This window comes from Agelaius tricolor, unplaced genomic scaffold, assembly GCF_023055355.1.
Source record: "Agelaius tricolor isolate 1412-34295 unplaced genomic scaffold, bAgeTri1.0.p SCAF_3, whole genome shotgun sequence".
In the NCBI taxonomy this organism is placed as follows: Eukaryota; Metazoa; Chordata; class Aves; order Passeriformes; family Icteridae; genus Agelaius; species Agelaius tricolor.
The window spans coordinates 14959454-15227498 of NW_027269263.1; the positions used below are offsets into that span (position 1 = coordinate 14959454).

The window sequence follows — 268045 nt, forward strand, 5'->3', positions numbered from 1 at the left end:
GAATAATTATTCTAACATGTATATAAAGCAAAGTAGCCCTCACTGCTCTGCTGGAGGTGCCTGAAGTCACACTAGGGCTAAACAGAAAAGGGGCAGCATGATGAAGAATATATTGCAGGGCAGAGATAAAAAGTGGAAAAGAAGTAAACAAGTTAAGTGTGCGTGAGAAGAAAATATTTCCAACCTTGATGGTTCTTAGAGGCAGATATCTGCTGGGTACACTGCAGATAGCATTCACAGACATCCAGCATTCTTCAGTATGAAAATGAGGGTGCGAGAGTGTTGTGCAACTCACCCTGGAGCTGGGATACGATTGGGAAAGTAGTTATTATTTCTAGGTTGAGTAATGCAGCCAGTGGGGCTGTGTTAGCAAGTCTGTGGTGTTCAAGTTCTCACCGATTCAATTCAGATCAGCTGTACACCGAAAGGAAGGCAGGGCTGATGAACCTCTGTGCTCACATTACTTTTAGAAAATGTACAGGCTGTTCTGTAAACATTGCACAGCTCTTGTACTGCACAGGTAAACGAAGACTGCAGCACTGGCCAGTACACAGACTCTCCAGTGCACCTTGCCTCTTACTCATTCTCTTGCTAAAGACCTACATCAGGTAACCAGACACAGACAGATGTGGCTTTTTCCATGCTGTTTTCTGAGTTACCTGTGCTTTTTTATGGAAAGTTGATACCAGTATTTAATTTCTTGGGAATGAAAACACAGGAACTCCCACTGCTGATGGACAGCTGTGGTCTTGCTGCCAGCACACCTTGCTGCATGGTTTCATTCCTCCTTCTCCTTGCAAGATAGAGTATTTTGCCATGCTTGGGAAATCCTGAGAGATAAAACTGGAAAATACAGCACATAATTAATTAATAGCAATAGTCATTAAAAGACTGGGACACCAAAATTCAATTCCAGCCAGTATATTCAATCTCTTAATTTCTATTTCCACCCCTTTGATGTGCATGAGTGGCCTCACTTCTCTCTTTTCTTTGCTTTGCACCTTCCCTGATTCTATTTGCCTGTCTGGTTTTCTTTCTCTTAAGAATTATTTCAGTGTTCTTTCTCCAACATGCATGGGTACATCATTTATTCACTAATAACTGCCACAGAGCAGTATTGTTTAAATTTTATAGTATTTAGCACTTTCAGACTTGGTTCCCTGGGAGGAAGTTGACAGAACCCCTGACAAAATCTGTTGCTGATTGCTGTGAGGAGACCATCCTTATATTATTAACATCCAAATAAAACATGAAGCCCTTTGGGTTCTTGCTTATCACTTTTGAAAAAATAGTATTTGGCAGCCACTCTGGAGTTGAACATATCACAGCATGTGTAGAGAGCTAAGCCTGGACTCCCTGTAGGCAAAGCAAAAGGGTTAAAAATTAGTGAGATCTTATTAACTTGCAATTTTTAACTTAACCTTTGGGAATTACTCATCTGAAGGCAGCCAAAGAAGAACCATTGGGCTCAGAGCTCTTGTTCCCATCACACCTTGTTGCTCCTGCACATGGCACTTGTTTCACATCCCAGGAAAAGCAGAGCCTTTCATGCTGTCAGTGGGGATGACAGGTAGTGCACACAGCAGCTGGCAGCCTGCTTCCTTGGGAAAAAACAGCACAGATCTTAGTGCAAGAGAACAGGAGAACTCCTCTGCTCCTCTTAAGATGCTTAAGTGGAATCCACTAGGCAGAAGTATGGCAGCAGTGAGCCCTGCAGATTTTTCCTCCCTCCCTTGTCCATCCTCCACCCAAGACCCAATTGGTCCTATCACAGCAGAGTACCACATTGTACTCCTCTTCCTCCTTCTCCCCAGCCTCAGCTCTGAATTCTTCCCTGCTTGGCTCCTTTCACCCGTTCAGTCTTTTTTTGCTTTTTGACCTTGACTTGTATCTCTTATGGCTTTGTCTGCTGCCTTTTTGTCTATATTTCTATTCATTGCCCATTTCCCCCAAGCCCACAGCCCAGGCCTACCTGCCCCCCTCTCAACCTTCTCATCCTGTGTACCTTACCAGTCCCTCCATGCTCAGTTTGCCTTCAAAACTCTGCTCTGCTTCTATCACCAGGATTTCTCTCGATCCCATGCAAACTGCATTGTGGTCCCAGCCACTGAAATCTCACATTAAATCTGTGTGGGCAGAGCCCTGAGTGCAGGGACAAAAACCATAATGCAAGAACTTTCTTGCTGCCCAAGCTTACCCTGATCTCCGAACAGAAATTCACCAGAGCTGTGACAATGCAACCTCATCTGTGCCATTTCCTATTGGTTTAAGCACATCTGTCACAAGTAGGATTTCCTCTTCCCCACTCCCTGCCTCCTCATCCCAGCAGTCGTGACTAAAGCAAAAGAAGCTTTGAAATCCAGGGAAACACAACAGCCAAGATAGTATCAATATGGCACTTTTCTCTGACAAGCATCTAAAATGCTCATTGACCTAAAACTTTATTTTCTCTCCTGGGCCTTCTGCAGTTGCTCTTTCCCCACTGCTGCAGTCTCTCATAATCTCTCTCCTGCATAACAGATGAAGAGGAATTGGGTGTATTTGCCTACTGTATATTTGAAAAAACATCTTTCAGTTCTGCCCTTTTTTTAATTGTAGCTCTAATGTTTACATTTCAGTAAACTAAGCACAGCTCTTCTGTAACATTTGGCCTCTGGCCAGAAAATCTGCAATGAAACTTTGTCCTCCTTCCTTGCTTGCTGGTTTTCCTTCTGCCTGTACCCTAACTAAAGCAGCATGGGCCAGCAGAGCAAAGCATTACTTAGCCCTACTTCTGTAGGCAAATTTAATGGGCTTGGCAGCAACAATTGCTGCAACTGATTGAATGCTTCATGAAGGAGCCAACGGTGTACTCCCCATGTATCCAGATCACCTTCCTTGTTTAGCAAAACATCAGTTAAGTACTTACCTTCTTATTGTCCTCCCTGGTGTTTGTGTTCCAAGGCAGCTTCTCAAATGTCTGCTACTGTCACATCCCTCTGGCTCCCACTGAGCATCCTGCAGACAACACCTCACATTATTTTGCTTGAGCACAGGAAAGCACATGCTCTTTTCTTCCTTGGCTCTACCACTTCATTGAGGGAATGGGCTTTTTGGTGAATACAGAAATACACACTTCTTACTGCATTTATTTATTTTCCAAGTGCGGTTCATATAGCATTCAAACTGCTTTATTCCTGTGCCATACTTATTAGTGAGGATATTCTGTAGGTAAAATTCAGTAATCTTCATGCACTCAGCTGAGAGAGAAGTAAAGGCCCCACTTCCCTCTGGATCCCACCTCCCCAGGGACAGATTCCTTTACAGGTACAGGTAAGATTATGGTACAAGGTCCATTCATTTCAGCTGCAGTCTCTCTCAGTGACAACACTGGGCTGTGGATCAGATCTGACATGGCTATTTTTAAAATCTGTTAGAAATGGAAACTTTTGCAGTTGCATTTTAAAAGTTCTCTGCCAATCAGTGTTGGATTTTTTTTCAGGTTCACTGTCTCAATGGAAGTGGTACCAGCCTGGGCCCCAGCAGTAGGTTTCACACTCCTGCCACATGCGGGAGGATTTTTAGGAGGCAATATAACCAAAAGGGAAATCCCAACATGGTATCAAACTCTACAGAAGCCATCCTGGTGTCCACCTAACTGGATGTTTGCTCCTGTTTGGGGAACTCTCTATACATCTATGGGGTATGTTTTTCACATTGTATTAAGGCACTGGCCTGATCTCAAAGTTGCATTTGGTATAATGCTGGACCAGAGGAGATGACTGTACTCCTGTGGCTTTATGTTAGTAAGAAACTGTGTCAACCTGCTTCTTTAACAGGTAAAAACTTGTTCTGGGAGTCACGTGTGGGTTTGATAGGACATTTTGTATGCAGAAGCACCCGCATCAAAAGCAGCAGCTTGAAAAGCTGCCATTAATTTGTTTTCCTCATTCATTCTGAGGGGAAGACATGCCAAGCTGGAAACAGCAGAGCAAGGCAGCACTGGGATTTCTTCTAAGTATATCTTTCAGTAGTTTTAAGAAAATTTAAAAAAAAGGGGTGGGGGAAATTAGGATAGAACTGTTCTAACAGAGCTCAATAATGCAATGGATGAAACTGAATGCTAGACTGGCACTCCCATGTTCTCTCATTTTGGTTCAATTTTCTTTCCAGAAAAGCTTTGTAATGTTTATAGCCTCATGTCCTGTCCCTCCCCACCAGACTTCTCTTTTCCTTTTCCTCACAGACTGTACTTTTTAACTTATTTAAGTGGAATATTTGTGTATTTGAAGAGTTAACATTTGAATGAGATCATTACGGACCTGTGAATAAAAACATGCCTTTTATCAAGGAGAAAAGAGCTGGGTGCCTTTCCCAACTCCCTTCAAGTTGATTGCACAATCTGTAACCCTGTGTCTGGATTCCTCACCACAAATCTGTGTAGCAGGTTAAATACCTTAAAGTCCAGATTGTGACAGTTTATAACTTATTTTGGTAATAGCAGAATCACTGTATCCTAAGGTGGATGGTCTTGCTCATGTATTATACATCCAGCCCAGTGGAAAGATCATACTTACTACCAGCCTTCTCTAATCCATCATGCACAAACACTCCTTGAATGACCAAGACATTTCATTCCTCCAGAATCTCTTAAATAAATGGAAAGCAACAAATAACTAGCAACAAGATTTAATTAGCTCACCTGTCTTTCTTGACACTTCGCTTCTTAGATTTGTACATCACAGTATTGGTCTGAAGTTGAAGTCAGGTGTATGAACAAGTTGAAATCCACACTGTGCTTTGGAAATAACTTAGGAAATGGAAGTTTCTAATGCTTACCCTGCCCCAACTTTATTCTGTTCTCATTATTCTCTGCAATCAAACTGCCAAAATAGCAAAGCTGCATTGTTTAGTCCCTGTGAACGTAATGAAAGTAACCAAAGGGTTCTTCTTGCTCCCCATACTGAAGTGTGCTTTGGGATCCCATTTAATGCCATTCATTTCATCTATTTAAAAACTGAGGTTGGATTTATTTCTAAAAAATCTTTAAAGCACCACATCCCAATACCAAAACAAAGTTTCTTCACCGTTTGCATCTTAGACTTGTTTCCATTTTGACATGGTATTCTTTTTAAAGACAAATGCATTAAGTTATCTGCTTCTATGCACTTAAAAGTAAGAATTCTGGCATGACTGGAATTTTTCTCTCTCCATGTTATCCAGAGCAGCTGATCTAGCCTGTGCTGTCAGTTACTTTGCCAAGTAAGGCTTAGACCTCTCAGTCTTCCAAGTTAATCTAGACCCTGGCACTGAACTTATTTCATGGATCAAGAATATGTGGTAGCTTTAAACAGTGTAATGAATGACACTTCCCCTTTGCTTTCTGCAGATATGGCTCCTACCTTGTGTGGAAGGAACTGGGGGGCTTCAATGAAAAGTCAGTCATTCCTCTGGGTCTGTATGCAGGGAACCTGGCATTAAACTGGGCATGGACTCCAATATTTTTTGGAGCTCACAAAATGGGATGGGTAAGTGGAACACTAAGGTATTGGCATGAAAGGTTTGTGTCATCATCTTTTCTTCCTGAAAATGGGCCTGAGTGCAAAATATGGCTTGCAGAACTTTTCTAAAATTCTCTTTAATGCATGCCAGCACCCACCTGAGAGAATTTGCAGATTCTGCCAGCCTTTGGTAAGAGCTTTGTGTGACTATAAAACAAACATTTATACTTACTGCAATTCCTAGGTTTCTCTGGCAAGCAGCAGTGATAAGCAGCTTATTACAACATTATTTAGGTGATCAACACCCCTTTTAGAAGAGACTAGCTTTCTGCAGCTCTCTGAAGAGAAACTGCTCAATTCTCAAAAATAAGAATTGGTAATGCAAAAAATAAAATAGCAGTACATGCAATGCTGTAACAGAGAAAGACTGCAATCCATCACAGATTCGTTCACACCTCATCTCTTCAGGGGGCATGAACAAACTGGACAGGTTTGCTTGCTCCAGCTTACTCTTGGAAGTATCTCACTGCCCACTAAAGAGGGTATGGGTGAAAGAGACTTCATTCTTCCTCCCTGCTCCCAGCTGTAGTGCCCTTTCTTGTATGGTTTTATGACTCAAAGTGGTTTGTAACTCAGCAGAAATCTATCTTTTTCTGCTGGCTGGTTTTCTGAGAAGGACTTAACACACAGAGGGATAGAATAGGTGCCAGAGCTAGGTGGAAAGTGACACACAGGAAATGCAACAAGTAACACAACTTTAATCACCTTCTGTGTTTCAGGGGTTGGTGACTCTCCTGCTGACAACTGGTACAGCAACAGCTACTACTGCTTCCTGGTACAACATCAACAAAGCAGCAGCTTATTTGATGATTCCTTATTTAGCCTGGCTAAGCTTGGCTTCTGCACTCAATTATCGGATCTGGAAGGACAATCGCAACAAGAAAAGATCTGAATAAGCAGTTTTCAGCCAAAACTATCTTTTTTTTACGATAATTTTTTATATAAAGTCATGGCCTTAGTTTATTATTAGCTGAACGGGTTCAGCCCTAACTTTGGTATTTACAAGTTGACTAAACAAATACAACTTTACTAGGCAAGCCATAAAGCAGGTGTATGAGTGACTGGGTTTTACAGCAAACTAAAACAAAGTCTTGATTGAAAAGTGGTAAGTGCCATATTCTAGTATTATCTATTACGTGACAACAGTGTTGTAACCATTACCAGAAGAAAGCAGGGACTCAAACTTCCTTATGTTCAGAAGAAGAAATCCAGCCACACACTTAACAGTTTCCAGAAGGTGTTCCTAACAGTGACAGGGATGATTGTGGCCTGAATCTTTCATATTTACCACTAGGCACAGTGCTTTTGTGCTATGATATGTCCCACTACAGCCATCAGATATTCGTCTTCTGGCCATTGTACTCTGAAAACGTTTAAGACAATTTACAAACGTTTAACAATTTGTGCCTTCCCACTTGGGAGAACTGTACGTGCATTCAGCTAAATGTATTAAACTACATGTAAACTTAATAACCTTGTTCCTTGCTGGTATTATTTCAAATTGTTTTGAGCAGAAAAACACTGAAGGCAGCAGGATGCTACAGCCTCAAAGACAGCCCCTTCATCTCATCTCCTCCTTTGCAATGGCCAAGACAAAGCAGGAAATTCAAGCAACTGTAAAGAAACTGTGAGAACCCAGTCACAACATTTCTTTGATCAAATTTAAGTAAGGAGCCCAAACCATTTGGGGTTCTCCTGAGCAGCAGGCCAGCATGGTGTGAGAATCACTTCTGGCTGTGCAACCCTGCTCTCCCTTCTGCCTCACCTTCACAGCAACTGGATTTTCCCAAGTTTATTTCTCCAGCCTATACTGCAGTCAGTGGAACAAAGCAGGTTCCTGCAGACCAGCCTGAAATAGCCTCAAATATTCCTTCATGTTCCTGATCATGATGGACAATGTGCTGCATGTTTGCAAGCTGGAAGCAAGGTTTAGAACACTTACACAATTTTATAGTTGTACTTTCTTCTTGAGCACATCCTAATTGCTGCAAACTAGCTTAAGTAATTACTACTCATACAATACATACGTCATGGCAGGCAGCAGAATTTTTTGCAGCTTGCATATATAATAGCTAAATTTCAGCCAAGTGACCCTGATTTGAGGAAAGAGTAGGAATGATTCATTTCAAATGGGCAATCCACTGCCAAATACCTGTCTCTTATGCCCTAAACTTCAAAGTCCAAAGACTGTTTGGGCTTCTAGCAGAGTTTTCAAAATTCCTTTCATTCCTTTAGGTTTCTGCATTCCTGTGCTGCTCCAGACATTGCCTCCTGCTCACATCCTCAAAAATCTGGTTTCTTTAAGGGCCAGGCTAAGGATGATAGCCATCAGAACAAGCTTCCTAAATGCTGTGGGGTTGTTTTCTCTCTTTTTAAATAAGGAAAATGGGATGATCCATAAAATCTTTAGTCCCATTAACCCCATAGTTCATTGCACTGAAATACCCTATTTATTATTATCATGATTTCCCACCCACCAGAATGTTTTCGATCTTTGTATAGGAGGGGTAGATAAGAAAGAGACATACAAACTCCAACATGATTCAGAAAATTATAGTTTTAATGTTGACACAAGGAACTTGTGCAATGTTTCCCAGCAAGCAAGCAATCAGGCTACCTGAAAAACAAATCCTACTCTGAGGCCTCCAATATTCAATAAACAAGACACTTTGTCAACACACAGCTATGTTTTACAGAAAGAACAAAAGCAAGACAAGGACAATGCAGACAAAGGGATTATCAATACAGTATATGGTATATTCTTCTGAGACAATTTTTTTTACCCTGGTGATCAGTACAGAAAAACAGTTGCATCAGCAGCTGATAGAACTGAAATATAAATCCTGCTGATAAGCATATCTGACAAGGAAATTGATGGAGTCAAATCTCCTGTGGTTAGACAATGTGTGTTACATGGCAGTTGTCTGTTTCATCCAGAAATAAGGTGCTGAAGACATCATTAAAAAAGGTAGGGTGGTATTTGCAGGCTCTGTCACAGTCAGGATTAAAGTTCACCTCCAAGATCTGAGGCTGCATCATTCTTTTCCCTGTCAAGGCAAACACAAACATTGCTGCTTAATACAAACTCTACAGAAATCCCAAATCACTATTTTTCTTTAATCCAGAAATTATAGAAAATTATTGGAAAAAGCATCTTTTGTGACCCAAACTGCCAAGCCAGTAGGGTGTTTTTGTTTCAGTAGGTTGGTTTTTATTGGAGTGACTGAAGTATGTTCTACCTTCATTATCCAGAGGACAATTATCCAACAGATTCTGGAACTACTGTGCTAATTCAGTGCCTTCTCTGGAATGAGAATTTGCAGCCATTCAATATGATCTCCCTGAATCAGCTGTTTTGCTTGTCAGTCTCAAACATCTTCAAGAAAACTCTGCTTCTCCTTTCACATTTCAGTACAAACCTTGCTTTCTTAAACCTCCTAGGTATTTAGCAGTCCTGTTCCTTTAACTGCAGCCACCCCCATCTGCCACTTCATACCACTCCTAAAGGAAGTCAGGAAATTTAACTTTCTCTTAAAACTTCATCAGTTCTGAATCAAATGCATTCTGTGCAGAGAAAACCAAAGGATTTTGTTTAACGTCTGGTGTTGAGATTGTTAAGTGAGGAACAACCTTCTGATGGATAAGTGAATCCTACTGTGCTTTGCACAGGAGCAACAAATCTCTTTGTCCACAGGCTGCCCACAGCTTTACAGCATTGCCACTGGCACCACCCCTCACTTTCAAAAGGCCAGGGACCTGTGCAGCTCATGTTCAGCCAGGCATGTAATGTGAGGTTGGTTCTTTTACTACAGTAGCTGTCCTCAATCCAGTAATGTTTGTGAGCTGCTTTGCTTATCCCATTCAGGACACCTCTGGGACAGGTGAAAGAGGATCCAGTGTGAACATAGCAAAGCACATTTAACCCTTGCTCCACCTCATCTCAGCAGCAAAGGCTCCATTTTATATCTCCTGTTTCTCAATCATTTCCCTCCATGAAAGCAACTCAATTTTCACAGAATCAGTTCCTGCAGCAGTGGCCATGGGGCACTCACCCAACACACAACATCTAATTGCTCTGCAGGCAAACGGGCCCAGGCAATCAACTTCTGTGTCCCAGAGAACCCAGTACCACACAAAGAGAGTATGCTCAGCTCCCTTCAGTATCCCTGGCAGTTCTCTTCGTGTTGGCACCTCTGCTACTTTTTTACCTCTACAAGGAACACATGTCTGAGTCAGGGACATTTACAGAACACTTCTGAGCCTCCTAGTGAGACAACAAACTATTCTGTCTGGCAGACTTTGCTACCAGTCCTCCATACTCCACAGCTGCCTGGAAGAAAGGCTTCAGGTAGGCAGCCATGCTGTGGCACTAACATGAAGCAGCCTCACTCACATGTTCTTGCAGAGACTTGGTAACAGCTGAATGTCAGCCCTGAGGACATCAACAGCACTGAAATGGTGAATGTGGTCCCTTCCCTGCCACAGTAAGTCACTGTGCACCGAACACTGCTCTAAGCCTGGAAGCCACAGGCAATTAGATGTCTCCAAGATTTTCATAGAGAGTTGTGTATTTCAGACATTTGTTTGGGGTTTTTTGTGTGTGTGGTGGTTTGATTGGATTCTTTTGGCCCCCCCGCCACCCCCCTGTTGTTTTGCTCTGTTTTTCTCCAAACAGAGAACAACAGCAGCAGGGAAACAAGGATGCAGCCCAGCAGCTGGCAGCTGCATCACTCCTGTTGAGCAGCATGGCAGATGCTATCCCCACAAATTTGCAACTTCGGGTGTCAGTGGGAGGCATGGAGAACAGACTTCTGAAAAGGTCCACAAACATAAACAATTCAACACTCAAATAAAGAGCTTCTCACCATCTCTGCTGGTGTCCCACTTAAGCATCAAGTCAATGGCATATATCGCTCTTGAAGATGGATAATCACAGATGCCAAGAGGGGCAGGTTTAGATGTAGCAGCTTGGAACAATTCAGCAAATGCCTTAAAAATACTCGCCTAATAACAGAAAAAGCAGTGAATTCTGAATGAGCAGTGAGCTTCCATAAAAGCAACACACGTTTCTAAGCACTTCATTCATGCAGTGTTTGAAAGGGTTTGTATAAATTGCACTACACAACAGATGAAAATCTGCACAGTACTGGCTTCCAAATGTGCATTTAGACCTAATGCCAACACAAAGAAAGAACTCAGCACCAGGCAATATCCATGGACTTTTCTGGGAAGCCAATGAATACTATGGAAATCCTAAAAATAGTGCATTTAACATTATAATTAACCCCCTTCTCAGGCATTATGCCAAGTATTGCACTTATGTGTAGAGGAGGGGAAAAAGAAAACCTAGGAGAGTTCTGTGAAAACCAGCAGTACAATTGTGAAATTCTTGCTTTTTTCCTGCCTATTCAGTTGTAGTCTTGCTTTGTTTTGTTCTGCAATGAAAAATCTTCTACCTATTTATACCCCTAAGAATGGTGGGGGGGGACATAGAAATTTGAAGAATGTATTACATAGGTATTTTGAAAAACAGTCAAATATCCAATCTGGAAATGAAATAAACCAGGAAGAACACAGAGATGTGAGTTTTAGCATTGAATTTATGCTGCAGTGAATCATTCCCTCTATTTTTTGTACACTGTACCACATTGGATAACCTACAGGATGTATTTTTACATCTCTCTTTTCACCCCTTGTAGTCTCTTTCAGACTATTTTAAAACCTGTCACAGTCTGAGTATACAAGGATCTAGTTAAAACAAATGTGAATTAATCTAGGAAATCAAGTCACAGTTGGATAATTTATGCACTTTTGAATGAATATGCACATATAAAGGCTCAGCTATCATTCACTCTGTTTTTTCCAGCTCCTAATAAATATGGAAGAATGAAAGAATTCAGTTTTGTGCATGTTTCTGAAGCAGCTCTTCACATTCAGCTTCTTCTTTCAAGCACGAATCACAGGAAAAATGAAAATCAATGAGAAGGCCCTCATGTGCCTTCCTCATGTTTTATGGAACTGTAGTATTTGGAGCTTCCTTTTTACAATAAAAAGATGCCCTGGTATGAGAGAACCATCTGTGTTCTTGTGAAAAGTCATCTGTGCAAGGAGCAGGGACAGGGCTCTGGCAAGGCTTCTAACACAGAGAAGCTGGAGCAGCAGCAGAAAACTCTACACTTGGGAGTAGTCAGGACTGGCTGTATTGCTATGTCCAACATAAAGAATTATCACAGTGTGATCATGAAGTAAAATTCTCAAATTATAAAATACAATCCTCTAACAATCAAGTATTTGAGGGCAAATTACACAGTTTGAAGTAAAGGTTAACATATGATCTCCTTTGTGATACACATGAAATATGTCTTCTAAAAAAAAATCCTAACAATCCAAGACTTTTGGAAAAGCTGATTTGCTGAGTATAAAAAACCCAAAACACATAACGAACATTTACATGAAAAAGATGAGTTGCTGACTTACTTGCACTGTTGTCCAAGGATATTCAGGATATTGTTTTTCAAACAGAGGAATAAAGTCTTCACAGTGCACCTAAAACAGTTCAGTAACATCAAAGGCTGTCTTGGTCAGGAATGACAAGAGAATGGAGCATCAAATATATTTGCCATTCATACAAATGCAAGTAGAGAACTAGGGAATTAAGACAGCTCCTGAATACCTTCCTTGTTGCAGGATTTCTTGTTGTAAAAGATCACACTAAGGCTTTGACAATGACAGGCTGTTGTTTTTTATAGTTCTTTTATTGTCTCTCTCAATGTGGATTCCATTCAGAACATAGGTTTGTATTACTTTACACAGATAGATAACCACAGGTGACTGGGGCAAAGAGGGGAAAGAGTCTAGGAAAGTATTTGCTTAGGACTTCAGGTGTTTTGAACACCCTGTTGAAGTGGATGTGAAACAGACTATTTGCTAACAGCAAACACCAGAAGATTTTCTACCAACAGAAAGGTGAGGGAGTGTTTTGGGCAGTTTGCTTACCTGTTTCAATGTCGCGCCAGGAGCGTAATTCATGACGGTGAAATGCTTCTCGTAGTCATCCAAGTCATCAAGCGAGAACACCCTAAGGAACAGAACAACTCCTCAGTTTGAGGGCTCCGTGTCAGCAGGTGCAGCCTGCGAGGGGAGGGCAGCACCTGTTGGAGAAGCGCAGCCAGAACACGTCGTAGCTGTAGAGCCGCAGGGGCTGCACCGAGCGCAGCAGCACCACATAGCGCACGTCGAACTTCACCAACCCCACGTCCTCACGCTCAAACAGCACCGGCTCCTCGATGTACTTGCACACCACCTACAGCACAGCACAGCACAGCACAGGGACAGCTCAGGTGAAATGCAAGTGTCACTGCACCTCGGTGACTTAGGGCAGCCCTGCCTGCATTTCAGCTTTTCCCCAGAAAGGTGCACAAATAGACAACGTTGCTTTTGTTCACACTCTGACTACAGGGTGTGGAAACATGGAGGCCAGGATGTTCTCATTTTTAAAAATCACAGATTTCTAACTCTGGTGACCTTGCTGTTTTGCAACAATTGTGAAGCAATTCCGTGTGCATTTCTGTACCTCAGAAAACACATGCAGTCCACACATCACCAACAAATGGTGCTGAAGCGAGCTCCAGTGCTCACACACAGTGAGGTACAGGTGGATGTTGCAGGCTCCCTGTAAAAAGCTCCGTAACTCATCTCCTGTTGGCAAGGGTGGTCCTTTGTGCCACTGAGCAATAACAACCAACCAGGGGACAGAAGCAATAATGTTCCCAAATTGATGAGCAATGCTAACTACAGCCAGTGTGTCTGTCTGCCAGCCTGAGGACTGGCTTTACAGCAGCACCACGCTGGAGTACCCCTTATTGCCAGGGCAAGTTTTATTCTTTACATAACGCAACATCAGGCTCTGAGTTCATCTTTGCAACAATTGGAGTTTACCAATTTGCAACTGAATCTACTCTGAACTGTATGCTTATGGCCAGCATATGTATTTTGAAGAATAAATTTCCTTTGTATTTTCAGACCTCGTTCTATGAAGCAGTTTTTTCAGCTTTGCTTTTTAAATCCCATTCAAAACTATGCCCTCTCACCTTTGGGCTGCTTTCCCTGTGCCTGATGATACTGTTCAGGTTGTTGGTGATGTGGGTATCCAGGCTTCTGGCCAGGTTCCACGGTTTGCATATCCAGTGATTATCTTCTCCTCTGGGAGAGAAAGTGAGAGAGCAATACCTGTAAGTATCCACCTCATTCATCCAGCTAAATATCCATTTGGCTGGATACATGTCTTCTCCTGAAAAAGTACTTTATAAAGCTGTGGGCTACACTGCAAGAATTAAGACTTCTGCTGACAGCTGGGAGGAGTAGGTCTTAGGAATAAGGGAGAGAAAAGGCAGTGGTACCTTTCACAAATTTTTTTTTTTTTTCAGTTAGGGCCTAACTCCATCTCATGCTTATCTCCTTCTACTGCATCTGACTCCACCAAAAGGGGAAAACAACCCATCAACAGCAACACCATGAACATGCAAAAGCAAGTCACAGTGTGGAATTGTTCTGCTAGGAGCCTGAGAACACTCTGGCAGGATAATGTGCAATTTTCCAAGTTGGTCCCTACTGACACCTCAAAATCATTCACATTAAATGACACCAGAACTCATCTCTTTGGGAAAAAAACCACACAGTTTATCAGCAGCTCACATGACAGGAAAATAAAACCACACCACCATTGTCTCACTTTCTAGCCCCCAGACACCTCCTGGGGCAAAATTCTTTGAGATATCCTTGAGAAAATCCAGCAATATGCTGGTCTTTCCACCTATCTTTTCAAGTCAGGACAGGGTGATGCTTGATGTCCTTTCCTCAAACTATTAAAGTATCATAAAGTGAGCTAAAGATAGCATTTAACTTCTGTTTTGTTTGTTTGAAAATTCCTACCACCTCCTTCCCATTAAGCTTAATACACACTGCATGCACTGTCAGTCCTTGATGCTGAAAAGGAATTAAACTACCACACACGAGGGACACGTGGCAGGTGTGCTCTCTCCTGGTCAATGCCAGTCCATGAGACATTATGAATAGCAAATAATGGCCAAATGAAACACCTGGCAGGTGTCACCATAATACACAAGCATCACCAAAGCAGCAACCTTTCAACCATAGTACTCCATGCCAGACAGAGCAGTAGCAAATGCTCTCTTTCTCTCTCACAAGAAGAGAAATCATAATTTCCACCCAAGGGAGCTGCACCAGCAGAAGTGTGGATTTAAAACCCTAAAGCTCCACAACTGCTTCAGTCTAACACCAATTTTACTTTCATAACCTTACAGAACCCAAGTACTTGAAACATTTTCCATTCCGGCTTAAGTACAAGAACAACTGCTACTGTTCCCTTGAAATAAAATCCCACACTTGTTGCAAACATATTTTGAGGCTCTGTATATCTGTTAAACACAAGAGGCAAGATCCTGACTAGGAAAAGAGCAAAGGACTTCAACTATGTATTCAAATCACAGCAAAGTTTCTGGGTTTCAAACTGCATTGCTTAATTACTTTTACCTAAAATAAAAACCTAAAAAGCCTCCACTTTTCAGGTAAAATTCACTTGACTATAAATGCAGCAAGAACTAAATCATGGTAGTGCAACAGCTGCCAAGACCAAAATGTGGGCTCCTGGTCTTTGAGGGAAGTGAGATCAAGACAGGACAGAACCTAAGGCAAAGGAAACACAAGTCACCTTCTGTCTCTTTGCTGGAAGCAGCTGATAAACTGAGGCAATTCTGTCTTGAGGTTAAAAGTCCGAGGCAACCACCTGGGCCCATCTGGTCCTCCAGCTCGTCTAGCAATGGATGCCAGGCAGTCTTTGACAGTCAGGAGGTTCTCACATGGGAACTGGTTCACCATTACCTCAGGCCTCTCCTCACTTAGCTTCCTACAATGCAAACAAGTGCTTGGTGAAGGGGGAAGGCTGGGGAGGCCTTTGGGAACACAGTTTTTATAGCAAAGAAATTTAAAAATAAGTATTATCAGGGGAATAATGAATCCCATAATTAATTAACCTATAATCTTTGAAGTGTGAGAAGTTGTAGAGGATGTCTGCCTCTCCCTCGTTGTCTGTGAATACAAAACGGGGATGTGTCAGGCTGTTGAGAACTTGAGGAATGTCTGTGAAAACCCTAGAAGAAAGAAGCACACGAAAGAAGAAAAATGTCAGTTTAGTTCCTGAAACTGATCAACTAATGCTTGAATAGAAAAAAAACTTTTATGTTTTTCCTGTATACACTCTCTGTGACAATCTCTTCTTGATTCACAAAAACAACTTAAATTGAAGTGGGATAGATAAAAAACTTGTGAGAGATTACCTAAAAATTATCTATTTTGAGATAGAAATATCAAAAGTAGTTTAGCTCTGACAGCTTTATAAAAACAACAGTTCAGAAGATGATGACTAAACCCCTGACACAGAAGCAGTAACATGAATTCACTGTTCTATATGAAATATCCAGAAATAAGAGTGGCCTTGTGAATGCCTTCACTCCTGAAAGAGCTGTAGAAATCAGCTTGCTGTCATCCACATGAAAGAAAGTCATAGGAAATCTTGTCAGCTTAATTCTGTAGCTTCAGAAGATTATTTTTGTTTGTTCAGAACTGTAAATAACACAAACATATGAAAGTAGGTACATTAGGTATATGCTGGGAATACAGAAAAGTTTGAGGCTTGATACAAACTCCCTCTCAACCTCATTTAAAATCACACAAAACACCAACCCAAACCTCACATACATTTCAGAATGTAACCAAGAATGAGGTAAATTGTTGTATATCTTAGGAAAGTTCCCTCTCAAATAAAACCAGTGACTTGGATGCTAAAATAAGCAGATAGAAATAATGGTTATTTTGATGACTTTATAGCTTTAAGTGAGGCCACTTAATTCAGAATTCATCATGTTAACTCAAAAAGCAAGACAGTTTTTTATTTCATTCTCATGGTAAGGAAACATTTGAACAGAATAAAAAACCACTAATTTTTTCCATGAGAAACTATTCTATTCTCCCTTCTCTCCAGATCTATTCTAAACAGTTGTAGAACTTTCCTCTCCTCTTCCACTACTAACCAATTGGAAAATATATTCCCCTGAGAGACACATCTCTAACTTCTCTAAAAAGATGGGCTGCAGAAATAGCCCAGTCACAGGGGGAAATAAATTCTTTAAAAAGCAAAGTATGTAAGGTGCTTTGCATAGCTCCATGTGTGAGATATTGTAATATTTATACTATTTATGCTGAAGCCTGTAACTGACAGAGCTGACTTCACTCTGGATGAAGGGAATCAGCCTGTTGAAAGAAGCCACCAGTCCTTCCTCACTGTTGCAAGAGAACAAAATTAGTATTTCCACAGAGTCCAAGTAGCATTTCTTCCTGCAATTTGTGGCTTCTTGGCTTCTCCTTGTAAGTTTGCACACAAGGGGAAAGTGTAATACCAAATATACTGGATCCACTACAAGTACTGCCAAACCCACAAGCTCCCCTAACATCCACTGGTTTGGAGCAACTGTTAGTCCTTGCTGGAGCAAGAGGAAATCAAAGTGGTGACCTAAAGACAAAAGGCCAATTATATAATGCTGTAACAAAGTTCTGAAGCATCCAAAATCTCCACACAAATAGGCAAGAAAGAACACATGCAGCACAAGAAGTACTAAAATTGAAGTTGTTCAGAAAATCCCAAACTGGTTCTTTACAAACACACCCTACAAGTCACTATCCTGCAAAGATCCAGTCCCAGAGCACTCAGGATTACATATTTGAAGACTTGCTTAAAATGCAGCACAAAAGTAATAGGGGAGCTCAATTTAGCTTTAAGTGCAAGAACATCATTGCAATAAGATGAGGGAGGTTAAGATTAGAGAGGAAATAAGGCCATTTCATTTGTTCTAAGGTAATACACTCATAATGCCACAAAAAGATACACAGAGGTAAGGAATGCACCAAGTCCCATTCTGGCTTTGGCAGAGGGCAGAACACCTCCACTGCAATCCTGTATTATCAGCCAAGCTATTTTGGACCTTTCAGTCCAGTATCAGTGACACACTGAACTAATGAAGCCAGCTAACCATGCCTCCCAAATGATGGATTTTTTCCCCTGGTCTCACTGAAGTCCTGGTAGGGATGCTATGAACTCTGGGATTAAAGATGACATTCAGTGAAATGATACAAGTAAGATAAATATGTTTAGATGTTACTTAACTTTAAACTCAAAATATTTAAAGCTAGGAAGCAGTTATGAGAATCAACTCCCACAGCACAGAGCTGACAAGACCAACCAAAACAAAGAGTTGCCTCATAACAGCTCTTTGGACATTCTAAAACAGTAACTGATGTAGCTGAAAAGAAACATGAAAGAGAAGATCAAAAGAAACAGAGATGATCAAGCCCAACACCAACTGGAAAGACTTTCCCTAATAAATCTGTCTTTGAAGCATTTAGTTCTTTGATTCTTTTTTTCCATTCAGCAATCAGCACAGCTGGATAGAACAATCTCCCCAGGGCAGCAGTTACTATGCTACAAGCCCTAATTAAATCTATAAATTTGCTGTATCAAACTAATTGTACTCACTCCCCTGCTTTTCAGGGCTCAGGTTAAACATTTATTTGATCTTCCACTCTCTGTCTTAACTCTGTTTGGATACTAGATGACTAAGAGTTTGTTCCAGGTTCTTAAGTTTGCAGCGTGAATTTCTTCTGAATCCCCTAAAACAGCAGCAATCCACAAAGGAGAGCACAAACATTACTAACAGGCTACACCCATCTACCCAGCTCCACATGTTCCCATCTGTCTGCCCAGGATGACAGCCCTAAAACCTTTAGAGAAAGCCAAGAGCACTGGAAGGCTGCAGCTCCCACTCAGTCATCTGGACTCTGAGATGCTGCTCTACCTGTGGAGGAACGTTAGTACACAAAATTCAGAGCATGAGAGAGACCTCACAGCCTTCTGTCCAGATATGAACAAGATAAAGGAAAAGGGAGGGAAGGCCTTAAGAGTACATTGACTGGGTGTGGATTAAATTTCTTAGAAGAAAAGTGGGAAGAATTTAATGTGCTTCCCCCTCCTTTTCTGCCTAATGTGAGTGCCATTCATTTGAAATGTAAGATACAAACTAAAGAGGTAAGTAGGGAAAAATATGTCAGTGTTTCTCAACACCCTAAGTATTGCTTTCTGCCTCTATCAGAATGCATCTGACTTTGACTCCTGTATCTGAGTACATCAGATGAAAAGTATCAGCTTTTGCTTATCCTCACAGTCACGTAACCAGAGATTTCAACCACAAATGAAACCTTGACTACCACTGGGCAAGTTAACAAATGTCTCTCCACAAGAAGTGACTTCTGATCCTCAGCACTTCTTCAGTGTGAGTACACCTACCAAATACATTTTAGTGCAACTTTACCATTTAAGCAAAAGGTTTCAAGCAAGAACTCTGATCCCAGTGTCAGAGCACAAACACCCCGGAGTACAACTCACAGCACATGCTAAGCAATGGTTTGTTCTGGAATAAAACCAGTAACAAGGCAGCCTGGCCATGCAGCACCACCGTTTTTGCTCAAAAAAATCCCTTATCTTTGCAATGTTCTTCCAGCTTTCTTCTGAAATGGTTTCACAGCATACAGCTCATTTTTGTAGTAAACACATGTCCAATTTAAAACATCCCAGGGTTTTATAGGATTCCTGTTTGGTAATGCCACCTGAACAAGGGGAATAGTCTGTTATATTCACACAGCACAGAGCAACCCCTGTGGACATACATGCTATAATGCAGAAAAGTCTTTAGTGTCTCTTCTACACCTTAAATCATTCTTAGTGAAAACAACACTGTGTAACTTAGTGTTAAAACATGATGCAACTTTTCTTTCACCCAGAAGGTGGCACTTACTAAAAAAAGGAAACAGAAAACCAAACTAAATTTACTTTTTAGAAATTATGTAAGTGACAATTCGTTCACTTTGAAGAATAAATCCAAGAGCGGTAACTAGTAAGTCAGAATTTTAGGCAAGTGGCTCCATACAAACCCACCTTTAACTTGCCTCTGTTGTTCAAAGATGGAAAAGGCTGTTCAGCCTGAACACACTGCAATTACTGCACATAATTGTGGTAAGAAAACATTTTGTTTGTGGATACATACTTGAAAACTTTGTCTTTGGCATAAACTGGTGGATTTATCGCTACAGGAAGTTTTTCCTTGTTTTCTGCTAAAATTGCCTAGAAAACAGAAAACCACAAAAAGTTAATTCCAGTCAGAATGAAAGAGTCCATTGCATGTCTTACTCCATTCTCTTTGGTGCAAGTGAATTTCAGCAAAGTTACAATTCCATTATGTTGTGTACTATGTTGTTCAGAAAAAAAAAATCAGTACAAGAACAGAGGCAGAAGGAAATCCTAACAGTAAAAAGGAGTAAGAAATAAGGCTTCAAGATCAGGGCACATCAACACTGCTGAATGACCCTGAGAAATTCTTGTCTCCTAAACATGAAAAAAAAAATTCCTCAAATCACAGCCAACCATATGCAATAGAAGACAAAGTTGTTGTATTTCCAACAAAATGGAAGACTGACCATTTAGTTGTGATAGTTTGTTACAGATGGCTAAAAAAATTATAGGATGTTGGAAGCCAATTCTGCTCCTGTGAAAATGAGCAAAACGTTTTTTGCAGTCTTCAGCAGCAACCATGCCTGCAATGTCTCTCTCTATCCTGTACAGCCCCCCTCTGACTGCTAAAAGGAAATACACTTCTGTATCCCTGCGGATGCCCTGCAAAAGGAAAGCAGCTCTCAGAAACTCTGGGACAGGAGAAGTACATCTTGAGAAAGAAAAGCAGCTGCTGCTGTGCAACAGGCTCTTTGAATTCCAGCTGATCCAGACTGTCATAAATTGCAGTGAGGTGTCTGTCCAGCCACATGTGCACCTCTTTACCCTTAAGGTTGGTAAAGCAATAAAATCCTGCTTAAGTGGAAAGACAAACAAAACCACAATGGTAATCAAAGATCTTAGACATCACCTTCTGAAACAGACTGGGCAGGAACAAATACAAAATAATGGTTGCAGCCACTCCAGAAAAAGAAAGTAGCTTGTACTTTTAAGGTGAGAAGATTACAATTCTCAGAACAGTACCAGAGGATGCATTACTGTGTTTTTTGCTGCTCAAACCCAGGGAGCTGTTGAAATCTCCCTAGTCCCATGAGATACTTCCTCCATCCCAGACATTTCATTAGAAGCTGCCTCCCCTGACACTTGTTCCTGCAATCAGTGCCCCATCATCACCCACAGTATCATTTAAGTTACAGCCTTTGTGGTCTGTGTTGGAAACCAGAATTGGATAACAGAATAAAAAACAGGTATCAAAAAGTTAAGTCAAAATGTTGCTGAGTTGCCACAGCAACTGGGATTATTTTACATATAATGAGAACTGTCAGCAACATGGTATCTCTTTCTAGCTGTATCACCTTTCTAGCTGTATCTAGATGTATCTCTTTCTAGCTGTGTCACCTTTGGTGTCTAGGGATGTGGCATGTCCTGAGCCACTCCTCACTGGTTTGTCACTAGCTGAGACTTTCTTTTACTCTAGAATGTCTAGCAGTAAATGAAAGCTCTGTTGGCTGGTTCTAGCATCAGTAGAGCTCTCATCTCCCCTCAACAGCTGAGTGGCAGAGACAGTTTAAAAAAAAAAGCTACCTTGAAAAGATGTTTTTAAGGTAGAGTGGTAAAGGAGGATTCTGGACTCATTTGCCACACAGTTCTTTAACTTGACCCGATCATACCAAAACAGAATTAAAACATGCAAAAGTTGCCTTCTCTGAGACCAAGGCACTTTTGCCAAGAGAATACATATAAGACAAACTCTGGGTGCATTGCTGTTCCTCTGTTAATGCAAAGTACAGGTCTTCCAAAAATGCAAAATCACAACCAACCAATCTGCCTTAGGTTACAAGGCAGCCCAGTTATTATGAGTGTACAACTTTACCTAGCAGAAGGTTAACTTCACTTCTGACTAGATATTGTTAATAACAAGCTGGATGGAGCATTTTCTGCCTCTCATCCACCATAAAGAAACACAGGGTTGGGGTTTAGAAGCTGTATTTTGAATGCTATTAGTAGCCAGTAGCATCCTCATAGGTATCAGTTTCCTAATTTTTCTAATATGTGAATCTCATGTAGACATTGTTCATGACAAGGAGATTCCAAACATTCATTTCACATCCTTAAAATATCCCAAACGTTTATTAGAAAGGAAACAAACTGAATCAGTACTTTAGAAGAGTGCCATCAACTTAAAAATGTTTCTGCTCCAATATTTATTAGTTCTAAACCACAACATAGCCCAGCATCCAGTCTGAAAAATTAACTTTTCTTAAAATAATAAAACAAATCTTTCTGTAATTCAAGACTGAACAGCAATGCTACAATAACAAATTCAATCAATAAGCCTATTAGGCAATGTATCAAACATCTACCTGGAAGATGGATGCCTCATACGAAGTACCTTGTAGTGTGCTTATAAAAATAGCCATGCAATACAGCAATAAAATATTAGAACTTGTTTATGTTGCTCCAGTATTTAAACACTTAGATATTACGTATAAGACATTTCTTGTCTCACTGTGCTTTGAATTGTTTTTTTATTTTAATGGCTGTCCTTTGAATCAGTCTTTAAAAAGAAGCAAAATCAGAATTCTTGCAATGCTTTTCTAGACTCTGCCTCTTCTTAAAAGAGATAAGATATGGAATTAACCTGTTAAAATCATACCTGGTAATGCTCATCTGGTGGCTCTGGAGTAGAAGAGCTGACATCCAACACTTCAGGCACCCAGGGTAACAAAACACACTTCCTGATCAGGCGATCCGTCTCCCCGTGAGCATAATCACGAGTGACTTCATCTGCACCAAAACCAGGAGAACCTTTAGGAGCTGCCTTTCATTTCCCACTGAAAATCTTCAAATGACAGCTGCACAGTCAATACCAGCACAACTTTTGTTATTTAAATAAAAATTAGAGATAATTAATGAAATGTGATAAAAGAAGTATTATTGAGGATGTTTATCTTCTCCACGTGATGGAGGTAGAGGGTGGCCTCTGATTAAGATTACAGGAATAAATCATTGGCCTGGTGTTTCCCAACTTTCAGAGCCTGACTTTCTGACTCAAAGCTACAAACACAGATTTTAAGGGATTTTTCTTTTAATCCTTCAGATGACTGAATTTGCAGTTTCACTAAGGTAGTGATGCAAGATTTAAATTCTCTGTCAATAAAACAATAGCAACATTTTTGGACTGCTAAAGGTCTGTATCCTAAAATGCAGAAACATTAGCCAGAGAGAACTTTTATATTTGACAGTGTTACAAGAATGCAGCCATTTTGGTCTTGAAACATTTGTTCTACTGTGAAATGTTCAATGATTTTTTAAGAACTGGCCCATTTTCTATTGCAAGCTTTAAAGAAAACCCCAGCTCCTCAGACACACACTCACCACCAGTTTCAAGGTCTCTCAAAGGCCAGAGAATCGTGTAAGCAATTTGTTGAGGCATATAAAACAGAGGTGCTGCTGCAAAACTTGGCTGGTCTGAATGCTGAATGCGTGATCCAAATTCATCCATGATGTACCAGACAGGAACCTTCTCCTCTGCAGTCTGCATGAATAAACAGAGGGGGACATCTCGCACACATGGACTGCAGGAAAAGCTCCATGAGACAGAGGCACTGGCAGCACCCTTACACCACTTCTCAGATTTCTGCTTCAGCCTCCTCTTTCTTGTGCTACTGCTATTGCCTACCAGACCCACTTTCCCTGAACCAAACCAGCTGCTTAAGACAGCTAAACCAGCAGAAGGCTGCTTGGTAGGATTAGTTTTCCTTCAGTTTCTCTCAGAATCAATCAGCTAAAAAGTGTCTGAAGTTTAAGTGTGAAGGAGAGCAACACTGCCACCTGCAACAACAGCTGGCTGCAAGTGTGGAGGCTGCATTGTCAAAGCGCCCCTTCCTGCAACACTCATCACGAAAAAATCCTGAATGAGAAAATAAACTTTAAATTGCTTGGTAGCACTAATGTGGCCTTTTTATGGAGGCAGAAATGGAGCAGAGAGAGTAGACTTGAGATATTTCCTAGAAAAGTGAACAGAAGACAAGTTCAGCTACAGGATGAATTAACTGTCTTCTGGAAAATCACTTTCCAAGTAGTAATACAGATAATTCCATTTCACTCACAAGCTATTCATGACAAATTGAGAAACAAAGAGATAGGATAGAAAGACTCAGAGATACTGTTCAGATTTCCCTTTCATTTAAGGAAAAAGTCACACTGAATCCCCTTCTCAGGGATTTTTCAGACCTGATTCTACTGTGAGTTAAATTTGAGCTTAAATGATAAAGATGACCAGTCCAGAGAACAATCTCAAGACCCTGAGCTAATAGGGGCAGTCTGATCATGCTCTCACTTCTCAGGGCTAGCCCTGCCCATTCTGCATAGGGCTGAGGCCAAAGAATTCATCTTTCTCATCTTTAATTCAAAAGACTCAAAAAAACATTGGAGCTCCAATGCAAACAGTACAATAGGGTTTTCACCTGCACCCCAAGGGTTGTATTCCCTCAAAAATGGCATGTGTGCACTTGAAGCGTTTGAAGGCTCAAGACATGTTTGCACAGTGCTGAAGGGCTAGAGAGGGCAGGGTGACCAAATCTGGTGTGGTCTTACCCACACACCCTAAAAGCAGCATCTGCTCTCCTTCCAATGAGAAAGAATGCCTGTAAGGATCTTTGCTAATATTCATGTATTGGAACATATCCACCCCAAAATTTTTAGCATCCCGTACAGTCTTACCCCTTGAGAGAGCTGGTAGGTCTGGCTGTACTTCCACATTTCCTGCAGCACTTGCTCGATGCTGCCCTCGTCAGGGATCTCTCCGTGGAAGGGGATGCCCATGAGGTTGGCCATCCTGTGCAGCAGGCCGGGCACGTGGCGCAGCTGGTGCCGCGCATGCTCCACGCGGAAGGTCCAGGCATGGTCGACGAGGAACACGCTGCAGGAGAGTTGGGGTGGCATCACACCCCAGGGTGCTGTTACCCCCAGGGCTCTCACACACTCACACACACACACACACACACACACACACACACGTGCTCTGAACAAATGCTGCCTTTCCCTGGAGATGGTGTGATAGCTAATCTGCTCTGAGTCACAAAGTCACTCCCTGAGCACACACTGGGGCATTGCAGGAGCAACTTTCCAGCAGTAATTTACACTCTGGTTTTGCTCTAGAAAGCTTATGGTGCATTAGTGAGCATTTCCATAAAAATGAGGAGCAGATAAAGAACAGGCACTCAGTTTATTAGTTTATTCCCTTTAAAAGCCAAGAACACAAATGCCTTCCCTTTTTACCACTATGAACTCTACTGCAACAACCTGATAGTCTTGCCTTAACCAGGAAAACAATACACTCTTTTGAAAAATTACTTGAGGACCTTGTTAGCCACAGGGTTTGTGATATCTACTGTCATCTGTAAAGCCAGGTGGAGAAGTCTGATCATCAGAAGCCTGTATGTGCTATTAAAAGAAAATGAGCAATAAGTTTCAATTGTTTCCATTTGTTTTGGTTTTTTTCCTTTGGGTAGGGGTGGGGTGTGTCACCAAATCATTTTTAGAAAAAATTGCATTGCTTAAAAAATTTACAATCTAACCTAAAATAAAACCATACATATCTGGCACAGCTTCCCTTGACAAGTTTAATCCTTGCTTAGGCTGCATGACTTTTAGAAAAAACCACAGTTTTTCAAACAGAAGGGTTCTTCACATTTTGGTCATATCATCTGACTGAACAATTACAGAGAAAAATCTGAATTCTACTTGCTAGCAAAATCCCCACACCACACAAAATACCCTCCACAACACCTATATTTCAGAAAGCTAAAAACATGTTAGCTGTCACATAAGGCAAATATGGTTGAACAATTATTGTATCCCAGATTCCACACACACATGAAACCTAACTTAATTTTAAAATTAAAGACTCCTATGAATACTAAGGTCAAGCTCTTTCAAAGAATGCTAAGGTCAAGCTCTTTCAAAATGTTAGCAAACAGGTGTATTGGTGTTCTGCTCCCACATTCAAACTACCTGAATGCTGCAAAGAAGCCCAAGATTATCAAAGGAGCTGGTTTTGAACTTGATAATTCAAGTGCATTCTCAGGTTTAGAAAGGTGATTACTTAGGATAAGGCAGGGCACATACTTATGAATCTTTGTTGGTTTTACTCATCAAGCTTAATTTAAATTTTTAGGTTTTGCATGTTTACCAAAGATCTAAAAAGTATGAATGGTCTCAAAGAAGTTTTACAGAACTGAACAGAACTGAACTTAGATCTCCAGCAGAGATGACTTCATCTCACTGCTTTTTATTAATGTATGACAAATACCCTGTTCTATATCTGAAACCAGTAAGAACACAAAAAGCAGTACTATAACATAAAGTTGTTTCTTACACAACTTTATACTAGTCTTATACATGCCTCCTAGTCTTACATTCATGACAGATAAGCTGATTGTTAGCGAGAGAACAGTAATTTAATATATTGAATTCCACACACATGCACACGACCACTCTTGAATTATATTTCAGCCAACTGAAGGAAATGGAAGCCCACAGAATATTACTGTGAGTACCTTGGCATGAGGTTTGTGGAGATCACAAGTATTTCTTTAGTTTTTTTTCCACAGGCACACAGTCTTGCAGATACAAAGGTTTGCTTTATTTCTGCAGAAATCATTTCAAGGTTGCCTTTTCCTTATTTTCTCCCCGAGTTTACTAAAAACCAATTTCTAAGTATCTTCCTGCATGACTTAAAAAGGAACCACATTAGGATATTTGTGCTCCCAGTACCCTTTGCAAGGGGTGCTTCATAGCATGCATCTTTCCTCAAACATACAGCTATGTCTTAGAGGTGGAAAAGAGGATTTCTGAATAGGTTCCAACAAGTCTCAAAGCAAGTCACTATTATTTTAGGGTTTCACACTACTCAAAGACTGAACAATATTTTCAAAATCACAACTCACCTATTGGGATTAGAGGCTTGAAGTCCATTCTCATTTGTTACAATAACTTTGAAACAAGGTCCATTTCCAGGATTTGGTTTCTTTTTAAATTGTTCTTCCATTTCTTCATCAACTTCTTCCTCCTCATCCACCTCTTCTACTTGCATTATTCCAAAGTAGTCACCAGCATCAAATATCTGAGATGGAAAGTGCAGAAAATATCATGCAACGGGATAAGATAGAACTCTGGTATGCACAATGAGACACCTGCAGACATTTCTTTCCTGTAATCTGATAAAAAATGGCATTTTTAACTTAAGAGATGAATGAACAACAGTATTTATTCTTTCACATTTTAATAGAGCTGTTTGTTTGGGAAGTTTCTTTAGTCAATATTGGCAGGAAGTTTTGTTGGTTTCTTTGGCAGCAGCAGGTCTACTAACGATTGCCTATCAGTTTAACGTCTCATTAAGAATTTTAGAGGCTGAAAACAGAATACCCTTGCTCAACCTTTGCTAAAATCAGTAATTTAAGACCTGCAAAACTGAGTGTTACCCAGGCTCCACAACCATACTAAAGTACATTAAGATCCCTGAAGAAAAAGAGCTTTTCCCAATTGAGTTCTGAACCAGTTAAGAAATCTCAGCCTGCTTCTCTCTCTCTTCTTTCCCTATTAAAGGAACTATCAGTGCTCACTCACCCCCAGGTAAATTGGGAGAGTCCTTATATTGCTATATATAAAATTAAGTTTCATACACTTATGTCTACTAAGGTGCTGAAAGGGGTTTGTTTACATTCTTGCCTACTCTGGATGCAACAATTCCATCTAGAACATACAGAAATGAGGGCAGTCACCACACAGGGCTCCCTTCCCAAACAGTGGGCTTGCATATCTGGCAGAATTAAGACTCTGCTGACAACTCTCATCATTTCAAAATGAAGACATGCTTTTAGGAAGACAAAAATAGGTAAAGCCTCCAAAGACTGTTGAAATTTTTCAGAAAGAATTATTTTGCTAGAATCACTCACACAGGCATGGGCAGACAGATCATTTGCCTCAATCTAATATGACTAAAAAGTAGCAGGGAAGGAGAAAGGTCTAAAGTGTGAGCTCTCAAGTTACTGGTTCAACACTCCAAACCTGCAATAGTCCAACACACAGCCTGCAATGCCACATTATTAAAATTCATTACTTCTATATATTGACAACTTCTTAGCTGTAAAATGCCAGTGGCAGCAACAAGCTTCTATTTGTTCAGGTGAGTGTTTCTACAGGACAATTATTTTTGCTAAGCCTCAACAGGAAGATGAGGAAATCAACTCCATAATTGTGAAGAAAGGGCACCTAGAAAAAGCAGACAGTTGCTCAAAGAGGGAGTGTCCACCATTACAGGGAGAAAGTCAGCAGGACAGCAACAGCTACTTCTCATCTTAAGCCACAGTTCACAGATCAGATCCAAGTGAAGAAGTATCTGAAATTCCCTTCTGAGGAACAGGGGATGGTATTTTCCTCTGGGATGGTGGAAGCAAAGGGGAGGGGACCATGTTGGATAAAAAATCATAGAATGTCTTGGGTTAGAAGGGACCTTAAAAGATCGTCTTGGTTCCATCCCTGCTGCCATGGGCAGGGATGCCTTCCAGATGCTAACAATAGCTAACAGCTATTAGCTGTTATTAGCTAACAGCTTCTTAGCACACAGCTTCTTAGCTAAATGCTAAGGAGATGCTAACAGTATGTTGGCTAATACATGCATATGCATCTTTTTAGGGTAAAGAAAATTATTCTCCAAACAAACTTACTAGAGATTAAAACCACACCTATTAAAAAAAAAATCAGAAATTTAGTTTCTTTCACTTCAGCAGGTATCAAAATAGCAGTTCCAATTTATTTCTAGTTTTCCAGTTGCTAGAAGAGGATAACATTACTCAGTAATAAGCAGTATCAAAACCTCTTGCTGTTCTAATAGTAGCTTTCAATTCTTTTTCAAGTCTCTGCACAGTTACCTTGAAAATTTGTAGTTATTGAACTTCATGTAGCTGCAGGCAGGTCCCAGAAAAAGGAAGAGCCCTTCCCTGTGCTCACAACTAATTTTTGTCAGATTGGCTCCCAGCTGGGTGAGCTCCCTGGTCAGGTTAAGGGCACAAATGCTAATCCCAGCCCATGGCAGCCAGCAAAAGCAGTGCCAGGAAACACCTTCCACTCTTCCCTGAAGTGACACTTCAGTGCTCCTGCCTGGATCAAGGGCCATCCTCAACAACCTCATTAGCCAGCAAAGAAGCAACAGGCAAGTGAGTGGGAATCATCAGAAAATGAAAAGTGTAAGTGTGACTCAGGGGAACCACTTGGTATGTGCTGCATCGTGGCACTGTGTGTGTTCTCCACACTTGGTTTTTGTCTTAAGGAGTTTGTGAGAGGGACAGGAGGCCAGCCAGCGGCTGACTCAGCTTCAGCCTTCCCTCAGGACAGGCTCCACCTGTTTACCAAACACCCACAATGAATATCGAGTTCCTCCATAACACTAAGGGGAAGCTGTTGCATTTATATTTTATTTTATTTTATTGTATTTAATATCATCTCAAGACTGAAAAATGAAGGGATTCCAAATGCCCTAAGCCAAAATTTGTCAGAGGGAAAGACCAAACTATCAGATACACCAGGCTGTAGCAGTTGCATTTAGCAAAAATCTCCACTTTTAATACCTTTACAGAATTATGCTTAATGAAAAATTTCTTCTAGAGAATTTATAACCACTTAAAAGTGAACTATGTGTATTCCTCACCCAAAGCAAATCACACTTCTCACAGCAGCAGCAGCTCAAGACCACCTTAATCAGTGGCTTTTTGTGAGGGTTTTGCTGTTTTTTAAACTCATAATTGATAATACAAGCAGTTCAGCAGTTCACGGATGGGTTTGGCAGAAGCACCTTGTTGTCAGTGTGGATACACAGACAGTTCTGTGTGTCCTCTCTTCCTCCCTCCCTTTGAGCCAGGCTGTCACACTGAACCTATTAACACAGCAGCTCCATTAAGGGAATCTTAAGTAAGCTCCTTAAGCAAAAACCAGCTGGATAAGATCACACCACCAATCTGAAAAGTAATCTCTGGCTTGAAGCAGAACAGGGAGAGCTCACATTAAGTATTCCACCAGTGCAACCAATAACTTCTAGACAGCAAAAAGGTACCAACACATTCCAGTGGCACAACTGCTTGCAAGCAAAACATGTTTGGGCAAAAATCCCTCCCTCTGCATGTTCAGGTACAGTTCCAACCTAACCAACCCCAGCAAACCAGAGAACTTGATACCAAAGCAGGTACATGTCACGACAATTACCACACAGGCATCTCTAGCAAATTCTTTTAAGGCACACTGCAAACTGCTTTGAAGGCCACAGGTAACCTCTAAGCAACAGGCTGCCTTCCACTGCTCTGGAAAATAAAATCTAGCAGTATTATCATGCTGCATTCCTTCTAGTAATTAATTAAGAGCCTCCATTTCTAACTGGGATGAAACTCTAAGCGGTCTTTTGCCAGCAGCATCTGAGGGCTACAAAAATCTTCCTGCATTACAGAGAAATATAACTGCAAAATAACTTAGTGTATGGCTGGAATAGAAAAAGAAAAGATTATGAATAAATTAGATGCAGGCACTGTATTTTCCAGGCTTATAAACATACTATACAGTTTATTCAAGAGCATAAGAAACATTCACTACACTAGAAACAGAATTTCAGCACTTATAATGAATGATTACATATGCATATATTTTATTTTTCAAGTTTCTGCCAGAAACACAAAAAGAATTTCCTCCCAACAGATGCTGAATGTTAAATGCAAATGAATAACTAAAGGCAGGTTTACCGATCTAGCAGTTACACCATGTTTTGAATGAGCAATCCAATTACATAATGCTCTCAGAAGGAAACCTGCTCCAGCAGATCCCAAGGTAAATTAAAAAAAAACTAAAAACAACCAAACCCTCCACTTCTCACAGGCTTTGGTGTACACAGTGGAGGGAGGGTTGAAATATGTGTGACAGTGTTGAATAACAGTTGCTTGGGCTGGGTTCTAGAGGTATTGATGCAAGAGATATTTTTATCTGTATTATAGATGCAAATTTTTCAAGTTCTATGCTAGAAAGTTTTAATCTTTGCAGCAGGTTAGGACAAAGGAAAAATTCCTCCTATTTAACACATGTCACAAGAAACATCCTATGTTCTACACTGCCCTGGGGTTTTGCCCCCTGAGTTATATTTTATTACCTAGATTCCCAAAACCATTTCACCCCTTCCCCTCACCTCCTTTTCTTTCTTTACTGCTGCTCCTCCAGCCATTCTGCATAGTCCAGTTCTAAGTAAGGTCCTGTGACTCTGTCTCTACCTCCTCAAGAGGTTATCCCAGTCCACAGCACTCCTCACAGTAACTTTTCCTGGACACCCCAATTTTCTCCATATCCTTTTGCCCTTCTTCTGGGCAAAAACCAGGAGCTGCAGCAGTAGAGACAAGCACTCAGCAGCTTGCTTTATCTTCCAAAGCTCACTGAAATAATTAAGTCTCTTTTTCCACACACACTGCTACATTTAGTACAGAAGAGCCTGCTCAGCCACTACTGCAAGTAAAATGAAGCAGCAGGAGCAGTCTGCTGCCTTAGGGCATGTGCTTTCTTCCTTCTGCCTTTCATCATTCCAGCCTCCGTAAAAACATCAGCACCAGGGATCTCTCCTCGCTCTATTGTCCTACCTTCTCAGTGTTACACCCTCCCAGCAAAGCTGCTAACAAGCAAGGATTTCAGCCACAGGTCACAAATCTCAAGCCTGCATTAGGTCACAGCACAGGTTCAGTTTGCTACCTCCAGCTTCACACCGGCATGTGGAAACATAACAGCTCTCAACTTTGGGTTTTCTATACTGTCTTCTGTTCCATCCTCTTCCAGGACATCCCTTCTCATACCCTCCTACCTAAGCAGAGCAGCAGATATTCTGTGGTGGTGTTCCCAGGGGTCCCAGGATAAGGGAAGAGATGAGAATGTTGACTCCATGTTTCAGGAGGCTGATTTATTATTTTATGATATATACTACACTAAAACTATACTAAAATAATAGAAGAAAGGATTTCATCAGAAGGCTAGCTAAGAATAGAAAAGGAATGATAACAAAGGCTTGTGACTGACCGAGACAGTCCAGACAGCTGGACTGTGACTGGCCATTAATTAGAAACAACCACAGGAGACCAATCAAAGATGCACCTGTTGCATTCCACAGCAGCAGATAACCAATGTTTACATTTTGTTTCTGAGGCCTCTCGGCTTCCAGGAGAAAAAATCCTAAGGAAAGGATTTTTCATAAAACAAGTCTGTGACAATATTCCTGCTCCAAGTTCCTTGCATGAATACTTACTGAGGGGGATGTAATTCCACAAGGAGTTTGTGACTGGGCATATGCTTGAGATAGTATAGATTTTCAGTAATCTTCTCTGTAATAAACACATATTCCTGTTATTAACACCACCACACAACAGACTGAAAGCTGCAGGAACATAATCAGACCTTTCCTGACTATAAACACTCATATCATGACTTGCAATGCTTTTCTCCTGTTCCTACTTTGGAGCTGAGATGGGGAAAAGAAGCACTCAGGTAATTAAAAATTACTTTACCTGTACATGGGTGTTAAACTGCAGTTCCCTCATCTTCTCTACCATTCTATACTACCAGCTCAAACTTCTCACCCCATCTCACCCATTTCTTCACTGCTTATCCTGCCTTCCAGCAAACCAACACTAGTTGCTTTCTCCAGTTATCAGATCTCTTTCTCTCCCCAGGACTAGAAATTCACCTCATTCATATCCTCTTCTCCAGGTCAACTCCTCCAGTCTCCCTCAAGCACTCTCAATTCTCCAGACGAAAGGTTTTTGCCTCAGTTCCTTGTTCCTTTACTCCCACAAATCAAAGACAGCTTTCCTCATCACTGAGGCTGGGCTGCAGATGTGCAAACAGAAAAAAACTGTCTAAATACAACCCGTGTCTTTACAATCTGTTTAAAATCACTCTTTTGCTTGTCTTTGTTTCTCTTCCCTTTCTCATCACAAAGCTCCAGGAAGCAAGCAGATGGTTGCTATAAAGGTGAAAAGGGATACTCCACCCTGCAGTGTGCCTGTGCCTCCACATTCCCTTTAGCTCAGGGCCAGGGGCAGCTTCACCTGAAGAATACTGCCTAAGCCAGATAACTCATGCACACATGAGATGAGCTGGCTGAGCTCTGCACAGTTATAAGTGACTGACTGCAGGGCAGATCTGCGTGGAAGTGAACTGGAAAAAAAATTAAAAATCAGGCAAAAGCCAATCCAAACCATAATGGATTATGATATGACAACATCCTGAGTCTAACACTACTACGGTTGCTGTTTTTTCTTAACTCTCTTTAGCATAAAAAGCTGAAGGGTTGAGGACATTGTCCTGCATTTGCCTGGGACAGAGATAATTTTTTTCTTTGAAGCTGGTAGAATGCTGTGGTTTTTTCGATTCATCACCTCTCTCCAGTACTGTATCGCTAGTTACGAGGCTTTCCAAACGCTTCCAAACTTCACGCCGACAACAAAAAGACGAAATCAGATATGTACAATACACCTGACGTCTTTTAGAGCCCCGAGCTGCAGTCTCGGTAACACAACCCGCACCGTGCCTTTCCCGCTGTCCCCTGCTGAGCAACACCGGGACTCTCTTCTTCGCCCAGGGCTGCAGGGGCTGCCCTCAGCACGGCTCTCCACGGCTATTCCCACGCCGCCGCTCGCCCATCTCGGGGCTGCTCCCTCAGCGCGGCTCTCCCCCGGCCCGGGGCTGCCCTCCGGGGCTGCTCCCTCAGCGCCGCTCTCCCGTGCGGAGCCGCCCCAGCGCCGCTCACCCACCTCTCCGCGCAGTTTGCGGCTCAGGCTCTCCCAGTACTGCGTGGGGACCCGCGATGCGCGGAGCGCGGCCCCATGCAGGGCCACGAAGGCCGCCAGAGCCTCCTCACCCTCTCCCGCCATGGCCGGGCCGGAACGCGCCGGGCGGGGCCGAGGGCGGGCGGGGAGGCGGGAGCGGCGCTCGGGGCGTTCCCGGAGCGTTCCTGGAGACGCTGGGGGTTCGGCTCCGGAGCGTGGTGAGAGCCGTGGGCCCCGGTAGCGCCGGGACGTTTTCAGACACCCTGGAGGAGAAGGGCCCGGAGGAGGCTTCAGTCTGCCGAGCAGATGCGGGTTCTGCTTCTCTTTTGTTCTTCTTCTGCCCTTGAGCGTTTATAAAATTCCCAGTGTTTGTGGTGCAGTGCTGGCCACAACATGTTTTTTATTTCCCCGGTGTTTTAGGGGCTCTTCTGAAAGGCCCCAGCCACAGCCCCTGAAGTGGGTTCCGGGTGGGATGTGAGGCATGGCAGGCACTGATTGCTGGCCACAGCCGTGGGAATTGCTTTGTGTAAGTTGTGATGCTCAGGAAAAACATAGTGTCAGTCATTTATTGAATTAAACCTTTTTTATTTTGAACGTTGACAAGGAAATTTTAACATGTAAGCCTGACTTAAACATCTGTCAGTACAAGAGGGAGTGTGTTTTTTGCAAGAACCCGTAGTGGAGTCCTGGCTTCTCAGTTCTTTCATTGGATGGTTTAGAAGAGATTTCTGAGAAAATCTCTTCCTTCCAAGATTTTGTGGGGAATAGCCTAAACCAGTTTAACCTGAGGCTTTTTAAACATTACTACTAGCTTTGGTCTTGCCTCAGGTATGGTTGTAAAGCTCCAAGAGCGAAGCCAGTTGTCTGACACTGCTCAGAGCACAGGTCAGGGCTTTGCTGTGCCCGCTGCTGCTGCTGGGAGCACCCACACCGCTCCCTCTGCGCATTATCTGCTCCACAGACTGTGGAAATTCCTTTTCCTGCCAGCCCATCCTCAAATCAACTTCAGTGCTGCTTGCACTGGCAGTGCAGCACTGTGCTGGGAGGAGAGTCCTACAGCCCTGGAAATAGTCAAGTTCAAGAAATCAGATCTAGTGGCTGGTCAAGAAAGCTTCGCTTTCACTGACTCCACAGTCAGTGGAGAATGTGCCATGTTGAAGAAATATCTCTTTGCCCTCTGCCCTGTCTAGTGTTGCTGGACCGGTGTCCTCTGTAACTACCCAAGGGTAGCAACAATCCCTTTCTCCACACAATCACAGAATTATTCAGGAGGAAGGTCTATAAATTAAAGGGCTACAATAGGTTGGCCAGGCAGAGAGAGAGTAGAAAATGATTATAAATGGTGCATATGTGCTGTAACTATACATCAGCACTCAGCAGCTGAGGATCTAACTCAAATCTCCAGGTTGGATATCTGAATAGTAAATGCAGGCAAATTTTCCTCTTTGCCTGAGACTGTGTCTGCCTCACCATGTGCTGTGTTCCCACATTTCCTCAGCATAAAGGCTCCACTAGGATGTCTCTAAGGAGACCTCCCTGATTAAACAGCAGAAGATCAAAAAATAGTTGGATTTCCAGTGTTCCCTGACTGTGTTCCCATCCTGCTACCCTGAGTTTCAGCATATTTTTTGCTAATATTTTGGTTTGGGAAAAGAGGATGGCTGGGGTGTTGATCTTGCCCTAGTATTGTAAAATGTGGAGGTTTGATCACTTACTAGTAGTCCTCCTGGGGACTTTGCTTACTGAAAAGGCCACCCTTCCCTCACTTCTGTCTTTGTCATGTTATGTAGTTAAATCTTTTACTTACCTTAAAAAAACAAAACAAAACAGTCCAAGGAGGAAAAGCTTAGGGCGTCTTCATGTTTTTGTTCAGTAGTGCCACAGTGATCATGCCCTGTCCAGAGGCGAGGGGAATGTGATCCTGTTCGAACATGAAATTTACATAATTCTTTTTCTCACCAAGTGTAGGCAGCTGCTTTCTCACTGCTTGTTTGCACTTCCACATCCCTTTGGATGGGAGTTGTGGCTGCTGGCTGGCTGTTTGGGTGAGTTTGCAGGTCTGGGGGCTGCTGCTGATAAACTCCAAGTAATATATAAGACACAGTGAGAATCACTGATGGTAAGAGTAGAGTGTAAGTAGGCTCTTCCCTGACTTTGTCCAGCACTTACCTAAATGTGGTCTTGCTCAGCTGCTGTGTTTGGCAGCTTGTTTTACTTTTTTGCTGGTTTTTCACAGCAGCAGCAATTCCTGGAGCAGGGAGCGGGGACCAGCACTCACCATTGTCCTACCACTGCTTCAAGCACCGTGAGGCTTTCAGGAGCAGTCCTTCCTGCTCTGATGGATGCCAGAGCCACAGCCCAGTACCACTGCCAGCCTCTCATGAAAGCAGGTGTTTGTGGACAATCTTTGTAAAGAAGAGTCACCACAGTATTTTATTCTGATTGTTTCCTTAGGAACAGTGGCTGATTCACAGTGCCTGAACAGTGCAGCCCTTACTCAGGCAATGTGCCTGTTGAATTTAATGGGTTACTTTACATAGGAATTCACAGAGAATGCAAAAAGATCCCAGCAAAGCTGAGCTTACTAGCACTACCCCAGTCTAAAATAAGAGGATTTAGCCTTCTGGCACTATCCATAGGAAGCCAACCCATGGAGCCCTCGAGCCTCTCTGTCATAGCAGGCTCCATGACTTATCCACCACCACCACATTTAGTTCCTACCCTGCAGCAGTCTGCAGCAGAAATTTATCATGAGTTACCATATGTGAAGTAGCATTTGTCCCCAACAAACACAGCTAAAGTTTTTCAAAGTTTTGTGAGTCTGGCAGTTTGTGGCTTTATTCCAAATGTTTATGGCTGTCTCATCCAGATAGATCTGATGTGCATTCCCCACTTCATATTCCTGTTGTTTAATGTTAGAACCTTCCTCTTTGCCAACATGGCATGGAAACCTCAAGAGAGGTAAGGATATAAGGGGCAGAAGAGACCTTAACAACACAGTGAAAAGGAGATGAAAGGACATATTTTTGGTGCACTTTAAAATAAATAAACCATTTGTTTTCTAGTCAACAACTTTGTCAATGGTAAAACTAGAACTTCAGAGCATGGAAGGCTCTGTTAGGGGCTCAGATGATAAGAACATAATTTGCTGTAAATATTTTATCATAGCAGTATATGTGAGTTTAAAACTTCAGAGAGGTTTGTAAGAAGGCTATTTTAGGAAGGGAAAATGAATTCTACTGCATCAAAAGCAATCAAGCAATCACTGTGTATAGCTTTTGCCTGCTTGCTTTGTGGACAGGTACAACTTTTGGGAAGGTTTTGCAATATCCACATGCCAGCTGGAGTCTGTATGACATATATCCCATACTTTGGCTACCCTGGGACAGTGGGGCTGTGCTGTCCTGTTGTGTGGCTGGATGGTCACCTGAGTGAGGAGGGAAACCCATGTTTTCACCTTGGAATGGGTGCCCAATGTGAGCATGGAGCTTGGAAAGAGCTTCGGGGAACACTCGGCAGGTGGATGAGTGATCTTAGCAGGTTGGACTCAGCCTTCTCTCTAAGTCTGGCAAGAGATCAGTGTGTGAAGGATAATAAACCAAACAAATTGTCTGGCACAAACAATACTTCCCCTGAGTGTTTTCCCTGAAGAGACAAATTTACTGCACCCACATTATGTGCTGACATAACATACACTGCCAAGTGCAGGTGTTTTACTCTCAAAGATACTCTCCCACTGCTCATGCAGTTCTGGGGTAGAGGCAGGCTGCCCCCATTCTGGGGGTACAACAATGAAAAAACACCTTGCCAGGCAGCTCCAAGGATCTTCTGTCCATGTAGGCAATCCAACATTGCCCTCAGTCCTGAGGCATCCTGCTGTACCTCCAGTTTTTCACCAGCTGCTTGGGTGCGTTCAAAGACAGATCTCTGTTCTTCCCTTTCCCATGTCTTTAGGCATACATACCATGCTGTGTAATATATTATTTTTATAAAAGTTGGACCAGTACTTAGGAATACCGTTCTACACGCACAAGTGAGGTACAGGTGCTGTTATTCTACATGGTAAGAAATGCTTTTGGAGTGTAGCATACCTCATCCTGTGCTGACTGCCCATTTAGATATTGTATTTAAGAGGCAAAAAAAGCAAATTATGGTTGTTGTACAGGATAGGCCCTTTCTGCGACACCAGGAGTCGGCTGATGTTGATTCCTCGATAAAAAGAAGAATAAATAATCTATGCCCAGCCTGCCTTCACTTACCTGCTGAGTTGTGCCAGAGTGCTGTTCCTCAGGCTGTTACATTTTGTATACTTGTTGGGAAGTCATAGCAAGATTGGTACTGAGAATGGACCCTTCTGCAATTTACATCAGGCAATGCCTGTTCCAGTAAATGAGAATCTTGTATTTAAATGAAGTCTGTCATGACTGCTGAAACTTAAGTGGCTGTTATAAAATTGCCTGTTCTACTCTTGTTTAGAAAGCAATCAGTTTGACAAGCAGGACTTTCATGAAGCTGTGCTGGCTGTGACCGATGCCTGGGTTGTACCCCAGGTGTTTTTCAATAACTCCTAGAATAACCTTTTCCATGATTTTCCCAGGCACTTGAAGTGACACTGACAGGCCTGGAGTCTCCGGAGTCCTTGTTCCTTGCCCTTCTTGAAAATAGAGACAATGTTTGCCAACTTCCAGTCAGCTGGGACCTTCCCGGATTCCCATTCCAGATTTTGTCCTTGTGCACAGATACTTCATTACCAGTAATCAACTTGATTTCCAATGACTTTTAGGAACTTTGAGGTTCAGCTTTTCTGTCTTTGATAGGAGCTGGCTTTTCTTGTCACTCATTTAAAGCTCTGAAGGCACAAGGACAGCTGAGTGCCATTTCATATGGCACGTCTGTAGTCCCATAAAAGTGATGTTGTGTCTTCTTGGAATGCAGTGAGGATAGCTGCCATTTTACCTGAGTGAATTCCTACCAGCTGAAAAAGGCAGTAATGGATATTTTACAGCAAGTTTCTTGATGCCTTTCAACCTGCCAGACACCAAGAGTCATCAGTCATACCAACAGTATTTATATAATGAACAATATATATAAACTCAGCAAAGCTGATACTGTCACATCATAAATGCTTTCTCTTAACAAGCTGAACTGCTTACTTAAGGATAGCAGCAGAATGGCACATGCCATGCTGGAACATGAGAGGTTTCTCTCTCTTTCTTTGAGGCTGCTTCTCAATAGAGGGCTGTGACAAGGGCAGCTGCATGAGCTATACACAGTAACACCAGATTTAGTTTAACAAGTAGGTAAAAGTCCTGGAGGAATATTAGTCATCTAGTCCTTCGCTGGAGCCAGGATTTCTTCCTTAAAAAACACTCCTTGAAGCCTGTTTGGAAGGAACTTTTATCAGTGTCCCACAAACTCCAGCACCTGGATGAAAAAGCTCTGTTACTTAAGGATGAAAATTAGACCAAAATATGTAAAAGCAATCAAAAAAGAAAAGTTCTCTTCTGATTCTTGTCCACACTTGTGCAAGAAGCCTTGTCCTATACGCAAATAAATGGCAGGCAGGGGTATCCATTCCATTTTAAGTTTATTATGAAAGTGATTTTAACAAAAAAATTTATTACATGCTTCATTTTTTAACTTTGACATAGAAATCAAAGCTATTAATATACAGAGGCAAAAGGAAATGTATTTTCTTATAAGGTACATTTACAACAACATTTTCTACTATAAATCTGACAGAATTGTTAAAATATTGGTAAAGCTTAGCACTGTATTTTATTTTCTAAGTATCAAATTTTGTACAGTTATTCACTACCCTTGCTCTAAACTATTATTGTACATTTCATATGGAAATAGCTGTTTGTACACAATTTACATTGGTAATAAAGCTTAGAAGTCCCAGCAGCATCTACAACAGTTCAGTTTAAAATCTCACTCCTGCACAGTGGTTTACGTGGAGCAAATTGATGCAGAAACCAGTATTACACCCTGTGTGCTTCCCCCTGAAATCCAGCCTGCCAGAAATTCCTGCCTAAACTGGTGCTGGATATGGTCATAATGAACTTTTTTGCAGGTGAAAGTACCACTGGCCTCAGTGGTTTTGGCTAAAAAAGGCTCTGTGATCTGATCCAATGTGAGGAATTATCACTTCCACTGCGCCCTACAAGCATAGAGATCCCACAGCTTTTCTTGTCTTTCTACTATCCATGTGTGTAATCTATTAAATTCCCTTGTATTTCTGAGTTCTGTGTTGTTTCTTATCCTAACAATGGAAGAAGAACCAGCACTAACTTTAAGATACATATTCTTTTTATGTTATGAAAATGGAAAGCACTTTAGAATGACACTTGATAGTCAATTCTGTTTAAATTAGAATGTTCAAGTGCCCCAGAAAACTCTTCCTGTCATGTCAGTGAGACTGAAGAAATAACAGGATCTGTAATCTGGAATGATAAATCTGGCAACTGCCTCACATCCACCCCAGTCTCCTAGAGTATCTTTATAATCAACATGTTGAGACCCTGCTGCTCTCAATGCAAATTAATGGCCTTTCTAAGTTATAAAACATAGAAAACAATATTTACAAAATAATTTTAATTAAAAAAGTAACAAAAACAAACTCTAAAAAAGATATTTTCACAATAATTAAAATAAAGTTTAATTAATCAAAGACACTTTTTTCTAGATATTGAGAAAATTGAATTCCAATTGTTTGTATATCTTTAAACTTGTTATCTCTGCTCTCTGAATACAGATGGTTTAAATTATTAGATCTAAAGGTACTTCTGTACATTTAACTCTTGTATATTACATATTAATTTTATAGATTAAAGGCTTTATGATGAAAGAATAAATAAATGAAATAACAAACTGGAATTGTATATATTCAGATCCTTAGATAACAGGTTTTTGACATTGTTTATTTTCCACTCTGCTTCTATTCAGATGAGAGATAAAACAAGACTTGTCTCTGGATCCAAGTCTCTTGCTGAGGAGTAAGTTCATAGTACCTTACAGAAATTTCCCTTCTTCCATAAATTCTTCTGGAAGACAAAATATTCCTTTTCCCAAGTGCTTACAACAGTTTGTCATTCTAGAAAACTACTTCATTAAAGTCCCAAAGTACTGAGATTCTATAAGAACTCCTCCAGTTACTCCCAATCCTATCAATCAGTGGTTTTAAACTATGAAAAAATGCAACTCCTTGAACTTGTGATACAGATATAAGGAACTGTGTGTGTCACTCATTCCCATCATTAAGAAATCACCCAGACCCCTGAGGTGGCTGAGGAGTTTGCCACTGGGTCCAGCTGTTGAAGATTTTACTCCAGCTAAGTTTGTAAGAGCAATCAAAGATATTTAGAGTCCAGACATGGGAGCTGTCATAGAGCAGGTGAGTTTTGCTGTCAAACACCTGTCAGCAGATCCTGTATAAGAATCACAGCACTACTTTTGCTCCTGAAGTTACAAACCTGCTATCTGCAAGATTAAAACTGGGTTTTTTATAGGTAAAACTGATCTGAGAAATTTGAATGTGTTGGGCAGGCTTATAAAAAGGTAGAGGGTGGGGTTTGACTGTCCTTTTGGAATGCTGAACACATGTAAAGGATGTTTCTCACTCATGTGGCAGCATCCTTGTATTCTGCTCACAGACAGGTGAGCTGTGCTCTTTAAAACCCGCTGACAACTCAGAACGTGGACCCCCTGAAAATTCTCTGACCAATCCTGTATTTATTTAATCTAGTCTAAAACTAAACTAAACTAAACCTGGCTTACAAGGTAAGCTAGTTTTAGTAAGCTTACTCTAGAATAAAACTGCTGTGTAAAAAGGATTAGTCTAAATTTAAAGTAGTCATAACTTTATTCTATGGGGATGGCACAATGAGGAAATAAATTTCTTTTGAAAAGTTGGTCGTTAGGTAAAAATCTAATGTATGGTGGAAGAAGGAAGACAGGGCAAGAAAATGGGGTGAAAGAAAGACTTCAGTTATTATTCAGTTATTTTAAATCCAGTTTCAGCGAGCTAAATCTCCAGGCAGGATAAGTCTTGTTATTGTAGGCAAGATGCAGTGTGGCAGAAGAGGTGGCAATGCACTGAACACAGAATCCTGCTCCTCCCTGCGTTCAAATGGCACACAGAGGCACCTTGTGTCCTCAGCACTTTAAAGGCACAACTCAGGGCTTGATGAGCAACTTGTGATTGCTGCAGTGTCCTGGACTGCAGCAGGTGTGCAGGCACTGATTTGGTGGCCTGTGAGAATGGTTAGGGATGATTCACCACCACCTCACTAAAAATAAGTGCACTATTTAAAGCAGAAAGAGAGGCTTAAAATGGCAAGTGCTGCAGGCGCAGCTTTTAAGCATATAGACATTTGCAAATTGAAAATAAAAAGCTCTGTTTGTGCCACAGAATTGGGCAATCACAAATGGGCACTTCTTCAGTCTACCTGTATTAACAGATAAATTTGTTGTTGCACCTGTCCTGCAGACAATGTGTAATTCCGTAAGAACAGCTACAGGGCTTTATTTATTGGTATGTTCAAATGAAGTATTTCACATTTAGGGTAAAAGGTAAAATGTTATATTCTGCCACGTTCCCGAAGCTGGTTTGCTTAAAGGCAGCTTTATTTCTCCTTGTACAGTTTTTGATTCCCAAATGTGTGTAGGTCTCATCTGTTGAAGAAGACATTCTTTGTTGCTGTGCTGTTATTGTGTACTAGCAACAGGTTTTCTGACTTTGACAATGAAGGCATCCTACACTAACAGATGAAGAGCTGAACCCACCTCCTATTTGGTGACTTCCAGTTTCTGTAACTGTAAACCTAGTATGAAAGTCAAAGTATTTTTAACTTCTAGAGCTGATATAAAAATTCTATGCTGTTTTTCCAATCAACTGAAACCAGTTCAGACTGCCCTATATACCACTTGTCATTACTTATTTCATTAGAAATTTGTACATCCAAGAGCATTTCTATGCAGAGTGGCAAGCATTCAAGCCTGACTCATTTTCTAAATATATCAGATATGAACCCCCTCAATGTTCAAAAGCATTTAAGTGTCAACTTCTGAGAGTCAAGTTATTCTCTTTCTTTCAGCATCTTCCTTCAGCAACACAAAGCCTGTGTTTGCCTCAGAAGTCCACGAGTGCCTTGTCCTGACTGCAGAGTCCCTGCCCTGATGTGGCTCTGGGAAATATCAGCCTCATTCTCAGGTTGTCTGTCAGGATGAACTGGACACAACCCCACTTTTTTGTAGTGTGGTTTTAAGTCAGGGCAAGTGGTGTCAGAGCCAAATGCAATTTCTCTTGCCTGTATTCACTTCTCACAGCTCTACTGAGGTCCCACTACCAGTGGCCAGAATTGGGACATGTCCCTCTTATGGTTTCTCTCTGGCACTGGATTTCCCATGGAGCTTGGAACCTGGAAAATGTTACGGTGCTGCCAGTGGTTTCTGGATTCTGGCATCACTGTCATACAATGGTATTATATCCAAACATGTTGGTTGTTAAACAAAAATTTTAGCAAGGATTTTATTAAACTACAATACCAGATTCTGAAGTTTGCTTTCTCAAGTGTGAAATACTAAAGATCACTGTAAATCATTTGCCAAGTGAGGAAGCTATTTTTCACCATATTTTCCATATATTTTCCTTCATATCTTTCAGTAGAATGGCTGCAATCCTGACTCATTTTAATGGATCTGAATAAAACTCTGAATAACCTATCAGACTTCGAACTACTGTTTGGCTAAAGTAGTTTTTTAGCTGTATACTCCTGCATAATTGAGTAACTGAAAAGAATTTTGCTTTTTAAAAACTTTTTTTTTGTACAAATGAGTACTGTCAAAGGAAAAATTAATGAAAATTTGTTCTTTTTAGTGACCCTTGGTGAATCATAAATAAAAGTAGTTTTAACACCCTTAAGAAAAAGTTACGTTTAACAGCCTTTAACAAAGGACCTTTATGGAGAAGTGACATTTTTTAACAAGGGTTAATGTATATACTAAAAAGAAAGCTCACCAAAGATCTAAGGTCCATGAGTGGAAAAAAAAATGGTTAGACTATAAAGTCAGGCTGTTCAGGCATAGAAAGAAAAAACTTATATTCTTCATCAGAAAAGGAAAGAAGGCAAGCAAAATTACAAGATGATTAAGTAGAAAAACTAAACAGAATACTTAAGGTGTGTTCTCATAGAAATGGAATATTCAACAGCTTGTAGTCAACAGAAACCAACTGTGTAAGTTTAAGCAGTACTTGATCAAGGACAAAAAGAAAGTGTCAGAAGATAACCACAACCACCCCTAATACATGTCTTTGAGAACATCCAAATGTGTTAAACTACAGGGTAGACAGGCAAAAAAAAAAAGCAGCAAAGCAAAACTGTGTGTTAGTCTTTTTCTGAAAGGATGCTGCCAGGAGAGTTCATTTCTCCATTAATAAACTTGTAGAATCAAAAGGGAAAATGATACAGAAGAGGAAGGGACTGAAAAGGAAAGAGGCTGAAATACTAATAGAAAATAAAGGCTCCTCTCCCATTTGATTTAGCTTCAGTGCCAGGAAACAGCAGGAAACCCAGAATTTATCATCATGGCAAACCCTCTGTCGCTCTGTGAGCAGGGCCTGAGCACAAGGCTAAAGCTCTCCTGCAGTCCCTGTGCTTGGTGGGCACTGTGGCTACAAATCTGGGATAAAAGGGAGAGCCAGGTCTCTGCAAACACAGAGCCTGCCCTCCAACTCTTCTGCAAACCCGTGTCCTGTTCACTCCTGAGCTCTTGACAATCTGGGCCTTGGACACAGTTGTGTTCCCAGTGTTTTAGAGACAGCAGGTCCAGCAGCAGCTCCCCCCACGTGTGCTGTCCTGAGGATGATTCTGTTGGCCTGCCTGTGGGGGGTCCCCAAGGGAGAGGCAACAGCTCACCCTATACTGGGCAGCAGTTGCATCTCCATTGATGCTATTTTTTCTGGAATAATACATATTGAAAGAGATTGTCCCAGAGTAAACCATTATCCAGTATTTTAAAACCTCAAAAGGCTTCAGTTGGGTGTTAACAGAAGTGACAAGCACTTGGAGAAGTTATTTAATTGTCTACACAAAGTTACATATAGATATGAGTAAATAGGGTGTGTGGGAGTAAAGATTTAAGCATGAATAATATTTACAGTAACTAGAGATAACATTACTAATGTACCCACAAATAGAAGTATATATTTATATATTTATATATTGTACTTAATTAGATGCTCTCTTAATGGAAAGAAAACCAAGACTACTCATGTTGTTCATTTCTCACATATCCTATTGTAAATGTCTTTAAAGGGACCGACTGATGCATGGAAATCCAGAGCTAATCTGTTTCAATTAAGTAATTGACAGTGGCAAACCTCTGAAGAAGTTTAGAAGAGGACAGATAAAAACATTAGGACATTAGGGCATGGGACTCAATCTCATGTAATTCATAGAACAAAATTATACATTTTTTTCTTCTTTTTTTTTTTTCCTTTTTGATTTCTATTTAGCAGAGGTTCCACCAAGCCACAAATGAGAAATAACAGAATTTAGATTGTTTTGTTTTCTTCTAAAGATTCAAATATAAACTTCAAGTGCAATTCAAAATCCAAGTATTATTTATACTACATACTTCTTTCTATAACAGAACTTATCTGCAGGTAGTTTAATCATATTTGAATAGATTCCTCCTTTTTTTGACAAAAGTTATTGTTGATGAAAAATAAAAAGCTAGAAAGAATATTTTTACATAGTGAGATTTCAGATGAAAAATGAGGATACACTAGTGCAGACACAAATTTGCATCTCCAACTAGATGTACTCAGGGATGCATTTTTTTTTTTTTAGTAAGAATCCCATTCAGAACATTGACTTTTAACAATTATAAAACATTATAGGTGTTCTTCATTAACAATTGTGAACAAAGTCTGCAAAAAAGAGCTTTCAAATTAGCAAATGTTTCTACTATGGAGGAAAGATAATATTTGACAGGAATGCAAAGTAACCAAAAATTGAATACCACTAGACTATTTGTATGGTCGTAGAAACCTGGAAACTTTTGATCGCAGTAGCTTTATAAATGATCTTGGAAACATTTCTTTTGACTCTTGTGCTGTGTACTTGAAATAGTTCTGAGGGTGTGCCAGTACATCAAAGAGAGCTTTAATCAGTTTCTTGTCCTATAGAAGACAACACAGATATGTTAGATAAAAGCAAGGTTTGGATTTTGTGTCTGCATAGGTTTCAAAACTGAAGAACAATCAGGTCTGTTTTACAAAACTTGAGTCTGGGTAGAAGAGAGTAAGGAAACTGCTCCATGTTGCAGCGGGGTTTCAGAGGGATGAGTCTGCCTGCTGTGCTAGATGCTTTTTGCAGGGCTGCTGGCAGGACCACTAACCACAAACTGCAGATGCCTGCATTAGAACTGCAAGCTGCCTCTGACTGTCCTTCCCACCTGTTCCATGCTTCTGTCCAGCCATCCCTCCATGGATGGGAGACAAGGCTGGTCCTCAGGGATGCTGAGCTTTCTAAGGACCTTCTGTACCTTGGGAAAGCCTTGATTCAGAGCCTCAGCTGAGCCTGTGCCTGGCACTGTGCACTGCAGCTGGGACCTGAGCAACCCAAAAGCTGGAGGGAGAGAACAGTGCTGGGCATGGATGGCCAAGGGACCTGGCCTTCCCTCAGCTCCTCTCCTTCCAAGCCCTACATTTACATGGCTCAATTTTGCCCTCTGACCAGCCGTTTTTCAGTTTTAATTAATTAGTTATTACAGGTGTTGCTTGTATCTTTGGAAAACCATTTCTTATTGAGGCAAGATAGTGATTTAGGTAAATATATTTTTTAATGCACGCAAACTTAATAAGTAATTTAAACATTTAAATGCCAGACTGAGGCTGAAGAAGGTTCTTCAAACAATAGGTCCTTCATTCTTGGCAGACAAATTTTTTGAACATACAATCTTATTAATCATATTAACATATATTTCATTTAGTTCCTGCTTCTACAAAGGACATAAGCATGTTCTGAGCCCAGCTCAGTTACTTGATTTTGGGCTGCTTCAAATACCAGCATAAACCTCAGAACACAGAGAATTGAATTTGGGGTCACACTTGAGCTTTAAATATGACTGTATCAAGGTATTGAGAACTATTTTAGGAAAATGCTTAGGAAAAGGAATTCTTGGTTGGCCTCAAAAAAAGCAGAAATTTCTTACCTTTAGGATTTCTTGATGGTTTTCTGATGCATATAATCGGCCATCTCGAACAATGTCTTCTATTAGTTGTTGGTAATCCTCTGAAAAATAAAGATCAAGTGAGTGATTGTGACATCCTTTGGGAGGGCAATAGTCAGACATGAGCTAGATCTCCTCTTGAAGACAGAGCTCAGAAATTTTGCATCCAGTTAATTATTCAGTGTCTCTCAGGTTGCTGTATTCTAATTTAATCACCTTAAAATTCTCTATTTCTTTATAACAATGGTTTTGAATTATTGCTATAAATACTTACATCCTCAAAAAACTACTCCCTCCAAATAATAATGCTGTATTATCTCTACTCTAGAGATGAAGAAACAGGGATACAATATAACTTTTCAAACATTATATATGTTATATGCATGTTATTTCAAAGTCTTTGCAACTAAAATTAAACGAGGTATATAAAGTTTTTCCTCATTCTTCTATCTCTGCAAGCACTGTGAGAGAGATTCTAAAGGAAAATTTTCTGTAATTCAGCTATAACACAAAGATGAAAACCAATTCCATTCTCACCATCATAAGTCACATAGGGAACCTGAAATCCTTTGCCACTGTTTCCTTCATTTGACTTGAACTGAATCCAGAGTTTCCTTGATCTTGAGGTAAATGCAATAGGTCTCTCATAGGTCTGACATGTTTCATACGTAGTAATTGAAGTAGGAGAAGCTAGAAATAAAGTTAAATGATGCTCTTTATATAACAATTTTTGCACCCTTCCTCATCTAGGGGTCAGGCATGTCAAATTGACAAGACACTTCTCAGCTGAAGTGTCCTGAGAGCAGAAGCTTTTGTGACCGAATGGATGTTGTCCTTATTTGCCTATAAAGAGAAGTAGGTTTTTCCATAGAGGTATAATTTTTGATATTTAAAACTACTGTCAATATTAATTTTTTTTTACTACTCTAGCATTGTATCCCAGAGTGCCCATAAGCTTGTCCAGACAGGTAAGGACAAGTGAGCTGCATGCCAGGCAGACATGGTAGCCAGCCAGCCAGCCAGCCAGTCCCTCACATGGCCAGTTTGGGGAATTCATCTGATAGCAACAAACCACTTATAAATAGAAATACAATAAAAGCAGAAAGTAATGTTTGGCATGGTAATTTTGAAGAAAAGACTGTCACATCCAGCAGAGTCAGTGATCCACAGAAGAGTTAACCTGGATGTGAGGAGGTGGTTGGTGACAGCCAGCACAGCTTCACTAAGGGCAAATCACGTCTGAAGTGTAACTTTACCCTGATGTGACTGGCTCTGGTCACTGTTGAAATCACAGTTTGGGGTCAGAAGGACAAGTGATGCGTTTTGTTATAGTGTTTGCTTTTAAAAAAGCTCATCTGCACAGGTATAATTTCCTTCCATCTATAGTGACCAGATGTCTTCTTTCTGACATACAGAGATGTCAATACAGGCCCTCAGGGATAAAAAATTGTGAAAACTGTTCTAGCAAATAAAATACACCATTTTTGTGAGTAAATACACTGTTTTGAACAAAAACTCCATATGAACAATTGCCTTTCAGGTTTAGTGCTTCTTAGCAAAAAATATATAGCAAAAAATCACCAAAAGGATGCCCACATCCTCCAATGCAAAAGAGGAGTGCATTTCATCGGGATCTTAACTTTAGAAGTTGTTGATTAAATTCATAATCAAAGACACAATGCACCCCCTCCAATCCATAGAAAAGCAGGATAACTTTGGATTTCTTGAGGGTGTCAGTTGTACCAACACACTGCCCATATTTAGCAATAACTGCAGCATATATATATATATATATATATATTTATAAAAGATAAGTGAGAGCACAGTTGTACAGATTACAGAGATAGTTCTCCAAATATAATTTATCATTGTTAATTTCTAGAATGGCAGTGATTTATCTCATGTGGTAACTGGGCCAGACATAAGCCCATTAGCTGCTTTGTGATTCAGACAATAAACTTGAACAATAAATATCACACCAATAACTGTTATTGGTGTGATGTTAATTGCTAGAACACTAACAATTAAAGCAAGTTAGAACACTACCAATAAAAAAAATTAAAATTAAATTTAACCTTTTAGGAAGACTAGCTACACTGAAGACAGTCATCCCTTCAATATGAACTATTCACTCCATGAGTTTGCAGGAAATATAACCCATGTCTGGCAGCTTACCACTTTTTCTCATTACTAAAACATCGCCACATTCATCTTCAATTGGGAGAAATATCTCAGGTACTACGATGAGTATTCTTCTCTTTGGGGGTGGATTTATATTCCAAATGCATTCCACATTAGCTGGGTAGTCTCCAGGATAGTTGGGTGATTCAATGTAGCCAGTGTAGTCCCCCAGTTCTCCTCCACAGTGCTGGTCTAAGGAGAAATAAATTAGTATTTGTGTTAGTTGATAAATTCATCTAAGGTGTTTTTCTGGATCTGTCATGAGCAAGTCTAAACTCCTCCTTGTGGCTTTAGAAATGCATACATTCTCTAGCTTTAAAGGAATATTTGATCCACGAGGTTGCTCCAGCTGATTGCAAAACCTTAATCTCCGGTGCACAAACTGATTCAATGCTTCATCCAGGCTGCTTTAACTTTGCTTGAGAAATGCAGGTAGATAAACATGATCCAGTTGTGGTTACTATGGATACTGTGCTGATAAGCAGAAGATATTCTGCTTTAATTTACTTAGTTTTTAATTGGCTTTAGCTGAATGAGAGTGCTGGTCCCAACAGCTGGCCTTACTTAATTACAGATCTGCCTTGCTTCATCTTAGATTAAACCACTTAATAAAAGATCTCTATTGAGGGATCAGTTTTTCTTTCTGAGTTTTCAAAAATCATGTTGAATTTGGCATGAGTTACTTATGGTTGATCTCCCCAGGCCTACTCATGCACATAAAATTAGATATATGTTTAAATATTTTGTTTAATTCAACCCCCAAATAGGATGCAAAGTCAGAAACTGGCTTGAAAACTGAGATGACCCAAGACAGCAGAATAACAAGGGTGGTTTTATTTTACAGGAAAATCAGCAAACTTCTTCAAATTCCATACAAATATATAGTTTACTCAAATGACATTAGAAATTATGAAGGGCTTATAAAACACATGGCACATAATCAGACTAAAAACTTACAGGAGATCTGCACATGAATAGTTAGTTAGATAACATTGCTTAATTATTATAGGAACATTCTCTTAAATTAGCATGGTAGAGATGAAAAAAAATGCTTGCCTAAAATTATCAGTCATTCACAAAGGATCAAATAAAACTGTACTGAAATCCTTGGGGACATTTAAATTTTTTAAGATAGGAGGCTGAGTACTGCAAAAAAGCCTCCAAGAAGATCTCACTATCACAAGCAAAGCGATACCTGGCAATTGCAGCATGCATGACCACATCTTCTGACATTTTACAACTATTCTAAAATGGCAGTTACTCTGACAGAAGATATTCTGCTCTACAGAGACACAGAGAAATATGCATCACTGTTACACAACTTACAGGATATGGGAAACTAAAGGCTCTGTAGTTTTAACTTGTAGATGGAACTCTGTGAAATCATATTAAATCTAAAACACTCATATGCCTCAAGTGGTACTTTCCCAACTTTTTTTCCTCATTGTTTTCCCAAATATTACTATTCCCTCTGGCAGCAGATATTTGCTAACTAGGAAATACAAATCTGAAGTCCAGCCTGACAGATGCAACCTTTGAGCTGCAGTTCAGATCCAAAGACATGCTCTGTGTCACTGATATAAATGTGACTTACTTTTGCAGTGTGTGACATTGGTGGAGCCATCAAAATCTGTACTGGTGTTGCCAGGGCAGGTGATGCAGTAGTTCTGACCAAACTCAGGCTGGTATGTTCCCACAGGGCACCGGATACATCTGTGTGTTGTGGAGTTGTAGTAGTGTCCAGGAGAACAGTGAACTGCAAGGTAGGAGGTGTATTATTTTCAAAAAGTAGCAACCTCCAGTGCAGAGAGCTTTCCTCTGCCCTGCATGGACATACCTGGTCTGCAACATTCTTACTAGGCCATAAAAAGCAGAAAAGACACCAGCTCCCTGTATTTCCCAGTATAAAGACTCTTCCAACTAAAACCCAGAGCAAAACCCGTATGAACTACAAATGTGTGATATGTATCTCTCACTGTATTTAATATATTTGTAATAAATGGAAATGGATGTAAATCCACCTCAACAAGAAAAATTACTTTCAGAGTAGCAGGAGAGAGGTTTCCAATAGTGTCTGTTTGCCAGGGCCAGCATGTCATTTCAGTAACTAAACCAAAATGCATTTGGGCAGATTCCTTCTTCAGCATTGGCACTGGAAGTTGACATTATGGAATACAGAATGCGTTGCACCCTTACAGTTTCGGCCTAGCCCATGAGTAATCCTTAACTTGGTGTAACTTTTGTACTGTTTAGTTTTTGTGATACAGTAAATAAAAATATACAAGACATGAAAGCTAAAGCATCGTCTAGTCCAAGTTTGTGTTATTTATTGCCACACAGTGGGGCTGATTCCCTTACCAATAGCAGTGCTGACCCCCTGCCTGCCTGTGGTAAATTCCAAAGAAAACCATAAACCCTGTTCAGCCTGCACAACCCCAGGAGACCATTCCCAGTTTACAGATCTCTTGACCATTATATTTAATCACACGCCCGTGCAGCAACAATGTTTGTTTTGGAGCCTTCAGGAGCCCCTTGGCACTGATGATAATAAACCAAAGGCCCAGAAGTAGGAAGATGAATTGTGGAAGGATTTTGAATTCACCTTTGGTTTCACAGTCTTGAAAGGAAACAGCACCTTCGTATTTGGTCACAAGCCCACCGCCACAGGGAAAGCAGAGGGTCCTTCCTGGTTCAGGCTGATATGTACCAAGAGGACAGACTGTACAAGGTTTAAAACCATCTGAAGAGTAGTGCCCAGGAGAACACTGCCCTAGAAATTGAAAATGATCATCTCTATTAGTGTGTTGACATTTCTGGATGAAGTATAAAACCCACAAGTAGTTAGCAAGGCTTTCTTTCACTTAATCATGTGACATCAAGACAGCTGCAGATCAAATTCTAATCTTACCTGCATATTTTGTATTGTTCCTGTATCTTCTTCCTAAAACCCCCACCAGTAAATAGAACCAGTTTCATAATGTGCTTTTTGGCAACTATGATTCTGTTTGGATTTTTTTTTTTAAGAAAGGGGTCTACTAAGATTTCATTAGAATATTTTGTACTTTCACCAAATCTTTCATCTCAGTATTTCAAAAGCACTTTATAGGAAGAAATGGAACTGAATCATGCCTATGAAGCAAGTTTTTGTACCTCCAAGTTAGAGATGTAGACAGTGGATTGTGGGGTTTATTTACCAGATGGGATGGTAGCAGTCCAGCACCTTGTCTATGAGAATACCTAACACCAGCAGCTTTTCACATAGTTGTGAAAACTACTGCTTGTCAGGTGCTCCTCTGCCAGGAAACAGAGATTTGTGTAAAGCAAATTGCTTTGTGAATCAATCTACTGACAGAAGTTTCCAAATTCGCTCTCCAGGCAGTTTCTGATAGGAATTTGTTTGGCTTGGTTCTTGCTAGCTTCAGTACTTTCCTCTGTGAACCTGAGAACCAGGATGTCAGGTTTTTCAAGACTGTGGCATGAATGTGTGTCTCCACCCCACTCCAGACTGGGGCACCAGCACTGTGAGATGCTACATATTCCCTGAGGTTGCCGAACCCCAGTACTTTATAATTTAGCTTCCCTGAGAGCTGAACAGCAGACAGAAACAACTGGCTTGCAAATAAGAATGTTTTGAGAGCTCTAGGTATTGTTGCAGTCTCATAACAACCCTGATACTTGCTAGGAAATGTTTGGGGCATTCAGTATTTTGGGTGCTTGGCATGAGTCAGGAACTTTGGTACTTAGGATGAACTAGAGCTCCTGAGTGAAAGCCAAGTCCAAGTTCTGTCCCCACAAAAGCCAAACTCCTGTGGACACCTCTGGGGTCAGGATCTCCAGGATCTCCTTGTGCTCCCATACCAGCTGGCTGAAATATGACTGTACAAACTGGCTGTAGTAACACAGACCTCAGAGAAATATTATGATGTTACTAATTTGAGGACAATTTTGCTCTTGTTATTAGGAGCAAAACTGATCTAACTGGCCTGGTCCAACTGGTTACTGGAACCCAGACTGGAACGTGTTTCCTTGTGGGATTGGTGACCCTTGTGGGGGACACATGCTGGAGCAGGCTGTGCCTGAAGGACTGACCCTCTGGAAAAGTGACTTGGAGAACTCTTGCCCATGAGATGGAGTCACATTGGGAAGTTAATTAAGTCTCCTGTGGGAGGGGCCCCATGCTGGAGCAGCAGCAGGAACAACATCAGTGTGATGAATTGACCATAATCCCCATTCCCATCTCCCTGCACTGCTGGGTGGGAGGAGGTAGAGCTGGAAAGGAGGGAGGTGTGTGGAAGAGGTGTTTTTAGGAGATATTTTATTTCTCCTTGTCCTGCTCTTATTTTGATTAGTAATGAATTCACTGAATTTTCCCAATTCAAGTCTGTTTGATATTTGGTGAGGGGTCTCTTCCTGTCCTTAAGTCATGAACATTAAACCTGTCTCTCCCCTCTCCAGCTGAGGAAGGCAGTGAGGGATCAGCTTTGGTGGGTGCCTGGTGTCCAGGCAGGCGCAACTCATTGCAGCACGGAATTCACTTGCAGCTACAAGTGATTTCTGCACAACAGGCACTTAAAATCTCTGACACATGGACTGTACATTCCTCACATTTAGAAGTGAGGATTTCAGTGAAAGTTTATGGGTTACTGCACAGGCATTTCTGCTCTGGAAGATAGGATGCAAAAAGACTATTGATTACTGGCAGTGAGTACAGACAGTACAGAGTTTCTAACAAAGCCACATGTGCTGACACAAATTTTGATAAAATCTTTGACAGGGAAATTCATGAAGTCCAAAGTATATTCTCTTTTGCTGCTTCCAGAGGAAAAGGGGAGAGCTGAGCAGAAAAACAGACTGTTTTGATCTGACAATAACCATTGTGAGATAAATCCACTTTGCAAAAATAATCAGAAGGGTTTTTTTTTTGTTGTTGTACAGAACAATAATTCCAATGTAAGCTTTGAAACAAAAGTCTTTTTCTTCTAGTTGTTTTGCTGCTTTTGTCAGTATGCCATAGACAATCTTTATAAACTCAGACTGTATTTTGATATGCTTTTCTTGTGTTATGGATAAAAACAAATCAGCATAGCAAAAATGCACAGGTGTTTCAAATTTTTTGTCGGATAGTTCCTTCATACAGCAAATCAGCAAAATCTATCATGTGTTTGGACTGGTGACACTGCAGTTATTTTTTATTCAGTAGATGAGAAAAAGTATCAGTTTCTCAAGTGATATTTGCCATGTGTTCTCTTTAGATATCCTTGAAGAACTCAGTAATGTAAATTACATGGATGAAGTTTTCAAGCTAGAACTTGTGTAGCAGATAGGACAGATTTATTTCAAAGTCACATAATGTATCTGCTATAAACTAGATTCTGATAGTCTGTAATGAAATGAGGTAAAGAAAATAAACAGTTGTATCTTAAAAACTTAGACTGATCAAGTTACAGTAGAAGCATCAGGTATTATCATCATTATAATTTAGTTTATAAATCATGAAGTTGAATCAGAGATGCTACATCACAAAGTTACAGTGCATTCAAGCAGTGCTGAAAATTGCAATCATTAGTTCTGAGTCTGGGTTACAGATCCCTACAGGATAACTATCTCAAATTGATAATTGCTGCTAATTAGAGCAAGTAAGCTGCATCTCATGCAAAACACTAAATGAGAAGGTTCATTATTAGACTCACCAATACCAGTCCAAAGCAATCCATCCCTTTGGCTCACAATACATTGATGAGTCCTAACAAGTCAAGGCATTTCCATACCTGAGGTGAAGCAAAGTGCTTTGCTTGGCTTGCTCATTTCCATCCCATAACTCACACTGTTGCAGCAGATCCCATCATCTCATCAGCAATGGGAGCAGATGGCCTGAGCCAAACCATCCATTGCTTGTAAGTGGACAGAGATTTCTTCTATTACCTTTACAAGCCAGAACTGTGGCAGGCTCTCTCCTCTTTCAGCCTCCTTGCCTCACAGGGTGTACGCGTGGCAACACCTAAAGCTTTTATGATCAAGTTCAACTTGCCTCCACATTCCGAGACGTTGCGGGCGCCCGCTACTCCCTGGCCATCGTTGCTGGGGCAAGGCTCACAGGTGAGCTGGCCTTCTGTGTCCTGGTAGGTTCCTGGCGAGCACGGGACGCACTGCTTGTGTTCTCCGCTATAGAAGGTGCCCGTGCTGCAGGTAACTGAGGAAACAAGGGGGAGCATACGTAAGGATGTTCACTTTGATCACATTATTCACCCTAACATCGAACATTTAGAGAAGGTGGATGTCTTTGGCCCCAGGATTATGATGGCACATGTTTTGCATGTATTAGTCCAGGATGCTGATGTAAACAGACCTATCTCTACTGGGGTTTAGGTCAATTTTATCAGGGTGAGGTCCTGCTTCTAATGTTTAAAATATTAAATGGCTTTGTAGTGCACTCAGGTGTTTATCACACATGTGTGTTAATAAAGCTGGGTGCAGTCTTGAAAGAGTATCTTGCAGTTAATCAAAGCAGTGCTGCATAAAGTGTGGGAAGTGTGAGCTTTTAGTTTATAACATGTGCAGTTACAAGTTGGTTTTATGGCAGATGACAACAAAAAGTCTGTCCCCTGAGATCAGTTCTAGAGATTTCTCCACTGGCAATGTATTCCCTGTAATAACTTCTGTAATAATTTCTGTCTCTTGCCACTCAAATACCCCAGTTGTACAGCATCCTAAATACAGATATGAATACACGCGCTTTTCTGGCTTCAACAGGGCACGTAACTGCATTTCACATTTTTCTCTGCTGGGTAGGGGTGGTTAAAATGTCTAGATAATGTCCAGTTTCTAGATACTGATAGCAACAACCTTTCAAATACAGTTTCTATATCACTCTTCCCATATGATTACAACTACTTCTGAACCCACTCACTGGAAGCACCTATCAGATGGGACCTCTTTTGGCTTGTAAGTCACTTGGTATCTCAAAAGCTGGAAAAATAGGTATGCTGATTTTGAAAAGATGTCTGTAAGTGATTAGAAAGCTTGCAGTGCTGAGAACTGCCATTAATAAATTTGCATTAGCACATTGTCCCCAGCAAAGCACTAGAGCCTGATAACATGGGAAAAGGCTTAAAGGAATTAGGTATTTTGCATGAAATAGATTTCTGTACTTTATTTTTTAACTGGACCTCTTGAGCATGAAATATAACATATCCATGGATCATGGATTGTTTGATGGTGAGGAGACTGACACTGATGATATAAAAGTAAATACACAGCAACTAGGCAAACATCATATTATTTTTTTACCGAATTGTAAATATATACAAATATAAATAAATGTAAATAAATGTAAATATATTTTTGTAAGATGGGAGCAACTGGCAACTAACTGCCAACATTGTCTTGTGGCAGGTTTTGATATCTACCACCTGACAGCATGGGAATGTATCCATATTTACACTTCTGTTTTCCTACAACCATCTAATGAATTCCCTTCAGAGTCTTATGAACCATCAATAGTCCATGCATATATGCTGAGTAATACTGATCATTAAATTCTAAATCATTATCTCAGAGATTTCCTCCCGAGTTCACCATGGAAAAGGTAATTTCAGACTGCTTGATTTGGGGGATATGACTGAATATTCGAGCTCTTTGGACTTACCACATTTTCCATCCTGCAGTACTTGCCCTGTACTGCACGCTTCATGCCCTTCAGTAGCTTTAGCTGGCTTCTGAGCCACTTCATATTCTGTCCCAGAAAACTGAATGTAAAATTGCTGTTTATTAATAGATTTCCTCAATGTTTTGATTGCAGTTTGCAGCTTCTGCTCCATCCTTTTCCGAACACAGTCAATGTTACAGGTGTCTAGATGGGAAATGATAACAAAACTAGAAGCAATTGAGATTCATGTTTAAAAGAGGTGCTTAACAAAAAGTTTAGCCTGCATTGCACTATGACACCTCTGTTTGTTTCACTGTCTTGTCCATATAAATTGAAGCAGCAGCTCACTGTATTCAATATCAGGCCTTTCAAAGGGACAGGAGAGTATCCGGAGGTCCACGGAGCAGTTCCATGGCCTGCAAGTGCACATTGAGTGCTGCAGAAAGCATCAATCCCAATGTGCTCTCCTTCAGGTGTGTGTTCAGTCTGCCACCATTACTGCTCCTGAATTTTCTCTGCCCATGCTTTTCTCAGTTGATTAGGAACTCCTGCCACTTCCCTGACCAAAACACCTTTGTGTTAGTGATAAAAAGAAAGGTATTTTCAGGCACAACTGCTGTTTGAATCACTTGGCTAATGATGTGCCCCTCAAGGTTAAGAAATCTGCCTTTGAGGACTGACATCTTTATAGGATTCAGTCCACATTTTCTTTGGCTGGAATTTATAACATAATATCATCTCATTTATAACTTGAGGCAATTACTTTTATTCCAAAGTTTGGTAAGAAAACATGAATTTTTCAACTATGTGATAAAACTCTCTGCTTCACAGAGTAAATATTCAGCAACTTACATTTCAGAGGATATTTTTATCATCATTTTTGCAGAACTTCTACCTAATCTTTATGTTCCCTGTACATTGATTAGCACTTCTGCTGTTTAAAGAAATCACACTGGATTAAAGCACATGTCTTAACTCAAGGCCTTGAAGGAATTTTGATGCAGGTTCAGTTTTTGTTCCTTTGGCTTAATTTCATCCCTGGCTCTTTTCAATTAAAGCTCTGAAACTTTGATTTTGGAGAGGTTGTTGAACAAGGTGTTGTGCTAAAAGGTGTTCATGGCAGCTTGATGAAATAACATCAAAGAGATTTTAATAACACCCCGAGGAACTAAATTCTGATTTCTCTCCACAGACCAATCTTTCACAAACCTGAGACTTCTTCAGACTTCATCTCCACTTCAAACTCTGCAGTGATATGGGACACTTCTTTTGATGGCGACTTGCGGCCTCGGCGTTTTTTCTTGGAAGAATCGCACTTGAGGTTCACAAAGGTCACCTGGCAGTTGTCTGTACAGGGGAACTGACCTCCTTTGCATGAGAGAAGAAACACAGGGAAGAAATCAAGTAGCAAAGTAGCACATGACAGGCTAACAGGTGATATCTCACTGGGTTATCATGAAGGCAGTGACAGGCTTCATAACATTTCCTGTGTATTGTGAGACACCTCCTTCGCTGGGCAGTGTTGGGATTGCTCATTTTGCTATGAATGCAGAAGGCAAAAGCACAGCCTGGTGATGCTCAGCTGCACAGTGGTGCCTCCAATGCCTAAAACTGCCCAACCCTTTTTGCACAAGGATTAGAAAGCTCTTTACAGAAATTATTTTAAATCAGCAAATACTATAAACTATATTTGATGGCTGAACAAGGCAAGGGAGTCAATTTCATAAATCTGTGAGAATGTCAGGCCTGGGACTCTATCAGTGAGTATTCTATCTCTTTCAGAAGTGACAATCATCAGATAGCAAAGGCTTTAAAAGGCTTTGATTGTGAGGTTATGAAAGTGTATTGGAAGGTTTTATCTGAGCAAGAATTGTAGTTTGTCACAAGTGATGAACCTTCCAGGTCAGGGAAGACAGAGAAGTTTGTAGCACTCAAGACACCAGAAGGATTTCATTCCAAGGGTGTGGTTACACTATGTAATCTTATTGTTAGACTCAGAGGTTCAGATGACATAACAAACACAAAGCAAAGCAAGCAAAGGACAAGGAAATGTATCCAAGAAACACATTCCCATAGTGAGTGTATGGACCAAAAAATTCGGCTTCTATGACTTTAAAAATGAGTCTCATGATCACATCTTATTCACAGGGTAAGCATCTTGATGACTAAGACTTAAGTCAATACTTGTAAAATGAGAGATACAAAATGTAGACTGTGGGATAAAGATGAAATATGAGTCTAAATTTTAAAAATAAAATCTTTAAACTATTCACTTTTTAAAAAATAGGTATTTTTACTCTTCTCTGTTCAGGGCTCAAGTAAGATTTCTCACTCGCTAGTGAAAGTGGTGGTAAGACAAATTCATAACAGAATGCATCACCAGTAGATGTTTGGTGTAAGCTGCTAAGTTAAGTAGCAATTTAACTTTTTTAATACCACATTTTTGTTAATGACATCTAAATCTTATAAATATTTTTTCTAACATCATAACTACTCCCTCTTTCATAACAAAAGATCTAAGGCTGTGTAACATCAGATTTTCATAATAACCTTCCTTTTTAGGGGTTGTCTTTGGTGCTACAATAGGTTAGTAATCCAGCATAAACCAAACAAATAATAGCTTTTCTTTTCTTTTCTTTTAAAAACCTCATTTGGGAAAACCAAACCAAACCAAACTGACATGGTTTCATATAACTTTGCATTAGTCACAGCTTTTTGACTCAGGGTATTTGTGCCATTACAAGGCCAGAAAAAGGATCAGCTTCATTCCCAAATCATGTACTTTTGAACAAAGATTTTTCAAAGCAACTGGTGAGATTTTCAGCACCCAAGATCCAAACCCAAGGCACTGTTCAGCCACAGAGGGACCCTTGGCCTTAACTTAAATTCAGACCAAATATGTAAACCATTGATTTTTTTTCCCTATCTGCAGCATGAAAACAAAGCATGCAAATGAACAAGAAAAAAAACAAACAAAAAAATTAAGTCCTGTTTACATACTGGAAGAAACCACCTACCTGAAACAGCCTGCTTCCCAGAATCTTTGGTTTTTTCTTTGCTGCGAGGCCGTAAATGGCATTTTGCATCTTTGATTTTAAAACGAGCTTTCTGCTTGATTGGAGGGGCTGGAGAATCTGTTGATGTAAAGTAAAAAAGCTACCATTGCAACAGAAATGAAACGAGATCTGGATCTTATTTTTAAAAACAGTCTCAAAAGCTTTCTTGTGACTTAGAAAAGAGTCAGCCCAAGAATTACACAGCTTGTGCAAGGGGGTCCATTTCCACAAGTTCGATTTTTAAGAGAGTACCTACCCTTGGGCCCAACCAGGTCAATGAATGTGCTAGCACCATGCTTGCTCTGCACATCTCAGATTTTGGGTGAATTTATCTTTTACTATGAGAAAGATTAATTCCTACCTTTATTTTTTTTCTGGGCTCTCTGTCTGTGAATTCCCATGTTACTTGTAGCTCTGCTCCTGCTAGTGCCAGTAAGGTTAATTTAGTGGAGCTATGTTGCTGGCAACTGAAAACCATCCAAAGGAGCTGCCTCTATTGCAGTCTGTGGCTTGCAAGCTTTATCCCTCAGTTTTAAACCCAAGGCAGCTTTCACAGTCTTGTTTTAAAGGCTGTTATGCAGTCATGCAATGAGTAGAAAATGGAGCTGCTGGTTGATTTCCTCACAAAGTCCCTGGAGTAAAAGACTGGCCTGGATGTCACCTGCCAGCAGCTTTGGGATGCCTGCTGGCCCTGCAGAAGGTGGAGGGTGGTCCCAGGTGATGCCACAGTGTGGGTCCCTCTTTCCTTGGTAGGGCTTTGCTGAGGCAGGACTTTAGAGGTGGCCTGATCCTGTGCCACAAGCAGGCACATCTGCTGCCAGGCTGTGTCACTCCACAGCACTGTACCTCCCAGCACATCCCAGATATATAAGAAATACATGGAGAACTGGAAAATGGGAGAGAAGTACAGCAGGTATGTGTAAGGTGAGCTGACTCTTCCTACTGGTGGATGTTGTTTCAGCTGTTTCTAATTTTGCCAGGCTTCAAGTTTTTGGGGAACATTGGCTACCTTTGATGCCTCAAGACTTTTGCTTTTTATAAATTTTCAATATATTTGTAGCTTTGTAGACCATTCATACATGGTTATATAACTCCTGGTATTTTTCTTACCTTTTCTCTTAGATTTTAGAATAATAAGCTAACCCTACTAATACATATTTGGAATTCTGTTTAGCCTTATTCTTAAGAAGAGAATTCCTGACAAGGACATCTTATTTTCTACCAGAACTTAAGAGACAAGAGAAGAGAGCAAAGAAGCCCCAAGGGGACTGACCCATGGGTGGATTACTGGGGTAACTGATTTCCTATTGGATGTCCCAGCCAGATATCCTAATTAATTAACCTTACAGAATTACAGAAATCCTGTACCACATGTGCACGGAGCCATATTTTGTGCACCTGAAAGCTTTCATAGAAGAATTACTTTTTTACCTTCCCACTTTTTTGCAATAATTACTTTTTTATCTTACACCGCTTCAACCCTGTGGCAAGGCTTTTCCTTCTGTTATTAGGCAAGACCTTAACCCTTGCCTTACCTAGGAATGAGCCTGATGTCCTGCAATCCCCGAGGTCCATGCCCTCCCTCTGGGGCCCAGGAGAGGGGAGCAAGCAGGGCAGACCCACCTGAGCAGCTGGGCAGGGTGGAGTTGCGCCTGGGCTGTGCCTTGCCGTGCTGCACGGGGACGCCGCAGCTCAGCGTGTAGCTGTTCTCTGAGTCTGGGGGACAGAACACAGTCAGCACATGGGCAACAGCCTCACCAAACTCTGGGCTTCAGCTTCTCAGAGCTGCTAAACAATGAGATATTTTAAGTGCTGAGCTTGGATTTTAAGTGGCTGAAATACTTTGCTAAAAACCTTCGACACTTCACAGTGTTGATGGCAAGGTTTGTTTCTTCCAGCACTGGAATGATACATTTCATAAGTGATTTGGCACAAGGTTAGGTGTGCACAAGTAAAAAATATTTTGTGTTTGTCCATGGCAAAGTCCTTCTGCTTCCCTGTAATTTAGAAAATAAACCATGTATTTTCATAATAATTTTAGCTTCAGGCTCCAACAGAACTTATTGGCAAAAACAGAAATGGTGTGCTTAGAACTATAACAGTGTTTACATATTACAGAGATAAAACTCTGTCTTGGTGCTTACAATTAGAGAAATGCACAGTTCCACTAATATCTCCTAAACTGGTAATAAAATGTGAATAAAATGTTAGCTGGATTGCATATAATGCCAAGACTAAACATGAAAAGTAGACACCCAAAAATATTCCTGTGCCAGAAGATCTATGAAAAAGGAGTAGCAATCCCCTCCTTCTTCCCTGAAAAAATGTGAAGATGAAAACTACCACTAGCAAATGGTAAAAAATAAAAAGAGGGAGGGGAATGAAATGCCCTATTTTTTATAAATAATACTCAGCTGGACTGAGAGATGCACCCATGTTAACCAGGATGGTGCAGAAAGAAATTGTTATCTATTGAATTGCTGTGGCAAAAGGGAAGGCAAAAATGAACAGTTGATTTCAGTGAATTCTTGTTATTTTTTAATACAAGCTTTTTGTTAGAATTTTCCCACCCTCTCAACTGACGTCTCAAATTTAACAATGAAGGACCAAACTTCTCATGTGAAGTTGACAATCAGCTCTTCTTGATTTAATTTATAATGAGGTTTTGCTCATTTACTGTTGTCCATAACAAAAAATGAATGCAAGAATCATGAATGCATTAAGAGAGAAAAGTCAACAAGTCACATCCTAGATGAAGAGGACAAATAATTTGCACAAACCTGGAACAAAAAGAGTATTGGATGGGCATGACAGGAAGCAGCTCTCTATGCCTCCTGTCTTACTGCACACTAGCTGAGCCTTGGGAGTTGGTTTGGCATTTGGGAGACATTTCACCATCTCTGAGGAGAAAAAAAAAAAGAAATGTAAAACAATTGGATACTGCCCAACCCAGCACCTTGTGCTCACACTTGGATACAATGGTGAGAAAAGGCAGGAAGTGGCAAAAACCATAATGACAGATACAACTGTTTCTGAAATAAGCATATATCTCATAAGGGAGAGCATTTGGATTGGGATGTTGAGCTCGCGCTTGAAAATGAAACTCCCTTCACATTTTTAGACCTAAACTCTACATCAGCCTTTCTCTCCTATCCTCCATGTTGGGATCTTTGTGCTCTATGAGCACAATTCTGTGTGCTCATCTTGATCTCAGAAGCAATAGGTAACACTAATCACCTGAGAGGTTCTTTCTCTGATTTGGAGGCACAGCTCTCTGATTTAACAGACCAACTACACACTGTGCACAATGGTCTGTTTACTTAGATGACCACTAAAATTATATTTTTAAATTCTGTAACTCCCACTGACTTTTGAACTTTAGCTCCATGCTCTAGCTTCTGGAGCTAGAAAACTTCCCAGCCAGGCAGAGGTGAGGCAGCAGATGCTAGGATGGAGATGGATAGTCCTGCTGGCCCTTTCAGACACTGCTGAAATGCCCCAAACAGTGCTAGAAGGGACCCTGTGCCACACACAGAGATCACAGAGCCATTTCTCATCAGTGCCTACAGCATGAGGCACATTGCAGCTCATGTGAAAGAAAAATCCAGCTTCTCCTTTTGGCTTCACGGCAGGATAAAGACAGAGCACCCTGCAGGTCTCACAAGTGACTCTTCACACTTGGGTAAGGCAGTGCTTGTGTTTCAGCTGAAGACACATGAAGTTTTTGTTAATTGTTGGAGCAGTCTCTGTGTTTCACTCTGAGAAGATGGAATGACACTGATAACCATAACCTCTATTTTATTTTGCCACTCCTTTGGATTGAAGTGTTACTTAAATACATCTTTTCCCTCACAAATGACAAGGCTCATTCTTGGCTGCAGCTGGCACATGCCATCACTTCCAACAGGGAGGAAGAAGCCTCACTACTTCCCTCCTTTCCCCAGAGGGCTCCCCTCTGCACTGTCTGCTGACCAAGTGCAGCTGGGCATCTCTTCAAGCAGCTACTTAAATCTCAGCCAGGTGGCTATAGGGCAGTTCTTGCTTCAGCCCCATAGAAATGCTGTTTCAGGGACATGATTTTTCTCCAACTGTTTCTTGCTACTTCTTCCAAACCTGCTCACCTTACAAGAGAGGTTTGGCTGACATTTGTTCTTCTCACTGCTGACTGTAGTACTGTAAATGTCTTTCTTCCTACCTGTCAGCTTGCCAGCAGACCCCACTGAGGTAGGGGTTGCTTCTGACACCAGAGCTGTAGCAGCTAGACTGGTTTGGGTCTACCAGGGCTTGGCAAAAGCCCAGGAAAGCCAACATGAAACCAAGCAGTTCCAAGCAGTAGCTGGAATGAGTGTTGCCTGATTTGGCTTGAGTGCAGAGGAAGAGTCCCAGCAGCCTCCAGCTGGTTTGTATTCCTGGCCTCACTGGTCATTAAATATAAATATATACAAGTCCCATCAACATGCCTGATGTTCACATCTCAGATATGGGAATAATCATCCTTCACTTATCTCCCTCCTAAGTCTTGTATGCTACTCTGGTGATATCTTAAGGAAACTATTTCCTTGGACTTAGGAGGCAACAAAACACAAAGTGCCACTGCTGAGCAAAAGAGGGTTTTGTTACTGCAAATGTCTCCAAATCACATGGTATTCAGGATCACTAAATAAAAAATTCTTCCCCTTTTTATTGTGCTTTTGTAACAATTGAGAATATAGTTTCCTCTCAAAAACATTGGTAATAACGGCAGGTGATCAGCAGGGAGATGATGCTCATTTTAAGCCTCACTGAAGTCACCAACGACTAGAGTGTGTATCAATAGACAAGGGTGTTCTATTTCCATCTTCAGCTGAGCATTATAAATAAGGAGGAGAAATTTACAAGCAGGAGAATATTTTCAATAAAGCAACATTCTTAGTAGGCTGAGAGGGAATATAGCATAAATAGTCTAACTTCATAGCAGACCTCCAAAAATTTTAGTCCCAGCTTCTAGCTTACAAAATCCTTTCCAGAGGAATAACTGGTATATGGCAAGGGAGACCTAGTGGATAACTAAAAACCACAGTGAGTTATTTCTTGCTGTCACAATGCTTAGTTCTCTACATAGCAGGGAAGGTAATAGCCAGGTAAGCAGGAAAGTGAAACACTTAATTGTGCTTAGGAAGAACATAGAGGCAAAGGCTGGAATTCAGCTTGAGGCTCTCACCCCCCACCCCACCTTTGTTATAAAGTGCTTACTATACTGCTGTACCCATGTAAAAAAATGCCACAATTGCATGATCACATGAGGCCAGTGCAGTACTCTCTGCTCCAGATTAAGCAGTGCTTTCTCTCAGTATGTGCAGAGATTCCCTGAAGGGAGATCCCCCTTTTTCTTGTTCTGTCTTGCTCCCAATTAGGTATTAGGTATCATCCCCAGATGTGCCTATGAGAAGTTATTTGTGTCTAAAAAATGTGGCCATGAAAAACCCCAGGTATACTATTCTCATTAAAAATAAAAAAATCAGAATTAAAATCTCACAGAAAATACTTTAGCTGTAGCCATGATCAAGATTTGCTGTGCTTCACATAAGACTCCAGAAAAATAAGTTATCTCTTTAAAGGATACAGAAATTCAGGTCTGCCACAAAGTGGCACTAGCAGCAAGTACCAAATTTTTCTGGTCTCAGGAATTGTGTTCATTTTGATTAATACTTTTAACACAGCTAGTATAAAGTCAGTACTTTATATGAAGCAGGACTTCTTCAGAGATAACTTGAAAAATTGGGGTGTGGTTCTGTGAATGTCAGTATTATATCCTACCATGTCCTACTTGTAAACAGTTAAATATTTTGAATATACTAAATTAGTGTTAGAGGTAAATAGAGTTATAGCTGACATTACAGAGATGGGAAGAGGGCAAATTAAGGACAAAAGTATAAAATACCTAAGATGATGATGATGACGATAATAATAATAATAATAATAATAATAATAATAATAATAATAATAATAATAATCTTAGATTTCTGTGAATGGATTAATAAACTTTAAAAAAACATTCCACACAAATAAAATCTAACATATTGATCATTCACTAATTGACCTAGAATTGTATCCTAGCCCAGGGAGCTCCAAAGGATCAGGTGTTTCTGAGTTTATAAAATGAATGTGGGGATCTAGATTGTGAAAATGCGGCCTCTCTAAAACAAAACCATGGGCTTTTGCACCCTCCTGGAGAACACATTCACCACAGTCACCTCTGAGTCACACTTCCACACTTACCAACACAGTCCTTTTTATTCCAGTGCAGTTTCTTTCCAGGTGGGCAGACACACTCATAGCTCCCCATGGTATTAAGACACCCAAAGTCACAGCTACCATTGCTGATGCTGCATTCATCAATATCTGAAAACATATTTAAAGTTGTGAAGAGTCTTAACCATGTGTATACACATATACTGTACATTAGGACACGACTTGCATAAGGAAACTATTTCTACTGCATCTTTTACATTGGAGCCCATATAAACATGTATAAAGACAGACAGTGCTAAACAACTGTAGTGCATATTGCATGTATTTGTCCTTAAACTGTACAGCTCCTACTCTCCCAAGGATTTATGCATTTGACACAGTTTACTTGCCAGGACCAGTTACACTGAAATTCCTGGATACAAAACATGCTCAAAAGTGTCTGCAGCATCTGGACAATAATGGACAATACAGAAAAATGGCATAAACCTCTGTGAGATTACATCACTTCAGCAAAACAAGGAGGTAAATTCTCCACAGTGATTCCCAGAGTTTCTTTTAGAAGTTCAAGTGAAGGAGGAAATGATGCTTTTGAAAGAAACTAAGCAGTTAAAGGGTAGAGTTCCACTCCTTGAATAAAAATAAAAGGTAAAGCTTGAAAGAAGGTGAAGAAGTTATGTATGTTAACACTGATATTCCACAGAAAATATTTTGACTTTTGATGCATTAGAAAAGTATTTAGCCAGTATGAAGTGTATCTTTTTTAGTCCATCCATTCAGCATTCATATACTCGTGCCAACAAGGTCAATCTCTCGTCTCCTCTCTTTCCACCACCAGAAAGAACATTTATTTACTTAATGAGCTGAAATGACACCAAATCAACAGGAGACACACAGAATTCCTGATGCTCTGGCTCACTGGCAGACCTCAAAATTAAGCATCAAAACTAAGCAAGGAGTAAAACTAATGACAGGCCTAAGTAGTAAAACTTGGGGCCTGGACAAGTCTGGATTCAGAGTTGTGATTTTGCATCTGCTCATAATGGAAAAAAGCAGGAGGTTTGGATCCAGTTATGTTTTTGCTCAAAGTTCAGCACTGAGTATTTCCAGTGAGAGTTTTGGTCCTTCTTCAGTCTTACTGAAAAGACTGAAACTGAACTGAGACTGAAGGTTATTTAAAGACTGAGGCAGAACCCCAAACTTAGAGGCTTTCCCTAAATTAGTGCATTAAGTAATTAAGGAATTAACAGTGAAACTGAAGATCAGTCTCTCTACACCTCATATAACACAGGTCCCAAAAACTTTCAGACTCTGAATTTGCATTCACAACTGTTTTTAAGTGGGGTCTGTTCCCAAACTGCTTCCTTAGATGGACTCTTATTTCTCTTCCTGTCTGCCCCTACTCTTATCAGGAATTCATGTGATACTTCTCCACAAAAGAGAGACCAGCATACACCTCCTACATCCTTCTTCCAGAAAAGAAGCCATGCAGAGATACCATTAGCAGTGTTGACATTACAAAATCAGGTGAATGCAGCCCTCAGAAGTGAGGGGCCAGCCTTTGTTTCTGCTACATTAGCTGAACCTCTGATTTGGTCACTGTGGTAATGCTGCACTTCAAAAATATCCCTCTCCTACAAAATGAAACATTACAGGACCAATTCTTTCCAGTCATGCCAAAAAGGTTGAAAGCAGGTCCCCAGAAGATGGGAGGAAGATCCACCACAGCCTTCTGTTATGCATTTCAGAGGCAGTTTATGCCACAGACTGCTAAGGACAAATGCCATCAGAGCCAAAATATGCAAACTTTGCAAAACTGACTTCTTTCCCCTATTCTCTTTGTTGCTAATCATATGATGCCTCCCTGCAGTAGTGAGTAACCTCAGTCCTGTGGAAGTTCTGATCAAAAATGGTGGAACATTGGTTTTCATTGGTGTTTTTCTCTTGGGAATGCTTCAGCATATTTGAGATACTGAAATTTTAGTCGCACCCAGCTCATGATATTTTAAGTGTATTTTAACATTATGTCTTTATCATCTTGAGTTATAAAACCTTAATCTAAAAGAATGAGTGTCTCCGTAAACAGTTCCCAAAGCAAACAAACACACATGTAAGCAAAACTCAGTTTCCAAACCTCCACAGTGCGTCAGTCCATACAAGGTGTAGCCTTTGTGGCAGAGACACTCAAAGCTTCCAGGGTAGTTGATACAGGTGTGGTCACAGGTCCGTTCAAAGGAACACTCATCTATATCTGAATGAATAGAAAAAGCATTAAGAAATCAGATTTAATCAGGTTACACTGAATGACTGGATTTTCTCACTAGGTTGCAACGCCTTGTTACTGATAGAATATACTTTACCATCCCATGTAAAATCTGAATAAAATATCATTCTCATTCCCCTAGTGCCTTGTAAAGAAAATACTCACAGGTACATGGAGAAGAACAAGAAGAGATAATTTGGTAAAACCCAATGAAGGTTGTATTATGTACATTCCCCATTAGATGGCAACCTTTAACTTCTGATCATACTGACCCAACAGGGCTGGGCAAGTATGGAGCTTTTGGGGAAGTTAGTGGCAAAATGGAAAAAAGGTTTAGGTTGAATCAAGCAATTCCCTCTTTCACTGCCCAATATGCTGACATCCTGCCCAGCAGGACAGGGAGTTGCTCCCAGACTTCTGCTCTGCCTTACAAGACTGTACAGACTTGCAGAGGGTAAGCAAAATACTGCCGAAGAATAAACCCTCATAAGGAATGAACAGGCTGCACCTAGCACTGAAAATATTAGCCCAAAGCCCACATTCTATCCAACTCAAGAAAATATGACCTCTTCCCCTTAAAAAAAGCCAAGTAGCTCTAATTATCACTGCTCAGTAATGTGAAACCCTGGCTTACACAGCCTCTTCCATCCAGCAGGCTATGAAAAAAGCAACCGAGAGCACATTGCTTCCAGGACAGTACAAAGGCTTTGCTGAGCAGGTGCTGTGGAGGTTGATATGACAGCAGCCCTGACAGAATGGACTTGCTGGAAAAATTTAAGGTACCTTAAATAGCAATCTCTGCAAAATAACACTTTTGAGTTAATTTTATTGTTGTTGTTGTTTTTTTTTTTTTTTTAAATAAATCCTCTTCTGTAATTAATTTTTCTGCTTACAGGTCAGAAAATGGAATAGAATGACATTATTAGAGAGTGGTCATTTCAACAAATCTCATTCCTCCAATGTTCCTGAGTTATAAATGAATGGAATAGCATTCCTATGACAATTTCCACACTTTCTAGAGATAGTTTTTAAGAACAAAACCTGAACAACACCATTACAAATGTAACTTAGACTTTCATATTGTGCATGCTTGGAAAGCTGTTGGTGTTTGAAAACACTTGAAAACTCACCATACTTCAGGGGATTCTAACCCAATTCCTATATTCAAGTATTATTTACAAAGTTTTGACATTCCATGAAGCATTCTAAGTCTCATTCTGTTATTATAAATACAAATGCTTACCTTCCAGAACTATAAAATTAAGATTTCTTGTATGAGTACCCAAACCCAAATCTGTGTGAGAGTTTATGCACAAATTTAGAATTACACATACAGCTATATTTTATATGACCTCCAACTTTAAATGTTTCAAAACATTCCCACAAAAGATAATTCACAATGTAGGAAGCAACTGTTCAGGCAAATTCATAACATAAAATGAAATAAATATGATGAACAGAAATCTGTGCTGTCCAGTTTTATGTGTGCATCACAATCACTTTATCTGATAAAGTTACAAAAAGATGACAACTGAGCTTTTCTCTTTCTTACACCTATTTAATTTTAAATGCATTTTTAATCAATTTTTAAATATCATCATTTGAGTTCTGAAAGTAATTTCTTTTTAAGGTTTCTTTTATAGTCTTGGAAATGTGCAGCTTTTGAATTCACAAAAATGGCAAACTGTTTCAGCTTTCTCTAAATAAATACACAAAGTAAAATCATTTGGGAATGAACACTGCAGCTATAGTTTAAAGGATTTTTAATGTTTAAGATGCCAAATCATACATCATGGTTTCATTCATGTGTAACCTTGTTCACTACATGGAATTGCAGGAGGTTTACAAAAGCAGTTCATTTTCTGGCCTCTGACTTACCTCAGGAGTCTCTTTTTCAGAACCAATTTCGTATTTCTGAACAGCGATCTTAGCCTGCACTAGTTTAGTCCATAGTTTTATGCACTGCTTTCCCATGCAGAACTGTGTGTTGCTACATATAGGGCTTGTTTGTCTTCCATTAAGGAGGATGCATTTCCCTCTTTGCCCGTGGAAGGACAGTCTGCCTGATGACGTGACCACTGCTTGCCAAGTACCAGGCACTCAGGATGGCCAAATGCATTTCTGCTCCATAGCTTTTTCCCCCTTGAAACCCCTCAGCCCCCTCCTGCTGCTGCTCTCAGACACTCAGGCTGCTGAGTTCAGCATCCTGCTGGAACAAGGGAAGCCCCTGCCCAGGCTCCCCTGGCTGAGCCTCAGCCCCGGCAGCTCCCGGCTGAGGCAGGCAGAGAGGGAGCCAGCTTTCTGCACAATCACCAACCCCCTGAGGAATTCAGCACTTGTCATAGAAAAGGCAAAAATATGCACCACATACTCTTCATTACAAGAAACTGGTGGTGTGATACAGGATGCTGAAATCCTCCCCTATTTTTTTTTTTTTAAACTCTGAAATCTGTGCTCTGGATGATGTTATCCCCAGGGTCCCAGGAACTTTGAAGCTGGCCCTCACACATCTGTGGTGCTTCACAATACCTCTCCATGTTTAGCCTGAAAGGATATGCTTATTTCCCACCACCCTCATGACACAGGTGTATCTCACAAGACACCACAGAGCTGGGAATTTGACCTTCACAGCCCTGGGTTTCAAATCCTCCTTTACCACAAGAACAGAGAACAAACATGGGGATCTAAACCCTGTCTCCTTTGTACAAGCAACTCTACAAAATCTGGTAGCCTCATCTATTTAAGAGAAGTCAAAAAATACAAAAGCAGAGATGTGGCAGGTTACAGTCACGCTCCCACCACCATGTACACACTCAAACACACAGACATTTAGGTATTGTGTTGCTCTGAATTTTCCCCCTCCCACATCCCAAAATAAATACTTATAAATTAACTTCCTGGGTCTAAGGTACTCTTAAAATTATTTAAAGTTATTAAAATTTATTTTCTAGACTGTTTGGAGATAAAAAGTCAAAATCTTGTGGTTTTGAAGTACTGCAGTGGAAAACTTCAGCTTAAAGGTGAAGTTTGTATTCTATTTTTGGTTGCATTTGGCATAAATTCACATGCAGTCCAAGCTGTCTCCAAACATTTCAGATTTGCTAACGCACTTATCTGACATCAAACACATTTTTTAAATTTTACTTAGCCAAAATTTCATGGCACATTCACCACTGCAATCAGCATAGGTGACTGTGCCATTTCAGCAGATTAAGAGGTGTCTTCACAGCTGAGCTGTGTGAGGCTTACAGGGCCTAGGGGGCCAAATTCTCTGCTGGTAGCACACAATTAGTCTCCTGCCAATTATTTTAGGAATACTAATGATACATATAAAATCTAAGAAAGGAGCTCCCTACTTCACAGCAGACCCAGTGGAAGTGCTAAGTTCAGGGGTTGGAGCAGGAGACCTCCAAAGGTCTTTTCCAGACTCCACCAGGGATTCATGGGCACACTGCCAGTGCCAGAGTTCTCTTCATGCTGTCCTGCACTGCTGACAGCTCTCCTTCCAGTCCCTGTTTCAAGACATCAAGGCATCATCTCAGGCTGAATAAAGTCCAGTATCTCTTCTAGCAAGCCATGTTCTCACCTCCAAAGAGAATGTTTGAGGAAACACTCCTTAATTTTTCCCTAGAATGGATTCAACTAAAAGAGATTGTTCAATGGTTTAATAAAAGAGCAGGATTTCCCTGGGGTTTTGAGGGAAGCAATTTTTGGCAGTGGTGGCCATGCTCAATAATATTAGTTTGGCTAGGTTCCTATTATTTCAAGTCAGCATTTGGATTTTATTGTTGATTTTTCAATCATATGTAGCTTTTATTTTTTTTTTTTCAGTTCAGGCTTTCCCATGTTAAACGATCCCATAATGATCTTTATTTTTCTTGAATGTAAAGATTTTTAGTGGGTGTCAGATTGTCAGTACTGCAAAGTAAATTCTTCTATCTCCAAAAGGGAGCTACCAGAGATCGAATTTCTTCTAAGTTTCCTCAAACAGATGTGTCTCAAAGGTGACCTGAGGGAGCAGGGAATAAAGCAGCTCATTTTCCATGCTCATTCAAGTCCCTGCCCTTTCCACTAGCGCTGCCACTAGACTCCCAATTACAGTAGCACCAATTGTTCTGTGGTTTGTGTGATGTGGACACTGACTCATTTGTGGACATAGAGTGCAGGGCACCCAGAAGCCATCACACAGCAGCGATTTTTGCTAAGCCTGGACCTGAGCTGGATTCCAACCAGCAGCACTGAAGTGAAAGGCTCCTTTCTGTACTGTTTCCAACCCTCAGACACAGTACCCTGTACTCCTGATTGTCTTCGCTCTAAAATAAATTTCTGAGTAATAAAAAGGAACCAGCGATCAGGAAATCAAAGCATAAAGCAGGACATTTCCAAAAAACCATTAGCATTACAAACAAGCAGCCCAGCACCAGACACACCCAGGTGAGACTGGTAAATCCTGCTGGATTTAGAGGTGTTTTAGAACTGCAGACTGATGCGGGAACTGCTGTGACTCCCTGACAGAATGCACATATGCAAACTCACTTGCACAGAGGTGGGATTTGAGGGTTGTGGTTAGAGAACCGAAGAATTCAATGCCCAGCTTCCCAATTTCACATTAAAAATCTGCTTCAGAAATGAGGATTGTGCCATCTCTGTTTTCCTTAATGTAATTTTGTTAATATTAAGAACAAGTGAAGAAATTGTTTAGAGAAAATTAATGGTCATCTCAACAGCTTTTCTTGAGACATACACTAAGTAGCTAGGTCAAATTATGAAACTGGGAGCCCCCTTCCAAAACACAGGTCATATATCATAACTGCCAAAGAGTTTAGTCTTGAGCCTGGAGTATTTTTCACCTGATCTGAAAATAAAAGCAGTAAGGAGAGATCACTGTTATTTGGTGGTGCTATTTGTGCTACAGAGAACAAGACAGGAATGGCTCAAAGGCAGTCAACAAAAGCTATAACAGGCATGGGGAACAGAGTGCAGACTGTAAAGGTCCTGGACACTGTAAGCAAAAACCCATCTTACATTTGATTTGTCTGCATTTGGTGAGGCAAGACATGAAGTATGCACTAGATAACTGCCTATTTGCAAAATACATAAATTAAATTTAGATATACTATTTAAAATATAAGTAAAACAGAAAAGAAATATTTTTTACTAAGAAATTGAATGTACAATAAAAATAAAAGGATATATCTATCTCTACTCCTTCATCAGTAGAAGTGACTGATGACACCCTGAATGCTGGTAGATCAGTCAAAAATGGTCATTTTTGATATTACAACATTACTTTAAAGTGCTATTACAGCTGTGAGTCCATACAGTCCCAATCCTCCCAGTAAGCTTAGGTATAACTTGATTATGGCAGCAAAGATTTTTTTTCTATCTCATAACTGCTGCCTAGGCTGCTATGGAGAATATCCACCACAAGGAACCTGTGGCTTTCAGATTCAGGTGTTGGTGGGGGTTAAGCCCCAGGCTGGGAGCAGTGGCCCAGGTGTCCCAGTGCAGTGGGCACAGCAAAGCCACTCTCAGGGCACTGGGGTTATCTCCTAACAAGGCCACATTCTCCTCATGCAAAGGCCCACTAGATGTAGCTCTGTTTTGTCCATCTCACACAGCTCTGGTTTATTTTTAACCCCCAAGCCAGATGTGGACTCAGTGTGGAGCACCCCAGGCCATGCACACAAGCCAAACTCAAGTTTAGTCAGAATGTTTTGTATTCACCTTTCTCAGCTTCCAAGTTATCGGCTCCTGTGAGAAACAGAGCCTTTCCTTGTTCTCATTCATTAAGCACACATACATAGAAACTCTAAAGAAGTGTTACATGATGTTTTTAAAATAAACACTAATGCTTTTTTTGTATGTATTTTGGCTGAAAGTTATATTCTGTCTTCTCCTGCCCCCACCTCCACTTTCTGTGGGGAGCTGATACCACCCATGTAATGTTGTTCACCTCACGGCCGAGCCAGCCCGGTTTCCAACAATATTTGACAGACATTAGGGAAACCACATATCTTAATCTGAGTGGTTGCTGGACCACAGGGAGCCATGATTCAAGCTATGTTCCCCAACAAATGCTGGTTTAAATTCAATGCTGGGAAGGCATTGTTTTGCTGCAGCAGCCACGTGATGGGGTTTGCACCACATCTCAGGTATTTTGATCCACAGTGACTTAGCCCTGTTCACAGTTAGTAAAATGCATCCTCCATGTGAGCATGTAGCTCTTTAATACACGGCCAACCCTGACCAAGAGGAATGGCTTACAGCTAACTTCTCCTTAAGTTTCAAAGCCTACAAAAATAAAACCAATGAAAAGGAAGCAGGGAAAGATGTAGTGCTTCTGGAGCAGGCTAACACCAAGGGGGAAAAAAATAGCCATAACCCCAGGCCTTTAAAAGTAATTGAAAACCCACACCCATTTAGACTACCCACGGCATTACTGAGCTGCAATCATCCTGCTGCTGAGACTTAATTGTTAATAACATACCTAATGACCTGCAGAAAAAACAGATCTGGCATTAATTGCTGTACTTTTAATGGGAAGTGCTAAGTGCCCAGGTAGCACAGTCTCATCTTGTAGTTCAGAAATTGGAGTGGGAAACCGTCCATTATGACTAATGTTGACTTGGAGTAAAGCATTTATTTATTTAAGAACTTTATTGCTCACAGTTAAGTATGTGATTAGTGAAGACCAAATGTAACCCACTAATCAGGGGCTGAAAGACTTCTGAAGGAAATTGATTCTGTTCGCAAGGAAATGTGCTTTTTATTAGAGATGATTTGTTAAAATGCAAAGAATTAATAAAACAAATAAATGTATATAAACAGCAAAAGAACCCTTCAGTATATGTTTGAGACAGAGGCAATAAATAATTAGAAACCTGTGACTTATTATGTAAGCATCCCACTGAGGAGGTATTTAAAGGATTTAGCAGTACACAACGAAGTGACTGCTACTCAGCTTCAGGGATAGGCACACAGTGTATAGCTGTACTAAGGACAAATGTTATCATCTGCCTCATTCTACCTCACAGCATCATGATCCTGTCTGTATGTTTTTATTCAGTATATTGAGATCCTGGAAACAGCTTGTTTTCATCTACCTCCCAGCTTATCTGTACTTACAGTAAGCTCAATAACCCCTTATCTCTGCTCCTGGGGCTGTCACTCCTAGGACAGGCCATGTCTTTCTGTGTCTTCATACAGTACCAAATGCAGTATGAACACTCCATACAGCTCTGGTGCAAGTGCAGTTTAGGGAGCCACAGGTTCCTCTGTCGTTTATCATTTTGGTCTGATCATTTTAGATACTCTCGTTTTCCTTTAAGGAATATCTGGGCATCAGTAACTTCTCCTGTTACTGTGTGTTCTCACACTTCTGCTACATGTCTGAAATTGAATAATGTCTTCCAAGACATAATCCAGAAACTGGATGTTTATTTTGATAGAATGAGGACATTTAATGCCAACATTAAATACTCATACTCATTTAGTGCAACCTCCTGTACTTAAGTAGCCTCCAGCATTTTGCTTGGTAAACTCCAAAAGCATGCTTGTCCCAGAAGGGATTGTCTAGGTGTTTTCCTGAACAAATCCCTTAATCTTTTTCATCAATTTAACTTTCAGAGTTTAAATCGGTGTGATCCTTTTTAACTGATAAATTTTGTAAAGGCTGAATACACTTAGAGGCTGAATTTATCTTAGAAAGTGCAATGCATACCTGATCCTTTCAGGAATAAGCAGGTACCTCCTTTTAGATTTCTTGTATTATTTTCTTGGGCCTGAGGTTACACACAAGAAAGTAGGAATGAGTCCAACTAAGCAGCTCCCTTGGGCTGGCTGGCTGCCTCTACTAATTCCTGTGAATTCACCTCAGTTCAAAAGACAGCAATCTTTCATTGGCCCCTTCGGTGTTAGAGGAACTGCAGCAGGCAGGTCCTTCTTTGATGCTAAGCACCAAGGGAACCACTCTTCACCCAGCAAACTCATCATCCTCATTAACATCACAGCAACTGGTTTCCCACTATTTACCTAGACGTTAAAGCAAAGGGAACTGCTTTTAGGAAGAGCAAGACAGTGCATTTGGGAAGGTCTTTAAAGGCAAATGGCAGCTTGTTTCCTTTATCTCTGCTATCAGACCTTATCAAAAGAGACCAGTTGCACTTTCTGTGAACCACCGTGCTATCTCTGGAGTTTGAAAACAAAAGGAAAGCAGGTTAAAAAACAAGACTTGGCAATAAAATTGTAGGCCTAGATTCTTTGCTCCCTCTACTCAGTAAACACAATTTTTTCTCTAGGAATTCTTCCAAGAGAGCTTTATGTGATCTCATGTAGCAACAAATTAATTTTTCCCTTCTCTTTCCAGTTTCTTCCAAAAATTCCGTATTTAGTTTTTCTTCCACACAGAATCCACAAGCTCCTTCTCTTCCACAAGCTTCCCTCAGGACTTCCTCTGAGTCTGCAGAAATGGGGCTGTGGAACAACATCCCACTGCAGTAAATGCCTGTTCCCTCAAGACTCGTGTGTGCTCCCTTAACGTGTGTGCCAAGCCCAGTGACCACCACTCGTTCCTCTTCCTGTCAGCCCCGCAGAGCCAAGTTTGCTCCCAGGTGCTATGGCTTTGTCCTGCCTCATGCATCAGCCATGGATTTGCTTGCTTTTGCATCACCAAGAGCTGTGTCCAAGGGGTAGGAAGGTTTATGCTTTTGGATGGAAACTGCAGAATCTGGCAATTTCAGCCAGGCAAAAGTTGGCAGCCAACTCTGGGGTCTTTGGGGTTTCTTTGACTGTAGGTGATGGGATTTGGACCAAGGCTTTTTCTATAATTTAATACATCATCATTATCACCACCATTATTATTATATTATTATTTCTCTGCTGTTGAACAAAAAAAAAATTCTGACATGTTTCCCTGCAGCAGCATGGAAGACCTCACCATCTGATATTTTTGGGGGCAGCACGAAACTTAAAACCAGAATAACAGTAGAGGATTACCTGACAAATTCAATTTTGGCAGATAATTACTTTTTCTAGTATTTTAAACATGGTTGAGCAAAACTACTTGCTAAATCTTAGTTCTGCAAGCAGAGTTGGGGAATTGCAGTGTCAACTTTTCACCATGTAGCTGCTGAGGAGGGAAAGGTGCCTGGCCTCAAGTGCCAAGCTAAGTTTCCCTCTTCCTCCGATTCTTCATCTGAGCTCAATTCTGAATTCGGTCAGCTGTCCTAGCAGAGAGAAGAATGAGAAAACCAATGCTGGTCACCAGAGACAGCTCTGCAGATACTTTCAAACAGAGAAGTTAAAAAAAGAAAGGGATTTTTTTTTTTTCAGGCAAGAAAGTTTGCCTGGTCTCTTATGGAACATGGAAAAAACCTACTAATAACTAGACACAATGGTATAAAATTAGTAAATCTGCCCAAGGTCACAGGCACAAAGTGAGCCTAGGGAGGTGTTCTATAAAGGTATTTGGAAGGGAAGATTTCAAATTGGTATTGGTTTTCTCTGTTGAGCACATTACACTTAACCTCACCATAAGCTCATGGCAGTTCTCTCATCCTGCCTTTTCTCCGTACTGCTATCTTTGTGAATAACAATTTTGAGAGGATTTTCAAATGATTTTTAAAACATATAAAAATGCACTATAGGGATCTGAACCTGAGTAAAGCACCATTATCTTCTAACATCCAAAGCTAATAGTATAAAAAATGCCTAAGTACACTTAATGGTATAATTCATTTTTATAACCTATTACTTTAAAAATCAATAGGAAATGAGTTAAGCTAAGCATTTTGTCAGATCACAGGAGCTACAAAATCTTCCCTTGATTGCATCAGGAAGGAACGGAAGTGCTTGGTGGAAGGCCAAAGAAAGTCCAAATACATTTTCAACTTCAGCAATGGCAAATCAGAGAAAGGTCAAGAAAGCTGTGAAAAATGAGCCTGATTCAAAACTGTACCCCCTGAATGCTTAACCTGGAGAATGCCAAGCGCAGCAACAGCCAGTGGCATTTTTGATAAAGTCAAAGCTGTTATGTAAGTTAGCACCAATGAAGTTGTAGCAGTGTGGGCACCTTGGATGAAAACTCTTCTCAATGTATGAACATTTCAGGGACCAATCTGTGCAAGCACATCTACAGTGCTCTGTAAAAGGTGCACTTGTGCTAACAAATGCATTTCTTGGCAGAAGTGGGGACCACCATCCTCCACACATCTCTGGTGCTGAATTTATTTGTTTTATAGCTTCCTCACATTAGGTACAGATTGTCCTTGACATAAAATTTTGAAACAGAAGTATTTATGGTATGAAAATACAGATCTTCTCGAGCCAATCTGTATTTCTCTGAGGGACAGTTGGACACAACCACTTCCCAGCTACACAAGATGCTCCAGGCTTTGAGGGCTGAATCTGCTGTGACATGAAAGTGAAGTGAAAAAGAGATTGTGACAAGAAAGGCAAAAGCCTGATTTTCTGTGTGAAGGACATCTCGAAACTGGAAACTAAAACTGCCAATGCTTAGACTTCCCAGACATTACCCTTGCTCTTGGGCCTATATTTACCTGTCCCAGCTCCTCCCCACCCCTCTCCATTACTTGAGGACTTTGTTGTGCTCAGATTCCTCTGTTAATCTCAGGAACCCAGTAGGAGGCAATTGGCTTTGGTTCCTATTACATTTATCCTCTTACCATTGTTTTGGTAGGACAATCTAAAATGCAATTGAAGTCAATACTTTTACAGTGGTTTTTTTAAGAAAATAAGTACTTTTATCAAGACGTTGCCAGGATTTTATAAGCAATTGTATAATTTTCCAGTATTAATCATTTCCCAAGGCAAAGGCAAGCTGAGTTATCTACTGCTATTATAGGAATCAACTGTGGTACTACGTCAAGAGCTTGGGGTAGGAGAAGCCATATATCAAGAGAAGTGCATTAAAAGAAACTTCAGGCAGGTTTATTTGTTTTCCTACAAAAATAAATATGTTTACTAGTCTGCATTCTGCTCAAGCCACTATTTACACAGCGATTCTGTAAGAGCAGCTTAACAGCCTGATGAGAACATAATAAAGGTTTTACCCTTTCTGTATTAAGGAAGGAATATTCCCTCTATCCTGCAATACATTTGATTTTTAGCTATATTTTTGAAAAGAGAAAACTGTTCAGGTTGCTAAGGTGTTGTCTCTATCACCCTTTAGTAGAAGCTGCTAGTGAGACTTCTTGAAGGAACAGGGACTAGTCTGGGTGAAAACATGCCTGGTGTTATTTGATGGTGCTGAAAGAGCAAGTACAACAACACAGTTTCAATTTTCAGCTGAGATCTCAAATGCAGCACTTCACTTCCCGTGGACCTGTGCATTCCCAGCTTGCTTCAAGCTCTTGCTGAAGTCAAGGGACCACTGAATATACACAAGAATAAAACCCTGGCCAGAAAGGCTAGCCTCTGCAGAATCCCAGCAGGTATCCCTCTGAATACACCAACACCATGATTTGCAAACATGCTTCAAAATTCCTCTGCCCAGCAAAACCCCAGAAGACAACCCTCCCTTCCACTGACTCAATATTTGGGCTTAGATTTTTGGTTTTATTTCACCTGTCCTAACTAAGGCCTCATCTCCAAGCTACCAAAAGAAAGAGAAGTGGTTCATAACATGGCTAATGTAAGGAAAATCACACTCCTTTGTTTCAACAGGTTAGGCTTTTACTGTCATTAGAAGAAAATAATCCAAGCAGGGCACTTTTGAAAGGCCCAGGAGTGTGGATGCAAGCACAGAAAAATGAAACTCTTTAATATTTGGGATAGGGCTGTCATTTTACTGCAATTCTGTTTAGCACTCAGGGTAAAGGCTATCTGACCATAATCAGTGTGACTGAAGGCTTGAGCTCAGTAATATGGCATTAATGTGCCATAGTGGAGAATAGATATACACATATAGTCTTTCTCTGATTCTCTTTAAAAACAATTCCTATTGAATTACAGCTTTCAGCATGATTTATCAACAGATTATTGTTTGTGGAAGAATGCTACCTTCCTGCTCAAACTATTCCAAGGCTGACTCATATCCTGTTAATTCATTAATACATAACATGATTCCAGTCCAGAAAAGTAATTTCTGCACTATACAAGTAATAAATCCTACAACATCAACTGAAAAATATATCTCAAATTCTCTTTCTAAACACTAATGGAACGTTTTGCTTGGCTTCCCACACACATCATCAAGAGGAGGGGGCCAGACAGAGCTGTAAAAAGCAATTTGAGAGCAGTGTACTTTATAGAGTTTAACAGTATAAGAGCTACCATACTGAATGAGACCTTAGGTCAAACTAATCTACTTTCTAACTTACAACAGTAGCCTATGTCAGAAGCTTCATGGGAAAATAGAAGTGAAATAATCTGTCCCATCTGCTCTCTCCACATTAGGTCTCATTCTATTAGAAAGTGATTTAAAGCCTAGATTGTGAGATTTAATATGCCTTCCAAGAAGCAGCAACCAAAGAACATTCCCCTTTAACTTATGAAAACACTGCTGCAGAGGGGAGAACTGGAGGTGGTAGAGGGATGTGTTTGTTTTCATGTTTCAGCAGACTTAATTGCTACAACCAACACTGCAGATACTATCACTTGGCAAACAAACTTGTACTGGCTAGAGCTGTTTTTACTTCATACCTGGGGCATTTATTGTTCCTGGGTATGATCTTGGAACCCTTTTTTCTCACAGAGGCAGACTGTACCAATATTCACAGTCTCACTGACACCCAGTGTAACAGAAAGGATTTGAGAAGTATTCCTTTCATTGACAGTGTAACATGTTGCTTACCCAGTGGAGTATTTTTTAATCTTGATGCGAGAAGCAATATGGTGCTTGTCATAAGCGAGATATTTTTGTAAGGCTCAGTGGTGCAGAATGCCAGAGAGAAAATCTGCATAGGGAGTGAACATCATCAGTGACAGGGAAATCATCCTGAGTTTTCTTTCTCTGAGCTAGTCTGATTTCTACAAGCAGCTCCCAGTATCTCCTCCAGAGCATCAGTGCCTGGTTCTCGAGCTACACTGCCCTGGCAGCTGAACCAGCACTGTTGTCTGTGTATGAAGAATTCCCACAATTAAAACACACTTGGGCCACACTCAGCTGGACTGGATGAAAATCAGCCTGTAACAAGCCAAGGTATTTTATATGGTAGGGCACATCTGTCTGATGAGGATGAGTATATGAGTGCATTTGCTTTTCTGTGTATTTAACGGGGGAAGAAAAGGAAAGAGAGGGGGTAAACCAACAATGAGACTTTCCACCCCTTTTTACTGGAAAGTCGAACCATGTTGATAAACTGAATCTGAGAGGCCAGATACTCCAGCCCTGACTTCTATGCTCTGATGTGTTTTGTTGAATTAGATGAGTGATTGTGTCCTATATAAATCAATGCAAGGGCTGCATCCTAATCCTGGGACCTTCATCAGTCATGTGACTGGGACAAGGCCCGTTGCTTTGTTGAGTTATATGACCAAATGTGAGTGACAGGTCACTGTCATGTAACCCAAGGGTGCAAACCTCTTTGGCTATTTTTTATTTTCTAATTTGGCTACTCTGTGTCAAAAATGGCTGGGGATTCAGTGCTGCTGGTGTGGATGCCCTGATTTATGTGGGATTAAACTGGTCCTGTATATCCACATTTATCATCAATGGTTCCATACAGAAGAGTATAATGAAATCTTTGTAGCTAATCTTTAGGGGCTTCTCTAGGCCAAAAATAATTCCCACAAACACCTTCTATCTGTCCTTCCCTGTATGATGAATCTCTCATTTCAGACTCATTTTCAAAATGGAGATACCGTGCTGGGAGATCCAAATCTTACCCTGGGAAGGCAAATAGTGCATATTTTGTACAGCTAGAAGATGGGCATTATGAGAGTTGATTAGCTACCCAGTTAAAAGGGCAATGTTTCAAGACCAGGCCTGCAGGATCCTTGGATCACAGACAACTACTATTTTTCAAGGTGCTATTTTTCTATCTTTCATTCTGGGATGAAAGAAGGCTTCTCCTGACAGTAGGCATTGGAAGCCCTATGTAAAGCATCCCTCTATTGACAGATATGTAGAGATATAAAACAAAAACCAATAAAAAAAAAAAAAAAAAAACCCAAAAAACAAAAAAAACCCAAAAAAACAAAAAACCCCAGGAAACAAAAAATGCAGAGCTGGACAAAATTTGAGGTGTATTGCAGGACAGCACAGCAAAATGCTGCCAGAGTTACTAAGGAAATTGCTTCAATATCTCCTCACTGCTCTAGGCCATTACTCCAGTTGCTCTACTCCATGAGCATCAAGTCTTGAGGAACACTTGTCTAAGTGAGACTGAGGAGAAAGGAAGGGCAGAACAGTGGGGCATAAGAAGCACATTTGTTTTCAATGAAAGACAAGTACAAATATCAAATATGATGGTTTTAATGCTCATGAGAGGGAAAACTCCCTTGTAGTGAGAGGGAAAACCACCTCAAATCTGCTGAACTTGGACCTCCACTGGAGAGCTTTTTAGCTATCTAAATATAGCAAAAAGTGCCCACAGAAAATTACTAGAGGGAAAACTCAGTTATTCATGAAGTAATGGGGCAAATTCTGTTTGGGATTTCCTATTGTAGAAACATGCATCCCTCAATCTCCTTTGGACAGACACCAGCAATATCAATAGCAGACTGTGAGACCCTGTGTTCCAGTGTCTGGCTACAAAAGGGCCAATTACATTTGTTTAAAATCTGCTAGGAAGGTAGTAAAGAATAACCAACAGTCAAACAGGCAATACTTCAAAGCAAATAAAAAAGCTGTCATCCATGGCTGTAAAGAGGACCCAAAAAAGCCAGGTGGCCCATACAGGTATTCCATGTGCCCTGGAGGTACTGTTCCCTGGTGGACAGTCATCTCCTTTCATACAGTGGCTCTACCAATTCAAATGGTTGGTGAGAAGGCAACTTGAGCAGACTTTACTATGTCTGTGATATCACCAAACCCTACTTAAAGCCTACTCTGGAGACTGTAACGGGACCAGAATGATGCAAATGCCTTGAGGTTTTGCCCCCTACAAAAGTTCAAATTCCTTGGTGTAGGAGGATTTGTCTCTATTTTGAATGGAGGTGGTGAGGGGTAGAGGGCGAGTGTGGACTTAGCAGCCCAAAATATTACACATTGATTACTGGATGTTCCTACTAAAAGCACTTTTTTTTCCCCTTTTTTTCTTTCTATCTCTACCACTCCCTGGAGAGATTTGCAACAAATGCATGTGCTGTCTTTCCCTGTCTTGCTTTGCAAAAAGCAATGCCTAGAGCAGGAAGAGAAAATTAATTACGATAGAATTTCACACATTTTTCTGGGTGCTTAATGAAGCTTGAACTGGAGCAGAGTAGAGAGACTGCTTATTGTTGATTTTTTTTCAAGATCACTGCACAACAAACAGAAACTGAATAAGCAATTAAGTTAACTGGCTCTAAAACTCATCCTGGCTGAGGATTAAGGTAATTATGTCTGAGCTTACACACATTCATTGCAGCATTATTTCATTACAGCAAGTCTTGCCTGCTTGCTTGTTGCTGATGTCATTCTAGAACTGATCTGAGTTGTTGTCCTTCTATTACCAAAAAGGTTACAAATACAAACTCTCCTTGCTATAAATATAGCTATGTTATTTTTACTACATGTTCAAAGGAGATGCAGACCTCTTTTTGCTAGGTTTTTACAAATACGTCCAACTGTTTCTTCCTGCACCAAAGTATTTACAATACCTTGGACTTAAGGGATCAATTAAAGTAATACACAATAGATGGGTTTGGTATGGTTTGGTATTGTCATACAGTGATTTCTCAGTCAAAGGGGGGGGAAAAATCTATTTTTTAGTCTGAGCGAAAAAAAAAGACACTGGGAAAACAGTATCAATCTGCACAATATTCCATACTGCAGTATGGATTCTTCACCTTCTGAGTTACAAAGAAATTTCCTTTTAATGGCTGGAATGCAGGGGAGGGGAAAGGAAGGGAACCCCCCACATTCTCCTTGTCTAACAAGGAGCCACGGCGTGAGAACCACTCCCTAGCAGAAGTAATCTGTGATTGACAATGGTTTTTGTGGCAGCCAGGGCTAAAAATGGTTTAGCTGTAAACAGACAAATTCAGAACATTTTAAGGCCCTTTCCTAAGGCAAGGGCTCCTTACACAGGCACTCAACATGCAGGGTGGCACCAAGAGAGCACCAAGCTTCAGAGTTCCTGAAAAAATCAAGGAATTTTTGTATCAGGATATGAGCACAAGCACAAGAGAAAAAGAATACCTTGTTATGGGCAAATGAGCAGGGGAAGATTTACCAAAATTGGAGATTTGTTCTCTGGGCAGTCCAGGCATTTATATGCATGATCTTAGGCAAGCTGCTATATATGGCTTCACCCTTCCTGCCTAAAAACTGAAAGAGAAATACTTTCATCTTCACGGAGAGCATGAATGTGGGGAAGGCACTTGGTATGACTGGGGTGGGAGCTCTGCAAACAACCAGAACAAGGTCTGTGACTGATCCAGTTTCCCTGTACTCTCAGTCAGCTTTGAGGTCTACAATGAAAGGACATGAAGGAAATTAGGTGAGGTGGGACAACTTCAGAATTTTACTGGGAATAGAAAGGAACATTTAATATTGAAATGTGTAGAATTGCCTTGTGCTGATATTAATGATGCACACGTTTGGAGATGAATGCTCTGAACACTGGGGAGGCCAGTCGAACTAAACAGGACCCAGTCCCAAACAAGGCAGACTCCTAAGGTCCTAAATCAGTGTTTTGTAAACATGTTGATTAGTAACTGAAAGAAATCTTTATTTAAAATATGAAAACCAGAAGAGAAGGGCAATGTTGACAGAAAGATCATAAATCATGGAAACTCTATTATGAATCAAAACAACAGATGTAACATGAACAACAGCATCCTTTATAAACAGAAATTAGACTGTTCTGTTTCACTCTTTGGAAAGGCTAATATGCCCAAAATAAATTTCCCTGAATCGCTCATTAATGTTTTACGGTCATTGTTGACCAGCTGTTACAAAAAACCAAAATGTGGATGATTTATATCCCAGAAGAGTCACTCACCCCAAACCACATTTTCCTGATGGAGCTGACATTAAGAACTATAACCACTTCCCTGACTATATTCTTTTCACAGGGGAAGAAGCAAAGTGCAGGTGATTCACATATCAGCAATTTCTTGCTCTGCATTCACTTTCCTTCTCTCTTTATTAGCAGGCTAATACTGACTGCATGAGTCACCAATTATCACCTTCAGCACCAGACAGGAACTAAATTATCACAGTGATCTCTCCACAAAGCAGGCATCATAACATGTTTGCTGGGGCCCAAATACCTCAGACTTTAAACAGGAAATGACTTTGTCCTCCAGATTTCATGTTATGAAGAACCAGAGTTTCTGGGATGGAGGAACTTGTCCAGCCCAAAAACTCTCTGGACTTGCACTTATCTATCTTTTACAGCAACAGATCAGCTACAGTTTATCAATCAGTGTATCATGTAGAGGCAAGATGGATTGCCTGCCCTTCCTCACTGACAATGGAAAAAGCAGGATAACCAGACCATGGTTATACTTCCATGTCTGATCACATGAGGGGGAGAAGATCAGCTCCTGCTTTAGTCCTTGCATGGTGTGTATTGTTACTGGTGGCTCTCTCATTCCGGAGCTCTGGCATGTGAAGAAACAAAACTCACTTGAATAGGATTTACAGAGCTGCTTCTAGATTCTCACTATCATCACAGAAACCTGATTATTTACAGGGAGCTTTTATAGCCTATAAAATAGCTTTTATACTATTAATCCTCTGCATAATGAACAAATAAATTCTGCACCAGCTCTTGCCCAACTTTTCTTGAGTTTTTCCCTGGTGTCATAACAATTAGTTCAATGGGGAAACCTCTGACTGATACCACAGTGAAAGCATGTCATCACACATGAAACTCATGAACAAGGTCTTTCCAACCATCTCTAAATACATCATGAAAGGAATGTTTTTTTTTAATATTCTGTCCCTGTTTTTAGCAGGTAAATCAAAACCTGGCAACTTCCCCATGTCGGACACAATCCTACAGTGTTATTTCTGCTGAATCATGTGGCATGAGCTGTGCTAATCTGAGATTTGAGCTCTGAGCTCTTCCCATCCTGTCCAGCCTAAAACCAACCTTTCACTAACTCCTTTGTGCCTAATCACACAGTCAGGGTGGAGGTGGCTTCTCAAATGATGGATAGAAGTACCAATGAGAAGCAATGGAAAAATTCTGAATGGCACATATATATTCAGATCGTGGTTTCTCCTTTGTGGATAAACAAAAAGATCTAAAATACTAATGCTGTTTTGGACTTCATAACTTTTACTTATTCAAAACCCATGCAAATAATCACGTATTAATAAAATGGCATTTCCTGCACAAAAATTTAATTGAATACATCATCCTTTCCTTTCTTTCTCTATTGATGCATGCTCATCTTTCTAGCCTTTCCTATGAGTTTTTTAAAAAGTAAAGCTACAGAGTTTAAATGTCATTTCTCCAAAGTGGGACATGGTCAGTACTTGGAAATGGTTATGCATCTAATTAGTCACAGAATACATAACATCAGATGACTTAGGTAACAAATCATGACATGCACAGCAAATGATATAAAACATGCTTCATTTGAATTCCCACAAAATGCCACCATTACCTCTTCATAAATAGTTTCTCTCAGGCAAAGGTGAGCTCACAAATCCAATCCAGTTTTTTTAGTTCAAATCTTGCAAATGCTGTATTACAGTCGGTTACCCTGAATGATTCTGGTCTAAATAAGATAAGCCTCTGTCCCATTCAGAGCATAGCAAATGAGAGGATTTGAACATAAGACTCTCTGCCTGAGGCGATTCCACTACCCCACTTGGATTTTTACACTTCAACAGGACACTGGCATTCCTACTACTAAAAACATTGAAACAAGACATTTCTTCTGATCCCACCTCAGAAAACAGATATCTCACAGGTGTTTTCTAACCTTAATTCCTATGGCAGTACAATTAAAATCTGCAGTACAAATGACTTAAGTATAAAAACAACAACAACAAAAAAATCCACTGGAAATAACATTCTCATTATGTGAGGAGTAAGGTTAATGAGCTATTACCTTGGCAGGTCCTTTCATCTGTGAGCAGTTTATAGCCTTTCTGGCAGCTGCACTCAAAGCTGCCAACCGTGTTTCGGCAGAAATGGTCACAGCCACCATTGTTTACCAAACACTCATCAATATCTGCAAGAATGAACAGCAAAGATTTAGTTCATGATAGCAAAAATTTAATTTGTGACAGCAATTCAGTCGCTCAGGGCAGGAATACAGGAATACTCAGATCCCCAAGGAGGCTGCTGTCCCTGTCAGGAACCAGGCTGGTCAGATGTGTCCCTTCCCAGACCTATTTCACAAGGCTTACAAGGAGAGCTATGGCCTGATCTGTTCAGGAGATAAAGGTGTTTCTCTCAGAACTGGAACCAACAGATGACCCAAGCTGAGGTACTTTGGTGTTAAGAAACATTCATGGGAGCTTCTCTGTAGATGGAGTGCTCTGCCTGACTGCAGACTTCAACCTGGGAAGGATGTGAATAGTTTTACCTTGTATAGGAACTAACAAAGCATAAGAACACACAAAAAATTGAAGAAATAACAAACGTGAAGTAAAAGATACTTGAATTATGAAGAAATATTTCCATCATCCTTACACAAACAAATGCAAGGATACATTTTCTCAGAATGAGCATTATATGTTATTTCGCTCATTATTCAGTGACACAGTGACACAGTGTCACCCATTTTCATGTATCAGACTTTTCTCACTTGGTGTAGCAGAAAAGGAACTAACTCTGAGTGCACGTGAAATGTTGCTTCTTCAGTTATTCTGAAGACAGAGCACCTATTGCCTTAATCTGAAAGCCATATATTATATATATTTATATATATATATTTATTTTTATATATATATATATTTATATATATATATATATATATTTATATATACACACACACACAGTATGAAGGACAGCTCAATGGCTCTTACTTCAAATACTGATTATGAAGTGGACAGATGAACTTGATAAGACCTCTGTTCTGAGTTTCATACTGATTATTCTACTTCCCACTCCTTTTAAGTTCTCCCAAATGTTATGAATATCTGGAATGACCAATCCCTTTTCCAATCCATAAAAGGTTGTGAAGTAAGTATATAGCAGGCCACAAAACATCATTTGAAATACAGGGTATCTTTCCATTCTCCCCCAATTATAAAACCATGGATTTACATTTATTTGAAAAAGGGGGAAATAAAAGTACTTTTATTATTTTTCAGGAGAAGAACAGTGCCAAAAAATAGCTCTTTTAATGAATGCATACAGTGAAGAAGTAATATGACATTGAGCCTTGGCTTCCCACTTCTGGAATTGAAAACAAGATCTTTCAGGGAACTAAATGGAGAGCAATGTTTCTTTTTGGAAAGCTTCTTGCTACAAGATCTTTGAAACTTTGAGGTAACAGCTGGCCATTTAAAGCGTAAATCTTGCAAAATGCAAATCTAGATGCCAAAAGGTCTAACATATGAAGATGGGAATTTATCAAAACCAGCAAGATGATGGTGAATGAAGGGCATGCTTTAAAAATTATTTGAATTCAGCAGAATTCTTAGTGAAAGTAATTCATTAATTTTTGGAAACATATGATTCCCACATGGGAACGAGGCATGGTGCTTACCATATTTCTGCATGTAAAATATAAACAGCAGCAAGAGGAGTGAGGTGGTAAATCTAAAAATCTGAACCACTGACAGGGAAATTCAGCCATCATTTCTAAAGAGCACTTTGTTGCACACACATTGACAGAAATATGTCCAGGGCTCAAATAAGTAAGAACAATGTATATTGTTATAAAGGTTTTCTTATGAGTTCCACTTAAGGCAAGGAGATGGGAAATTTGTTCTCAGACCATAAGGGACAAAAATGAAACCCTGCTGGCATCAGAGTGTAGATTTTAGGCTGTTAATAACTGTAATTCCATTAACAATGCAGCATATTAGCTTTACACCAGCAATTCTTTGGAATAATTCTAAACCAGGATCTGAGTAAAACCTGTGAGAGTCCACAGGAAAAGAAAGTATTTATTCATTTCTTCTAACTGGAAAACATGACATGACCTTTTGAAACAGGGACCATCAAAACAGAATAGAGGTCAAAACTGTTAGCTGCAAAAACATTCTAAATAACATAAACAGTGCCAATGTCTCTGCTTTCACTGTGTTTCTTTCCATGGTCATAGCGAGACTGACAAGGCATGTAAAAATTATTTCACTCTGTGGAGAGCAGCACATTGCTGCATTTCATTGGAAGAGAGCAGTATCCAACTGTATGTATCATGTCTAGCTGGTTCAGAGAAATTGCAAGAATTCTGTATCCCCACTATTTTTCTTTCCTTGGTCATAAATAATATGTTTTATGAGCCATGTGAAAATAAATTATTCCACTGCATGAGAAGGTAAGGCCACATTTATATTTAAACTCAATGGTACCCAACTTTGTCAAGTGCCTCTTTGAACTTCACAGAGGGTAAGTGTGTCTGCCTCTCATGTTGGGCAAAAATACACAGTGGAAACCCATTGTGGTGTCTCTACCAGCTTTGACAGTATTTAGTAAAATATTTCCCTAATATTATTGGAACTGTCTGTGGAGCAGCCATAAACCTGCTGTCTTCAAACAGTTCTCAAGTGGCTCCTTGAGATGCAGGTTGCAGAAAAATAGCTCTAACTTCCCACAGGCTCTGCTCCCCTTTATCCTCAGAAATGCAGGAGGATGTAAAGAACTGTATTTCCTCTGTGGGGTTGTACATAAGATGCCCTGATGGTACTGTGAGAGTCATTTCAGACCGGGAGGTGCATTGGGAATAAACCCCAAGGGATTTATCCCAGTGCAGTGAGTCAATATTGTTAAATAATACCTTGCTCATCCAACCTCATGATCTGCTACAAAATACCAAAATGGGACACATGCAGATATGAAAATACAGGCCAGTGAGAAACCAGAGAAATATTGAAAATTATGGTCAAAACTATCAGGTGAAGGTGAAGGTATGGTATAACAAGCAACTCATCACTCAAGCCTCCTGTTAGCTCTGAAAATGGTTCATCCAAGCAATTAAATACAAACAAAAGCAAAGATAAGATTTGCAACAAGGAAGCTAACACCTTCTTTAAAGTTGTAATATTTGAAGGAAAAAACTCCAGATGCAAATATCTGCATCTGGAGATGGAGCTCAGCAACACCATCACAAAAGCTGTGTGTCCATATGAACCCAGGAATGAATCCTGGATTTGTAAAAAAAAAAAAACCAAACACAAACCCCATAATATAGTTATTGTTGTAAGTATATTAATCTATAATAATAGATTCTCCTATTTTTTCTGAGGATCTCAAAATGTGAGGGAGGCAGTGGAATCACCTTTAAATAAAAATATAGGAACTCAGATGCTTTGTGCTAAGTTGCATAGCTACAATGCTACAATTTGACTCGGCTAAGCAAGCAGACTGTTATTTTTCTTTTCATGATCTTGTGAAGATTAATGGGAATGCCTGCTCCTGTTCCACTTGCACCTTTTTTAAGCTCTGCTCAGTGCACTTCATGTTTGGAAGGAGTTGGTTCTGATCAGGGTGCATGTATGCACTTGTGTGTGCACATATAAACCCACAGAGATTTGCCTTGCTGCATACAGGCCAGGGAACAAATTAAAAAGCAGGGATTTTAGGTAACTTAGAACTTAACATTTCACATAAGCTGCTTAAAGGCAACTGAAAGGGTAATCAACATGCAATCTTCACTTAGCTGCTGAACAATGATGGAAATGGAGGTTTCCAGCGCCTCATCACAGGCGGAAGTGAGGATCCTCCTTTCAATGGCTGGACAAATATTTGAACTGATTGTGCCTGTCTAATCCTTTACAGATTTGAAATGCTACCTAGCTCCAGGAAAAGAATATACTCCCAGATCAACCTAAAATAATTACTGAAACTTCATCAGCTTCTTGTTTTTAATAGTGAAAGCCAGCATGCTGGAATTAGTAATGCCATTACCGGTATACAGTGGACATCAATATAAATACATTTTCTGCAAGGTAGGCTGGTTTGCTAGTTCTTTTTGTTCTCTGATTTCCTAATTTTCCCTTGCTTTTCTTCCCTTGCTGTTCCTCATGGTTTTACAAATCACCACTGTCCCCTAGAAATTGGAATTAGTGATGCCTTGTTGACACAGATATTAGTTCCCTGCTGCACACAGACCACAAAGAATAAAGCAGCTACAAAACTTTTTAACCCCATGCTGGAGGTAGGGAAATAGAGAAACAGAAAAAATAACTAACTCATCCACACTTGAATCCAATTTCAGTGTACAACTCAGCTGGTTACCCTGGGGTGCCAATCAGCACAGGCTTGCACAAAACACCTAGCACTGCATGCTGTTCTATGTTACAAACACTACAAAGCCACCAATGCTCAGACTGAAATTATTTTGATATTTGCCCTGCCACTTCTCAATAAAACTTGTAAACTCCTCAGGATTAACATAAGCAGAAGCTACCAGGCTCCACTTGCAATACTCTAAATGTAATATTGCGTAGCATCTTAAGTAACGCATGCCAGGGATATCTCATTAAGGTAGAAAGATAACTTCATATCCCCAGATCAGTAGATTCATTGGATCAGTGCCACTATGAGAAAATCTAAATCAAAGTAGAACACAGGCTCTGCTGTTCCATCCCGAAGCATCAAGCCAGCTGTTGTGGGGTTAGTTTCCAAGGAGTTGGAAGTCCTAGTTCCAGTTTTACAATGGATTTATCCAACATTTGGGCAAGGTGTAACACTTTCCTGCTGTATTTCACTTGCAAAATTGAGGATTGGTAATTATCATTTGGCATTTTCAGGACCACTACTTTCAAATGCACTATTATGGAACAAAGTGTTAGGAATCCAAGTCATTTGCTGTCAAAATTTTTAAGTCAAATTACAGTTGTTTTAAATTTCTGGTCTGGGCTTCAGAATGGTTTGATCCAGCAGCAGGTTCCTTGCTGGTAGTGCTTTGCACTGGAAGATTTTGTGAATCTCTGCAGGACTGTTAGGGCCACGTTTACTTTAGGAGGTACAATTTCTGTTCCAACACTCCACCTGAAACTGCACAGTTCATTGTCTCTTGCATGTTTCAGGGAGGAATAATTCTATTTATGCAGTACCTTCCACTTGAGGATTACAAAGGACAGCTTATTTTCTTCATTACATTAAACCTACACAACACTTCTTCAGGAGAGATACATTTAATTAATACATTCTTCTTTAACAAATGTGAAACTGAGGCAGGTAGGATAGTGTGCAACTTGCCTGCATCAGATAGCTACAAAATGAAATAAAGCATATATTATAGCACCTCTAATTTGAGTTCTGTGCTTCAACAACATCCTCATTTTCCCTCCCACAGTGCTAATTAACTGTAAAGTATGATAGTCATTACTGAACTGAAGTTCCACTAAGTAGCAAATGAAGATTCTCTGTTTAATTAGCTTTATAGCTGGGTTGTGGGACAAGGCATTTTCCTAATTAACAGGATTAAATCGAGACTGGGCAGACAGGAATGAATGTAATTAAAATTTAATCTTCCTCATCCTGAAAACAGGCTGCCCACAAAACAGAGAGCTTTGTGTAAATGCTCTTAGAGCATGGAAAGGTTGAGGCAGGTTTCAACACATTTCCCTCATGTCACTTTCTCAATTTTCACCTGTTATCTTCGCAATTTCACGAAGAAACCTGTCTTCCAACACAGATGGTAATCTGTCACATATGGATTTAGGTGTCAGCTATTCTCCTCCAGGACATATCCACTCTGACATTATCCACCAACCAATCAATAAAAGAGTCTGCCAGGCTGCCAAGAGATCAATCACCTTGTAAAACAAACATTATGTCCTATTATTTTCTTATTACAGTTAATTAGATTTATAAAACACAAAAACCTTCACAGGTGAAAAACTCAAAAATGCTGTCATAATGGTTAGGCGCAGATTTCTCATTTGTAAAGGGGAAGGGATTTACTAAATCTAATGTGAAAAGAAAGGATTTTTCATTTAAAATTTTTGCTGAACACTGAATTCTTTTCTAACCCTAAAAACATGTTAGTGCAATGCTACGAACCCAAACAGTGCAAGCTGAGGCTGTGACACCAGAATGTGAAGGGAACCGGAGACATAAAGATACAGACTGATAGTCTTTTCAGTGTCTAGGCTGAGCTAAATGTTAAAACTACCCCTCCTCCCCAGTGCCCCCCTGCCAGAAGCAAAGATAAAGCTCACAGGAATCCCAGGAAATAAAACTACTTTTCCTCCTCCTGTAACATTTTATCAATCAAAATGCTTTCATCCATCAAACTACTCTTTATAAAACATTGGAGAGGGAGAAATAAGTGTGCTGTTCAATCTCCCATGTGTAATTGGGGACACCAAAGAATGTGTCTCTGTTTTTTACAGAGCATGTGGAAAGTACAGGAAATCAGATTCTGGGGAACTTGGCTGTACCTGTGGCCACGTGGGTGAGTACAGGCGGATCTGGAGGCTGAGGGTAAAACAGTGGGAGAGAACTGTGCAAATACTTTGGGCTGACTGCTTACCCACCTCAATTATTCACACAGCCACTACCACCAGAGTAAGTCCATGAGCAATGTAATTATTCACACAGCCACACCACCAGAATAACTCTATCTGTAATGTTTATGCAGCAGGAGCAGAGGCAGAACAAAATGGGTTGCTGCAGGTTAATAACAAGAATAAAAGAGTTAACTCAGTGTTTCTTAAGGAGTAAATCAGACAGAACTATAGGGCTGACATCCCTGGCCATTTTCTCTGTGCTAGGTGTCACCAAAAAACAAGGCCTGGCTTTTCCTGTATTTAATTTTTCAATATACTCTGAATGAAGAGCAAAGGGGCAAGTGAAATAACTGCACTATTGGACCAAGATATAAGAATCCCTAAGTTTAGTGTATGAACTCAATTTACATTTACCCATGGTTGTTTTCATTTACCCCTTTGGAATTATTAACTGCTCAGGAAAGCTCTGTGCTTATTTCCAAGAATCCCAGTTTGCTTCTAGAAAAGTGTTTGTTTAATTAAATAAAATTGGTATTAAGGGCAGTTAAAGGTACTGATGTTCTCTCTAAAATCCCAGTGAAACTGTGATAGCTTTTCTGGGATAAAGCTACTCCTTCTGAAAGGGGCACTTGAATACAATTAGTCCATGATAATTTAAATAGCTCTTAATGAATCAAAGAAATTTGGATGCTGACCAAAAAATTAACCCTCCAAAAGTTTTTGAAGACACTACTTCAAGCAGCCAGGGATCTGCTCTGTACCAGGGAAGACAGAGGCATCACTGAGAGCAGGATCTAGTCATATTAAAGAAAGAAAAAACATATTTTATAATGAAAAAGACAATGATAAAATAATGAAAAAAGTGTTTTAAGTTTTGAAAGTTGAAAATTATGATCATGTGAGCAGTCAGCTCCCAAGTAACAGAAAGCACAGCACACTTTCCCATAATATACCGTGGTTGTTGATCCTCAGGGGGCTTTATATTGCTGAATAAATGCAAGGTCTTTTCAACAACTGAAATGCAAAATATGACCCTCTGAAGCATTAATTTAAAGGATTTGGCATTTTCAAAGGGGAGGTTCACGAAGACAAATAACAACTGCAAGTTTCTAGGGAACAGGGATATTGCCTAGTCATGAAAAAAACCCTAACATAGTACACATGAATTTATTTTGTGGGGATAGATGGAACTCTTGGGAGGGAATGAAACAGAATGATTTACATGGCAGCTGACCCAAGTCTGCAATTTTTAAATGGAAGATAATTTGTTATATTATATTTGTCTGTCATGAACAAGTCTACAGCAGACAAATGAATTGTATCTCTTTAAACCAAAAAAATCCCAAACCCAAGGCCCAGCTGAAAACCTAAAAGGCAATTCCCTTAAAAATAGGGAAGGGGCAGTGAAAGTTTCACGCATATTCTGAATTAGATAAATTTGCAGCAGCCGTTAGAAGGATTCTGCTCTCCATTCTCTCTCTTTTTTTTTCATTCAATTTTCTTCTTTCTGACAAATTTCGACTGTGTTGATATCTAAAATTTGCATTTCTTTTTTTTTTTTAAATAATGGGTTTATAATTTGATTTTTCATCACTGAGCTCGAAACTTCAACTGTCTCTTGGAAAGTCTGAATCAATTATGTGTCTAAATCAGTCACATATATATTCCTCAGCGTGTGTCCAATTGCTCATTTTTCTGATTGCCCCACTAGGCTTCTGACCACTGTCACTACCTACCACCAAGGGTTTTCCATCTTATTCTCACTCAAATCCTACTCATTCACTCATTTTCTGCTGGCAACCATCAGCTTTTCCCCCTCTCCAACATCTCTTCCACAATTTATGGTTTTACCATGAGCTCTTCTGAGCCTTCTCCTCAGTCCAATACTCTACCACCTCTCTTATCACACACCAAGAACAGTCAACTCCCTGTCTACTCTAAAAAAAGTGGGGGGAAAAAATAGAAACCTAGTTTTGAGTCACTTCCCAGTCTTAGCAAGTCTAGAAACAGCTGTTTCCAGGGCAGCAGGGCTGGCCCAGATGGTTGCGGTTCTCTCTCTCTGGACATGACACAGAGCTTCTAATGAGCTGCTACAGCTGCCTGCTGGATGCTGCTCTGTTTTCCTCACACTGGATTGATCCTGTATGTTCTTTGTCTTGAGACCTGGACAACATAGATGGAATAGCTTAAAATGACTGCAGCCTCAGCAAAAAGGCCTTAATGTTTGCTTCTTTAATCCACATTTAGGTAGTTATTTTGAAAATGCTTTTGTAGCTACCGTGGAACTCCTGCTCTCATCCAGTTTGTGAGCCTTGTCCACCTCTTCTAAAACAAGCATCTCCACTGACAAGCTGAACTCGATTATTGTTCTCCCATTGGTTACTCAGTTTCCCCCCCTCTCAGTCCTGATGTTTATGATGGTTTATTTTGGACACAGATGGTCTCACATCTCACTTAGAGTCATATCAAACAAAAAATAACCTCAAAACTGCCCCTGTATTTTAATATTCCCTTTTGGCTTTTTTATTTGTCATTCCTAGCAAATAAGTTCCCTTTGTGTTTTCTTCTCTCATCAACTCCAAGCCTACCTATTATCTCTGCAGCATGCATGTGGTTGATTCATGTGCCAAAAACTTCCCTGTAGAGGCATTCAGTGGGTCCAATTATAGGAACCATCTCAGGGCTTCCCCAAAGTGTTTGTTCTGAAAATCTTGCCAGTACTCAAGCCCTGAACAGGACCACTGTTTTCATTATAAAATTCCTAATTTTCCTCTCATTTAATGTTGTTTTTGTTACCTTTTTTTTGGCTGGGCAGACGCATCTATTTTTTCACAGAATGAAATCACCCACTGGCTGCCTTTGGTTACATGTTTGTCACAAATGCCTCTATTTTTTTAATCAAATGTTATTGTTACTTAAAGAGGAGTCCTGGGAAGGGGAAGAGACAGGGTGATCTAGCTGCAACAGCATTAAAAAAAAAAAAAAGAAATCTGCTGGTTTCTGCAGTTGAGCGGTTTGGGATTCACACCAATCTGCCTTTACCAAGAGTGCTTCCTGCTTGCTTCCTGAAAATGGCATGTGGTCTCAAAACCCTGTAACTGTGCAGAATACTGGGTAATGGTCAAAACTGGTTTGTCAGAAGGATTTTAAGGAAGTTAAGCTATTTTAATGGAACATTTAATTGCACATTTAATCTGTGCATCACACAAAAATAGAAAAGTATTATTTTAAATTAATATTTTTGTTCCTCCTAAAAGCACTAATCTAACTACTGCAGAACCCACATTTTCACTACTATCATTCTTGATCTCAGTCTCATGTTCATGAATTAATTTAGGGACCAGCTTCTCGTGCAAGGCAATGGTGGCCCTCTGTTCATGCAAAGTCATAAGAGGTTTTTGTATTTATTTTTTTCCTTGTTTTTAGGCTAAAAGACAGACCTCAGCCACAAGATTTGTATTTGCCTTATGATCAGCATGGAGAGGGAAAAGGTATTTTTTGTTCTGACATGTGGCTGTAGTGGCTTGTGATCACACCTGCTCTATTTTCTGATAGTTCTTTGCTTGCAGGTACAGAGAAGCAAACTCAAATGGGGCTTATTTTTGAACACACACTTATTTCTAGTGGCAAACTCTGGGAGTGTAAACTGCTGTTACTTGAAAGCAGAGTTGTGTATGAAATCTGATAGAACTAGAGTTGCTTATAATGAATTATGAAAACCAGATCTTGATTTGATTATTGGGAAATTTATTCTTGGCTGAAATTGATGAGAAGTAGGGAGAAAGCCATTCTGGGGGGGAGGAATGGCTCAGAATGAACCATTTCAGTCAACACATAAAGGCTGCTAAAAGACAACACATACTTTAATAGCTAACTTCTAAACCTCTACCCTCTGACTTCAGACAGTTTGTGGACTGGCTTTGACAAAATCATTTGATAAATTCAGTTGGCTTTGGCCTGCCACTGAAAATATCAAGGCACTCTGATTCCCCTGGAGAAGGATTTTTTTCAGAGGGAGGAACACTGAAGAAAACCAGACAGGGACTGAGAATTTGTCTTGCACTGACTTCCACATCTGAATGGACAACAAAGGCCTCTTAGCACCACTATATTAACTTTTTTTCTTATATTTTGTTTCTATTATTGAACTCAAGAAGAGGCACTGTGTTCCTCTGAGAGGAAGTGGAAAGGCTAACCCAGTTCAGAGATATTGTCACGACAAGTAAAGTGGGTACTCCACAGGTTGGGATTAAACTCTTTCCACGTCCTTAGGAGCATGTTATTGCAATAAGAGATGAGTTCAGAGGGTGCCAGCTGTCCCATGTTATTTCCCAATGCACACCTCTTTAAGCTTGTACAAATAGGAGGTAGCTGAACCATATGATGTAAGACCTCTAATCCCATCAGGAATTACCAAAGGCTGTGCTTATTTTCCCTTGGGGTCACCTATTCTTCTGACTATATTCTAGAACACCCTTCACTGTGTGGGATTCCTGATAGAAGAAAAAGGTGTGAGGTGCAAAATCAAATTTGATGCCTCTGGGGGCTGATGCATAGGAGAGAGGATGGGGATTCTAGTTGGGTATCCACAGTGGGGGCAACAGTGGACTTGGGGATCAAATGAAGAGTCACACAAAGTGAGTCTACACAAAGGCTTGAGGATGACAACGTCTGTTTTAAAAAATGAAACAGCAAATTTCAGTGCCTTTCCTACTGAGGTTCTTGACTTGGAATCCCATGAGCATTCAGTTTTCTGAAATGTCTGAGAAATTTTCCCCTAAAAAGTCAGAAGTGTATCTGACTTACTACCCTAAAACATTTGTACTACTTGCCCCTCCCAAGGATCATGGGTAAAGTGGTTTATGTGCTCAGGTCAGCTTCTTCATAGAGAGTGTAAGTACTAAGTTTATCTCAATCTTGTTCCACTTGCAGAGTTTGGCTTTTTTTTTTTTCCAGCAGAGTAAGTTAAAGTATGCTGAGAGTAATCCTGTCTTTCCCCTAGGTACTTTTGACAGACTCCAAAAAACATGCACACTACAGCTCTGGGATATCCCAGAGTGATCCAGCCCAGATATCTTCATTTATGTGCAGCAAGCAGACAGATGCCACTCATCAGCTTAAAGGAAAAGCTGCCCTCTCTCATTCCTTGTCACTGCACCTTTGACTAAGGTAAGGCTAAGGGACCATCTCCTATATGCTCCTTTCCAAACCAAACTATGAATCCAAGGCACTATATCAGCAGAATGTTACAAAATTGAATGTTCTGTACACCACATTGCTGTGACATGAAGCACTGACATTATGAACCAGAGTCAAATGTATAAAGTACAATCACTCTATTAACTACTTAAATTATCTCAAAGATAAGAGATGGCCATGGTGCAATGATCAAGGAAAATGTAATCAGGAGAAAAGGGAATAAGACAAGCAGGTCTCTGCCCTTTCTGGCTTTGCCAGACGTCCTCTTCAAAAACCCACTGCTGCTTGTAATTCTGAAGCTGACATTTATGCTGACATTTGCTGGTATCACAGCACTCTGACTGCAGAGGAGGAGGTGATGACTGTCAGCTACTTCTTTCATTTGAGTTCATTCTTTCCATTCTTTCCCAACATTTGCATGTACGTATGTTTTTCCTTTTTTTTTTTCTTTTTGAGAAAACATTGGAAAATAGTAATGTCTTGTTATGGATAATGGTTCATAATGCTTATGTTCCTCAAAAACCCTATGTGTCTGTGTGGATGGAGCTGAACTAACCTCTTCACATGTGTTCAAAAAGTAATTAATGTTGCTGGAGAAAGGTGAGTTGGGAAAAGCTCTCTTTGTAAGCCCCAGGACCTGCTCTAAGAACACTGACACTCCTTGCACTATGTGAAGCATCACAGATATTGCACATGCTGCTCATGGGGGGTGCATGGAAAGAAGCTGTGGATTCAAAGCAGGAGTAGTCAGACAGCTATGAACAGATTTGCCTCTAAATGTTAAAGTTTAAACTCTTCAGGAGACAATTTAAATTCCTTTCCATTTAAAACGGTGATGTATGTGAACGAATTCAACCAAGGAAAGCTTTGTATTTGGGTGACTACTTTTAATGAGATCACTTTACAACTAAGGGGAAATAAAAGTTCATTCACATGAAATCATTTGGGTCTGTCTTGTATTTTTCTCTTATGTCAGACCCATTTAGTTCAGAACGCTCTTCCAAACTTACAGTCTTGACTCTAAAGGCATTGAGACCTCTATTGTTGTGAGAAGTGTGGTCATATAAGCCAAGAAAGTTTCATCTGCCTTAGTGTAAACTTGACTGATGCATACATTTTAGAGGTTTTCTTGCACTGGGGTATATTTTACTGTCTAATTTTTACTAACATGTAAAAAACCCATCAAATTGATCAGGGATATGAATCAAACAAAACCTGAATTTATCAAAGGTACTCTGAAATTTGCCTAATCAATCACAGTGAAATAAAGGTATTATTATAATTCAGGCGAGCTAATTGTGGATGCATGAGATTAACACCTATATCTTACTACTAATAAACAGTAAAAATAACCTGTCTTCTGTGTGGTGTACTTTTTTTAAAAAAAAGAGGAAACATTTTCAGTTTCATATGAACTGATTAGGACTGACAAGATGCAATTCTAAGTGCTCTAGTCAATTTAATCCAATTTAGAGAAAAAAAAAGCTGAAACAAACTTTATGTAATTTCGATTAATGGAAGTATGGAGGAAATCATAACTGTTCACAGATACTCTGTAGCCAGGAAATGAAGCCAAATTGGCTTCACAGTGAGCTTTTCACTTAGTGTTAGTGTGTTCTGAATGAAAAGAGAGAAAAACCTTCAGCATCTAAGTCATAATCTTATACCAAACCTATGTCAAGCATTAATTTAAACCACTTAATTTAATGAAACTTTTCAGTTCATATTTAACAAAACATGACATACTTTATTTCATTGGAACTCATTTTTATAAAAAACCCCTTTTCTCACGGAAACAATTCCATTTTCAAAATTTAATTCACCTTCAGAGTTTCATTTTTTTGTGTACTCAAAACTGATTTAAAACACATTTTCCTGCTGTAATAGGCTGCAATTAAGCAAGATTTTAAAAAATGTAATTACTATATCAAGCTAGCACAGCCAATCCAAAATTTCCCTTTTATTTCAAATAAACTTTGATGCAGTTCTTTGAGATTTTTCATTAGTCTCTACACTCCTGCTTATTTTTTTCTTTTTTTCCTTTTTTTTTTTTTTCTAGATTGCTTAATGATAAAGGAGGTTTCAGAGCTGAGTTACTAGACAGATCATTTACGAGTCAGGCATTTCTGATACTCCCACTGCAGCACAGTCAAGTATTTAAGCGCGTCAGTGCCACATTTCTTTGCTACATTGGAATGCTGAAGGATGGGGGCCTGTTTTGAGGAAGTGGAGAGCCCATCCCATTGCTGGGTCACCATGACAATGAGACAGCAGGAAGGAGAAATGTTTGCCATGCAGGCACATAACCCCAGCGTAACACCGCTCTGGTTAAATATGCCAGAGTGCTGAGAAGGGCTGACCGAGTGTCACACAGCCAAGAAAATGCTCCATCTCTGGGTGGGGATGTGGAGGGAACTTTCTGTCTCCTAAACACGTCTGTGAGATCACCTGGGCTTGGCACAGACCTGTTCCTACACAGGAATTGATCCTGCTGCACTTAGTCACAGCTGGTGGCACATTATGAATGTGTAATACCACATTGCTACTAAACCCCCTGACAATCCAGCCCAGCTGAGGATCCCAAAATCCTGTTGTCAGGTTCCTTCCCCTTAAGGATGGATCTTCACAAGATGCAGATTAAATGATGACATATGGGTGAAATGATTCAAAACAGGAAATCAGCTGAACAAAATAATCCACATCTTGCTATTACCAAACATCTATGACCATGCAAAGTTAGATAGCACTTTATGGATGTTTGTGGGAAAGCCATAGTTGAGATGTGTGCTTTTGCTTTGAAATCCAGTTTCTCCTTCTTAAAACTTCCATTTGCTGTGCTATGTGACTCCAGGAGCTCAGCAAGGGCTGCACTCTGCACAGTTCCTCTCTGTAGCTCTAGGTGCAGAGTGCTGGGAAGTTGCTTTATTCGGGCACAAGAGTGCCTATCTACGGGCACAGTTTCTTTGTTAAGTCCCAGAGCAGAAATGGAGCATATATATCATATACACGGTCACACATTTTACACCATGCTAGAAGCTTGTGGCCCTTCCTCCTGCTCTGATTCTCTTCTTAGAGAAGCCACAAGGGAAAGTCCCTGTCTCTCTCAGACATCATCTTTTGCCATTATTCTCAGTCCTTCTCTACTTTAAGTCCTGGGAGAAGAATTCTCCCTGGCCCAGCTTGTCTCCTGTAACTGTCCTCGGGAAGGTGAGCTCTTTATTGTTTAATCTAGTTTGGCAGATGGATTTAAACAATCTTCAGAAATCTCTGCTAAGTCTAATCTAGTCTGACTTCACTCCTCTTGAACCCTACAAGTCTTTTGCAAATAAGCCTCCTTCATTATCAGTTACCCAAGCTGTATTTAGTATAATTAAAATGCTGAACTGATGAATCTTCTCACTGAGGGCAGAATGGAGCTGGATTCATGGAAAGGTCACTCAGCAGGAAGGAGGCACAGAAACCAACAAACAAGGGAGATGAGGACCACAGAATCCCTGATATGCTCAACACAGAGGATATTAAAAAGTTGGTAGGAGGTAATGAGCAATAAGCATCCTGGGCCTCTATGTCTTTTAATCTTCAGTCTCCCTTTCTGCCTGAATTGGCTGAATTCTGTGGGATAACTTGGTAGGCATTCAAGGAAGTGACCTACACTGTTTCCTCATGTGTAGCACAATAATCAACAGCATCAAATGAACTGAGCATCAAGCTGGCATCACCCAGTTACAATGGCAGTAGAAATTAAATAGCATTAATTAGAGGGAGAACATGGAACCCTTTCTGCCTGAAATGTCTCTTCTCTTAGCCGTCAAAAGCCTCCATGGTTTGGCTTATTAAGAGCCAAGCTGACAGGAAAGCTGAAGGGAATAAAGGAGCATTCTCCATTGTGTGCCAAGCCAACTGAGGGAGGACTTGAGTTCAAGACTGACTTTTAAAAGACAGCAAAAGGTTCATGAACTTTTATCCAAGCACCATTAATACATCTGAAGATCATTCTAACTAGACCACAGACAGCACTTTTGCTCTTATTTCACTGCAAGACCAGGTAAGTAATGTATGTAACAGAGAACTCAGAGATTTTTAATCAGAGATTAAAAAGATTTTTCCAGTTTCCAGAAAGCAAACCAATCCTCCACAACAGTGGACAGTAGTCTTCTTATGTGCTCTGCAGATACCTGTACGTATTCCATGTTAAAATTATATCCACAACAATTTTCCCCCTGAATTTACTGACATTTGATATAAACCAGACTGTTCTGTGCATTAAAAAAGGAGCTTGATTCTTTGAGGAACAATGAACTCTCATTTCTCAGTACAGAAGAGGTCAACCTCTTGCAAAACCACTGAAGGCAGGTTCTTTGTATTACTTGGAAGTTGCTCTCCTACACCTTCCATTCTCTGACACACTGGGAGGGGCCAGGAGAAATACCAGATTTTTAGTCAGGACTCAGTTCTGTACTCTGTGATTTAAATTCCTGCCAGCTTCTATGATAGACCTACAGAATGGGAACTGTGACGTTGCAAACAAAGCATAGAACAATTATTTACATTTAAAAGGGTTTCTTTGCCACCTTTTGGCAATCAAGCATGTTTGCATAAACTCTTTTTTAAGAACTTGTCTTTACATTTTTATGTATACTTTCCTTTTTTCTATGCTAAACAATTAATGCAATTCCCAACTACTAAACAAAAACCTGTGGACATTATGGACAGTAAACTTTTTTTCTAATTTCATGTCTACACAGTGCCTAAAATTGACTAGAGTCCTGACTGTTGAACAGAACCATCTAGAAATTTTTGTTATTTAGAAAAATAGTATTTCTATTTTGTGAATTTAAAAAAAAACAACTTCATTCACTTGTAAAAAAAAAAAGGAAGAAATGTGGCAGCAGATTCACATAAACTACCAGTATAACAAAAGCACATTATTGTGAATATATTATTCACCTACAAGTGAGCTAGAATTACACATTAATAAATTACCCTCGATCCACTTTTAATACCCAATACCCAAAATGCAGATGTTTCTTTGAGTCTTATTTAAGTCACTTGAATCTAAACTTCTACATAATTTCATGTAGTAGTTGCACTATATAAAATTGCTTAGAGAGGAAGATGCCAAAATGGACTAAAAAAAAATCACAGACTTTGCAATAAAAACATTATTTTTGGTCAACATTATTTGCTAAATTAAACCTAACTATATTAATCATTTTGCTCGACCCACAATTGCATTTTTCAGTTAATATATTAATTCTCCTTCCAGTTCCTCTTAGCTTTTCTTACATGCCCTACATCTCTACTTTCCCTTAACAGACAATGGCATATCTTTCTTCTATATTTAGAAACATAACCTCCCTTAGAATGATATTATATGAGAAACCTCACTTGGACATGTTGTGATGCTCCATGGACTTGAAAACTGTGCCCAAGAAAGACAGGATGTGACAGCTCCATGATCCCTGAAGATGCTTTAAAGGGCATCCAAGAGACAATCTCTTGCTCTTACCACACAGATGTAAAATTACAGCTGAAGGAAACAGGGGAGTGGGTATATGAGAAACTGGGGGCCAGTCAAATCAAGGAGAGTAAAGAGGAAAAAGAAATCCAAGGAGAAAACTTGTGCTGATTACTCTCTTTTCTTTTCTAGAGATTGCAGAGGAAGGAATATGTGCACACTGACTTTCTCCTGCCTGGTCTTTTCCAGGCTTTACCTATCAGCAAGAGGAGCCAAGAGGACATTAATGTCACTCCACCAAAAAAGTTCACTTCTGCCCTCAGGAGATGCAAATCCTACAGATCACTGTCTTTGACTACGGGCTGCCTGCAAAAGCTGTGCAAGAAACTTCACTGGTCAGTTTAAGTGCAGGATCATTTGTGCATAGGTTTAAATGCAAAATCACTTCAGCTTCAGGAGAGCAGGATTTAGCCCAGAAATCTCACAGTGCAATACATAAGATAAATTTTATTAATTAAGTCAAATTCAAAATTCATATTTTACCATTTTAGGATAAAGAGTATTTCCTAAAATGTCAATAAAGGTTAAAAAGAAATGTTGTTGCTTTATTAAACCATCTGTGTTAATTTCCAGTGGCTGCTTATTTTAAGAAAGTAAGAAAGAATCAGCAGCATCATAAAAATACAGATTTTGTTTCTTATATTTTCTACTCATAAAAAAGAGGAAAAGCAAAATGTGAAAGAGCTTAGGGCTAAGGTATTTGGTTTGAGGATCAGTAGAATATTTCATTTCTGTAGGAATAATTATAGTTTTGATTATTATATAAATATTTTTTCATGTTAGTTCTCTGGCCAAAGGTCTAAATTTAGAATTACTCTTTTTATTCATGACACAGTTTCAATAATAAACATTATGATCAAGCCTAGGTGCATGTTACATTATTAAAATGCCTCCTTTTTAAGCACTTGGTGGAATCACTGTTACTGTTCTGCTACAGCTTAGCTAGTCTGCTGGTAAAAATGAAGGTTTATTTTTATGTGGCTTGAACTAAGATGACTGAGTTTTGATGTGTGCTCACCCTTAACTATTAACATTGTGTGCGATGGCAGCTTAAATGTTTTATTTTCAAATGAACAGGCAAATGGACTGTTATTTCTATAAATACTAACAGGATCATGCCCAAGCACCGGGATTTTTCTGCCTGGAGCAAGAGGAAACCACACATTTTCTGTTTATTTTTGTGGGTTTTACTATTTTAAGTAACGTCAAGCCCTGGACTGAGTATATTCTGACATTTCTGGTTAATTTGAAGGAAAAAAAGTCACAATAATTGCTTAGCAAGTTAGGTCAACTTAAGCTAAGTCACTGAGCGATGAAAAATATTCTCTGTGACAAGAATATATGCCAGGTCCTCCTGGATCTCCATCTCCAAGTCTTCTGCAAAGAAGCTCAAAAGGAATACACAGAAAGTGGGAAAATGGTTGATGGAAGGCCTGATCATACCAACATGTACCCAAATCTCCTCATGTGCCATTGAAGTGTGACTGTGTTGTGACATTTGAGAGCTGTCCCTGTCTCCTTAACTGCGAGCACATGCTGACAGTGCTATCAGATGCTCTTTTCTGCTCTCTTTTCCCCTGACCTCAGCTTTAACACACACATGAATGGCAAGGCTCTTGAGCTGCCTTTGGAGCAGTAAAACCTGAGCATCAGCTGTGTGGTTTAAACTCCTGCATTTGTCAATGTTATTTTGGTTTTCCTTTGGAGCTGGCTATTTATCTTTTGAAGGTGCAGAAATGACCAAGTATCTGGGTTTTTTTTCTGAGCAATACCTGGGTTCACTCAGCAATAAGCAGTTGATTATTCTCAAGTAACAAAGTATTGCTTGACAATTGTAACTTGCTTTCTGAATAGACAAATGCAGACACCATTAGATGACTGAGGTTTTACAAAGGTATCAGAATGTCCTTTGCAACTAAAGGCTTTTTGCTGCCCCGAGTTGTTCCTCTAAATCTCTGCTCAGCTTGAAACAGTTTGACCTCTGCGTCTCATTTCTTTGCAGTAATAAAACCCTCTAATAAATAAAAAAGAAAAACAACTGAACCAGGTAAATAACATAAAAATTAGGGAAGGAGAAAGCTAATGAACTTAATTGTAATTACTGTACCAGTATTGAATCGACTTAAAAAGTATTGATTAAATAACTGCATATTTACATCTTGTACTGGACCCGCTGAAGGCAAATGATGCATTGCAAAGCAAACAGAGGCTGACCTTTGCACGTTTTCCCATCAGGCTGCAGGGTAAATCCAACTGGGCAACTGCAGCGCACCCCTGTCGCGGTATCCTTGCAAGTCCGATCACAGCCTCCGTTATTGACAGCACATGTTTCTGCAGAATGAAAGAGAGACAGAGAGGGAGAGAGAGGGAGAAAGGCAGTGTAATGAAATGCTCTGGGGGAGGGGAAGGGCACTGCCTCTTTGGGGCAATATTACAACATATTAAAAGCAATGTAAGTTTTAAGTTAGCCAACTGAAGCAAGCTCAAGGTCATCAGGGTCCACGTACTGGTTTTGACTGGTAAATCATTTCCACAAGTCATGATTTCTCTTTCCTCCCAAACTGGAGATTTTACTTAGTGTATTTAGTTCGTGTTTTTTCAACTCTCTTAGACAATAGGATGGGTTATTACATATGAAACAAGTTTAAAAAGAAAAAAAAAAGTGATTGCATTTAAAAGCAGAATCAAACATTCTGTTTTGCATCAGTCAATGTCTAGTTGAGGTATTTTAAAGTTCACTTTTAAATGATGTTGTAGGCATAATGAACTTTAAAAACAATAGAAAGCAAAGCAGAGTGCTAGGCTTGGAACCGAGAATTTAAAACCCTTAGTTAAGAAAGAGTTAATGGAAAATGAACTACATATATCACTTTGACAAGAATCTACATGCCCAATCTGTTCTTACTGAACTACAAGCAAAAGGCATCTGGGTTTTGTCCACTTAAAGCTTTTTGCAAATTGAAAGGAGTTTGGAGTGGGTGGGAGGGCATAATTGAGGTCACTGAACCCATTCCAAGCTGTGTCATTGAAATTTCCCAGTGCTTGTAGTATGTAGAAGGGTGGCTGGGCAAACACAGGCAAGAGAAAGTTGCAATACTTCTGAGCTTTTACTACAGTGGGCAGTGACTATTAGGTACCACTGGATTAAAAAAAAATAAAATCTCCAACTTCATTACAGAAAAAGCAAGAACCCCTCCCTCGCTGCCGTTGTTTGGTGTTACTCATGTATGCACATGCACACACCAGACACATGCATATGCACACATACTCACAAACACATCCATAAAGGAGATAAAAGGCAAGGGAAATGATTAACTTCTCTTTGATCCACAGAATGGAGTGGATGTAAGGATGCCAATTTAGCATGTCAGTTTGAACTGTACATTTTTCTGAAAAGTATTTACTTCAGAGAATAAGTCCTTTTAATAGTATCTTTTTCAGTTGCTCTGGATTTGATTAAATTAAAATACCCCACTGCCCCCCAAGATTGCCATTATTATACTCAGCTCACCTCTTTCCCTAAAGAGGCTTTGTCATTACTTACTCAGATTTACAGACTCCTATTGCTGAATATTCACAGCCTGTGTCACAATTGTACCCTGTGGACAGGGTCTGACAATCAGCTATAGGATATGCTAATTGGGAATTGCTTTAGAACAGTACATTGATCAAAAATTATTTACACAGAACAGAACAGGCTTTATTTTTCTATTGACTAGTACTAAAAGATTTTTATTTTAAAGTGCTTTGCCCTCAAGGTGAACTTAGACTGGCCATTTTTAAGAACTTCACTGCTTAAAAAAAACAAAGTAATTGTTTTTTTCTCTTTTGCACTGGCACAGGCCTCTCCACCAGTGTGAAATAAGCTCCTGGCACTTAAGAACAAACTGAAACACAGATTTGGGGCATACACGCATTAACAGCATGGGACAGGTCTCTGAGCCCATACACATTCACACAGTCCTCCAGATAGATTTTATATTTTTATGTCTGTTTGCTATGTAATGACATCATGTAGAGAGAGCTACCAGTATAGAAATGGATTTGCATGCAACTGCCAGGAAGCACAGCTAACAAAGGGATTGACATGTTATCTGGAAAGGATTTCTGAAAATGGAGATGAGTCTGAAAGGATTTCTGAAGACGGAGCAGCTCCTGATTTTCAGACAGTTCTTGCTCACCTTGCAGGACCTCTACCTAACTGTTTAAGCAATATAGTTCTGACTTTCATCTACTTCTCTGGAAAGCACTATTTTATAGACTTACAGGCTGAAACTTCTGCTTGAAGAATTCTGCAAATGACAACTGTGGCATTTCCATTTGTATGTGAACATGAGTGTGTCCTTGTAGACCAACATATCAGATAATAATTTTATGTTTCAAGGAAGGCAAAATGTATCAGATCATTTAAAATTTTTAACTTGGGCACAGTTTAAGGGCAGGAGGATTTGCCAGGAGTAAAGAGTTAAGGTTAAAACTCAGGAAAAAGCACTGAAGGTTACGTTTGACATGGCACTGCAAAGAGCAGTAAATCTTCTGTTAGCAGATTAACTCTGGCATATGAAGACTCCTTTATTGCAGTGTGTCAACACAAGATGAACATAAGCAGTAATATTTCTGCTTTCTGGATGACATCCAGTGAAAATGAATAGACACAACAATTTTTTTTTTCTCATGGCATGGATGACTGGATCTATAGGGTAAGGGTCATTCAATGAACAAGAGTTATTTCTATGTATAAATAGAAGGAATCAAGGCAGCTTTTCTTATTTTCACACAGATTTAGTAAAACAAACCAAAAAGGGTAAATACCCTGCAACCTTCCTAGCAACTCTGACTTTCATACATGATGAACTCTTAGAATGAAGATCCAAGTGAGCAAGAGGACATGTGACAGTACCTCTCACACTTTGGATAATTGGAGAGATGTACTGATGAAATTCCTTAAACTCAAGGTCGTGAGAAAACATCGGTAAAAGAAAGCAAACATGAATAGCAGAATGTGGGAAAGAGGCTACATCAAAGAGAGGAGCTGAAGGCTATACACAACACAAACCCAATGCATGACCACATGTGTTTCTGAGTTTCTGAGAGGGGTGACACCAACTCATCCCTCACCTCAGCACTACCAAACCTCAGCATATATTTGAAACACAAATACAACTTTTAGGCCTCAAGCCAAGAGCAGAAGTAAATTACTTATTTCCATTCTATCACAGTGGAGAAGCTATGGAAGGGAAAGAACAGACGTTAGAAATTGGATCAAGTCTTCATGGTGATATTGGTCCTACAGATAATTTTTGCTGGTTTTTTTCTCTGTGAAAGACAATATCAACATTTTAGCCTTTTTTCTTGTTTGTTTCAAACTTTTTTTTTTGTTTGTTTTGTTCTGACAAGGTAGCAAAAAAAACAAAACTGGAAGACACAACTAAAGCAGCATCATGTTACTGGCATTTAGATTGCTTCTGAATTATGACAAAGCTCAAAATCTGAAACAATTAGACCTTACTGTTAATTTAAAGTGATATTTGAAGCCCCATCAACATCCCTACTGAATTCATACCAGAAAATTCAAGCAGAAACAGGGATCTAAAGAAAAGGACATCTATTTATATGAGGCGGTCTGGGAGACATTACATTGTATTTTTTCAGTGTAAGCTCCTAATTTTGGAACAATCTCTCATGTGTCTGCTCAATGGACCCACAGACATCCATTGATCCAAAGAAATATCTAAAATCATTTTCAATGTGCTATGGTTTAATCCATAGGAACTCTTGCTTTAACATTAGTCCACTGCACTATGGGATATGCACTGCTTCTGGATATTAAAATATCCAATTAAAAAGCACAAGCTTGAGCTGCTAGTCCTTCAGCACCAGATCAGGAACATTGACTTGGTTACCAGGTGAAGTTACTCCAGCGCCTGCAAGGGTTTAGCAGGGAAAGAGCAGCTCTTCAGGTTCTAGTTCTGAAGCTTTTGAACGAAACCAGAATCTCTATCAGGTGGCAACAGGTCACTTTCTTAGAGTCACACTAGACAGGATCTATTCGACTTTGAAACTATTAAATGCCTGAAACTTCGAACAGATCTCATGGTTTGAGAATATTTCTGAAAGCCTGATTTTTCAGCTTCTTCTATGAAACAAGTAAATATAACCATTTAAAATACAAACTTCTAATAAAAATCTGTTTGTTTGGGGTTTTTAAAGTAGCCAATTATTTTATAAAGCCAATTTCTGTGACTTCAGGTTATCTCATGAATGAAAGAACATAACATGATTTTAAGGGTATTGGTCAAAATCAGGCAAATCTTGGATTCTCTATTATTGATTGTTGGTTCAGTCTGGACTAAAATCACAACCAGTTTTATAGGAACTAAGATATGATGCAAAGCAGAACAAAATTCCATAGGTCCTTGAGATTAGCAGGGTTACATCTGAAGATCATTCAGTAATCTATGTCTTAACTAGGTCATTCTCTATAATATTTGATAAATCATGAGGAAAGGTATTAAAACTGGACAAGGTAAACACCAATAAAGGCAAGAGGAGGGGATCTAGCACCAAGGTGCTTTATTTAGAGATATGGAGAAGTGATTCTCTGATCTTTTTGGTTACTCATCATGGCAGTCTGAAGCCAACAGGATCCAAAAAAACCCCACTTGCTCCCAGACTCCTGATCATACCACAATGACTGGAAAGAGTGGATAACAATTGTAAACGTAAGAGCTGCTCTCAAGAACGTGTGTAAAACATGCTAAGAAGTCTTAACAGAAGAAAAAAACCCAGCTGACATAAAAACAAGAGATCTACACAACCTAAGTGAAAATGGGAGAGGGAAGCCACTAAAGTCATCACCTACATTCAAGGCAGCCTTGCAGCATCTGTCTCTTAGGAAAAGCATGAGAGGGGCACTGAATGGCACCTTCTTGCTGAGAAAAAGTTTTTCTTGGACTAAATGAAATGACTGTTCTATAGGGCTTATGATTGCCATTTCCTCTGAACCAGAGAGGAAGGCTGGACTGACCCCCTGTCTTAAGGCCTTGTGCAGAGGAAAAGGATTTTTTGAGGCAACTGGTAGACTGCAGATAAAAACATAGCAGTCCAAACCAAAGAGTATTCTCTAAGTTTGCCAGATTTCAAAACTGTTTAGGTTGACATGGTAAGCAGTAAGTACAGCCAAAAGGAAGACCTGAAAATGGAAAAATGCTTTTTTCCACCACCTAGCTCCTATGATTACCCAAATGATAACACTAACCAAAGGGCAAGTTAAAGAAAACCAGCAATCTGCCTTTATTTGGAATTCATTTGCAGTGGACTAAAGCTCATTGTGGTCACAGAAACAGGATGACTGGGCTCAAAATCTGTGCCATATTATTTTGAGCTTATTCTGAGTCAATATTTATGCTAGGCAAGAGCAATTCTTGATGGAGTAGCCTGGAGCTCAGAATTTAGAGAAGCCATCAAGTCCTATCAAGTAAATCACAATCTAAGTAAAGTTATGAGTAACCATACTCAGATTGTAATCATGTCTCCTTCTACACTTGGTCTGGATTTTGCACAAGATCTGAACATGGCATCTTATGCTCAGAATAACCGCCTTGAATTCAGGGGTCAGACACATGAACAAGTTAATCTTCATGCAACTAAAGCTAAATGGTGCAAGCAAGATAGCAGCTTTAGTGCACTCACAGTTTTAGCCAGTGCAACAAGAAGGTATATGGATTAATTAGACCATGTTTTTCCTAAAAAGGTACCTCTGGAGTAATAATTTCTGGAAACTGGAGTGGCAAAAAGGGTAAACTACTTCGTGTAGCTGTTTCTCAGCAGATGTACTGTCACTAAAGCTGTTGTAAACTGCTACTGTCTCTGAATCAACTGATAACCTGTTTTTACCTATCCTAAGCACATAAAAATGAGTTTATTTCTCATTTTTAAATTTCTCTATATTTAATTCACAGTGAAACACCAACTTTGAACAACTGTGAAAAGATTAAGGACGTCTGTTAAAGATAGTCATATATATGGCTTTGAGAATTTTGAGAAGGTCTAATCTGAAACCATTGATTGCCATTGTCTGTTGTGATTCCTTGCATCACTGTAGTGTTTTGGGACCAACACCAGGACTCCGTTGTGCAAACTTTGTTGCAGTTTTGAAAAAGTGATGATGGTATGCAAGCAGTTCTATGAGAGGACAAGATCCTGTTGAGCTGAGTGGTACGGGCTCCCTTCCCTTAAACAATGTTGAATTAATTTAGTTTAATACACAAAGTGTCTGGAGTCCTTAATTTGTGCCTCCCCTCCCCTCCTGAAAAACCACTTTGCTCCATCTGGCTCAAAGGCTGCCTGTGCAGACATCTCATCTGTTTCCTTCATATTGGTGTCACAGCACAATCTCCACCAAAAAGAGCTTTTTCTGAATTCTTTTTGAACTGGGGTTCTCTTTCTTCCTCCTAACTTTTATCTAGAGAATCCGGAAATAATTTTAACCACTAGTGGTAGGTGAAGCGCATGACCATGCCTAAGAACAAGGACTACGTAACTGAATAAAAAAGACCACACTGAAGATCCCCTGCAAATTCTGATCAAAAATGCAGAAATCCTGAAAGCCTGAAACTTGGAAGAGATTCAAACTTAACTCAGGAAAGGCCATTAAAAAAGAAAATAATTCTGTGGATTATAAAATGAGCTTGCCTTTACATAAGAGGGAATATGCAGTATGAGTAAGAAAGCCATGAGACAGAGAACAGATGATAAGAGTGCTGTTGCCATCCATAAAAAGAATTTTACTGAAAGCAGCAGTACATGAGGTACACGTGCTATGTGGCAGTAGATCAGCGTACAGGGAGGGACGGAAAGGACAACAAGAACAAGAAGAAACGAAACACAAAATATTTCAATTTTCAGTTAAGGGAGAACTGTGCTATTCTCATGCAAATTATGCTCTGTGATGCTGAAAGGATAGAGAAAGAGCATTCACAAGAGTATAATGAAAGAAACAAATAGCTGTGAACAGATGAAGGAGAAACTGAAAGAGCTCCAAATTCAGGGAATGAAAAAGGTAAGACAGAAAGAGTAACTTTCAGGATGTTGAATTCTTCACTTCGTTATGCTTGTCTCCTCATTTCCTTGCAATTTCATGATTGGTAGAATTTTATTTGCATGAAAATAGGATGAGAATTCTGCCCTGCCACATAGGGAATGTGTGAAGAAAAAACTCGGTGAATCTTACACTGAATCATGAACCCCTCAGCTCTCAGTTCAGAAAAACTCGATTCCTCTTCAGGGAACGCTACATATTTAGGGAATGTCACTTGATAGATTGGATCAGGTGTTTTATAAGCATCCTATGAGTCCAGTCTGGTTCTTAAAATTAACACTTGTAGCTGTGGTGCTCTCTCTAGATAGAGAAGCTGCATTTAAGAAAAACTGAAACTCTCTCAACATTGTGAAGGAGCATTATCTCCTGACCTTGGATAAATCCTTTCATTTAAAATGGGAAAGCAAAACAATGGAAGGTATTGCCAGGAATTCTGGATAAGGTCAGAGTCTTTATCGTCAGCAAAGAAATGAAAAGGGATTTTTACAGGAAATAGCACACCATTCACAAACTCAATGAATAAAAGTGACGGTAACTCAAGATGAAAAGATCTGCCCTTGGGAGACAGAGAATGCATGAATGACCTCAGGGATTCCTTCCCCCTGTTTGCTATGATTTCATACAGCAAAGTAGAACTGACAGAAGGAGTTAAAGTCAGGTCTTGGTTTCACAGTCAGTAACTGAATTATAGAATCTCCTAGCAATATGCCTGCTAATGAAATGTTTGCAATTCTTTATTGATTAAAGCACAAAAGGATTATGATGCATACAGAGACACATGCTTGGCTTTCTGACAGTGAATGTTTATAAGTCAGGTAAAAGCCATTCAGAAAAATAAAGACATATTTTAAGTAATTGGAAAGAATCCTAGGAGGCAGTACAACAAAGCTAGGCACTGAAGTACACACTGGAAAGGTGCTCTTGGCTTAAAGTGACCCTTGGTAGCCTGTAACTGTGATAGAATTTAACTGCTTTGAAAGAACACTTCAAAACAAACACTAGCTTGTCCATCATCCTGCTCTTTGAGACAGAAACCTGGGGAGTAACATCGCTCTCGTTCTATTTTGAAAGAAGACAAAAATAAAGTCCGCAGAATCCGTTTTTAATTCATGTTGGAATGAAACAACGTAAGGCTTTTGGAAATTTTCTGATGGCAAACCAGATCTCGTACACTCTTTACTCCAGTGTTTGGTAGTTTAGGCATTAAATTGTATGTTAGAAACCCAGGTCACATTTTCTATGCTTTTAAGTTTACTGAAACGGAAAAATCCCTAGCCTTTATCAAGCTATTGATTACCAATAGTGGCCCCAAGGGTGGAACATATACATGAGGCAATAATGAGTTAGTCTGACTCTACAGACCAACATTTTTCTTGAATAGGGGTGGCAATGCACTGTGAAAGGGTCTTTAGAACCACTTCCTTAAATTTTAAATGAATATTCAAACAAGTACGTTCTGTCTGTGTACATTCTGTCTCCCTATTTCTGAAGACCATTCCAGTCAAAAGCACTGTGAAAACCCAGAGTTTCCCCACAAAACCTACTTTCAAGAAAAAAGCCTTTTGACAGAAAACTCTCATCAGACGACAAGATTCTTTAAGGTTAAGAATGTGTGGCTTTCATATGTTCTACAGCTCCTTTTTCTGATCTGCAAAGAAGCTAAATATGGCTCTACCACAGAGTCCTGAAATCCAGAAAATGATGAGATTTCCATATTATATACACTGTCACTGTGTGGTTTATACAGTATTTCAAGATAGATGCTACAGATTCTATAGTATTTCAAGATGCTTGATTTTGGACAAGTTATTCACACTGAGTCACCAGCAGAGAGATCTTTGGATGGTGAAAGACTATAGAAGGAAAATCCCCATATTGATATGCAATCATTTTAAACATGGCAGGAGAAAATAAATTTAAGTAAGAGACTCTGGTAATTGTAGTTAACTTTGTGGATTCTATTTTCCTGTAATCAAAAAAAGCTGAATGTCTCTACTGAAGAGAAAACAGTGATTCAAAAAGTCCTGTGTGTCATAAAGCGTGGTGGAAGTAAAAAAAAGCCCACTAGAGAAATTAGAAGATTTCTTATTTTTCAGGTGCTCCAGACAAGTCAGTCAAAGCACATTTGATGTTCAGGATGAATAGGGCAGCCTAATCCTTAGATAACTGGAGGTTAAGAAAAGATGCTATATGGCTGACTATTAAATTCAGATGACTCAAGAAATATGATGTTGAGTACTACTTTTGGTTCAAATGGCTAAACCCAAGCTCTAAATTTGTAAATCTCTCTGCCTTTTTTGATGTAACAGATATTTAAATGCTTGCCTTTGCTACAAATGCTGTCAGCCATGGAACAAGCTCAAGTTGTGGGTTTTTTATTTAATATGATATGAGCAGCTCATTAAAATCCATTGTAGGTACTGGGCTAATGATATGAAACCTAAACAGCTTTGACCAGGATAGGATAAACACAGTTACCTTGGCTGATGTGGCCAGGTACCTTCAGGAGGCACAAGATTGGATGAAAGAGCTGACCAGCACACAGAGAAGGGAGTACTGGCATGTCATTCAAGTGGCCAGAGCAGGACTTGCACTTTTGATCTATTATTCTGAATTGGCTTTGGCTGTTTACTGCAATGTTTGGGATCCTTGGCGTTGAGTTGATGGGGAAGTACAATTTCCACAGCAAGCAAATGCAAACAAAGAGATGATTCTGCCCCACATAACTTGAAGGGAGGATATTCTCTGTCATAGACTAATCCACAGCAGAAATGCCCAAATTGCAACTTCCACAGTTCACATCTCTAGCTATTGCTGTGCAGAGGGAATGGTCTTAGCTGACTGCACACTCACCTCTCCAGGCAGGTAGCTGGGTGCTCATAATAAATGGCTGGAAAGCCACTGATAAGATAATGAAAGAGGAGACATCTGCAGAAATCAAATGATTCTTGCTACAACAAGGAAAATACAGAACTAGTGAAAATACTACCTTATTTGCTGGTTAAGTGCCCGGAATACAGCCAGACCACAACCCTGCCTGTGAACAACTCCTAGGAAATCAGAGATGAAATGTAACGCAGGTGCACATATATCCCAGCCTGGCAAAGCTGGTCCTTGGTTTCCAAATGGCACCCCAGAAGCAATCAAGGCAGAAGTAAAATTGAGAAGTAACAAAGACCAGCACAGTTCCAATGCACTTCACAGCCTATACCAGCATTTCAGCTGACAGTAGAATACCTTGGAGGGTTCTTAGGAACCAGCTTCCAGGGAAGAGAATTGCATCACTCTCTCTGAGGTGGGTTGCAAATAACCTTACTGATGACCAAGAAGTTGATGTCCAATGACAAAATCCTCAACTGCCCCGACACAAAATTAGCTGACTATGTCTTGTGAAGGAGTGAATTTCTGTGCAGTTTGGATTTCTGAAGATACTTCTAGCAGTGGTGTCTGTTTTGCTTCCCTTAAGCATGGAAGGGAAATTACTACAATTCCTCAACTTCAGGATGGGCTCATTGTCCTGTTGCTCTTTGCTATACTTACAAGTACTTTGTACACCCCTCTTCTTGTGATGAGAAGGAAGCAACTTTCTATCTTCTAGGCTCAGAGCAAGAATGTTTTATGGTCAAAGTGAGTTCTTACAACAGTGACCTCAGAGAAGAGATCACTCTTTACAACTTCCTGAAAGGTGGTTGTGGTCAGGTGGGGGTCGGTCTCTTTCACCGGGCAGCAACTGACAGAACCAGAGGACACAGTCTTAGGTTGTGCCAAGGGAAATAAAGGTTGGATATTAGGAAAAAGTTTTTTACAGAAAGGGTGATAAAGTTCTGGAATTGTCTGCCTGCAGAGGTGGTGGAGTCACCATCCCTGGATGTGTTGAAAAAAAGGCTGAATGGGGCACTCGGTGCCATGGTTTACTTGAGATGTTAGGGCATGCCATGGTTTAGGGCACGGGTTGGACTTGATGATTTTTAAGGTTTCTTCCAACCTAGAGATTCTGTGAATTCTGTGAAGAATGAAAAAAGGATTGAAGGTGAGGAAGATATTTAGTGTTGGCAGTTGTTCTGAAGTCACCTCATGTTAAGCCCAAATGAAACTGATTCATTGACTGCTAAAGAGTAGAGGAAGGAAAATGAAACAGCGAGAAATGAGTCAGTCTGCCTCTTCAAGAAGAGCTGGCCAGAGGACAGGATCTAACAAACAGCCTGCACAAAGCATCCTGGTTGTGTTGCTAAAACACTTTACAGTCTAGTAAGGCCTGGGATGATGGTGATGTAGCGAGTGACTGCATTTTTAAAGACAATATAAAAAAATACTTCATAAAATTGCTTGGTTCAAAGAGTTGATGTCAAGGGCAAGCCAAAGAGCAAAGCATTATCTCTGACGAGACTCCTTGAGCCTAAATTTCAGACAGTTCTACAGTTCTGGTTCCTCAAAGAGGAAGTTTCCAGCTGCTTGTCACCTTTTTGTAAGCACTTGGCTTATTTGTAATGAGTGAGCCCGATGGCATAACTGATGCTATGAATTCTATTTCTGTGACTAGAATATCAAGTTCTAAAAGGTTTCTTAAAGGTTTCTAAAAGAAAGCTTCAGGATATCAACAGACAATTGCTCTACAGTGGTCAAGGAAGCCCAAAAGCCTTAATTACTTACAATTTATTTATGATAAAGTGCTAGGCTCCTGGATGATTTATTTTTACAGTTTAGACGGTGATGGGGCTGTTGGACTTATGAATTCTATCCAGGGCTATAACAGCAAAAAGAGATACGGAAGCATGAATAAAAGCAACTTCCATTGATGAAGATGTGACACTGGACAAAATATTTTGAAGGTAAGTGTATTAGTAGAGTTAACTGGAAGTTTGGTGCTTCTTAAGTTGTGTGCCCATACTAGAATGTCTCTCATACAGTTAGGCAGGGCAGATATACTGTGATTCACACTCATTCTGGATTTAGACTGAAAGATATGTGAAATGCACCAGTCCACTCCTCTAACCAGGCAGGGCAGATTCATCTTATGATGCTAGGATAGAAAAAACAGTTGTAGCAAATGGGTTCCCAAGGAAAAGAAGGTAAGAGAAGATAGAGAAGGTTGCTGTGATGCTCCTGAGAAACACACAAAATATTTTCAGAAAATATTCTGCTATACAAAACACACACACAAAAGAGAGATTTGAACATAATTTTAAAGAGCTGAAGGCTGTGCTCAACTAACTGCAAGACAAATGACACCAGATGTTTACGAAGACGTGAAGACATTGGTGGTGCCCTTCTGCTTTGTAGTAAGTGCAAGGTGTTCTGCAAAAAAAGGAATGTATGAGTGCCTTAGAGATGATGGTACAGCTCTGCTTTTGGAGCTGTGCACTTCTGCCGGATCCATGTCCTTTCTCAACTACTGAATGCTCATGGCTCAAGGTGCAGTTCACAGCAGCCACCACAGAACTGAGGCAGGACCTCTCCAGGAGCCCCCCTGGAGTACAACTAAGGCCGCACTGCCTCCATTCCATGATGGCAATGGCCAAGGGGAAGTGAGGAAGAGGGAAATGAGCTGTATGAATGTTCACTGACCAGACAACAGCCATTCAGTGCCATCTCTGGAAATGGATCACTCTTGACTGTGAATCCAAGTGCTTTTCCTTGATTCAGGGAAATAGGGTTTCAGCTGGAAGCCCTCAGGATCTGTCCAAAGATTACGAAGAAGTTGGATGGAAATTCCTAGGCATCTTTGGACAGTTCTAAAGGGAAGTTTCTTGTAGGTCATCAGAGAAGACCAGTTTCTCATCTGCCTCAGAAGATCTAGATAAGAATGCATCTAACAGGAAGGAAAATTGAGTATTTACCTAATTTTCTCTATTTAAGATTTAGCCACAAGTCACAGGACTACACCATGACTCGGACACAGCCAGTCTGAGGTGCCCAGTCCTAATGTAGCAAGATGACTGCTCTAGGCAGCCTTGTCTGACAGCAACACTCTTCTAAAGCAATCTTTTCAGGCTTATTCTGAGCCTTGGCTGACTTCAAGGGTTATACAGATCATAGTCATTTTGCTAGCATGCAGCAAATGACAGGGGACTAGCAATTATCATCTCAGGACTTGCAATTGAAGGCACCTTTCATCGGATTACTAAAATTACATAAAGTCATCTACTTTTCTTACTCTCCCAAGACTGTCTGCAGGAGGGTCAAAAGTCAGTCTATTTAGAAAAACTGGGAAAAAAGTTTCCTGAGGAACCGTCCAATATTTCCTAAAACAGCTGTTTATAAAATATCTGAAGACATATGGAATTTCATGGAAATGCCACTACACTTTGGAAATGAATAAGAGTGCATTAAAAAGAATAAATCTGAGTATCAGCAATCAGCAGAAACATACAAGTAGAAAAGTTCCTAAATATTAAGCCACCCACTCAGATCTCACTCACTAATTAAATTTATTTTCTTCTCTAGTTAATGTTTTTCTAAGGAATCAGTGATTTAAACACAGCATGTCCAGAAACTCACAGCTGTCAGCTGATACCTGCTAATACAGGAAGTACTGAAGAATTCAACAATGTATTTTGCAAATTGGATTTTAAACTATATCTCCCTAAGCCTATTTCTAGGGTCTATGTTCAGCTTGGAACTTGCAGACCTGGTGTAATTAAGAAGGCTGTTACTAATATTTTTAATGCAAAACTTTTTAATAGTATTTGCCTGGACTCTTGGAAGCAGTGTAAGCTTATTTTCAGGTTGGATATTTATTTTTTTCAGAGGGTGAGGCATCAACACAGTGCACTATGTTGCTCAGTACCTCTAGAGTACTGCACATACTATTTGTGGCTGGGCAAACTCACCATTGAGACCCAGAGGGTAGCATTTTTCAGTGGCCTGGAGCTCTTTTGGCCCACAAATTTTCCTGACTTCTTGTGAGACGATGTGTCTCATTGAAATTATAGCTGTAAGTGTTAACAGCACATTTATAAAGCAAGATGAGCTGTCTCATTGCTTTTGTTGGGTTAAATAATTTCAAATTGTGTATCCTTAAAAAATAAAACAATATGGGTCACTTGCTAGGTCTGCAAACTAATTGGAAATTAACAATCACAGATAATCTAAAAATAAAGGAACATATGCCCAGATTTTCACATCAAGGAAGATATTTTACCTCAATCTTGTCATCTAATACCATTACAAAGTCATAACACTATGCCATTTCCTACTCAGTGGTTGTATGCTGGTCTCTGGGTAAATGGACTATTTGTCATGTACGACAAGATACAAATGATATGGAAACTTTATAAATATTTCCACCTACTCCAACTATTAGCACAGCAATCAACTAAATACTCAAAGTGAGGCTTTGGTCTCCTCAAGGTGGTCACTCCAGGTAGGTATGGATGCTCACAGGCAGGCTAAGCTTTTCAAAGGCTAGCAGGACAGTCTGCAAAGGACTTAAGTGGTTTTAAGAAAAGAAATAGCAACCCTGAGGGAAGAGAGCAGAATTTTGTCCTGTCTCTTCTGTGGTGATGAATCCCTGTCTTGTACATGGGTCCATTGGGTACATCTCAGTCTGTGCTACACTGTGCTCTTTGTCTCATGCAAAGTCTGGCAGAGGCCCAGCCACTCGACCCTTTCTATTCCCAAAAGGCCCTTCTCACTAACAGCCAGAAATGTAAAGTGGATGAGACAAGCACAAAGGTGTGCAATGGGAGCAGAAGCTTAAGAATTATCTTCACTGTTCAGTGCACTTCCTACTCTGTTCCTCTCTCAGGCTCCAAAAACAGAGAGAAACAAGCCATGCCTCAGAAAGAAGAATGTACAGAAGCTCACTAGTCACTAGGGAAAGATCTTTCAGTGGTTACTAAAATAGCTGCACAAAGGAAATAAATGAATTTCCAGTCACAACATTTACATTTCAATCAAAAGAACAGGAAATTTTAATTAGGCAAATACACTTGCTCATTTAACACCACAAATGTAATAGAACATTGGTTTATATCGTCATCATCATCGTCATCATCCACTTTTAAGACAATAGGCAGGTCTGCAACAGGAGATTTTTCAGGAATTCTAGAGCAACACATACACACAAACACACAAATCACATGTAAAAAGTAGCTTGCATAAGCTAAGTAAGGTTAATGGCAAAAGCTTCTTTCTATGCAGAGAAAATTGAGCATTAAAGCTGCAGCATTAGGAAAAAAAAAGTTTAAAAACAAGGAATGAAGTTGTAAAACAGATGAGAACTTAACAAAATTGGTGACCTTTCCACACAGATGAAGTCAGGTTAAAAAAAAAACCAGGCCAAACCAAAACCAAAGGAGACCAAAACCAAATGAGACCAAAAGAGAACCTCCCCCCCACATACATACAGACAAAAGTGAGAGCACAACAAAGGAAGTGGAAGAAAAGTGTTACCCATAAGTAGCCGCCGTTTCACCCGCTTGTCCACATCAGCTACTGACGTGGCATTGTACTCAGAACTCTCAATTGCAGCCTCATCCTTCTCTAAAACACAAGTAAGGGACAAACATGGAGCAGTTGGTTAATCACAAGCCCAATTTTCCGCTGCCTAAGACAGTTTCTTGGCATGGCACAGCCAAGGCCAAGAAGCAAGGCATGAAAGCACTAAATCCCCGTTAGAGAGTTAATTCCCTTTGAGAACCCAGGAAAAAATTAAAAGGGTGTTTAGGGAAAGGAGGAAGAAAGAGAATGGGAAGGAAGAATGATCAGCTCAGAAGTAATTAATCACACAGAGGAAGCTGGATTTCTACTGGAGAACAAGACAGCTAACATGGGTGCCCCAGAGAGGTGTTAATGATGAAAATTAAAATTCAGGAAGGCTAGTCAAACAAACTACCAAAGACAACCTAGGCTAATGGGGGCACCAGGATGTGAAGGTGGCAGGCAGAAGACTAGGACAGACAGAGAGAGCGAGAAGAGTCCGGTGATGGATGGGCACAGATGCACCACAGCCTTGTACACATCGACACACTGAGAAACGAAACAACAGCATGCAAATTAAACAACAACAACAATAAACAAACAACAAACCAAACAAACACAAAAAAAGATCAATTTGGGCAGTGCTGGTTGCCTGCTTGTCTATGAAACACTACTAGCTAAACATTCAACGCTAGGAAAGATGTTGCAAGAAAAGGGTTTAGTAATTTTATTAGCATGCAGTGAGAAGGATGATGTCATCAGAGGTCACTTTACAAGGTAGTCTCTGACATCCTACATGTAAGAGTTTCATACAGCATAATGAGGACTTTGGTTATGCTTCATTAGAAATACACAGAAACAGTCACAAGTATGGGAAGAGATGATCAGTTTGTGAAATAAAATTAAAGATTTCTGATACAGGAGAGCAATGGAGGAGCAGCAGCTGGGTAAATAAAATAATTTGTAGGAAAAGGGAAATGCTCATTAGGAAAACAAAAAATGAAAATGCAAGTTGGGACTTTCACATGCAGCAAACATAAAAAAAAGTTAAGCAAACGAAGACAAAATATGTTAGACAAAGGGTCAACAAGTATTTATCTGGCATTGCAGAAGTTTGCATTCTTGCAGTGATGGCTGGAATATATACACCACTGAAGACAGCAAACACTGGAATCACTGAAGTGAGGAGGAGGAGGAGGCTGGCAGGTTTTGTTTGTGGCAACTCTACATGGTTGAGTGGTAACAAGAAGTTGTTTTGTTTTGTTTTTAACAAGTTCTAGATGGGATCAGGCTGCAATAGAGGCTTTTGTTTGAGTTTGTTTGTTTTTTTTTTCTCTGTAAATAATTAATAAACGTCAGTTATCAGACAAGACAGGCAATCAGGAACCATCACCAGAAAGCAGGAATAAATAAATGTAAAAAAAAAAAATTAGAAGTATTCTAAGAGAAAGAACTATTTTAGAGGGAAGAAAATCAGCACAGGCAGTAATATGTGACTTACATCACAAGACCAAGGAATGTAACATGGAGTTGTACGTATTACATTACAAAAATGGGAAAAAAAGTAAAAAAAAATAGATGCAATGTAAACATCTTTTAAAATATTTTTTTACATGCTGGACAAAATAAAATATCCAAGTATATTAGTGAACAATAATAAATAGAAGATCAATTATACATTCAATAAAACCTGCTCTCAAGGCTCTCACTCTTGCAAGTTCTCCCCATCTGGAACTGCCACAGGACAGGGATTGCAGGATGGAGCTCTCTGTTATCAGAGGCACTCACTGAGAGATCCCCTGCACTCAGACACACCTTGTGCAGACAAAAAGGCAGAGCCCAGCTCTGAGCCTTGCTAGGCTTCACCTCTGCCAGCAGAAATCTCACACTGCCCCACAATTTGTGCAGTTAAACCCCTCAGAAGTGAGCAAGGCTCTGGGCAGCTACAGAGCTTTATGCCATGGATCTGACCAAGACACTGGCTAAAGGTAACCGACAGATTTCCATGGGTTTCAAATGCTCTGTCTTGCAGTACTGGAGAGAAAATACGATAAATATGTGTCTGTGTTCTTTTAACCTCAAGAAATGACTAAGAATTTGTAAGAACTTGAAATTAAACAAACAAAAAAAAGTCATCATGTCCGCAATGCCAATGAAAACCATTATGGATTTCAGCTTCTGATCTGTGAGTAAGAATTTTCAAATGTTAACTTGCATCATGCAAAAATGCACTTTTTAATTTATTTTAAAGTGGAGTAGAAAGAAATGGAGTTAAGCAAATCATACATTTTATAATCATAAATGTTTGCAAAGCATCTGCCAAGATGCTCCATATCTTGACCGGCTCTTTCCTGCTGACATTCTGAATGAAAGCTTAGTCACTACAAGTGTTGCAGTTTTTAGAATCGTGAAACATACACCAGGGAAGACAGCACATAATGACTCCTTTTCCCTGGTAACAGCTCAGAAAGGAAGGTAATTTTTCTAACCTTGCTCAAGCAAGGAAATCTTGACTGATGAAAGTGAACTGAAGAGCTAAACTTTCATTTAAAATGATGAATGTTCTACACCTTTTTACTTCAAAAATAGTTATGAACAGAAACAAAAGTCACAAGCAGGTAACAAAGGGATAGATACTTCATTAACAAACATTTTGACAGAACACACACAAATGCCTCTCTGTGTGCCTGGCTGAGCCAGGAGCTGCTGGAACACCCTTCTGTCAGCTGCTGGAGCACCCCTCTGTCACACAGGCATCACACACACACACACACACACAAACACACACACACACACACACACACACACACACACACACACACACACACACGGCACAGAGATTCTGAGCAACCCCAAATCAAACGAGCTGCAGAGAGGTACTCACCAATGCAGGTTCGGCCATCTGAGTGCAGGGCATACTTCTGATGACAGCCACACACAGGGCCAGTATCTGTGTCATCACAGGTGTGCTGGCAGCCTCCATTCCCATAGTTACAGGTTACTAGTTAAGCCCCAAATGAATGTGTATATATGTATATATAAATAAAATGACAATGAAACCAATTAGTCTTGAGAGCCTTTCAGAACATAGAAGAACAGTAACATTCCAAGACATAAGGCAACATAACATTTGTGCTTGCAATTATTTATATTTTTTCCTTCTGCCCCCTCCCTTCTACCTGTCTCACGCCCTAGCCTCAATCCATACAGTGAAGAAGCGAAAGAAAAATAAAAGCATTTTCCCCACTCTATTTGTATCAATAATTTTAGTGTGATTCTCAGCCAATTCTATGTCTTCCTAAAAGCTACATGCTTCATGTCCATGATGAAATTAAGTCTGCCAATACAAATGTATACTTTCAGGTCTATAGACAGAATCTCTCTTTTGTTGCCCCATCATTCTCTCAGTAGAGGAAGCAGAGACCAAGCAGCAAGAACAGAACCACAAAAGTCTTGGAATATACTATATGAAGTGCTGGCCCCCCTAAAGCAACAAGTTTAAAAATAAACCAGGAAATGTTTGGGTTTATTTTTACTTCTCTGCAATAAAAAATACACAGTTGTTATGGCTCTGAGATGTGCTGGCCTCAGCCAGGAAGGAAGCACTGGAGATGCCACTTTCACTTCCAGGAAAGAAGAACAGCTTTTACCAATTCAAATGTCCTCTGGTGAAAAAGTACTAAAGATATATTAAAAGTAAATATTTTTCATGAGAATAGGTAGAATTTTGAAGGTTACACGAATTAATAGATCAGATTAAATTGATTTCCTTTGTCACATGATGGATTTGATTTCTGCCAGCTAAGACAAACTATATTTAAAATATTAAGCTGGCTAGCACCATTTAATAAAGCCTCTCACTTGCCCCTGTGTCATTTCATCCTTTGCAGCTGCACACTTTGATGCTGAATAACAGTTCTGATCTGATTCCTGAATTCAATTTACTGTCTTTATTTGGACTAGATTCTTTACTGGTAAATATATACTGGCAAATACGGGGTAAATCCAATATGCCATTATTTAGTTATATACTCATCATTTCAGAGGACTTAAATGTTTTGAAATGTTATGGTAATTTAAGTGAAGATTACATTTATTTAAATACTGACTCCCAGTAATCAGAAGGAACTTCCTCACATTGGTCTTAGCAGAATTTTCCTTCTAGATAAAAATTTATAAAAGAGGCAGGGTAGCAAATTGCAATATACAACAACAGTACAGTATTTGAAAATCATATATCTAACTAAAATCTGAGGTTGTATCTAATGCAAGAGGGCTACATTCATATATTTTCCCACTGAACTCAGTGACCCTGCTTTAATTCTAGCTCCTGAAAATGGAGTAGACCGGAATTTTCCATCACAGTTACTAGAAATGAAATATCCCACCTCTGGTGTGAGTGCCTCAGTGCTGAGCAGCCATGTCACTCTCAGTAATCACTGAAGTATTTATCTTAAAATGGAACAGTTCTAAAAAAAGCAAATGAGGTAGACCCACCACAGCATATCCAACAGAATTCCCATTAAAACCTCCTGCCAGAATGGGAACCACAAGTTTACAATTTCAGCTCCTGAATTCTGGCAAAGATCTCAGCAGGAATTGTCCACCTCTCAAGTGAGTACAGACCTGAGGCCACTACAGGTGCAAGCATCCTTGGTCCTTCCGATTCTATACTTGGAATAAAAACCCTTGTGCTGTTCAGAGATGGAGATGGAATAGCCTTGGTGCCTGGTGGCAAGAACAATCTCTGAAAAGAGAGACTGCCTGGATTCCCACCTCACTTTCCAGGAATATCACTGTTCTATCCAACTGGAAAGAATGGCAGTGAGAAACATGGGGAAACCTGCCTGATCCATGTTCCCTTTTTGCAGCTTGACAGTTTGTGCACTAAACTGGTAAATGGAAATGGTGGGTTCAGTCCAACCAGACAGGGGAGGGAATATACCCCAAATCATGAGAATCCTAAACTTGCAAGGAATTACATTACAAAACCCCTAAGCAACAGCCACCCTCGGGCATTCTTTCTCCTTCTCCACTTTTATACCTTACCTAATAATTTATTTTTGTGAAAAAATAGCAGAAGCAAATCAGTCTGCTTTGCATCCAAAGGAAGCAACATTTATTTCCCTTCAATACACTGTAACATTTTTATTTTTTATGCAAAACAAACAAAACTCAATGTCAATTCTCTATTCCTAAAGTTCCCACCTTTCCAATGAAGACATGCTTATTACTTGACCCCATATGCCTCTTGGACTATGTGGAGTTTCTGTCCTTGTTGGACTGCAGTGCCATCACAAATTAACTTAAAGGTGTTGTTTATGCCAGATGTTTAAATACATTTCTAGCCAACAGTATTTTTATTGAGGATTTTAAAGTGCAATCAGCAACAAAGTGTGTATTTAAAAAATGCAACTGCAGTGGTTATTTTTGGCATTCCTTGCTGAAAGCCTCTGCTGGCAGAGATGAAAATATCTGAACAGGCTTGCTCTGACCCACGTAATATGAGGAACTTTTCCTTACTATATTTGTCTATGAAAAAATTGCACCAGACTGATGGTATTTATAGCAAATCCTGCAGAATCACACACTTTTACAGCTTCCCTGCCTATAAAAGTTGCTGGTTCCCATTCTACCCAGTCCATGAATGCACATGTAGGTCAGTTCCTTTTCCTGTCTCCTAGAAACATTAGTAAATCATGTTTTTGAAGGATTTGAATTTCTGTCTAGACTACAATTTATTTATTTATTTTAAGTAACTTGAGTCAACATTTTGAAGTTTGACAAGCTCTACAGGTGAAATTGCTACAAAATCTAGTTTAAAAATATGTCACTTCAATTTTCTTCCAGTCCTCATTCTGTAGCAGTGACACAGTGGGAAGTTTCTCTTGCTTACAGAAAGAAAATCATAATTATTTAAAAGCAAATGGACATCCAGATCTACTTCATTTTTGTGAGAAAGAATTAAAGCAATATTAATGAGAATTCACAAAGTGTTATTTTAAAAACTATTTCTGATAAATTTGGACTCTGCAGCTATGCAAACAGCTGTGTGCTCATTCAGAGTCTGTGATATTGAAGAGGCAAACAGAGGCAAAATGGTAAATTCCAACAGACAAAGATCACCTTAAAATATCACAAATCATGTTAAAATGAAAGGGATGGAAAATAGTGAGGGGTTTTTTGACTTTTTTTATTGTTGTTGTTTCTTTTGTTGTTTTTGGTTTTTTTTTTAACCAAAGGAGAATATTCATGTATCTTTTAGAACTCAGACATACTTATCCCCATATGGCAGATTTAAAACCAGAGTAACACCATCTTTTGATGGTGCTTCAGCATTTGTATGTGTCCTAAGTGCAGTCAGAATTCTGGGCTCTTTCCCTTAGTGGGAGGAATGCCCTTGTACAACAGCAGAGAAGCCCTACAAATGACACAAATGACACACACCCTCTGTGGGACAGGTCCAGTGCTGGCAGCCAAACCACCAGTCTGTTCTCCCAACACTCTTCCACGTGGATAAAGAGTTTTGGGGCTGACACTGGGGCTTCAAAGTGCCTGCAAACCAGATTACTTATTTTCACTGACTACAATGCTCAGGGTCCTGGGCTGGCCAGACACCCTTCAGGCCCTGGCAGGCAGCAGAATGGCTCTACCTGTCCACCTGCCCACACTGGAACCAGCAGCATTATTCAGTTTGACTGGGCTAAGCCAAACAGTCCTGAGACACAGCTTGGCATGTGGGCCAGTGCTTACAGACAGAGAAATATATGGACTAGTGTAGAAATGACATTTTGATAATGAAAAATGAGAAATAACTGTCTGAAAGAGAAATGGCATCTCAAAGAACAAGAAGGATTTTAATGTACATATGCTACTAAGTATTGACAGTGATATTCCATGCTAAACTCCCCAGAAGACAGAAGGTACCAGAATTCAGCTTCACTCTACAGCCTAAATCCTGCTTTCGGTGCTTCTCTGAAATTTCACAGAATCCATCTTACATGACCATGACAAGAAGTACTTGAAAACATACGGCAAATTATTTAATCTAGCATTTATTACTTGGTAACTTAACAAATAGCCCAAGATAACAGTGCTCTGATCCTGTCCAAATATGGACTGAAATATATACCATGGCTCAGATGCCATAGACAGATGTTTTTGTAGGATGGACTTCTCAAATGAGCATATTGTCATCCCCGATAACTTGAAAACTGCACTGTTTCTTAACTAAATTGGCCATTAAATACATAATTCACATAAATATATGGGCACCTCTATGTGATAAAGCTGTGCATGCAAAATTGCTTACATGATTTATTCTAGTATGGCTTTACATTTTTGACATTCTGGGGATCTTTGTACTGATAGCAAACAGTTGCATGAGGACAGCATCTGCAGGAGCTGAAAAGCTGCCACTTGGCATAGGGAGGTTGGCATTTTATTGTAAAAGTACTAGGCAGGATTATTAGAATCACTTTGCACTAGCTTTCCTGCTCACTTAAATCATTATTATCCAAGGAGGCAGACAGAAGCAGCTGTAGGTAGGGTTACCCAGCATTTTTCACCAAAAGATTCGGCTTTTACTTGTTTATAACTCTTTCAGGTTGCAACTTGCAGGTATGTGAATCTGCTTTAGATTTCCTCTTATTTTTAAGCTTCCAGCTAAGAAAGAGAGGAACATAAAATGTCTTGGTTTTTTCATATTTGGGGAAAAAATCTTCAGTTTATCAAAACCATCTAATGCAATTGTGCTCAGGAGCAGGATCTTATTATCTGTCATGGATACAGACACAGAAAGAAGAGGTAAATTCCTATGTTTTTTTCAACATAATCTGGAGCCAAATCGACTGTTCTGAAGTATCTTCTTTCTGCTGACAGCAAGTATCTATGAAAATTACTGACAAAGCAAAATCTTCTGGGGTTGTGTACACCAGAGGCCATTAAAGTACAGAAGTAGCAGTAAACTCCACAAAGCTGAAGTTTATTGATGCTTTGGAGCTAAAGGATGAAGTTCATCTGAGGGATCATGTATGGATCTGTATGATTCTGCTTTGTGTATTTCTAGATGGCTTCTTGAGGTCCCTTTCAGCCTCAACACTTCAGTGTTTTCTTAATATGTTGGGCAACTAGAAATTGCATACTTAAAATTTACACTAAGAAACCATTAAGGCTGCAATCTTGAGCACTCAAAAGCTGCAAAATACCAGACTTCTAAATAAACCTATTGTGTCATAACTCTCCTCAATGACAAATGCAGAAAATGCTCCTGTCTCATTTAGTGCCTAGTGAAGCTGGGGAAAGTCAGGGCTGTGGAAACAGCTGGGAATCTTCGCTCATCTGCTGCAGAGTGAGTAGCAAACCAGAAATGGACTGTCAAGAAAGAATGGTCTTGATCAGATAGTGAAAAGAGCCCTAAAAACTCTAACCTATTTCTGCCTTCACTGAGGAATCCCTACTTAGAGCTTGGCAAGTCACTTGAATCTCTTCTATTACAGGTTACTGATTTTATAGTCCTTTCTCTATGACATTTGCAACTACAGCCATCAGGAGCCATCAGGAGTTTGGCTTGGATCATATTAATGTGCTGTAAATGGTTAGCCGGCTTCTGTGTGGCTCTTGGTAATCACCTATCACTACCAAATGAGTTTGATATTAATATCTTTATATTAATTTCTCTTTTGTAAGATGGGCAAAGTAGTACTTTTTAACTTGAGAAGAGTATTTTGAAAATACATTACAAATGTCTACAAAGCACTTTGATATTACAGTAATGAGTATCATGGGAAAATCCATGAGGGAATGAAAAATTTTGTATTCACAATAGGGTTTAAGTACTGTGCAGTAGGAAAGGCATGACACTAAATTACGGAGAGGAAGCTACTGAACACAAGCCTGTTTAATGAACACTGACCGTAATGGACACTGCATGAAGCAAGAGTGACTGCCATGTGAAGGTAAATGATAAGATGGGATGCGCTTATGTAACTAGCATGTAATGACAATTGTGATACATAAAAAGCATAGAGCCTTCCTCCAAGTGTTTCTGCTTTCTAACTTATTTTAACATCTTCCTTGAGGAAGACTTGAATTGTTACTAAAGGCCTTGGGCCAATATATTTGAAAACCTCTCCCAGTGGTCTGACTGAATTGCAAACTGGCTGATAAAAAGTTCTCCAAGAGAGGTACTAGGTGTACTGAGAAGTACACTCTCTGTCACTTGTTCACATAAAAGAACCAGAGCAGCAGGCTCTGACAAACCCTGAAAGGCCTGGACTCCTGGAGGACCATGATAAAACAGCATAACTGACAAGGATATGGGCTTTTACAAGGATGTCTTAGACCCTACCTGTCCCTGTTATACAGGGCTACAGACCCAGCTCAGGCTGGCAAGTGGGAATTGTCTAGCTCTTCAACATAGCTGCTCTGAAATGGTTAGCTGTGAAAAAGTTTTTTTTAAAAGTTGAGATTTAGTCACAGAATTAGGCTTCTATAAATAGCCCACTGTAATCTCACAATTACTGTCCCAGGCTATCTGGCTACACCTTTGTACTTCTGTGCATTTGGAAGGACTAGAAGTAATTATTTTAAGTAAGAACTCTGGATCACATACTTGCAGAATGTGCTGTGGGTTTAGAGGTTGATGTGCTTCAAAGTAAGCTCTGCAGCCTTGGAAAACTCAGTGTCCCTACTTAGAAATCTGTCACCAAAAGTTCATGATACTTACAACTACAATTTGAACACCAGAGGACATTGAATAAATTAAAGTTTTTATTCTAAACTCTGAGGCATTTAGAAATAATGTTCCAGAAAAGGCTCTAATCCTCCTGCCACCATCTATTACTGAAAATCCCAAAGAATATGAGAATTTGAGGAAACAAATAATAACAACATTAGTAAACATCCTCCCACACTTCACCAATGTAGCTGACATTGCACTCCAATTAACAGCACGCAATATTCACTTCTAATAAACACTGAGAATGAAAACTACCATAAAGGCATTTTTCTCTGTGCTTTTGCCTTTGGCCCTGCGTAGCCTCTTACTATGGAGCAGAAATCAGGCTGTAAATACTCTGTGGCACTTCTTTATGACATTCAAAAGTGATTCTTTTCACTTTGTACTTGGGAACTAGTATCATCTATGTGTGTTTACATAGTGGAGATCTCAGCAAGAAAAAAACTAAAGTGTAAGAAAGACTATCTCAAAAATACTGGCCCTGTGCAAAGCAGCAAACATTTTATGTTGTTTTACTACACTTCTTTTGTCTCTCTCAAAGCTACCAAGTAGGAATGCAAGCTATTGGACTCAGATCTAAGACTCACTGAAGCCATCAGAAAGACTCAGTTCTGAAGCTTTTAGATGACAATGCTGAGGTCAATTATTTGAACCTGTACAGAACAATTTCTAATTTTGTGGGTTAATGAGTATCTGCATCCTTAGCATCCCAGCTTCAGGAATATAACACTCTGGGCTTTTCTCTGAAGAACAGTATATTTGATGCAGCTGCATGTTTTCCAAGTAATAATTCTAGACTGTGAGAGTGGAATCAAGACTAGAGCAATCATTTCTGTCTTTTAAAAATATTGGAACTGACACTCTTAATTTAATAGCTCTATTGGATTTATCATTAAATTAATTGATGCATCCACCTTTGTGGACCTTCAAAATATTGCAAGCCAGAACCCATTATGCTTTATTTGTATTGCTTTACTAGGAAAGCCTGGATTAAACTGATCCTTCACTTTTCTGCATTTATAGCAAAGTAGAAAAGTTATGATTTTGATAACTGAGCCACTGTCAACATTCTATTATTCAATCCCTCTAATCCATCTCCAAATGCATCTTCTACAGCAAAAAAAACCCTCATTACCAAAATTATCAATCACCTTTGGCCAAAACAAATATAACTTCTTGTGGAACACAACAACAATGAAGAAAACAAGACATTTTGGGGCATTTGAAATTTAATCTTCATCTACCTACATTTGCAGTCCTTCTGGTTTTTCGCAAGTTCAAAGCCAGGTCTACATTCACAGGCAACCCCACCTTTGGGTGTCTCCCGGCAGATGTGTGCACACCCATGATCTTTATTCATACAGTTCATACCCTCTGTGGAAAAGGAAAGAAAAATAGAAAATATTAGTATTAAAATAAAATTGCAAAATAATTATGCATATCCAGTCCTCCAATAATTTTATCTGTAACTTTTATTTTTCATCTGGACCGTGTTCCACAAGACAAAAGAACAGAGCTGAAAGGAGATATATAGTCAACAAAACAGTGTAATAAAAGACAAACATGCTCTGGGGCAAATATGAGCACTACTGTGTGTCTCTGTTTCATGTAGAAACTTGGGATTTCTCTATTCTGTATCTATAGTCTAATCTTTCATGAAAATATCAGGGATTTAAAGGATACTCCAGGAAGTTGTCTGTCCCACAGAGCTGAATAAGTGATCTTACTGTTATTTTTTTCCTTGTATAAATTCAATGGCTGTTACTGTCTGGTGCATTTTTATATGCCTGCTAATGTGCCTTATATTTTCTAACACACAAAATCTGCCAAATATTATAACCAAGCATTTTTGTTTGGATCCATTTCTTTGCTATTTGTTTTACATCTCAATTCTCTGTCATCCACCATAAACACAGCACATCTCCAACAAACCTACTACCACTTTTGTCTTTGACTCTATTAAACAAAACACACCAGCTGTTCAACAAGCATCCAAGTGCCATGGGTGGATTCCTGCTAATGTTTATGCCACAGAATAGTATCAACCAGCTTTCTTTTAATCATCACAGAGACAAATTTAGCTTTCTAAACCATGTCAGTGATTTAGATACTGAATGCACCTTATACTCTTAGAGCCTTTCATTACCGTGCTAATTCAAATCCCACATATTCACAGAAATCTTGAACTCACTTCTTATGGGTCAGCATCTAACATTCCTTGTGTGAACGAAGGCTAGCTAGATTTGCATTACAAAGCCTTCCCAGACTTCCCCTTGGATATCTGACCTGTAAAGGAGAGACGAATTCTCTCAGAATACACTGGCAGAGAATTCCCATTTTAACTCAGCTTGCTACACTGCTGTAAGCAACATCAGCGTGGACTCTGCAACTCATTTGGCATTTTGCAATGTGTCTGCTCCCACCTATTCTAGCCTAATTTTTCAAAACTACTCCAGTGCAAAATGTTCAACTTAAACCTATAATGCCAGTGTATTGCAAGTAAATGTTTTTTTGTGCCTAGAATTTTGAGGAGGAAATGCTACAAAAAGTCAGTCAGAGATTGCCTCAGGGGGACAGAAGTTAACAGCTTCAAGAAGTTATTCACACTGTTCAGCTTTACCTCTGAGAGGTTTGTATTAGCAGAGTAATGAAAAACACACATCACCAGTCTGATTGGGTATTTTTGTTCACCTCTCCTACAAAACACACCAGGGTCTCAAATCTCACCACCTATGAAAACCAATATTATAGACAACAGATGTATTTATTTCTTCTAAATTCCCCTCTGTGTTGTCCTTGAGCCTAAAAACTTGCAAAAAAATAGTAAGTTACTACAACCAAGTAAGTTATTCTTTGTAAACTGCAGCCTGGACAACAGATGCTGCCCTGAGATACAATACACACTACATGCTATAATATACCACCCTCCACATCAAAGCGAGGTATGAACGCTTTGTTGGGCTGAACAGATACAAGAAACCTGGGAATGGCCTTATTGAAGGGTTTGAGGCATTTTATAATCTCTTTCTCTCCACTTCTCCCAACAAAGGATTTCAGACACAATGTGTTTGACAAACTGCATTCCTGCGCACTGCGCTATGCTCCGAAAGGGATCTGGGAAAGATAACACATGGCTGATTGAGTCCCACTGCCCAGGCTCTGAGAAGAGAGGAATTATAGAGATGAAAGCAGATATTTAATGGCCCACAAGTGTAATCAAGCAAGTTATTTTTCAGTGTTTACTTGCAGATACCAAATCTCTGCCTTTATGGGAAGACAGATACTGTGCACTGCTGAAAGTATTGGAAGAAATTGAAGATCAAAATCATTAGAAACAAAAGTGATCCTGATAGTTGTGTGTAAGACCACAATATTTTAGGTGCTGTATTAATTATTCCATCTGTTGTATTAATCAGAGTTGTCTAAAAATTATTTCAGTTGCATGTTTAGCTGGAGAACACCATAGAAATCTCCTGAGTCTGAAAATCATTCCTTTAGAAAATATAATGGTGAAATGAAAGACCATTATTTTTCAGTCATAAGCAGGAGCTCATGCACAACAAAAATTCTCATTTCAGTATTTTTCAAAATCCCTAAAAATTAAATTACAAGTAGTTTCCTAAACAAAATCTTTTTAGCCTGAAAAGATTAGTGAAATAAGAATGCAGCAAATTAATATTTTACCTTGCTAAAAATGCAGTCTAACCCAAAACTGTATCTATTTGCAAATAATTTTAATCATTCAAAATTCTAATTTTTCAGCAGATACAGTATTTGTCCAGATGTCTTCTGTATTAATCTACATACACAAATAATTTATGAATCACCATTGAAAAAGTTTCTTTTTTTGCTAATTGACTCGAGGCAATATAGAATCTTTAATGATATGTCACATAAGTCACACTAAAAATACAAAAGTATGCTAAGTATCTTTCTAGTACTAATCTTACCTTCTACACAAATGCATATAAATAGGAGAGAAAAATACTCCTAAAATGATTTTGTTCAGTATTCTCGAGTAGAATGTAGTCCAAACTTTAAAACAGACTAGAAACACATAAAGCACCTCCAGTATTTTCCTATAAGAAGGTGCACTGCTGGTAGTGAAGAACTGCTCTGGCTGAGTTCACACTGCTGCCACAGGAGCAGTGAGATGTTTGAACTATCATATTTCCTTGCTCGTGCCCCCTGAGAAAGAAAGCTTTGCAATATTTTAGTTAATGTTTAGCAGCCACCTAATGCACACATGCTTTTTCCATAAGGGATGCAGAGTGGGAATAACAGCATGGGAAAACTTTCCCTAAGGTTAAAGGGGGATTTAAGCCTCTCAGTGCTTGCCTTGCTGCTCAGCCCCAGGACAACGGGTGACCCAAGGAGGATGTGGGCAGTGTGTTCCACCCTGACAATCGTGGCCAAACTTTAGTTATTTGCAGAAAGGGGTGGAAAACTACTCATTCAAATTAAAAAAACCCCCAAAAATAAAAAAACACCCCCCCCCCCCCCACACACACACACACATTATTATGGGAAAATTGCATGGGATTCTCCTGTTCATTTATCTGTTTGAAGTTTTTCTCTTTATCACCATCAGTCCCAACTCAGCAGAGGTGCCCTGTGCTTCTCATGGTGCCCCTTCCTTGAGCTGACTAATGCAGTGCAGAAACAGTACAGAGAGGGAGAACACCCATCAGTACAGAATTATGCCCACAGCAGTTTTACCTCAGTGTGTTGCACGGCCTGGGCAAAGTATCAGACAATGGATCTTCCATCCAAGCCCTAACCAGAAGGTATTCACAAAACTATTTACAAAACTTGTTACCAGCCTCTCTCTCCATTGTGTGCACATCTGCCTCACTCTGGTTTGGAACACAAGGAGCTGCTCCCAGCTTGTCTTGATTTTTGCAGTACTCTGTGTGTCCCAGCTTCTAGAACTGATGGCACTATGGGTTAAGTGAAAAACCACAGTTCCCAAATGAAGGGAAAGATTAAGTGTTGATAAGAGAGTTGATAAGAGAGAAGTCTGTACTCACACACACACACACAAATCCTTACTTTATCAGCATGACACTAAAATGTCCAGTGTTGAAATGTTCTAGGTTTTACACATTAACTGTTCATAAAAGCAGTGTCTTAATCCCAAATGCTGCTACTCAAGGTAATCTCTAAAGCCAGCATAAGAATGGGTGCATGTCTCTTCAGCAGTGCTGGCAGACAGTCAAATAAACTTCGAAAACACAGACACATTCTCAGAAAATTCACCTTACAGACAGCAAAACAAAATCCAATGGAAAATATAAACAGGAAGGGAAATGTCAGTTAAGAAAGGAAAACACTGATCTAATTAAACTAAATCCTCTCTCAGCATTTTAGATATGACTTGAGAAACTCTATTCTATTGCCTTCCTGGATTTTTTCCTGACTCTAAGTTACAAAAGATTGTTCATGGGAGAGTGACAACTGCTGTTATGGATACCCACAATCCACACTCATTTTTGTTCCTGGCCTAGGAGAGATTTGGATGTGAGTCTACTACGTTAATCCAGTCTGCCATCTAGTTATCACAAATCTCTTAATAGTGCTGTTCTGCAAAATGTTCAGTCTGATATAATGGCCTCTCCATTGTATTATGCTCTAAAAATGTTTTCAGCTCAATGGCCCTGAAAGTGCTTGAATCAGGCTGACTGTGACAACTAAAGCATGGCTCAACCTTTATGTCTCATTAACACTGTCTGTCCTCATCTTAATTAAGACTTTTAGCATTTAGCAATTATTTTACCATGTGGCTCATCATATATGCCTAGATTATCCTCTGTGTTGCCATGATTTCACTTACTTTGTATTTATATTGCTGCTGTTTTTATACATGCTGAAGCATGCTGATTCCAAACATCTGAAAAAGACCACTTCATATTGCATCAATAACTTTCAGAATATTTTCAGACTATATGCACTTGAATGTGCTAAGAAGTTAGAAGATATCTTGAACTTAACCCATACATACACACTGACATGCCCAGCAGCATTTGCGTAATTTACACACAATCTTGAAAACTACATAATCACATTATCCTTTCTTGTTGGTAAGTTATTTTTAACACAAGGTACACAGTGAGATCTTATTAAACTTCACCATATATAAGATACAAGATACATCTTCAGTAGCAGAGAGAGGAAAGAACACAAGAGGAAACAAGCTAAACAACCCAATTCTCATTTTGCTTGTTCTGTAAACTATTAACATCATAGGAATTTCTTTTTTGTTCTCTTTTTAAAAATTGTGTAAGAAACTACAGTGCTACAATAAAACACAAGGATCAATGACCAGGCAGTTTAGAAAACTGACAAAGACAACTCTCACAGAGTTCTTACTCTGTGAGGAATGGAAGTCAACCAAAAGACAGCAAGTTTCTGATGGAGGCAGGAACATGATGTTGGCGAAAATGTGAGATGGCTGTTCTAAGCCATAAGGTACATTATGCATGTATGTTTTTATCATATAGAAACAGACAACCTTTTGTCTGGCTTGTGGAAAGCAGCTCCTCATCTACACCTAGGAGTATCCCTGCCTTTTCCTTCTAACTCCAGGATCTCATGTGCATCTCAAGGGTGATGAAAATCAGCATTTGGCTAAACAACCCAATTAGAGTCAACAAATACATATGGTCAGATCTTAGGACCATTAAAGCCAAAGGACTGTTTTCCAACAGACTGGATCTGACCTTTATGCTGCACAGTTGTATCAGATCTTCCAGACACTTTTGGCTCCCTAATAAGAACCTGATCCTAGGTTGTGAGGAATGTCTGGGTGACCTCTGCTCCCCAGTGAGAGAAGTAAGATGTTTTCATCTCAAAACAGAATGTCCTTTCTTGAGGATCAAAACCCCCACCAAGATTTGCTCTCTTAAGCAAGAAAATGGAGGGTGAAACTAATTGGCTGAGGCAGGTGTCCTTCCTCAGCTGATCACAACACCACAGGTACAAAGCATCCATCTAGGAACAGACCTTCAGAGCTAAGTGAGAAACCCCACACTGGGCACACTGGAAATGTAATCATCTATATGAACATCTAATGTTTTTCATACTGTTAAGTGAATGCACACAACATTTTCTTCCCATCCTCATTCTTGAAATAAGTTACTTGGTTCTGCCTAAAATTTTAGGAAAAAATAGTTGTTTCAGTGACTACAACTCACCCCAACAGAGGTTGGAAAGAAAACAAATAAAGCAGGCAAACTGACCCAAGGAAACAGAATTCTACACTATTAAGTAGGTTGCCTGGAGAAATATCTTGGACACAGTACAAGAAAACAGCTGCTGGTATATTATAAAATAAACAAATTGAAGTTTGTTTAGCAATTACATGTCTTTTCAGTTTGGATCTGAAATGTGCTTAGGGCCAGCATCTACAGAAGGCAGACTTGTAGTCTGATCTCTGACAAGATGTTCCTGCTCTGAATGGCAGCCAGGAAACCACATGGAGAGGGTTTTTGTCTTGAAATTTAGAAATGGGAATGTATCAGAAGTATAACTTCATTCTTTCAGCAGTAAGACCACAGATTTGCAGTTCTGCAAAGGTGCTGTGGTTTCAGGAGAATGATGAGAATGAATGGACCAAGTTTAAGAAAGGAACCATGGAAGTGCGGAAAGGAAACAGATTCCAAAATTGCCAGAAAATGTCATCAATTCCCATAGGACCAAGAAGAGAATAAAGAAGACTGGCTGAAATCCATCCCATGCTGGTTGTGACCAACTTGTGGCTGTATGATGGCTTTTTGGTGAACACATGAAAGAACGTCTGCAATCTCAATCTGCTTTCCACATTGCAGAGCTACCAAGAGAAGCTGAGGCTTGCTGAAACTGTTTCCAATAGTCTCTGTTACCTTCTCACACACAGATATGGATTATCTAAAAAAAAAAATTTAAAAATCTGCAAGATAGCCCAGAACCTGTGTGCCAATGCTGCTCTGGCACAATCAACTGTAAGTCTCTGCTAGTGTAGACTTGGCACCTGATGTTAAAGGGAAATAAATGGCAAGGGAAGAAAAAGGTAAGGACAAGAAAAACACAATCAGCACTACAACCTGCTTTTAACTTTGCTTCATCTTTAAATAGCAATTCCTTAAATAGTACAGCAAAGCAAAAGAAAAGGGAGGTTTTCAGGGAGTCACAGCCACATGATGTCCCTGGGCAGATGGGGGTGACTCTGAGGGGAGACCAGGCCATGCAGGAGGCAGAGGAGAGAAATGCACTTTTTGCATCTAAGTCTTCACCACCTCTCTTCTATTTCTTGGTGGGAGCAAGTTTTGCTATCCTGAGCACCAGGGCTGTGGTACAGAGCTAGTGAAGGACAGCATCACCACAAGCTTGAGCACCTTCAGCTGGGCAGGGGTAGTGGAACAATCACCTCAGCCCACTCTGGGATCTCAGACACTCACAACAGCAGAATTGAGGAAATACAAAGAAATCCAGAGTTGGCACAAGAATAAGAAACTGGCAGAGTTTTTAAAAAATATTAATATGAGGTCTTTGGGCTCTCAGTATACTAGAGCTAGGAAAACTTGTCTCACTCTTTTCTAGAGTCTCTCTCTTTGTACCTGAATATAACATAGGAAAATTATACAGCAGAAGATCAGACAACGGCAAGAAAATGTTTTTTCCTTCCTGGTCACAGGAAAATGCAGTATTTAATCAAACATTCATTACCTCTACCAAGTGAAACTTCTCACAAAGATGTAGCAAAGTTTGGAGGTCTCCAATAAAAAGACTTAAAATAATCTCAGAGAGTTCAGGGAGTTCAGAGAGCAGACACTTTCACAAACAGAAATTTAAAAAATCAGTTGAAAATATGGCTTCTCATTACTGTTTCATAAGAAGGTTTTGAACAGGTTCTAAGCAAAAATTAAATCATAGCAGTATCATTTGCATAAAGATAAGGCAAGCAGTGGGAGGATAGGACTAAAAAACCCCAACTAAAATATTGTAATTTCTTCCTTCTTCTGCAATATGCACAAATAACATGAGACAGACATGAGATAGAAATATTCTAGAAATATTTCTAATAAAAGATCTTGAAGATAAATATTTCTAGGGCACTTTTTCAATCACATAGAATATGTTCAGATAGATGAATAAGAGTAAATATTTCAACAACACATTCCTTTGCAGGAACTCCTTTGCATCCCAAACTCTTCCCAGGACAATTTCACAACTTCTTACAAAATAATGTAATTAGCAAAATGATAGAGGGCATTATAGTATATGGATCTATATATATTATGTACTGTAATAGGTGTATGTATCATTATATATATGCAGCAATCTTTATATACAATGAATATTCATAATTATTTGTGATTCTATATGTACTAATGCATAAATAACCTATTTAAACTCAAAAATATGTTCTGCAAGGAAAGAAGGCTGCTCACTTTCCTCCAGGTAAATACAGAGCATAATTTTTGTAGTAGGGCTAAACACGACCAAGATCTAAAGCTCATTCTGTCACTTTGTTTCTTACCAAATAAAAAAATCACTGTGGGACTAAGGAGTTCCTCCATGCTCACTAAGGTGGTTACACTTGTCAAAGATAAAGGCTAAAGCAATAGAGTTTCCAGCTTCCTGTTCAATTTTAGGGAGTCACTTCAGCTTTGGAAAGATGAATGTGAAGCAACCTCCATAGGCAGCTGTGCTGTAGTCCCCAGAGCTTCATATTTTCATCAAGATTTTGTGAGCAGAAAAATACAGTGGTCAGTTATTGTCCAACAACCAAACAGCTGATTTCTACCAGCTGTGGTGACTTCCAGAAAAGTTACATGTAACTTAGAACCAAAATATTAACAGTGTATTTGGAGCCAGATAGTAAACTACAATTTCTCTCAAAAATAAGACAGTGGCTATATTTAAGTGGTACATTTGCACACAACACAAGTTCATTTTAGGTGCAAAGTGCTCAAGTCCCAGGGTTTGTACAGCCCACTTCCACGCAGCCTTGGCATGCAGGAGATAGTTTGTTCCTTGGTGAAGTCAAACAGGAAGGTGTGCACTTGGGTGCCAGAAAAAGCACCACAGAGACCAGAATGAATTTCAAACATTCCCAAGTTCAATACAGTCCCTTCTCCTTTTTCTTACAAAAACACAGATATATTTCACTGATGAGTCTCTGAGAAATAAAGTAATCCATTTTAGAACTGCAGTGGAGTCAAAAAGAATAAAATTGTACCGTGCCTTAGAAAATGCCATGGCTTCTAAATGCTAATATAGCAGGATTTTACATACCTAAGGACAATGGAAGATGAAATATGAAAGACAAGATGTATGTTTGCAAACTGCCTTGTGAGGAAGCAATTCAATTTCCTATCAAAATGTGTTAAGATGTGTGTAGTGTCTGAGGTAAAAAGCAATGTTATCTGGAGTACTGTCATAACTAAATAACTACTTTAATAAGCTCAGAGTGTTTGACTCCTCTGTCTCCTCTGTCTCTTGATTGATTATTTAGTGAGTCTGGTCCTAGAGCTCATAAATTTCAAAATTCTTTCAACTTTTTTTTTTGTCTTTCTGATCAAAGAAATGTTTATGTATCCTTCCCATACTGTGTCTCTTTAAACCATTGGCTTTTTCAAAGTGTTTTTTTTTTTTTTAACACCATAATGTGATGTACACAGAGAGGTAAATGATGTCAGAATCCTTTCTGCCCCAAACCAGTCTGTAAATCTTCAGAAAAGCAAAGTTCATGGGTGCCTTTAAAAGGGGCACAATCTGTTTGTGCTTAAAAGAAAGTCCCCTTTTTTTTTGTGTGTGCAGAATAACAATGCCAGAATGTGTTATTCCAAAGAACTGTTGCCATGGTGATGCCATCAATAACATCATTTTCTGCATCCTTGTCCTTTAAACACATAAGGAACGCAACAAGCATTGGTAAATGTGAAAAAAGAACAATTACCTTTTCTTTCTTAACAGCAGAGGAAGCCTTTATTCACCTCATCAATAGAAAATTATGTAGAAAGGAATAATAAAGACTGTTACAAGAAGCACCAAGAAGCCTATTAGTAACAAAGGCTTTTTTTTCCTTTCCATGAATAATTACAGCTCTTCAAGAAGAAATCAGCCCAGGCTAAGGACCCTTTGCAAGCTTTAGATGGTAAAACAAACATTTGATTATACAAGGATTTCCCTTTCATGTACCTTTCCAAGGAAAAACAACTAAAATCCAGAGTGAAATGAGAGAGAGAAAACCCAGAGAAACATCTGCTGCAATTAAATTTACAGAACCCTGCCCATTCACCTAAAAGACTCCACAGAAAGAGCTAGACTAGTGACAGAATCAATATAAATTTCAAGCCAGCAGGTTAAAGTTGTCTATAGTGGGAAACTTGGGCTTTTAAAGTCACATAATAACAGGAAGCTATTCCAATTCTGTACAAATGGGGGAAACAGGATTTCAACATTGGATGTGTTACCAAACAGTTGGAAAACACTGTACAGTTTAAAACCTCAACGACCAAAGCAAAATTGTAGATACACTTCCTACACAAAGTCAGTTCATAAATAATGGAACCTTTCCGAAGGAGGATTTGACTGCAGGAACTTTTAAGAGTCATATAGCAAATAATTAGGAAGCCCTTCTGAGCCATTACACTTTTGTCATGACTCCAATGGTGATGTTCAAAGAGGAGCCCTGAATGTGCTGCTTGGTGCTTTCTACATAAAGTAAAGGTCAATGTATACGGTGCACTGGCTTGTTTGTATCTTTTGGACCTTTCTTCCTGTACCTATACTAGGGTGAGAGGCTGAAGGTGGGTATGGAAAACCTCCTGCTTCCTTCTCCTTGTCATGTAAGAGAAAAGTGTGGAGGAAAGCAAGAAAGGAGTGATGTGAGTTGGAGATGAGGAATGTGCATGTCCCACAGAGTTAGACGAAAGGGCTAGTAGGGTTAATGATAGCAAAGATACATAGCAGAAAATGGATCAGATTTAAAGCACCAACATGAAATTACTAAGATCATGTAATTTCAAGCTTTTGAGCTGAATTTCAGTGGTCTATAAAAGACAAGTAATTAAGTATATGGCCACATTAACAATGGAAAGTTTGTGCTGGGTAGGAAAGGGAATTCAAGATGTTTGAATCTTTTCCTACACACATGATCTTACACTGTCCTTTGATTTCTCGCTGCTTCTCCCTCTACCTCTAAAGACAGATAATGCTTGCTCATTTTGGATAGCTCCTTCAGCTTTCCATGTGCCACTGTGGAAATCCTAGAGGAATTGTGACCCAGTAAAGAGGAACAACATATGGAGATGGCAGGAACCAACTATTTTCCCTTCTATTTAGAGCTTCTGCAATGTTCTAAAGTGTTCTGCTATCCACTTCAGTTTAAATGCTAACATTGACTGGGTTCTCTTTAATGGAAAAAAAGCTTCCACATTCTTTCTAGATTTCAACATATTTAGGAATTGTTTAGAAAACCCTGTGGAAAGACGTTAATACAGCAGCTGATGGTCTAACCCAGCTTATCTGAGGGGTTATTCACCAAATTCTCCAGAAAACAACAATTAGTGAAATCTGTTTCTCAGATCCAAACATTACTCTTTATCTCATAAGCCGAAGGAATAAAAGACAAATTCCTGAAAGGAAATGTTATGATTCCCTTCCCTTCTGACTTGCCTGAGACTTGGAAAGAAAATGTCTACTTTTTGTAATTTCCTAGTTGGCCTTAATAGGCTGAAAACTGAACGGTAATTCCCAGTTTACCAGTCCCTCAGATCAACACTCCTGCATGGCTGTCAGCAAAACAAACCAATTGTTTTGATGAATTGCTAAAAGCCTCTTGAACCCCTCTGAGATCATTTCAAGGCCACTGGAAGTTTATATGCCTAATTTATGAAGTAAGTATTAAAAATGTACATGTGTCTTATTAAGCAAGAGTTTCCTAACTCTGCTGAACTCTGTGACTGAAAGGACACTTAGTATTAATTGCTTGTAGGTTACCTCAGAATTCATGCAATGCACAAGGGTCACTTCAGTGTGATACTGTTCTTACACAGATCTTTGAGAAAATCTCCTCTAATTTGTATTCTGAAGAGAGAAGAAAGCTACTAAGATGAGATATTTTAAAAGATATGCCAGTACTTACAAATTATTCTCCTTCACCAGTAATTAAAAAAAATTCTTCACAACAATCAGGCATTACCTAAATCATTTTTTTTTTCCATCCCCTGAATCCTCAGACAGAATTTCCTCCATTTGATCCTGTACAATTGTACATTTTTAAGGCAGAAGCAGAAGGAATGATGTTAAAAAAAAAGAAAAAAAAAATAAAACTTCCTTACGCTAACCTATTCTAAATACTAATGGTGCTTCTCAAAAGAGAAAGATCTTTCCATCTAGGATTTCCAATCAGGAATATTTGCAGAAAAGCCTGAAGATGAACCCTCATATCCATAGTGGCCTCTGGCTGGACTGTTACAAAAATAAAGCCAACTACATAATACTATAATCTGATTAAAACTTCAGATTTTTATGGCCTCTGCAAGGATTCATTTACCTGTACATGATCACAATTTCCACTTCATGGGGTGTATTTGCCCTACACTTAGACCACAAAATAATTTTTTAAATGTTCTCAAAGATGGCACTGAAAAGATTTAATGACACCTTTTTTGGCTACAATCTGCAAAACAAAAGCTAGCAAATATGTCTTACAGCTGCTCTTTCATCACCTTGGAGGTAACAGAGTAGGCTTTTTGTAACACATCTTTGCTAAGAAACTTGCCAGATCCTTGGCTGAGAGAAAAATAAAAGCTGTAAGTGTGTGAGCATTTCTCAGATGGAGAAAGCAATTGAGAGCTGGGTCTGAGAGGCAAAATAAGGAGCTGATGGAGGCTGGACAGGCATGAAGGGACAGTCAGTCATTGTCCCTGAGTCAGAGGCCTGCAGGGAACATGAGGAATAATGCTGGCACTCAGCATATAAGCAGTCAGCAGACAGGGTAACAGTCCCTGCTGGAGAAGGAAAGGCAAGCCCCATCAAGGGAAGGAAAGCAAAGCTATTTTTGATGAAGTGCTGGAAGTGATCTAGAGTGAATATGGAATAGGGAAGGTAGTGTGCTGAATAGACCAGTAAGCTACATTCCTTGCACCTAGAAAAACAGGAAAAAACCCAGAAGAAAATACTGAAAGAGTAGGATAATGGAGTACTAAGTGGAAAGGCTAGCAGACAGAAGCATTCACTGTCCAGAGCCTTCAAGCTCACCAGGAAAAGGTGTGCCAATGAGTTTTCCCATATTCCTCAATGACAGGGCATGACAATTGCTTACATGTCACTAAAATTCTTGGCTTGACAATATGTATGCATTCCAAGATCTCTAATGCAGTTTCTAATGGGAAGGCTTGACTTCATCTACTACATTCTCACCACAGCTTTGTGTGCCCAGGCTGCTTGTGGGATGACATCAGACTGAAAAAACATAAGCATTCTTCTCTGCCATTGGCATAAAGGCCATCATTATCAATATTCAGCAAAGCATAACACTGGAAACTCTGTATGTTTAGAAGCAAAGTACTGGGCAAACAACCTGTGATACAAACAGGAGTTTCAGGCTCCAGGTAAGGTAAGATACTGAGATCAGCATTCTTGAGTCCTTATGAAGTGGAGTTCTTTGTGGGTTTGAAAGTATGTTTCTAACTGGCTGTGTTATTACCATAACCTGGAATTATTTGTAGATCTGGGAAGTTCCCACAGGGTGTAGTCTGTCTGCCATTTTAGTACATGTCACATTGTTGGGTTTGGGCATCACTCGTGGGCTTTTTTCTACACTCATTGAAACAATGAAAGAGGCAAAGAACACATACTTGGGTCTGACTTCAAATTTATGAATCCAGTTTGATGGTAATCCACATCCTAGAAAATTACAGGGTACCACAATCTGAATTAAACACAACATATGCAGAACAAGCTCCACCTACATCACTTGGCCAGCCAAAGAAGAGAACACAATGCTATTTGAGGATGTGTGTTTACCAGATTGGAAGTGCTCCCTCTTTGTTCTTCCAAAAGTGATGAAGACTGGTCAAGTGGGGGATGCCAGAGACAACTGGGACAGCACTCCCTAAGCCTTTCAGAGATGTTACAGGAAACCTTTCTTCTTCCCCTCTGACTGAAATTCTTCTGTGAAACAGCTTTTATGACCTCGCCTTCACAAATTGCTCATGCAGGTTTATAGGTCTGGCACATCTGCTAACAAGAGTATGTCCCACCCCAGACTAACGACAGTGAACTTCCCAGCACTAGGAAGCCATTCCACATGACTTACAACATGTCACTGAACTTCCATCTCCAACTTCATGGCATGAGCAAAGAGAGAGAGATTCTCCTTCTGTTATGAAACCCTACTGGCAGCCACTCTACTTTCTCCCTCCACTATGGCAATTGCCAGATTTCATAAGTACTGAGACAGTTGTTGTTACTTTTGACCCTGACTCTTGTCTTCCAGGTCTTCTCTCTTGCATGTGAGTTCTACTGATGGCAATTTGGAAATAGTAAGGAATGTAAGAGCAATGTTATTTAAACCCACATAATCTCATAAATACGTATTACTTTGTAAGAGGCTTTGCACTAATGTGTTTTTCTAAGATGACATTTGCACACACATTCCTACCAAAGAGGGGTTTTTGATGAAATGTTCAGCAAGCTTAGATTGATAATTTAGAAGTCATTGCTCTTTGCATGGAATTTCTGATGTTGCAAGAGCCTTCAGATCCAAAAGGGACACTACAACACAATAATCAATGGCAATCTTTTTACTCAGCAGAGAACCACCACTTAATTTCCTTAATGGAGGACTAGCTAGAAAGGGGTCTCCATTTGAACAGAAAAGAAAACTTGGTTGAACTAAGCCACTAATGTCAGAACAAAAAGGAAACCAGAAAATTATTTTGTGGTCCTTGATGACAAGTTATCCTAGAAGAAGTCCCTGAGAAAGGCATATGAGAGGGCTTGTGAATGAAATTGGCTGTTTGAACAGAAAATTATAAAGGTTCCTCCTTCTAAGATGGTGCAAGCCACTTGTTGAATGATTACTGCAGCTACTGGTTCATTGTGAATGTACAATAGATGAATTTATTGTCACTCTGTATAAAGCACCCTTCTTAGTGCCACTGAAAATTATACAACAGGGATTGTGATAGCCTGACATAGCTAATTAAGAACAAATTGTGAAAGCTTACTTTTTAATGACCACTTTTGCATAGATACCTTGTCAAGACAAACAAGTAGTGGACAGATTTGTTACCAATGAAAAGTATTCTATTTTGTTAAATTCTGACTTCTTTGGCTCTGTAAGAATTTTTCAGAGTTTAAAAGTGAAGAAGTTAAGTAATTTCTTATACTCTCAGACAAGGTTTCAAGTGATAAACTTCATTTTCTAGGAGACAGGATAAATTAATATGCATCACTATACCATGCAGTGGCAAAAAGAATCAGTATTATAGGGAGCAGAACAGACCTCCTGCAATCCAGGAGGAGGCACAGGACAAGAGGAAATGGCCCCAAGCTGTGTCAAGGCAAGTTCAGGCTGGACATCAGGAAGAATGTCTTCACTGAAGGGGATGTCAGGCTTTGGAAGGGGCTGCCCAGGAGGTGAGGCATCCTCATCCCTGCAGGTGTCCAAGGAATGATTGGATGTGGCATGCAGTGCTCTGGGCTGATTGATTAAGGTGGGGATCAACCATAGGTTGGACTTGATGGTCTTGATGGTCTCTTCCAAACAAAATTATTCTGTAATTATGACTGCTTTCAATATCTTCAGAAGTTTTTTAACAGACAGGAACTGATCCCAGGAGGTTCCACCTGGACATGAGGCAGAACTTCTTCCCTGGGCAGTGACTGAGCACCGAACAGATTGTCCAGAGAGGGTGTGGAGTCTCCTCACTGGGGATATTCCAGACCCCTCTGGACACAATCCTGTGCCATGTGCTCTGGGCTGACCCTGCTTGAAGTGAGGCTTGGACCGTATGAACCACTGTGGGCCCTTCCAGCCTGAGCCATTCTGTGATTCTCTGATTCCAAAGATAATAGAGAAGTTTGAAGAAAATTAAACAGCATTGTTTTCATAGCAAGGCCAGTTAAGTCAGTGGTTTTAATTGCTATTTCTCACAGCAAAAATACTCCTTCCCAGAAATTTCCAAACCAAATGCATTTAACATGAACAAACAGTAAACCCAAATTTGAGACTACTTAGATTACAGTAGTAACTCCAAAGAAACTAAGGGATGTGAAAGTGGGAAATCTGTGTTTTTACCATCCATCTCAAATAGTTTCTGTCCATAGAAGAAATGTAGTCTCTCTTTTCTCCTTGCATGGTTAAGGGGGAGAAATAAACTCCTCTAGAAGTCAGAATCTCTCTTGGAAACACGACATTAAATGCAGAGACATTGTTCCAGTGCTCAATTCCCTAAGCCTTTTAAAGAGAGTTTTTTGGTGAGCTACAACTTTGCCAACATGATGTCAGGTGAATGTATTTTGAAAGATGATTGAATATGTTCAGTGTGCTGGAGAACAGTCTTCTATCATGTTAGTTTTATATCTCACACACAAAAATTCTTCCTCATATCAAGTCTGAATCTATTAGTTCATGACCATTACCTCTTGTCCTATTGGAACAGGCCCTGCTAAGATCTTTGTCTTTCTTATGACCACCCCTTAAAAGTACTGAAACACTGCAATAAGGTCTCTCCAGAGCCTTCTCTTCTCCAGGCTGAACAACCTTAAATCTCCCACTCTGTCTTCACAGGAGAGGTGTGCTGTACCTCTGATCATTTTTGTGGCCTCCCTCTGGACCTGCTCCAACAGTTCCATGTCATCTAGCACACTTTTAATACTATAAAGATGCATTAAAAGGCTTGGACATAATTTTGAGAAAATATGACTGAACATTTCCATGACTAATAGATTGTAAAAAGTGCATGTGAATCTCTGTTCAAATGTCTGACTAAGACAACAGCCTAGTACAGGATGACCATAGAAAACATTACTTGTTTCAAAGGAGTATAGTTGTTGTGGATCTAAAACAAACAAACAAACAAACCCAAAACAAACAAAACAACTGTCCAGCATCCAGGCTACTCTGCTTCACTTCAGTTAAACTGTGATGTTCTTGTCCTGTGCAGTGTACAACACTGAAGAAAAAATCTCCTTAGCAAAAGATTTCACACGCAGAGACACAAATTACAAAATACAGCAGAAAAGCTGACATCTATTTCATTCAAAAAGTGCAACAACTACATCTGGAGCATCTACCAATGCTTCCTCCCAGACTTCAAATATTTTCATCCTACTCTTCTTAGTCTTCCCTGCCACCAAGACCACTGGTGACAATTTATACCATGGTTGTGCTTCACTTTAAGTGTTCACATCAGTCTATGCAAGTACCAAGAAATGTAGGTATCAATTATCTCCTCAAGCTGTTGCCTTTCTTTTTGGAGGTATGTAGACCTTTTTTCAGCTTCTAGCACTGCACTTTATTAGAACAGGTAGATTTTCTTCATGAGCTGCCTGGTAAAGCTGGAAGTGCAGTACTGAAAGTGTCAGGTTTGCAGGCTCAGCTGGCTGCTGTCCACAGGGACTGCAGTCCAGGAGAACATGATTCTCAAGAAAACAAAATGATTAGAACTACCTGCATGCTGAAGGAAGTGGAGGACAGAGAAGATGGATGGCATGGAAGGTTTCTGACCCTTCCCTCAGGACTCTCCCATGTGAGAGGTGGGGTGAGCCCTTCCTCTGGGCAGCTGCAAGAAGGGTGCAATGGGAAACATGAGCTGAAAACTCAACAAATAAAGGAATCCTAGGAGAAAAACCATGACAAAAACTAATGGTAATGCTTTACACTGACAGAGTGAGTACAGAGCTCTGAAGTGTATTTGACTTATGTGGTAACTCCATCATTGGGTATCATAGGTAGGGCTTCACAATAATTACACGTCTTTGCAGCTCACCTGATAATTAAGCTCAATCAGATCCCTGAGTATTTACCATATAACTGCTGTGTGGTTTAGAAGATGAGATAGTTGTGTAATTTGCTGGTATTTTCCAGGGCTAAACCCTACTATTACATGTTGCAGTTCTTACCACAAATCATCACCAATATGGTCTACACCGATGTTGGCTCTCAGCAATAAAATTCCATAGGTTTGAAGACCTGAGCAACAATGCAATAGATATTTCTAAAAATGCTGTTAATGCCCAATGTACATCTGTATTTTAAAGTAAATACCCATGAATGTTGCATTCCCCTTCTAGGCAAGCTTTAGTGAATTTCACTCAGATAATTTGATGGCAAAAACATTTTTGCTGAAATAGCAAATTTTAAGCTGGAATTACACATTATTTATGAAAAGAAATATTTGGGGAGTATGTGAGTAAGAATTCACACCTGAGTACTAGCCATGGTGGTAATACAAATCATGAAGATATGGCTTCTAGAGCATGTAGACATGGAATGAAAACTGGACTAATCAAACAGCCTTTACCTTGTGAGTGAAAACTGAACTGTAGCTACTGGAGTAAATTTTCCTTTCTGCTACTGCAAGATTCAAGGCGTGATACTGATACAGTGATGACACTGGATTACAATTAGGCCACTGAAAGCAACAAAGATCATCTTCCTTCACTACCTATCACTTATAACTAGGTAAGGAATAATTTTGGTCTAAAAATGACACCATTTTTTCTTGCAACCATTTAAAAATATCTTCCCACTAGAAATGAAAAGAAGAACAAAATTAAAGTGTAGAGAAAAAAAGGCCATGGAAATAGGTCTACTATACAGGCTTAACTTGAAATACTGGAATATTACTGGATTATGTTCACAAAATGGTAGCAAGCAGAAAACATGCTATAATTTTGTACGCAGTCAGATCTAGACCTGAAAGTCCAAATGGCCTTTTGGCTAGTTATTAGGGAAAATTTCTGGGGGTGGGGGACAACTCTTTCCAAACATTGGCTTGTCCAAGCCGAAGCAAATTTGCTTTCAGGATATGGCAGTGTTTCTTTTAGCCTGGAGATAGTATATTGAAGCAAAAATCTTGGAAATTTCAGTTTATTGTTTTGTTTATGCACCTAGTGCTCAACACAGAATCCAGTGAAGAGATACAAATATGATTTAGGGGCTGGAGCATTTGACCTCTAAGGAGAAGCTAACGGAGCTGGGATCATTTAGCCTCAAGAACAGAAAGTTCAGGGGAATCTCACCAATGTGTACATCTGATAGTAAAGGGGAAGTAAAGAAGGTGGAGCCAGAAGATGGAGCCAGACTTGGTGATGCCCTGTGATGGGACAAGAGGGAATTCCACTGAAATAAAAGAAATTTCATTTGTCTGTGGCAATGTCACAGTATGACATGCTTGTAACATCCCATTTTTTCAGCGAAGAATGGAAAGGCTAGAAAAGGGTTATAAATGAGTCACTGTCTCTGGATTTAAAGGTGACAGGAATGGCTGTCTGAGATGCAGCATCTAAGGTGTAGGCCATGCAGTCTTCAAATAGAAAAGTCAGTTGGGGAGAGTTTTAAAATAATTTGTATGCTATTTTGGAATTTGCTTTGTAAATAAAATAAAATGGAACTTTACATAGCACCCTAGCCTGAAAAGGTACAGAAAGGGAATGCATACTCAGAAATCCTCCCTTCTCCCCTTATATCCCCTTCTGAACTATGAACTGATCATTGTGTGAGGTGACTCTGCTGTAAAAGTTTGTAAAAAAATTAACTCCTGAGCCAGAGATTTGATCTTCAAGGTCCTTGGAGACAGTTTTGGTGTCATGCAACCAGAGATATTTTTTCCATGTTCATTCAGGGAAAACTTTAGAAGCACTTACAAAAGCTAGGTGTCTCCAAACAATTTTTTAAAAGTTTGGACCTTTTTCTCCCACCAGCTCAATGCTGAACTTCTCTGAAAAGAGATAAATATGGACTAAGAAGCACAGGACATTCTTTTGACTTCATTATATACATTCATTTTGAGGTTCTCCTAGGGTTACAACTGCAATCTAGATTCAGAGAACACACTTCCAACACAGCCCAACCACTTTACACACCTGTGTACCTGCATACTTATCATCATGTCATCAGAACACCAATTACAGAAACTCTTGGTGTTATAAAATAACTGAATAACATAGACTGGAAGGCTACTTTAAAGATCATTTGTTTAAAGCTTGAAAGTTATGCTGGGTCTTGCATTGCTGTATCTTGCTTTCTCAGTGATACCTATTTATCAGCACAGCAGCTATGAACCATGTTATGCTTGGTGAAATGTCTTTTTTAAACATTAGAAAATTAGTTATGAGGATTTTTATGATAAAATTCTCAGCCATTTGTTATATACTGATATATGCACATCAGTAATATGCAATATTACCGATAAGCTCATGTTGATGACATTTGTCAACTGTATTTTTTTCAACTTATTTTATTACAAAAAAAATTAAGTAACGAAATTCACCAATTTTCCTGTGTGGAGGAGATATTGAGATAGAATCACTTGAAGAACAATTATTACCATCCCTCTTTTCTCCACACTGGAGATAATGATTTTATCATCCTTTATTCCCCTGCTCACTACAACCAGTGTTTCCCTCTGTGCATCTTGTCAAACACAGAACAATTGTGCTTGGTTCAGATTTACCTTCCAACATTTTGGTTTTCCATGTCTATCAAGTCAGTCTGAAAAAAATCCAGTCTTATGACAATCCACATGCTTCTTATGCCATTAGGTGATCCCAGCTATGACTGCCCTACTGCTCTAATAAGATATCTGTATCCCATTGTGAAATACTCCATTGCTTGGGTAAACCCTTGGCTTTAATACAATATCAAAATTTGTTGAAATTTCAATATAACTAAGTTTTCACCCTTTTAAACCCTCTCTATATTTTGCTTCAAAAAAGGATGGAGAGAACTTTGGCATCTGACCCTAGCCAGGTCCTGTTCCTGGGAGCAAGGGGATGCCCTCACACTGCCAGAGCTCCACTGCCCCTTGCCTATTGTTAAACTCTGCTTGTGGAGTGATGAAAGAGTTAGAAAAGATCCACACAAATATATTTGCAACAGATTGTCCTAACTTATGTATTAGATCCACACTTCCCTGCACCTGGACTCCTAACCAGGAAATAGGGAGAACTGTTGTCCAAACCCAAAATGTTGTTTTGAGGGAGAAGGGATTTTTCTTTGCTGTATCTCTTCATGTGATATTCACATCTAATTTTTTTCTTTAATTTATGTACATCCAGTTAGAAACTTCCAGCAACATATATGGTGCTGAGAGCTTTATCCAAAGTCATCTCTATTGTCAATGTGCTGGAATAATACTAGAAAAATAGACACAATTTTTCTGTACATATTTGTCTAGGTATTTAGGTATGTACAGAACTAGCTCACTGGAAATTTTTCCTTTATGACCACATAAATCTTTTTCATTAAAATCAGAGGGTTTTTATGCCTAGGACTACCTGTGCTTGCACCAGACCTGGTGCAGCCAGAAGAAAACCCTGCCAAGACCACAAACTAACCCAGCTCTTCAAGGATTCCTAGTTTGCCATAAGGAGTGGCTTAAGAAAGCAGTTTTTTTGAAGTCAACTTATGAGCCCCTGTGGGCCTCCTGCTTATTTTACGAAGGAAAAATTCATGCTACCTCTTTACCATATAACCCAACATCCAGAGACAAGAGGAAATGCTTTGAGAAATTTTCAGAAATTTCTCTGAGAAAATTGCAGAACCTTGTACACCTTTCTTGTGCTGCTGCATGTCCACTAAAGAAAAAGATAACTCCCTAATATTTTGTCCTGAAGAGATCATTCTAGGAACGAAATCTAACAGTACACACTGAAAATACAACATTCATAAAACCCTGAGCAAATATTTGTGCTAATGAAGGTTAAGGAGTTGGCAGTTCTGAAAACTGTACTCCTCTATTTATCGACAGCCTAATTTCAATGCAGGCAGCTGGAGTGGAAGCGTCCCTACACCGGCCTGCCAATGCTTTCAACCCTGACCCAAAGAGACCCTCTCCAGAAGCAAGAAATAATTAATTCTTTATGCTTGTTCGGCCCTGGATTTATTTCAAGCAAGGGCTGCCAATTCCACAGAATCTGTACCCAGTGATTTTATAATACAGTCCACAGTCAGCCGGGATGTGAACCGGGACCACCTAAGTCATTCCATTAAAACAACACCCTGGAGATGAAACAGAGGGCTAGGAGCAAAAGGCCAGAGCTGTTATCCACTTCAGCTTATTTTTGTAATTGGAAGGTGGTTGCAAAGGCAAGGAAAGCAAGTTGAGTCAAACCTAATAGCCTTGAAAATTACATAAAAAAAATTAGGAGGGAGTCAGAGAGCACTAGAAAATGGCTTGGACCTCTATATACTTGCATGACCTATTCTTCTAAACACAAATGTTCCCAGTCCTTTCTATGGAATGAAATGAATTGTTCTTGATGTAGGAATTCACTTGCTGTAGGCATATTGAGTCTGATGCAGTATTCATTAGTAATGAGATGTATTTCCATTGACTGAGATAGTGAGTTATCAGCTCTTCTTTTCTTTTTTTAGGCCAGCTCTCAGGAATGGATGTGTCAGTATTTCAGGATCTAACTTCTGTGTTCTACTTAAGGAGTAAAATTTTCAGAAATGACTAAGCACTCTCCTTCTGCAAATTAGTCCATTTAATGCCAGGCGGTGGCCAACCAGACCTGCAGGCACACCTGTCACTGCTGGAAACCAGAAATCCAAATGGCTCCAATCTGAAGACCCACTGCACTTTTTTTCCTTGAAACTGTTGACAAAACAGTTCAGTAATACTAGAGACTGTGACAAAATGCCTGTGTTAGACAAAGCGCATCTGCATCAGTCTCCAACATAAATTTTCATTTCTCTTTTCTTAGGTATGCATAGAAAACAGACTTTCCCTCTGCTAAGGATAAAGAGTTTCCTCGCATCCTGCCCATGCAGTCTGCCTTAGGAACACACCTGCTGCTCCTGAATGTCAGCTGAGAACACAGCTCTTGCACAAGATTCATTCCTTCTGGAGTCAGAAGTTCATTTCACTACTGACATCTGTGAAGCACAGGCGTGTTTCATGATCTAACAGGGGAAATAATGCAAGCTGTACAAAATGTGAGCTATTTGCAAAAGAATTTTTATACCATTTGTGAAATCTATTGCTTTTAAAATACATAATTCATCATGTAATAGCTCATTGCAATCTATTACATGTAACTAAATCAACACCCTTCAGTAGAATAGCACGTTTGAAAAAATCAAGGAAACTAAAAGAACAAACCTCTGTGGTTATGTGTTTAATTCTGCTAAATTCAACATAAAGATGCATTGATAACAGCAATGTTGGATTAATCCCATAACTGTTTTTGTTTGCTCAGAAATGTACAGTTTAGATGTGATTCTTAAAAAAATATAAAAATGACAATTTTAATTTTGAATTTTTTAGTTCACTTCTATAATTCCTTTCTTTAGAACTGATTAGGAGCCTAACAGAGGCCCTAATACTCTGTACCACAAGCTACTACTACATGCCAAACACAGCTCCATTCATTTTTCATCCTATGATTTTATTTCATAGAAAGACAGCTCTGCTTATCTTTGACCAACAAACCACACTGATGTCATATCAAATTATTATTATGGAGTAAAAGTAAGTATGCTTCTAAAAGTTTGTGTTACAGGACCTAAACTGTAAAAGGGTAATTGAAATTTATTTCTATAATTCAAAAAGGGATTTATCAACACTCCAGTGGCATCATTTTTAACAACACATTTCCATCCCTCTTATTCAGACATCCAGACATAGTTGACAAGTCTGCTACTTGTTTTTTCTACCTTATCTCAGCACAGAGCTGAAGCATTGATACTGAGTCTGCTTCCTCTTGCCTCACCTCACACCTGTGCCAACTTAATGTCTCAGGAAAGCAACAGAACTGTACAGCACGATGCAGAAAATGGGTGTGCTTATATTGCAAACAAGATCATAACACCAGAAATGCAATTGTTAGGCAGCACAGCATGCTGGAAGGAAGAATTAACCAGCAGCAAACACTGAGAGAGGGCCATAGCAACAGGTCTGCTTGTTCCCTGTCACTGGGCAGAAATCATCACTGCATCTTTTACCTCAGAGAGAAAAACTTAACTTTTTGTCCTACCAAGTGCAACAGAAGTAATTCTTCTTAATAGAGGCTTAGTAGCAGCCCAACTACATGAAACAGAACTTTATGTCTGTTTGGACAGAGGGAAAGACAGTCACAGAATTTTTTTCCAGCTATATTCACTACTAACTTTTAAACATATTTGATGCTTTTACTAAACAAGCCCTGCTTTAAATATTCAGATATCTCTCTTGTGGTTCATATTTTGTATTTTTCCTTCACCACATCTTCAAACACATAATACCACGTAATCTTCAAGCAAGCAAACTCCCAGTATCTCTCATGGCTCTCTGACAGACATCTGCATCTCCTGCTGCCCCCCAGTTTTGCTGACCTGTTGCAGCCATGGATTGCCCATGCCAAGGCTGGACCAGTGGATGCAGCAGGATTAGAATGGGGAAGACTGTGCAGACAATGGAATCATGCAGGAAGCCTGTGTGAGAGTGCACACAAACCAACAGTTCTCCTTCTCTCACCCCCTGGGAACAAGAGGTCACCAAATGCAGGGAGCAGGAGCCAGGATGAGACAAACAGGATGTGGCAGTTCTTGAGACAAGAGGCTGCAGGCCTGAAGGGCTCCTCTCAGAGTGCCTGCATGCATTCAAGGTAAACAAGGAGAGTGTGTGTAAGAGGGATCTGCTGATGGCTACAAAGCAGACAAGCCACACCAGGCTTGGGAAACCCCCCTGAGCTGGAAGCAGTGCAAGGAAGTATCACGTGTGCCTGCCCTGCTTTTCCTCTTCCCTAGGTACTTAAGGCTATTACTGGAGACAGCTATTACAGCAACAGGCACATGTACTCTGATCAAGTACCACAGTTCTTGTTATCTAAGAAGAGTCCCTCTGGCATGCTCCCTGTGGCCTACATATTCTGTTTTTTTCCCTTTATTAACAGATTATACCTTTCCAGACTTTCCTTGGATAATGTAGAAATTATTTTACTCATAAGGCACATGAGACATTTCTTAAGTGCTATTCTTTTTAGCTTTTCTGCTGCTAATTCCACAGACATAAACTAGCACTCACACACTTGCATATTTGAATCCCATTTACTCTCACCCAACAGTTTTCTGATTGATAACAAACCACTTTTGTAGATCATTAAGGTTGGACAAACCTCATAATACAGAATGCAGTTAGATACATGTATTCAAAATACCAGCAAATACTTTTTTATAAAGGCTAATTTGCAATGGTTTACAATACCTTTAAACCAATTTTTACAATTTAAAATAAAATTTGGGGTGCAATGGAGTTTTATTTCATAATTTAAAAGGCAAATTTATTTTCAATTTACTTAGTGGGGGTTTAACTGCCACTGAAACAAATGTGTCCTGCTCCTTGCTGCCTTAGTAGACCTATAATAGGATTTCACTGGTTTCTTTTTCAAGTGGAAGTAAGCTTATGCTCCCAGCTCTTGACATGAAGTTGCAGTACAGAATTCACATCAAATTCAGGGGCAAAAGGCTGCATCAGCACTATTTACTTTAGGCACCTAATACCAGCGTTCCTGGGACCTTCTGGAGATGTGCAGAACTCAAGTGCTCTGAATCACAGCTTCATTAGAGTTCATAGTCATCGCTATTAATGACTTCACCATGAATACTAAAGCTCCAGAGAACCTCTTTCCATCATATCCATAGGGGAGGATGGCTTTGTGCTTTAAGGCTAGAAGACTTTTGGGTTTTGTTTCTTTTAGGTCCATTCACGTGGATATTTTTGCAGTTGGCTTGGCAAAATGAAGCATCAACAACTTCATTTAAAGACAATCAAAATAATTTTTTAAATCTGCAGATATTTTAACCTTTTTCTCCCCAACATCTAAAAAAAATGTAAATGTATTCATCTCAAATTACTGTTTCTCTGAGAAAGTTTTCTGATTTCTCAGTGAATTTGCTTATCAGTCCAGGTTATATAAACATGATTTTTCAACTAATGAACAGTTTGTCTGTGGGCTCTTGCACAACACAGTTAGTGAAGGCTGGGAATCTAGTGGGCTAGGAATCAGGAGGCAGCATTCTCTCTCTAGGAGCACATTGAATACCAGCTTCCTTGCCTATAAAGCAGGGATACACATCTTTTGTCTGGCTGAATGGAGTCTCTCTCAGTCTCTCTCTCTCTCTCTCTCTGTATAGCAGTTGACACAATAGACCCAGACCTAAAAGCTATTGTAATACAAATTAATACTACTTTTCCACAAGCCCTTCACCAGTGCTACCTAAATATACTTTTTGGCCACAGTACCATCCACAAAACAAATGCACTGCATTAGAGATTTTCACCACCCGTGCTGCAATTACCACAGTGATACAACTTTTTTTAGACCTTGGTGGTATAAAAAGAAAATAGCATCATCTTGTTCAATGCCAGCTCCTCTGCTAAAATATTCATCACCTAAGTGATAGTTGTGTGCTTTTTCAAAGTGTACAATGCACAAGCTTTGCTACTGGCAGACTATGTTCTTACTATGTTTAAACCCATGTAAAACAGCCATAATTATCAAGCATGAATGGCCAAAAGTGAAAAAAAAAATTCAAGAGACTATAAGTTTTGATTCAAGCTATGCACAGAACTTGTTAAAAAGAAAAATTAAGAATACCTCATAACTGAAAAATGCAAGCCTAAGCATCTGAGCTATTCAAGTAGCTGTTACTTTAAAATAAAATGCAGTCATAGTTATAAAAGAAAATAATAGAGTGATATTTATTGTTATTACCTGTTACTATTGATACCATTTGTGGTTATTATTTAAATGCCATTTGTTTTTATTGTTGCTTACAGGGAAATTATGTGCGTGCAACTGTGCAAGAGTTATTGTGGTAGTGTGTGGGCATGAGTATGGAGAAAGCATTCCACTGACCATGAGATGGCAACCAGGCCCTAAATCACAGTTATTTTCTGACTCCTGAATCATGCTGCATGATAAAAAGCCATGATGAAGTTTCTTTATGGACATAAACCATACAATTCTACGTAAGAAATCAGCAGAAATACAATCAAGAAAGTGATTCACTAGATGGGTTTGTGGATCAAGCTAAAAGTTAAGGCAACTTCTGGGGAAAAAAAAAAGGAGTTGATGAGCAAACCTTGGGGGAGATGGTATTAGGTAAAATAATTTATTTCACATAAGGCATTCTGTTACAGCCTCCTGTCACTCAATAAGGGAGGTAGAATTTCTCTTATCAGAATGGCCCATCTTTTGGTATTTGTGTTTATTGTAGAACCTGTCAAGTGCTCTGCTGCATCCAATAATGCAGCCATGAAGGGGTGTCATCATAGATGTCCCCACAAACCTAGACACAGCAAAAATGATTAAATTCATGAGCAGTTTTGCCTTGAAAGGGCACTGATTTAATATGCTGCCATTTGTGCTCCTGCCAAGAAACCCTGTGCATTTAAAGCCAATGCTCTAGAGATCCACAGGGTGAAAACTTTTTGGCTTCAAGATATGGTTTCGAGTGTTGCATGAGATCTAATGAGATCCAAATGACTCTGCAAAATTGCCTTGGCTGGCCTCTGCTCAGGCACTTTGCTCTGAATTATACCATCTGCACTTGCAACAGGGATTCTCTGAGGTGTGGTGGAAAACCCTCGGCTTTGCCTGGATCTGTGGAAGTGAGAGAGAGCTCACGACTGGGTGAGAAGATGGAGGGTGAAGAACACTGCTTAGACAAGCTGGGTTCCACAGCTCTTAAAACAGATGTTCAAAGCAGCTGCCAATGTCTGTCTGTTGCTGCACTCTCCTGGTATTCTGACCAGGATATTCAGGAACAAGAGAAATTCTTATCTGAAATCAGTTTCACAGAATTCACGGAATGGCTAGGTTGGAAGAGACCTTCATGATCATCAAGTCCAACCCATGCCCCAACGTCTCAACTAAAGATTACTTGGAGAGCAATCTTTCTGAATCTGCTGTCTCTTGCAACTGGACACAGAACTCTAAGGTTATCTGGGAATTTAATTCATGCTCCCCATGACTTCAAGGATCTAGGGACCTGGCAATGGCCTAGATTTTTGCTTTTCTCTTACTGTGGTAAATTACAGTTGAGGCTTTTGTGGTTCTACTCTAAGTTTTGAGTTTGTTTTGCTGACAAGCATTTTGTGGCTCATGGTATTTAGTTGCATATGGAATACATGTTCTCTGAACCCTTCTGAACTGTGTATCTCCTGCAAATGACTTCAACTGATGGCCTTGGGGATCTTTTGTAGACATAAATTGCTATATTTCTGTTATTTGTTGCCCAGACACCAATTCAATGAGGGATTCATGCTGCAGAAGTCCCTGAATTAGTAAAGAATCTAAAAGTATTGCAAGAATAAAGGAATCATCATGTTTTTAATACATTAAAAATCTGTAAATGGCAACTACAACTGTAGCAAAACACAAATAACTAGTTATTAAAAAACCACTTTTTTTTGGCGTCTTTATTTTTCCTCTCAAATTTTCTAATCAGTCAATGTAGAAATTACATAAGACTGCTATTGTGTTAAAAAAACTGGCAGAGCCTTAATTTGAATAAAATTTTAGATCTATGGGATTTTTGTTTTATTTCAAAGTATCTTCCTCTGAGACCTATTAAGACACTCATTGTTTCAAGGCAAGATATTTGATGTTTGTAAAGCATATTAGATACTTGCTTTATATTAAAAAGGCAATGATTGGCTTCACAAAGAACCATACAAATACCTTTTTAATTGAAATCTTTCCATCTCCCCTGCTTTCGAGTCCCCAAAGGTACCAAGCTATGAATTTCAATGAGGGCTTTGCAAAACAGTATTTAATTAGTGCTTTTCTGTCAGCCTATCTTCCATCACCCATCTAACCATTCTTGTTTCTACAGAGACACACAGCAGCAATTTAGTATTATACAAAAGGAGGAACATTCTCTCACAGATAACAGTTTAAAACCTATCAGTTCAACCTACTTTTGGTATGGCTGTTCTCCAAACCCATACAAAATGGTGTCTGTTCTTATTATGGAGGTAGCAGACCTTATCCATTAAAAAAAAAAGGGAAAAAAGGGAAAATAATAATAATAAAAAATCTGCACCTGAAGGAATGACAGGCTTAAACAGCAGCAGTCTATTATATCATTGCTGCATTTCAGCTGTTCCTCTAAAAGTATCATCAAGAAAAAGTGGACTAGTGCTGATCCACAGCACATGATACAGATGGACACAGGATTCTGACTGGCTTGCAGACACTCTTCATGCTCTTTCAGTCAAATATTAATTGGTCAGTTCTAGCCCCAGCTGAAGAAGTCTCTTTCCTTGCCAAGTAAACCCTAACACTGCCTCTCCTATTCCTTGTGCCTAAAAAGGAAAATGGCCTCTAAGCCTGGATGCAGTAATTCTTGATGTTATCCTCTTTCAGTGGGACTAGAGCAGGGTGACACACCCGGGCTCCAAACCTCTAGTGCTTCAGAATGCTGGTGTTACACTACAAAAAACTGCAGTGCTTTACCTAGATTAGGCACATCAGACATCACCCCAATTTTCTACGTTGCTGTGCTACTGAAGTGTCATCAAATTTCTGATGCTTATCTTAAAAGATTTCTACACGCAGTTTCTCATAATCTTCAGAGGAATTATAAAGTCCTTACTGTGAATGATCTAACTAAAATTTTTAAAAATCACTTCTTTATGAAGATGTAATTCTGAGGTAAAGTTGGTTTATGGCAGAGACAAAAGAGACACACACATCCTTCCTGGTGGTGAATGGAAGAAGGGGAAATAAATGATGAGATCATGTACACACATCAAGTGGAAAACATGAGAGTACAAACAAGCTACCTGCAATAGAAATAACTTCTATTGATGATGCAGAGTGATACTGCAGGGTTTATATATGAAGATGATTAGGATACAGTAGAATGTAAGGAATGGAGTAGCATCTCAGCAGACAAATGCTGCTTGGACTGCTCCCTGGAAATGTTCAGCTTTTGGAGTAAATGGAACGATTCAGGTGAATGCTTCCATATGATGACTTTAAACTTAATTCAGCATGAATAACAATTTCTTGTTCTGACCAGGGGTCAGAAATGAAGGAAAAGGGATGCCACCAGAAAATAAGAATGAGGAATTTTAAAAGATGTGATAAAGGACATTTGCTCATATTACACCTGTGTTTGCACAATACTTTTCCTTCTTTCAATTACCTTCTTAACATGAAACTAAATACATTCAGAAACCTGAAGATTAAAGCAGTACATCTTTTTTAAATCCTGATTTCAAGCAGAATGGGGAAAAGCTGTGATAGTATCCAGAAATAAGAATAAGACCCATGAGGAAAAATGACAGCATGACATGAATTGCTCATTATGGTAGACCTTTCTGTCCTAATCTTAGCTACAAGTAGTGAGTATCAGGACACTAACTTTGATAAAGAGGGAGCAGAGGATAAAATGAAAGTAGCAGTAAAAGCCACAAAACACCACAGGAGGGTGCTACACACAGTCACTGTATTCTTCTGGCAGGAACAGCTAAAGGCAGCATGACTGTTTTCTTTAAAGTTGGAAAGCAGCAGTAAGTCCTTTTCCCTCAGAGCATCCCAGAATAAATCCATTTACTTAAATGGAGTAATCAGAGACTCAAAACCAAAAGGCAATAGTTGTGTTAGCCTGAGACCCATTGGTCATAGTGGTACTGACAACTGGGCCAGTTGAGAACACAAGGAACAAAAATTACCTTAGCAAATGACCCATCCAATGCAGAGAGTTTAATGATTGTATAAATATTGCACAGTGCTTACACTGTGTCAGATAATAACTCCCCTCTACCACCTATTCCTTACGTGCTTAATATCAACACATCTTCAGAAAGTTCCAGGATTCTCAGAATAAGGTTGGTATATGAAGGGATTTACACTTTTATGAATCAGCATATGACAATACACTTTCTATAAGCACAGATAGATTTTACTGTGCCCAGATATGTTTTCTTTCACACTTCCCACTTTACTTTTCAGTAGCTAAACAAACCCAGAGCACTGCACTACATACAATACAACACATTTACCACTAATTACTTTTTACTGAGGCTATTTACAGCAATTTAAAAGAAAAAAAATTAACTACTCATCCCTCTTCCAAGAGATTTTTGCTAACTTTCCAGGGTAGAGGCTACTCCCTTCTATATCCCAGTGAGGGTAGGAAAGCTCATCAAAGTAATCTGATGCATCTTGTGGGTTCCTGGAAATAGAAAATTGATATGCTTTCTTTAAAAGTGTCCTCTAGTACAATGGAGGGTCCCTTGCCCAACTGCTCAAGTATGTACACTGCCCAGAACCCATCTCTTCATTGCCTCATCTCAGTGGAGCTTCTGTTCAGGGCCCTTGGGGACAGAAGAAAAGGACATGCTGACCCACAGAGATAGTGGAACTTCTGGTCTCTTCTTATGTAGGAAAAGGGAAGATAATGCAAGGGAGACTTCCAAGCAAGGGTCTGGAATTTTTCCTTCCCCCCACCCTATTTCTTTAACATCACTCATCCCATTCTCTCTCTGATCCCAGTCTAGTTTTATCTTCCTGAGGTGGTGTTCTTTTTGTTGGGTTTTCTTGATAATTTCCCTCATCACGGAACCATAACTTATCTCTAGCTGGATGGGTACAATCAGGATCACTATTTCCAGCTCCCAAATTAATGTCATGTTGGTCAACATCTACTGCATTGCCATATCTGTTCTAATATCCCTTGCAAGTTACTACTCCAATTTTCTTCTCTTTACTTACAGAGTAGTTACCACCTGCACCTTCACTTTCTCTACAAACCCCTCTTTCCTTATTTCTCTCTTATATAGAACTTCTCCCTCTTCAAGGAGTCCACCTGCTGCTGACTCTTTGACCCTGGTTGCACATCAGCATTTCCACTCTCTACAACAAGCCTTGTTTTGTTTTTGGAGACTTGTGCCTCCACCTGTTTCTATACCCTCTTACTTGATGAATTCCAGTTGTTTTTCAGGGAAGTGGTGAAGGGAAAACAAGCCCTAGCTCCTCATTCCCTTCCCCTGATTGTAGTGTTCATCAGTACTGGGAGCATCACAGTTTGTTTCAAGTAAAAGCCAGCGTGTGCTGTATGAACATCCCATATTGCCCATAAATTCAAGTATCTCGGTCCAGAGGTAATGGGGTAATGTTGTTTCCTAGGATCACAGCTCTAAAGCACCCTGGGATATTTCAGGATGAAAGGTGCTCTATTAAAAAAATAGGTAACTACCTCTGAAGCTGCACCATGAGAAAACAATGCATAGCCACATCTTAAAGTAACTTCTGGCCTACTAGTCCACACAGGAATTAAAAGTTAATGCAACAAGCATGGAGATAGCAATATAAGCAGAACAGAAAAAGGCCTAGAATGCCAGGAAATACTGTCAACATGCAAACTAAGATGCAGTCAGCAGCCCTGCTTTCTGCAAGGTGGAATTCTGGTGCTTTTGGCTCTACTGGGGTATGACCTTGCTCTGAGAAAGCCACCCAATATTAATCAGAAGTGGAAAGCAGGATACAACAGAGCTGTGGAATAAATGAGCTGGTGACTGCGAGCACATGCCATAAAAAGCAGTGCCAGTGGGAGAATGGAGGTCCTCAAATCACCTGGTCAATTTGCTGCTAAAGAAGTATCAATATAGAAGCTCACAATTTAGCAAAGTGAGAACACATCTGTTGCCTAATAAGCTATGTAGAAACGTGTGTTTTTCCAATTCAAATGCCACTGTCAGAATTTCATTCCAAAGGAGATGTACAACTACTCTCCCATACTCCAAGCTGGAAGTACAGAATTAGGCAAATGCTTTCAGAGAAGCTTCGGTCAGCCTGCAATGAATACCTGTGGTCACTATCACTCTAAAAATTTGGCAGCTGAATTTTGTTTCTAACATTGTTTGAACATACCACAAGGAAAAACCATGCATACAATGCTACTTTCACAGAAGATAAAGTATGGCAATGATAGCCACCACATAGACTTTTTCCCTCCAGACTTTTTCTGTAGGGAATGGAGTTTGAATGGGAAGAAAAGGGGAACAAGATCTTTCAGAAAGCGATGCAGAAATACTAACTACAGAGAAGACATCCCATTTTTTGGCATTCAATTTAATAAATAAAGCCAACGGGCTGCTTGTCACTCTATATCCTACACAAATACTGGAAATGCAAACTGTCTGGGAAGAAGAAATAGAATGCTCTACCCTGGTATGTGCACTAATTTGCTAACTGCTCTGTGGCTTCAATCCAGCAAAACACTTAAGCACATGAATAGTCCCAATAACAAAGGTCTGAAAGACTGCCCATACATTAAAGTAAATTGCAATGTAGGCACAAGCCTCTCCCTTGCTTTCATTAAAGCCTGCAAAACTCAGTGAAGAAAATCAATGCTGCCTCCCTTGGGTATAGCAAGCAAGGAGTGGGGTCACAGCAGCCGCTTTCAAGGATAGCTTAGGCAAACGTGTTTACGAAATGCATGTGTATTTGTATACACAAATTTTAAATATACATACACTGGTGGTATAACACTGTTTTCTAGGCCAAAAAGAAGAAAAAAACCACCAAATCCAGCTTGTTTTCTAGTTGAAATACAAAAGGGCTATTTAGCTATGAAAAAACTTCCAAACTTTTTACTGGGCTTGCTTTTATGGTTAGACAGTTTGCCATTCTGTGCAAACAAAATATGTTGCTGTGTTTTCCCTGAGTTTAGTTCAGAAGAGGAATCTGAGTAAAATGTCAGCCTGAACCATGGATTGTAGCTTACACAAAACAAATGTCAGGGTTCAAGCGGGTGTGATGATAACATTTGGTGGGGGCACAAGGGAGAGAGATGAGTGATTCACAGTCTGGAAGGCAATATTGCAGGGTCTAGGTCAGGGGAGAAGTGAGAGCTGCTCAGGAAGGATGGGTGTACATGGGAATGATGAATATTTTGCCATTTGAGAAAAGTTACCTGCAATCAGAACAGTTTCTGGTTACCTCAGGGGAAAAAATCCTGAACAACAATATTACCAAAAGGACCATTTTAAAGCATAGTTATAATTTCTGCTTTTACTCTCACTAGTATTTGCATTTCTCTTGCTTCTCTGTTCAAATGCTAGGACCAGCACCTAACACAGACACACAGTGGGCATTTGTAGGCAAATACATCTTCCTCAAAGCAGCAAATTTGATCCCATTCCTGTCACAAACAGTTAATTTTTTTTTCTGGGGCACTCAGCATCAGATTTCATGTGGAGGCACCTGAAATAGCAGTCCTATGTTATTAGCCATTTAAGACCAAATGCTATCAAGAACACAATGAGTGGAAGTCTAATCTGCAAGTTGTACTTCAGAGATGAATGAAATGTTTACAGGGCAATAGTGGTGTGAAAGTGGAAGAACCTGCTTCTCTCAGAACTCTATATGCTCTGCAGGCACATTCAGGGTGAGAAACATCCACTGTGTACACAAACCACACTGCTGCTGTCACATCACTGCTCTTTTTCTGTGCATTGAGGCTTATTTAGCATCACAGTATAGTTTCTTTACCCTAACACTAGCAGGCTCTCTTGTGTGCCAAAGTGAAGGGCATCACCTGTTTATAGCTCTGCTCTTATTAACATAACAATCATTAGTAGCATTTGGGAGTTGTAGGCTGTGTAATTGCTCTGCAAGTATATTCTTCAGGACTGAATTGCCTTTAATCTACTTAGTACCTCTTGGTTTCTTTCTTGCTTTTTACTCTCTTTCTCACAGCTCTGCATAGAATCTAGAGTCACTTCTCTCCTATAGTTTGGTGAAATGATTTGCTAATTTCTTCTGCAGGAAGTGAATTGTAGCACAGTTATTCCTGACTTTCTGCACCTGGGCAATGGTGCAACCCAAAGAAATAATGAAGATTTGCTTCACCTTCTGATTCAATCTCTCCTGTTGGCAGATGTACACTGTCTGGTGATGCCTGTTCAAATCCTACTGAAACTGCTGGGACTCTGTGGGCTTCAGAACCGGTCTGATCAGGCTTGGATCTCATCTCCACTTCAGAAAGAGCACTACAGCACTGACTGGAGCAGTCTTTGGCCTCTATAGTTTTCATAGGCCAGAAATGCTGTATTATTTCATCCTAGTCATCATGTATACACTAATTGGAGCTCCATTTTTATAAAGAGCAAGGAGGTGAAAAGACAGAATGAGTGAAGATGGAGATGCATTGGCAGAACTGCACATGGGAATAAGCATGAGATCTGCTAGCAGCATATCTGGTTTGTAGCAATCCCTGGCTTTAATGATTTAAGTAAAAAAAGGTGAAGAAAATCCTTAGGAATCTACTACAAGCTGTTTGCCAGAGGTCAGCAGAAGACTAAAACACAGTGCAGTCAATAGTGCTGCACTTGTGAGAACACAAAAAAATAGAATTCTTCTTGATAAGCAGTTGTATTTGATTTCTATACTTTGATGAAAAGCATCAGCTAAACACTGAACATGGATTTTAATTTGGGTGGTATTTATTGGTGGTCAAGGTAAGCAGAAAAAAATAGCAGTGTTTTTCCTGACATCATCCCATACTGGAAAGCAAGGAAATCCTGGTTCTGCCTGTAAATAGGACTCGTGGAAGTCCAAAGAGAGAATAAATATGAAAAAGGAAAAATGAGATGTCCTTCAACACAGCCACACTTTTGATCACAAAGTTGTTTTTGAGACAGCTCAACTTTGTATAGATCAGTACAAAAGTATCTCCATGACATGAGTCATAAAAAACACTAAGGGAAAACAAGGCCTTTGCAGGTGTTTTGGAGGAAATGAAGAAACAAAACAACCCCAAAAATATTTAACCAAATGACATATAAATAAGATGGGGGTATATTTATTTACATTTTGGGTTCAGGCACTTGACAGCTAATAGGAACAAGTGAATTTGATGGACTTTCAGAAGTGCTACTACATATACACTAGAGCTAGGTCAAACAAATCCACAGTCTGGACAACAGGAAAATTCCTTTAGTCACCTAATATCCCTTTTGCATAAAACCAACAAAAACAACATAAAAACCACAAAAGAGCTCTTCTGCTCCCACCAGGGAGGATCCTTAAGATCCTTTTAAAGGCTCTAATTACTGAGTATTACAACTGGTGTTCTTTGATTTTATTGTTTTTCTGGCATTTTACTTTGCTGTGAGACTGTTTTATGGAGCATTTTGGCAGCTCCTGATAGGCAATCCTCCAGATTATTCAATGTTCATTGAGCCAATAAGTGGTCAGCTTCTCTGAGAGACAGCACAGCAATGACAGCTCACTATCTCCTTCTGGAATTCTAGGAAGATTGAACAGCACACGGTATTCTGAACTAATGCCAAATGCTCAAAAGTCCTGTTTAGATCTACACAAGCAGCAGTTTCAAAATAAATCTCCAGGGAAATGTACTACTCAGGACTCAAGTATGAGACACAGATTAGCTTAGGAAACTACAACTCCTACTTTAAAACAGCTCATGACAGGTTTGTTTGTATTTTTATGATATGTTTTTCAGACTCAGATTAGAGCAGAACAATTAAATTACCATTAAGTAAGCATTTAGGCCAAATGATAGCTTTTCCTGGGAAGCTTAGAGGGAGCTCAGAAAGCATTTTGTCTGGAAAGGTGAGGAGCAGAATCCCAGTCCTGGAGAAGAGCAGGCAGACAGCAGGCTGCTGCTCAGGCAGGCCAGTTTCACCTCCAGCACTGCCTGGATGTGCCCTTCAGCAGAGCTAGCAGGACCCTTTGGGTTTGTTCTGCTCATTTTTTTCCTGCAAAGCTCCCCCAATACTGAAATATTTCACCTGTGAAAGGAAACTGGATTCAGAAACACTACCAGGAACACCCTCCTGCACCCAGCAAATCAGGCTCCGTGTTTGAGCTGCTCCTTGCAGCAGCCTCTCTGCCCGATGAGAGGCTTCATGGATTCTCAGTGCCATACCACAGCCACCCATAGAGACAGACAAGGCTACCTAAACGCCACTCCACACACAGCCAATGACAATGTCTGCACGCCTAAATACTACTACTACTACTACTAATGCCACCACAGAAAAACAGAAAAATCAACTTCAGAGAACAAAATCTGGCTTAGTGAGAGAATACACTTCTTTCAAAAATAATGCTGGCAACATTTTATTGGCTTGTTCAAGTGGTTGTATTCCTCCTCACTTCTCAGAACCTATCCATTTCCAATGTCAATTTTGCTGCCTTCCCAGTACAAAGGCACAGTGCAGAGAGTCAGCAGTCATCCTGAATTCCATTGAGAAGTCAAGCTGCCTGATACCATCAGGAATTATTCAATTTACAACACTGAGCCAATAGAGAACAAAGCGAACAAAAATGTGGGAAGGAAAGGCAGGAGAGAACAGGATTTGTGATATCCACTGTTATCCACTGGGTTCCGTGTGCTACACTTTGACCTCCAAACATGTACACATAATTTATCAATCACTGATGTTAAAGTGCACCAGGGATGAAAGATAAATTAAATAACAGACCAACAGAATGGGGTTCAGGGTATCTGCATTCTATTCATAGTAGGAGCATACATAAAAACAGACACTTGGCTTAACAAAACAGATTTGGTGAAATCAACACAGCATCAGTTAAACTGCATGTACTGACAAATGATCCCTTCACAGTTTTTCTGGAAAGTTCTTGTGATTTCTACAGCCTTCCTGTGTAACTCTAAGCAAATTATTTAACTTTTCTGTCCCTCATATCTGTAAGTTACAGCACATAGTGTAGGTCCTATTTCAGAATGGAGGTAGTTTTTGTAAACTCCTACGACATCCCCTAGCCAATTAGTGATAAGAAAAGCAAGTAACTGGGAGTTCACTTCTGAAGAAGCAGAAGGAGAAGAAATACACAGCATAAGAACATGCACATTCCTGCTTCCCCATCTTGGCATTTGTAGCCTTACAAGGAAATGTCAGTTTAAATAACCAATACTCATTACACTAAATACTGAAATGCCAACACTGATCATGTGGATTTCTGTTAAAAATTAATGTTTTAGCAAGAAGGCTCTTAGCTTTGGCCTTTCTAGCACTTTGCAGTTTGATATGGATTGAAGATAGCAGCTATTTTTCCATCCTCTGCCCATGTAAAGTGTAGGCAGAAAATCTGCCAGCTCTGGTAAATCAGCTGTGTAACACAATGCTTGCAGCACTGAAGTGGATAACACGGGCTTACATGGCATGTGCAGTGATTTAGCAAGCTATAAACACAGAGAACTTTTAAAGAAGGTACTCCATATCAAAGGGGGCCAAAAGTGCTGTGGCTTTTACTACAAGGTGAATGTTTTATGATGGAACAAGAGAAGAAAGATTACTTGCAGCTTCTCAGCCCTGATAAATCAGGCACAGCCTTTGGAAAATGATTAGTCATACTATGCATGGTGCACAAAACCTAGGTTAATTGATTTGCTGCACAAGCTCAATGCTTTTATCAATAATGAACATAGTTCAGATATTCTCCTCCCCCTGTTACAATTAACACCTCTGTTTCTGCATTTCTGGAATCCTGGGAGCAGCAAAGCAGGGAAATCATCCTGATGAGTTGCTCATGATTGCAGGCTGACTTTGCAATCTCAGCACACAATCCATTCCACTGAGAAAAAAAAAGATTCCAAAGACACTGCTACCATGACTGTCCTCTGACTAAACTGTGGCTTAGACAAGAGAGAAGTTACCCAAATGAAAACTCTAAGGGAGTTGACATTGGAAAGAAATGTTACTGGTGGGACAGGGAATTAAGGAGAGAAAAGAAGTATGGATTTTCGCCATATGTTGTTTCTCACTCTTCATTTTCTATCTATTCTCCTCCTCTTCACCTCATTCCCACTTGGCTGGCTGTTTCTCTTCCTCGTCCTCTTATTTTCTGTTTGCCTGACATACCTTTGTCTCACTCCCTTCTTCTTTTTGTTTCCTCTTAAAAATATTTCATGGTGTTCCTACAAAGTTCCTGCTATGAAAGCATTCACAGTGACTTCTAAGGTATAAAATTTAACAAAGCATGCAAGTATTCTTAGGCTTGAAATATATATGACTATTAAATACATGCATCTCCCTTCTTATTTCAATTAACTCCTAAATTAATTCAGAATAGCTCAGAGCAACCTCAAACACAACTACATGGAACTGAATAATTAATAGAACCAATGAAATGCATGCCACATAAAGGAGGCTAACCGTTTTTATGAACAGGTATTTGCTATTCATATCTTGAATTTCTCCTGGTTTATAACCACCAGAAACACATAGCGGTATCAGTCTCTAGAGCTCCTGCTGGATCACATCTGAGATTTGTCCTGGATAGCAGAAAAGAGGAACAGTGCCTGCAACACGGTCTGTGACTGACTTCTCTACACAGTGAAAACCACAAGCCATGCAGTGACTACAGCAGGTATGAAAGATGCTGAGCATCTTTACATAGTACTCAGAGCAGACCCTGCATTCAGAGAAAGACACATGACAAATACAACATATGGTATATACTTAAAACAGAGTCCATTTGTTGTGCTATGTGTGGATGCAAGCTTTTTTCCAGTATGCTCTGGCTTAATATTCTTCCCAGATCTTTCTCACCTGATGTTTCAGTCAACTGGATGCTAGAGGCCTTTAAAAAACATGTCAGTTATTTTATTTAGTATAATAGTATCCAAAGTAGACAGTATGAACAGAACATTGGTTGCCTTCCAGTGCTATTGAATGATTGAGTGTGAAAGCCTCTTTTGCCTATTTTCTCTTTTTAATTTTTTTCTTAAGGTCCTGCTTTCCAGTGTGTTTTCCCATTCGTGCGTGTAGTTTTCCCATCCTGTCAGCACTGCCAGTCACTCAGCTGCTGAGCTCCTGCCTGCTCGCTGCACTTTCTGTCACACAGGTGTGGAGAGATTTCTGATCTGACTTACAAATCCTGTGCTGCCCCTGGCAAGCTGGCTGGCTGTCATGCTGCTGCAGGCTGTTTCAAACAGCTGCTCTTTCTAAGAGCACCTCCAGCTTAACTTTCCCCCTTTAGTTTTCATCCTTTCCACACCAAAAGGCACTGGCAACAGAACCATGCAGAAACAATGACTGTACCATTAAACTATTTTAGATTCTTGCTCACTGAGAAATTACCTGCATGTCCTAGTTTATCACTCAGTCGTATTCAACTGTGCATTTACTGTTCAAGCACTATATCCATATGACTTCTAGATTACCTACCAGCTGATGTTTCCTAGTTCATCTTGGCTATGATTTTTTTAGCGTTGTTTTGTTTTCTGTTTTCTTTTTAAAATATTTATGCCTGTTCTGATCAGTATTCTTAAATCTGGTACCCGTTGAAGGACAGCTTCTGCACAACACTCTTGGAATTCAATTCCAGATTTTGGCAAAATCTGGACATCTGCTCTTGTTCCTGAGTGTTGGGAGACTTTTTCTTTGAGTTTCAATTAGCTCCTAATCTACTGTATCTTCATAACTGTTGCTTTTCTAGTGCATTCAATCTCAGCTGAAGCAAAGCAACAATAGGTATTGATTACTCAACAAAATTTGGTTTTATTTCTGAATTAAAACTAATCCAAAGTCCCAGAAAATTCTGAAACAAAAGATTTTTCTTTTGGAAGGCAAGTGAGCTAAAAAACCAAAGTAGAATGTGCAGAGGCTTGGTCCCATTTTGCTGAGTGAAAGTATGATACGAATCTGAATTGGTCCCTAGGAACTCAACACAGGACTGCAATCAACTTTACTTGGCTGTATTTAACTCTGCAACTTGGGATATACTGAAAATCTATCTTGATTTCATGTCACATAACATTTCCTCACATCCCGGTTTTTGTCTGGACTCCTCTGAGCAATAGAACTGCAGCTGCTGTCATGGATGGGATCTCTCCTGCAGTTCAGACACAGTCTTTGACGATTCTATAATATTTACACTTCCATTTTCTTACATTTAAATGGAAGATTGCAGCCTCAGGGTTTAGATGCCTTTAAAATTTTTGTCAGCCAAAAGTAGCATGCCTTTGTCTCCATCCTAAGCATTTAAGGTGACATTTACTGAAGGTCCTAAGTGAAAAGCTAAGGGGGGAAAAAAAATCAACAAAATAGTACTGAGAATTTTGATATTTAAAACTCTGTTTTTGCAGTTTTATTTGGACAGGCTTAGTTTTATTTGATAGTGTTTAGTCCTTAGAGGGGAGCTACAAGGAGATGGAGGCTCTCTTTTTGCAAGGAGCCACAGGGAGAAAAGATAAAGAGCAATGGTTGCAAGTTGCACTGACCAAGGTTTTATCGATCTTATGACCGAAGAAATACAATTTTTACAATGAGAATGACCATTCAGTGAAACAACCTCCCCAGGAACACAGTGGAGTCACCATCTCTGCTGATGGTGGTTTTCAGGATGTGACCAGACAGGGCACTATTTTCATCCAGGCTCCCTTTTCCACAGAAGGCTGGAGGTCCTTTCCAACCTGGGCTGTTCTAGGATCCTGTGAGACTACTTACTATCACATCTAGCCCTAAACTTTCACCAAAAATTGATTTTGTGATTCTATGATGATTACTGCTTCCCCTTACAGCTGAACCTAAGTCAGGTTACACTTAAACTGGTTTTACACCAGTTTCATTTTACTAGTCCCAATCATCAGTCAGTTGTGTATGAAAAGAGGGAGATCAGGTCTACCAGAAATTACTTTTTACTCATACCAGGTATTTTCACTTGTTGCATCTTCCTTCCAGACAAACTAAAACTCCTTTGTATTCCAGAGGAATAGAGAAAGAAAATGCAAGGTACCCTTCACACAGGCTCCTGGAGCAAAGAATCCTGGAAATGAAAGTACAGCAATTTTCATGGGTTATACACAGTTTTAAAAAGTTATACATTTCTAACAGGGCACAGTGAGATTTCGAATAGCTTTTCTATATCTATATCTCCAATATTATGTGAAAGATAATAAATTGAATATTTTATTCTAAATGTATCATGGGAACACATAAAGAGACAAGTTTCAATTACACTTAGGTCATAATGTGTGCAGTTTTAGGAAAAGGCTTCCAAGATCACACTAAGTTTGTCCAGATAAAACTGCTGCTGTCTGAAATGCTTTCTTATTATTTTATCTATGAACTGATTTCCTTTATAAAATTTTCTTTACATACATTCCTTTACAATCATATTAGGATTCCAATTAAAATAAGACAAATAGGATTGTTCTGTGAATGGGACACCTGCACTCAGGGTAGCCATGGTGAAGCATGTTCAGGTGGAGTAATTTAACTGGTTACATCATCATGGAAGAGCTTTCATAGTTGGGATGAGAAACTCGTGCAAACTCGTACTTCATAAAGTCTGGAACAGTGCTGGCAACACTTAATTATTTAAAGTCACCCTTCCACATGAATTTAAATATGAAGAGATGATTGTGCTTTCTGTAGAAAAAACACCTCTGTCCTCTAAAGTGCTTTGCAGAAATTCTGAGTCACAATAACCTTCTTGTCCAGAGTCCCACAAGGGATCAGCACCAGAGATGGGAATAAAGAATCCCAGAATCCCAACTGTAACACCTCCTTCAGTGACTCAGCACAGCACTTCCTTCCAGGGAGTCCTAACACATTATTCTACCACTACAAAATTGCACTGAACTAAGAAAAAACATGAAGAATAAAAATAAATCATGGAAAATAGGAAGGAAAAAAATTGAACAAAGATGGCTTTGTAATCCTCAGAAGAAGAAACTCAGTAGTTTGATGACCAATGGACTCCTATGCTACTACTGCAAAATTAGGAAGGGTTTAACACAAAGTCAAGTTTAACAAGTTTCTGTGTATCAGCAAAAGCACGATAAACAATTCCACAGGCTTGCTTAGCAAGTGCAAGACAATGTGGCTTAGTACATTTCCTATGGAAAGTGTCTAAACCTACACTTTTACTACAGAAAGAGACAAGCTGTTTTTGAGAATCTTGTTAAGTTGTGGTAGCTTGACTTTGTCAAGTTCCCTAACTCTGCTAAAGCTAATGGGATAAGGGGAGGTGAAAAAGGATTTCCATGCTAAGCAGTGTTTTAACAGACTTGAAAGTGACAGTGACAACTGTGTAAAAAGCTTTTTCACCACTTGATGAGACCACCATGATTTCAGCCTTCTATAGCCTGGTACTTCTCCACCTCTTCTCATCTCCACATGTAATTGCCACTCTTGATTCACCTGCCTTTTCAGCCTACTTGGTACTTGCGATATAAAACCAATGCAGTGAATGATGAGCAGACATAAGACATAGTTATTAATATAACTATGCAAGATGTAGACATCCAAGGGCTGGAATCTAAAGGCCCCGAAGTATTCCTAGCCACAGAGCTCCTGAAGTATGTTGCTTCTAGGCAAAAACCCTTTGTGCTTTAGGAGACTTGTCCCTGGGGGTGGGGCTCAGCTGGGAATTTGGGTAGGTGAGGCAGTTTGAAGCCAGGGCTCCTGCCCACAACACCTTATGTAGTTGTAACACAAATGGGATGTACCCAAGCCTTCATTGAGTTCACTCTGACCTTCAGTGGAGATACAGGCACTCTGTCTATTTTGTCTGTGTACCTACAGGCAAAGTCTACTTTAATACTTTTTAAGCCAAATTTAGATTTTTCACCAGCTTTCCGAAATTAGGACTTTAAGGATCTGCCCCAAGGCTTTTTGAATTAGGGTTTTTAGTTTATCATCAAATTCAGTTAAAACGTGCTGTAACCCACTAACCTGACTCGGTCACAGCTAGTGTACGATAGTGATATCTACATTTATTAAACACATGCTCCCTCTGGAGCTGGAGATGATACAGTCAGTAACAGCTGTTTTATTCAGGTTGCTCTTTAAGTCACGAGGAAACACACACAATCTTGTCTCTGGTATGATTCCCAGTGTTCATACCCACTCATGCAATTAAGATATACAAAGATAAACAACTGATAAGTTCTCCATAACTTCTACAATCTATTCTCCCTACCATTCTCTCTCCCTGTTCTTGCCATCATTATTGCGAGTAAACTAGCACTGAAATCTGACTCAGCAAAGCAAAATTAAGTTTTATGCAAAAACAAATGAGGTAAGTTGTACTGGGCATAGCATCCTCCCAGAAAAGATACTGGGACTAAACATAAGAAATCAGTAGGCCTGTAATGAAGACAGTGAAACAATGCAAATGCCGGGACACCAGGGTTTGCTCTGACTTTAATGTCAGCTTGGCCTCTCACTAGTATAAAATTATTATTTCTCTGTGGATCATTAATCCTTTTTGTCTACAAGAGATAATAACACTTGTGGATGACATGCCAATGTGTCATTTAAGAAACAAGAACATAAATCCCCATCATGAGCTGCAATATGTTTTTAACCACAACTTGTGGGTAGGAGCACAGTGACACAAAACACCCCAAAAACACTGGGACAAGCACAGAGTACCTCTGGAAGTGGAAAAAATTCACAGAGCAGCCTACAATTTTAAGGAGGATCTCTCTTATTGGAAGACACCATTCTTTTGCCTGCTAAATGCAAAAAGGGACTTAACTCTGCTCAACTCTCAACATCCAAAGCCCTTTTTAAACTCTGAAACCATCCCATGACTTGAATGTGCTGGTGAGCTCCAAGCATGTGATCAGTACCAGCTCTGCTGGTGCCTGAGACGGGTGAGCTGGGCCTGCAGACAAGGCATCCTTAGGCTTTGTTCTGCTCCCCTTCTTCTGAACACATCTCAACTCCAATCATCTCCTAAGCACCTTGCAATGCTTCTGCCTTTTTTCCCAAGGCATTTGAAAACAGGAGGGGAAAGGTGGCAGCAAACTGCATGAAGACCCTTGTGGCCGATGGTTTGAGACTAGCTGAGTCTTCGGAGGACTTTAGGTGATGTTCAGGACACCAACATTCTGTGACTGCACATGCATTTTACAGAGATAGAAATGCAACCACTCTGCAATGAATGGATCTTATTATGCACAAAGTCAACAAACTTGCTAAAGGGCTTTGGCAAGTCAGTTCCTTCGTGTTTGGATTGCAGTGCTGGCTGCATGGGGTGCCTTTGTCCACTCCAGCCCTGTTTACCAACAGAGGCACAGTCACAATATAGCCCTGGCACCATCCTGGATAAATACATTGATGTGTATTTTTGTGTTCCAACAGTTTCTGTAGCAGCACTTACAAGTGAGAGCTATGAAAGCAAGTAAACACAAATATTAAAAAAGCCATTTGCTTTCTCACCATGCATGTTTACTGTTTGCAGTTCAGGCACCTCTGGCAAGTGAGAGAGATCATTTCATCTCAGTTCCTTCCTCTAGCATACCCACCTGATGTATTTCTGTTAGGGGATCATGACACTGCAGTGTAATGTTTGCTGTTATTGTAAACTGACACTTTACTTTTGAAAAGCTGCAAACCATTTGTTCATAAAACACACTGCAGTTCCCACTCATCTATTTGGTAGTTTGCTTGGTTTTTTTTCAGATCTAAAACAATTTCATATATTGCTTCAAATTAAACATCCATATCTTATATGACATTTTCTTTGTCAACAAGTTAACACAAATATATTTTCCATGCATATTTATTATATGCCCACAGCAGTCAGTATTCAAATCCACTCCCCTAGTCTTTCTGACAAACTAGTAATCCTCATTGCCATAAAAGCACACCCTTTTCCTGCCATGAAACTATTCCTTAGAATAAACTTTTGCCTTTAGAGTCTCATTTTTCATTTATTTCATTAGCTTCCATCTCAGATAACTAGATTCTTTTTTTATTACAGCTGGGAATTTTTATAATGTGCAAATTGAAATAATGGTTGTAGTACAGTACTCTGCAAGTGCTTTTCATTAAGCCTCCAGCAACTATTCCTTGCTCTGTTGGATATCTCTGTGTCAGGGTTACTTTATGGTGGACAGAAATCTGGACAATTTAGGTTTAAAGAATGACAAAAAAACCTATTGGATAACAACCTCAAACATGCACTGGTTCATGTAGCTTAATTGCATATTCTTATCATAATCAAAATACTTAAAGCTTAATAATCATGCTAAAAAGTGGACCTGTCCATAGTATATATATTCCACAGTTATATATATATTCCATAGTTTCATGATTCTGAAAGTCAAAATCACTACTTGTCATTACAATTCTGTTTAAGCAGACACACAGTGCCAGAAACACATCTACATTTCTGAGATGCTACGTTGTAGCAAAACAACGTTTTGCTCTCTTATCAACAGAATGACTAAACTCATACTCTGTATTCAAGCATGATTTTCTGGTTAGTATTAGTCTCTTAAAATAGCTCAGAAGCATTTGTGTGGCCTTTTGAAATTTACAGCACTGTTGATCACCAGTCTCATCTTGCTACTTTGTCATTCTGTATTGCTTATTGGTAAATGAGTTTGCTAGCATATCTTCCCACTGCTTCCAGGGTCACAGAAGCCTGAATGAACACTGAGAGAATCCACTTAATTGCAAGGATTTATGACTATGCTGTTTTCTTTTCTCCCTTTCCACTCAAACTTGTCTTCCATGTCTGACATCCATAGAAAAGGGAAAGCTGCTTATTCTAGTCCAAAACAGCAGCAGACAAGGATCACAGTTTTTCAGGGATTTCTTGTTTCTATTGCTAGTGCATAGGCAACAGAGAAACTGATTTTTAATCCACCCAAGGACAGAGTACTGAACCACAGAAAATCCAGTGCCAATATAGTATCAGCCACGATCAGTCTGCAATGAAATAATGAGCTACACAACTGGCAAAAACTCCCACAAGCTGTGTAACTTACAGAAGTAACAAGCTGCTTGTTTGGATTTAAGATACCATGCTTTCTAAGGTGAAACACAGGCGCACCATTATCTAATAAACAGATTTTTAAGTTCTGGAAACTCAGAACCAGAAAGTTACTATTTGAAAATCTGTCTCTGCCTACACAAAGAGTCTGCTGTGTGAACCAAGTATAATTTGTGTGTCAAACCAAAGCCTGTCTCTTTGTCTTATTTATGGCTCTGCTACAAGTTTGGCTAGCAGAGGAATCAATCAAATCCAACCAACCAGTAAAATGATTTTGGGAACTGTGGAGATTTAAAAACAAAAAACCCAACAAACCCCAAACTGTTTCAGCTTTTCTGACTGAGCATGGTTATTCTAAACAGCACATTTTACCCACTGAAAACTTACCAATGGAGCGATGAATGCAGGTGTGCTGGTTATCACTCAGAAAAAAGCCCTCCTTGCACTGACATTCGTAGCTGCCCATAGTATTCACACAAATCTGCTGGCACCCTCCATTGTTATCCAGACATTCATCAACATCTACAAGACAGAAGGAAAAAGAAATTCAGGGTAATGCACAGATTCAGAATACAAATCTAGAAGAGTGAGGAACACACAAAAAGGCACACTGTAAATTAGGCTAATGAAGATTACCCAAATTAGTTAATCCAAATTAATCCCTCTAATTATTTTTCCTGTATCCTAGGGTTGAAGTTGACATGAAAAAAAACCAAAACAAAACCCCAAACAGTGGGGAGAGGAATCTCCCTAAGTCTTCATGTATTCTGAGCTGCAAATTGATTTCCAGTGCACAATGAACATGAATAACCTAAAAAGGCTGTGACCCCATCTGCCAAGTGTGCTGTTGCACTCTGTCATTCCCACTCCACTTGGAAAGACATACTTCAGGTCTACAGTAACTTCTAGTAGGGATAGCAGGCAAACACAAAGGGCATTACCGGGTGAAAAGAGTCTTTATAGAGTTCTGGTCTTGAACAGAACAGCATGTTTCAATTACTGGAGTCATAACCCCCTACTTTGTCAGTTTGTTTAATGTTGTTTAGTGAAAAGAAGGCTTCTTAAATCTAGATGTTCCATGTCTGTATTGTCATTTTAATAAGCAAATATATAAAACCACAAAGGCAGCATTAGCTACTGGCTGTTTTGAGGGCCTATGCTCCATCACTTCTCTTTGGCGTAACTGTTTTTAGGCTGTAGTGTTTAACAGACACCTACGTATCAGCACTGCCACTATTAGGTATCTGACCCACATTCAACTTTGCAATTTCCCTGTTTTGCTCATGAAAATAAGTATTTTTTGCTTTTTTCTTGCCACCTGAAAATTCCATGCTTTCCTTTTTTATGAAGACCAGTTCAGATATTTCAGCCAGTTAAGATATTTCACAGTATATGCCAACATGTTGGCAATGGAGTTGGTGTGTGTTTTGCTTTCATTTTATTTTTGGAAGGGGCAAAAAAACCACAACAAAGCTAAATTATCCACAACACTCCAAACCTCAGAAAAGCTGGCATAGCTCCTGCAGAAATTAATTCCACCAGGAGTGGCCACAACACAGTAAGGTAAACCCAAGCTGCTCTTGATGGTACTGTTGCAAGCAAAGCCAACTCCAGGCAGCTCTGAATGCAGGGCTGGCCATGAGCTCCAGCAGCTTGCTCAGCTATTGCAGTTTGTGCTGCCTTCGTGTGACAGCAGTTGTAGCTCTTTCTCACAGAGAAAAAAGCTCTGGGGTAATTTACAGCAGCACCCAGGGAAACCAGGCAGTCTCATTCTGTCTTGAACGATAATGTAAGTGTGTAGACAGTTCTCCTTTTTTTTATTTACCAGGAAACGTTAAGTGCTATTGACTTAAATTTTCTGTATCAAAATCCCCCCTGCACTCAGTTCTTCCTCTTTTCCAGATGCGAACATTGTCACGACCCAATCAGAGATTTTGGGAGTGTGGAGAAAAAGGGAAAGTGAAGACTTTCCTTGCCTACCCCTGCACAAGAAGGAAGCCTGGAATCTAGATTCTCCTTTTTGGAAAATTAGCTGAGCACTTACTGAAGGAAAGTCTCAGTTGGTACATGCACAAACCTCAAATTATGCTACAAAGTATGTGGTCTTCCCAGAGCTCTGTTTATGGTATCACAAAGTAACTCAAACAGTTGCCTTTCAACTCTCATGAATACTCTGAAACAAATGCAATGATTTGTAAACTTTTTTTTTCTGCTCTTGATAACAAATGCTAATCACTTACCATTTCCATAATGAGATCAATTTATCGATCACCAAGCCCTAAATCCATATGCTAAAATAAAATTATTACAATCAAAACTCTTTAAAAGGATTTTCTATGAGGAATTTCTTCCAATTGTGTTCAATTGCTACTCTCAAAATTATTTTAGTATGCATTGATGAAGGACTTGAAGAAAGCAAACAGCTGGGATCTAGGACTACTCTACACCATACATATGCCTTGCAATGGATCTTGGCTTGATGATGCAGGATTTACACGTTCTCAGGTCTCAGTCCTGAGACTGGGTTAGGCTTTTTGGAGCACTTTGTATTACTGCAGTCTTAAAGGGCAGTATTGCTTACTATTCACCACACCAAGCAATCTATTGGACATGGATGCCTGGAAAATATTTACTGAATTCTTCACTTGGTAAACTTTCTTTCCAATAAAGTCACTTTATGATCAACCTATCAGTTCATTAATAACCCAGTTGAGAGAATAGCATAAAATAGTCTTCTGAAGTTATGCAAGAGAACTCCATTGACTCCAAGAAGCTCAAGCTTTGGTAGATCTGGCAGAGTAATTCCTTAATGTCTCTGAATTTTTTCAAATCTCACAAATGAAATACCTGCCCAAGGGCCTATTTCTTTTTTTCGTTGTGCAATTCTTATTCAGTACAGCTCAATTTATCCACCTGAAAGTGGAAACATTGGTAGTGCAACATGGATGAGACTGAATTTAGGACGAGATTTTCTAATGATTAAGTACCACATAAACACCAAAATAAGCAGTCAGATTTTCAACAAAGCTTTTTTTAGCTCCAGTTTTGCTGGCTCTCTACATGTCAAACATGGCTGTTGACTGTTTTGAAAAAAACTGAGAGTAGATTCTCAGGAGCTTTAATTGGTGCCAACTCTGTGTGACAGTTTATACCTGCACCCCAGGGCCTAACTCTGGAGATTTGAAAAAAGTCACTTATGGCATAAAAGTGACTCAAACACCTACTCTAAGCCCCAGCTAAACCCATATTAAAAACTTCTAAATTTATTAAGCACAAATACAAAGCTTACTTGGTTTATTACTCTATTCTTAATGAAACAGAATTTTTCTCTTATTTGAGCAATAGACAGGTCTTCTTTCATAAACTTTTACACAAAATCAGGTACCACTGATCATTCAGGATTGTCAGGAGACAATAATTCAGATTGTCTCTCTGACGATGGCAGCCTCAAGGTAGAAGGAACAAGCTTCCATTACTTTAAACTGGTGTATGGAAAGTCAAATCCATTTCCCAGCCTCCTTGTATGACAAAAGTTTCAGCTTGGTCTCCCCACCTGATAGTGTGCTGGTTCCTAAAGTACATTATCCAGTGCTCATAGGAGAGCTGAGTCCCAAAATCCAATTGATGCAGGAAGATTTCACCAAGTCTTTACAATCCAAACCCACTAAAGAATGTTAAATTATTCTCACCTGAGCTGAGCTCAGATGGTCATTCCACATGGCTACTCCAACCCTCATCCTCAAAAAGAGGATGAAGAACTAGTAGAGAGTGAACACACATCCTTAAGCCATCCTCTGTAATGCTCATCACAAAGAACTGTCCTGTGATTCTGTTTGCCAAAGACAACTGCTGCTGGAAGCACCTAGAAATAGCTCAGTTTCCACAGCTTTTAGCTGCTCCTTACCAGGACAAATAAACAGCTCAGATGACCACCAGCAAAAAAGCAAGAATTGCTGCTGCAGAATTTAGACCAGTGACAAACCTATGTTTGCAGGAAGAGGAGCCCCTGGACTTCAGAGTGCCCAGTCCTCATCAAGGACAACCAGGACTAGGGCAAGAGACAGCTCAGGGAAAGGCTGGGAAAGGAGAAGGATCTTTCAACAGAGACAGAGAGATAATGGCTGCATAAATACATACATATGTAGCTATATCTATATCTCTATATCAGAAGCATTATGCAAATGAATGCAGATTTCAATTTGCATAAGACCTCTAGCTTTTTGGCCCACTGCCTTCATATAATCAAACTCGTGTTCTGTACCTTAGTAAGATGAGATCCTCTGGAGAGTGGTAGTGTGGAACAGTATCAAAGGGTAGGAAATATTACAGTTGATAAAGATGAATGTTTTATGTATTAAATAAACAAATGTTTTCAGTTTCTCATTTAATTTATCTGATGAATTTTTCAAATTAACTTCACTGGTGTTTCACCCTGATCTGGCACAGAGCTTCCTGCAGTGTTTGGACTAAAGCAGCTCTTTCAGCAAAGTGTCCTGTTTGGATACCATGGAGGGAGAAAGGTCTGCTAAGGGTACCTGAAACCAAAACCACAAGCAGGAAGACACAGAAGTGGAAACACTACACAGAGTCAGTGCCAGGAACAGTATGTCCACTGTTTTCTTCCTCTCCTGATCTTCTCTTCCTTCCTTCTGACATTTTTATGTCAGCATTTTGATGAACACTTAAGACCCTCAGAAATCTGAGTCTTCAAAATCACCAAAGCATTTGGGAACCATAGTAAAATGTACTTGCTGTTGCACCAAGACTTCCAAAAACAAGATTTTGACTCATGATCTAAGGAGCTGATCCTGCTATTTTTTTTCCTCTAAGCTAATCTTAGAAACTTTTGGAAGATATCTCTAAGATGCCTATTTAACCAGTGCAAAACATCGTGACAGAGAGATGAAGAACTGATAGCAATACTGCAGACTTGACACAAATGTTAGCAACAAAACACCACTTGGGATATTTTGCATTTGTAAGGGAAAAGATTAGCAACCACAGGTTTGGAAAATGTAAGTGCCTGGTTCTGGAATTTAAAATCATTATATTCTGAATATTTCTAGTCCGAAAGCTGGCTGAAAGTCTAAATAAAATTTTAAAAAATCACAGTGTTGGATTTACTACAGTCATAATTATACCAAAATCACACCTAGCCTAGCATCTCTGACACTGTCCTTGTAGCTTATACTCAGGAGAAGACTGTAAAGATGGGACAATACCATTGCAGACATGTTCTCCCAGGTTTCAGCATCACACACCTATCAATTCTCCTAAATCACTTCCTAGACTATTGTCCTGCTGGGTCTTTCCTGTGTAATTTCTCTAATCTCCAATGAGCCCAACATGATGGGCTCATGTTGGGCTCATTGGAGATTAGAGAAATCGCTTTTGTTTATTTCTAAAATGCTGCTTCCTAGTCTGGATGAATGCCCCCAGATTCCATTATTGTGAGAAAGAGTAAATATTCATTCACTACTTGCTTTTTCTGCATTTTTCTTCATCTTACAAATCCTCCCTAGCCTCGTACTGTCTCTCTCATCTATTCTGAACCCTGAAGCACAGCAATACACAAATAAGATAATCACAGAAACAATTCAAATGACTTCAGTATATCATGTTTAAAACAAAATGTGCTCATTTCTGTGAGTTAACCTTTAATGACAGCAGCATTTGGAACACGCTCTTCTCACTTCTCTAATCCTCCAAGTACCGTGATGCTCTGTTGGAGTGGGTGTCTTGGAAGATGGGATCTCAAGATACCCATGTAAGCCCAAAGAGCAAATCTGGCATGTAGGAGTGGTATCAGATCAGAGGCTGCAGGCAGGTGCTCCTGCTGGAACGCTCCTACAAGCAGTGACACGCTGTGAAGGTAGGGAGGGTGATCCCTTGCAGCAGCTGAGGGGGCCATGGAAACAAGAATCACTGCTAATTGCAAGAGCTGCCAAACCATCTTCATATGAGCACGCAGGGAGGAGTATTAGAGGCAAGAGACATTGCTACCTATGTACACAGCATTTCTATCTCCAGCAGATCTGAAATCAGACTTCATGAAAAATTTAAAAGCTGGGCCTGAATTCTCTATTATTTGCACAAGGCTAGATTCTACTTTTGTCCCCTCCTTTCAGAAACTGAAAAATCTGGTGAAGAAAAGGAGAAAGAGCACCACAGCCCTGAATTCAATGCTTCATTCACTCCCACCGTTGCAAAAATACTCACTAGAGCCCTTGGTGAAAAAAGATGCACTTGCAGAAGAGGGATCCTACAGTAGTCAATGTTTACTGAACTAGACATAAAAAACGCCCCCCAAACCAACAAAAAGTGTGCAAAACTACCTTTCCCCAAGAAATAAAGCACATTTTGCAGATGGGAGACATAAAGAAACAATCACAAGAATGCTCTTGGGTGATGAATACTACAATCATTCTAAAGTAACTGATGACTTAATTGATCCCTAGAACCACTCTTTTCATATGTACAAGGACAGAACACTTAAAGTGATGGCTGTGATCTGTCCTGGAGAATTCAGTCTTCTAATGGGTTACAATCACCTATCCACTCCCACTCAGCACCCACTGACTGGGCATCTTGTTTGCCCGAACAACCTGAAAAGGATGCTTCAAATCTTTTCTGTAGTTATTTTCTGACACACAGTGGAATGTCTTAAATTTCACAGTAGGCAAACACGGCGTAAATGCCGCTGCAAGAGACTTCTTTGCTCTGTACAGCCTAGGAAACACACACGTAACTCCCAGTTCAACTCTGCTGCATGTGATTGCTGCCCACTTGCTGAGCTGAAGGTAACAGCCCCATGGATATTGTGTGGATGTTGCATCAAGTTCAACTCTCTTGATGTAGTTTGTCCTTTCTTAACCAACTGGGCACCACTCTCTCTCCCTCCTCTTAAGACACCAAAACCATTTTCACAGCTTTTAGCATTTCCAAAATAAACATCCAAATCCCTGAATGTGACAGTTGTAGCTTCTATGCTTTCACAGGTGGCCTCCTGACAACAGTGCCTAAACTCAAAAAAGTTCCTGCTCAATTATTTGTTCATGTTACCCACTCTTTTGATTCAGGCTTTAAGACGATTGTGTGTGAATTTGATCACGCTTCTTTTCATCTGTGCCATTGTCCAGGGAATGCCAGCGGCCTCCAGCTAGGCATGAAGCTCTTCTGTGAGGCACAGACATCCACAGTTCCATTAGTATAAGTTTGCAGTTCCCACAGACATCTAGTTGTTATGAGTAGAAAAGTTGTCCATTTTTTTTAAAGGTTGCAAAGCTAACAGGTTTAACCAATTGCTGCTAAGTGGGAGTTTTAACTATTTGTTGTTAATAATTTCATGTTGTAATCACCTTGGGAGTTTTAACTATTTGTTGTTAATAATTTCATGTTGTAATCACCTATAGTTAATAGTTTTTCTATAATTACCTGTTGTTGATAGTTAGAAATCCCTCTTTGTTGAGTATCACCCTGCTGCTTCCTGGAAAATGGCACCCGGGACTGTGAGGAGGAGGTGACATCGGGCTGGTATGCAAATGTAGAAACACCTCACCAAATCTAGCAGGAAAAACCCCTAAAACAAGGAGCCACCATGGAATTAAGAGATCTAAGTGATGTCTACAGGTGAAGAATGGAATCTAGCGTCTGCTAAGACCCTTTTTACCTTTCACCCTAAGCGGAGATGTTGGCTAGAAAGACAACCCTGAACACCAAACAGAGAAACTTTGCAATTTTTGGTGTTCTTGTGAGGATGGAAACCCCAGCTGTGCCTGCATACCTGTGGACATACCTACACTTGCTCCTTTTCCTTCTCTGAATCGCTCCAGGGAGCAGCGACAGTGTGTGCATGGCCCATCGGTTCTCCCCACCCGAGCTGATTTTTAATAAAGGCATTAAAAAGGAGAAAGATCTCCTGCCCTATTTAGTAGGCACTCCAAGTGGCAAATGCTGGATTAACATTACTCCATAAACCAGTGGAGGGAAGCTAATTACAGATACAAACAAGCAGCAGTCCTGATCAATTGAAGGAAAAATTTGAGATAAGTAAATTATTTAGTCTATTATCATATGCCCCATTGTCTTTTTCCTCAGCATCATTAACTGCTGCAGGCTGAACTGAACTATCCTTCTTCCAGGATAATTACTGCTTATATCTGCTTCCTTTTACATTTACTTATAGACCCTACCAAGATTAGAAAAATCTGGTTTGGGTTAACTCAAAACTGCTTGTTGTTTTTCTTGTTGTATTGTTATTATTGCCTCAATAATGAAAAAAGATTTTTTCTTTTGGGGTAAACAAACCATGAAACTTGACATGGAAAGTGAGACAGTATCTCCGTCTCAAGTTGGTAAGATTTTCCAGGTCTATTGCACATGAAGTACTTCCTTCCTGAGCTCTGGTAATAAGAGCCTAGAAAATGGCTAGATTAAAGATTTTTGTTGTTACCTGTCAGTAACACAGTTAGGGGCCTCTCTAGAGTCAGATGAGTGATTTTAACCTCAACACTGCAGCACCCAGTAGGCTATGAAGTCATTCTCATGCTCTATATGGACAATACTTGAGGTCCATGAAAAATGGAAGAAATGGGAGAGTGTCAAGCACAACTTTCAATACAGTGTAATGAGAACTATAGCAGGAGTAGAAAAAGACTGGCTTATTCAGGTGAATTGGCATAATCAGACACATATCTACTCATTAAACTTTTGGGGAACAGAAAAATGCTGAAATCCTTCCTGTAGGTCATATCAAAACAATTACATTTTCCTGAAAGTATCTCCACTGGCGAAAACTGTTTTATATACACAGCCTCAGTTTCTGAATAGTTTCAGAGAATGAATGCTTCCTTTGGCACAAAATGTTTGAGCAAATGAGCATTTTTGCCGCCTGGGAAATGAGTTCAGCATTTCCACTCTCCTAAACATGAGCAACACAAATCTCAGCATTTAGAACAAATATGTTCTCTGATTTCTCTGGACAGAAATATCTGGAACATATTTAAGATCTTACAGCAAATAGTAATTATTTTCTTAATATTAAATGGCAACACTAGCTTACTACTCAACCCAGCTGTTCTATATCACACGGTACAAAGCTTGACTGGTTGGTTGGGGTTTTTTTGACTACCTGGGTTTAAGAAAACAGTTGGACACCTGTGCACCAGCTAAGCAGCAGCCACCCATTAGAACATGGAAGCTACAGTAAGTTGTGTTAGTACTAAGCAACTCAACAGATGGACACATCAGCCACATTCACCTCTTATAAAGCGAGACCAACATTGCCCTGAGCTGGGAATTACCAATGAAAAGCAACAACAGTCAAAAAACCTGACTTCAGGAACATCATATTTATGTAGAGAAGGCAAGAATTTAGTAAGTTTGGAGCTGGCTTGGTAGTGTACAGCCAACACAAACAAAGAACTCAAAATAAATAAAAACAAATAACCACCTTAACTCCACCTTCCCTGTAAAATTCACCAGACCTGCATATTCTTTTTGCCAGCACTCGGGAACACATAAATGGATTTCTCTAACAGCTATATAACACCATGCAATTTTTTAAGGAAAAACCGTAAGAATTCTGGAGATCATGCAACCTCTCTGCTCAGGCAGGGTCATCCTCGAGCATATTACTCAGGATTGTGTCCACATGGCTTTTGAGGGTCTTCCATGGAAGGAGACTCCACATCCTCTCTGGGCTGCCAGCGCTCAGTTGCCTGCATAGTAAAGAAGTTTTTCCTGATGTTCCTCATGGAACACTTCCTGTGTTTCAGTTTCTGCCCATTGACTCTCATCCTGCTGTTTGGCACACTGAGAAGAACCTGGCTTCCAGCTCTTGTCAGGACACCCTCCATGCAGATACTGACAGACATTGCTAAGATCCTCTTTTGGTCATCTCTTCTCCAGGCTAAACAGGCCCAGCTCTCTCAGCCTCTCTTCATACAAGAGATTTCTAGTACCCTGATCATCTCCACAGCCCTCTGCTGGACCCAATCCAACAGATTCTTGCATGTAAATGAATCTGTAAATTACAGGAACAATGCAGAGCTTTCTACAGGCATTCCACTGGAAGCTTTCTTACCTTTTACTCTGAGATACCTAATATTGGTTGTACAGACCCTTAAATCAGAGGGGAAACTATTTACATGTTAAAGCAAATGGACTGACCATCTACTGACAAATTCTGCCACTTGAAAGCCCTGAGGTCCAACTCAAACAGTATGTGTGAAATGATGAAGTGGACACTTGCTGGAATCTACTCAAAGCAAAACTCAGTCCTTGCCTGGGGTATTCATGTAATTTCAGAGCACAAGAATGAGTACTCACATTCTTTCAATGTGCAGTCATTAACAGCCTGAGCCTGTGGTCCACTCAGGTTTTATAGACTAGAGGAGATCTTCAAGTTATTTTTAAAATGACTAAAATCAAGTCTCTTAGACTTCCCTAACATGTTCATACAGGAAGTTTAGGAGTTTTTTGTAAGTACTGAACAGCATTTGGTGACATATAGCCACTCTCAGGCCTACTTAAGAAAGCACTGCAGTTGTACAGGCAGCAAGATACCATGATTTGTACCTGTTGTGCACATAGAAATTTTGATGCACTGGGACCAGAGTGCTTAGCATCTTATTTAACAAGCCCTATAAGACTGGTCACACACTACAAATCCAACCCCCCTATATCCTTAGTTGGGTCCAGACCCCTTTCATTGCTGTCATACTCATAACTTTTCTGGAATTTCTGATTAATTTCAGAAGCAATTTCTTAATTATGCCTTCAAAATAATAACACAAATAATTAAATAGTTTCTCTACTTTTTCAAACATTATTGCTCCAAACTATGGCACAATTTATGTAACAAAATGTATTTTCATATACAGAAACATAGAACAGATAGGGTTGGCAGGAACACCTGGAGATCATCTAGCCCAATACCCCTAGAGCAGGTTGCACAGGATTATGTCCAGGTAGGTTTTGAATCTCTCCAGAGAAGGAGACTTCACAGCCTCTCTGGGAAGCCAGTTCCAGTGCTCTGTCATTCTCACAGTAAAGAAGTTTTTCCTTACATCAAGGAGACTTCATGTGTTTCAGTTTGTGCCCCTTGTCCTTGAAGATATTTGTGTGCATTTATAAGATCCTCTCTCAGTCATGTCTTCCCCCATTTGGTTCCTCACAGGAGAGATGCTCCTGCCCCCTCATCATCTATACAGCCCTTTGCTGGCCCCACTCCAGGAGCTCCATGTCTCTCCTGTCCTGAGGAGCCCAGAGCTGGACACGGCTCTCCAGATATGCCTCCCAGGGCCGGGCAGAGGGGTAGGATCACTCCCTGAGCTGCTGACAATGCTCTTCCTGATGCTCCCCAGGATTCCACTGGGTATTCCACCTCCTTGCCCTCAGGACACTGCTGGCTTGGGAATATTTCAGTGTCCACCACGACCCCCAGGTCCTTCTCCTCAGAGATGCTCTACAGGAGATCACCCCAGCCTGTCCTGGTACCTGGGGTTGTCCTGCCCAGGTGAAGGACCCTGACCTTGCCTTCGCTGAACTTTGTTGGGTTCCTCTCTGCCCAGTTCCCCAGCCTGCCTGAGTTTCACAGAATGACAGCATCTTCTGGTGTGCCAGGGCACTCCTTCCTGTTTTGTATCATCAGCAAATGTGCTGATACATCTCCCCTTCACCCAGGGCCTGATGAGTAAGAGGAACAATACTGGGGCCAGTCCTGACCCCTGGGGTACAGGCCTCCAGCCAGGCCTGGCACTGCTGCTCTGCTATTCAGGCAGTTCTCAAAGCACCTCACAGCCCACTTAACCAACCTGCCCTCCTGAGCTCACCCACAAGGATCTTGTGGGGGACAGTCAAAAGCCTTTGTGAAGTCAAGGCAGAGAACACCCACTGTTCTCCCTCATCTCCAGCCCATCATTCCATCACAGCAGGCTATCCAACTAGTCAAGTGTGATTTCCCCTTGAAGAATCCATGATATAAACAAAGGGATCACCCTCAGCAGCTTTGCAGATGGCACCAAGCTGAGGGTGCAGTGACAATCCAGAGGGATCTGGACAAGCTCGAGCAGTGACCCATGGGAATCTCATGAGGTTTAACCAGACCAAGTGCTGGTGCTACCCCTGTCTTGGGCACATCCCTGTGTGTGATGAATCCAGGCAGGGCATGAGCAGAGGGAGCAGCCCTGGCTGAAGGACTTGGGGCTGCTGTGGGTGAGAGCTGGCCCTGCCCCAACCCAGAGCCCCCCTGTGCTGGGCTGCACCCAGAGCCCCAGGGCAGCAGGGCAGGGGGGATTCTGCCCCTCTGCCCCTCTCTGCTGAGCCCCCTCTGCAGGGCTGCATCCAGCCCTGGGCCCAGCACAGGAAGCACAGGGAGCTGCTGGAGCCAGGCCAGAGCAGGGACACCAAGGGGATCAGAGGGATGGAGCAGCTCTGCTGGGAGGAAAGGCTGAGGGAATTGGGATTGTTCAGCCTGGAGAAGAGAAGGGTGCAGGAAAAACTCATTGTGGCCTTCCAGTAGCTGACGTGAGCCTACAAGAAAGTGAGAAAGGGGCTTTTTACAAGTACATAGGTCAAGAGAAAATGGCTTTAAGCTAAAGGAGGGTAGATTTAGATTTGAAATTCGGAAGAAACTTTTCCCTGTGAGGGTGGAGAGGTCCTGGCACAGGTTGCCCAGAGAAGCTGTGGCTGCCTAATCCCTACAAGTGTCCAAGGCCAGGTTGGAGGGGCTTGGAGCATAGTGGAAGGTGTCCCTGCCCATGGCAGGGGGTGGAACTGAATGATCTTGAGGGTCCCTTCCAACCCAAACCATTCTGTGATTTTATGACTTTTTTCCTCCACATGCTCAGAGATAACATCCAGGATGAGCTGTTCCATCACCTTTCCAGGAATGGTGAGGCTGACTGAACTGTAGTTTCCTGAGTCTTCCTTCTCGCCTTTTTTGAAGACTTGAGTGAATTGTTTCTAATAATTTCTTTCCACATCTCATAAGGCCTCTTAATAATAAATTTTGCTTTAATCTCAAACATTGCAAATTCTCTAAACAATCATTCTTGTAAAAGTATGTCCAGTGACTTTTTAATGAGTAATTATTATTATTTTGATGTTAGCTACAGTCATCAAAAAAGTCATATTAAAACATGCTGCCATCAACTACTCCATGTTCCTCCCTGCTCCTCTTTTATGCAAAACTACGTCTTCTGCTCTGATCCAACTCCAGTAAGAAACGGAATATTTTGAGATGCTTGAAAAGGAACTGGACTGAAGTCTGCAGAAGGTAATGAAAGCAGTAAAAACAAGCCTCTACCTTAGTTTTGTAGTTGGATCCATACTTTCAAGTTTGCACACTGAAGTCAAAAGAATAATGTAAAGATGCAGAAATTCATGAAGAGTGTTAGACAGCAAAGGCAGGGCACTGTGGAAATCTGAGACACTAAAATCTACTTAGCAAGAAATTCACTACCAACCTTTCATCTAGAACTCATTCCTACTGGAAAAGAGTTAGGTCTCATTTTATAATACAGTCAGCAACTATGTGGCAGATATTCTTTGTGATGTTTATTGACTATATAAATCATATTGTTTATCATAAATCAACACTGCCAAGTTCTGACTGCATTCTAAGCATAGCTCCTCTTTGAAATCAGGGATCTGATGACTTCTTTGTCTGATGTCTTTATGTAATCCATATGAATTCAGTGTTTCAACTGGACCTATGTAGTTTCTAGGACTCAAAAAGGCACCATTCCTTTAGGGAGGGCTTGAATGCCATACACACCTGACACACCCATTAGAGGCTGGAATCCTGCACCCTAAGTTGAACACACATTCTCCCTTGGTTTAAGTAAGCACTAAACACGATGCAGCTCCCTAAACTTTGATAAATTCAACATTTTTATAGTTTTTCCATTAAGGTATACATCAATAGAGGCCACGCTGACTCAGAAATTTGCTATTATGAGAAAGTTAAAACGAATTAACAAAAGACACAAAAGTAACACAAATGAGGTAAAGCAGTAAGGATGCAGTATCTCTGAGCTTGTTGAGCTCACTATCTAGATAATCTACAGCCATATCAAACTAACTAAGAGCATCCATATGGGATATAACTTACACATATTAGCTTCACGCTCTAAGCTGCTTATTCTTTACTTTCCTGAGTGTTCCATGTAGAGAAATCTTTGCTGTGATTGATTACCTCCTCCAGGGAGTAAGTATTGGAAAAAAAGAAGAAAAAGGCTCAGACAACAAGAAGACTTGCAGAAACAAGAGACTGAGATTGATGTTGCTGTCACACAGCTCCCAGTTTCCTAATTTATTATGACAGTCTGAGAATCTAACTTCATAGCTGACAGCCACCAAGATTTATTCTACACTTTTGATTATTTCCCCATACCTAACAAAAAAGCTTTGGTCTATGCTGATTTATACTCTCACTTGTTTTGGTACTTTTCAGATCACATTGGCTTAAGAAAGCAAACATACAGCAAATTAACATGTAAAGAAAGTTATATCCCATTTGAACTCCAAAGATAATTGTGGGGTGACCAAACATTAGAGTACTTTTAAAGGAGGAAATTTTACACAGAAATAGAAAAGGCAAGATAAGGAAAGCAGAGTGTTGAGATCCCAGTTTTGGAGAGGGCTGGATACCAATGACCTTTCCATTAATCACCAAGAGAATTCCAGACTTTTACTGGATGTTGGAAGATCATCAGAACTCAGATGTTATAATCCCATCTTGAAAGAGAGATTTAATTTAGTTTTCTGCCTGCCTGCTACCATTCGGCACCTTGGAGACTTTCAGAAGATGCAGGCAGCCAAGTAACAAAAGTAAATGCATGTATACAGAAGTTGTATGTAAACATCTAATAGAGAATTGTCTCTAGAACATTAACATCCCAGTTATCCATATTTTCTCAGCACCTACTCATCAGTCAGCACAAACTGCAGAATAGCAATATGTATTCTAAAATCTGACTCATACTACTGTACCACGAAGACTGGATACTTTAAATTGCTGTGATGAATCACAGCTGTTATTAATCTCATGTACAGACCAAACAAGACTGGTAAAATATCTGAAACCAGGAATATGGTAAAAATCAGTTTGCTGAAGAAATGTATCAGAAAACAAATTTCTTTGTCACTTAGGCTTGCATATGAAAACCAAAGAACTTCAAAAAATGTTTTCAAGTTTTTCATTCTGCAAGAACACATTTGTCACTACAAGGCAGTCTGCTGTGCAATTTGTAGCATGGATTTGTGTGAATGTGCTCACTGCAGCTTGTCTTGGGAAGGTTCAGTAGCTGAATACCAGAAGCTCCCCTCATCTTAAGGCTCTTACTACACCCCAAGGACCTGATCACTGCCTGTCATCTTTTACAGAAAGGCAGAGCTCACAAGAGTTTAAAACATGCAGATAAATGTGCTGATAAACCTTGCATTCCAACTTGTCTATAAATATATATTTTATATATTCCCATTCCCATCTTGTGGTTTGGACCCCTCACAGTTAGAACAGCTCCTTGCTACTCAACTACTGAGACCTGATTTGGGGTCTGGCCTGCTTCTCTTAAGAAATAAACCACCTCCAAGTCCCAAAATCCTGTTCAAGTAAAAGTCTGGAAATGAGTAAGAACTTTAAGATTTAGATTATTAACCTTCTTTAGAAAAATACCATAATTTTACATTTGTTTTAATAAAAAATGAGGAGTTATAAAAAGAAGGCTACTGGGTATATTCAACCTTCCTCCATCTGCCAATGGGCTTGGAATTAATAACCAGGAAAATCTGGAAGACAGTTTATGACTGATAATATTATTAGAGGACCTGCTATAATGTGCTAGAGAGGGACAACACATAACTGTCAGCTCACCTAGTAGTCTTCAGGAACTAGGAAAGAAGGGCAAGGAAAACTGGAAGATGGCCAAGAAAATGAACCATTTTTCAGCTCCTCTTTAAAATATTTTTATGAAACTAAAAACAACTTTGCAAAAGCTGTTTAGTTTCATATTAAAAAGTTTAATAAAAAAAATCTATTTGAACTGTCGGGAAACGTAAAGAAAAATAAACATCAGGAATACCAGCATTTGCTTGGACTTTAAGCAAGCAACGATTGTGCACAGCTGTCAGAGGAAGAAGAAAAATACAGCTAAATTAAAAGGAAGACACTGATCTCCTTAATCATACCAGTAATTGCGCAATCCTGAGTTATGTGATACTTCTGGACAAGATACATCTGGTAGCTTTAGGAATGATTTCTCACACATTTGCAAACTCCCCTCCCACTTCAGATGAGGCACAATCCCAAGTCGCAGTGTGTATGTTTGAACAACAGGATAGGAACAGGTAGAATTTAATTTCTAATGGGTTTGGGTTTATTTTGGGAAAAAAACCCCAAAAACATAGAACCCTGGAACATTTACTGAAAAATGATTGAATCATATGATGTGATATACATACATTTAAAAGTTGGACTCGATGATCTAAAGGTTAAACTCAATGATCTTGGAGGGCTTTTCCAATCTAAATGATTCTGAGATTCTATGCATATAGTAATGTTAGTTTTTTCATCTGAGTCAGATTGCAGATTACTACCACCCAGCCAAGAATTAAACCTCCATGCCAGGGTTAAACCTCTTCTCTTTTAAAGTAAGCCAAGAGATTTTAAAGGAGTACTTCAAGACAGGCACTTGGGTTTAGATCTTAACCTCAGACCTTAGAAGAAACGAAATTGTGTGACTTCAAACATGAAATTTTATACTTGTTTGAGATCCCAAGGTCTATTTTATAACAGGCATCTCAAGGCCTGTGCCTCATCAGCTCCTGGTTCATCTCAGAAGTTTCTCTTTTAGCTGCAGGCTTCCAAATGCCTGGCTGGAATTGCTGCTTCGCTGCACCTACCAGAGCTGGCAAATCAATACCACTCCTGAAGCAGGTTCAGATGCTCCAGGGAAAGTGCCACCACTCCTTTCCCACAGGGGTTTCCATGTGACTTAGCCACTTTGTCAAGAGATGCAAAGACCATCTGACAACAGACAAATAAAAAGCTAATTTCCATTATTCAGGTTGGAAAATCAAGCCTTCTGCCCAAAGCACCTTCAAGGTTGTGGACACAGCCAGGACTTTGCTATTCAATTCACAGCTGACATTGTGCCTGTGTCTGCCACACTCGTGTCTGCTCAGCTCCTGCAGAGAGCTCCATGGAACTTGTCACACACACTAGGAATTGCACTTCTGTCCCGATTTCTGACCAGAATTTCCCTCTGCTTCCCAGGATTCTTCTCAATCAGACAAATAATTAGCTCCTGAAGAACCATAAGCTATATTGAATCATCAAAACCTACTTTTATAGTTATCTGCAGGAGGTCACACATACAAAAGAATCAATTGAGATATCATATTACAGGTGTCCAAACTTAGTAATTGGTATTTTTCTGTAGGAGAAACCAAAGCTACACAGACTACTTGAAATAAAATCAGGGATGCAGAAGGGTAAGGATTCTATTCCTGCCTGTGGTGTAGACCTTGTGTGAAGACTGAGAAGTAACTTAATCTGTTTGCCTGGTTACTAATCTATAAAACAATGAAAATTTTATTTCATTTCCTTACAGGACTTTCTGAGGACAATTTTATTACTATTTACAAGGCATTAAGACATGTTCCTACAGCAATTAATACCACAGAAAAACCTTTAAATAAAATAAGTATGTCTCTGAATACAATAATTTTTTTGTCCATGCTGTTTTGCATCTTTTTTGATACTTTCTACGAAGAATTTGCAACCATCTTTAGTATGCTTACTATAAAGCAGAGAACTTAATAGAACCTATCCTAATCTTTAAAAAAAGGAAGAGTTAGGATGTGTGCAGCCTGGCAGCAAGAATTGCTTATGCAAAAAAGCAATGCTTATTCCCCATTTTAAAAAGTGACTATCACAAATCAGACCTCAGGAGAAAGAAAATATGAAAAAACCCCAAACAACACACAAAAAGGAGAGAAAGCAGGTGGTAGCTATTCTCATTTACGTCAAAACAGATAAGCATTATAAAACTCCTCAGATTTGTATTTCATGTACAAGAAGGGAAATCCTATTTCAAACCTACTGTATGACACCAAATACTAGTCTTACATCCACTGAGCAGAATATAGAGCAATTTTTGAGAAAAAACTACTCAAGGGAATACAGAAAATGTTTATTTTTAGCTAGACAAGGATATCATCGCAGGAAGGGAGGGAGGGAGGCAGGAAGGGAGGGAGGGAGGGAGGGAGGGAGGGAGGGAGGGAGGGAGGGAGGGAGGGAGGGAGGAAGGAAGGAAGGAAGGAAGGAAGGAAGGAAGGAAGGAAGGAAGGAAGGAAGGAAGGAAGGAAGGAAGGAAGGAAGGAAGGAAGGAAGGAAGGAAGGAAGGAAGGAAGGAAGGAAGGAAGGAAGGAAATGTTGGAGGAAGAACTCAGGAAAAAGCACTTAACTTGTCCACAGCATCCGCTGTAACTGAATACTCCAAGTTTGCTATTTATAAAGAAGATTTTAGTCATCTTGCTGTACTGATGTTATTAGAAAGACATTCAGTGAAGATTTATGAAGGAATGTAAACCCTGTCAAGAAGAGATGGCTTAACAACTTGCAGAGACCACAGCCAAGTAAGAAATGTAGAAATCCTGATGTCAAAGAAGATATGCAGAAGTTCTGATGAAATATTTTTCATTATAAGAAAGGTGAAAAACATTGATACTAATCTTGTGAAGCATTCTTTGTCTCCATAAAATCCATGAAAAATGACTGGTTTCTCAAAAAGCAAGAACAGATGGAAACTAGTGGACTCACCAAAACTTCAATTCCTTTCAACGCCTAATTTCATCATGGTGAAAAAGAAAATATTTGGAATAAGCAAACCAATCCCCAAACATTATAGAAATCCTAATTTAAATTTGTTTGTGCAATACAGGGTTTGTTTTTGATTTGAGACCTCACTGCAACCTCTTACTGCATTTACATATTTCTGGTAGCATAAGAGAAGGGAAATAAAGCTGATCAAGAAGGGAAGGGATTAGAATGTCCCCCTTTTCAAAAACTGATACTCTACTAATGGAAACCACTAGGCTGTCACAACAGTCAGTATAACTGACAATGCCAGCAACTAGGTGGGGTGCAAATAATGGCAGAAAAATGCCATCCAAAAAAAAAGTTCTCTCTTTTCTAGCAATGGTGTCCCAAATCTGAGTCAGCACACAACAAACAGCCATAGCAAGATTGGCATGGTCATTGTCACAATTGAAATCTTCAGTCTAAAACCTTACAAGCAGACATGCTGGCCCTCACTAAAATCATTCATATTTCAAAGAAGGCAGGCAGGAAGGCAGGCAGGCAGGAAGGCAGGCAGGAAGGAAGGCAGGCAGGAAGGAAGGCAGGCAGGAAGGCAGGCAGGCAGGAAGGAAGGAAGGAAGGAAGGAAGGAAGGAAGAGGGAACGTGCCTTGATTCCCTTTTCAGTGTCTGTAAGTAAAACCAAATATTTTACTAAGACATGCTAAAGACCATTTATTAGTTGCAGACACAACCTCCCCAGTCCATGGTCTCAAAATCAGAAAGACAATTGTGACCTCTTTTAGTGTCCTATGGTTGTACATTGGGAGAAAGGGAGCTCTTTGCTATTATTCCCAATGTAGTCACCTGTTTGTATTTTTGTTGGCCTTTTTTTCTTAATTAAAAAAAAACCACACAAAAAAAAAATCAAGTGGCTGGATATAAATTAATGAAAATGTAATTAGAAATGTGACTATCTCTGTAGATTTAGCCTCTTCATTTCATGACCAGAGAGCAATAACACAGACAGCAGGTCCAAAAAAAGTCCCACAGATCTCCTCAATGGCTCATCATTGATCAGGTCACTCCTTTTGCTGTTCATTGTTCAAAAGAGTTTTTTCCCTACTATAATGGAAGTTGTTTGGACAAAGTTGAAACTAGCAAGCTGTTTGAAACAACACATATGCACAGTTATTTGAATTCCAAATATTTGAACTATTTGATTATGTCTGTGTTCTGTTTTAGTAAGAATTTATGAATATTAGAATAAATAGAGCTTTTCTTTATTTTTTAAATTAATGTCTGGCTGCTCTTTGTATGAGAAATACCTCTTGCACCATTAATCATTTGACCACCTCAGGCTGAGGCAAATAAATCTATTTTAGTCTGTTCTATTACAAATGAAATTTGGAAGTTTGAGTAAAAACCCCTGTCGATGGTCAGGATATATAATCCATCTGAACAAATATTACTCTGTTTGAAAATAAATGCAGTACAAAATACATCTACTGAAAGGCTAATCAAATCCTTGCCCTGAAATCCTAGTTCTTTCATAGCTTCAGTTAGTGCAGACTGGTGATACTGGACTTCAATATTTCTGGTTTGCTGCCTCATTTCTTGAATTTAATTGAAAATATCTCAGTTTTTATTAAAGTAGAGCTGCTGCTGACCCAGAGAAAAATATCCCTTTTACACACTGTTTTATAAACATCACCTTGAAATTAACTTAGGACTGTACCAAAATGTGGTCATTGCATTTATATTGGGAATAGTGAGAAAGAGTCTCTAAGCAAAAAATGACCAACAAGTAAGAAGCTATGGGAAACTGGACATAGAAGTGTAGGTTCATTTCCAGGCAACTGGTGTGAGGAATTTCATAATAAGAACATATACCTATGTAACTCTAGGACAAACCCACCCTATTTGAACCAGAGCAATGGCCATGAATCAAAAATACAGATCCCCAAATCCTCAGACTGCTGAAGCAATGAAGATCCTGCACTGGGCTTTCACAGTCAGTGGACAGTGTCCCTCCAGTTATTAGTGATTAGTGTTTCTTCTGCCTTGTTTCATTGTCCAAGTATTCCTTCCTGGCTTACTTGTACTTCTAACATTCCGTAATTTATGTTCATATACCATATCCCAGAACTGTACTGCCTGAAAATGGGAAAAAGGGGAGGGAAAGCTCTAAAGATATGACTGAGATGACAAAAGTTGGAAGAAACAGACAAAATATATCTCAGTATATGTAATATATTTAACAGATTACTTTTCTTGAAGAAGAAGCCCAAGCACCGAGCACAGGCTTTGGGGGTCAGGGTTTTCCTCAGCAATATTAAACATGGGCATTTTGCTTTGAGCATGTCGAGATTAAGAGTGACAGCTGAAAGGGTCTGACCTAAATCACAGTGGGGCCAACACACAGGTTTGAATGTATTCATTGTGACCTGGATCAAGTCTTTACTGAAGAAGCGCCAGGTGATAAAATGCAGAAAACAGATCAGGCCTTCTTGCCACAGCCATGAAATGAAAGTTTCTTGCATTCACCACTTACCAAGACAGTTGTGGCCATCGTGGGCTAACATGAATCCATCATAGCACGTACACCTGTAGTTGCCTGGAATGTTGATACACTCATGGACACAACCCCCATTGTAGAAGTCATTTTCACACTCATCGATATCTAAAACACAAGAGGGGAGAAAAAAAACTTTTGTAAAACGAGAATTCTAACAATACAGAAAAAATTCTCCAAATGAGCATGTTTTTTCAAATATGCCCATCCCTAATCTTTCTTTTAGGCTCATTTTGCCTACTTCAACACATGGTCAGGGACTGAATATATCAGGGTCATATTTGTCTGAAAAGCAGCAAGCCAATGTATAGAACACTCTTTCACAAAATAATTGGAGTATCATCACAGTAAACAATGATACGTTGTCAAAAATAAAAAAAGGAACACTTGATTTTGCTACACTTTATATTTAAAATGTAGTTTTTATCTTCTGGCTTCAATATAATCAAGCAAGGAATGAATCCTTTGACTTGTAACAACTATGAGAAGCATAGTATTAATATGGCATGAGACAAAAGTATGCCTTTTATAACAAATAAACTATAATCATCTGTATTAATCACATGCAACCAGAACCACAAAAATGTCGGTATTTTCTTCTCAGAAGATATGATAGAGTTGTTTGGGGTTTTTTCACACTGGCCTGTATCTTAAAGAGGATCATAAAAGATGAGAGATGAATTCTGCTTCAATTACAAACAATCCTGTCATGATCTTCCCTCCCTCATACAAAAAAAAAACAACTCATTCTAGAAAAAGTAAACTTTCTTCTTTCTACAAACTGTATTTTGGCTTATACATGGAACATCAGTATTACAGTCACTCTTGTGAATAATTAAGTGGTACACATCAACCAACTAAAAATACCTAAATAATTAAAGATAGCCTCATGGCTTGATAAGTACCAGGTCTAAATTTGTGTTGTGCTAGACCAAAAACCACAGCTAATCTCCCTAAGTTAGGCAGCACGTGATAAACAGATAAAGTTATTATTTTAGAAAACCACCTGTTAGAATATCAGAGTTACCCCAGCATTACATTTCAAATGTGCCTTCCATTGCAGAGGTGATTGACATTTTTCTAAATTAGGTTAATATTCACATAGATTTTCTCTCTCTTTTTTTTCACCTTTTAAAAGCACTCCACGAAAAGCTCTTGCTACCTGGTATCACACCCAGATGGAATCCAAAGAGGACAAGGTGGTCTGGGCAAAATCAGACCCATCTGAAGAACCACCTCAGACTCAGCCACTCAGTGCCTTCACCACTTCTGGTGCTTGGATTGAGAATGGCTGGGTTTGTCCCTCCTAACACAATCCGTGAGAGCAGGGACAGGCTTTTCCCAAGTTCTGTTGCAAGTCTTCTCCCTCATGTTGGCCTCTCCCAAAAATCTACCTTAAACTCAGAATTTTCCAACTCTCCATCCACCTGCCTCAACAACTTTGAAGTCCCCCTTGTACAACCTTCTCAGCAGCTTGAAAAGGGAATGACAGGCTTGGTTTTATTTGCAAAACCAGCTGGCTATTTCGTAACTCAGCATTTGGCACCATAGCAATACCAGAAATAGGAAGCTGGAGAAATGATCTTCAAACCAAAATACAAGCTGCTGCTTAAAGGTAAATTTCCTAGTCTTTAAAGCACTGCTCTTTTTCTGAAGGTTCTCATTCTTTACTAACAATTTCCATCCATGAGCTGTACAAGTGCCCACTCAGCACAGCCTGTGGTTGTGCTCTACCTTCCAAGTCCAGTATGAGAGCAAAAAGAGAAATCTATGATTTTTATTGAAAACAAGAATGAGCAAGTCAAGTGCTCATCCCAAACAACCTGCAATGCAGTCTCTGAGAAGCTGCTCTCATTAGGCCACAGCTCTGTGTGCCTGGGTACATATTCCCAAAATGTTACAGTCTGCGTTCCACTTAGGAGAAATTTGCACCTTCCACAACCATTCATGAATATTTCCAGAAACTTCTTGCTGTTCCCTACAGGCTACAGAGACAAAAAGAGAGCTCTACAATAATGCCATGTTTTAACAGGCCAAGTCAATACTCAAAAAGCATCTAACAGGATTTTGATGGCAGGTGTTTCAGGTGTTCCCCTCAGGACACTCAGAAAAAATGACATCTTCATTTCAAGGTTTGCTCTTAACTTTTATCCAGCGATGAGTCTTTTCAGAAGAGGGCATTCAGAAGAAGCTGTTACCACCTGTAATGTTCCTCAGCATCAGACTGCCAAGGGTTGAGCAATTAATTCCATTTTTTTTTCAAACAATGAACCAAACAGTACTATTTGTTTAAATAAGCAGTAGGGGAGCTTTCAAAAGGGAAAAAAATACCAAAGAAATGGGAAGCCTTTTGAATGACTGCCCCTTATATAACAGCTATTTCTAAAAAGCTGTACTGTGATTAGCAGCACAAAGTGATGATGCAATACAAATACTTGAGTTTTGGAAAAGGTAATGCAATAGATACAGAAACCACAAAAATAGCAAAAGAAACAGATACTTTTCATCTCATTCTCTTAGGAGTTCAAGTCACAATTAATATTGCAAAAGGATTGGAATATTATTTCTCCCTTTTGCAGCCCAATAGCTGGAATTTCTATCTCCAGCATGGCTAGCAAAAAAACCAAGGGGCTAAGACTGGTGTATTTACATTTCCCAAAAAACCAAAGCAAAAACACACCAAAAAAACCCCAGCCCCTCTCTCCCCCTTAAAACCCCAAACAAACAAACAAACAAACAAACAAAACCCAAACAAGAAAACCTCATAAGAACATGCACAAAGCCTACAAAGTCCAAATGTTGAACATTTATGAAGCTCCAACTGCCAAGAGAAATGCAAGCAATGTGACCACCACTCCATCTTCTCTTTTACCTGGAGGAAGACATTCTTTAAAGAATGCCTCAGTGTGCAACAGCTGTAATTTATGGACAGAATACTACATCTGACATGACAGAATACAGCTTCCTTAGTAAGCTTCATATAGAGTAAAAGTAATAGGAGTATATTCAATCACATAAAACCTGCAGCCTTGCTCTTCATTTTTTCTATTATAAGCCTCAAAATTCGCAGGGGCCATCTGTGTTCATTTCCTTTTGAGTAGGTCATATCCTATCATTCTTTTTTTCCTATAATTGATAGAATTGGGTGTTAATCAAAACCTCAACTCTAAACACCCCTGCTTTCTCTGCTAATTTTATAGCTTCAACTATCCTTAGCATTTTTAGCATTTGATCTCTTAATATTGTCTTTCATCATGCAGGAATTACCATAACAAAAACAAAAACCAAAACCAAGACGAAAAAAATACATGTAGGTATTCAGCCATGAAATTGTGATGGATGCAGGTGCATCTACTGATGAATTTGCAAGGTTTCTCAAAGAGAAACCCAAAGTTTTGTGTACACTGGCAAAATATTTATAAAGTCTTCAATTCCTTAAATTCCAGCTGTTCAGATGGGGAACTCTTGGGGTGTTTAGTGAAGAAATCACCTTAAAAGAGAATTGCGGTATTTCCACTCCAAGAGAAATTAAATCCATGTGGTACTACAATGGCAGGAATTGTGGTAGTCTCAGACAAGAATTAAATGCACCAAAATGATTAAGAAGGTGTAGAGAAATTTTCAGTACTGACACAACCTGCCAAGAACCCATTTGAGCTTAGTGTATTCAAAAAAGACAGCACCTCCCAATCCCAGGGCTGGATGTAAGGACATCCTCAGATGCTGGCAAAAGAATTTTGATCATCTCTTTCTGGAACTAGTTCAGAAAAATCTCAAAAATCCACTGCTTGTTTCAAAAGTTTTAAAGTAAAAAAATGATCAGGAAAGAAGAGGTAAAAAGAAACTTGCTTACTTGGGTGTACTAATAACTGTAGTGGTTCAGCTATTTACCAGGGTGTAAGAGGCTTGGAAACTCCATCCTAATTCTTTCTGGAAAGCAGAGGTGAACCTCTTTGTTACCATCTGGAAATAACTCTTTGAGCACATCCCTAGGGAACACAGCCATGCTCTTCTACTGCCCTCCTCAAGGAGCAGTGGTGTTACTTAAAGAACACCCACTCTATGAGACTGCAGTTATTATGCAATGCAAGCATCTAAGAACTTCTAAAAAATACTCTAGACGAGTATCTGAGGATGTGTTACCATGAGGATGTGCTCTCATTTACAGTCCTTGTATTTCAGTTATAGGAAGAGAATTTGAATTTGTTTTAAGTAACCTGATTCTTTTTAGTTTGATGGGACTTGTATTTCCCTTATACATAATGGGGTTAATTCTTCTTCGTTATTAGAGGTGAAATTTACACTGCCCCATGATTGGTTTAATTTGTGTATTCTGCCACAAAGAGATGGAACTCTCATAAGCCTCACAATGCCACCTTGCAGAGAAGCATCTCTTCCAGAAGCACATATAACTATGAAATGTTCAAAATAAAACAAGAATCAAACTCTTTTGCTTCCCATATCACAGTATTTCAGTTTTCTGTTACAGCAAAGAATAGAAGACACATCAGCATGCAATAACTAATGTCCACAAGACAAACCAAACTGTAAAAAAAACGAGGAAGTTGCAAAATGCCTGGTTCCCATTTTGTCTAAACATTTTCAGCACTGTCATTAATTGACTGAGTGCTAATCATCTTTTCCAAGCAGTAGCAGCTCTCCTAGAAGGTGGCACAGAATTTATGCCAAGAAAGTAAAAAGTCTACCTCCAGAAAAATTAATTCCCACTCTTCATTGCATCACTTGAAATTAATTAAGTTCCTGAATGTCCAAAAATGTGTGTTCCAACATATGCAACAAACTTTGTCAGCACAGCTACAGATCATCATGGGCACAGCTACTGAAATCAAAGCAAATGCCTGCATGGATTTGATGAATTTTGGATGAATGTCACAGCTAAACTGTCACAAGAAGCCTTATGGCTATTAACATGCAAAAGGAAGAATGACTGAGGCCTGGAAGTCAATGAGCCAAATTCAGTGTTTAGTATGGAATTCCACAGATTTCTGTAGAAAATGGGAAAGTGTGCATTGACACAATTTTTATCTTGGCATCTGTCAAGGCCACAGATCCCAACACTCACAATGCAACAGAAGATGTTCAAAATAGGCGTGGGATTGAACAAAATCTGTGTCCATTTTAAAGTATTTCTTGACTAGCAATATAAGGGCAAGATCTGGAGCTAATTTAGTAAACAAAAACTTCAATTGACTTTGAATGGAGTAATTTATGTGCTTGAACATTTTAAAACAAATAGCCAAAGAAAGCTGTCTGCCCACATCAACTTCTAATTTACAGAACCACAAACAAAAGCGATTGTGCAGGTATATTATGCAGATGTAGAATTTCTCATAAAGAAGCTGGATCCATTAAATAGCTAGAAAAAGAAATATTAAAATCTTTGTAAGTACATCTTGATGCCTGAAGCCATGTATTTCTCCAGTATCTAAAGAAAGAAAATTTTGATATTCATCTTCCTTTATCTAATTGCTTTAAGGAAAATACTGCCAAAAAGGCACCGTGGAGACAGTAAATAACATTGCCCTTACAAACTTGACAGGAAAGAAACTGTGTTTTACCTTCTTGCTTGAAAAGGGGTTCCTGCTAGCCCCTACCAAGGGCAAAGCACACCAGATGCAAAATTCTCTTTTATCAGTTGCCTTCTGCTAAAAAATGCCCTCCTACAGCTCTGCAACAGCAGTATCTTGCCTGCTTTTCCACAACTCTTATGCAGCAAAGAACACTGCAAGGTGCTGGAGCCCATATTTCCATGTAGTACTATTTTTCACTTTTATGGCTTCTCTACTAAGAGCTTTCAAAAAGATGTTATTGATTCTTTATCGAGTTTTGGTCACTGTTCCTCCTAGGGCTAATGCACTATCCTCAAATTCACAGAAAAATACAGGGAAAAAAGGCCCATTCTTAGGTTCTAAATCCCACACAACTAAGAAGATTTACAGTGCAGAACTGTCTTCCTCACTGCATAGCTTCATGCAAGCTTGATCTCAGATGCTTGTGAAAGAAAGTAACCTTGTAAAATCCAAAGATAAAACAGCCTGAGATGAAAACCCAATTCTACAATTATTGCCACTGGCTTAGTGAAGCCAGGAAGACATATTTTCTGGGATTCACAGTAGAGAGATACGTAAGACAGGATCAGCACTGAAATTTTTTGTTCCCATTTCCAATTCAGAGCAAACAGCAATGTAGCACTGTCTCCACTGCTTTAAAGGAAACAAGCAGAAGTGAAGTTACATGCACACTGACAAGAATTACAAACAAGTTCAAATCCTGGATCACAGTCAGATCAGCATCTTTTTTTTCTTCATAATTGGGTTTGAGACTGAAAAAGGCATGAAAATAAGTAAAAATTACATGGGAATTGTCACATTTTTATATATATTCTTTGGCAGAGTCTACATTTAATGTACGTTCAGCAGATATACATCACACTCTGGACAACCTGAACCTAAGGCATTTGTATTTCCCATATCAAGTTGCAATTTCCTTAAGAAGGGAACCAGTTTCAGATCCAAAGGCCAGAATAAAAGCTCAAGCATAGGTTAAAGACCATTCTGGTAAAGTGCAGGTGAAAATTGCCAGAAGTTGGGCTCTCAGGGAAACACCCAACCTGAGCAATATTACTAAACACATTAGATTCTTACAAAGAGTTTAGCATCAGCACATTTCCACACATTTCAAGTCTGCTCTAGTCTTAAAATTTGCAAAATATGACCAAAGAATGAAGAATTGGGTGGGAAAATGTGATCAATTATCAATTTAACTAAATCTGACCTGATGAAATAGCATTTCCATCTGTTTTGTGGCATTGGAATTCATCATCTACTCCAAGTCCAAATTTTATGAGAATATATTGACATACCAAGACTCTCAATATTTCTACTCCTAAAAACCCCTTCACCTCCAGAGAAAAATCCATTTTTGAAAATCTCTTTCCATGAAATGCTTGTTAAATCACTTTTTCTAGAAAACAAATTATTTGTTACATCTGGCCCTTCCTGCAATACTTTATTTTTTGACTCATAAACGTTAACATCTTTATTCTTTAGATGCTGTGACCTTGTAAATGTTACAATCTAATGAATCAGAGGAACACAGAGTGCAGTTTTTACAGCTTTCAAGTTGCTATGATGTTTTCAAGACGCTTGTGCCAAAGAAAACTGTAAAATTTGATAGCCATTAGGGCTTCTCTAAGAGGCAAGGTCAAGAGTGGGCAGGCTGGGAGCAGGGTAAATTCAGAAAGAGCAGCCGGATGTTTCTCGGTGGAGAAGGAAAAAGAACAGGTACAATATGTTGTTTAACATGAGGTTTTTTCAGTGTAAATCCCTCAAGAGCCTTTCCACTATGGGTACTGCCTCTCCCATGTTTTTCCCATTAGTGCGTCCACAAAGAAAAAAAAAATCAATTTTACAACTTCCTTCAAAAATGTCACAAGCCCCTATTTCCCAGTATTAAACTGGCAATAAAATGAAAAGGCCATGCCAGTTTAGTGGACATGATTTGGATACAATCTGTGGTATTGTTGTGCTGTTTTTCTGGAAGCTATTTCATCCAGTTTCCAGAAAAGATCAAGTACTCTGCAGCAGTTTTGTTTCCTTTCCTTCTGTGATGGCTAAACACAAAGTTCATCATGTTTTATCTCTTGCTAAAGTATTGTCTGAAAGAAGTGGGGTGAAATGCAATACAAACCAACTATGTAAAGCTATGTCCAGCTGATTAAACAAGACACACACATTTTTAAAGTGCGAACAGTTTCAGATTTAGAACTCTCTTGCCTAAAAGTATTTAGGATATGTCTGAAAGACAGATGAGATATCATCACATTTATCACTGTCTGCAGATATGACTTTTTAAAATTTAAAATTATTTTAATATTGTTTAATAATTTTCCCTAACCACAATTATTAACTTATCATTTTAAAGAAAGCACAGAGACAACTATTAATGATCCCTATTTTGCCCTGTGTCTGTAATTTTTTTCCCTATTATTATACTGTGTACAGCAAGCATTAATCAAATTTTCAAGGCACACAGGGTAAAGGTAGCCCTACAGGAATCACCCTCACTGGTTGGGGAAAACCAGCTGTCAGACACAAGTCCTTCTCTAAGGAGGAGATGAAGTAAGTGAACTGAGTTTATCGCCTGTAGAAAATGTAGGTGTGCTTAGCACTTGCTACTTTTCAAATTTTAGTTAATGATCTTCAAATATTGTGCATCATACAATGAGAATTAAAGAGCCACATTTAAAGACACAAGTGACTAGACAGTATCAAGCACCCAGTGCTGTAAGCTGACTTCAGCTGACTCAGCTCATACATTGGAAAAAGCAACAAGGCAATAGATGATGAAAATGCAAAATTTCTGCAGTAGCTGAATGGCTATATCTCACATTTTTGGTGAGTAACCATCCCATTCTTCATTCATCAATAAGAAATATGGTGTCTAGAGACTCCCCTCCTTACATTTTTCTTAAATTCACCTTCCCTTCCTCCATTTCCTGTCACTGTTCTCTTTCCTGTGCATTTCCCTCCTTATTTAAACTGAGTTCAAAGAGTGGAAAGAACATTTTTAGTGGCTGGACATTGATATGCCAATCAAAGTGACAACAGGCAGAAGAACATACCCCTTTGATTCCTTCTCTGAGGATGCCTGATGTTCAAGGCAGGTATTCCTGCCTCAGTCCACATGTACCTTGCAACTGGAAAGTTATCACTGAAGTACAGTGAAGTAAGAAATAGGCAAAAATATTGGAAAAAAGGTAACTTACAAACTGAAAGCTGAGGCTCTGCACACATTTGGTGCCACTTGCCAGCCACCTAAATACTCTATATGGTGGCATACATAACACCCCAGCAGCAGGAATGGGGAGGAGGTCAAACAAGTGATACAGAACACTCTTCACTTAGCACCTTAAGAGTTTCTGACTGCTTAATTGGCAAGTCTTCCTATTGCATTAACACTGGAGTTTTACAGAGCTTTTTACCTACAGTACCTTTTGGGTGCCTGAAACCTTTGGAGAGCTAGAATCATTTATGGGGAAAAATAATTAAGCAGAGTTCTTTCCCTAAGGAATATTTTATGTTCTATTAATGGATCTGAGTATTACCCCTGTGTGACATCTGCCATCTTGACTATGGAAACTTATTTGGGACCATTTCAGCTTCATTTATAGTAAATAGAGTTTTTTTCCTAGATAAAGCCAAAATGATTGTAATCCTGCATTCAGCATCTTGAACCCTTGATTAGAGCTTGGAGCAGCTTGACATTTGTCTTAATTGATATTTAAACAGATTGGCTGCAAGTTCTTTGAAGCTCAAGTGAGATGCCCAAATAAAGATGGATACCTGCAGAGCATGTAACAGTTTTAGAGTCTGTCTTTATTTAGTAGCTGCCATGCCCGAGAAGCTCAAGCAGAGAGGTTTCCTGTTCACAAGCTGTTATGAATGTGAAACATGACATTTGACAGCATTTTTTCCCACCACTTCTAAATCACAGCCATTTGCACCCCAATTCCCTCTTTTAATATAATGGGAAATGTTTGATTCTATGGCAAATCTTCGAAGTTCTTGGTCATCTAATGGGAGAGTATTTCTATGTTTTTACTGACACTGCTGGTGTGCACGCATCCTAATGATAATTGTTTCAGTAAGTCATGGCAGGACATTGTTCCTAGATCTTTAAATTCAAATATGCACCTATCAATTTTGAGAAGAATGTTTCAAGTAATCAAATTATCTCATTGATACAGATATAACTCACCTACTTTTTTCCCAGACTCTGCAGGCATCTCATTCTCAGATTACTTATCTCCAACCTTACTTGCATTTAATTTCTAAATGTCTGTCCACTGAAAGGGGAAAAAAATCCCAGCCTTCAATTCTGAAGTAAATTTCTTTGTTACCTATCAGTGAATGAATATTAACTTTTTTTTTTATGTGGCCCTTCGTGTAGGGGAACAGAAGGTTGCTTCTTGCCCATTTCAGAACGAGTCAGTGGCAGACTGTGCACTGCCAAATGGATGATTTCTTGGTATCATAGAGCACATGCTTCCTTAGTCCCTGGCAGACTGATACTTCTTCAGTTTCAGGCTGAAAAAGCCAAGACCACAAACAGCATGGGAGGCTGCAGAGCAGTGGTTTTCAGCCTTCCTGGATATGAGGAACTAATATGTATTCCAGCAGAAGTGGAGACACTCCTTTAGCAAATTCACATATTCTGACAGCAGGTTACCTTTCCAAACTATTTTTCCCACCTGTACTTCAGGCTCCTGGCTGAAAACTACTCTGCTGTGCTGGTTCACCACTTGGGGAATATAATGCAACTTATACCATGCAAGATTTGTGCAATACAAGGCTTCCTGTCATCCTGTATCACTTGGTCAAACTTCCTACTCTGTGCAAGACGCATATCAGATATTAATTTTGCCAGCCTCCAAAACCTGGCAGGACAGTCCCACACAAGTAATCTGTCTGTGAGCAGAGCAGCTCTACCTTACACTGCTGATGTGGCCTGCAATGAGGGGATCACCTGTTCAGGGCTGCCTTTCATTTCAACATTTACTGAAGTCATGTGGCTACTTCTAAATATGATCCACAGGGAAACCATGAACTTGTGTTCCCTGCCAGACACAATACTTAGGAAGCCCAAGAAACCAGCTCTGCCTCCTATTTTGCCACCTGTTCCCTGAATACAGACAAATTCATACCATTCCCCAACAACATCCTTCATGATCTGAAGGCCTCTCAGCATTTTGGTTTGCAGACAACAGTAAAGAGCAGCCCACAAGGAGCGCCACTCAGTCCTTCACAGGGATAAAGGCCTCACCCATTAAACTGCAGCTGGCTGGGTGGTAACTTGGTTCATCAAAACACAGATCCTTCTTTGGTTTAGAATCATTACGCTTGGTTTTGCTGTAGATAGTTTTTCTACCTGCAGAAGCTTTTATCTTGTCTAGCAGGGTGTACATGATGGTGAAAAGGTTGTAACACACCTGAATTGTGCGAAATGCTGAAATGCTCTGAGAAATGAAAGAATTGCTCATTCACTAAAAAACAATGAAAAAGAAGTCCCTTACACTCATGGTAATTAAGACTCCAAAGTACCTCTGGTAAGAGTAATCTGTTAATACTAGCATGTTGCCTGATTTCCAATATTAATAATTTCACATTACATTGCTTTTTATCCAAGAGACAGTACTGAGGATTTTTTTACTTTCCTTCTCTTTTCTATGCTGTAAAGACATTTCTTAAAAATAATATTTCAGTGCTCCAGCCTAGATATAAATGAATGATTTGTATTTGGTTTAAGTTTTCAGGAGAGTGGTGTTAATTTTGGTCATGAGTCTATTGCACAGCTGTGGGTATTTTTAGGAAACAAACAGTAAAATTAGTTGAGATGATCCTACACTAAGCCATTTACATGGCTCATTTATGTACTTGGTACATTCACTTCAAAAAGATCTGAGAAGACTAAACTGAATAATCAAATATTTACAATACCTTTTTTTTTAAATCTCAAATGTCTTGCAAAAAAGCTTAAATTAATTTTTGTCCACCACCTTTCAGTTCTGTGCACCATCTAGAAGGTATAAAAGTTACTAGACTACAAATTTTGTTACAATTCAAGAGTTTAAGATGATCAATCCACATTTTGTTCCTGTTATGAAAATTTAGGCTTGTTACAGATTTGTGTTTTAGCATCTCACTTGCATTAAGTTAAACCTTACTAAACCTGTGATAATAATGACGATATCCTAAATGTGAGCACACACAAGCACTGCCTGAAACAGTTCACAGCTCTAAAAGCTTTCTCCATCAGGACTGTACAATCACAAAATGTGGAGCTATTTTCAAGGTGCCAAAACAGTTGGCAATTTTGCTGCACAACTCAGAAATCTGGCACAGCCTTTCTCAGCTTCTTAACAACAATTCTGTCTCCACAGTTTGTAAAGTACCTGCCATGCAGTTTTGCTTGGATGTACAGACCGAATGTTTTCCATTTTATTTGAAAGCATGGACCTGGCCAGTACCAACAAGAAGCCCTAGATGTTGCTGTAGTTGATGAATGCAAATGGGTTTTATTTTCTAACAAATACCACATTGATGCAATTTTTTGATTCCAGCTATTTTTTCCTGAAACAGAGAACCCAACCCTACTGATACATGCTGACAGTTCTAAAATTTTATCCACAAAGAGAGTTCATCAGTTATGACGTAGCTCTCCTCAGTCTTTGAAAAGGCCATGCAGAAATAAGTCCTGTGAACCAGAGCCCTATTTATCACCAAAGACAAATAATCACAGAGAAAATTTAGTAAACAGTGGTAAGCCTTTAGATTTTGACCTGTGGATGTACAGCCATTGTCCAACAGGGACATAAATGTACAATAGTGAACAGTAGCAGGCAATCCACGGGCTTTTCCATCATCATTACCCTTTCCAGACTCTCAAACATTTCCTGGACTGTTTGGTAACTAGAGCAGAAAGCAATACCAGGAACAGGAATTAATGAAGTGACACACTCATCTTGGCTGGACATGAGGTAAGTGAGGGTTAGATGAGGCCAGGCCAAGCTGTACAAACACCAGTTTAGTAGTGAGGAAAGTCCAGGAAAAGTGTTAAGGACAAAATTTAACATTCAAATCTGAAAAATATCATTGCTGACTTGTGAATAATCAAATATTTTCATTTATAAGCTGTGCTCACATCTGCTGTTTGGACAAGAAAGGGAGATAGGGCAAACGGATGCAATTTCAGCTTTGCCATGAAATCAGACAATTTGGCTCCACTGTTCAAATATCCTGTACTAGAAAGCACACACAGCTTCCATTAACACTATTAAATGAAAAAGGAATGAAACTGCAGACACAGGAATAATAATATGGGCATTTGCTGTAAATTGAAGAGTGCTCATATTCATAGCCTGGAAATCTCCCTTTGGGAATTTTAAGCAATTTATTTTTTGTTATGTTGGGGAGAATGTTAGGTAGAGAGAACCAAAGAATGTCTACAACTTCTGTGCAGTATTCAAATAATAATCTACTTTTGACAGAATACACCACAGAAAGCCAAGCTGTACAACTGCACTGACCTCTTCCCTGACAGCAGAGAGATAAAAGTGGCTAAGGCTATATAAATAATTGTTTGGTCTTGTTGACCTATTTCCAATACTCTCATGTAGATCATTTATTCTGAGATGCCTTTCATAACAATGTTATTTTATTATGCAGAGATAGCCAAAATGCTCAAATGTCTTGCCTAAAGTCTTGATTAACAACCCAATTAACAGTTTGGGTTCTTTTTTTTTTTTTTTTTTTTTGTTTAATTGGACAGTACATCCAACATAAAACTAGACAATTGAGATGTCACTTGAAATGTTCTTCATGAATTCCACATGCTTCTTCTTTCTTCCCATCTTTCCAGAGAATCCCTATTTTAGCACTGTCTCTGGTGTATATTCACAGTATTTCTAAGATATATAAACAGAAGTCCAGGACAGAACACATTATAACATCCTTGGTTATTCACTGAAAAGAGGCAGCAAGGCCTGACTAGTTACCTCACCCATAAATAATACAGGACTTCAGCCTCAATAAAAGGCTCAAGAATGAAATAATAGGGTTATGGGTGAGTATCCACAGCACCTGATTTAACAGTGCAGCCATCTGAAGTTTGGTCAAACATCCAGGTCAAGCTTTTCAAAGTACCTATTAATTTTTCACAACTGACTTGAGACTCTCCTTATTGAAGTCTCATTTTCAGAAAAGTGTGAAGGCTCATCCTTCTGAAGAGACTGTTAGTTACCAAGACAAAAACTCAGGTTTTTAGGGTTTGCCTATGTAGGGAAACATGGTGTGAGGCTCCTGCTAAACCACATTAGATGGAGGCTGCAAAGAGACAGGTGTACACAATTACCTGTTCCTGCACAATTCTTTACCAGCCTTCTGAGCACAGCTGATCGCCTGTCTACCCCTGTGAGTTTTGCAGAACACCTGGAGAAGCAAACATACTTATTTTCCATTCCTATTCTGAAGATGTCGTTAAAGACAGTGATTGAAATGAAACTCCTGGCTCAGGTCTTTAAGTCTCTAGCTGCATTCTTCCATTTAATGTTTTTTTATAATCTACTGTAAGCATCCACTGTTGGCCACTGTCACAGACTGCACATCAGGGTAGACAGATCTTTAGTTAAACTTGGTCTGGCCATCTTACACATTTTTATATTAAAATACACATAGGTAGGGACCAGATTCTTTGCATCCACTGTAAAGAGTCCTGATTTTGCCTTCCTGTACTAGGTATAATTTAAAAATCTTTGTAAATTCCATCAGCATAGAACATGAAACTAACTGGACAACAAGGAGAAATTCTAAAGAATGCTTTAGGGGATCTCCAAAGATCTGATAACTAGGCAAACAACACTGACATTCAAGAAAATCTGCCCACCTCCATAACTGGCACAAGTGACTTTTTATGGAATTTTCTCCCAAGTGCATATGGGGTCTAGTAGGCTTAGTATATAAAGGACTTTTAATTCGTGTTTAGTTTGTGCAAGTAGGTGATTCAGCCACTGATTTAAAAGCATTGCAAATTAAATAAAGGTATGATCACACAGTCTAGCAGTGCTTCCTGAGTAGATTGCACTAAGAAAAAAAATTTAAGAACTAAAAACATAAAACTGAGATTGTAAAAACATAAAACTGAAACTGGGAGGATGAATCTTATAATGATCCAGTGACACATCTCATCCAACTTTGTAGATGCCCACATCTGTGTCAGAAAGAAGACTCTTATTTCCAGGACATGATTTATCTGTCCTATTTTTGCCTCCAATAATGCAAGGCAAACTGCATGAAGGAAATTTCTCCCCCTCAACCATAAAGGGAAAGCAAAGCAAATGGTTTAAATGGGCTGATCTCTACTACCGAGATCCACCTTTGCAAATATGAAATCCACCCTCCGTCCTCTTCAGACAGCCCTGAAAAGTACAGGAGCTCTGTTAATACACCAAATGCTCAACAGACAGAGCCAGGGCCTGCCTCCCTCCCAATACAACAGACTTGATTTATTCTGAAATTTAGGTCTCTGAAGGAGGGCAGAGACCATAATCAAGTGCCTGAGCCCAATTTCAATGTTGAACTAAAAGAATTATAGGGTGTATTATTAATGGTTGTGACTGACAAACGTTTGCCTGAGGACAGACAAATGCAGGAAGTGAATGTTTCTATTGATTCACATGTTAGTCTTGTGACTTGTGACCCCAGAAAACTTTTAAAACAAAGGCAGAACCATGTTTTCAAATTACCACAGGAAAAGTTAAGTAATCCCACCCCCACCAGTCAAACAATTTTACAGCCAGCAGCCTGCACAAAACCACATGGAGGAGATATTTTTAATTAAGTGCAATATAAGGAAAATAATGGTTACCCGTATCCAGTCTAAACAATTATTAGCGAAAGGGCCTTAGTATTTGAAAGTAAGCCATTTAAGAAAGGCTTACTGTCTGAAGTATAGGCTGTTTCCGATTATAAAGTAGAGCTTTTAATTAAGATTAGTAAGGCCTAATTCAAGCTATAATCTGGTTCCTTTAGTTAGCAAATGTCTATTAAAACCAAGCAATTAAGGTTAAATGGGTTGAAGCATTTAAAGCACTCCCTCCTGCTTCAAATACTATAATAGAAAAGACTATGTCAGTGACTAATACAGACCAGAAGACATGTCTTTATTTCCCTTAAGTTTTTTACTTCTTTGTTGATCACAAAGTTTATTGAAGAAGCAACTCTTGGTAAACTAGGTTTCAGGTGAACAATATGTTGTTAATAGTTTAAAAAAAAATTCCACAGTTTTATAAAGTTTGTTCCTATTATGTTTTTTTCTTTAATTTTCTAAATATCAATAAGAACATGCACTAAACTTCCCAGAGGTGTATTTCTGACTTTTGATAGTTGTGCTCATACTTGGCATGGCCTTAAGCATAGATGTTGTGTGTACTTGACAGATAAAGGTAGAAGTAAACTATGATTTGTACTACTTACATAAATGGACTCTTAAAGTATTCCCATCTCATCTTCCATTTCCCATTTTTCCCATTTTCACAGCTTGTTCAAAGACTGAAATTCTTCATGCTTGGTCCCTTCTTTAAAATCAAGTTATTTTAGCAAGTTCAAGCCAAATGGGGTGAGCAAATCGAGGCTGTATTCCTAAGGGCATGAGAGCCTCCCCCACATCCCTCTGCCTGGCTGTGCCAGAGCCCATCTCCAGCAGGACCCTCTGGGTGCATTCACACTCAAACCTTTCACCTGCCTTTTGGACTCTTTAGAACTCCCCCAAAGCACCCAAATAAATTACAGTTTTAAAGACAACAGGCTGTCCTCTCCATCAGATAAAAACTGCTGTGTGCAAGCAGGTGCACCGAGGTGTTCTCCCAGCTACAAACACTGGGGCTTTCTGTAGCGAATGGCAGCATTAAGGAAAACATGCCAGTCCTTCCAGAACATGTCCCCCCATCCCTTGAATCCAGACTCTGGCTAACTTAGGCAATTTTATCATGTTATCCTACTCAGGATAAAGACTGATGTTGTGGAGCAGGCTACAGCAGCTGTTGCCTTCCATACAGACCATCAGAATACTTGTCTTAAAAACAGCTCAAAATTAGGACTAGTACCTAATCATAACATCAATATTCATGGACATCACTAAGAGCCTTTCAGCAGTAAAGGAATGTATTATGGTAACTCTTTTCTAGTAACTCTTTTTTGGTTTTGTGCGGCAAAATCCAGTGAAAGAACTCAGAAATATGCATTGGAACCTTCTGTATTAACTCAAGGTAAAATGCGTTATTAAGCTGTTCTAGAAAATTAATGCTACTGCTGTTGCTATCCTGAATAGACTTCTGTGTATTTCCTATTTAGAATAAAAGCTGAAGCTTTTGGGTTTAGCTCTGTAAGACCACATATGATGCAGTCAACAGGTATTTTTTTATAATGCAGTTCTTGCACTTCCCTCAAGACAAAGATTTTTTTTAAAAACATTTCAAAACAGACAGTGAAAGGATGCAAAGTGCCAGAAGGATCAAGAAGAGAAATACATTTAATATACACCTAGATGTGATTGTTAATACAAAACTTGAATGAAAGCAACTTAGAGTTTACCTATATCACAAAAAAGTATCTTCCTAGTAAACAATCATACTATAAACAATTTGATGAGGTCATTTCCACTTTTTAAGATTTTGAGAAAACTGTATTATAAAAGTTCTTCCGTTCAGAAGTCATAATCTCCCTAAACGTAAAACTGTGTGTATACAGAATAAGCTGCTGCCATTTTCACAAAGTGAAAGATTCTATACTTAATGAATCAGACTGTATCCAACCAAAGCATTTTAGTATTCAGGTTTTTATTTCCAGACAACAGGCTGAAGTTGTCTGTTCCTCTCTTATACCCATTCCCTGGCTCATTCTTACAGCAAAACAGTCACAGGTCAGAGAAATCCTGGCAGCCCTCCTTCCCTCATTTGTTTCTTGCGCTCTCAATACGTCTGCACGCTCCCATCTGAATAGAGGTAAAATAATTTCCTTAGGAATTCGAGCCAAGCAAAAGCCAGAGGGTTCCACTTGAGTCTGCCCTCTAGTAGCCAAATAATGCAGTTAGCCTCCCTCAGGGCTTTGGGTTGGGTCTGCAGCACAGCCAAAGGAGGATGCCTTTCCCCAGTCTGCCCATGCACACAAAGCCACCACCAGAGCCCTGGGGAAAATCCCAATCAGGGGCAGGAGTGAACTGTTCAGAGCACCTGCCCCTGCAGAGCATGCTGTACCAATATCTGCACTAAAGATCAGGTGAACTCCACCACTGTGCAAGCAAGAATTGGGCTGCTTTAAGAGAAAAGTGACGGGGGGGGAGGGGGAAGGAGATGCAAAGAGGAGCTTTGATCGCATGCATCTTTAGACAGGTTGGAATGCATCAGGAAAAAATGGAAATTTCCAAATAAAGTTGGACTTTGGTGCTTCACAGCTAGAGAAAAACATTGGCATGTCTCCAAGTGACAGGTTTTATGGAATCCTTTCCCAACAAAGTTCTGCAAAAAGAATAAAGGCAGAACTCTGCTTGGTAGAGACACTGACATCTCTAGAAGTATGAAGTCAGATATCGAATTCCTTCTGTTCATGTGCTGCCAAACAATTTAGATATGCATTACCTAGCCTACTTATTCAGCAAAGCAAATACCCCACTTACTTCAATCCCTTTTTCCACTATAACAGGGAGAATGAAAGTTCTGAATGTGACCTCTGCTTCTAGATAATGAAATCAGAACAAAGGCACTTCAGTGCAGTTTCCCTCTTACAACAGCAAGAACTAGAGTGCACAGCAGTAATGTCCTGTAGTATTTTCAGCAACGATATGTCCAACAAATACCTATTTCTGCAGAGGTTGCCCTTCTCTGAAGCACTTTCTGCAGCAGGACCATTCTCTCCAACAACATTACTAATCACCAAAATGGTATTATGCATTGCTCTTGGTTTTTCAGTTAAATTTCTGTGCTCTCTGAGCATGATGTTAAATGTAAGGACTGACAGTGGTTCATGCAGATTAAGGCATGGGAAGGATAGTATGAAGCTTAGTAACCTCACTCTGAGAGAGTAAATGAAACTTGGCTTTTATATTCTCTGAGATAACAGCTCATCTGCTTAAAATATTTACTGTAAGAATCAGAACAATCTGAAAGTTGTCTATTTAATATTTCTGATTCTTTGATGGCTATACTATAAAACATTGTCAATAGCTGTGAAAGAATGGTCTTGAATTTGATAAGTTGTCTATGGGTCCTACAGCACCAAACAAACTTCACTAAGCTAGGTCTGAAGCATGTGCAAGATCAAGGTCTTAAATCACCTTTTTAAATTATCTATATTTTTTTTTAATTCCTTGGTCACTGAAAGAAAAACTGTGACCTTCTACAGGCTCCAAAAAAGCAGGACTACAACATAAAAAAGGCAGTAGCTTCAATTTAATAAAGCACTTAAACACAATTACTTTAAAAGGTAACAGTTTCTTAAGATTAAACACAGGCTTGAGCACTCAGGTGATTCATGGCACTTGAACAAAAAAATTCTTCCAACTGTACTGTAAGGGTATTCCTTTTGCTCAGCATCTTAAATGTGAAGAAAAGTCTTGAAATTTCAAGGGGGTCTGTCAGACCCTATCTTCAGTTTCTTATAACTCTGCCAAACATTTATGTATGAACTACATTTTTTCTTGCAAGGTATCTGCTTTAGAGCAGGTAATTTTTTTCAGTTGAAATTAAAAACGAATATATATATGCTAAAACAAACTAAGGAAAAAAAACCCAGGAAATTAGCTTTTTTCTAAAGGGATTATATGGAAAAATCACTGCTTTGCTATGTTTAAAAAAAAATCTCCCTCAACTGCTTCAACAGATTCAATACTGTCAGATTTTGTTTCTAATAAGGTGTCAGGGAGTTACCTTTCAAGAGATTTCTCAGGACAGAATAAGATGGTCAAATTACAGCTGAAAATTTACCAAAAAAAAAATTACCCATCTAAAAATTCATTAGCCCCTTCCCCTCCTCCAAGAATATAATAAATCCAAAGCTCAACAGGCATCTGCTGAAATTTAGGCAGCTGAAGTTTCCAAAACGTCCTCCATGGTAGATGTTTTTTTCAATCTTATGCTGTAGTTTCACACCACAATGGCTCCAGAAACTAAACCAGATCAGGAAATCTGTTCACCTTATTCACCACCACCTTCTCCTGGCCATGAGTCTCAGCCTCTATATCCCAGTTCATTAACTTTTCAGTGCAGAAATGCTTACAGGGCTTTTTGGGGGCATTATTTCAGTGATATTCTTCACAGACTAGCCCCACATCAATCACCTTGTGCAAAAGAAAGAGCAACATCAAGGAAAAGAAGCTTCCTAAACCAGTGCAGAGGGAGCACTACTCCTTTTGCCACCAGACTCCACGCACGTTTTCCCTACAGATTCCTGCCATCCATCCTCCATCTCAGGACTGCCTGAGGTTGGCCAAACCTGGCCTGCATTTAAGGCTCACAGCTATCCTGGGCTAGAACAGCCTGGGACTGGTACCATGGGTGCAGAGGCTGTACCCACCATCCTCAGGTATCCACCATCTATCATTCCCATTACTCCACAGTGTCCTGCCAGCATGGATGCTACCTGGCTCAAATGCAGAGGAGACAGAAGCAGCATTAGTGCAGCTTTTTTGGGGAAGGGAGCAGCAGGAGGTCACATTCCCTAACTCCTCCTCTGCCATCATCCCAGCAGAGGGTCCCTGACCTTGTCTTCCATCAGCCTCCAAACAAAGAATGTGTATTTCAGCAGGGCAGTAAAGACACACATGGAGACAGTGCCCATAACCAAAGGGGAGCTAACAAATGATGGCAATCAGCCAGGCTAAGATGTTTTCCAGCTAGCCACTGAGAGAAGAGCCATGGCTCTGCAGGGGTGGCAACAGCAGGGAATGTGCTGAGGAACAGGTGAGCTCTGAGCTGTCGATGGGGGCCAGGAAAGAGGTGGAGAAAAGGGAGAAAAAGCAAGAAAAGAGAGCTGGTAGGAGCTGTTTTGACTTAAAGACAAAACCCAAGGGAAAGGACCAGCAAGGGGCACTTAGAGCTGCCAGCTCTCCTGGCCCAGTGGTCTTGCTGTGGGACACTGGCTCTCAGAAAAACACTGCTGTAACTGCAGCAAGCCACTGAGAGGACAGGGGAAGGAAAGCTAAATGAAATAATTGAAAATAGATGAGAAAAGAACAAAAGAGAAGCGGGGTTTGCAGTAGAGAAATGACAAGGCTAAAAGACAGCTGAGTAAGAGAGTACACAAGACAACATAATGAAGACTGCAAGGAAAGGGGACTGTAACAGAAGTAAAGGTGATGGGTGGAAAAACAAGGAAAACTGGGTAGTATCTGGCAGATGTAAAATGAATGAAGACAAAAGAAGGACAGACCTATTGAGCTTAGTACACTTTATTTATGCTCCTTCATTTCATTATAATTTTCCTGGCAGTTAATTTACATTGTGTATCTGGGTGGAAAGAAGTTCCTTCTAAATACCAAGTTTATATCACTCCAGGAGGCCACCCTGGGCTCTGCATCTTAGCAACTGTTGGGCCTGATGAAATTTTATAAATAAGTTCCCAGAGTACCCATAGACCATCCAGCAGACAGGGAGCTTATCAACTATTTAGAGAAGTGTCCTTGGGAAAAAAACCTCCTTTTTTCCAAATTGAGAATTACATGTAATGCTGTTGAAGAATGAGGCCCATATTTCATATGGGATGGTATTTGTTTATGCAAAATATAGTGATATTTGTATCCAAGAAGCATTCTGAGAGAAAAAAAAAAAAAGTTGGAGTGAATGTTCTTTTTCTAAGTCAAAATGGAAGATTTCCAAAGTGGACCACCGGGGGAGCTGTTCACTGAAGCAGCATTATGGGCTGTCAAAAAGCAGCTCTAAGAGGTAGGACAGGGTAGGGAAGAAAAGGGAGAGGAGAAAACAATAGGGTTCGTGACACATGGGGACGGATGGCCCTGGGAGCAGTTAAACAGGGCATGTCAGCCCAGCTAAGGGATATTCTGGTTTTAGTGGATGAACTACTGAACAAAGTTGGGAAACTAAAGCAATTTGAATAAATAAATAAATAAAATCAAGGCTCAACTCGGACCAAAACAAAAGCCCTATTCACTGAACAGAAAGAAGCATGAAGGAGGAAAAAGAAAAAAGTTATCATAAGCTGTTAATTCACTTAGGCTGTAATAAAATTCTGATTTAATACAGAATGTTCTCAGGAGTATTTTCTTACTTGAAGCTATTTCTCCACTTCTCCATTTCCCAAGAAAATTCATCTCCTGATGTAAGTTAGAAAACTCACAAGTCAAAATTGAGTATTAAATAGTACCAGAGAATTAAAACAAAAAAGGAGAAAGAAAAAAGCAGAGATATAGAAGGCTTCAGAATTCAGTTCTGTGAACACTTTTATCTGCCTAAACCAAATAAAATGTATCAATCTACCCAATAAGTGAAAATAAAAAAGCAATTACCAGCTCAAATCAAAGAAGCTAGTTTATATTCTCTCTCCTTCATTTTTTGAAAGCAGCTTCATTGTGAAAGCTGCTTTCAGTGAAATCAGCACAGAGGCTCATCCAGAGTAAAGCCATAATTTGTGTGAATCAAACTGGGAAGGAAGATTTGATCCTGGAATAGAAATCCCCATAAAATTTGGAGGTGTCAGAGTGTGCTGCTCTGCGCTCAGACAGGCTGCTGCAAGCCAGCCTCACAAATCTAGCAGCACAGACTTGGAGCACCAGGTGTCATCTGGAGCACGGCCTTAGGGGAGGGTGACGTGAACTTCAACACAAGACATGATCACCATCTGTCAAGGTATTGCAATCCCAGAAAGCACAGCAGCTTCAGCACCTAATATCCCCTGCAGACTTCATTCAGGGAGACCAAGGGAGTCCTTGAAAATATTAATTCACCTTCTACTGCAATCGGAAGAATCATCAATCAGGAAGAAGCAGGAAGAAGTCACTTAAGCTGCCTTGTTCAGTGGCATTACTGTTATTCTGCAGAGACAGAACAAGTCTAAGCTCACTAGAGTTGTGCAAGCATCAAGATGCCCAAGTTTCAGAAACCAAAGGACACCCAGCAGTGTTCCAGCTCTCCCAGGACATCATTGATGAAGATGACTCACTTAAGAAAGAACTGCTGAGAGTGGATTGATGGGAGACCATGGAGCTCTTAAAAGAAATGGGATCATTGTTCCACTTAAAGGACATCCAGAAGCGCCTTACTTATCCCTGCAGACAAAAGGAGGCTCTTGTATGAGATACTGGACTGGGAGCTGGGAAATGAGAAGTCTGGAAAGTCCTGTGTTTCCAAATTGATTGATTCGGAGCAGCCCTGTCACAATATTTGGATTCACTTTTGAAGAGCATGAGAAGAACTCAATGGGTATTTCAAAGGCCATAATAAAATGAAAACCCAATGAGTGAAACCATGAATGAGGTTCTTAAGGAAATGAAAGATAAAACAGGTCAACAAGATTAAAATTATAAGAGGAGTTTTAAGTCAAGCCTGGAGAGTCAATCATTATTATTTAAATGAAAGTGATGAGAGGTTTTTCCAATTGCTTAGATTTGTTTAAAATCCATTAAAAACAGATCTAACAAACATGCGCGAGTAGAAACTTGGTTTCACATCCACAAAACTACTGAAGATGATAATGACTGTTCAGAAGGGACAATTGGTCTGTGTTTCCAAATGGACATATGCAGAGACTGAATATACCTGTGACTGAGGCAGGAATGGTTTATTTTGAGATTGTACCATGGTTAAACCCAGTGAGGTGCTGCCACTGGGGCAATCAAGAATAAAGGCCCTCATTGCAGATTATCACTATCACCTACCTATTTATCTAGAATGATTATTTACATTATGAAAAAGACTACAAATACATGAACATGTGACTGACTTAAATCTCTTGAACTGCACAATCCCACTCACTTAGCAGTCAAGCAGAATTGCTGCTGCTATAGCACAAATTTCCAAAGTGAGGAGAAATCTGAAAATCACCCTCCCACGGCATACTCTACCAGGACACTTTGCCATGGTATGTGTATGTTGCCCTCAGCAAGAAATCCATCAACAACATGATGAAGCATCACAGGAGAATTAAAAAAAAAAAAAGGAAAAAAGTCCAGCTGAAAATTGTGAACACTTCTGCACAAAAAGTTCAAGAAACACTGCAAGAAACATTGTAACAACTGTATGAGATAAATTATTAAAAGAACTGAAGCAGAAGTCTGATAATACCATGAAAGTTGAAAAAAATGCTCCAAGAGGAAAATCTCAGTCAATATGGGAAAGCACTGAGTAGAGTTTAACAATTCAGAAGTAACAGGTCCCAATAAACATGTCTTAAGGGTCCTACATGTAAAGTATAATCCAAAAGGAAAAAACAAACAGCCACTGCAACTCACTGAAATTACAGTCCCACTGAGAATAAAAAGTAGGCTAAGAAAAAAAATCAACCTATAAAATAAACTTATCGCTAACTGGATATAAAATGGGTATAGGTAAATATCAACCAACAACTATACAGAGTATTTTAACCATTAATGGCGTGAGAGTTTGGAGTAGTCAGAGAAGTAGTATGGGGTAAAAACCCCAAACAGCTGGGTTTGAGAGCTAAACCCCTTCCTACACAGTTCAATGACAGAATATCCTACAATTGCAAACACACAACATTGCATCAGAGATGAGGAATGCTCTGTCAAGGCATAAAGAACCCCAGGACCTGGGATCTTTTTGAACTTTCCAGAATTTCCATTCCTTTAACACAATTTTGTTGAGATATCAACCAGTGAGGAAGCCAAAATTCAATGTTGAGAAGGTAAGAAAAAAGTCCTATGGATCATGAAAGATCATGCCTGCAGCTGAATCCAGTCCACTGCATTTCAGATCCTGACTAAAATCACAACAGGGAAGACTTCTTAGGTAATAACAGGTGTGGCAGGGCAAGTAAATTAATTAATTGTGAATAAATGGATTTTGTATATTGACTAGAAATAGAGAATTATTTTTTAAAGATTATCTGGGTTGGACACATTATTCTGTCCTATGAAAATGCCAGCTAGAGAATTTGTGTTCAAGGGATATTGATCCATTACATGATATAGGAAAATATCATGGCAATGCTGACCATGAGGCTTTACAAAGCATAACAGATAGGTCAACTGAAATCTACAGAGTGAAGCAGAAGACAGGATATAAGAAGAATGAGGAACTCTTCTATCTGGAGAAACAACTGTGCTCTGTGGAAAGAAACAAGTCAACTGGTTCAGGCAAGAAAGCTAGCCAGAAAAAAAAAAAAAAAGAAGAAAAAGATCTGTGAACTGAAAAGTCATCCTTAATCTTCACAAACTCTGGAGAAACCCAAGCCAAAAGACATTTTGAGAGAAAATCAAAGTTCAGAAAGAAATTCCCTACTGATGAAACTTAATAGACTGTCAGGAAAATGTTTCATTTCCATGCAATTGCTTCTAGAGTTCTCCACTTGTCCTTAAAGGAATATTTGTGTCATATGCATTTTTCCCCACCCTTCAGCTCACAGCAGCAAACCTGAGCAAAGTGGCTGGGCTCCACATTTACTGCATTGATCTAAGGATTCCATTGTTTAGAAAAACTATAAATAAATACACAAGAGTACACAAATACATATTGATATACTGGACACATTTGTACAAATATGTGCTCCTCAGAATCCAAAAAATGCTACTTCCCATACTCTACCCTTTACTCTAGAATGGATTTTCAGTGAACAAAAGCAATATTTAAGACGATCATTTAGAATAAACAAACATGCACCTTGCTAAATTAATTGCAATGCCTCAATACAACCTAAACTGGCAGCTCACTAAAATTTATCAGAATGAATTTGATAGCATGCCTTTTTTTCTCACAGGTAACTAGTTTCACTGATCAAAAGGCTTATTTTGAAAAGCCCAGTTATAAAGACTGGGCTTTAAAATCAAGACAAGAATTATTTAATTACCCAGATTTAGTTTTAGCACAACAAAAGCAATCCAGTGGGTTTCATCTTTGTCACTTTTATCTTATAAGATAACTTTTAACAGCTGATCACTAAGGTAGTCTTGTGACAAAATACTAAAGACCAATGAATTAAGCTAGTCTGTTTATTTCCATAGGTTTTGAATACCTAACCTCAACATGAAAAATAACCCACTTCCCATGTACAGTAGGACTGAGGCAGATCTTAGACCTGCCACTGACTCTTTCTGAAGCTTTCTGCTTTTATCAAAATTTAGTATTAATTACCAATTTAAAACATGGAACCAATGCAAAATCTTTAGAACTGTTGACATAATATTGTAGGAAAAAATGTTATATATCATGCACAGTAACACCTGGTTTAGACAGCTTATATTACCTGACTAATGCTGAACATCCATGCAGTTTTGCAGTCTGTCCCAGTTTACTTATCAGGCTTATCAGACACTAAATTCTATTAGATATTAGTTTGATATCAGACACAGATGTTCCATTATTCTGTACATCATTAAAAGGATCACTCTTGCTTTTTACTACTTACTGAGTTTGGGATTTTTGGGGTTTTTTTTAAGTGAACCAAGGCAAGTCAGGCAGAGGTATATGTGTATTAGACAAGCATGAATATAAGCCACATCTACCACTAAACAGAGCTCAACAACTAAAATATGAATAGTTAAATCATAAAGAAACTTTTAATGTAGAAAAGCAATACAAGAAGTACCATTGCTGGGAATGGCCGCTCCACAGCTGCGGCCTTGAGTACATTATCTCAGAGTTCTGTAGCTCTTTCCCTGGAAGGGATGAATAGAGAAAGAACTGGTGCTGAATGATTATCCTGTTTGCAAGAAAGAAAATCCGGCTTCCAGAGGAACAGCAGCTCAAAGATGCTAGAGCACCAAAAGTTGGACAATCAGAATTTGTCAATTTAAGTCCACGACAGAAAAATATGACAACCACAAACATTTTGGAGGTCCCTGGAGAATAATACGTGATTTCAAATTTTTGTAGACCAAATTAATTTCTAGGTCTTCAATCTTTTTAATGGACTGGTGATAGATGTTTTTTAAAAGCTGCATTCTGCTGTAGAATGAGAGACTTGGAAGGAAAATATTATACCTACTAAGTATCTACAAGTGGGAAAAAGTAACAATCTTGCATCTTTTAGTTGTAAGGCATTCTGCTGTGATTACACTATTTGTTCTTTTCACCAGAGAATCTCTCCACTGAGATTCAACAGACAAGATGAAATGCGTAAAATCCAAAATATGAGTGTACATAGAGCCTAATAAAACCTGCTAGGTCTTTTTCAATTACAAGACTGATGTGAGGACATAGGGAAGTAAAGTAAGTTTTTTCAAGTGTGTTATAAGTGCAATAGTCTGAAATGCTTCCTTTTAAAATAATGTTCCAAGGACTAGAACTATACAATCATGACACATGTAGAGTGTCAAAGAGAATCGAACTCCAGCGTCCTGTCTGAGTAGGTACAGAAAAATACCTTCTGTAACTTGTCTGGGGAAAACAATGGCGAGTCCTTTCCATCCGCTCTCTGCTGGGGAGCTGGCCAGGGGCCCGGCCCGGCCCATCCCATCCCATCCCATCCCCAGGCCGCACCCACGTGTTTGGCGCAGCGCTTCCAGCCCCAGGGGCAGCGGGCCCACCACTGCCCAGGAGGAACTGGTGCTACCAGAGAACGCCATCCCCTCACACCCTCTTTTCAATTTTATTCTTAAGAGCAGGCTGGCGGGCACAACGTTTGCAGTGCCGGACAATTAGCAAAAGCAGCAGGGGGATGCTTGCCAATAAACACCCAGATTTGAGGTTAAGCAGCTGTAAATCTGCATTAATCGTTTCAGGAATTCAGCTATTTACAAAAGCTTTCAAAGAGCAAACAAATAAAAGAAGGGAGGGGAGAAGAGACAGGAGAGGAGCCGATCTGTCCTTACCTTCACACTGCTTCCCTTCCCCTTTGTAGCCCGGCTTGCAGATGCATTTGTAGGATTTTGGTGTGTTTTGACAAATTGCGTCGATGTGACAGTCATCCGTAGCTTCTGCACACTCGTCAACATCTGGAAGCACAGAAGAAACCCCAAGGGGACAGATAAGAAGGGAGACCAGAGCCACAAAACATCAAGGATAGATACTCCCCTTGAAGCTGTTTGCCTGCCTGCCTTCCCAGTGTCATGCTGGAAATGAGAACATCTTAGGATAAATAACTAAACTAGACAACGTGATATTCTCTTCAAGTCGCTTAAAAGCACTGCTCCACGGAGCTGGAGGGACTCGGTCTCACATTTCTGCACTATGAATAAAGTACTTAGACACTAGAAATTAGCTTCTGCTGTTTAAGTCTGGTACTGGAGACTCACATCTTAGTAAAACAAGAGAATGCTTAAATTACATATAAGAGGAGAAAAAAAGACTCCTTGCATGTTCTAGCACAGAGATTTTCTTAATTCATAAAGATAGACCCTAGTTTAAATAAACTAAGCTGGTGGGGGAATGGGAAAAAGAAATATTTGAACAGTAAAACCACATTAATACATTTTACTGAGAAGCAAAATAATAAATAAATGGATGACCATATGAAACTCGGTAAGGTAGAGTGGAGGAAAGCAACCTGCAATATCATCATCTACTTGGACTAAACTCATTTAGGGGAAAAAAAGTGTCAGCAGCCATCCTGGCCCTTGCTCGGGTGGGTGCCTTACTGGATATGCCCTACTCTGAAAGGGGGACCCAGACCACTTCTCTTGTTTTCAGAGTAGGAAGCCTTTACAATCATTTTAGTGACGGGCATTCGTTCTCTCCTCCAGACTTAAAGAGGATGGGGAGGGAAGAGGATGAGACAGAGTGGAGATCTGGTAGTCGTGGGAATGTTAATGAAGTGAGGATGGGGGAAAAAAAACCTTCCGACCTATTCAGGGATGGGGTGTGCTGGGAACATGGGAACACTCATAGCCCTGCCTAAGCTGCCCCGGCCCCGCACTGCCCACAGGCGCTCCCCGGGCACACCGGCACCCACAGCCCCCGACGCCAGGGGCGGCGATGCCACCGCGCCCCGGGCACAGCGGCCGGGCCAGACCGGGCCGTCAGTCCCGCACCTCCAGGGGGCTCCTCCCTGCCTCACGCCACAGCCACATCTGGGGCTCCCGGGAGGACACGGGCAGGCAGCCGGAGAGGGACCCGCGGAACTGGACAGAGCACAGCCCCCGCTGTATGGTCAGGAAGTACCCAGGAGACAGGGGTGCTGCGGAGGGAGGCAGACGGGCATCCAGCGAAAGGCATGTGCAGTTGGTTTAATGCCAATTAGATTAACAGATCTCAAAAAGGTGCACTAAAGTGAAAGCAGTTTTATTGTTAGCTTGAAATCCTAACGCTAATTGTTTCAGAAGTGCTCACTCGGCCATCTCCAGTGATAACACACGGATCCTTCAAAGTCACCGGGAACAGGAGGGGGCTATTTAGAGAAGGGAGAATAAGCAGACATTGTAGCATGGCACACAGCAGAGAACTTCTCTGAGAGGTGCAGACCGGGGCGGCCCCGCGGGGCACCTCTGGAATACCAGAGAGAGAATTCCCCGGACTCGGTATTGTTATTGTTGTAGAGGTTTTTTGTTTGGTTTTTTTGGTGTTTTTTTTAGGAAAGAGGGAAACAGAACACCGAGCGTCGTAATTTCCCGGACTAAGGCAGAGCTGCTGTAATCTGTTGCTTTCTTTCTTGTCCATTCGTTTATTTTTACCGCTGAGCCAATTCAAATCTAGCTATGATTTACGTGAATTAGCTTAGGTGTTGCTCAGATCAGGCACAGATTCAGTCAAGCACAAAGAGAAAATAAGTTTTTGTGGGGTTTTCTCTGCGTTTTTTTTTAATGCTTTGGTTCATACTTTTGAGTCATTAAACCGGCACCCATCTCCCATCAAGATCAGCAAAAGTGACAGCTGGACTCTTTATAATGCCGTCAAAAATTCAAACTGCATTGAGCCAAGGGGGACATTTCACAGCAACCAGAGGATGCCTGGGAGTCAGGCGTGAATGCCAATGAGTCAAATGAAAGGGCAAAACCAAGTATGAGCCCCTGCTCTGCTCCACATCTCACATTGCATTAGTGGGACTGTAAGAACTTCTAGGCTGACTTCGTTCATTTTGTTACATTTAAACTCCTCTATCCCAGGAACAGGGATTTTTTCCACACCCTTCCCCCTCCCTCCCCCCGACGCCTGGCCCCGCTCGTACTTCACCTTAAAAGATTTCTCATCGCGCAACTTCAAAACCTGCATGCATTTCTTTCAGAAATCACTTCGGGCTTGCAACATTCCAAAGCAGATAGGACTGGGGGGTGTCCGATTTTTGGTTGGTTTGTTTTTTTTTTTTTTTTAAACACCGAAGCAAAGACAAAGTATAATTAGAGCTATTAAACTGATACGAGCGCCGCTGTTTAAAACACCAGGTCTTTGGGTTAATGCGCAGACAAGGAAAACCTGTTAAGATATCCCAGCCAACGCTTGCTCTGCGGAGTCTCCAGGGCTCAGCACATACTTATCTCGTAGGCACTCAAGAAAAGTAACTTTTTCTTCCCCATCTCTCCCTGCAGAAATCCCTCGGCTCCGGCTGTGGCAAACACGCGAGAAAACGCCTCCCCACCGCAACTTCCAAAACCCTCGGCGCTACGAGCAGCGAGAAGTGACCTCCCCCTGAACACCTTACAGCGGGCAGAGGAGAGCGGACAGACACGGTCCCCCCGGGGCCGCGGCTCCGCGCCTCCCGCGCCTGGGGAAGGCAGCACGGCGGCGGAGCCCCCTCTTCTTACCTGCGCCCCCGCTGCCTCCCGCCAACCTGCCGGCCCAGGCGAGAGCGAAAAGCAAACAGCAGCGCCGCGAAAAGCAAACAGTGCCCATGATAATGATGCGATCCCCGGTGCCTGTCTGCGATAAGGGACGCGCTCGGGGCCGGCCGCGCGGAGCCGCCGGCGCTGACGCCCTGACAGCGCCCCGCTGATTCGCCGGGGCTCCCGCGGCGGGGGCGGTGCCGGGGCGGGCCGGGGGCAGAGCCGCCCCCGCGGCTGCCCCCGCACCCCGCCGCCCCGGGGAGGGGGTGCTCGGGCGGCGGGGAGCCGGTCCGTGCCCCGGGCGGTGCCTGCTGGCGGGGCGTGCGGCGCTGCCCCGCGAGGCAGAGCGGCCCGGCTCGCTGCCGCTGCCGCCCCGACAGGGAGCGCGTAGGGAGCCGCAGCGACCCCGCAGCATCGCCACCCTCCGCGCTGCGCCCCCCCACGGCTGGGGCCGGCGCTGCGGGCGCCGCCAGGGGATGCACGGACAGACAGACGGACGGACGGACGGACGGACGGACACCCCCCACGGCGCGCTTGTGAGGACAGACAGGCCGGCGGACACTGCCCATCTCCTTGGCAACGGCGGCCAGGGATATTTCACCCTTCTCGGGTTCAGGCTAAAAGACAACTTTTTTTTTTTTTTCCCCACCCCCTTCCCCTCTGCCCTGCCTACCTCCTAGCTTCGGCTAACTCCGCTCCCGCTTGCCACGGGTCATCACCAGCCGCTGGCTTCCTCCAGGTTTTAAGGGCTTTGCTGCGGAGGCTAGTGCGCCTTTCCGCCTTTCCAGCCCTAGGTTTGCTCCTCCAAGCCCTTCACTCCGGTCAACCACGGCTCCTCAAGGGATCCCTGCGGACCTGGCCCTGGCCGGGGAGATGCTCTCCCCAAAATCATCTCCGCTGCAGACGGACATGTGAGTGTCATTGTCACCACAGCCTTGGAGGCGAAAATCCTTCACTTTTAAACCCAAACATGACATATTTCTCCCCTCCGAGGCAAGCCCCATGACCCTAAACTCTTTCAGACTGTCTTTAAAGGACTGAAATAGCTGGTAGACTATTGTTACGGCCGTGCCGCCCCTCTTTGCTTTACACCTTTCTTTCACGGGTACCCCACTGCTGAAGTGCTTTGCTACTTTAGTAATTCCCCTTTACTTCAGGGGAATTAGGAGTTTCAACTCCCAATTCCCCTGGGAGGCTGTCTGTCTGTCGTGTATGAGTTCCACTTGCCGTCTGGAAGATAAATACACCTTGTCATAGCCTTAGATGCCTCTTTTTGACAAGTTCCTCCTAAATACACATATATGTCAGTACAATACACTTGCCCAGAAAGTAGCACTATTAAGTATTTTTAAGCTTGAAGAGATGGGAAAGAAACGTAAGAAAAGTTGCTCAGCCCAGCTGCGTGTTTAGTAAAACTCCACACACGGTCCTTATTCTCCAATAAAACTAAGCCACTACCGCACGGTGCCAAAGCTGTTTGCTTTCCGCGTGTTTACACCTCTACTTTGGGCATTCCCGTCCTTAATCCCTTACGGGTGGGGTTAGGGCTATTGCTATTTTGAATCCGGACGCTTATTATTTTGTGTGTGTGACCCGGCTGAGTGCAGCGGTGGATTCCATGCCCGAGTCTTCCATGGATACACCACGGCGCGTCCGTGCCGCGGAGGTCCCCAGAGGGACCACACGGTGCCTTGGAGCGCCACCTCGTGACCGTCAGGGCAGAGCCACCCAAGGGCCGTTCCTCTCCAAGATTTTTGGAAGGAGGAGTTTTGTCCTAGGTGAAAAGTAAGGCCAAATCTTCCCCCCCCCCCCCCCCCAATTTGTTTATTTTAAAATATTTCTCAGTTGGACTTTTCGTTCAATTTCATGGAATCATACTAAAATTTATCATGGGATAAATAATCCAAAAAGTTTATATTTCATGAAGGAGTCCACTGGAATTGCACTGGAATTGTCTAAAAATCAACTATCTCAACTTTTAAAAAAGCCACAGTGCAATAAATAAGTTTGCTAAAGCAACAAAATGCTTCCACTGCCTTGGTGACTTGCTCTCTGCCATGTATTATAAGTGTCATGTTAGCTGCAGCTGCTGAGTTACAGAAATCACCACACATGTGCCTAACTCTACACATTTATAGTCCATAACACCTGTATGGCACTCAGGAAGGGAGGTGCCCTTGATGGAATCTCACACTTTTTATATATTCTCCGAGGGTCACATACAACTGAAAGCTAAAGATCATTCATATCAGCTGTCCCTCTTCTAGTGAGTTTGTTGTGTTTTTCCTTTACCAAGATCCGGACAGATAGAATACATGAGGGAATACAAAAGTACTGTATTTATCAAAAGAGAGCCTGAACTGTAAGTCAGGATTATCACATAAAATAAAGAACATCATCTACAATGCCAGGCTTAATATTTCCAGATGGGTCTTTTCAGAGTCTTCCTTGCTAAGGGATACATCTTAACAAGGGGATCCTTGTGGATCCCCACATTTTCCACCTGTAATTATGTTTCTCTAGTTATAATAATCTAACATAATCTCTATGTCAATTCCAAAAATTATTTTCATGAAAAATTTAATATTAGAAGTAATGACTAAGCAGGTTCTTCCATTGTGGACGGTAACAGCCAGATTCATGCCTGTAAACCTGCTCTGGGTAAGAGAGATAAGCAAGAGCTACCCTGGGCTGCCCAGTCTGGGGCACACCTCCAGTGTTTCAGCTTTCTCATCTACCAAAGTACTTCAGCTGTGCCTAAAAACCTTTGGGCAGCATGTTAATTGGCTTCTAATGTTCTTCCACACTAATGCCCTTAAAGCTTTGGGGACTATTCCAATAAAATAATAATAATGCTTAATAATAAAAGAGGTTTATTTTAAAAAAGGATGCATCTCTTTACAGAATAGAAAGTCCATACAAAGCTGCATATCAGGCAAGAGCATAAATAGAATTGTGGCTGCAGAACAGTACTCCCACTTTCAGAACACCTTCTCCCACAGATATGCACCATTCCAAAAGTGCTGTGAAAAGACAGAACAGCCTCTGCAGAATTATTTGGTTTCCTGGTTTGCTATTAATGAACACCTGTATATTGGGGCCACTGCTGCCTCAGGAGGCAGCACAAGCTATTGATAGTGCTGGGAATCACAGCAGTCACTCAACAGCCTATGCAAACTTGAACCAATTGCTTTACTTCTCCATTTCTATCTTCCTTCCTTCCTCCTGTCCCTCTTCTTTCTGTCCATTTGCAGTAAAAGCCCACTGTAGCAGAGCCTGTCTTTCACTGTATTAATGCAGCACCTCTCAAAATATCACACTAAACTTGTTTTGTCTGTCTCTCCAATTAGGGCTTTCATGAGGCCAGTGAGGCACATAAACCCTGACCCTTTTAACTTCAGTTCATCTATTTTTCTGAACTGTACTTCAAAGAACTGAGAGAGACCTGGCTCCTTTGGAAAGGAGACAAGGAATGCATGTGCCAGAATTTGTGCTGGGAGCACCTACATTATGAACCCTGAAATATATATCTCCAAACTTTACTTAAATACTTTCTATTAGGAAGAAAGGAACCATGCAAGCCCAACTCTTCAAAGCAATATATTAGCCATTCTGCATTTGTACACATATTTAGGGGAAGTTTTTGAAACTAACCGGCAATAGACATGCATTGCACCGCATACTCAATGCTGTATTACTTCTTTCCATGAAAATACAGCACGTAAGTTTCCTAGAAGTCAAGTAGCAGCATGCAGCTGAAGTAATTAAATGATTTGTTCCTGTACATGAGAGTAAAAAACCAACATAAGTCCACCATAAGCCATAATAAAGTTTTGCACAAGAAAATTCAGCATGTTAGAGGACGAGGATTTTTTTTTTCTTTTTTTCCTAATTGGAGGCAACAAGGAATTACATAGCAGCTGCTGTAACAGTTAAGAGGGGACATTCATTCCATAGCTTTGGTGAGATCACAATCAGTTTTATCGCACTCTACCATCAGTGAGACAATGTGTGAAACCTTGTGGAAGTAGTGGTTAAATTTGTATATTCTGGGGAAAAAAAAAAGGTGTAAGTTAGTGCCAGACTTTGAAGACAGACATCAACCCATGCTTGAGGACAGCTACTCTCTGGCTGTTACCTTCCTCCAAAATTTGTCACCTGCTTCATCCAACTGTCCCTCCCCTTTCATTGCCAGGGTGTCAAAAGAGATGAAGACTCATGCAAAGGCATTTCCTTACACCTGTAATTATTTTACACAGTGGGTCATAAGGCTTATAAGCCTCAAAACGCCTTACTGAGAATTACTATCTACAAATTCATAAACTTCTTGCCTCCTAAGTGTCTCATGAACAGTTTTCCATTCAGAAAAATGCTTCAACAGCTAGAAAGTGGCAGGAGAGAAGGGAGTTACTAGGAAGAGTAATGGAGATGTTTATTTTTTTCTCTCCTACTTGAATTATAACCACTGAGAGCGAAAGATGAAAACATTAACAAAGAGATGGAAAATACTACCATCACCATGAAAAGCAGAGTAGATCCTTCTTTTGTGGTACTCAGTCAATCTTAGTAAAAGCATATTTTGCCAAGATGAAGGTTACATCTCAAACAGGTGAATAAGGACTTGATGCATAAAGAGCTGGATAAAACTTCATAACCTTCATTATTCAGGAGACTGGTTACAGCAGTCTCTCTCAAAATTAATAAGGTACACCTCTAAAAGCTGCAAAAGAGAAAACACAACACAAAGTTGTGCCTACTACCTGCTCTGGGATTATACCTTAGCAGGTGGGAGAAGATGACAAGGACCTGTGGACACATAGAGCTGAGAAGGATACCTTCTAGAAGACCTGTTTGAGAACTCTGTTGCCAAAATAGTTTTAAAAGTGGCAGTGATGTGTCCTTGTGTTCACAAGGATATGAAAGTGGCATTCTGAAATGGTTGGGTTTTAGGAAGTGGGGGCATAAGGGAGCCAGAAGGGTAATATCAAGGGGAGAAAAAAATCAAATTGCTCTTTGTCCATCCACTAGCTTTAGGCTTCAGTAGGATGAAAATTTTAACTCATTTGCTCCTCCACTGGAGACTTCAGAACAGTGACTTTTGCTAGTACAAGTTCTGGCTCCTAATCTGCTGCAGATTACTTGACATTGTATTTTAGCATTAGCATTTCAGTTACTTTGAAAAAGAATCTCACAGATTATTGTGATTGCTGCTGCTCTAACATGCAATCCTCTTAAACAACCAGGTTTGCACACAAAAAATGTCAAGCAATTCAGAGGAAAGTCCTGTCTTTGGTATTTTAGGCTTATCATAGTTAAAATCTTAAATTCTGGATAGTCATCAACTGCTCTGGACTGCACAAACAGCAAACAGAGCTCTAGTAACTCAGCTGATGAGAGAAAGCTTTTGAGTTGTTTTAGAAGACATTTTCTGATCTCTTGTTTGAAAGTGAACTTTTTTCTCAAAAATATCTACAGCTGGCTCTGATTTCTTCTTCAAAGCACTTTGGGCCCTCAGGCTGAGGTACTTTCCATCTTACCCATGATCTGTGGTAAGCTATCAGTTCCCTTTCCTGTTCTAATCAAGGTCCTGAACAGTGCAAGAACACTGAAGCATGTACATATTTATCAGCAGGACTACTCTTGCCTATAGACTTCTGCAAAGACTGCCTCAGCAGGCTTGGGATTGTGTAGTGCAGGACAAAGAGAAGAGGCCGTGCCCTCCACTCACATTCCCTTTATCCTTCAGTGCAGCTCAAAACCAGCTGTGGGGAGTGACGTGGCTCAAATCCACATGGGCAGTCCTCTCTGCTCTGTGGAATACACCATGGCACCACTTCAGAGGCAAAGGCTGATTCAGCTTCACAGAGGACTTCATATTGTGAAATTTTAATTTTTTTCCAATTCAGAGCCCTGAGGGCCTACCTGCCCTCTCTTCTCTCTCTCTCTCTCTCAAAAAAAAAAAAACAAAAAAAACCCAAAAACAAACAAACAAACAAAAAAAGCCCAAACACCAGCACAAAAGCACCAGGACTTCCAGAGGCTCCAAATTCCAACTGTAGCACCTGGCAGAGCAGCTAGAGATGTGGGTGAATTGGCAAGACATCTTGCCAAATCATGGTAAGATCTTGTAAGACTCCTGCAAAAATTCTTTTGAACCTTTCCTGAACCAAAACCATTTCATATTTAACATTAATAGCAGCAACAAGACTCCAGGAAAATTCCAACAGAAGCTTTTTTCATAAAATAAAAATTTTTCCTGATTTCTCCACAATTCCACAAACAATTAAACGTTATTTCCCAGGACACCTTCCTGCAGACAGGAAGAAAAAATATCTTTAATGCAGCCAGCTCCTGCAATTTTCCTCCTTCCCTACCTACCCAGCCACTGAGAGCTAGAGTGAGATTTGTGTACTAATTTGAAATTCTGCATTCTTCAGGGAGGCCCACAGTACCAAAGCTGCTCTCAGGATTTTCTCTTTAATTTGCTGTAATGTGAAGAGAGTCCAGTGCTGTTGAAACTTAGATAGTTTTGCATTGCAGCATCTGTTCAATTTACTGCAGGGACAGAAACTCTTCCATCAAAACCAGCTGGAGGGCTAAGCACCAGGTCAGAGCATCAATCCCTTTAGCAAACCAAGTCCAAGCCAGTGGGAGCTATATAGTACAGATTTCCTAAAATCAATGTGCTCATTTTAGTTCAAGTGTAAACATGTACTCATCCCCTTGTTTAGCTGCAGTCTTTACTGCACACAATCCACAATTTAAGAACCCATTGCCATATAAACTTAATCTTAAAAAAGAAGCATGTTACAAAAGATGTGCTTGAGTTCAAGCCCTGACTTTATCCAGTAAGCCTGGCCTATTACCAGTAACAATTTTATCCTGGACAAAATCTCTGTAGACCAAGTAAAGTTTTATTCCAAAGTAGGTACTTCTGTTGAAATATAAATGCATGTAATTCTTTGTACTGTAATTAAATGCATTTTTATTCAGTTGCTCTGTTCCTTCAACACAGCTGAACTGAGCTGGGCTTTGATCAGGAAGCCTGCATCTCCCCTGCTGTGACTGTAGCCTTAACCTCTTCAGTTGTGAAAAAATACTATAAAACACTGTAGCTGTCACCTGGAGAGACCAGTGAGTATCAGGGGATAGCAGCAGAAATTGAGGCCTGTAGTCCTGTAGCATGAGCATAAGATGACTACAAGATCTAAGTGAGAAATAACTTACAGAGCAGCGTGACACCACAATCAAAAGTTCAGAAAGATAACAAGCAGGGTCCTGTCTCCTATGGTCCTGTACTAACTCTTTTCCAGCTCTAGGCATGCTCAGATTTGCTAAGGATTGTGACAATTAAGAAGTTTCAACTGTTTCCCAATAAACAGAATAGTGCTTCTGAAACAAAAAGAATTCAAAACAGGGAGGAGATTTTTTTCTTCATTGTCCTTTAAGGAAAAAGGGTAAATCTCACAATAGGATCTTTCAAATACTTGGATGCAGCATTGTAAAGTTAATATTCTTGTAAAGACAACCAAGTCTAGAGATGCCAAGATTATGGTATAATTTATTAATTAGAATAAATTAAATTAATAATACATTAAAATTTTAATAATTTAAAATTATAATATATATACATTATGAAGTAGAATTATATAAAAATGTAGAATTACATTAATTTTACAATTTATATCAGCTGTGTTTCTCACATTTGTAGGTACTCTTAATGCTTAAAATGTTGATGCTGAACACTGTTATGAGCCTTACCACCAGTGAAAATGAACATGTTTTAGTTGGAAAGACTAGACAAAGGAAATGAGAAATGAAAGTTCGACCCAAGGAAACAGTTGGGTGCTCAGGGTTTTAATAGGAATACTATAAGTAAAATTCAGTTCCCACAGAAATGTGCAGCAATAGGAAAGTCCATGTCTTGTGTAGAATCATGTTGCATTTGTCAACACACCAGATAAATCTGATGGAACCAGGCTATCATGATCTTTGTGGTTTACAAGAAACTTCCAACAGAGGAGATACTGCAGATAATATCCAAGCTCAAATCTTTGCCTCAGACTTTTCCACCATATCAACTAATGCCTCCCCCTCTATAAAACAAAACAAGACAATAAAAGTCTATACACCCGAGTGTGTTGATCTTTGCAGTTCTAACCTGAGTTTAACAAAACAAAAGGTCAGCAAACCTTCATTCCTTCTAGCACATTTTCCCCAAGTCTCAGGACTCTATTTCAGTCCCGTGGTGGCTGCAGGGGTAATTGCAGTTGCTGTGAGGGAGCCTGTGGCTCACAGGCCACGTTGACACAGACAGCAGCCCCGTTTCCCAACACTGCTGTGAAGGAGCCAGTGGAGATCCCTCTGCAGCACAGAAGGGGAACAACCCTCCCCAGACCCCTCAGACTGCCAGCATGCTGCACCTCAGTGGTAGAGTATACATCTCACAAGTTTTCCCAGTAATCATGTTTAAAAGGACCAGGAATTAAGGCATTCTTGTTGCTTACTTCATCCGTAAAAGCACACCCTGCTTGGTTACACACTTGCAGAGGCTTTGAAAATACATCATTCTATCTAAACATATAGTGATGATTCCAGAACCACTCGGAAGCCCCAATTATAATTTTCTGCTAAATGAGTTCTCCTCCCTAAGGACTCTCCAGAGGAGCCTATGCTTTAGTGCACTAAGCTACCTATGAGATAGCTGAAGCTCAGACTAACTCAATTCCTGACAGGCAGCTGCAGTTTCAGCTGGTGTGAAATGGCAAATAGAAGAGAAGATTATCAAATAGAATTAAATGCAGCATCCTCAGGAGGCCTGGATATAGAAAGGGTAAAATTCCACTCACCTTAATCCTGCATATTATTTTGTTCTATTGAAAGGCCATGGCTGAATGAATAATGACAGGAGGATTTAGCCTCATATGTTCATTGCTTCTCTTTTCAAATTACATGAAATACACAGTGCAGACCCATTATTAGTGTTGCTGTTTTTTAGTATTGTTATGTCATTAGAGATGGACTGGATTAACATAGGTATAGTAAATTGCAGTGAAAGTAGCTTACAGAAGATTAAAGCACAGTAAGGCTTCATAAAAGTGTGCTCAGAGAGCTGATAAAATCAGAAAAATGTATACTATTACAAAGTGAAAATACAGCTGGCACAAGCTACTGACTGCTTGAAAGCTCCCAGGTAAATTATCATTGTTCTTTAACTTAAATTACACATCTAAAATAATTTGGAATTAATTTCAGTCAAATACAATAGAATCAGAGAAGCAAAATCAATACTTATGTCACCAGTTTCTTGATGAAAGAAACCCTGGGCCAAAAAGGCCAGATGTATGTAGATATATCTACATGTGTCAAGACTGCAGATAGTATATGTAAGATCTTGATGTGCAGAACCTCCAAGAAACACAGCATCCCTGTTTTTTTACCTGGAAATAGACAATTTCATCTACATGTTTTTATGGAGCTGACACTGAACATGACAGTACCTACCTTCTACAGTTCTCTCTCTCTGTTCTGTTTTCAGCTAGTGCTTAATCAGGGCATTAAATGTTTGAACAGGATCTTAATTTTCATCTGCTTTCTACCTCTGCAAGTCCAACCCCACAACTCAGAATAATGTAGAGCTTTCTGCTCGCTTTATTGGGCCTTAAGTTGCACACTTAAGGCCAAATAAAGGGTGTGCATGTGTCAAGGGTGTGCAAACCCTGCCAGACCTAAACAGCAAGATGAACAGTTCTGCAGAGTTCAGAACAGCAGTGTCAGCCCCGTGGGAGGCTTACACTGCATGTCCCAGTTCCACCTGAACACGAGTGAGGTGTAGTAGAGCTCACATCTCTCCCTGCAGGGGAGGGATACTATGAGCAGCTAGGCAACCACAGCAAGTGCTGCCATCTGTGCCACTCGGGGTCGTCTGGGCCTCACTTCATGCTTCTACAGCTTGCCAGCTACAGCTGATCAGCCTGCACACTTCATTTTGGTCAGAAAACGAAATAGTTTTGTCTTTGGATACCAAAGTTACATAAAAATTGCTCCACACTAGGAACTGAGAGGGTGCAGCTCCAGAATCACTTCTGTATCAAGCTATTGAAACTCCAGCAAGTCTCCAGTTTGCAATTTGAAAAATTATTTATGATGAGGCCAGTATTGTAAAAGTCTCTTCTGTTTAAAGAGATTGATAAATATTCATGAATTAGGTCTCATAACACAGAAAAGGGGAGTATTATTCTCCCTTAGGAAAGATAAGGGAAAGATCATACAGAGAGGTTAAATTACTTTCTCAGGTTCATGTGAGAAGTTTGGAAAACCCAGAAACAGATTCAGAGCCAGGATTTTGGAAGGAATTTCAGGTGTCTCCATTATAAATATAAGAGTGGCTTGACACAGGGACTGCAAGCTCTGTGCCTGTTTGAAATCAGGCCCCTCAAGAGGGTCCACAATTAGGCAACTACTGCTACTAATGACCTTGGCAAAACTTAGTCCCCGTTCTTGACTCCTGCTCCACAGTCTTCAGTACTGCAAAGTGCAGTGTGCTGTCCTAACAAAATACACTGGGAGCTAATTAAAGGCTGTAACTTATGCCTAGCCACCCAAAAATTAAAGCTCCATGTTCATTAAACACTGTTTTCTTTTCTAATCAGTTCAACAGAGCTTAAATGCATTATTTTTACACTAGAAATTTGGGATAAGTCCTGGGTATTGCAAAACAGTTATGCTCCAAGAAATCCTTTCACTCAAAAATAGATGATTACAACAGCTTCTATAAATATAAATTGTTTTACAGCCAAAGACAGACATCTAGTTTTCACTGAAATTAAGCCAGCAAATCTCTTCTGCCAGTACTATAACAATAATCATGCTGATAGTGTTATTTCAGTTTACCAAAAGCCAGGATCCAATATGTTACAAATTAAATCAAGCACCAAACGATAAGCAATGTGAAAGGAAATGAATACTAATAAAAAAATTTAAATGTTTACATTTGTTTGCTGGGTTCAGATACAAACCCAACATAAACAAGCAATCCTACATTGAACTATAGCTTTATTTTCCCCCTGTTGCCTTCCACCCTACTCCCCTTTTTTTTTTTTTAATTTAAAAGCAGATTATGCAGACAAAGATATTATGAGAGAGCATATTTCAGTTGTAAGGTTTTAGGACAGGGAAGGAAAACAGAGCTCAGACCAATTAAAAGCTTTAGAGAAGAAAGGCAAATCAATTAAAAATGCCAGAGGGCAGACATTGCACAGAAAGAGAAGAGACTTTGACAAATTTGAAATAACTCTGTTCTCCACAGTCCATAATGGCAGATGAAAATAAGCTGCGCTCATACCCACAAATATTCAGAGGAGAATAAGGCATTTGATACCTCATGGATAAAACAGATCTGTGCTTCCACATGCTGAATAAACAAGCCACAGGACTGAGTTAGTGTTTGGTGGGTACTTTGGAGAAGAAAAGCAATGTATAAAATGTGAGGTGTTATTTTTAAGACACACAAGCAGCCAGCCTTCCAACTCAGCTGCTGAATTATTAGTCTTATTGATCTGCTACTGCATTATTTTTTACACCACAAAACCCGTTCTCTCTCAACAGAACACAGGCACTGAAAAGACAATAGTCATAAAAAGATTTGCAATCTGGAACTTCAAAGAAATCATATTCCAATTTTGGCAGCTTACTAGGAATAAAAACCCAAACTGCCATTGCTGAATGTATCCTTTGACTGTAACTATAATTTAAAAGCATTGTCCGATGTAATTTCTTCCTTTTTTTCACACAGTGATTCCAGGCCAATTATTTATCCCCCCTCCCCCATAAGAATAGTGTTTTGAAGTCAGCCAATGAAACATGTTTTATTTAAGGACTATATTCCTAAAGCAATGGAATGGATTCTTTGGAGACCTAAAGGTTGCAGAGCACTTCATTAGTTCCACATAATGAAAGAATGGTGCAATTGAAGGAGGTCTCTAAGGGAGAATAGTGTGAAAATTAGAGACTCGTCTGCTCACTTGCAAAAAGAAAATAAAAAAGAAAAGGAAAAAGAAAAAAAGGAAAGGAAAAAATTGAGAAAAAGGAAAAAAAGGGGGAAAGAAGAGGGGGAAAATGAGAAAAATGAGAAAAGGAAAAAATTTGTGGATTTTCTAAATAAAGCACACTGTCTCCATTCAGCCCATGGAGAAAGGGTGCCTACTCAATCCTCTTACCATTGACAATATAATAAAACCAGAGGAACTTTTTTGAAGTAGATCTGCACATTCCACATTTGGATTGAGGGGCAATGGACTGTTTAAATTGCTATTTACATTTCCAGCTGTTTTACCAGTGATTTGCCCAACTTAATAGCTCTTTAAGCTTTTAAACAAGAAAATAGCTATTCTCACGACTCAAAGAAGAAACCATGGTTATTTCAGTCTGCCTCTATTGTAAAAGGCTTAGACCCCTCTCTCTTTATAGATGCCCTTCCCTTTATAGTACTTCCCTTTTCCATCTCCTCCTTCTTTCTAAACCTTCTTCCATCTTTTTAGTTCACTTTTTACATTATATACTTTTAGCACCATAATGTATCTTTGCTGATACTGCTGATTCAAGGAAAGTATTTGCAAGTAGTCACCAAGGTTCCCAAGAGAGACTTAAGTTAGCCAGAAAATTAGATTTGCATGTATAATCTTCTGCTAGTTATTGGGGAGTTAGTCCATGTTAAACAAATGCTCTACAGCTATTGAAAAATGTATCTTTATTTATCCACTTTCCTCTGGGGATATATTAAAAAAACCTAGATGTGTGTACAGACATAATGTAAACTGTATTTTCTGCTTATTTTTCAGGGAAAGTGGAAGAAGAGGGAAAAGGGGCAGTCCGCAGATAAGAATGAGACCAAGATGAAAGGTTAAAATGGGAGAGAGGTTATTTCATAGTGGCTCTATAAAAAAACTACAGTTATTTTGTTGCAATTGGAACCTATTAGTTTGTTTATGTTGGTGCTAATAAACTGTAAAATCATGAAGAAGAAATTAAAAAACAAAACCCACCTCCTCCTTTTCCCCTGATCAAAGCTTCAATGTTTTCCTTTTATTAACTCTAAAAGTCCCCTGTGTTTACAGATGACTGCAACCCTAGTCAGACAGTGGAGCAAACAACCAAATCTAAACCTTGCAGGAAGTGGTAGCAGCAACTCTGATTAAAATTTTTAAAATGAGTACGGTTCAGTAAAGAAAATTTTAGCAGTGGTCAGAAAAATATAAGTTCTTTCTAGATTGTATCCCAACTCAAATATTTTCAGAGAAATGAATTGCAACTGGCATAACACCAGTTATCAGAAAATCACATCTGTGATTTTCTTTTGAAGGTAACACTTCATATTTAACAGTCATACAATCTAAACTACACATATTCTAAACTAAAATGCCCATTTTTTTGGTATGGTTTGTAAAAGTTAGTTTATGATCCCCAGAGCAGGCATAGTGGCTGCTGCTGAGCAAACGTTTGTTCTGGTGTCACACACTGGCGTGTCACTGACAACACAGCAGTGTCACTAGGCAAGACAGGACCAAGAATCAATGTGTATTTGAATTACTGTGGTTCTAAGAAAATTGGCTTCTAACTGGACCATCTGTTCCCTTCAGAAAGGAAGGGAGAAAACCTGCACACCTGAGTCGGTGAAAGGTGACAGAGTTCTAAAGGAAGCAGGTTTTAGCGTAAATCAGGTGCTATCTTTGTCTACAAAAGGAAAAAAAAATCAAACAGCATAAAACCCAAGATCCAATAGAAGCCACAAAAAAACTCGAAAAATGTCCAAAAATTCTAAGCACAATTAGACTTTATGAAATTTTTTAGTGAAAAGAAATTCCATTGTCTTTTAGTACTCTGCAGGAGGGTTGAAAACAAGCAGTATTTAGCAGAATTTTTCTGGAAAACTCTTTCCTTAGATTTTGAAAATTCTGAGGGAGCTCTGCTATTAGCACTAAAAAGAATGCAAATATACATGGGGAGGGAGCAATGGGACAGAGAGGGGGAAAGATTTTGTGAACATCTAATGTGACAAATCCAGCTGTGTTTTAGTACTGTTGAAAATTCAGCACTCTGCCTAAATATATAAGAACATATGAAAATACTGAAAAAATGGTTTGAAAGGAAGTGCCTCAGAGCAGACATATATCTCATGACACTTAGTTCTAAGAAACTTGATGCTTTCCCACCCTACACAAGACAGATTTTTGGTTATACATAAAATATCTCCTGTTTTTACTATATTTCTGTTATCGTTGTGCAGCAGTAAGAAAGGAAGACTGCAAATCAGATCTTGTTCTGTGCCAAGGAGCTGCCTTAGGAATTTAGGTACACTAGATATATTCCCCTAGCCTTGGTTTCAACAGCTAAAAAAAACCATTAAAATCCATCTTTGTTGAAGTTTCTTACAAAAGAAGAGGAAAAAAGCTACAGGGTAGAACGTGGAAAGAATTAGCTTATGGGCCAGTCTATTAACAGCCAACAAACCTGTGCAGTAGAGTAGCCACAGGAAGTCACACTGAATAAAAAAACGTTTGAAAGTAAAATTTTCCAGCACTGGGCAAGATTAAGAGAGACGAACTCCTGTGAGCAGCTTCACTAAAACCAACAGTTTACAGTAATGAAAGAATCAGGACCATTCTTGAGCTGCAGGAGCCCTGTATTACAGAATTCATTTGTATGAAAACACTTTGTCTCAAAGATGGAAGTTTAACTGCCAAAGGAGCCATAGTAAAAGGTCAACAACTCAACCTGAGCACTTTGCACTATATGAAGAGTTTTACATTTTATCCAGCATTTAGCTGCCACAGCCACCAGATTCAGCAGTATCTCCTGACAAATCTCATTAGGCTTCTTCCTGCTCTATAAAAATCACTGCAGGTTAGGAAAGAAGGATCAAATCTATGTTGTGTTGCCTAATAGGTTTTATATTTACATATTTACTAACATAGGAAATATTTAACCCAGGAATTACTATTTGTCTAAGAGAAATCAGATCAGTTTGTGCAAACCTGAAAAGCACTGATAAACTGCTTGGTTGCATTGCTCTGTTAACACTCATGGCAGTTTTAGCTCTGCTAGCCCTGAATACTCAGTTTCAAACTTCAGTAGGATTCATAAGGTGTAAGGGAAATTATCTCAGATGACAAAAAGTTCTGCAAAATGAAAACTGACTCTGGTCTACAAGTTATGGCACAGAGCATGGCTGCAAGTCAAACTTTTACCCTTACTCACACCTCTGTCCCTTCCAGTAACATTTACTGGCCACACACAAACATATTGTGTGATCTCAACCAAAATGAAGCCTAGGAAAAAGCATAAGCAGGGAAAGAAAAGACAATTAGTGAAGCAGCAAATGGGATCTGAGAGAGCAGAATGTCTCATGCAGCTATTGCTACAAACTCAGTGTGATGGCTCAGAGCTGCGAGCACTAGGAAGGCACAAACCATTATTCTAACTGCAATGGGTAAAACATGGGCTCTTGCCAGCTGGAGGTATTGCAACCAAACATAGCAGGGGCCATCTTAGTCTGTGTCTCCTTGTTACAGAAACATCTGAGGCAACAGAGAAGAGCAGTCACACACAATATCCAGCATTATGTAAAAACAGCTCCTCAGCAGCACTGGGATGTGCTCAATCAATAGCTAGAAAATACTGTTGGGTTGAACACTGAGTGTAGCAGGTGCACCTAATAAGCAGCTATTAAAATGCCTGTTCCCCCAGTGAATTCCTTACAGATACTCCTTGGGCTACAGAGTTTTCAAAAGCTCTGTCACCTAAGGCTTCTGTTCTCTGGCTCTGTTGCCACCACCACAGCAGTCACACGAGCACATGTACCTGTGATGGGTAATCACTGTGCTTCCTGCTGCACAGCCTTCATCTCTGCTGGCTGACAAATGCTGAATGCAGCTTCCTAGCTGGGTCTGCTGCCCTTCTGTGCTCCTCTCCCTCTGCCCTTGCCTTGTTTCAGATTGAACAGGCATAGTTTGTGCTGTTTGCTCAGTCAGCTCACACCTGCCTTGCCAGTTCTTCCTTTTAACTGTGAGTAACAGCTTGGGAGCTGGGAGCCAAAAATTGACTGAAAACTTTCTAGTCCTGCTTCCTTGTTGGTGTATGGCTTATGTGTTGAAGTACAGGACATACCACCTGAAAAATATTTTAGTCCCTTAGGTCAGAAGTACAATAAAATTAATTTGACATCAGCCCACTCCACAGTACTGCTAAAAGTCCTATGCTGAAAGTCCAAAATATGAGCATATGTAGAAATATTCTTTTTAGAAGGCTCAGAGGTGGAAAGCATTATCTGAATAAAGATGCCAGGCAAAGTGAAAGTTTCAAACACTTATTGTGGATCACACTGCATAGTATCATTCTGGAGGTTTTTTTTTGTTTTTGTTGGGTTTTTTTTGTTTGGTTTTTTTGTTTGTTTGTTTGTTTTTTTTTTTTTTTTTTTAGTTTCTCTTTTAGAGAATGAACTTCAGTCACTGAAGATACACAATGATTCTTCATGAACATCTTAACTTGCCCTCAAACGCTCTATGTCTTAATACATCTCATGCCTACATGTGAAAGTCTGTCACAAATTGATTCCCAGACTGTCAGTTCTGGCTATTTGTAAACAACTAAAAATGATTAAATAGTACAGAAAGACGCAAAAATCCTGATGATTAGAGCCCTGGAATGCTGCATTAGGTGGATACAAATATAGTTAGGACTCTCATCCTTTGCAGGACAAATCCTAAATTTGCTGCATTCAAAGAACCTCAGAAGTCAAATTTATACAACCAAACTCTTCCACTGGCTGTGTTGAGGGGAAGCAGCACAAGCTGCGAGGTGTAGGTGCAGCCCTGTGAGGCTGAGAACCAAAAGGGATGTCAGAGCTAGCACAGCACATTGATGGAGATGTTGGCTGCATCTGGATACAAGAGTGCTGTGCTTCTCTAGAGAAATTGAAAAAAAGTTTGTTCTTTGCCAGAAGCTCTCTTAGCAGAGTCACCAAAGCCTGTTTCCAAGGCAGAACTTCTGCCAGAGCTTCTCTGGGGCTTGGTAGTATAATTTTGGCTGACAGCGCTTCAAGCTGCTTGAGCAAAGGCTGGCAAATGTATGCGTTATATATGGAACCAAAACTAAATTTCTCATCACTGCTTTGCCTTCTGGTCGGAAGTTAACACTATTGCTCAGCAAAGGGCAACATTAAACAGTAATTCCCTTATTTAAAACAATAACAAATGTCTCCGGCATAGAAAACTAATAGGCCCTGTCCCCAGATGGTGTAAATTAGCATGGCCCCACTAACGTCTGATTTATAACAACTGAAGATCCAATATACCACATGATTAAATGTGCACTTTACCATCCTGGAAATGTCTTGAGGGCCATGTAATTGTGTGGTAATGAACTAAACTTTTAATTAAGTTCTCATTTTGAATTAGAATCAATAAGTCAATAAATAGGCTTCACTTGATTTAGATGATAAATATGCACAGCTGAGACTGCACTCTATGTCCTCCCTAGTTTTCAGGGTCTCTTTTCTCCTCCATATGTCAGAATCTAATGAAGGAGCTCTGAAGTATGGTCCTAATATATTATTGTCACACATGGTGATAATACTGGTAGAGTTAGGAGACTGCCAGGTTTCTATTATAAATCCTGTTCCCAAGGTTTTATAGCATGCGTGTTTCAAACTGCAGTCAGCAATGTTGTTTTTACAAGGAGCTGTCAGCCCCAGTGTGAATTTTTGTCAAAATAAAATTAAAAATGGATTTGATAGATTCAATCTGTCAATTTTTCAGGATTTCTGAAGCTATTTTTGCTAACCTCTGGCATAATATACCTTGGATTTGAAAAATGCAGTTTCATAGCAAGCTTTTCAACACGACTAATTGCTGATTTTTGTTGGAAGGAGAGAAAGGGCAAATAGATTTGTATGGTGGCAATGACTCTTCTATTTTAAGACTAGACACAAGACCTTTTTGACCATCCAGTCTGACCCTTTGAATAGCTAGGTGACAGAATTTCATCCAGTAATTAACACATCTGTCCCAGTAACTTGCAGGTTGAATTACAGCAGTTCTTCAGAAAGTTATTACTTCTCCCTGTAGGGAATGTTGCAGACAAACTATAATCCAGCATTTGGAATGGCAGAGCTGAAGTTATCACTTCAGACTTGTACTCTTCCCTCTGATTCTGACTCACTGTGTGGTCTTAGGAAAGTAACTTAATTTTTCTGATTTCTCCATTTTTCCATCTTCTGCAATGAGGAAAATAATATTTAAAAGCCTTAGAGAGGAGGTGATGAGATGTAATAAATTATTTGAGGAATGCTTTGAACTTTTGAGATGAAAGATGCTATTCTGTGAAAGTGAAGAAAGACACTAGCATGTATTCAAATTTCAAAACTGATTACTTTTCAGAATGTGCTGTTTCTCTCCATTTGTGTCAAGCTAACAGCTGCTGCTGAACAAATTGGGTTAGGTGAAGAACTGAAACTCACAGTCCATTTTAGAAAGAAATAGTTGTAGAAGTTGGTATGGATACTTTCACTCCACTTGTAATACTTTACTAGAAAGGTTGGTTTTCATTATGACCATATTTTGTCTTAATTTCCACTGGATAGAGCATCTTACAGTGGGAGTCTCTCAGGGCTACAATAACTGGCCCTTCCTTGACTGTTTAAATATCTAGTAGCAAATTGGGTTCTGGAGAACAATTAAAATTATTGGGGCAATTTGCACTTTGGACTCTCACTGTGGCTAGACACTCAAAAAATAGAGGGTTTCATCTTCAAGAGCCTAATAATAATGCTTGGCACTGGCATAAGGAATAATTCACACCATTACACCTTAAAAAAAAAATCCAGCTTCATTTAATTGGAATATCCAGAACTTTTTTCAGAGTGACTGTTACAAGTAAGTTCCAATAATAGTCCTTACTATTTAGGGTCTATATTTGCCCTGATAAACACACCTGCTTCAAAAAGTGTCCCTTGGCACTCAGGCTAGTCATGCAGGGTGATCTGCACACACACACTGGGTATTGTGCTGCTCTAAATTGGCTCCTCCATGTCCCCAAGAGATTATTTATTATTTTATCACAGCTTCCTAATTCAAAATTTCCAAAAAGCAAAAGAAAAAGTAGGGCAGTTATGGGTTTTTGTCCCTCTCGTTGGGCCTCAGGGGGCTCCCCTGATGGGGGAAATCCTCCTGTAACAGTTCTGTGCCAGGACAGAGAGACGCACGGGACTTTTTCAGTCTTCACCTTATTGTTATCAAAAATTCTGGCACGCCGTCTATACCAGACTTAGTGCGCAGGAAAGCACCACAAAATGGCTACAAGATGTACAGTTCCAAGGTCTTTTAAAGCTGTTTCATCCAATTAACTCTTAAAATGTGCTTTATTTCCACCTTTCTACCAATAACTTATCCCTTGTCTGTCCACGTAACCTCTGCACTGCAGCTTTCCTCACCCAATCATCCTGGGACACCAACATTGCAGAAAATGGAGAAGTTGAAAAAGCCCAAGACAATGCCTGAAATCCTCCATCTTGCTTCCTATCCACTTCCATATGAAAAAACCCCAAAACCTAAATTTCTCACCCTGTGACAAACTACACTATTCTCTATTATCGCTTTCACACTCTTGTAGACTCCAGTCTATCCCAAAGTCTCAGAAGCCCTCTCCATAGGCAGAGGTCAAAGGCAGTGCTTCTCTGGGGGTCAGGACCCCTCAGAGCAGACAGAAAAATATTCCCTGTGCCGCAGGTTCCAACAGGCAGTAGAGAGGGTAAGGTCCACAGTCCATAGTACTGCAAGGTGTTCAGCCAAATAAAATTACTTCACTGAAGGACCACTGCAATGGATCCCCAGGGATATGTGCTGGGGATATCAGCTCCTGACCCTTCACTATTCACCAGGACATCTCCTGTGCAAGACACCAGAACTGCAGCATGATGGCTCCAGGAACAGGATCTCAGTGGAAGAGAGATAAGGATTGCACAGGAACAGTCATGTAGCTGCAGGTCAATGGCAGCTACATACAGTGACTTTCTTGCAAGACTCAAGGTGTAGGGGGAAGACTCTAATGAATAAATTTCAGATATATGGAAGTGTTGAGTCTGGATTAATGGAACTATGTAGCTGGTCTTAACTTGTTTCCTAAGGTCTGTACAGCCAAGTCCTTTAGAAATACACTTTCTGCGTTAAGAACCTGTGTTCTTTGCCTCAGTGTTTTTTTCACTCCAATTGAATTAGGAGTTCAACACCAGCTGAGGGTTCTCAAACCCTTGTTAGACCCATATTTCTCAAAAGAGAAATTTCTGTGATGGTTTGAGAGGTTTCAAATTCTGAATCCTGGACACAGAGAAGAATAAATGCTTGTATGAAACTCAGCAGGACAGTTTTTGGTTGGCTTTGTTAGCTTCAACTGCACAAAATAACAGACAATATGTTTTTGCTCACACACAGTTTCAATGTTTTTCAGCAGTTTAACTGGGGACCAAAAAACAGTGGGGACCAAAGAAGAGTTGGGAAACAACTTCTAAAGAGTCCACATTAGCAAAAGTAAAAATTCTCAAACTGGGGATAGTTTAGATTCAGGACAGGATAAACAAAAGATTAAAGAACCTACACACTGTGCTTTCAGTAACCACTTAGATACAGCATACCAAATTAATTCCTCATTTATGGTATTACAGTGGGGTTGCAGCAAGTCATGAATTTAGCATGATGACCCTGTTCAGTGAGAGATTAAGAGATGTACAAATAAGCATCACAAAACATTACAATGTCATTTCACAGAATGCTTTCCTTTCCCTTCAGACATCAATGGTGACCAGAAGTAGTTGGAGCAGAGCTGGTCAGCAAAGGATACCAGTAGAAAAACTGAGGGGGAAGAACCACAAGGCATTGCTCTAAGCGAACAACACTGTTTTGTCATGACTGTGTTTGAGTATTTACACTCCAGATTAGTTCTGAGTGTTAAAAAATTACCTGAAGCATGTTCCTCTGTGAGCTGAAGCTCACCTTTGTCACAGATAAAGAGTATAAATTGCCATGTAGTACTTACTCATTGCTGGCTCACTATTGAGCCAACATTATTTCCCCTTAGTCTCTAGAGCTAAAGAGTTTGTGAATAGGGTGGTACAGGCTATGCTGCTGAGATAGAATGCTGAAAACAGAAACCATATCAAAACAAACTGCTGGCTGCTATCTGTTACTGCTAGGATTTATTTTCTTTTCTTCATGAATTCAGGCTTGTGGGTAGGTGTCCCAAAAAGCTTTGGACTAATGCTAGCTCCTCCTCAATGAGGAATAGGTTCTTTTCCTCATTTACCAATGTGCTACACCAGATGGCCAGAAGTGGGAATCTTCAGGCAGATGTACAAGACTAGACACAAAGAAATACAGGAACATAACTGGACAGCTAACAAAACATGATAGCACAGGAAAATTAACTTGATTCTCGATAGTATTTATTCCACTGCCACAGTGCTACTAATCTCAACAGAATTAAAAGCTCTCAACAGAATTAAGAGCATTTTGTCAATGATGTGTGGCACAGATCTCTGCATATGGATAGTCAGCTTTCCACCAGCGTAAACCACCCATGTAGACCAGCCCACCATGAACAACTTGGTGTTTACAGGGGTTAGCCTATCATGTAGATTAAGTCTGAGTTGAAGCAGCCAAGTGTTTTGATCCTCTGGCAGAGTGCAGAGCAGATGGAATATTAATCCTCTGAAATATCACACCATGCAATTTATAATAATCAGGGGAGTGATGAGAAAAACCCAGGACAATATTATGGAAAATGGGCCATTTTAATAATCTGGCTTTGGCAGACTTGGAGAAATGGACAAGAGATTCCAGACATATTTGAAGACTTCGAAGGCACCAAGGAAATAATCCATTTAATTCAATAAAAGCCCAGTCTGGAATTGCCTCATCTGCAGCTTGCTTGACATTTGCTGAAATTTTTGGTGCCAGTAACATAAAATTGCTCTCTCAGTATAATTAACTCACTAACACATTATTGAATTAGACATTAACTGTGTGTCTAAATTTTTTGTCTCAAAACCAAGAACATGAAACATTTTAACCTAAATGAAAGATGAAAATTGACTAGTGACATTTGAATGCAGGGACTGGTCTGGACTCTGTCTCTCAAGAGACTCTGCCATGGGCTCCTACTGTATTTTGTGCCATTTCAAAAGCACACTTGAAAAAATGTTCTGGTTTTGGCTGGGATAGACATAATTTTCTTCTTAGTTGCTGGTACAGTGCTATGTTTTGAGTTTAGGATAAGAATAGTGTTGATAACACACTGATGTTGCTAAGCAGGGCTTACACTAAAACAAGGATTTTTCAGCTTCTCCTGCCCTGCCAGGAAGCAGGGCTGGGGCAGCACAAGAAGCTGGGAGTAAACACAGTCAGGACAGCTGACTCCAACTGGCCCAAGGAATATTCTAGACCATATGACCTCAAGTTGAACAATGAAACTGGGGGAGTTGGCTGGAATGTGGGAACCTGCTTCTCAGGGACTGGCTGGGCCTAAGTCAGCAGGTAGTGAGCAATTAGACTATGCTGTCTTCACTTATCTCCATTATTATTTTTCCTTCCTCTTCTGTCCTATTAACCTGTCTTTATGGCAGCCCATGTGGGGTTTTTTTCTGATTTTCTCCCCCCCCACAGTACAGAGGAAAGAGGGAACAGCTGTGCTGTGTTTAGCTGTCTGCTGGATGAAACCACAACAAAAAAACTTCAATTCACAGTGGGTTTTGTTGGTTTTGGTTTTTTTTTTTTTTTGTTTTTTGTTTTTTTTTGTTTTTTTTTCAGATGGACTGCTATGGACATATTGTGACACCTCTATCCGTAATGGAGCCTTGTTAGCTACATCATAAATCACATCAACACAGAAGCAGATGGCCTGTGGGTGCATGTCACTGAGCACACACTGCAGCTCCCTATGCAGTGGCTGAGCCATAACCCAGTACTAAACCATCAAACCATTATTTATGACCTTATTTGTCTCCCTAGACCAATGGGGATAACCCAACCTCATGTTGGGGCTGATGGAATGCATCCTCTGGACACTGAAAGGCAGTGACACATCTTTATCAACAGTCACCACCTGCCAGAATTTCTCAAATGATAGGAAAGGTCCACAGCCAATAAGCCTCAAGAGCTTAGCATCTAACAGAAGTACAAAGCCAAGTGGTACACTCCCCTCTCACCTGCTCAAGGAGCAGAGGCTGTCAGTGCACTGCAGCTTGCCCATGAGCTGCATCCTGATACAGCCAGATAGTGTTGTGCAAAACAGGGACTGCATAGAAGAACTGGACTGGTTTTGTGTGATATAACTATCTTGCATTTGTTCCCCAGGTCATTTGCTTGCAAATTGGTCTCTTCATCAGTGAAATTGAAACGCAAATCAAGATTAGTAAAGAAATCACTGCATAGTATAGCATCAGGCCTATGTGGCATTTCAAGTAAAAGGAATATATTGAATAAAGATTAAAGAATAATTGGTTAAAGGACAAAAAGGAAGGATACTATTTTAGTTGACTAAAAGTACTTCTGACAGAGGATGGATGGATTCACTTTTACTTAGAAACACCATCCATTTCTTGAAATGTCAACAGAAAATAATTCAGGAACTACAAATGTGGTCAAATTTCAAACAAAAGATGCAATTTCAAGTCCTGAAGCAAGAGATTTCAGTGGCATGACAATATCCTTCAATTGGTCTGCAGATTGTGCCACACAGCTGCAAACAAACTTTGTGGGTGGTAACACAAAGGAGGCATAGAGACTCTCTGGATATATTACAGTATTATGGCACAATTCTGTTTATTAAGTCAATCTTTCATTCTCTGTTTTAAAATGTCTACAGTTATTTTCCCTCTTCCATTCTCCTCCAATTCAGTTGCACAAATGGAATATTTGCACAAGTCTGGCCCAGGCCAACAAGACTGAATCTCAGCTCTCTCCTGGGGAGGTGATACTGGACACTGCATGGCTGCAGCACTTGCCCCCTCCTGATTTTGGTCTGTGTGCCCAGGTGTTGGTAGTAGAGGGAGGGCTACAGGGTGGCTTCTGTGAGAAGCTCCCAGAAGCATCCCCCATGTCCAGCAGAGCCAATGCTGGCCTAGGCTCCAGGACAGACCTGCCACTGGTAAAGGTCAAGCCTAGCAGAGAAGGTGGTGACATCTAAGGGATAATGGATTTAAGAACAAAAAAAACGTTTTGCACAGCTGTAATTGGGTACAGAGAAGGGAGAAATGAGAATACATGAGAGGAACAGCTCTGCAAACACGCAGGGCAGAAGGAAGGAGGGGCAGCTCCAGGCTCCAGAACTCGGATTACCCAGAGATTCCGTGGTGCAGCCCACAGAGAGATGGCTGAGCCCCAGCAGCCCCTGGAGGGCAGGGGGTGCAGAGATCCACCCTGTGCTGGAGCAGGATCGTGGTAGACTCTGCGGAGACAGGATCCCAGGATGGAGCAGGTTTGCTCCCGCTCTGGAGCAGGCTGTTACTGAAGGACTGACGCTGTGAAAGGGACCCACTCTGGAGCAGTTTTGTGAAGACCTGCAGGGAAGGACTCACGTTGGACGAGTTGCTGGAACACTGTCTCTTGTGGGAGGGACCCATGCTGGAGTGGGGAGAGAGTGGGTGGAGCCCTTCCCCTGAGGAGGAAGGAGCAGCGGAAACTGTGAGATCAACTCACCGCAACCCCCATTCCTTGTTCCCCCACACTTCTGCAGGGAGGAGAGAGGTAAAAAATTTGTGAATAAAATTAAGCCCAGGAAGAAGGGAAGGGTGGAGGAAGGGGTTTTAAGATTTGGTTTTATTTCTCATTATCCTGCTCTGATCTAATTGGTAAAAATACAGTTAAGTTCTCTGAGTCTGTTTTGCCCCATGACGGAAATTAGTGAGTGATCTCTTGCTATCCTTATCTCAACCCAGAAGCCTTTAATTATATTTTCTTTCCCCTGTCCATTTGAGTGAGGAGAGCAGCGATAGAGCAGCTTTGGTGGGCACCTGGGTCAACCCACCACGCCTCCCTACCAGCAGCCTGCAGGGCTCCTGGGAAGTGCCCAGAACAAGAGGGCTATCCACTGGCATATCCCACTCCTATCAGCTTCTAGCTGCTTCTGTGCAAAGAAAACAGGGGGTTCACTGGGTGTTAACTAAGATCCCATGGTTTTTGTCCCTGGGAATGCTTCTCTCATTGGAAGGAGGCTGGCAAAAAGCTCCAGTAGTACTGTCTTGTTAGCAGGAGCAAAAGCCCATCCTACAGGAGCAACTTCCCCCTCCTTACAGAAATTGCAGCCCCTTAGATGTGCTCTTCCATTCATAAGAGCAGAGATACTTTTATTTGCTTGTCCTGTCTTTTTCCTTCTTACATACTCCCATGTACCGTTCGTAATTTCAACTTGTATCCTAAAGCATTCCATAGAGGTATCACTCACTAACTTTCAGGATACGTTCATTTAAGTCACCAAAAATGAGATTTTTTTAATGTTTTTTTGCAGTCACATGTAGCTCACATAAGGATTCTGCAGTGGTTTTCTTTTTTGTCATAATTCTCACAGGAAAATGAAACCATTTAAAAACAGAATAATAGAATGTTAGTGATTGAAGTTTGTTGCTGACCTGCTGTGGGTTGAGTAATTGCTCAGTAATTAAAGCTCCAAAGACCATTTTATACTTTTCAATCCTTCACTAGCACTGGTACAGCATTGCTTCCTGTTCCAACACTGATGCAGAGGTGATAATTATTTGCAGGGCTGATTTCTAGCTCTCCAGACAAGAGGTGCTGGTAAAAAAAGTACATCTCAAACACCAGGCATGTCTTAGAAAGGCAGTAAAGGAATTATCAAAATACTTGTCAACATCTGGATTGATTCAGGATTATTTCTGGTTATACATGCCAGAGAATTGCTGGGTTCTAAAAACAACTGAATCTAAATTGGTTATCCTAAGGAAAGACAAGGAAAAAACCCAAACATTTTACACATATGTGCTTCTATAGTCCTGGTCTTTACACTGCCAATACAAATAAAAATAATTAAAGCAGAGAGGGCTTGTTGGCAGCCCCCAACATTTAGGATCAATATAACAATAAAGAGTGTATAATGCCACTTTGGGTGAATCATTCTACTTGATGTGGCCAAAACCCACATCCTTCTGTAAGTAACTGTTAGTTACATAAGCCGAGGATACCCTGCCTCAATCTGTATCTAATATTTATCTATTTAACAGAATTATGGGATAATACTAAAACCTACCTGGTTTTTACTCATTCTGTCAAGCTCTGACAGCTGTGTCAGCCTCAGGAGACCATGGAGTCCATTTGGCATAAGGCGTGGAGCATTGCAGTGGATTATTTGGGGCTCAGCTGCAGAGCTGGGGAGTCTTCCTGCTTTCAGGAATACAGGATACAGCAGCTCCATGGGAGCTGGGGGTAGGACACCTACAGGGTGACCAAGGCAACGACATGCTCTATTTGTCTCTCTTTAGTTTTTAAACCACTGATAGAAAAAAATTGATAATGTTTTTGAACCAAGCCAACAATACTGAGTGATGTGGAGCACTCCAAAAGGCAAAGGCCAAAATCAGTGAATATTTTATCAGGCTGCAGATTTTTGCTGCTCAAGTTAAGGGCATGCATTCACTCTCATCTCTTTCTTTCCCACTACCCACAAAGGACAGTTACACTAAATTAGCAGGAGACACACTGATAGAGTAGAGCAGAGGAAAAGGAGTTAAAAAAAAAAAAGTCCTTTGTACCTCAATAAGATGGTCCCATCATGAACTTTAGTTAGAACTGGTGATCTCACTGGAATACTCTGGGCAGTCTCAAGGGGGTGACATGCAAGACCACATTGAGCTAAAGCAGAAATCGAAAGAGAGCCTTCAGATAAGAATGGCACAAATATTTTGAATTGTCACCTTACCCATCTTCTTAAACCTATCTGTAGAGATGTCAGTGCATGTTACCTTGCTCCTGCAGCCACCCTAGTGATGCTGCAGTCAGACAAGGTGTCACTTCTTCACTGGGTTGTCTCATTGAGGCATAAATTGATATTTTTTCCTCAGCTACTTGAAAACCACAATTCTTTTTAATAATGTGGTGCACTTTGTATTAATTTGACACAGTGCAAGTTACAGGTACTAGAATGCAAGGAAAATGCCTTGAACAATTAAGAGATGTCTTTCAGCTGAAAACAAACTTGTGATTGGTCTTAATCTCTGAAAGTTACTACCAAACTTGCAAAATTGCAGGCTAGCAGAAAGCAGCAGAGCACAGCAGTAAATCTGCAAAGCCATTAGTCTTCTAGACAGCTGTTACAAATACAGCAGAAACTTATGGATCTACATAATCTCAAATGTAAAAAGTCATACCTTTCATTCAGAGGAGTGTTTTACAACCATTAATTAAACCTCATGACACTGCAGGGAGTTAGTAAAATGCTAATGCCAGTTTGGCAGATGTGTAAATTAGCCTATTTATCATTCAATATTTGAATGTACTTGATCACATCCAAGGGAAACTGAACTGGAACCTTTTTATCTATTGATTTTCCTGTGCTAGCGGATATGTATGATACCTCAAGAGATTTGGAGAAGGAATGTTCTGTTTTAAAATGAAATTATTTGGAATAATAGAGCCTCTTTAATTTCCTACCTTTCCACAATAAAATGTAAAATAAATATTCTCCTACTGTACCTAACTTCAGAAAAAACATATACAAGTTGAGGAAGATATGAAATAAGTCACTATTTTTCTGTTTTATTTACCTACTCAACATGTTCAAGGGTCCTTTTTCTGCAGAGATAATTAAAGATAAGTGTGACTAAATTATCAACCTACTTTCAAGTCAACCCATTCCTAAAAGCAAGGAAGCAGCACCAGGGGCACATCACCACATGACTTATGATTTCCAAGGAGGAGGGGAAGGCAGATGAGAAGTAAGCAAATTCCTAATTTTCAGGTAATTTAGAAAACCTTAGGTCCATTTGCTCTGGATGACAAATTTAGTTAATGCTGTAAGCTTTCAAAAGATGAGGTATATTGAAAGAATACATGGAATATAATACTTGGTGTTGTGCAGCCTCAGTAGCACACTTGGTGGAGGGTAATTTAAGATGTTTGGCCTCTGAAGTCAATAGACACTTGAAAGGACTGGTGGTATCTCTAGCATATGGCACTTTTCAGAAGTGTTATGCAAGGCCTGACCTTGCAATTTGGTGGGCAGGAAAGCAGCTGAAGCTGAGTGGTCTTAAGGCTTTCAGCTCTCTGCCCACTTTCCATCTGTTTCAAAAATCAGGACCCAGCAGAAAGAACATTGCAGAATAATCACACAGACTTACATTGTGTCTCCCCATTGAGCTGTACCCTATATTGGTTGTAAAACCTTTGGAAAACATAGCAGATGCTGAACAGGTAACTGAAAGGGACAATGTAATGACCTGGCAAAGCTGTAGAAGCCTGAATATGATTGCTACTAACATTACAGCTATACAGCTTACTAAGCCAGGGGTAATCAGATCTCCTCCTACGGGCAGAAAGCTGAGTCCTGCACTGCAGAGAGATGCTTACCTCAGTTCTCTCCATCTTTAGTCAGTCATGCTTTGGCTACGCAAACTCATCCAACTTCCTTTGAAGCATCGTGTCCTGACAGCTGCTAGGAACAGGATATCTGACCTGATAGGTATAGCAAATCCTAAATTCCTGGAAAGGGTCTCCTTTGAGTGTACTCTTTGGTATTTCCTTTCCTATGGAAATGGGCAGAACTGTCAGCCTCCCTGGAAACTGCAATTAATCCAAGGTGAGGAGCCCATTGCTGCAACAAAGATGCAGACAAAGTTGTTTTTTTTCTCTCAGCATGTCTACTATGCAAACATTCTGGTCAAGCCACATTCAGTAGGTTAGCTTTGAGCTTGAAGCCAGGTGCTGGAGCTGTGTGCTTCAAGGCTGTGCTCCTGTCTGTGATCCTACTAAAAAATACTGTGCTAAATAAATATCTGATATATCTGGGACTTATTCCCTGAAAGGATCACAAAGTGTTTTGGGTGCTATATATAGGAATCACTTCATCTACCACCAAAATGTGGTTACGTATGAAGTGAAAAGGGAGGGCAGAGAACAGAAACACTGCAGCTATGATGTGAAAAATAGATCAGCTAATTTTAAAGGCAGATGAATTTCTTGAGCCTGAATCAGAGCCTTTGAATCTATTTAACAGAAAACATCAGAAATATCTTCGTTGATGCCCTGTTGTCAGGTTCTTGGCTCCCCATTACTGCTGAAACACAGTGGACCTATGTTTCTGTGGCCCTATTTGAATTCAGGTTCTGATGCACATTTGGTCTTTAATCATAATATGATTATTTTAAATGTAATTGTGAATACCAGGAGGACTTGCCATGATGATACCAATATCAAACAGTGGAGAAAAAAAGCAGCAAAGAAAGAAAGACTGTTAATAAATTACCTGACAACAGCCATCCCTGTAGTTCATCGGAACAGTGACTAATGCATTCACCCTCCCAGCAATCCTGCAAAATAGAGATCATCAGTTACACTGAGGAGGAACCAAAGGCTCAGAAAGACTCACACCCTCCATGCTCAGCAGCTGTTCTTCCTCTTAGATCACAGTATCAAAGTCCCATCAATGCCTCTAGGCAGAGGCTGAGGATCATCCTGTCTCCCTGGGGACTGGACAGGCCCCACCAGGGTCTGACACCGAAAGCACTCCCAGGGTCATGGACCAGGACTGACAGTTTGGTAGCTTCTTCCGGCTGTTGCTGTGGAAATTAAGTGTATTCTGGGGTATTTTCTTAACTACTACTAGGCTGTGCCCAGTCTTTCAGTTCGTGTTTGTCACTGGCCATGGAGCTGGAGCTTTCTTTTGGCTCTTCCCTAATGCCACACCATCCATCTCCCCCCGGGCCTTTAACCCTGCCCTTTGGCTCAGAGTAGCAGCTTACACTGGGAATGAGGCACCTCCAAAGCAGAGAGAGCAATGTTAGGGCTGGAGAAGGAACCCAGTGCCTCACCAGAGCATGACATTACCAGTTATTCAAATTGTATCATCCATCTTCTGCCTATAACCAGGCTCCAGAGGGATTACACAGCTCACAACTCTGGTAGCCAGTTCTGGAGCTTTTCACCTCGAGGTTACAGTTCAGTCTCCCTTGGTTATGATTGTAAGCCACCCTTTGGTGCTTTCCCTGACTTATGTGTGTTTGTCACAAGGCAGTTACCGCTACCTCTCTCTACCTCTCACCTGTTTCATCAGATTTTTTTTAAATGGAACTCATTGTTTAGGTGGATCAGTGAAAAAGGATATGAAGAAAGTATCTGTGCATGGTAAAAATGCACTAGAATTTTTAAGGCTTTTACTTTCAACAGAATTTTGAGGGACAGAAACATACAAAATATTCCTCTTCCTTTTTCCTAAGTAGACAGGGGTTGAACAAACCAAATCTAGCACTGTGCTGCAAAGAAATGACCATGAGGTGAGCAAGATCCAGGCTCCTGGAGATAGCCAAAAAAATATGTCAAGTCAGTGAACCTGTGAAAATAGTCTTAAAGCCCCAGTCTCACCAGGAACAAAGAAGTTGTAACCCTGGATCAATTAAGAGACTCCTTATGAGAGCAGTATTTTTGCAAATACATGGAGTAAAGGAACTGAGAAAGCTTATTTGGGATGTCTCCTGTGAAGTGAAATTCAGAGGCAGACTGATATCTATTTCAGGACAGTATGAAAGAAATGTGTGCTGCTCCTAGCAATGAGACACCTCTTCTGCAGATAAAGCTAAAAGTTAGAAATTATTAATTTACTTGCATTGAAAAAAACCCCAAACAAACAAACAACAAAAAACCACCAACCAACCAAAAAACCCCCAAAAAAGAATTCCCCCCCAAAACAACAAAAAACCCAAAATCCCCCAGCCCCCAAAACTAATCAATGTGAAAATCTATCTTTTCTCTGAAGCGCACATTTAAATTTAACCAGTTATAACTGAAGCAAATACATAATTTAAACATTCCTGGCTTGTCCATTCTGATTTAAAACATTTCTGACTCTCTTTCCTAACAAGCTACTGTAAGCATATGGGCAGCTCAGAAAAGTTACATGTAGCTGACTTTAGTGAAGATATGAAGTTTTGGTATTTGAAAATTTTTTCCAAAGTTCAGCTTTCAGGGTCATGCAAGCATGTGAAAAAATCTCAACTTCCATTTAGAAAAAGGGAGAAAGCAAAATGTTTTTAGCCCCTGTGGTCACAAAGAAGGACTTTGAAAATAGAGATCATAAAGTCTCACAAGGCAGTAGACAAGCAAAAAAACCCTATTTGTATTATTTTAAAACTATCACCTTTTTTAAGCCAATAACATAATTAGGGGGCAGGGTGGAGGTCTGCTCCATGATATTTGAATGTCTGGTTTGGAAATGTTGGAATTTATAGTATTATTTTCTACTTATTTTATATTTTTAGTATTGAGTACTAAAATTCCAAGTTTCAGGGGAGTAGAATGCTTTCTTCTCCTGAGGTGATAAATCCCTGAAAATAATGGAAATTCTGACAGAATGTAACTACACTGTCTCAAAAGAGTCACCCTGATTTTTAGTTTCTAATTAAAAGCATATTTCTTTCAAAATTGGCTCTTATATAATTTGTAAATCATTTTGGTGGCAGCTCAGAGGGAAATAAGGGGAATGTTGATCTTGGAAAGCTTGATCTTGGCACAAAAGAAATGAATTTTCATCTGAACTTCGAATTCTTAAAACCTCTTAATCCAAACAATATATATACTGGGTCAAAGACCTCTTTAAAAGAAGAAGAAAAAGCAAGTTTGTTAAAAGAATGAGCAAGTTTAAAGTTGCAAAGAAATTGTCAGGTATTCTGCTGCCTCCCTGTGGAAGCTGCGATGCTTTAACTAGAATTCCTTTTGAAACCAGAATCGAGTGCAACAGGATTTTTAGTTCAAACTAATTTGCAAGAGTATTTCTAATTATCTGCTGGGTTTAAAAGCACAAACTATGCACAAGAATTAAACAGATGGATGCTGTTGAAGGACATGGGTGGGGAGAGGGCCATGAAGGAGCTGTGGGTGCTGCACAGGCCCCAGGAGCTGTACCTGTTGCTGGTCTAGTGGCCAAGGCTGTGCTTTGAGTGATCAAGGAACCACATCCTGCTACACATTCCCACTACTCCTATACTAAGCTGAAGAAGAAAAAACAAGTTATTTTTCTACTGTTTTACCCCAAACCTGCTCTCTAGTTAGTGCAGGTAGGGAAGTAGCAAAGTGCTGCCAGTGGGTTCAATTGCTCTGTAAATGGAGCTTCCACTTTGGGTCTCCCTCATCCCTGTGGAGCACAACGTGTGCTGCTCTTCTGTGCCATTTCAGAGGAAGTGTAAATAACTAACTCTAACCCTTCACTGAAGGAGGAATACAATACAGGAGAGAGTAGCATACCAAGGCATTCTGGAAAAGTCTCTTGCAGGGAGGGAAGCTCTGGAGAGAGCAGCACAGGGGACTGTACAGGGAGAAGACAGGGAAGCAGTGGCACTCCTAGGCCAGCACTAGAGGAGACATGAGCCAGTGCTGACTCAGCAGGCACTGCCTGCCAGAATAAGGTCATGTCAGGGTCAGCACTGCCCTGCCAGCCCTTCTCCAGCACTGAAAGGACTGATCAGATCTGTGTTGCTCCTCGTCTTATATTTCTACTTCCCAAATTTCTTCAGCAGCTGGCACTTACTGCTATGTGATCCAGGTGCAATGGAGCCTATCCTGGCATTTCTGTTAAAGAAGAGATGGTGATCTGATTCCATCTCATCTGAGCCACCTGAGTGAGCTTAAGCATCCTCTGGAGATGCACTGCTCCTTACTTAAGAATTGAATTACATTCAGGGGGGATGGGTGGGAGAAACCTTCCTCTAGAGATTATAAAGGAAACTCAGGAGAGCTTCTTGATTTATGTGCTTGGAATTATACAGGATTAATAACAACTGCATGAGCACAGACTGGGTGTTCAGCCTACCAGCTCATTAAACATATCCAGGACAAGACAGCACTGATTGTTTTAGCTTCTCTGGGGCACTTGTCCAAGAATCATGATAAGGTGAGTCCACAAGAACGCAAGTTTAATGGGGATTTGTGTCATTTGCCCTCTACAAAGTGGATAGTGTGCTCTCCAGGTTCAGGCCAGCACAAACTGTGAGATCATGGCCTCACACTCAAGCTCTACAAAAGATCTCGAAAACTGCAGAAAGCCACAGCATATGACCTGCCAACTGGCAATGAAATATCATTGAGATTAGGTTTTCCCAGCAATAATTCCCCCTAGACATTTTCTGTCACATCTTTCCCATGTGGCTTTAAACATATCAGGGCATGCCTAGTCCATTGAGAAATAACACAGAGCAGGACATCACTGAGCTTGGAAGATGCTTATGGCGACATCTGAGCAATCAACCTGCACGAGTAGCTTAATCTTCAAATAATCACAATATTTTGTTTTATTAGTATTAAATGTTGCCGCAGGCTGAAAAATTATCAACTCCTAAAAATATAAGATTGCTTTTTTTGGCACAAAGAGCCTCAATCTGTACGTAACTGTCATATTTCTGACCATGCTGATGAGCAAGCATTAATTTCTGATTTGCTTCTCCCTTACCCTGCTCCCTTTTTCATTCCTGTGAGGGTGGTATATCCTCACAGGGAGCCACTTTTTCTGTCTAGGATGGCCTCATGCTTAAAGCTGACCTGGACAGTCCTGGAACACAAGCTTTACCTAGAAGCCACAGTCCCATTGAGTTCCTAATTCCAGAAAGGGTCAGGAGGACACTGGATCTCACCTGATTCACATCCTACCAATGTGAATTTTCTTATGCAGACCACATGTAAGTTGAGCAAGAAACAGCAGCACCAGCAATGGCTCCATTTTCCACTTCATATAACTATGGAAGCTCTTTGGCAGGATATTTGTTTCTGCCAAATTTCTCACTTTTTTTTCCTCCCTCTATTGAAACTCTAAGAGAAAACTTCAGTTTTCAGATTTTTTACTAAAAAAGTGAAACAACTTTAAAAAACCCCAACAGACACTTCAGGGGAAGGGAAAATAATTTTTAATCCTAAGAAAAGCACTACTTTAATTCCTAATACCACCTTTAAAAGAAAACACTTCTGTTATTTGCTGCCTTGCATTTCTGTCTTTCTCACAGGAAGAAATATTAAAAAAAAAGATTTTTGGAGGGATTTATTTCAGTTCTGTGATCTCTAAACCCCTTCTTCTCAAAGAAAAGGGCACAGAACTCAAAATAAGAGTGTGTGGGAAGAAATGTTCTGTAACCATCTTCTTCCATGGAATAAAAAGGACAATGTAAGTAAGGAGAAAGAAGCCTGCTTATTTACTTACTTCTCATCCATTCTCCATTAAAAAATAAAAAAATAGATGGAACACCTTTCAAGTAAAACAAAGCAGGCAATTCACTTTTCCAAGGGAATATATAAATTATGGAGAAAAACTGGTTTGGTGCTTTCTGATGTTTACTCCCTTTTTCACCTGTGGGTAAGGAATAAGAATGGGAAAGTTCTACAAATGCAGGAATAAAAAAATATGACTCTTTTGAATGAGTCAACAGTTCCTGTTACTTTTTTTTCCTTCCAAAGAACGTCCAACACTTTCTCAAAACCTTAAAAAAACCCATAAAGCATTTATCTTTTAATGCATCAGTTCTGAGGCCACATCAGTGATTAACGAATGGCCTGGAAGATGCCACCCAATGACAGATCGATAGATTGAATGAACAATTTGTGTTGTTATTTTCCACCTACCTACTTATCACTGCCTGGATACAGGTATTTCTTCAGTCTCGGATCAGACTCTGCTTAGCATTTTCACCTAAATATTAAAAACAAGGGGCATGAGGATCGAGAAGTTGGTAGAGTGTAGAGATGAAATAATACAAGTGTGTGTGGTGTAGTCTTCAGCAGAAATACTTCAGTGCGCGTTTAAGGTTTCCAGGGTTGAGGATCTGAGCAGTGTCATCATCCCCTTCACTCTCCCAGCTATGACATTGTTACCTGAAGAGTTGAAACAGACAAAGGATCCACATATTTCCTTTCTTTGGAAACAGGACAAACTCCTACAGGACTTCTTTCCACAAGACCCTATTCCCATATATAACAATCTGTTAGATCCCAGCTGAACACAGAGCCCATAGTTTAGGCAAACACCCAACCACAAATCTGTGGGAAAATGTCTGAAGCAGGCAGATTTTCCAGTTAGCCTGAAAGAAAAAGGGAGAAACACATTCAGGCTGTAGCCTGTGTGTCATACAGTTCATTTATCCCCTTTCTTGTCTTTAGGGAGGGAAAGGAAACAGCTCAGTTTCTTGCTTTGCCTACACAGGTGTTTTACCTGGGGACCTTCTCGGTCCTACCAGTTTTTAGCTAAGTGGCACTTGAGCAATCAGGATGAGCACAAGTGTCCTGTGGAGGAAACTTCAGGAAAGCACAGGGCAGGGAGTACAGCTTAGCAAGGTTCTCCCTGCAGGGCTACCAAAGCCAGGACAGCAGAGCTGTGAGAAACACAGTGCTTCTGGTCATCTGGTGGCTGATCATGGAATCAGTAAGGTTGGAAAAGACCTCCCAGGTCATTGAGTCCAACCAGCAACCTCGCAATGACAGTCCCACCACCAGAACATGTCCCTGATGGAATGATAAGGTGAATGTGCTACAAACAAACCATGGCAATCTGCTTGTAGATAGGGCCAGGAACTTGCAGATAGGGAGCTAAAGGAAGAAACTGTCAGTTCTAGAAAATATTGCTAATTGACACAGAGTAAAATTCCTCAACTTAGAGAAAAAGAACAAAGACCTAATAGAATTATGAATACTGTTTTGTTATAAGAGGGGAAAAAAAGGGGGCAGTGCATATTAGAGGAGGGCACAGAGTAGGTGATTTGAGAAATCTGTACTTTCCACATACATCAGCCAGTTGGGGAAGGAAGAGGGTAATGTGTCTGGGAAATGAGGATAAAAAGGGGGGTGCATCCCCCAACAATTTGAGAGACCCCATGACCTCTTCCTTTATTCGAATAATGTTTGAATAACTCTTCTGTCTCCCTTTTGGACATAAACCTGCAGCGTTGTGAATTTTACCAGACACTAAGCACCACATCCACGAGTTTCTGGAACACTCTGACGGTTGGCAAATCAAACCCTTCCCAGGGCAGCCTGTCCCAACGCTTCGCTACCCTTTCGGTGAAGAATTTCCCAACGCCAACACCCAAACGAGCGCTCCTTCGGCAGGCACCACTCGCGGCCTTTCCGTGAGGGGAAGGCCCGGCCGGGTGAGGCCGAGCGGCCGCTCCCGCCGCCTGCCACGAGGGGGCGCCCCCGCCCCGCCCGG

At 40.0% G+C, this 268045-nt stretch overlaps 3 protein-coding genes across 4 annotated transcripts in view; 1 reads left to right on the top strand and 2 right to left on the bottom strand.

The window, feature by feature from the left end:
* The window catches only part of TSPO (translocator protein), a 9713-nt gene extending 2700 nt beyond the window's left edge, over window positions 1-7013 (top strand). The window contains exons 2-4 of the mRNA XM_071422620.1: window positions 3482-3682; window positions 5369-5507; window positions 6260-7013. Coding sequence (XP_071278721.1) covers window positions 3482-3682; window positions 5369-5507; window positions 6260-6436 — 517 coding nt within the window. The 3' untranslated portion in view covers window positions 6437-7013. The remainder of the gene's footprint in view (window positions 1-3481; window positions 3683-5368; window positions 5508-6259) is intronic.
* A 1066-nt stretch (window positions 7014-8079) lies between these two features.
* On the bottom strand, window positions 8080-33670 carry TTLL12 (tubulin tyrosine ligase like 12). Its single transcript, XM_071422618.1, has 14 exons — window positions 33507-33670; window positions 26628-26803; window positions 24400-24598; window positions 23053-23212; window positions 22331-22461; window positions 19712-19788; window positions 15593-15709; window positions 15271-15465; window positions 13631-13742; window positions 12692-12843; window positions 12537-12618; window positions 12018-12086; window positions 10406-10544; window positions 8080-8587 (listed from the first exon to the last, which is right to left on the bottom strand). Exons 1-14 carry the CDS (start codon window positions 33624-33626, stop codon window positions 8436-8438), a joined length of 1881 nt encoding a protein of 626 aa, XP_071278719.1. The 5' UTR covers window positions 33627-33670; the 3' UTR covers window positions 8080-8435.
* Window positions 33671-39091: 5421 nt separating this feature from the next.
* Window positions 39092-232028, bottom strand: SCUBE1 (signal peptide, CUB domain and EGF like domain containing 1). Of its 2 annotated transcripts, XM_071422621.1 has the most exons (23): window positions 231581-232028; window positions 228716-228838; window positions 201125-201253; window positions 180152-180286; window positions 133064-133189; window positions 124961-125077; window positions 122050-122139; window positions 106770-106886; window positions 87313-87435; window positions 68005-68121; window positions 65901-66023; window positions 62423-62542; window positions 61266-61358; window positions 59604-59720; window positions 57796-57954; window positions 56587-56790; window positions 54970-55131; window positions 51544-51711; window positions 50536-50697; window positions 48936-49133; window positions 47298-47450; window positions 46743-46822; window positions 39092-45708 (listed from the first exon to the last, which is right to left on the bottom strand). In XM_071422621.1, the coding sequence occupies exons 1-23, from the start codon at window positions 232011-232013 to the stop codon at window positions 45556-45558; spliced, it is 3402 nt and encodes a 1133-aa protein (XP_071278722.1). In that variant the 5' UTR covers window positions 232014-232028; the 3' UTR covers window positions 39092-45555. The 2 variants fall into 2 exon arrangements, with proteins under 2 accessions (XP_071278722.1, XP_071278723.1); XM_071422622.1 differs by lacking the exon at window positions 122050-122139.
* Window positions 232029-268045: the final 36017 nt, after the last annotated feature.

What these genes read in the sequence shown, in the direction of transcription:
- SCUBE1 (XM_071422621.1), bottom strand. Translation starts at nt 232,013, where the DNA reads ATGCTGCGGGGTCGCTGCGGCTCCCTACGCGCTCCCTGTCGGGGCGGC. An exon ending in AAACCAGAAGGACTGCAAAT is followed by an intron (nt 125,078 to 133,063) that starts GTAGGTAGATGA and finishes GGGCTTAACTAG; the next exon opens with TAACCTGTAACTATGGGAAT. An exon ending in TCAAGACTGTGAAACCAAAG is followed by an intron (nt 50,698 to 51,543) that starts GTGAATTCAAAA and finishes CCTACCTTGCAG; the next exon opens with TTCACTGTTCTCCTGGACAC.
- TTLL12 (XM_071422618.1), bottom strand. Translation starts at nt 33,626, where the DNA reads ATGGCGGGAGAGGGTGAGGAGGCTCTGGCGGCCTTCGTGGCCCTGCAT. An exon ending in CCTACCAGCTCTCTCAAGGG is followed by an intron (nt 23,213 to 24,399) that starts GTAAGACTGTAC and finishes TTATTCATGCAG; the next exon opens with ACTGCAGAGGAGAAGGTTCC. An exon ending in CTGGCGCGACATTGAAACAG is followed by an intron (nt 12,087 to 12,536) that starts GTAAGCAAACTG and finishes GAACTGTTTTAG; the next exon opens with GTGCACTGTGAAGACTTTAT.